Source organism: Grampus griseus (assembly GCF_964374135.1).
Source record: "Grampus griseus genome assembly, chromosome: 1".
Taxonomy (NCBI): domain Eukaryota; kingdom Metazoa; phylum Chordata; class Mammalia; order Artiodactyla; family Delphinidae; genus Grampus; species Grampus griseus.
Window position 1 is genome coordinate 76,210,757 of NC_139017.1, and position 221,906 is coordinate 76,432,662.

Below are 221,906 nucleotides of genomic sequence, written 5' to 3' on the forward strand. Positions count from 1 at the left end.
TGCCTGGGGCCAGAGCAGCCTAGGCTGTGGGCATGGGAGCAATCTATTCAACATAAGCAGGCACGCAGTACAGGGCTGAGCAAGAACCACGTGGGGCCTCTCTAAATGTTTACAAGTAGTGCTTGGACCTCTACCCTTTCAGGTGGTCCTCCGGAGGACTAGCAGCCCTGACTCTATTTACTGAGTCTTAGGCTCCTGCCTCAGCCTGCCCAATAGAACCTATGGAAAGTAGGGGAAAGGTCAATGGAAACAGTCTAGCTCATTCCTGGAACTGGTCCGGAATCTGGGGAAGCTGCTGGGTCCCCTGTCTCTGGCTTTGTTCAGCAAGGTCACCTGCCAGGAAGGGCAGGAGGCCAGATAGGAAAGAGTCCAAGAATGGTCTGGTCTCTCTGACACTTTGTCTTTGAGGAAGTACAACTGATCCCAAGAGGCCACTCTAACCTTTATCCTTCCCCGGTTTCATGGGAAAAGGATGTGTGTGTATAGAGGTGGGGGCAGGGGTGTGTTCAGTTCTCCTCTACTGTCTCTTGTCTAGAATCTTCTTTGTTCCCACTCTTTTGAGTACACATGCTGGCATTAGGTGGGATTTAGGAGGTCAACTGTGCCCCCAACATAGACACAAACATAGTTAACCAGATTAGGTCTGGTATGTGTGTATATGCAGAGGAGAAAGGTAAAGGAGATTTTCCAGGGTCTTTTATTTTTGTTTTCTGCTCATTTCTCCCTAGCTACAATCACAGGCTACAGTGTGACTATGGGAAACCCCAGTGACAGGTCCCCTGGCCCCTCCCCCTACTCCACTCACACAATACCTCAGAGAACTAGAAAAGGGAACACATCAATCATCCAAATTGCTCAATAACTCTGGAATGTTCTATTTCTATTCCTGTTTCCTTCTCTGTTCTCTTGGCTCCTACCTTAACATCTACTACCACACCCAAACCAGGCTTTTAAGGTGCTTTCCCTCAATGGAGTCACAGCCCCTATTCATTCTTTACAATTGGGTCAGAAATATCTAACATTAGACTGCCAGTCTCTATCACTTGATGCCATAGGGAATTCAGTCTGCCTACCTGAATATGGCTGGGGAATTTCTTGAAGATTCTCCTACATCCCATCTTCATGGCTTTCAAATGTTTAGTAAGGTTGCTATGACAGCATCCCAGCTATCTGTTCCTGCCTCCTTATCCAGTCCCTATTCTGGACATGCAGCTTGCCCGTGACTGTTGCATGTCAAGTGGCTGGAACCAATCAGTACATCTAGGGCTTCCTCGGAAGCCAATCAGAGCCCAGGGAAGTGACCTCACCCAAGGGAGAACTGTGTGGGTGAGAATGCACATCTCAGAGCTGAGTGTCCCTAAGTCACCCCCTTCCTCTGCACCCTCCTTACTTCCTGTAAAGCAACACTGCCTGCCCCCTCCCCCTCCCCACAAGAAGAGAGTGAGAGAAAGGCTAACTAAATTCCACAAAGGAAGAACTAAATTCCACAGAAGGGAAACTGCAACTCAGCCACACGGCAGCTTCCGGAAGTGGAGAATAGGATATTTAGGGGGCTCCTGCTTCACAGACACACCTTTCAAAGTGGGGTCTCCAGGGCCTGGAAGAGGGCGAGTGTGCTGAAGAAGAATCGGCACTTCCTCCCTACTCCCTCCCCACACCTGGCTTTCTTGACTCTCCCCACAAAAATAGTTGTAATCATTCCTTGTAAACAAGGACAAGATCAAGGTCAAGCGTGGGAAAGTGAGGGCCTGTGTCCCTGGGAACACATGTGAACACACGTGAATCATGTCGTCCCCACTGCCTGAGGACCAGAAGCCCAGAAGCCAGCTGGTCTTCAGGGCGTGGGCTGTATACAACTCTCTCTGCGCAGCCCTGCAGATGAGCTCCTGAATGTGCCTTGGCAGAGCTAGATGGGGATTAGGTGTCCCACCATGGGGGTAGGAGGGAAGGGGCAAAGGACAGGAAGGCTGTAACCCCCAGCGTGTCACACTGGACTCTTAACAGGTGAGGAGAGAAGAATGGCTTACTAGGCAGCCCCTTCATTCCTCCAGCCCTCTCCCACTAGGCTTCACCCTGGACAGAGAGACAGATAAAAACATTTTATTTAAAAATATAAAACTGGCCTTATTCCTCCTAACTGCTTGCACCCCCAATTATCTCCACAAAGAACTATAAATGGGTAGGGGCATGTGCACAGCTGTCTCAGCTCTAATGATTCCAGTCCTTCTTTCGACCCTCCTTTCTCACTTTCATACAATTAAGACATTGGTCCTTTGTCCTTTCCCCAAGATATCAGAGGTACAATACCACAGGAGAGAGGGAGGGGAAGGGTAGAAAAGAGAGCTATCTGTGGTCACTCTCTATTCCTATCTCCAGGGACCAAACAGGTTATCTGGATTCTGAGCAAATGATTTGCTTGTCCACAAAACCTAATAATAGGGGACAGCTACTCTCTGTGTCCTAAATCAAGAAAGAGATGAACGTCCAGGGTATTGTTTAGAGTCCTTCTTCAGTATATAGCCTCATCCATATTGTCATCACTGTCACCCCCAAAGTCCTCTCCATTGTCAAAATATGACATGATGTAATCAGTTTCCTGAAATAGAAAGAAAGAAAGGAAGGAAGAAAGGTATGTCGGCATGCTTTCAGCATTCTCCTTCATCCCTGTGTACCAGTCCCCTTCCCTCCCAATCGCAGCATTCCAGGCCTATAGTTCACTCGGCATTCAAGCTGTAGTTCACTCTTGAGAAGAGCCTAGGGACAGGTAAAGTGGAGGGCTCTATCCTTTGGAGGCACTATCTCCTTTGGCCCTCCAGCCTTCAGAAGTTGAGATCCCCAGAGCTTATGAGTGGAAGAAAGGGGGCCTGAGAATGAAAGGAGGTCCCCTTCACCTCTTCATGCTCTTCTTCATCATACTCCTCTTCTTCCTCCTCTTCCTTCTCTTCTTCTTCTTCTTTCTCCTCATCTTCCTCTGAAGTAACTTCTTCTTCCTTCTTCTCCAGGGTCTTATGTGAGGATGAATAGGAAGAGAAACTCAGCTCACAGAAGGGAAAAATTGAGGCACACATGGGCCAAGGAGGAGGAATGAATCTGGGGCCCAGGTGGTCTCTATGTGCATTTCTTCCTTACCTCTAGTTTCTGTATTGTCTCCTCCTTATCTTCTGTGGTCTTAGGGGGCCTCTTGGGGAGTAGAATGGTGGTCCCTGGTGAGAGGATCAAAAGGTGAACCATCAGAGCAAACTTCCTAGATGGCTTTCTACCCCACCCTCTTGCATAGACCATGTCACTCTGCTGCCCTCATGTGGCCACCGTGGCACCCAGCAACAATACTGGGTAGACTGGGTAGGTAGGAATTGGGAGGGCAGGCAAGACCACCAGCAGCCTTGGCCCTACAGCTGATGAAGGAAACCTCTCCTTTCCCTCCTTTTTCCAGATACACTCACGCTCCTTTTGTAGCTTCCGTACTCGGATCTTTAGCTCCCGGGGTAGACGTCGCCAATCTAGGAATAGCAGGAATGAAAAAGTCAGCAAGACTCTGCCCTGGGGTGTCCTATGAATGATGACTCTTTGAAAGGACAGGTAAGGATCAGGGTTAAGGGTGAGGAAGGAAGGGGCTGGGTCAAAGCTGCTTGGAACAAAACTGTGGCTTGGATGCCTCCAGAGGAGTGGGGGCCATTTAATAGGTTTTTAGGTAGAGTCTGGAGCACATCTAAGGCTCCTGAATAGGGTGAAGGTGGAGACAGAGGAGGGTGGATAGGGTGGTGGCTGGTGGCTTGAGGCATCTCAAGCATTTGAAAGAAGGGAGGTCAATGAAAGGGTCCATCACCTACCAGGGTTCCAATCTATGGCGTTGTCAATCGGCCCTGACATCTGATATTTGTCTGAGTAACGCTCCACATCTGAGGGATCAGAGGTCAAGGGTCAAAGTTTTATCCTTTCAGAGCCCTAGAACAGGGTTCTTCCTGAGGTCCAGCCCTCTCAAAACTCAGATATTGCCTTTTTCCTCACCCCAGACCCAGAGCCCAGGGGGTCAGCTTCCATGAGGACCTTCAACACTCTTCTAACCCGTCCTTTTGCCACCTCAAATTACAATGTTTTTGTTATCTCCCTTAATGCAAAGGCATGGCTATATTGACTGGTAGTGTGGTACAGTGGAAAGTATACTAGAGCAAGAAACGAGGGTTTCAGTGTTCCCTTTACTCCTCGTTAATGGGACTAACTTAGGCAATTGTTTCATCTCTCTGAACTTTAGCTTCTAGGGCTTAGGAGGAAAGCACTGGTTGTCAATACATGGAAATACTGTACTTCCACACCAGTTGGTAAATATCCACTATCCCAGACCTCCTAAGTACATCCTGTACTCCAGTCCCTCCTGGCTCCCTGACCTCTCATGATCCACAAACCAAAGGGGTAATATTTTAATTACAGGGCTTCTCAGAGACCCCTTCTCAAGTTCTTCTGATTGGTTGGTACCTGCAATATCCAGATTGTTAAAAAATTTTAATACATCTTCTCATTTCTATCTGTAAAATGGGCATCTTAATACTTAACCTCCTACTGTCCAAGACTACTGTGAGATTCAAAACAAACCATGGATACCATAATGCATTTCAAATGCAGGGGTAATTACTGTGATCTCCCCAGTTAGGCAGTGAGCTTTCTGTGCCTCTTCTGGCCTCTCTGGGCCCCAGCGGTGCTAAGTATAGGGTACTACTCATGGAAGGCACTCAGAACATGATACTAGCATTCCAACTGACCTCTCTTGGGGACAGCAGGCCGGATGAAGTAGGGGAGCTGCCTCATGGCCCCTCGAAGCTCCTGCTTCAGTGCCAGGACATATTCCCCTTCCTCTCCTGAGGGCAGAGGCACTGGGCGGAACTCCAAGGGCTAAGGAGGCAGAGGCAATGGTCAATTCAGGGAGAACATGCTGGAGTACAAATCTGGGAGGGCCTCTCCTCTCCCCACAATTCAATCCAATGCTCCCACTGAGCAGAGGACCAAGGCAAATGGGTGGAGCAACACAGCATTTTGAAAGCTGGGGAGCTGAGAATGTAAAAAGTGAGGGTAGATACTTCCTTGTCTGGAAAACATCCCATATAAGGTGGGAGTATACAGACAGGGAGGGGCAAGATGAGGATGATTTTATGATGGCTCAGGAGGAATCCAGGATCATACACAGTCAGCCAGGGGCATATGGGAGTCTTGGGAAAGGAGGGCAGACACTCACAGGGAAGAGTGGAGAAGGCTGCAGGGTGGGTGGGGGCAAAGCATCCCCCTTCCCAATGCCCACAGCCTCCATGCTGAAGGTCAACTGGCCACGGCCACGACCCCGGCCCCCACCCCGGCTGGCCATGATGGAGGGGGCCTGGGGATTCAGACATCCAATAGGAAAAACCTGATAAAGACAAAAACACAGAGAAAAAGTACAGTAGAACAGACAGGAAGCCAGGGAGGTACAAAACACTCAATCTTTTCTCCCAGAGACCTGAAAAGCCAGTTTAATTCAACAAATTTTGAGAAGGCATAGTGCCAAGCAAGGTATTTCTAAAAATATAAAATATGGAGGAGACACGGTTCCAACAGGACAGATAATTGCAATATGGTGTGACTGTAGCACAATGAGGAAAGTGACTAGACCCTTGGATAAAACTTTCCTATGCCCCTAAGTTAATTTGATGTTTATCACCATCTGCATATCTACATATGATCTTTGAATTCTTTCTCTCCCTCACTTTCCAAACCCAACCAGGCCTAAACTCAATCTAATGCAAGGCATTTCAACAAAACATTTATTAAGCATCTACCATGAAAAAGGTAGTGTGCCAGACACTGGGAGGGAACAGGAATGAGTCATCAGTCTCACTGTCCTTTGATTGGGGGTGGGGATGTATGTGATAAGAGCCATTACAATCAAGTTGATCTTTTTAAACACCACCTGGAAACACAGAATCTTAGAATGGAAGGACCCATGGAGTCTTCTAGCCCAAACACCCTCCCAGTACAGTACTATCCTCTGTAAGTTGTTGGTCATTCAGCTTCTGGTGGCATTTTCCTAAAGAGAGGGTGTCCATTTTCCTCTCCAAGGCAGCCCATTCCACTGTGATGAACTGAAAGTTCCTCCTGCTGCCGTAACTGAACTTTGCCTCTTGTCATTATTTTTGAGAAGCCAGTCAGATAGCATGGGGGATAAAGAAAGTCATCAAATGAAAATGAAACTTGAAGGAAATGAAATCCCAGTAGCAGGGAAGATACCTAGCACCCAGATCTTGGCTCCTAATACCACTTTCCAATAAAAGGAACCAGGGCTTCTTGGAGAAATGGCTGATTCTAGGACTGGGGCAGGAAATATACAAGATGAGACTGAAGCATCTTGTAGTGCCAGAAAGTAAGAAAGTGCTCAAAAACACAACACACACATTGATGGGGCTGTGTCAAAGGGGCATAAGAGTCGACTGAAAGAGCTCCCAATGGCCAAAGCCTGAACAATTTGAGCAATAAAGTAGTATTGGATTATAACACCAAAGTATAAAATAAATATCCAAGAGACCATACTGATATAAATAAACGTTTGAACAAATTAATACGTGGTAGAGAAAAAACAAATTTCTCATGCAGAATTCCAAATAAATTATGTAGATTCCACCCTAAAAAGGGAGAGTGTAATTCCCCACTCCTTAAGTATGGCCTGTGTATAGGGAATTTTGTCCAAAACAATTTTGGAAAGGTGGGGGGAGTAACTTTACAGTGTAGAAACTGGACAAGCATTACTTCAGTCAGATGACCAAGGTTTCAACATGAACAAAATTAAATCATATTGTTAGTATGTACCCTTAATATGATGTGATATCCTCTTCCCCAAAACTGATAACCCCAGTCTAATCAGGAGAAAAAAGCCAACAAATTCCAACAGAGGAGCATCCTATAATATATCTGACCAGTACTCTTCAAAATTGTCAAGGTCATCAAAAACAAGGAAAGGTCACACTTCCATTGTAAAAGAGAGAGAGCTGTCCTAGCGGTGACCTTCATAAAAACAAAGAAAACCATTCCTTTTGTTTTCTCATTATAGAAGTAGTATATATTTATTCTAGAAAATTTGGAAAAACATAAAGGTATATATAAAAATACCTATTATTTCATGACCATGATGTAGTAATAATCATTATTAGTATTTGCATATGGATCCTCTCAATTTCAGTTATGTATGTATACATACATATACATATATGTTTGTGCATGTAAGTATATGTATGTATAGACATATTCCATACATAACAGGGCCATGATAACTAAATATAATGTGGTATCCTGGATGGGATCCTGGAACAGAAAAAGAGCATTAGGTAAAACTAAGGAACTCCAAATCAAGTATGGACCTTGAATAATTACAATGTATCAATATTTGTTCATTAATTGTAACAAGTATACCATATTAATATATGACATTAATAATAGGGGAAACTGGTGCCAGGGCATATGGAAACTTTCTGTACTATCTGCTCAGTTTTTCTGTAAATCTAAAACTGTTTTAAGAAATAAATTTTCTTAATAAAAAAAAGCAAGAAACTTGAGTAGCAATTCAAAATTCACAGTTTCTCAGACATTCCTTGTCTTTCATTACCCTGACAGTTTTAAGGAGTACTGGTTAGGTGTATTATAGGATGTTCCTCTGTTTGAATTTTTCTGATGTTTTTCTCTTGATTAGACTGGGGTTGTGTGTTTCAGGGAGGAAGATCACAGAGATGAAGAGCCATTTTCATCACATCATATTAAGGGAACATACTAACAATATGTTAGCTATGGAGCAACAAGAGACAATATAGTATAGAATTATGATCTCTTAAATTAGTGATTCATAATATAATTCCTCCCACAGAAAGCTAAGAGGACTGGGATGGTGAGGGGAGGCTTTAGGAATCACAAGGTCTCAAGTTTGGAACAGACCTTAGATATCATGTATTCATTCATTCATTCTTTCAACAAATATTTATTGAGCATCTACTATATGCCAGACATAATGCTAGATAATGGAGATCATATTGAATCCTCTACTTTAGACCTGCATCCCTCCTTTGATAAACCATATTTAGTAAATTGTTATCCACCTTCAATTTAAACTTTTTAGTAAGAGAACTCCCTCTCTCACTTTGCAGGTCATTCCATTTTGGGATATTTGTTCTTCAATCAATATTCAACAAATAAAACAAGAAATACATGGCTCAACAAAATGCACTCCACTAAAGATTAGTTAGGGGGAAAAAAGATTTTAAAATATGTACAAGGTAATCTGTTTTGTCAAACACATACACCCACCCAGATATATGAATTAAAAAGTTGTTCTTGAAGGATATACAACAAAAATTAACATTGGTTAATTGGAGGTGATGGGTTTTGGGGGTTTTTTGATGATGTGTATTTTATGGGTTTTTTTTTTTTCCTGTACTGAATAGGGGCTGCTTTTGTAATAAGAAAAAATATTCATTAAAAAATTAAAAATATAGTAAAACAGCATAGTAGATGAGATTAATAATATGCAGCAGGAAGGAGAGGTGGGAAAATGTGTGCCTGAGGAATTTGGAAAGTTTCAAGTCCAAGTGCCAAGAAAAATGTCAGGAAAAGATGGCTGTTAGTTAATAGATTAAACTGTGATCTGACTTAAAGAACACATTAGAGGAGACAGGATGTCTTATGGACACTAGAGAAGTAGTAAGAATTTGCCACCATGTCTTCAAGCCCTTTCAAGGGAAAAGACACTCTAACTAGACAGCTTAGATGTCTTTCCACCTGATAGATACAGTTCTAGCAGTGGACACAGGAGCTGTTTTGACTGCAAAGCAGTGAGGAGTTAAGAAAAGGCCATGAACTTTCAGGTTAGACAAATCTAACTCCATTTCCACATACTAACCAAGTGACCCTCAAGGATGTGGGGTAAAAAGAAGACAAAACTTTAGTTAATTAAGGCACTAAACTGGTTGGGAAACTGTAAACTATCTGTACCCCACTCAGCTCAGGAATCTACAATGAGTCTCTTCTATTTAAGATTGTGATTGAGTCTAAATTCTTGAAGATGTTTAAGGTTTCCCATCACCTGGTCCCAGACTGCTCCTCCATAAACATCAACCCTCCCTAGTGTTTACCCCTGTACTCTCCTTCCCCTGCAAACAACAACATCTCATGTACATTATACTCATTCCCAATTAAGCATAACTGTGTGATGTGGTAGAAGTTACTATGAAGCAGGTTTCAACAGAACGTACAGAAAAACAATTACATCAAATTTAAGAAAGGCAGTATATGTAGTGGTTAAGAACATGGATTTGAATCCCAGTTCAGTCATTTTCTAGCTATACAACCTTCAGCAATTTATTTAATAACTGTAAACCCATTTCCTTATCTGTAAAATGGGAATAATAATAATTTAAAAACCATCTAAATTCATTCAATGAATACTTATTGAGTTCTTATTAAGTGCCAGGCACTGTTCTAAGTGCTAGGGATGTATCAGTGAGCAAAATGGACAAAAAACTCCTGCACCCATGGAATTTAAATGGAGCTTACATTCTAGTGGTGTTCTCAGTATACAAATGTTTCAAGCCATGAGACTGGGTGAGATTCCTAAAGGAGTGGATGTGAAGAGAGAAAAGAAGAGATCCAGGGACTGAGGCCTGGAGCACTCTAATGTTTACAGTTTGCTATAATTGTAATAAATAAGACAAGGAGTTAACACTCATATTAGAACTCATGGAAATCCAAACGAAAAAAAATCACCCCAGTAGAATAAATGTGCAAAGAACATGAATAGAATAAATGTGCAAATAGGCAATTAAGGAAAGAATAGCCAATAAAACCATTCTTTACCTATCAAATTGACAAAGATTTAAAAAATAATCAGGCTGCCATGGGTTTTTTTGAGATGGACACTCTCATACCTTACTGGAAGGACTATAAACACAGTCTTTTGGGGGAGCAATTTGACCCCTTGAATCTACAGCCTTTTAAAAGTTTATATCCTCAACCCAGTAATCCCACTTTAAACACTTATCCTAAAGAAATCATCAGATATATAGTCAGAGATATAAGTAAAAGCATGTTTATCAAAGAGCTATCCATGGTAGCACAAATTCTGAAATAACCTAAATGGTCCAACAAAAAAATGAATGGTTAAAAAAAAAATCAAACATCCATCTTAGACCATTATGTAGACATAATAATTATTTCAAATAATATTTAAAGGCAGAAAATGTTCACAATATAATGTAAAGTGGGGGAAGCATGATATAAAGTTGTATTTGTTGTATGGCCCTATGTGTGTAATATATACACAAACACACAGATGTATACATATGTATACAAGCAGAAAATAACTTGAAAGGGTACATATTAAAATTATAACACTATATCACGGTCATGAAATAATAGATATTTTACACCTTTATGTATTTCCAAGTTTTCTAGGATAAATGTATATTACTTCTATAATCAGAAAACAAAAGGGATGATTTTCTTTATCTTTAAGAATGTTACCACTAGGACAGCTCTTCCTCTTTTACAGTGGAAATGTGGATTGCATTTTGTTGAGCCACGTATTTGTTTTATTTGTTAGATACTGATTGAAGAACAAAGTGAGATAGGAAGTTCTTTTACTAAGAAGTCTAAACTGAAGCTGGATAACCATTTACTAAATATGGTTTATCAAAGGAAGAATGCATATCTAAAGTAGAGGATTCATTATGATCCCCATTGTCTAGCATTATGTCTGGCATATAGTAGATGCTCAATAAATATTTGCTTAAAAATGAATGAATGAATGAATACATGATTTCTAAGGTCTGTTCCAAACTTAAGACTTTGTGATTCCTAAAGCCTCCCCTCACCATCCCAGTCCTCTTGGCTTTCTCCCTTCTCTGGACTGTGGGAGCAATTATATTATGAAACACTAATTTAAGAGGTCATAATTATATACTGTATTGTATTTTGTTTTATCTTTTATTAATTTTTCCCTAATTACATCAGGAGTTTAAATTCTTCCTCCCCAATTAATTCCATCCAATTAACCTTTATTGGGCACTGTGAATTAAATATTAGAACCTGCCCTACAAAACCTTATATTCTAAAAAGAATAGAAACATTAAAGAGGGATTGAGCACTAAGTGCTCCAACAGAGGTATGCCTACAATGCTATCCTCAGACTGGGGAACAATTAATTCTGCAAAAAAAGGTGAACCAGGAAAGCTACAGGTAAAGGTAACATTTCATCAGAGTCTTGATAGATAACAGGAGTTTGTCAGGCTCTTAACAGTAATAGATTTAGGGGAAGCTGACCCCATAGCAAAGAGTCAGAGGTACCAGAGTGAGTCTTTCACTTTCTCCTTTAATATAACTCCCCTTTGCGCGAAAGAAAACTACGGTTCTCTGGCATAAAATCAACAGAGCAATGGGAGCCCAGAGGAAAAGGGTAGGGAACTAGAAGCGGGCTGATCCAACAGGCTGCCGGAAAGCGTTGTCTATCTAGCAGCTTGGCCTTGGTGAACTAGTTCGGAAGGTGTGGAACGGAACCAGGTCAGAGCCACCAAGTCGGGGCCTTACCTGCTGCCCCTCCCCCACGCGGAAAACACGCCGCAGCCAACTTGAAATTTGCTGGTCTTCCTCAAGCTGTTGGCGTTCTAGGTCCGCCTCCCAGAGCTCCCCATTGGTGAGTTCTCCCGGCCAATCTTGGAGAAGCCGAGGAGGGAGGTCCGCCCACTTGAAGCTGAGGAGTGGAGGGAGGGAGAGAGTTCGCCGGAACTCAGGCTAGAGAAGCCGGGTGAGGAGAGAGATGGAGTTGCAGAATCAAGCAAGGGTCAGTCATTTCACACCTCATCTCAGATGGAGGATCCCCTTGGCTAGCGACAGTTCACAGAGGGAACCTGACTCTCACATCTCACCGAGGGACTCTGTTGAGGGAGCTTACACAGAGAAATAAACCTCTGTGAAACCTGCTTCTTAGGCGTCGTTCTTTTTGTGACTCTGTCTTCACACTGGGCCTCTCCTTCTTTACTCCAAACTTCCCTTCAATCCTGCACTGCCTCCCTCCAGCACCACCAATGAATATTTCTTTTCTAGAAAAATATTTTCCTGTGGATTGCTGCCATGTCTGTGAGAAGATGGAAAGAGGGTTTGGGAAAGGAAGGATTAGGAATCAGATAACCAGAGTTGAGGAGACAGGGAAGGAATCCAGTGTTTCCTGCATTTCCCACTGCCTTCCAGTTCCTCCTAGCCCTTGGTAAAAGGGGGCACGGGAGGAGGAGTCCCACTTCGCAAAAAAAAAAAAAAAAACAGAGGGAAAGAGTTCAGAGTAGAGATAGAATCTAGGAGTTAGTTAAGAACAATAACCCAGACGTCAGGGAAAATGGCCCTGGGAGTGAAGCCTCTGGACTGGGAAGGCTGTAGGTGGAGTGGCAAGCACAAAGCCTTTGGAATAGGACAGAAACAGAGCTGTGAGGCTTTGGAGAACTTACTTCACTTTACTAAGTCTCAGTTTCTTCATCTATAACAAGAAAATAATTCCTACTTTATAGTGTTGTTGTGAGGATTGGAGATAATGTATGTAAAGTACTTGGCACATGGTTGGTTTCCAATAAATGGCAGCTAGTAAAAATGGGTGGCTTCCCTGCAAATATTTCTCTCTCCCCCTTCTCCAGGAACATTGTATCTTGTGTCTGGTGGCCTCCAGCCTCTGAGTTACCTCAGGTGAGTTTTCCAAATCCTTAGGATTTTTTCCTCACTCCCCCTCCCACTCCCCCTGATGCTTTCCAGCTGGACACAAACTCATTCCTAAAATATGCAGATGGAAGCTATGGTAACCATGGAGACAGGGCAGATGGTGAGGAGAGGCAGAGACAGACAGTGAGAGAAACCGACTGCTACAGACAGGGAGAAGAAGACTTTAAGGAGCGATTCAAACAGAGACCTTTAAGTGAGATGGAAAAATAATGATTCTAAGCAAGACTGAGAGTAAAGAGATGCAATGAGAGAGGATGTGTTACAAGGTTCACTCTTCTCTGCCCCTTTTCTATCTCTCTCCTTCCCACCCCTCCAAGAATATGGAGAGGAGACAACTGGGAATGCCCCTTGCTGTATCTAAAAATGATCCCAGATAGCCAACCTCTTCATACTTATCTAAGAGGTCTGTACAAGGGAGCTGAGGTCCAAGTTTATTTGTGGTACATGTTCCGTTTGGGGGGAGGTGGAATGAAGATGTATCGCTGTGTGACTCCAGCTCCCCCTGACATTTAAACTACGAGAAGGCAGCCACAACTCTTGCCTCGCTCTGCACAGTAAGGACCCCGGCTGTGGATCGCCATCGCCTCTCTCCACCCCTCTGCACAGTGTGCCATGTGCTGTGTGTGGCAGGTCAGATCTGGCGCACAGGCGCGCATCAACACACCAAGCTCGGAGAATGGGGATCTGCTGAAGCTCAACGAAGAACTAGGATGGTCCCAGTCTGGGTCGCGGAGGAGTCTCCTAAGGAACACTTAGGTTTGTTGTGACTGAGGGGAGGTCGGCTAAGCAAGGGAAGTCAGGATTGGAGCCTCTAGCTTTTGAGGGTTTATGTGTGCATGAGTGGGGTAACGGTTTGGTGCCCGACGCCCCCACCCTCAGAGACTAGGCTATAAATAGAGAAGCAGAGCTCCGCCCCCCCCCCCCAGCTTCTCTCCTCCCGAGCCGGCGCTGTGCCCGGGGCGCACCGGGAGGAGGGACCAGGATTCTGTGCCCGGGCGCAGATACTGACACCCAGGGAATCCGGGTGCCCACCCCCACGCCATGTGGGCCCCCAGGAACCCGGCTCCGCCACCCCAGCTGCCCCGTGGCCCTGGCCTCAGTCCTGGCCCGGAGGAGATTCTGCGGACTTACAGGTATCTATTTGGGTGCACAGCCTGGGAAGGGGAAAGAGCAAGGAGTGATGGGGAATGTAGCAGGGGCAAAAGAAACCCGCAATTCTCCCCCTACCCGTTTTAGGTCCCAAACGCAAGCTGCCTCCCTCCCCCCATTCAGTTTGTGGGGCTGTGGCAACCTAAAAGAGGTTAGGAATGGGACTGTGTGTGAATGTATGGGTGCATGTGTGTCGGGGGGTGGCGTTCAGCATCCTAGGAAGGGGGATTCCAAGTACGGATAAGAAAAGGGGGATGCTGGAAAGGTCTGATAAGCCGTGGGGTGAGGGTGGCGGTGCGGTATCCCTGCGCGTGCACGTACGCATTTGCACTGGCGCTCGTCCTTCAGTGCGGGTGCACCCTTCCCACCTCCTCAGGCATGCGCTGGGGGGATGGGGGCGGCTCAAGGCAGGAGTTAGAAGAAGGACTGTGTGCAGTGCCGGGGAGATCTCCCCCGCCCCACGCCGATCCTTCCACCAGTGCCTCAGTTTCCCTGCCTGAATCAATAAACAAGATCTTTCTCTTTTTTGCAGGGATTGGCTTCGCCACTGAGCCTTCGGGCCTCTGCCAGCCACCACCCCCACTCCCCTAGCCATCCTCGGCAGGTCCCAGTCCCGGCTCCATCGGTGCTTTCGCCCCAGCGGCAGCTATGCTGCACACCGAGGGCCACGCTCTTCTTCGGGCCGTGGGTCAGGGTAAGCTACGCTTGGCCCGTTTGCTTCTGGAGGGGGGCGCCTACGTGAATGAGGGTGATGCCCAAGGGGAGACTGCGCTAATGGCGGCCTGTCGGGCCCGCTACGACGACCCCCAGAACAAGGCGCGCATGGTACGCTACCTTCTGGAGCAAGGCGCGGACCCCAACATCGCAGATCGCCTAGGGCGCACGGCGCTTATGCACGCCTGCGCTGGCGGCGGGGGCGCAGCGGTGGCCTCCCTGCTCCTTGCCCATGGCGCAGACCCTTCAGTCCGAGATCACGCTGGCGCCTCGGCGCTTGTCCACGCCCTGGACCGCGGGGATCGCGAGACCCTTGCCACGCTGCTGGACGCCTGTAAGGCCAAGGGCACGGAGGTCATCATCATCACCACCGACACCTCGCCCTCGGGCACCAAGAAGACCCGGCAGTATCTCAATTCCCCACCGTCCCCGGGGGTGGAGGACCCCGCTCCCGCTCCTCTTAGCCCGGGGGTCTGCACGTCGCCGTCGGAAATCCAACTGCAGACTGCAGGAGTAGGAGGACAGGGATTGTTATCCCCTCGCACCCAGGAAGAAGAGGAGAAGCGGGACGTATTTGAATTCCCTCTTCCTAAGCCCCCCGATGACCCCTCCCCTTCTGAGCCACTCCCCAAACCACCCCGTCATCCTCCAAAACCACTCAAAAGGCTCAACTCCGAGCCTTGGGGCCTAGTGGCCCCTCCTCAACCGGTTCCTCCTGCCGAAGTGAGGCCGGGGATTGAGCGCCTGACCACCGAATTCAACGGCCTGACCCTGACAGGTCGACCGCGTCTTTCCAGACGTCATAGCACTGAAGGCCCAGAGGACCCGCCCCCGTGGGCGGAGAAAGTGACGGGTGGGGGTCCTCTCTCGCGCCGAAACACAGCGCCAGAAGCTCAGGAGCCTGGCCCCCCTTCAGGGCTGAGGCAGAAACTGAGCCGCATGGAGCCGGTGGAGCTCGATATCCCCGGAAATCTTTGCCCCGACTCGCCGGAGTGCAGCCGCCCGTCCCTGGAGCGCCGCAGATACAGCGCCTCCCCGCTGACCCTCCCTCCAGCCGGCTCTGTTCCCTCCCCGCGCCAGTCCCAGGAGAGTCTGCCTGGGGCTGTGTCTCCGTTGAGCGGGCGGAGGCGGAGTCCAGGGTTGCTGGAGCGGAGGGGCTCGGGGACGTTGCTTCTGGACCACATCGCGCAAACACGGCCTGGTTTCCTGCCCCCGCTCAATGTCAGCCCCCACCCTCCCATCCCTGACATTCGTCCCCAACCCGGAGGTCGGGCGCCTTCGCTGCCCGCCCCTCCCCAGGCGGGGGCGCCAGGCTCTCCCAGGACCAAGCGCAAGTTGGTGAGGCGCCACTCCATGCAGACTGAGCAGATCCGCCTGCTAGGGGGCTTCCAGAGTCTAGGCGGGCCAGGGGAGCCTGGGCGCTGAGAGGAGTGAGAGGAACCAAGGAGGGTGGGGATCAAGACCTTGGGAAGGGTGGAAGAACCAGCTCACACACACACCTCGGACATAGGGGTCTGTTGCATGTGCTCATGGGCTCGGCGCACGCACACATGGGTAAACATGTGTCTACAAGCACAGTACTTGCACTTGCAGGGAAGGGTAAGTACTCTTATTTATTGGTCATATAGACACATGCACTCATGCCCTGGCCACTTCACATGCATATGGGAATTACTCACACACCGGACCATTTGTGCTAGGGCCCCAAAAGGGTCCCAAGCTCACTTGCATTTGTTCAGAAGCGTTAGGGAGCCCCTACTTATGAGTAGTATCCAATCTCTTTGACCTCCTGCAATAGTAACCCCTTGCTTTCCATGTATGCCCTGCAACACAGCCCACTCATGATTTTGGACACTCTACCCTCTTCGTGAATATCCCACCCCCATTCTGCAGGTCTTGCTTCTCTCTCCAGGCTTGGCTCCTTGTTCACACCCTGCTTCCAGCCCTAACCACTTTTCAGGATATCTTCTTCACTCTCCTTGGGAATTTGCTGCAGCAATCCCCAGCCTCAGTTCTGCTGCTGCCCTTCCTGCTCTCAGCTTTACTTCTCAGCTTCCTGCTTTTTCTTCCCATCCTGTTCCCCCAACCAATACAACAGGTTGTCTCATTTTTCCAGGAGGTGGGTCATGGGCTCTAAGCTGCTGTTCTGTCTGTCTGAGCTTATGAACACCCCCACAGGTAGAAGTGGGGAGTAACCCTAAATCACTCCTCTCTCCACTCGACATATCAAATAAATGTGTTCAGAAGTCTCTGTTTGGTCACTTCTGCTGGGGGTGGAGGGTGTGGGGAATGAGGAATAGGGAGGGAGGGTGATGCTAACTATAGCTATAACCATCTAGGGGATACTTCGAGGTTCCAGCCACCTTCTTTCCAGGAGACCAACTGTGGTTGTAGAAGAAAAGGCAAGTGTCCCATGTCCTGAAGGTTTTATGCCATCTGATAGGTTTTCATTTCCCTCAGTCTCCCCTATGTCCATCCTCAAATTTTTTAACTTAAGATTCCTACAAAGAATCCCTCCCTCCACCATCAGCAGATATATCCCAATAGATTAACTGTCCCTCTTTCAAGCTTCCTATGTCTTGACCACTCACAGTTTTTCCTTGGGGGCCTAACTTTTATCTCACCAGGTGCATTTCATTTTCTTCTACTTCTTGCTTCTGTTTTCTGTTTCCGCATCCTTGAGTTCTGAGCCACTGTAGGGTGGAGAGAGAGAGTGAGAGAGGAATCGTATAATCTCGCCTAGGTAAAAATGGTATGATAGTCAACTGACAAACAGGGTGTGTGTGTGTGTGTGTGTGTGTGTGTGTGTGTGTGTGCGCGCGCGCGCGCGCGCGTGTGCATGTAAGAGTAATTGGAGGAACCCAGCCTGACAGGTACCTGTGAACGAAGGTACCTGTCTTAATCTGTCCCCCTGGACCTTTCAGCTTGCTGGTTTTCTTCCTATAATCTAACTCTCCCTTGCTCTAATGAGAGGTATGGGAGCAACCCATTCTACTCTTCCTTACTCCCTCCCTCAACCTAGAGTAGGTGAAATCAGAAAATGCCCCAACGATGTGGTATAACGAAAAGATTAAAATATTGGGGATCAGAAGATCTATGTCTGAACCCTCCTTTGCCATCTTCTGGCTATTTAATTTTGGACAATTTATCTAGCCTCTCTGTCAGTTTCTTTATCCGTAAAATAATAAAGTCTAGTTAGTGATTGTGACTATTAATGACAGTGCACTAAAGTACATTGTATAGTGTCTGACAAACAGTAAGTATATGCTCATTAAATGCCAGTATCTTTCCTTGCTTTAGCTCCACCACCAATTGCATGTGATCTTGGACGAGTCACGTCACTTCTCTGAGCCAGTTTCCTCATCTACATCTGTAAAATGAAGTGGTCGGACAAAGGCTCTCTAAGAATCCTCTCACTCTGTCTACAGTTCTCCCCAGCCATGCATCCAGGCTTTTTTTTTTTTTTTTTTGCCTCTAGCCTCGGCCCTGGGGTCTGGCCCGCTTTCTAGTACTCCCCACAGGACTCCCAAAGACGCGCCCAAGCTAAGCCTCTCCAGTACAGAGGATGTCGCTTTTTCTCTTTGTAATTGGTTGCTCAGAACCTCCGCCCTCCTCAGTAATTTGCCTATGGCGGAGCGGCAGCCGGCCAGCTCCCGCCCCCTCTCTGGTGATTGGCATAGGACCTGGCTCACCCCCGCCCCTGCTTGACTGACGGCTGGGCTCCGGCACCTCCTTCAGTCCCTGGGCGCTCGCTGGCGGGGGAGGCTGGGACCGTTAGCTCGCCAGGCTGGCAGGCTCTGGACCGCTACTCCACTGGCGGCCGGGATGGAGACGTTGCGAGCGCAGCGGCTGCAGCCTGGAGTGGGCACCAGCGGGAGGGGCACTCTGCGAGCGCTTCGGCCCGGAGTGACTGGGGCCGCTGCAGCCACCGCCACACCCCAGGCGGGCCCCCCGCCGGCCCCGCCGCCCCCCGCACCGCCCCCGCCGCCTCTGCTCCTGTCTGGGGCCGCCGGGCTGCCGCTGCCCCCCGGCGCCGCCGGCAGCCCCGCAGTGTTGCGGGAGGCCGTGGAGGCCGTGGTGAGGAGCTTCGCCAAACACACGCAGGGCTATGGCCGAGGTGAGTCTGCGGGGTCTGGCCTCCTGTGGGACACCCTCTCTGTAAGGGAGCTTTGCTCCCACAGTCCTTTGGATCGCTTTTCCTGGCGCAGAGCCTTCACATGCATTTCCTTTTGGGGAGTTTCCTTCTGGGCTACACACACACACACACACACACACAGACTCGCACACGCACAGACGCACACATTCATACACACGTTTAAGCCTCCCACCCCTCCCCTTTATTGAGTTACTACTATGTTCTCCAGGGACCCCTTTTTACAGGTATAACCCTCTTTTCTATCCAACCTTTTCTCCTTTAGAAATGGAATCCCTCCTGTAGCTTAATGCCTTAACATCTCTCTGCCTTTAGTCCCCGTTGTGTGGGATCCTATCCTTTATCTCAGATCCAAGACATTTCTCATCCATATCCTCTCAATCTTTCTTCTGTGATCTCAGCAATTCCTGGGCTCCCTGCTAATTTACTCCATCTCCTTAACCTTGACTTTTAAATTCTTTTCTTACTTATGTCACTCTGAGATTTCCAGTGCAACTTCAGATTTGCTGGGGAATTAGGCAGGGCTTTCACAAGTTCGCTATAATTGTGCCTTTAAATCTGGACCCATACCATTGAGCCCACACCAGCTTCCTGTGACTTAATACCTCTTTGGTGTCTTTTTAAGTATGGAGCCTCACGACTCCAGCCTCTCTGTCTGGCTGGCTCTGTTTTCCTGGCCCTTGCCCAGGAACTGAGGATAAATCCCAGGCCTTGGCTCTCTCAATGTTAAATTCAGTGGAAATGAGCCAGGCAGAAACCCTATTTCCATTAGAAATCTTCATCTTAAAGATGCCTAATTTCCAGGGTTTCTGAAAAGGGGGATGTGAGAATTTTCTTTGTTGTTTTTGTTTAACCAGTGCAGAATTTCCTGAGTTTGAGTTCCAGATTTATAGTGTAACAAGAAATATATAGTGAGCGGTGTGGGATACAGCATTCAGGTCTGGAATTTCTGAGACATCACTTCTCTCTGCTTGGCTAGGTCCTGCCTGACCTGGAAGTGACTATCTTTAATTTCCTAGTTTAACATTAATACAGAGAAAGGTTGTGGGGCTTTCTCTGTAGATAGTAATGACTTTTTTTTTTTTTCCTCCCTGAGAAAGTGCAGTGAAAAGAGCACACACACAGACTTTGGAGTAAAACTAGTCTGGATTAAATCCCAGATTAAATCTCTGTCACTTGCCAGCTGTGTCTCTGTGGAAGCAACTTAACCTCGCTGAGCTTCAGTTTCCTCAAGAATTATGATGTGGACTAAATGAGATATTGCACCTGACACATAATGGGTACTTTAAAAAATGACAAATATTCTCTCAAATTTATTGGTTCATATTTCTTTGGGAAGAACACATCATTTTCTCTCATTGTTAAATCCTAACAGTGTAAAACCAATGGTGCCTATGAAAACAGATTTTTAGATCCATTTTGCTTTATATGCGCAATGATACATTTCCCATCAGTTTCCCTTTGTTCTTCAGCATTTTGAACTCCTACCACGGGGGCAGTCACTCTGCTAGGTGCTGGGAATGCAAATGCACATGATCCTGAAATTCATCATGAGGGAATATAATTGTTTTTCTAGTTTAATTCCTAGACTTAATAGAGCAATGTAATGGAATTGCCATTAGCTATTGTCCTGTTGCTTCAGGTCTCTTTTAAGTCGGGACCAAGGGAAGGTCTTTGCCTCTGGGCATAGGAGTAGCCAGGAGTGGGCGCCCTAAATCTGAAGCCACCTTCTTAGAAACTTATAGGTGTTTATGAAAATTGTAGAGGAGGGGCAGTTTTCTTCTCTGGGTTACCTGGAGAGGCTCTTGTCTAAACTGAGCATCCTGTAAAACCTTTTTCATTTCCTTAGAAAGGATGAGGGAACAAGGGGATTGTACTGACCAAGAGCAATCAGTCAGGATTCAGACTCTCCCGCAATTCTCCCCTCCAACCTCCCTACCTCCCACCACAGTCCTTCTCATTATTCTTGAGTTTCTCATTTCCAGTCTGGGTGTCCAGCCAGTACTCTGGGAAAGTTTGGCAGATAGTTTAGCTTCAGGCAAGCGGAATCTCTGCTGATTTGGCTCAGAAGTCCTTCACCACATGGAATCACTTATTCTGCTTCAATTAATAGGTAAAGCTGCCATTGGCATATGTCCACATACCTTTGTGACTGATGGCATGGTATTTGGGGGCTGGCTCTATTCCTCTGAATATAATTTACTTTAGTCATTGCCTAGACCAGTCCTCAATCCAGCAATGCTTTACTGCATCATCTTCAATTCAGATCTTTCATCATCTTCTTCCTGACTGCTCTAAATTTACCTTTGCCAGGCACAGTCTTTAGACCTGACTCATGTAGGATCTCAGCATTTATTTTTTTTAATTCTTCTGTCATTTCACTTGTTTGTCCTATATCTCTCCCCGCAGTCCCTGCCCAAGATACACACCTAGCTCAGTATGCTACAGGATCTTAATCAGTCTATAGGATTTGGAATCAGAGAACCTGGCCCTGTCAAATAATGGCTGTGTGATCTTGGATAAATTACTTTATCTCTCTAGGCCTCATCTGTTCCATTCATTCATTTAACGAATATTTATTAATCACCAGTGGTGAACAAGACAGGTACTCAGTCCCTATCTTCATGGAGCTCACAGTCCACTTTATAGAGCCTCTGTGAGGATTAATGGTGCAATAAAACAGGATAGTACAACAGAAAGAGGGTTGGTTTTGGAGGCAAACAAACCTTGGTTCTAAATCCTGGTTCTGCCACTGTGGCTTGTTCCTTAGCTTGTTCACCATTTGTGCAATAGCTATTATAATACCTATCTTAATAGTTCTGCATGGATTAAATGAGATAATGAATGTAAAGCACACAGCACATAGTACTCAATGAGTGGCTGCTATTATTACGCATGTGGATATGCTTTGATAACTGTGCATTTGATAGGTATTGTTAGCATTACCGTTTCCTTTGCCCCTTTTTCCGCGTGGCATATAGACCCCTTCTTCTAACGGCTGACAGCTGGTAGTCTCTAAGCTGGCACGATTGCCTGAATGACCAAGTCACTTTCCTTGCTCTGTAACTTCTGTGTTGCCCTCTTCAAACCTATCTATTTTAAAATTATTGCTGTCCCTTTATATCACAATATGGTTACATGATTGGAAATTCTGCCCAGCTACTCCACTAGACTGAACAAATGAATCTTGTGTGGTATTTTCTGTTTACAGTTTTTCCTTTCCCTCAGAATCACAGACAGCTTCTTTGTTGTGAGTATGTAGTTAAAATGATTGATCTGAATGTTTCTAATTTTTGGAATGTTGGATTAGACCCTGTATTACTTTCCTGTGGCTGCTGTAACAAATTATCACGAAGTTGGCTTAAAACAACAGAAATTTATTCTCTCACAGTTCTGGAGTCCAGAAGTTCAAAATCAGTATCACCGGGCCAAAGTCAAGGTGTCACAGCAGGTCTGTGCTCCCTCCAGAGGCTCTAGGGGAGAATCTGCTTCCTTGCTTCTTCCAGCTTCTGGGGGCTGCCAGCATTCCTTGGCTTGTGACCGCATCATTCCAATTTCTGCCTCCATGTTCATGCTGCCTTCTCCTCTTCTGTGTTTCATCAAGTCTCCTTCCCTAAGGACACCTGTGATTACATTTAGGGCCCACCAAAAATCCATGATAATTTCCCCATCTCAGATCCCTAACTTAATCACGTCTGCAAAATCATTGCCACATAAGGTAACATTTACAGGTTCCAAGGATTAGGACATGGACATCTTGGCAGGGGGCATTATTCAGCTTACCATAGTCCTCTCCCAAAGTCACATCACTTTTCAATCCTTCCCTTCCATCCCTTCCAGAGACTATGCACTGTGGGCTATTCAGGGATACCTTCTACAAATTGAAACAGGAAATGTCAGATGAAGTATTGTTAACCAGCTTCCCTATCTTCATAATAATGTGAATTAAGCCAGGCCAGACTATTCTCATCATCCTGTATGTTCAAAGAGAACCTTCTCACTCACCTCTCAATTCCATTATCTGTTTATTATCTATTTATCCATGCTGCCCCACTACAAGATTGTATTTATTTTTATAAAATTTTTATTATAGTTTCATGTGGTGTTTTTTTTAATTTTTAAAAAAATGTTTATTTATTTAGCTGTGCTGGGTCTTAGTTGCAGCAAGTGGGATCTTCATTGCAGCATGCAGGCTTTTAGTTGCAGCATGCAGGATCTACTTCCCTGACCAGGGATCAAACCCAGGCCCCCTGCCTTGGGAGCATGGAGTCTTAACCACTAGACCACGAGGGAAGTCCCCATGTGTTGTTTTAATGTTTTTACTCTGGTGGGTATACAATCTGTCTGTCTTGCCTCTTAGACATTCCTCTAATATTTTATCTCCTAAGGAAAAAACAAAAGTATTATCTTTCTTGTAGTTGTTCAACATTATGGTACAAGCACTTAAATATTCCTCACTATCTTGGTCTTTCGTGTCCCTTTCAGCCCAGCATCCATCAGTGACTTCCAAAAATTAATTGTAGCTGTCAGATATGTATGTCTCAGTAATTGCTACCCTCCTACCTCACTGTCCCTTTAACCATCCTTACGTAAACCATTATATCCATGATTCCTCACTGAAAATCTGATCAAAACTATGAGCACCCTCCCTACACCCCCACACACACAAATACTCATACGCACACACACACACAGACACACACACATGCTTAATTTTACTTAGAGTGTTAGGGGACTTGTGAACCCCCACGAAGTTCAGCCATGGACTGGACCTTGGGCCCTGGGTTAAGATTCCCAAATTGGAAAAAACATGGGCATCAGAATTTCTACTTTCATGCCCCACTTCTGCCACAGCTATGTGACCTCAACCAAGTCATTTCTTAGCCTGACTTGGACTAGATAATCTCTAAAGTCCCTTTCAGCTCTAGAAGTGAATGCGTCTTATGAGCATTTTCAAACGTAGATCACAATTCATTGCTTTTTTCCTGATCACTTTGCCCAGTTTCTCATTTCATGCTCACATTTCTGAAATAAGACTCCCTGTTTCATTTGGCTTTGAGTAATCATTAAAAAATAGTCCGGTACTCTGTGCCAAAAGGGATTTAACTGGACATGGAATGGACATATGCTTTTTAATAGGACCTTCCCCATTATAGCAGTCTCCTCCCCTTCCTCTTTATTTCAATATTCTCCCTGTTGTTTGCATGTCAGGAGAGCTGTCACCCAGCACATTGTGCTAAATTGTCTCAAAGAGGGAACTGGGCCTGAAAAGAGCTCAATGAAAAGAACAAGAGTGGCTAAGCTTTCTGGGCAGCAGTGACCTCTGAAGAGCCTCTGCTAAAACCAAGGGTGGGAAAAAGAGAGTTTTCTTTTCATGCTGTCTTTTAATGGAAGAATGAATATTTTAAAAAGTCAGTTAAATGTAGAGTATTAGTAAAGAGCTTATGCTGCTTTTCAAACCCTGGCTGGTACATGGAGTGCTTGCTTCAGTTGCAGAGCAGGTAAGATAAGTTATTATTGCCCACTAGCTTTTGAACACCTTCCTGGCAGGGAATGTATGTTATTCATCTTTGCATCTCTAACGCCTAGAATAGAGCTATGCACCTATTAAGTGCTCAAATTTTTGTTTAATGTGTGTGTGGCAGCCATGAAAACGTGTTTAATATCTCCAGCTACCGGGAGCATAATTGACTGACAGCCTTAAACTGCTGTTCCCTCTGAGTTCATCACCACATTTGCACTGAGGCCACACATCCTGCAGGCTGCTCCCAGTCAATGACTGAGCACAGCAGGGGTCCTAACTCAGGCACATCCTAGTGAGATGTGGGATTCCTTTGGCTTGAGGACTTCCTACTGGCCTGGCCAAGCCTTTCTTGGAACGGTGCTGCAGTCTGAGACTCACATATCCAAACTTCCTGCCTTCCCTTTCTCCTTCCACAGGTGTCAGACCTAGAACATGGTCTGAAGGCTCTCCCTTCTCCTGCTTCCTCCCCAGTAAATCTCTTGCCTGTCTGTCCCATCTTGGTGTCTTCTCCTTGTCAGATCTTAACTAATGTAATACAATAGAATTAATGAGTCCTTGTTGTAACTAAGAGTAGAGAGTGGTCATGTTGGATGATATTGGAGAATGCGTGTGATGAATTTTTATTACGAGGCTTTAGTTAAAGCCATTTGAAATGTTTGGAACCTTAGAGTCAAAAGAGATCCTTTCTAGGCCTTCCCTGGTGGCGCAGTGGTTGAGAATCTGCCTGCCAATGCAGGGGACACGGGTTTGAGCCCTGGTCTGGGAAGATCCCCCATGCCACGGAGCAACTAGGCCCGTGAGCCACAATTACTGAGCCTGCGCGTCTGGAGCCTGTGCTCCGTAACAAGAGAGGTTGCCATAGTGAGAGACCCGCGCGTGTAGAGTGGCCCCTGCTTGCTGCAACTGGAGAAAGCCCTCGCACAGGAACGAGGACCCAACACAGCCATAAATAAATAAATAAAATTAAAAAAAAAGATCCTTTCCAAAAACAAACTGATTTTATCCCTCCTTCCATTTAAAACTCTTCAAGAGATTTCCATTGCTCCTAGGATAAAGCCACTATTCTAACATGACCCACCAGGTCTGACCTGATCTGGTCCCTGCTTTTGTGTGTGTGTGTGTGTGCAACCTCACCTTGCATTTATACTACCCCTCACTCTCTCTTTTCTGGCCACACTAGTCCCTTTATTCACCATATTTCCTGCTGCTGCAGAGCCATCGTACATGCTATTCCTTCTGCTCAGAGCACTATTCTCTCACCTTTTTGCCTAGGGAATTCATACTTATATCTGAGCTTAAATATTACCTTGTCAGGGTAGCTTTCTTTGACCTTCTTAATTAGTCAGATGCTCCTACATTTACCACCATTTACCACTCCTTTATAGCATTTATCACTGTTGCAATTTTTCATTTGTAAAAATTGTATGGTGTATGTGTATGGTTTTGCTCACTATTGTAACAGCCTAGCACCCAGCACACAGTCTAGCACAGAGTAGGTACTCAATACATATTTGTGGAATAATTGAATCCAAGTATTGAGGGATGAAGGGAACTGTTCTGGAATTTCTGGAATACAGTGTCAAGTCTGGAGTTTGATTTTACCCTATATACAACTAATAACATAGCCGGTTACTGTTTCATGGATGCTGGCAGAAGTCAAGAGACTTCTGGGTCAGAGACAGAGGACTTTATTACTCATAGAACAGCAAGTAGCATGAGCATCCTGTTTGCTTGCATTGGTTTCCCCTGTCTCCCAAGTCTGATGTGGAGGGCTCAGGTGGATGCTTACAGGCCATGGGTTGCATTACAGGAGAGGAACACTGAGCTTGGGGAACCTGCCATTTTATAGCAAACAGTAAGCAAGCTTGTTCTTTGTCCCAGAGGGAGATATTACTTCATCCCTCAAGGTTTCTTGCTGCAAATTAAATCCTGAGAAAGGGCCCAAGTAAGGAGCAGTCAGGGCCTTGAAATCTTGGCATACCTAGCAAGATGGAAAGTAGTGCAGGAGACCTGTGGAGGAGTGTTTCCCAATATACAGTCCTTCCAAAGATCATTTATGCCTAGGGAAAGCCTCAGAATTCATTCCCTTCCTCCCTTCCCTCCTTCCTTCCTTCCTTTCTTTCTTTTTTTCTCTTTCTTTCTTTCTTTCTTTCTTTCTTTCTTTCTTTCTTTCTTTCTTTCTTTCTCTCTCTCTTCTCTCTCTTTCTCTCTCTCTGTCTCTCTCTGTCTCTCTGTCTCTCTCTCTCATATATATATAGTATACACATAGTATTCCAGAATGGAAAAGGAATCTATTCATGGGTTTGCTCACCAGAAGCACAGCCTTGAAAATGGCTAATAGGGCCATATTTCCTTGAGTGACAGTATTATATAATTGACTCTGGAACATTGACTCTGGAACCAAGACTGCCTGGGTTTGAGTTCTTGCTCTTCTGCTTTCTAGCTGTTATATCCTTGGGCAAGTTATTTAACCTCCCTATGTCTCATTTCCCTCATCTGTAAAATGGGGAAAATAAAAGTACCTGCCTCATAAGATTGTTGTGATTAAATAGGTAAAACGCTTGGAGAAAATGTGACATACAGTAAGTGTTCAGTAAATGTTAGCACTTATGATCATGGTGGTTATTACTCTTCTAGGCCAGCTGACCAATTGTGGAATAATCTACTTCATCAGTCAGTGATAATGGTATGCTGACCTTGGAAACTCTGGCCTCCAATATTTATGCTATTCTCCTTTGGTGTCTAGGACTAATCAAATGTGAACTAGGGAAGTAGCGGAGGAGGGCAGGCATACTCTGGTCTTCCTATGCAAATGGACTTAATCACAGCATAGGCTTATTAATTAAAATGCTTTTAAATGGTAATAGGTAGGGAGCTAAGGGGGCTAGATTCTTAATGTAAGTACAGGTTACAGATACTGCATTGAGGCAGAGCACTGCTTGGAAGCGTTCTTACTGCTGAACTTAACTACTTCTCTTTTTGCAGTGAATGTGGTGGAGGCACTTCAGGAATTCTGGCAGATGAAACAGTCCCGTGGGGCTGACTTGAAGAATGGGGCTCTCGTGGTTTATGAGATGGTTCCCTCCAACAGCCCTCCCTATGTCTGCTATGTCACCCTGCCTGGGGGAAGTTGCTTTGGGAGTTTCCAGGTAAGAGTTCTGAGGCAGCAGTAGCAAAGATAAACGCTTAGGTGCTACTAATGTCTTTCTCTATCACTTTGGCCATTAAATCTCTATCCAAAGTCACATATTTGAGGACTTGGACCAATTCTGGGCAAATCATTCTGATAAGCATCTGAGGCTCATTTGAGCAGAAAAAACCTCAGTAGCATGCTTTTCTTTTAACCATACTCAAATTCAAAGTGGGTTTGAGTTTTTGAAGGCTGAAAGAAAAGCAGACTACTAGCATCTAACTCACGTTCTAATCTGGCTTTCCAACTTCCTGCTATCTCTTTTTCAGGACGTAGAATAATACTCATTGCCCCCGGTACTTTTTCTTATCACTATCACTAAGGAAAGCAATGTTTGAGGACTCTAAGAGATCAAAGGAGAGGGACTATATATGGTGGAAATAGTACTCATCTAAGCATTAGGAGATCCAAATTCTTGTTCCCCTGACTGCTAACAGGGCAAGTCGAGTAATTAATCTGGGCCTCAGTTTCCCCATCTATAATATGAAGGAGATAGATTAGATTATTTCTAACCAGTATTTCTGGTACTAGCATTCTACAGTTATATGAAAGTCCTGTAGTATATGATGATGAAAAGCGCTGATGCTATTACAGGGTAACGAGAAATTTGACTAGTGTGAATATTATCATCAAAGATGGATTTTTCACATTGCAGATAGGAAGATAGCCTCCTGAAATGTCCACTTAGAGCCTGAGTAGGAATTTAGAGAAGAGACTAGACACTTTTGTTCTGTTTTCTGTATGGTTTGTATAACCCTTAGACAAAGTTATACCCTCTGCTCTGTGCTTCCATAGTGCCTTGAACTTCCCCTATCATATCATTTATCAAAACATATCATAATTGACTGTTTCTCTCTCCTAGTGGACTATGCTCCACGGAGGCAGAGGTAGTGTCTGTCTTCTTTCTTGTTCAGTTTTAAATCTCTACCATCAAACTCAGTGCCCAGCAGAGAACAGACACTTAATAAATCTGTTGCATGAAGGAGTGCCATTGTAGCTCAGTTCCTGCCTCAAACGGAAACAGACCTAAGGAAGCTTCATTTCAAATCAGGTGACTAAATTTTTCTCTCAGAACCCCAGCCATTTCGGAGAAATAAACATATGCCCAAGATGACTAATGTTTATCTTTTGCTACTAGAAAATAAGACCTTTCCTTCCTTTTCCCACCTCACCATACTGTTGATTAAAGATTTAATAATTTTATGGGGATGCCCCAAACTGGACCATCAGAGTAATTTGATTTCTGTTATTTCCTGAAAGAGTAGAATTATCTATCTTGGCCCCTTTTAGCTTATATCTTTTATATCCACTTCGGCAGGTGAAATTTCTCCTGGTGGTTTTCTTCATAGATGACTTTTCAGAAAGAGCACTATATAGTAGAAAGAGTAGCAGGCTAATAAATAGTGAGAGAAGTGGAAACAGAGAAACTGAATAAGCAAGAAGACAGGATTAATGCACAAAACTCCATATGTTGTTTCAGAGAGACCTGTCAGCTAAAGGAAACTGGGAATTACTGATATTAAGGATGGTTAAGTAGCAAACATAACCTGGTCTACTTTTTAAAACTATAACATCACTTTCTTCCTTTTCTCTCATCCTAATCACAAGTGACAGAGGGCACAGAGGCCTTTGAGGCAGCCAGTGAAGATGAATTATAAAGGTGGCTAGGGATCTGAAGTTGAGTGATTTAAGACTTTTGAAAATCAGGCTTGTTCTATGATACTACATATGTTGGAAACAATGTAAAAACATGAATTAATTTAAAAATTTTTCTTGTTTTCCTCGGGTCAGCTTTCCTTTCCCTAGCCACCTCTCTTCTCTTTGCTTCTACTGGGAGCGGGTGGGGGAAGACTATAAAATCCTTCCTCAGACCTTAGACTCTGTTCAGGGATAGCTCCGTAGCCCACTACATTATTGGGGAAACTGCCTGCACATAGCTAAAAGAAAAGTCCAAGAATCCCAAATGGGTGCTTCTGATAGAGACTAGAGGGCTCCTCTGCAGAAGCAGCTTAGACATAGCTTTGTTCTAATCTTAGGTTATCTAGAGGGATGAAAAAATTCTTGCCTGTCTGCAGAATAAGAGAACAAGATACAGATTTCTAATAGACTGGCCAGAATCTGGCTTTTGGGTAATTAATTCTCTTGACAGTTTAAACAGGGGTATTTTTCATATCCAGTGATTATATGCTGACCTCAGCAGTCTTCTTCATCCTGCATTCAATTTGGTATGAGCTACAGCTGTCTCCAGTTCCTTAATGACTTCAGGATGTTGAATCAAATTTATGTTTCCGAATGCCCCAACCATTTTACAATAAAAACTTTGGAGGGTGTGTTGAACAAACTGATTTCGCCAAAGAGTATCCAAGTGTCTTCTATCCCAAGTGTTTCCCTCCCACTTTTCCTTCCTCTCTCAGATACACATGCGCACATATTTTCTCTGTCTCCCTGCCTAGTTTTGCCCCACAAAAGCTGAAGCCCGGCGGAGTGCTGCAAAGATTGCGCTAATGAACTCTGTGTTTAATGAACATCCTTCCCGAAGAATCACTGATGAGTTCATTGAGAAGAGTGTCTCTGAGGCCCTGGCATCTTTCAATGTAAGTTACTTGGAGTTGGAAGGGAGGAGAGTGGGGGATGGGAGAATTGGCTGATTGGGAAATCTTGTATATTCCCGGGAAACAGAGCATGAATTCTTGGTCTTCTTTCCTGTCTGCATTTCTGTTCTTTCTGTTTATTTTCTGTCAGTCTTTTGTATTATATGCTCCACATGTCTCAGTCTCTAATTCTATGTGTGTTTTTGTTTTTGTTATTTTGTCTCTTTGGTATCTAGAAACCTTTGCTTCAAGATTTATGGAAGTTTAGAGGTATTACAAAATAAAAATTGAGCTTGAATTTCACTTTTCCCAATTTTGGTTTAAGACCTTAGTCCCTTCTTCCTTCACTGTTCTTTTTTTTATGATTGTTTTTATTGTCACTTTGTTTCCTGCCTCCATTACTTCATCATATTAATGAAGAACACTTTATAATACAAGGTCTTGTCTTTTTACCTGTCTAGGAATGGGGAGTGTAATTTATTTACTCCCTTTAAAAAGAACATCTGTTCTTTAAATGATAATGATAATGATGATAACCATAGCTAATCCTAACTGAGTATTTATTTTGTGCCAGGGACTCTTTGAGGGGATTTATATGTATTTTATCTCATTTGATCTTCACAACAATCCTATGAGGTATGAGTACTATTATTACCCCTATTTTACAGATGAGGAAACTAAAAACACAGAAGTGAAGTTTTGCCTAAAATAATATAGCTTGTAAATGGTAGAGCCAAGACTAGAACCCAAGTCAACTTACAGACTTTTCTAGCTTAGAGGTACATCTTAGAAATTAGCACTGCCTTCTTCCTCCCTCTGCACAAGATCATTGATAGGGAGATAAAGTCAGATCAATTTTCTGTTTATGTTTTCTTTGCATTTATGATGTAATTACATATACTAACTCCTTCAGTTATCTGTTTTGTAGATTAGTATTGAACACTCTGAATCATAATCCCTCTGTAGCCTAGGACCCGTCTGTTTTTCTCCTATTACTTTTTGCCCCAGTCAGCAGTATCTGCAAGGAATAAAAACATTTTTATATTAATCAAATCAGTTAAAATTAAGAAAGCACATTTTTCACTCTTAAGTCACCTAGTGTATTATAAAATGAAACATTAGATTGGATTATAGAAAGCAGTGGTTATGAGCATGGGCTCTGAATTCATCGTTTTGAAATTATGGTTCTACTTGTTATGTGACTTTGAACAAGATATTTAATCTGTCTTGGTTTCCTCATCTGTAGAATAGGATAACAATTATACCTATCACATAGGATTATTGGATAAAAGAGAATATGTTCCAGCACTTAGTACATGTTATCTGTTTAGGTGCCTTTAGATGCAAGTAATAGAAAATCTCACTTCAAGTTGACTTAATAAATAAAGGAAGGAAATGTATTATCTAACATGATAAGAAGTCTAGAAGTAGGGCAGATTTCAGGGCTAGATAATTTGATGGATCAAGAATGTCATCATCTAGGATGGCAGCCCCAACCTGGACTTCAAGCCTGAAGACCAGTCCCATTTTGACATAAAGGACGAGTTCTGATGTCCCATCTGTAGGAGCACACCCTTGGGAGGGTCTGGCAGGAAGACACTCAGGTGCAAAATCTCCTGCAAAATTGGCTGCCTGGGCCTCTGGTCACTGGATCTGAATAAAGCAGACATTTAACCTGGGGGAAAAAAAAAGAATGTCATCATCTACTGGCCCAAATTCTTTCCATTTCTCAACTCAGCCATCCTCTAGATATTGGCTTTGCCCTTGGGCTGACTCCCCTCAGGGTACAAGACAGCTACAGAGTTCCAGTTGTTAAATACTGACAAAACTAAACTCAGAGACAGAAAGAGACCATCTTTTCTCGTGTCTCTTTAGTAGTAAGGAATCTTTTCCCAGAAGCTCTCCAGCAGAACTCCCCTCTACCACCCAATGCCCAGAATTCCCACCTTAAAACCAGTCACAGGCAAAAGGGATTAGGATTTACCCACTGGAGTTAGGATAAAATCACTCTTCTCTGAGGCAATTGGGAGATGTATAGGCACTAGAATAAGATTAAGGTTCTTTAGTAAGGAAGAAGGAAATAGATATTGGATAGGTCACCAGCAGTGTCTGCTACAAAGTGTTTAAGAAATGTAAACTATTATTCTTCTCATGCCAGTATTCTTTTTTGATTAACCCCCCAAATTGAGAACTTAATGGATTTCTCATTAATATCCCAATGGAATTCCCATACTCCAGAATAACAATTTTCATTTGGTCTTAGCCATGGGCAAAGAGTGATGTCCACATTCTTTGCTTTTAGCTTTTGTCCTTCAAAAGTCCTGAATCTGATACTATATTATGTCTTTTGACAAATCACCTAGCCTCTGTGGGTCTGAGTTTCCTCATTTGTAAAATAAGTAGGTTAAATTAAAATTAACTCTAATTCCTTTCCAATTATATTCTAATGTTCCTACCACTAATCAAGTATTCTGTGATTAAATGTTTATTGAATAGATGGAGCTCATATATCACCTTGTTAGGTGTAGAAGTGTCATATGTGGTGGAACTTGCCAATGGTGGGTCATTCCACACTGGTGTACTCCAAATAGGTTACAGATGTGCCATGATATTGATCCCCTCAACTCTCAGGGGAATTGAACAAGGCCTAGGGCGGATGGACTCCTCTGCCCCACAGCCTCTGCTGGCAGCTGCTCTGCCAGCAGCCTTCTCTGTATATCCCAGTTGGCTGTACAGATAGGGTCATTATTTTCTTTGGGCCATATCATAGAAAAGTTTGGAGGTACTGAATAAGGTATCGCATTGAACTATTAAAGATAAAAATGAAAACTATTGCTTGCTTTAAAGCCCTAAATCCTCATGGTGAAAATTACCACCATTTTCCTTCCTGCCTCTAGATTTTCACTTCTAAATACAAATTTTGTGATCTTTGCTTCACCAGAAAGATTAACTACATGTGGCATGATTGTTTCTCATGAGCCACAAAACAAGTGGTTGATTTTGAGTAGTTCTGACTTCTTGTTAATTCTAGCACAGTGAAAGCAAATAATAATAATAAACTAGCACTTATGGTATACTTACTAAGTGCCTGGCATTATTTTAGGTGTGATACATGTACAGTACAACCTCATGATAAAGCATCCCACAATAAACTGAATTTGGATATAACTTGATTGGCTTCTGACCCCTATCCAGTCCCCTTGCTCAAAGAGAGCAGAATAAAGTTCTTATCTTGGGAGGTGGGGGTGTGTGTGGAACTGGCTAGAAAGAGCAGGAAACCTCTCAGGAAGCAGGAGGAGAAAGTTGGATCCCTGTGTTCCCAGTAGTCTCCTGGCCTTATTCTTCTAGATCAGGTTGACAAAAGGGTCACTAGTAAACCAGGAGATGCCCTTATTTTGGGAGTCCCTGCAAGACCTAGGATCTGGAATTATCTCCAGTAACATGAAACCACCACCAAATAGCACAAACCAGAGCCAGTACCTGAATGGATTTGGATTGTGTAACTGGACACAGGTCCAGTACAATAATGCACCCAAATTGTATGATTGGAATTGTTAGACTGCATTTATCTCTTTTTAAGTTTAAATTTAAAAACTCTTTAATTCTTAAAACAATCCTGTAAGGTAGATCTATGATTGTTCTCATTTTACAGTTAAGGTAGCTGAGGAACAGAGAGGTTAAATAACTTCACCAAGGCCGCAAGACTAGTAGGAGCTCTAGTCCACGCTCTTAACTTCTATACTGTATTGTTTTTTTGTACACACTAGGCTTGCAGGTAGGACAATGTATCTTAGTTCTACCCCTGCGGGGTCATGTCGCCAGTAGAAGACACATGAAGCAAATGTCCAGGAGGCCAAACTGCTACCCAGAATTTGCCATGCTTATGACTTTTATTGTTGCCCTTTAAAATGCATTTGTCAATTGTCCTCTAGGCTAGTCCAATCCTGTATGCTGAACTCACTCTGTTATTTTAGCTAAATCAGGACTCTTCTCTATGTTTCAGTGTTCCCCCTTTTGTAAAATAGGGAAAACCAGGTTGACTTTTCTCTGTCACCTAAGTTAAAATGTGTGGTGACTTTGGAGGCCTCTAGGACTGTGCTGACCAGCAGAATAGCCACTAGCCACATATAGCTATTGAGCATTTGAGATGTGGCTAGTATGAATTGAGATGTGCTGTAAGATGAAAGAGATACCAGATTTTGAAAACTTAGTACAAGAAAAAGATGTTTCATTAATAATTTTTATAATGATTATAGTTGAAACAATATTTTGAGTTTATTAGGTTAAATAAAATATGCTATTAAAATTAATATTTATTGTATATTTTTTACTGTAATGTGGCAACTACATTAAACATGTGGCTTACATTATATCCCTCTTGGACAGTGCTCTTTGAGGTGATAATCCTGATTGAAAATCTATTTGTCTTTTCCTTTTCTCTGTTACCAGGGCAACAGGGAAGAAGCTGACAACCCAAATACAGGGATTGGTGCCTTCCGATTCATGTTGGAATCCAACAAGGGCAAGTCAATGTTGGAGTTCCAGGTACTATACTATTCTATCTACTTCCCTGGCTCTAATAACGTGGGTCAGCCTGTATACACACACACACACACATACACACGTGCGCGCACCTCCTACTAACACTCAATTGGAAAGGAAGGCAGAAAAGGTTATTAGGATATTTTTCAAAATATAAATATCTTCCTTCCCCCAAAGACGTATCAGAGTTGGTATAAGAGATGCTGCCACAACTACATTTTGTGAAAGTTTCCCCATTTAATTCTGATGCAACCCCCCGATATATATGCCACTGTCCTGGCACTTCATATTTTCTTCCTCCAGGAGCTAATGACAGTTTTTCAACTGCTGCACTGGAATGGCAGCCTTAAGGCCATGAGAGAAAGACAGTGCTCTCGGCAGGTAAGAGTTCCTATGGGTGAGGGGAGTCTGGCAGAAGGACTATTTTTTTTTTAATATTTATTTATTTATTTTGGTTGCACCGGGTCTTAGTTGCGGCACATGGGCTCCTTAGTTGTGGCATGTGAACTCCTAGTTGTGGCATGCGAACTCTTAGTTGCAGCATGCACTTGGGATCTAGTTCCCTGACCAGGGATCGAACCCGGGCCCCCTGCATTGAGAGCACACAGTCTTAACCACTGTGCCACCAGGGAAGTCCCAGAAGGACTATTTGGAGGTGGATGTTGTGTTAGAATAAGCAAGTCTACCAGGTTGTGAATCTTGAAAGCCTTACTTAAAGACTTCATTCCCATAATCTTTCCTTTTAAAATCTTAACTGTGATTCTTTTACCTGCCTTGCTTCTCCCACCAGGAAATTCCCCATAAGAATCTCCTCAAAGGACTCCAGTGCTGACTTCAGTTACGACTCAAAGGCTGAGAGTTCCTAGTCCCAGTTGGGTCAATGTGGTATGAACCTTTACTTTGTCCGTGACTTTGACATTCCTCTCCCCCTCCAGGAAGTGTTGGCTCATTATTCACACCGGGCCCTAGACGATGATATTCGCCACCAAATGGCATTGGACTGGGTGAGCCGGGAGCAGAGTGTGCCAGGAGCGCTGTCTAGAGAGCTGGCCTCTACTGAGAGGGAGCTGGATGAAGCCCGGCTGGCAGGCAAGGAGCTGCGCTTCCACAAGGAGAAGAAAGATATTCTCATGCTGGCTGCTGGGCAGTTGGGCAACATGCATTCTTCCAGTTGCTAGGCATCTACCCACATACTCCCCATCCTCTCCAGGCCCGTTTTTTATATGTCCTTTCTAAGACTTAGCGTGATTTCTGTACATACTTTCTCAGTTTTATACTTTAAAATACATATATATATATATATATGTATAAATTCTACACCTGGATTCCTATTTGCTGAGAGATCCCTCTTCTTACTTGTAGTTTTTGGATGTAGTTGCTTTTAAAACATCTCCACACCACTTTACAAGAAGAGCAGGCTGTCTTTGGAGCTTTGTTAGCTCTTACACTCCAGTAACTCTGTGTAGTCATTTCAATAGCACAGAGTGATTGACTAATTGTTCATGTCTCCTTCTTTTAAAATAACAGGGAGCTTGAATAAGGACTGTGTGCCTCACCCTCACCCTCATTCCTGCTTTCTCTTGGACCCAACAGGACATGAAAATGAAGACTTCGGCTTTGGTTTCTCTTGAGCTGGGGCTACTTGGTACCAAGTTGTTCCTCCAGTAACTAGATATTTCCTAACCTACACCCCCCGCCTCCACACCACTACCTTACTCCTCCTCTGCCTGCAAATGGTACTTCATTTTGGAGGCTTCCTTACTTTATTATTTGGAAGGAAGTGGAGATCTGGTTTCTTATTTTTAAAATAATTGCTGAGAAACTGCCCAGAAACAAGAGAGGGAGTATAAACACAAGCTGTAGGGGTTTATCACCTACGTTGCTTCTGGGGCATGCATACCATACCATACCATTGTCCAGATTTCCAGTATACTCTACTGAAGGGGTCAGGGCTGAAGTTGCTTACCTTTCGGTATTCTTTTTTTACTCCTCCTCCCCTGCTCACCTAGCTTAGTTAAGCCCTGGCTATAGATCTTCCTGCCTGCAAAGATTGGTAGAAGATAAAGCATATTTCCCTCCTTTTTCTCCTCCCATCGTTTTTCTCTTTGGAAGCATTATCTGTCCAATTTGGTGAGGGCTATGTTCCCCCTACTCCCACGAAGTGGCTGCTGTTTACGACCTTAGATGTATATACCTTAGATTCACATTTGTTTTCCCTCTTTTCTTTCCTCTTCCTCCACATTGATTATTAGAGCATGAGTTGATCAGAAAAATTAGATGAGACTTTGGCATTATGGCACTTCCTAATTGGAACCATGAGAGACTGCAGGAGGGGAAAGAGAATCAATGATCAGCTACCTGTGTTTTTAATACTATTCTCTTCCCCCACCTCTTTCCTGGGTAAAATAGGAGAGAAATGATCTGGAGTACAGCTAAAGCATTTCCCTTTGGGAGAATTTTTTGTAGGTCTCTCTAAGATATATTTTCTCCTTGTTTCTGTAATCACCTTTATACTATATTATAGCTCAGTGCACTTCCTAAACTGAGTTTGGGAAATTAATGTTCCTGCAATTACATTTTCCATTTAACAATTATACACTTTGCTTTTAGAAATGCGTTAGGAAACAGGCTACAGTTTGCTCTTTTGGATCAGATAGGGGAAAGGTGAAAGTCAGCTTTCTTGCTTTTGAAATCATCTTAGTGACCAGTACATATGGGATCAGAAGCAAGGAATCTAGCAACAATTGCATTAGTGCTTGAAAGGGATTTCCTTGAATTCTCCAAGCTCCATCTCTGTATTCCATGAAGCACATGTAGGGTTGGAGCAGAGGCTCCTACATTAAACAATAGGTGTGTCTATTCAATTTTTATTGATATTTATAATCCAGATATCATAAACCCTCATTTCTCCTTTGCTCTTTTCTCTGGGAAGTGTTAAGGGGTGTTGAGTTATGGGAAGAACTTGTCTTTGCACCTCCTGGATTATTTTTCTCAAATACCAACCAGTAAGATCCCAAAGAACTTGAGAAAAATTGTTCCCTGATCTGTCTACTTTTGGTGTTAAAGTTTTACTTACCTTTTAGTACTTTCTATGTATTTTATATGTATAATTTTATACAATTAAAAATAGATTTTTGTCTAGTGAGCCAGATTGATTCTTTCTTGAGACCTATGTATCAGAGGAGCTCTAAAATGACCCTTTCTTTTACATATATATGAAAAAAGAACTTTTCTTAGTATTTTTTTGGTGGTAGAAATAAGGTTGTACTGCTGGGGGAAGGCATCTGCCTCTGCTTCTCCAGACATTTGAGGAGCCTGAGTTTTGTTCTTGGCCCTTTCTCCTGAAGCTCTACCCATTCCGCTGGCAGTCGCACCCACTATCATACAATGCTCAAAACTATTCCTCTCACCCCAAACTGTTATTTTTCATTTGCGGTACGCGGGCCTCTCACTGTCGTGGCCTCTCCCGTTGCGGAGCACAGGCTCCAGACGCGCAGGCTCAGCGGCCATGGCTCACAGGCCCAGCCGCTCCGCAGCACGTGGGATCTTCCCGGACCGGGGCACGAACCCGTGTCGCCTGCATTGGCAGGTGGACTCTCAACCACTGCGCCACCAGGGAAGCCCCCCAAACTGTTGAGCTTTTACATCTATATTTCCACATATTGGACATTACCACCTGAATGACACAAGCTCTTTGAACTTACATATCTAAAATAAACCATTTCTCCATACGTGCTCCTCTGACTCCCCAGATCTGCTATAGAAATTATTATCTGCCCAGCTACCTAAGCTAGAACCTCAGATCCATCCTCAATGCCTCCCTATTATCACCTAATCAGTCACTCACTGTTGAGTTTACTTTCGGTACAAACTTCCCAATCTGTTTTGTCCATATCTACTGTCTTAGTTCAGTCCTTTATCATCTCGGGGCTGGACCACTGCAGTAGCTTCCTAATTAGTCTCTAACTTCGTTCTTAACATCCTCCACACTACTATCAGATTTCTTTCTAAAATACTTATGACTGTACCACTCCCTTGCTTAAATCATCACTTAGCTATCTGTACCTTTAGCGGCACTTCCCAAATTTTATATGTGAACCCTTGGTATTATCTGAGAAGATTTTAGGTGGTACATGGCCAAACATTTTTCATTTTTACTAGTTATGCTTTTAGCTGAATTTGTAATAGAAGAATATGTTTTCCATTTATGACAGTGATATTTAAATTTAGTGTAAGTTTGTTTAAAACGCCAGTCTATTTAAGGAAAAAACACAAATTGAAAATAGTATGGGGGCTATTTGCAAATGTTAAAAATTATGAATACTAAAATATTGAATTAGAAAAATTTCTTGCCTATAGGATAAGTTCCAAATCCTTAGCATGACATACAGTTTGGCCCTAAACTATATTTCCAGCTTTATTTCCTGATTACACAGCATCAGGCATACGGAATTTCTTGCCATTCTGATATTCATTCAATAATATTTACCAAGTGTCTACTATGAACCAGGCACTGGTCTAAACTTTGAGGATATAGTTGTACATAAGAATCTCTGCCATAAGGATTACATTCTAAGGGGAAAAACAGACGATAAACAAGTTAGAAAGTAAACAAGGTAATTAAAGATTTGGATTTAAGTTCTGTGAAGGAAATAAGAATGAAAGATAGAGTAGAGAAGACCCCTCTGGGTGACAGTAGTATCTCAGGGAGACCTACAGGACGGGGTTGAACTAGCCATGTGAAAAGCTGGAGCAAGAACATCAGGGACAGAGAGTTACAAAAAGTCCAGAGATGGGAAAGAGTAGAACATAGTTGAGGGAAAGTATAGGGAGAGCTTAATGGGTGAAAGGGAAGAATGGTGGTGGAAGAGTTTGGAGACATAGGCAGAGCAGGCTGTGTGAGTCTGAACTTTATTCTAAGTGCAAAAATAAGTCAAGTAAGGGTTTTTAGTAGAGATGTGACCAACTGTGATCTTTTTAAAAGATCACACTACGTATTGCAGAGAATGGATTAGTGTATCTTAGTCTCGATACAACTCCTTTGCCTGGAAAAGTACCCAGACTTAAAGGCCAAGTTTAAATGGAAGCCCTCCCTTAAATGCACTCTTACTTCCCATCCTATTAGAAACTTTCTTTTTATTGCCTTAGTGCGTTGTGATGGCAACGATCACTTTCATAATGTTATTATAAAGTGATTGTTGATAATGCAAGTACTTCCCCTTGTCTTGCTAGCACCTCTTCTAATATTAGACACACATATAGGCATTCATAACTGTTTGATTTAAAAATTAATAAATGAGTGAATATGCAGTCCACTATTGTTTGTGTAAGGCCTACGTCGGATTCCAGAATGTGGGGGCAATATTTTCCTTGCCTCAACTCCTGGGTTTTTAAACGTGAAATATCTGTACTATCCTCAAAGAAGCTAAAGCCCCTATTTTGTTTAAATCCATGATATTTTAATTCCCAGAGGCGGTAGGCAGAGTTTGAGAGACTTTTAGTTTTATTTTTTTGGCCGCGCCAGGCAGCTTGCAGGATCTTAGTTCCCTGACCAGGGATTGAACCCCGCCTGCAGTGAAAGCGGGAGTCCTAACCACTGGACCACCAGGGAATTACCAGAGAGATTATTTTTTAAAAAAAGAGAAGTTGATATCTGTCTCATCAATCAACACGGACACCCAGGTCTGCTGATTTTCTGAGAGAGAAAGGCCATGCTGCAGTACGTTCCAGAAGCAGCTTTTTGAGGCAGCATTGCTGACCGAACAAATTTTTTTTTTAATGCTTCCATCACAGATCCGACTGCTCCTCGGGAACAGTATAGGCCTGCAAGTTTTTAGAGAAAAAACTTTCTTCAACTTCCATTTCCTGGTATGCAATGAAAAGAGACGAAAAGCAACCCTCTAATAAAATTAGGCTGGGCTCCACTGTCAGTACTGTTTCTCGTTGTCTGCTCTAGGTAAGAGTAAGTCACGAACTCCGCGCACACCCCCAGCGTGTCCCACACGGGGTTGCCCCCTTCTGCTCGCGACCCGCTCAAGATGGCTACAGGAGCACTTCCGGCATCTCCCCCAAGTAGGCCCGCCTCCACTGCGTATTATTACCGCGCCGAGGGCAGGACTTAGAGTTAGTTTTTAATTGGTCAACTTGACTGGAGACCTTTCCCATCCGCGACAGTTTCCCGAGGAGCCAAGTGCTTGAGCGCCACGGACGAGAGTTAGAGCTTAGGCAAGATGGCGGACGTACTGGATCTTCATGAGGCCGGGGGCGAGGATTTCGCCATGGATGAGGATGGGGACGGTGAGGACAGTGGAGGCGGCTGCGGGAAGCGGGGAAGGTGCGAGAGAAGGACGTATTAGGAAAATATAATCTTTCCCCCCAGCAGGGAGGATGGGAGCCGGGGAGGTGGGTTTCGGTTGGTTGGAGACTCCGCCCCCGATGGGAGGAATGGGGGCGGGCCGGGAAGGGACTGAACCTGGAGGTGGTGGGGTCTGGTTTCTGATAATGTCTTGGAAGGAGACTATTGTTGTAAATAACTGTTATCTTTCTCACTTATTCTTTCACTTCTGGGGCTGCAGAGAGCATCCACAAACTGAAAGAAAAAGCGAAGAAACGGAAGGGCCGTGGCTTTGGCTCCGGTGAGTGTTTGTGGGTGGAATGGGGTCTAGAATGGCGAGAGCGACGAGCTTTGGAGTCCCCATAAAGACACATGGTGAACAGTGGGAGGAGGGGGATTTCCGGTGATCTCCTGTGTCTTTCTAATAGAAGAGGGGTCTCGAGCGCGGATGCGTGAGGATTATGACAGCGTGGAGCAGGATGGCGATGAACCCGGACCACAGCGCTGTAAGTAAATGGAACCTGTCTGTCTGTAGAGAATTAGGGGCCAATGAAATAAAACCCAGTAGGAATGGGGTCAGAGGTAGCTTAACCAATCTCTGTGGAGTCTGCACACTCTACTTCTGTGATCTTGCTTGAAGTTTTTCTTTCATGTGCTCAAACAACCTCCCTCCTTTCCCGAACAGCTGTTGAAGGATGGATTCTCTTTGTTACTGGAGTCCATGAGGAAGCCACGGAAGAAGACATCCATGATAAATTTGCAGAGTATGGAGAAATAAAAAACATCCACCTCAACCTGGACAGACGTACAGGATATCTAAAGGTATTCTGAGTGATACTCCATTGCTCCTCTTCACCCATAAACCTTAGACAGCATTGGTAGTTCTCCCATGTTTGCTGTGGTTGGCCAAGAGTAAAGTTGAAATAAAATGACTTTGGGAATTGATTTTGTTAGACATAGCAAAGAGACAGGCAGAAACAGACAGACAAGTTGTATATATAGTAGGGATATGTAATGTACATTTGTTGTTTAGAGTTTATGGATTTTTCTGTTTGAGTAGAAAAAAGCTTGATGGAATAGGAGAGTTTTGATAATCTGTCTTTTCACTTGTTCCAGGGGTATACTCTAGTTGAGTATGAAACATACAAGGAGGCCCAAGCTGCTATGGAAGGACTCAATGGCCAGGATTTGATGGGACAGCCGATCAGCGTAGACTGGTGTTTTGTTCGGGGTCCACCCAAGGGCAAGAGGAGGTAAAGTGGAGAGGGGAAACACTATCTTAGTGGAGGAAATATGAGCAAAACAGAATAAGGACATGGCATTATGTCCCTCTGATGGACCCTGCCCCTTTTCCTTCTCCCTAGAGGTGGCCGCAGACGCAGCAGGAGTCCAGACCGGAGGCGTCGCTGACCCATCCTCTGTTGTCCAGGTGTCCTCTCCAGAGATTCCGTTTGACTATGCAGCCTTGGAGAAATAGGGCTGGGGTGTAACTCACTGCATCTATACTTAATCTCTTACCCTACCTGCTTAGTGTTTCTTTTGAGTTATGAATAAATGTCCAATTTTTGTTTTCTAAAATTACTTTCCTGTTCTAACATTGCAAGCTCTGAAGCACTATTTACGGTAAGACACTCTGGGTCACTGTGAAGATACTTCTTCCAGGGACTGAATTCTGTGTGAGTTTCTACATTAAATATAGTCTCAAGTCTCACCTAGGGTCAAAGTAGAAACACTGCTCAGTATTTCTTTCTTTCTTTTGGAAGCTAAGGGAGCCAGGGGTACAAGTGAGATGTTCTCATGATACTAGAGAATAATTATTCTGTTCTTAAATATGCTCTCCTGAGCAAATGGATGTCATAGGAATGTCTCTTTTGTTTCTCCTGCCTTTCTTGCTGCCACCTTTGTTTGTACTTTCATCTGTCTAAGGGTCTGAATCTCCTGTTGGGGCGTTCTCCCAGAACCTCCTTCCCTGGAGGAGTCTATACTAAGTTCTTGGTGCCCTCTTCGGCAGCCAAGGGTGAAGGCCCCATAGAGGAGAGGATCCAGAGGAGCACTGAGGAGGCCAAAGAGGAAGAGGATGTGGCTGAGGCTGGGAGGCATTTCAGTTAGCATGGTGGGATAGAACCAGTACCAAAGACCCAGCAGGTTATAAGATGTCTAGCAGAGGACGAAGGTCTGCAAGACAAGCAGGGCCAGTTGCAGACCCTGAAGATGAACATGGGGGCGATTGTCTAAGGAGCGGCAGAGGGCAAATTCACCGGCAGGGGCTGGGAACTTAGAAAATACACTCAAATTCAGAACCACTCAGCTTCTGAGTTGATGGATGGGCAGAAATAGTGAGATGGAGCTCTCCCCTTATAAGGAAGAGAATGGTACAAGCCCTCTTCCCCTTCCCAACCTGGGACTATACGCTCCCCTCCCACCAGAGATTATGACAGACGTGCTGCAAAAAAGGTTTCGATTGAGGTGCTGTTGTGTTACATGAAGCTACAAAGTCTATTTGAAGTCTTGTTGGTGTCCAAGAGCAAAGGAATACTGATCACCCTTCTCCTTAATTCTTGCCCAGCTAACTCCACTTCATAGAATGATGGCTAGTGGCTGGTTAGAATTGAAGGCATTCAATAAAGTTATGTGCAGCATCAGCTGCTAGAGATATGGTTAGCAACTCACTTTTGGTTTGATAGATAGCTATCAAATTTATGAGGCTAGAGGCAATAGTTTTAGGGTATGGGTTAGGGCCTGGGGGTTGGGGTCTCACCATGGTTCCCCTTCCTTGTCTGGGGACTGGACACACTGAGGACAGTGCGGCTATAGCAGACGGTCATGGCAGTCAGTAGCAGCAGGAAGAGGCAGCAGAAGGTGAAGAGGTGGTCTCTTGCCATCAAGCCTTGAAGCTGCTTTTGGTGACACTGAGTGAAGGGGACTGGACCAGCTCAGCGGACGGTGTGGAACAGGAACAGCTGGAGTGGAGTCAAGGACTATTAGAACTGGTCTCCCTTTCCCCTCCCATGCCAACCTACCCACCAGTTCAACAGTATCTCTTCCCAATTCTTTTTTTTTTTTTTTTTTTCGGTACGCGGGCCTCTCACTGCTGTGGCCTCTCCCGTTGCGGAGCACAGGCTCCGGACGCACAGGCCCAGCGGCCATGGCTCACGGGCCCAGCCGCTCTGCGGCATGTGGGATCCTCCCGGACCGGGGCACGAACCTGTGTCCCCTGCATCGGCAGGTGGACTCTCAACCACTGCGCCACCAGGGAAGCCCTTTTTTTTTTTTTTTTTTTTTTTTTTTTTTTAAATGAGATTGTTGAGAAAACTTGGGAGCTAATACAGTGCATAATTCCAATTTGTTCTTAATTTCCTGCAGTGCTGAGTATGGTGCCATATTTAAAAGGTTAGGAATGTATCTTGAAAATCCCTGTCTTCCTCTTAGGCTGTTTGTTAAATCTGGGACTTAAAGAACCCTGTCTTCTCAAGTACTGTTCTAACATTGCATTTTATCAAAGGATATCTCTACCACCTCACCAACATTTTTTTTTTTCCTCACCAACATTTTAAGCTGAACTTATTCCTGATGTGTCTGTGATTCGGTGGAAAAAAGAAATCTTGTGTAAAATGGGTGCTGCTAAAATTTCAGGCCATTTTGCAGTCACTGTGTAAAGTGACCTGTAGTAATAGTCATGTGTACAACTATAATGGTGAAACAACGTTAAATAATAAAATGTAACATTTTCCAAATGTTGTTGGCTGCCCCTTCTCCTTTTTGGTAAACTGCTGGGTTTTTGGTTTGAATCAGTAATGAGTATTTTTCAGTTGAGAGCTTCAGGGTTAGTACCTGAGTTTCAGGTAAGGTAGATTGAGTCACTACTAGTTTGATAAAAGGCAAGCTTAGTAGGTATCAAATTTCTAGATACAAGGAAGGCATTTGGAAAGTGATTTCAGCAGGCATGAGGGACTTTCAGGAAAGGTGAATAGTATGAGCCACAGACATACAATTTTATGAACTGCTTGGAGTTATGATCAGGCTATTCTGAGCTAGTTGGGAAGTGGTCTTTCCTCTTCCCCTATCTTGAGTCCATATGTTTCTGGCCGTTTTCTTGGGGGGTGGGGGTGCGATTTTGCACCATGCCTAGAAATACTTGACAGGTTGTGAGAAGAGGTTTAAAAATAGGCAGGACTTCCCTGGTGTCGTAGAAGACTCCACGCTCCCAGTGCAGGGGGCAGGGTTCGATCCCTGGTCAGGCAACTAGATCCCACATGCATGCCACAATTAAGAGTTCGAATGCCACAACTAAGGGGCCCGCCTGCCGCTACTAAGACCTGGCACAACCAAATTAATTTAAAAAATAGGCAAGTCTCCTGGGCTTATGTTTTGGTCCATAGCCCTACCTCTGACTCTCCTTTCCCTATTTTATGTGCAATTTACCTACTGTGGAAGTCCTTACCTCTGATACTTGAAAACTTGAGTCTACAAAAATAATTTCTAACTACACCAATATTCCCTTTACCATACTAACAATTTTTTATTGACACTAATATTTTAAATGCAACATACGGGCAATGCAGAATTTATACAAGAGGTCGCTAATTTAGAGCCCAAAATAACACCTTTTGCACCTGAATCACGTTACTGTCAGTTTGCTATTGAAGCAAATAGACATTGCATTGTTGTCGTTGGATTGTCAGGCTCTAAGAAAGGATGAAATGCATCTCCTATTCCATAATCTTGTGGCCTATATGTTTCAAGTGATTTATCCAAAGTCATCCAGCTAGTTAGTGGTAGAGCCTAGACTCAGGAAAAACAGAGCAAAGTAATACAAACGAACAACAAAAGCAATCCTAATTCTAATTCCCAGTCCACATCTAAAATTTGCTTCATATAAACCCAACTAATTCCTTTTGCACTGAGGAAACATGCTGCTTTTTAAAACTTTGGGTAGCAGAGGTCCTGTTTGCAACATATTGTTGGAAGCAATATTTTTTGTTTGTCTTAGAACTGCAGTCAGACTAACTGTTGTTAGTTATATTTCTAATATTTGAGGATTTAAGGATCAAATCTTAAATCTGACTCTGTAATGCATTATTCCAGAGACTGAAATTTTAGCCCTCTCCCTGACAATCCTAACCCTAGACTCAGAGATGCTGCTTTCAGATGGTGGTAGTGGTTTTGGTTTTTTTGAAGAAATTGCTTCATATTTAGCTTTTTTTTTCTAGATTTCTAGTTCATTTTCAATATTGAGATTTGATTACTTGGTACTCAAGTTCAGATGCTCCCTTTTGTTCCAGTTTTGACACCCACAATAAAGCTAGAGTAAAAAATACAAATCTGATTATGTCATTCTCCACCGTTTACTTTAGTGTCTCTCCACTGCCCTCAGGATAAAGTACAAGCTTAATATTTGTGATCTGGTTCTTCCTTCCCCTCCAGGCTCATTACTCACCATTTTCTAGTCCTCAACTTTAGCTGCAGCTTCTTTGAGATCATCCACCCTCCACCTTCTCCAGCATTCCTCCTGCTGTAATTTGTCTTAACACCTATCTTTCAAGAATCAAATTGTAACATCTCTGGGAAGTCAGGAATCTTTCCCTGACTGTCCAAGAGTGGGTCTTGGACAGTTCTTTAGCTCCTTATGCTTACCTTTAGCATAATGCTTAACTGCACGCTGTATTGTAATTGCGTACTAATTTGACTCTGCACTAGTCTATAAATTTCTTGAAGGCAGGACTTTGTTGCTCTATCCTTGATAGAGCATTTGAACGCACCTGGGGGATGCACAATAGTTTCTGAATTGATGAATGAATGTACCACAAAGTTTTACCCAAAGCCCCTGATTTCACTGTCTTCTTAATGTCTTCCCGTATATGTTTCCACCATGCCCTAGGGTTTTTCTGCAATAATCTGAAGAAGGTGGAACTCGGAGGAGGCAAAGAGGTGGAAGCCAAGTGTAGTAAAAACAAAGGCTCTTAACAGAAGTACAAATTAACATGCAATGATCTTAACTTGCAAGAGAGATAGCAGAGGCCCCACGCTGAGGATTAACGGTGACCACGGCCAAGCACACCCCTTGAATCCGAAGGCTTCTGTTGTGTACCCAAATTCTTGTCCAGTCTAGCCCTGAGTTCCGACAAGTCACTCACCTTCCAGGCAAGCGGGAAAACGAGTACCCAGGCTGCTCCCAGAAGTTTCCTTCCAGTTGAGCGGGGTTCAAGCGGGTGGAGTACGGCTGCCTGGCGGTCGAGCCCAATGACCACAGGCAGGAAAGCTGCGGCATACATGGCCATTAGTTCAGGAACATGAGTGTCCGACATGCGATGTCCCCGGCCAGCCATTGAACAGTGATATTCCTGGTGGCATAACTATATCTATGGTCATAACCACAAAAATGACCAGTAAGTCGGCAGCTGCTAAATGGGCAAAGAGTCGTCTTACCGGAGAGGGGCGGAGCTGGCTGGGTTGCGGCCGTGTCACTGACAACAGCACGGCCACGTTCCTCCAGCCGAAGAAACAAACAGCGCAACACTCACTCCCACTCGGACCTTGGCGGCAGCTGAGAAGGTGAGCAGCTCTGCGCCCTCCACCTCTACTCCTGATCCCGCTGCTGACCCCCAAGGGGTGCCGTTGCCTGCCGACATGGTGACCTGGAAGGGAAAGGGGTAGGGGGATGAAGTGTGGGTTTGAAGAGGTTAGCTGCGTCCACTGTTTCTTCTCTCTCCTTTTAAGGATATGAGTTGGGTATTTTGCGAATTTCGTCCACTAAAGCCTCTGTCTCTGGAGACTCTCCGTCTGTATTCTGGAGGTCACCTGTCCAACTGTCAGGGTCCTGCAGGGAACAGGGATCTGGTGCTGGCTTCTACTTCCATAGACTTCTTTAGCCCCTAGAGCCCTGGATTCGGTCGGAGCGTGCGAGTGAGTGTGTGTGTGTTGGGGGTGTTCTGCTGGAAACACCCCAGGGTTGGGGGCAACCCTATCCTAGCGGCCCTGGCGGGAGCACTGCGGCGCAGTCTCGCTACGCCCGGACTCCTGCAAGCCCCGCCCTTGGTCCAGAATATTTAAAGAAGAATGTGCCTCTGGAGGTGTGCTTAGGAAACAGAGATCATCTGATTAGAGGACAAGGCGACGGAGACACGCACAAAAAACACGCAGGTATAGGCCCAGAGACAAGGGCTTCTCGTTCTGAAGTTCCTCTTCAGGGGCCGGCTCCACTCCCTTTATTTTCTGATGATGTTTGTCCCTCGCGCGGAACCGTTGGGTCGTCCAGGAGGCGTGACTAGGGGCGGGAAGTGGGGCGGGAGCGAAGCTGTGGAGTCGGGGCTGCCGCTGTCATGGACGCCTGGGTCCGCTTCAGCGCTCAGAGCCAGGCCCGGGAGCGGCTGTGTAGGTGCGGCCCGAATAGGAATGGGGGGAGGGCGGGCAGAGAAAGACCTTCTTGAGGCGAGGTCAGTTCACACTACGGGGGTCATAAAGGTTCAGATCGGGCTACGGGGGCCCGGACGGACCGAGAGGGGCTGATTTGAGCCGGCCGTGAGGCCATGGTTCGTTTCTGCTCGCGGGAAAGATGGGGAAACTGAGGCACGAGTGGGCCGGCGGGGAGGCCGCTCAGGGTTACGTGTTCACATAAGACCAGCACTTTCCTCACTGGGCGATGGTGGAATGAGGAGCGTTCGCCCGGTGGCAGATAGCGACCTGGACTCTTCCCAGAGCGGAGGAGGCACTGCGAAGTTCCCGTGTCCCCTCACCCTACTGTCACCCGCTAGCTCCTCTGCCTCCGCCTTGCCTTCTAGTCTCGATTCATCTCAAGGGCCTGGAAAATCTCTTAGTTCACCTATTTTGAAGAATAACCTGTCCTCCAACTCTCCCCCACTCCCTCACATATCACATGCTCACACTGATGTGCTTGTGATGGACCCCCTGCCGCCTTCATTGTCCTCTTCAGGCCTTACATTATCAGATCTCTTATTTCCTCAATTCGAAGTAGTGCTTCCCAACCCCTTCTAGGCTCCTTTTTATTCTTACGCCTGTCTCTTCCCCTGGCCTGGAGGAGAAACAGTGAGATATGGCCATGAAGAGGAGGAAAGGGAATGGTCTCAAACAGGGGAAGGGGGAGTCCATACTTGCCTTTTGAAGTACATTTTTGAGGGGGAGAGGAGGGAGGTCTCCACCTTACCTTACCTCTCTCTCCTCTCTCTCCTCCAGGGCCGCCCAGTATGCTTGCTCCCTTCTTGGCCATGCACTGCAGAAACATGGGGCCAGTTCTGAGTTACAGAAACAGATTCGACAACTGGAGGGTCATCTGAGCCTAGGGAGAAAGCGTAAGTAATTGTGCCTTTCCTTTTATTACGTCAACACTTCCTCCATCCCCAGCTATTCTTCCTTAGTCCCTCCTTCTTGTTTTTGACCTTCTCTGCCAATACTCCCTCATTTGCCTCTACCTGTATCCTCTGCAAGCCTCCCGATTGAGGTGAGAGAGCAGGTGTAAGAGTAATGAAGGATTGGAAAGAATGAGGCAAATTTGAGAAAACTAAACTGGGACACAAATTAATAAAAATTGGACGTAAAAAAAATTGAACCATTTCTACTCTTTTTTTAAAAAATTGTTCATTATTGTTTCTATTACTTGCTCGACTTTCACTCTCTTGCTTTCTCTCTTTTTCTGTGTCTTGCTCTCTGTTTGCCTCTCTACTTTCAAATCCTTCCTTTTCTTTGCTAATCCCCACAAGTTCTACGCCTCGGTAACTCAGCAGATGCCCTTGAGTCAGCCAAACGAGCTGTGCACCTATCAGATGTTGTCCTGAGATTCTGCATCACTGTTAGTCACCTCAATAGAGCCTTGTACTTCGCCTGTGACAATGTCCTGTGGGCTGGAAAGTCTGGACTTGCTCCCCGTGTGGATCAGGAGAAGTGGGCCCAGCGTTCATTCAGGTTTGATATCCTTTTATCCTACAAGACCTATCATATTCTCCATACTGCATAGCTTGCCTTCATGAGAGAATGATCTTTTAGGGCCTTCCCATAATATACACATCCTAATCACTTGGCTTGTAACCTTCATTTAGATCTTAAACCATCAGAGAATAATGAATGGGGGCAGATGGAAGACAGATGCTCTTTCATGATGAATGACTAAGATTGGACAAGACTAGATATTCATTACATTGCTTTAATTCCGCTTTTGTCTATACCACAGGTTTATGCCCCTCACTGCTTACTCGTTCATTCATTCATTCTAAAAATACTTAGTAGCTGCTTACTATGAGCCAGGGAGTAAAGCAAAGAGCCAAAGAGCTATGGTTCCTGCTCTCATGAAGCTTCTAGTCTAGTAGGGGAGTCAGATATTAAAACAAATAATCACCAAACCAAATATTTGTGGGAAGTACAGGGTGTTATGAGATACATAACAGGGGGAGCTAATTTAGATTGAAAGGTCAGAGAAGAACTCTTAGAGAAAATTAAATTTTATTTCAGACCTGATGTCTGAGTAGAAGTTATACAAAGCAAACAGTAGCAGAGAAGACCATTCCAAACAGAAAATAGCTCATTCTAAGGCCTTGAACCAAGAAAAACTTCATGGAATTAGAGCAGTAGAAAGAAAGCCAATGTGGTGGATGGTATTGAGTAAGGGCATAAGTTCAAACTGGACAGGTAGACATGGGCCAGATCATTCATGCAAGGACTTCTAGGTAATGGTAGGATTTTTTTCATTTAGTTTTGTTTAAATTTTATCCTAAGTACAATGGGTTCTAAGTAGGGGTGTGACATGATTCAAATTGCATTTAAAGAAGATCCCTCTTGCTGTAGTGCGGAAAATGGATTGCAGTAATGCTAAAGAGAAGATGTCCTAATATGGCCAAGAAATGATGTTGGCTTGGACTAAGGAGCAGGCTGTAATGAAGGTGGAAAGGAATATGATTTGGGAATAAAATGATCTCTATATACATATTATTTGTTTCCCTATGATTTGCTTTGTTATTTTATATTATATTAGCATCTTTCCGTCTCCACTTATGTCTCTCTTTTCTTTTCATCTTTCTCAGTGATTACAGTTATAACAAGACTTATGGTGTATTAAGGGTGGGGGCAGAGGCATGGCTGGAGTGGTATGGAAAAGCAACTCCCTAGAAGAGTTTATATGCCATGTTTATACTTTTATTCAGTAAATATTTATTCGGCTCTTACTATGTGCTAGGCACTGGTCTAGACAAAGGGATACAGTGGTAAAGACAAACAACATCCCTGCTCCTATGGAGCTTACATTGTCATGGGAGGGGACAAAGAAACAATAAATAAGAAAAACATCAGAGCGTGGTAAGTGCTGTGCAAGAAATTAAAATAGGGTCATGTGATAGACAGTAAATGGTTTGCTACTTTAGAATCGAGGGTCAGAGAAGTCTTCTTTGAAGAGGTGACATGTAAGCTCTGACCTAAAGTGCAAGGAAGAGCCAGCCATTTGAAGATTTTGGAGAGAGATTATTCCAGGTTGAGGGACGAGGTAGTGTAAAGGTCCTAAAGCAGGAACAAGCTTAATGGGATCAAAATATAGAAAGAAACCAGTGTGGCTGGAGCATAGTGATTGAAGGAAAGAATGGTACAAGATGGAATTAGAGAGGCAGGGTCAGATGTTGAGTTCTGTAAGCCTGTCTAAGGTATTTTATTCTAAATGTGATAGGAAGGAAACCATGGAGAGTTTTAAGAAAGGGTATAATGTGATTTACGTTTATGCCAGCTACTATATGAAACTAGATTCTTGGGGGTGGGGGACAAGAGTGGCAGTGGAGAAACCAGTTAAAAGACTAAAGTAGTAGTTCAAGCAAGATATGATGGTAGCTTAGACTGTGGTGGTGGAGTACAATAGATAGATATGGATTCAGAATATATATTAGAGGTAGGACAGTTATATTGAATACAGACCACTGTTGTCAGAATGGATTAAAAATCAAAAAACGTAGACTGTTCTTAAGGAATTTATAATCTAACACATTTGGCAAGCTTGGCGTCGTTTTTTTGTTTGTTTTCTTTTAACAAAAGTATTGGATTTAAATGGTCTATGTGTTTGAGTCTTTGAAACAACTGAAGGTGTTTTTTTCATAAATTTATTTATTTTATTATTTTATTTTATTTATTTACTGTTTCTGGCTGCGTTGGGTCTTCATTGCTGTGCACGGGATTTTCTCTGGTTGGGGCGAGTGGGGGCTACTCTTCATTGCGGTTCGCGGGCTTCTCATTGCTGTGGCTTCTCTTGTTGCAGAACATGGGCTCTAGGCGCGCGGGCTTCAGTAGTTGTGGCATGTGGGCTCAGTAGTTGTGGCTCGAGGGCTCTAGAGCACAGGCTCAGTAGTTGTGGCACATGGGCTTAGTTACTCCGCGCATGTGGGATCTTCCCGGATCAGGGATCGAACCTGTGTCCCCTGCACTGGCAGGCGGATTCTCAACCACTGCATCACCAGGGAAGTCCTGAAGGTGTTCTTTTAAAAAATTTTGCATAATTGTAGTTCAAATTGAATGTGTGTATGCTAATGGGTTGCCAAGTGGAAAAGTGAAATATGAGGTTGATCTTGGAATATTTTGTGATGCTCATTATTGTAAGCCAGAATCTTAAGGTACACATAAACTCATTAGTTACAGAAAGGTGGAAGGACATTTCTAATAGTGGGTAATAACATTCACTTCTGGTATTCTAATATGTAATCCTTTTGTACTATGGGGGAAAGAAGTTTAAATATTCTGTTGGATATGCTAAGTGGGTATATGTATCTGTACTGACCTTTCTCCCCTGTGTGTCCCAGGTACTATCTGTTTTCCCTCATCATGAACTTGAGTCGTGATGCTTATGAGATTCGCCTACTGATGGAACAAGAGTCTTCAGCTTGTAGTCGACGACTGAAGGGTTCTGGAGGAGGAGTCCCAGGAGGAATTGAAACTGGGGGACCTGGGGGTCCAGGGGCTCCAGGAGGAGGTCTGCCTCAGGTGGCTCTGAAGCTTCGGCTCCGAGTCTTGCTCCTGGCTCGGGTCCTTCGAGGTCATCCCCCTCTCCTGCTGGATGTGGTCAGAAATGCCTGTGATCTCTTCATTCCACTGGACAAACTAGGCCTGTGGCGCTGTGGTCCTGGAATTGTGGGACTTTGTGGCCTCGTGTCCTCCATCCTGTCTATTCTCACCCTAATCTGCCCTTGGCTCCGACTCAAGCCCTGATATTCTGGTACAGGATAAGGAGGGGATCTGAATTGGTGAGATGGAATTTTAGATTGTCCCCGTGTACCGGCCTCATTCTAACTCCACTCCTTGGTTAAAGCTAAAATCCAGAGATTTGGGAGTAAGAGGGAGGAGCTTTGGGGAAGATGAGGTGAAGAGAGGTGACTTGTGAAGTCACTTGGATGAGTCACTTGTTCAGATCTGCTAGAACTTTTGTTCTTTTCCTCCTTCATTGCATTGTCTGTGTCTCTCTTGACTCTTTTTACTGTCTCTTAAGTCTATTTAAGGTTCTGTCTCTGTATCTCTTTTGTACCTTCTCAGTCCCTGTCATAGGAATTTAATCAGCAGGATTACTTTTTGGTATGGGAGGTAGAAGGTATGGTCTATAAGTTTCTAACTGCCTTCTTCTTTTTCCTCACAAAGGTGACTTGTGGCTGTTATTTTCCCCTTCAGACTCCAGATTTAATTTTGAAGGCTTGATGTCCCAGTGGACTCTTCCCACATGCACCAGAAGTAGTTTCATGCTTCCTTTTCCTCTCTCATGTCTACCTCACCAAGCTTTCTCATGATTTGCCCTTACCTTTCCCTCCACTCACACCTGCAGGTTTCTGCTTACACTTTGATTTCAGGGCCTTGTTCTAGCCTTTCCATACCCCTTCTTTGCCTATCCAGAATGATGCTATGTTTAGCATCTTGTTGTAAATACTGTATAGTGATTCTGTGTAAATAGCTGAGGCCCAAGCCCATGATGGATAGCAAAGCCTTCCAGGTTAGCAAATTAAAGATCAATTTGCTCATTGATGTTTGGTCTGGTCCCATGTGTTCTGGTCATCTGAGGCCCCTGTTTCTGTCACTGTGGTTTGGGTTTTCCATAGGATTAGCCACTGGCATCATTATCCACAGACTTTTATTGAGCATCTACAGTATGTAGGGCATAATACTAAGTGGTAGAGATACAGAAAGCTAAGAGGCTCCATGTTCCCAACTTCAGAAGTTTATAGCTTAGTTGAGGAGATGGGAGTCTAATGTTAAAGTAATAATACTGGTTCCACAAAGCTACCCCATACCAGTTCATGGTTTATAGTTCCTCCAAAAACTATAATGCCATAAGGCAGCATAGGCTAAGAGTCACAAACAGAACTAAGTGGAATGGAGATGGTAAGTCTTGGTTTGTGGGTGGGCTGTGTCTTCACATGTTGGGACTCTGAGTAGGTGGGGAAATGATATCACTGTTATCAGCTCTTTCATTTTCCATATTCCAGGTTGAGATAAATAAGGTTAGGAGGTAAAAAGAATCTGTCTCCCACTCCTACCTTCTATTCCAAACCTGAGGAAAGCATTATTGCTAGGCAACAACAAAGGGTAGAAAAAAGAGGAAGAGAAAGAAAGGACAGAAAGTCAAGAATTGTGTTCTCTTTGGATACTGAGCTGATGCCTCCAGGGGGCAGCACCAAGGCAGAGAAATACACTAAAATCGCTCATTCCTCCTTTCCTTGGTCTGGGGCTCCCCACACTTCCCCACCATTACTCCTCCCATTCCTTCCAACTTTATTTTTAGCTGCCAGTGGGAGGGGGCAGGATAGGAGGGAAAGTACAGAAAACAGAGAAGGAGAGGGACAGAGGCACAGAGGACTTCTCACGCAGACAGAGAACATCCAGACATGGAGTTCCCCCTCATCCCCCACCTGTTCTTGCCCCTGATGTTCCTGACAGGTGAGGGAGGTTAACTTCTTGGTTTCTGGTGGGAACGAAAGATATATGGATTGTTTAGCATTGGGATCTTTATGGTTAAAATTCTTTGGGAGTTAGGTTAAGAGGTTAACTGATTCTATGTTTCGTGTGTGTGTGTGTGTGTGTGTGTGTATGTGTGTGTGTGTGTGTGTGTATGTGTGTGTGTGTGTGGTGTGTGCGTACACATGCGCATGGGTTTGCATTCTTTTGCCCACACATATGACTGCCTGGCAAGGGCTGAAGCTGTCCAGTGCCTTGTGTAATATTTGTGTCCAATTAAATAAAACTTTGTCCTAAGCCCTGGAAGAGTGAGGCGACCAAAAAGAAACATGATGTGAACTTCCACATGGCTAGTCTGATTACTATTATCCCCCTCCCTACTTCTCCCTGCCCTTGGTGGTCTCTGGGTTCCTGAGACATAACTGACTAACTGTGTGGTCAGAACTCTGGGTTTATCTAACCAATGTGCTACAGTTCCTGGTCATACAGCCTTGACAGTTTCCTGGATGCAAAAAGGCTCACATACAAAACACTTTTCTGAAAATGAGCTTGGTTTGAGACAGAGCTATAGCCATTGGTGAAAGTGGTGGTGGGGTGGCCTGAGTGGGGGTTACTTGAAGGAGCAAGTCACAGGGAAAGAACCATGGGAGGGACAAGAGGCCTGGAATTTTTCCTCATCAGTGCCCTGTAATCTTCGTTTCCTAAAATACCAGCTCTGATTTTAAACAGATTGGGGTTGGGAGGGAAGAGTCAGCAAGAACATGATGGAGGGGGTCTTTAGAGTGGGCTGAGAGTTAAGGAAGAAATGCAAGTAGGCAGGGGGCAGTTGGGAGGGGGGATGAATTACAAAGGAAGTGGATCGTGAGAAACTTTGGGAGTGATGGCACCCTTGGAAAGGATGTATGGCAAACCATGGATGTAGGCGAGTGGCTCCACCCAGTTAATTACCACTGAGGTTTCCAGGGCTGGAATCAGCCAGAGACCTAGACATTGGAGAAAGAGAGTGAGAGTGTAACAATGATACTGGGAGTCAAGAAGAGACAGGAAGAGAAGAAGAGACCCAGACATGCAGTGTTCACTAACCTCCTCTTGTTTTCCCTATGGTCCTGGGTTTGCGGAGAATTTGTAAGGAATAGTTGTTCTGGGGCTGCAGAAAGGCCTTCTCCCTCTTTTGACCCTCACAGCTTGGAGAGGAGGATGTGTAGGAGGAATGATGTAGAAAAGGGGAACTTGACCCTTCCAGACATGTCTGTAAATGAAATTTGGGGGATAGGAATGGAAATACATCTGTGCAACAGCATGGCAGAGGGCCACAGTTTAGACATCTGGACCCAAACACAGGAAGAAAATCATCCTTGCTTGGAGTATATGACATTCACAGAGTCCAGGGCAGCTTATGAGTAAAAAGAAGGGAGATAGGCTGAGATCAAAAAGTTCCCTCCACGGTTTCTCTCTGGTTGTACCTCTGGGCATTCATTAGGTTCTCTGGCTGATTCCTGCTAACCTTATGATCCTGGCCCCCCAGGTCTCTGCTCCCCCTTTAACCTGGACGTGCATCACCCACGCCTATTTCCAGGGCCACCGGAGGCTGAATTTGGATACAGTGTCTTACAACATGTTGGGGGTGGACGCCGATGGTGAGGAGGAAACCAGGGGGCCGTGGGATTGGGACTGTGATAGAGCTGTTAAGGGGGAGGCAAGGTAGATGGAAATATAAACTAATCTGGTTCTTTGGAAATGGCTGGGGCTCTAGACTTGCCGTCACCATGCCCTTTCCCTCTGGCCTATCTCAAGTGTCATATTTACGCTATGCTTGTATTCATTTCCTCCTCCCAGGATGTTGGTGGGTGCGCCCTGGGATGGGCCTTCAGGCGACCGAAGGGGGGATGTTTATCGCTGCCCTGTAGGGGGCTCCCACAATGCCCCATGTGCCAAGGGCCACTTGGGTAAGAAGACTCCTCACTCTTCCACTCCTAACCCCTAACCTTGATACACTAGTAGCTTTGACCCCTTACACCTCACTTTTTTTTTGTTTTTAAGTTTTTTGGAGCATAGTTGATTTACAATGTTGTGTTAGTTTCAGGTGTACAGCAAAGTGATTCAGTTATACATATACATATATTCATTCTTTTTCAGATTCTTTTCCCATATAGGTTATTATAGAATACTGAGTAGAGTTCCCTGTGCTATACAGTAGGTCCTTGTTGATTATCTATTTTATATATAGTAGTGTGTGTATGTTAATCCCAAGCTCCTAATTTATCCCTCCCACCTCCATGTTTCCCCTTTGGTAGCCATAAGTTTGTTTTCAAAATCTGTGAGTCTGTTTCTGTTTTGTAAATAAGTTCATAGATAACATTAAAAAAAATTAGACTCCACATATGAGTGATATCACACCTTACTTCTTTACCTCCATATCCCACGTACTCCTCTTCCTGACTTGATCCGGACCTCTTCTCATCCTCTTCCAAAATCATCCTGAACTCAGTCACCCCATCTGTGACCCCATGATCTCATGCTCTTCCACTCCACTCCAACCAGGTGACTATCCACTGGGAAATTCATCTCGTCCTGCTGTGAATATGCACCTGGGGATGTCTCTACTGGAGACAGTTGGTGATGGGGGATTCATGGTAAGCTAAGGAAAGGGTGGTGGCGGGGTCTCTGACGGTTTGTGGTAGAGAAAAGGGTGGTATGATAAGGGAAACTGGTCTGTGTGGAGGGGTCAAGGAGTTAAAAACCCTAGAAAGCAAGGAGGGGGGTCTTGGGGAGTGGTCTCAATGCCTCTTTTGACAAAGAGCATGTTCTGAGGATGCCCTCCCAAGCCTGGGAGTAACTGTTTCCTCTACCCATCCCCAGGCTTGTGCCCCTCTCTGGTCTCGTGCTTGTGGCTCATCTGTCTTCAGTTCTGGGATATGTGCCCGTGTAGATGCTTCGTTCCGGCCCCAGGGAAGCCTGGCACCCACTGTACAACGTGAGCCAGGAGAAGGGGCTGAGGACTCAGTCCCTAGAATGGGGTGCAGGGTGGGAAAAAGATGGGGCCACAGGGTATGATGCTTGACAGGGGAACTGCATGGCTTATCCTCACTGCTACCTAACATGTCCACAAAAGCTCCATGTTTCCTAACAGATGAGAATTCAGACTCTTTACCAGGTCGTCAAGACTCCATGAACTGATTTAATCAACTTCAAAAACTCAGCTCTCACTATATCCCTTCATACCCTGCACCTTGGCTATAGCCTTCACCTCACCATTCTCCTATGTGTCATCTATTTTTATACCTCCATCTCTTTTTGTTTAAAGTGTTCTCCACCCAAATGCCTTCCTGTTTTGTCTCCTCTCCTCAAACATCTCCAGTCTTCAGTATCTTCTCAGTCGCTGCCTCCTTTGATTCTCCACCATCAGGACTGACCCTCCTTTTTTCTCTCACATCATAGAGTGGTGCTATGTTTCTACTAGCGCTTGATTCCTTCTTCTTTGTTTTTTTAGTCAATTGTATATATGCCCATCTTCTCTTTTATACATTTTTATATTTACCCAGGACCTGGCACACTATCTTCCTTATATGTAAAAGTGCCTAATAAATGTTTGAATTAAATGTGCCCTCCTGTGACCTCTTCCCTTGTTGTCCCCATGCCCAATGTCCTTTACCCCTCTGTTCCCCATCACTATACCCCTCCTCCTAGGCTGTCCCACATACATGGATGTCGTCATTGTGTTGGACGGCTCCAACAGCATCTACCCCTGGTCTGAAGTTCAGACCTTCCTGCGAAGACTAGTAGGGAGATTATTTATTGACCCGGAGCAGATACAGGTAAGAGAAGGCGACATGGATGGGCTTGGAGGGGGAGAGACAGGGAGAGAGGAGATAAATGTAGGTAGCATCTTCAGTAGTATCCAGGTGCTCGTCTCCCCTCCCTCGCATACCTTCTCCACCCCCACACTCCATTAGAGTGCACACTTTATTCTCAGGTGGGACTGGTACAGTATGGGGAGAGCTCTGTACATGAGTGGTCCCTGGGAGATTTCCGAACCAAAGAAGAAGTGGTGAGAGCAGCAAGGAACCTGAGCCGGCGGGAGGGACGAGAAACAAAGACTGCTCAAGCAATAATGATGGCCTGGTGAGGCACTGGGAAGGGGGGTGTGGGAAGCCAGAAGGGTTAGGGGAGGCTTTGGAGTGCAGTGTGTACGTGTACATCCCAAGATGTCTTGCCAGCTTATTTTTTTTTGCACACTAATGTAGGTGGGGGAAGGCTAAATTGGCTGTCATCGCACTCATTGCATTTCTACAAATTGTCTGTGTCTCTCCATGTTTCTGCTTTATTTATCTCTGCAGACAGAATTCTCTCTGTCTATATACCTCCACTCCCACTTTGCTCTTGGCCCTCGGGTTTTCCACCACTCATGTCCTAGCCCATTTTCCAAACGTGACAAAACTCATCTCTGGGAAGACTCCTCTGACCTGACCATTCTCCTTTATTCTACGTTCCCTTAATATTTGTCCTCCTAAATACAATATTTGCTGAATGAATCTATGAGTGAATGGATTTTATACTTACTTGCATTGATGATATGCTGCTCTATATGTTCTATGACATTCAGACATTTGAGCTCTTACTGTATGCCAGTCTCTACGCTAGACAGTTGGGGAGATGGGCTAAAAGGCAAGAGGCCTGGCCTCAGTGAACTGCCGACAGTGTTAAGTACTGTGTGTATGTGTATCTATCTGCACACATCTGATCACACCTCACTCCTTTCTCTCTCTTCTCAGCACAGAAGGATTCAGTCAGTCCCATGGGGGCCGACCAGAGGCTGCCAGGCTACTGGTGGTTGTCACTGATGGAGAGTCACATGATGGAGAGGAACTTCCTGCAGCACTAAAGGCCTGCGAAGCTGGCAGAGTGACACGCTATGGGATTGCGGTGAGAACAGCTCTGGATCTGGAAGGATAGAAGGGATTGGGGAGGGTGACACTGAGGACTGGGAACTTAAGAAAACAGACGTTGACCCCTTCCCAGACATCAGCCGTATTCCCTTTCTTCTCTTTAGTTGGCTGTGTCCTGTACAGCTCTACCGTCTCACAGCACACAGCTAGCAGACCCCACCTTTATCTCCTGACCCCAGGTCCTTGGTCACTACCTCCGGCGGCAGCGAGACCCCAGCGCTTTCCTGCGGGAAATCAGAGCTATTGCCAGTGATCCAGACGACAGATTCTTCTTCAATGTCACAGATGAAGCAGCACTGACTGACATTGTGGATGCATTAGGGGACCGGATTTTTGGCCTTGAGGGTAATGGTTACCCTGGAGAAACAGAGGACAGGGTAGGGGGAGTTCTGGGGTATAGGTGGGCTTCTGGAATAAGTTCAGAAGGTCAAAGGGGAAACTGTCTTCCCTTATATTGCCTCATGATGTTTTCTCACACTCAAGGGTCCCACGGAGAAAATGAAAGCTCCTTTGGGCTGGAAATGTCTCAGATTGGTTTCTCTACTCATCGGCTAAAGGTTGGACAGACTCTGACCCCTCTCAACATCTGACTCCTTCCAGCCTCTAACTCAGACAGCTTCAACCCCAGGGTCTTCCGGATTCCTCCTTTAACCAATGTCCATGCTGACCTTCCCATACCCCACCAACTGACCCCAGCATGCCCTCAGTGACCCTCTCACTCCTGGAGAGCTTTTTCTTCTTATTCCCCACTGTCTTTTCAGCGACCCCATCTGGTTCTGCCCTACAGGATGGGATTCTCTTCGGGATGGTAGGGGCTTATGACTGGGGGGGCTCAGTGTTATGGCTTGAAGAAGGTCGCCGCCTCTTCCCGCCACGGACGGCCCTGGAAGATGAGTTCCCCCCTGCATTGCAGAACCATGCAGCCTACCTGGGTGAGTAGCAGAGAGCTGCAAAGGATTAGATGGTGGAGGGGGGAAAAAAAAATGCTTCCTCAGTGGGGGGTGGGATGGAGGGTATAAGGTACTCACTCTTAACTCATGCAGTTTCTCACTGATCTCCTGCTACCTTCCTTTGGGACCCCCTTCTGTGCCTTTAGGGAAACCTCCTACTCTGACCCCATCTTCTTTCCCTTTCACCTCCGGTTCCTTGTCCACTTCTAGGTTACTCAGTTTCCTCCATGCTTTTGCGGGGTGGACGCCGCCTCTTTCTCTCAGGAGCTCCTCGGTTTAGACATCGAGGAAAGGTCATCGCCTTCCAGCTTAAGAAAGATGGGGCTGTGAGGGTCGCCCAGAGCCTCCAGGGGGAGCAGGTAGGGCATCCAAGGGAGGGTGAGACCCTTGGCTCCTGAGGGAGCTTCAGGCTGTGGGGGAAGAGAGTGAAGGGACAAGAGAGGGGCCTTAAAAGTCTGTGTTGAATTCTGGTTGGCAGAGTCTGTCAGGGATGTGAGGACCAGATTGGCAGGTGCTCCCCACTTGTCCATAATCTTGCCTTCCCTTTCCTCTGGGGTCACCACTACCCACCGCTCTCCAGATTGGCTCGTACTTTGGCAGTGAGCTCTGCCCATTGGATACGGATGGGGATGGAACAACTGACGTCTTGCTTGTGGCTGCCCCCATGTTCCTGGGGCCCCAGAACAAGGAGACAGGACGTGTTTATGTGTATCTGGTGGGCCAGGTGAGACTTGCTGGGATACCCTAGAACTTGTCTGTGGGGGGCAAAGGGAGTGAGGGAAGGCACACACATTTGAGGGCTGGCTGAGAGGGTGGGACTGTCAAATCAGCATCTTCTGCCTTCTCACCTCCACCAGCAGTCCTTGCTGACACTCCAGGGAACACTTCAGCCAGAACCCCCACAGGATGCTCGATTTGGCTTTGCCATGGCTGCCCTTCCTGATCTGAACCAAGATGGTTTCGCTGATGTGGCTATGGGAGCGCCCCTGGAGGATGGGCACCGTGGAGCACTGTACCTCTATCACGGGACCCAGAGTGGAGTCAAGCCCTGTCCTGCCCAGGTCAGGAATGCCCCGACGAGGCAGGGGCATGGTGGGAGGAAGGGGAAAGGAGGTGCACCCTTTGGTTATCATTGCTCCCCTGGGCTTGAGACCCAAACTGAACAAGTGCCTTTTTTATCAGTAGTCAAAAAGGTGAGGCGGTGGGGTAGGAAACATGTTGCTCTACTAGAGACTCCTGAACACAGGCAAGTTCCTCTCATTCCTCCTCATGCCTGAGGGGAGAATTAGAAAAAGCCAGGTGGGAGGCCTGGGCAACCAGTTGTGTGAGTCTCTGCTCAGTGTCTCCTCTCTCCCTCTCAGCGGATTGCTGCTGTCTCCATGCCACAGGCCCTCAGCTACTTTGGCCGAAGTGTGGATGGCCGGTTAGATCTGGATGGAGATGACCTGGTAGATGTTGCTGTGGGTGCCCAAGGGGCAGCCATCCTGCTCAGGTGAGTGGCCCCAGCTCAGGTAGCAGTAGACAGCATGGCATAGCTGTTAAAAGCAAGGGCTTTGGAATCACAAAGTTATATTTGGCTTTCTTGATCAACTTACTCTGTGCCTCTGTTTCCTAGTTTATAAAGCGGGAATAATAATCGTACCTGCCTTAGAGGTTTGTTGTGAGGATTAAACGCTATAATCTGTGAAAAGATCTAAACACAGTGCCTAGCACACGGCAAGTGCTGATTAAATGTTAGCTATTGGGACTTGCCTGGTGGTGCAGTGGTTAAGAATCCGCCTGCCAATGCAGGGGACAAGGGTTCGATCCCTGGTACAGGCGGATCCCACATGCCGCGGAGCAACTAAGCCCATGCACCACAACTACTGAGCCCGCGTACCACAACTACTGAAACCCACACACCTAGAACCCATGCTCCGCAATGGGAGAGGCCACCGCAATGAGAAGCCCATGCACCAAGGCCAAGAGTAGTCCCTGCTCGCCGCAGCTAGAGAGAAAGGCCACACGCAGCAGTGAAGACCCAGGCAGCCAAAAATAAAAATAAATTAATTTTTTAAAAAATGTTAACTATTATCTTACTTCTGTCAGAAGGTTCAGGGGAGGCGGACACATGTGTCCCCTAGCTCCTTATTCTTTCCTTTGACCTCAGGGAGGCAAACACTGGGGACTGCCTTTCTCAAAGGGCTTTCTTCCCTCTGCTAGACTTTCTTTCCCACCCTGTTCCCAGCTCCCGGCCCATTGTCCACCTGGCCCCTTCACTGGATGTGACCCCGCCAGCCATCAGTGTGGTTCAGAGGGACTGCAAGCGACGCAGCCAGGAGGCAGCCTGCCTATCCGCAGCCCTTTGCTTCCAAGTGACCTCCCGCACTCCCGGTCGCTGGGATCGCCAATTCCGTGAGTGACTAGAGTGCATGCTAGGCAGCTCTCAACCCCTTGCCTGCCATGATCTTGGGACCCCTCTCCACCTGCACTCTTGCCTGCCCCATTCAGATGTGCGGTTCACAGCATCGCTGGATGAGTGGACAGCTGGAGCCCGTGCAGCGTTTGACGGCTCTGGCCAGAGGCTGTCCCCTCGGCGGCTCCGGCTCAGTGTGGGGACTATCACTTGTGAGCCGCTGCACTTCCATGTGCTGGTGAGGAGGGGGCAGGAACTGCTTTGCATCAGGGCCTGGGAGTGAGAAGAAGGCTGGATCAGAGGGAGGACTTTCTGCTGGATCGGCAAGAAAGCCAGAGTCAGCAAAGTGAGAAAGATCAGACTGTGGAGTCAGGCTGATCTGGGTTTGAATCCTGCTCTGCCGTTTACCACCTGTGAATTCTGGCAACTCATATAACCTGCAAACCTTAGTTTCCTTGCCTGAAAAGGGGGGATAATAATAACAACTACAAAATAGGAGTTAGCTGTCTTAGAATTAAATGTAATAGTATTGATAAAACCTTAGGACAGTGCCCGGCACACAGAAAGTGCTCCGTAAATATCGCCATAATTATCACATTCTGCTAGGATTCCTGGGTCGTATCCCTAATCCTGGCTCCCCATGATCCTTGACTCTGGTTTCTCTTAGGATACATCAGATTACCTCCGGCCAGTGGCCTTGACTGTGACCTTTGCTTTGGACAACACCACAAAACCAGGGCCTGTGCTGGATGAGGGCTCACCTACCTCCATACGAAAGCTGGTCAGAAGTGCCAAGCCCTGCCCTGCCCTGGGTGCCAACACTGCCCTTCTCAGTGAATTCAAGAGAAAGGGGAGGGAGGAGACATGAGATCACAGTGAAATCTAACTTGGGCACCCACTCTTTTCACTTTTCCCTCAATCCCATTCCTTTCTCCCACGCCTTCCTCTCAGCCCTCAGCCCCTTCTCTCTCCTCTAGGTCCCCTTCTCGAAGGACTGTGGCCCTGACAATGAATGTGTCACAGATCTGGTACTTCGAGCTAATATGAACATCAGAGGCTCCAGGTGGGATGGACATGAACTGGCCAAATGGGGGTGACCCGAGACAGATCAGAAGGGACTTGAAGGGAGATGGAGGGTTGTTTCTTGCCCAGGAAGACAGAAGCGAGGCTTCTGGCGCTCCTTCAACTCTGGTCTCTCTTTTATCCACGACTCCTAGGAAGGACCCATTCGTGGTTCGAGGTGGTCGCAGGAAAGTGCTGGTGTCAGCAACTCTGAAGAACAGGAAGGAAAATGCCTACAACACTAGCCTGAGTCTCAGCTTCTCCAGAAACCTTCACCTATCCAGTTTTACTCCTCAGGTGCCCTTGGGGGAGGGAATTTGGGAGGAGGACAATTGGGGTATTGTCTGTGAGGGGCCCTAGGGAAAGGCTTGCAGTGTTTAGAGGCTGCAGGCAGGAGGGCAGTTGCAGCCCCACCTTAGCCTCCACCCCGCTTCCTCTGCTCTCAGGGGGACGGCCCAGTGAAGGTGGAGTGTGCAGCCCCTTCCCCTCATGCCCGCCTCTGCAGCGTGGGGCATCCTGTCTTCCAGGCTGGAGCCAAGGTGAGTTGGGGCCCAGGATGAGAAAGGGCCTCTGAGAGATCAGGGGCTGGAATCTGCAGGGCCTGGGAGTTTAGGAAAGGAGGCACACAAGGGCTCCTGTTCCTCTGTATTGTCCCATGAGGAGAAATCTACCATGTCCCTCTCTCCCAGGTGACCTTTCTGCTAGAGTTTGAGTTTAGCTGCTCCTTCCTCCTGAGCCAGGTCCTTGTGAGGCTGACTGCCACCAGGTGAGAACAATGGGCATTTCCTCCCAGGCCTCTCCTGTTGGGTCTTGGTGGTGGTGGTGTGCGGGTGGGAGCAGGGGTGGAAACAGCGTGACTCCTTTACTCTAGAGAGGGGTGTCTGAGACAGGGCTGGGATGCGAGCCTCTCCCCCTGACCCTACAGCAATAGCCTGGAGAGAAATGGCACGCTTCATGATAACACAGCCCAGACCTCAGCCTACATCCAGTATGAGCCTCACCTCCTATTCTCTAGGTATGGCTCAGCTCCCCACTGAGACCCCATTCTGACCCCAGACTCATACTCTTTATGTTTCCCCCCTCTCCCTCCATGTGCTTCAGTGTTCCCAAACACCAAACCCTTAGGGCTGCTCTATCTTTTTGCCCTCAGTCCCACTCATGCTGAAGCTTCTCTTAAGCATCTTTCTTTCTTAGGTGTAGTACTTATGCATCCTAGTTGTAGGGCTTTGCTGGGCCCTGGGGGTTGGAGCTGGTGTGATGGGATATGGGGTGTGGCCATAAAGTTTGTACCAAGTCTATGTCATGTCTCATTTCTGTCTTCTCTATGTACCCCTATCTCTTTATCCATGTGCTGGCCCTACCTTCCCTGAATCCATGTCTGTGTGCTGATCATGTGCCCCTGTGTCTGTGTCATGGCTGTGACCATGTGCTTCCTGACTTGGTGTCCACGCAGTGAGTCCACTCTGCACCGCTATGAGGTTCACCCATATGGGACCCTCCCAGTGGGCCCCGGCCCTGAATTCAAAACCACTCTTAGGGTGAGAAGCTGGAGGGACCTTGGCATAAGCAGAGGGAGGGGGAGGAGTTCCTGGGCAAAGTATGGGAGGAGTCTCTCTTAGATTTCAGTGGTATTGAGGGTAAAGGGGAACGAATGAGGAAGAGTCTTTCTCTGCCTCTCACCTCTTCCCATTTCCAATCCTCCTCTTAGGTTCAGAACCTTGGCTGCTATGTGGTCAGTGGCCTCATCGTCTCAGCCCTCCTTCCAGCCATGGCCCATGGGGGCCATTACTTCCTGTCACTGTCTCAAGTCATCACTAACAATGTGAGTCTGGGCTAGGGGCGTGTGGAACCCTGCCCTCTTGATTTGGTGGACTCACCCAGCTCCCAGCGTCCTGGGTCACTGCTCTTAGGGCTCCTCCCTCCCTGGGGGCGCCTTTCTTTCACATACCTCGCTTCGTTGAGAAGAAAGAAAGGGATCACCCAGGGAAGAACTACAAGAGTGTGGGTGGTGTGCTCCTGCTCAGCCTGGAGTGGCCGGCCTCTCACCATCAAGAGGGTCCCTCAAGTTGGATCTTCCTCTAGGCAAGCTGCACAGTGCAGAACCTGACTGAGCCCCCAGAGCCCCCTGTGCATCCAGAGGAGCTCCAGCACACAAGCTGGCTGGTATGAGTCACAAGAGGGCGAAGTAGGTGTACGGAGTGGGAATGCAGGGGGGAGCAGTAGAGTTTGGAGCCTTGGGCTGGAGAGTAGAGTGGGGAGTGAGGGATATTTCCACCCCAGCGTCCTGATGTGTCTCTCTCTTCTGGTAGAATGGGAACAATTCCCGGTGTCAGGTCATGAGGTGCCACCTTGGGCGACTGGCAAAGGGGACTGAGGTCTCTGTTGGACTACTGAGGCTGGTTCACAATGAATTTTTCCGAAGGGTAAACTTTTCCTTTTCCACTGCTTTCCCCTGCTGCTCCTATCTGGGACTTTAGCATAGCCTTTTCCGGTAGACAGACTCGTGTTCAAGTTCGAGCTTTGCCTCCTACTCACAAAGTTATTTAATTTTTCTAAGTTTCTTTCTCCTCATCTCTAAAATGGGGAAGAAAAGACCTACTTCATAGGGTTGTTGTAAAGACTAAGTGAATAATGAGATGAACTCACTAGAAGCTAGTTACTATTCTTGTATTTTCCTCCATTTTATCATATCTTATTGTTATATCAATAATCAACCGACATTATGCGGGCCTCTCACTGTCGTGGCCTCTCCCGTTGCGGAGCACAGGCTCCGGACGCGCAGGCTCAGCGGCCATGGCTCACGGGCCCAGCCGCTCCGCGGCATGTGGGATCTTCCCGGACTGGGGCACGAACCCGTGTCCCCTGCATCGGCAGGTGGACTCTCAACCACTGCGCCACCAGGGAAGCCCCAACCAACATTTATAGGATACCTAAATTCAATCAACCCATCAAATGCCTGCTATATAAAAAGCCCTCTATTAGGTAGACACTGAGGAGAATATCCCCAACATTTAGCACCATGCCTAACTCATTGTAGTGATTTAATACATTTTTATTAAATGAATGAGTAAATAGTTGATATTACATGCAGGGTAAGCATGGAGGGTAGTGGGAAGTGATATTGTATAGTGAAAGAGATCTAGATTATCAAAGATCTTTAAAGCCAGGAAGATGAAATAGAACCTAATATGATAGGCAGTCAGGAGTCATGTGAGTTCCTGAGCAGGGAAATGACCTCTTAATTATAACAGCTGTTTAGTACTAGGGGTTTATATTGTGCTTTCCCGTGTTCTGTATACTTTGAATTACACAAGATCCCTGGGATGTAGGCATCTTTCAGGGAAGTTAAGTCTGACAGGCCATCCTTCCCTAAGTCTGGTTCTCTCTTTATCTCTCTTTGGTATCCTTTTTTCATTCATTTATTTATTCTTTTAACAAAGATTTATTGAGAAACTAGGGACACATAAATTACTAACACACAACCCTTGACCTCAAGGATCTTATAGTTCAGAGGTGAAAGACAGAGAAGTAAACAGAATATTATAACCTGATCCAGGGTGATGGGGGTTAGGAGGGAACACTTTCCTACTTCCCAGAGGGGATGACATCTAAAGGAAGGGTAGGCGTTAGCCAAAGAAAGAGGAGTTGAATGCATTTCAGGTAGAGCAAACAGAGTATATGAAGGGCCATAGGCTTTCCATCTGTTACCCTTCTTTTCTTTCCCCATCAGTCTCCAACCTTTTCCTCTGGTTTTGAACATCCTGGAAGTTGTGCCCCTCAGCCTCATCTTTGCCATTAGGGTTCTGAGAGCCTTATCACCTGATGATGGCTCACTTTATTTTTTTTTTTAATTTTTTTGAATTTTATTTATTTTTTTATACAGCAGATTCTTATTAGTTATCCTTTTTATACATATATTAATCAATCCCAATCTCCCAGTTCAGATGATGGCTCACTTTAAATGTCTTTCCATTCACAGGCCAAATTCAAGTCTCTGACAGTGGTCAGCACCTTCGAGCTGGGAACTGAGGAGGGCAGTGTCCTACAGCTGACTGAAGCCTCCCGTTGGAGTGAGGTGGGGCTGGAGACTGAGTCTGAGAACTGTGGAACTAGTAAGGGTGGCAGTGGCCTAAGGGCACCTGTGAGATTTTTCAGAACAGAGGTGTCTTCATTAGGCAGCAGTCAGGGAGTCAGAAGTGATAAATCAGAATGGTGGGGTCCCACTGCCTCCATTCCTACCTCAGTCTCTTTCCTTTTAGTCTTCTATTTTGCGGCTGGCTTTGCTACAATGTTGGGTGAGGCTAGCTGGGCAAAACGGTGCAAACAAAAAACAACTCTCCTTCCTATGCAGAGCCTCCTGGAGGTAATTCAGTCCCGCCCTGTCCTCATCTCCCTGTGGATCCTCATTGGCAGTGTCCTGGGAGGGCTGCTTCTGCTTGCTCTCCTTGTCTTCTGCCTTTGGAAGGTAAGCACTGCTGTCGTGGGGAGTATGGGGCATGGTGCTCATGAATTAAGGAATCCTTGATTATAGCCGGGAGAACCGGATTTGTGCTGGGCAGCTAAGCAGGCTGTGGGTGTCATGCCCAGATCTCCTTCACTGTCCTCCTCACTGTCCTCCACAAATGTTGGTTGAACTAAACTAAGCCAAATAAAATAAATTTGAATCTCAGTTTTGGAAGCAGAACAAAATTGAAGACTTCAGATACATCTAAGGGCTGTTGGCCGGGTCCCCAGGCAGGGCATTTGGTGAAGACTCTTATCTCTTTCCCTACAGCTTGGCTTCTTTGCCCGTAAGAAAATCCCTGAGGAAGAAAAAAGAGAAGAGAAATTGGAGCAATGAATGTAGAATAAAGCCCTAGAAAGTCCTCCCTGGCAGCTTCTCCAAAAGACTTGCATAACAGCAGAGGTTTGGGGGCTCAGATGGGACAGGAAGAAGCCTCTGGACTATCTCCCCAGACCTGCAGCCTGACTTGACCTTTGAGTCATGAGGATGCTGCTGGCAAGGGATGAGGCCTTACCTCAGACGAGAAGGGCTGGCACTAAACACTCCCACCCTGTGCTTCCCTCCTTACCATCCTGGTTCCAGAGCCAACACTGGGACCTTAGTGTAGGGTCCTTTTTTCCCCATCCCCAGGAATTAAGAATTTTTTGCCTAGGTCCCTGACTTCTTTCAGTTTCCCTCTACATCCTCCCTCACAATTTGGAAAGGACGAGGGTTATCTTCCTCCATTTCCCACCTCTCACCTTCCTGCCTTCTCCCCACTCCACAGGAGAGAGCTGACGTTGGCTTGAACGAAGTAAAGTCAACATCTGCTGCTTTCCTGTGGAGTCTGGTGATTCAGAGGGCCGGATGGGGAGAGTCAACAGGAAAAAAGGAGGGAGGAGAAAAAGCCACAAGAGACATTCTGTACAATTCCAAGGAACAGAGAAGCCTTTAGACAGGCAACTGCCATCCCCCTGAAACCTGAGACTTTCGTGGTGCACTCGCCCGCCCTCAGGTGCTGGTGAAACGGAGCTGCCCCAGGCCTTCTGGGCAAGGGTTTGCCAACTCTCCAGCCTTCCCTGGGAGCAAAGCCAGAGCTGGGTGCCCGATTCTCTGGAGCCAGGGGCCCCCACGTGGCTAGAGCTGGAATAACAGAGAAGACTGGATACCCTAGGCAGTCTTCTCCTCTCTCAGGCCTCACACACTCATGAGCCCTCCTTGGAGCCTCCTTATAGAAACTAGAGAGAAGGGAGTTGATGGTGGAACCCTTTCACCTTACTAGACTTGGGAAGCAGCAGCCCCATGGGGTCTGAATTAAGGAAGAAGCTGAAGTAGGTTGCAAAAGGTCTCTGGGAAGCAAGCCCTTACTTACTTGGCACTGTTTATATAGCACAAATATCTCCTAGGAAATGTTTCTGGGGCATCTCCAGCCATACCTTGTAGGGCTTCTCTGGTACAATCAGTTGGACAGCCCTTGCCTGATGTTTACTGGAAATTCTCAAGTTAGTTTCTATCTCTGGACCACCCCACCACCTGACTCCCATTTTTTGGTCATGGCCAGTAAAGAGAAGTGGATTCTCATTGACAACTGGGTAACATACAGTTCTCTGTAATCAAGACTTTGGACACCAAAGTTAGTTACTGGTCTCCAGAGGGCAGCTCTGACAGCCATTTGAAGAATCAGCACCCATTCAGAGCTGAGAAGAGAGGGGACCCGATTGGGCAGTTGACTAGCCGCCACAGACTCTGTCCTCCAGGGCTGTTCTTGAGATCTGGTCACAGTGTTTATTTTGGCATGTCTCTGGCCTTTTGCAGACAGCATTGTCTCTGTTTCCTAGCAGGGTAGACAGTATATCAGATGGTCAGAACAAATAAAGTTCAGTGTCAAATGACTTCTGGCTCTCTTTGAGTTCCCTGGGATATAGACTGCTCACAAACGGTGAGAGGTGGAGTCTCGGTTTACCTTGAGACCTTATACAATTGAGTCCCTGGAAGGCAAGGTTATGAAGTATTGAAATGTTTTCTGTGACTCTCCCACTGGAGATGTACTCTAGCCTCCTGCAATCCTCACCTACTTAAATGAGCACATAGTGTAAAATGTGTAGGTTCGGTAAACACATAGGCCTATACTGAAATCCCAGGCCTGCCATTTATGAGCTAAGTGGCTTTGGGCAAGTCATAACTACCCTGAGGCTCAGATAAAAAGCTGTGTAGAGCAGTGGTTAAGAATGAAGACAGACTTGGGTTTAAATCTAAGCTCTACCACTTAAATCCTGCTTGACCTTGAACAGATTTAACTTCTCAATGTCTTGACTTTCTTGACTTTAAACTTATTAGGGTTGTGAGGACTAAATGAGATGATTCAAGTAAAGTGAACATATAGTAAGTACTTAATAAATGGTAACTATTGTTATAGTTACCTGGCCTATTAGGCTGGGACAACCATTCTGTGCCAAGCTGGTGAGTTATTTTGTGGCAGGAGGATCCATGGTGGCCCTTAGTACAATTCATATAGGCTATAGTTTGATCAACATTTATGCAGCACACTTGTTTCTGGGGCAAGGACTGAGGCCATGGTTATGTTGACAGATTTCCCCTCTTTATCCCCAGTCAGCCTGCAAAGGGAGATGGGTATCCTTGAGGACTGGTTCATCTAATTCTCTCTCCACATGATTAAAAAAGCACTCTTAATATTTTTCTCCACCTAGAGATCCCTCTCTTCTCTCTTCCTCAGCGCCAGAATGGGACTTTCTCTAACCCCAACCTGTTCTTCAAAAAGCCTGTTACCTCTTTCTTCCTTTGAAGCAGAGCCAGTTTGAGAAGCAACTGTAGAAACACCAGGCTCTCCTCAGACACACAGGTGTTGCTTTCTTCTCATCGTTGCTCCTTTGTTCCTTTATTCATTCTTTTGTTCATTCACTCATCAGACATTAAGCACCTAATATGTGCTAGGCAATTTGAATAATATAAAATGCAACTCCTACCATCAAAGAGCCCAGTCTAGTAGGGGAAACAAACATGTAAACATATAATGGAAAATACAGAGAGCTGGTCGCTAGACGACATATCAGTATTAGAAATGTGTCGCACACAAGAGGCACACTTTTTTAGGTGAGGTTGGAGGGACTTTAAAAGTTTACAGAAAAAAAAAAAGTCTTGAGGGGCCACCAAGTGTGAGAGGAGGCATTCCAGGGAGGATTAATCACCAGTTGGGAAGGGAACTGTAGTAGATTGGAGCAGCCTGAGCATTAGACTGTTTGTGAAAGTAGTGAGAGATGAGACTTGAACAGGCAGAGTGCAGCTCCTGATGAGCCTAGTAAACTACGTTAAGAACTCTGACCTTTATCCTGTAGGCTTTCACATGCATTTGAGTGTGCTCTCTCTGGCTGAAGGGAGGAGAAAAGAGAGACGGGTAGACTAACTGTTCAAGCACGAATTTCTGAGAATCTGAATTTAAAGGGCAGTGGAAATAATGAAGACGGTTTTGTGCGTATTTTTGTGGAAGGGAATGCTTAGAATAAAAAAAATCGCTCCTCTCCCTGTGCCCTTTACTAACGTAGAGGTGCGCTGGGATATTAGGCCTGGTCCCCTTTCTCCACGTTGCGGTGGGTCGTGCATCATCCACGCTCAGTCCTTTGCTCGGCACTACAATCTCCTCCCGTTTCCAAACTGCTCTCTTCAAATCCTTCTTTGTGCCCGGGTTTTTGGCCGCGGAATGGGGGGACGAAGCAGAGGTAACTAAGTCGGCAAATATCTCTGGATATAATCAAATCTTCGTCACCAGTGGTTAAATGCGACAGTTTCTAAGAGGCGTGCACACCGGGAGACTCCTGCGGCTGCGCTCCGGGGGACGGGGCTGAGGCGGGGCTTGGGGTGGAGCCGCAGCCTGGAACTGCGGGGAGGGGCGGGGCGGGGCGGGGCGGGACAGGGGGAGGAGTTTTAGCCGGATCCCGGGTCTGGGGACCTGAGGTCCCTTTTACGATTGAGCAGGTTGGAGCTGGGGGCGGGTTCGGTTTGGGAGGGTGAGGTTTTGAGACCAAGCCCAGGCGGAGACTGCAGGATTTTTGTCTCCGCAACGGCGGAGTGAGGCTGGGCCAGGGGCGGAGTGTTAAGACCAGCCCTCGGATTCTTGCCTCTGATTGAACGGGGTGGCCCCCCCTGGGGCGGGTCCCGGTTTGCTTTTGACAGCTCTCTTACACAGCTGCAGACGAGTCCGGTGGGTTCAGGAACCTGTGACCCCGCTCTCCGCGCGTCCCCGTCCCCCCGTGGCCCCGGCCCCGGCCATGAAGCGCATCTTCTCCTGCTCCAGCTCACAGGTGACGGTATGTGCTACAATGTCTGGGAGGATGGGCATGGGGCTGGGGTCCAAGCCCTGTGGTGACAGAAGTCCTGAGTCCCATCTCCACGCACCGTCGCCTTTTCTCTTTATCGGTCTTTCTAGCTCTTTCGCTCCCGCAGTGCAGCCCTCCCGCCCTGCCTTCCTCAAGACCCTGTCTCCCACAAGGTCCTTTCCCTTGGCCCTTTCTTGTCCTCCAAGCATCTACACCCCCAACTAATGATATGTTTCCGGCAGCCCCTGCCGCCTCCCAAAGGCTATGTTCTCTACTTCTTCTCTGTTTCCCAGTACTGAACTACCTTCAAGTATCTGTCCTATCCCCAGCCCCTGCTCAGCCCCAAGCCCCTTTCTGTCTCCCAAGTACTGCCCCACGCCCCATTTACCAGGCCTGCCTTGTCCTCACAAGCCTGCCCTCCTATATGGCCTAATCCTTGCTCTCAGTCCAGCAAGTACTTCCAGCCCCGTGCTTTCCCCTAGCACTTCCTCATAGAGTCTTCTCTGTCCTTGCCCCCATCTCACCCCATGCCACTTCCACTTCCATTCTCTCATCAGCACCACTGGCTCTCAGACATCACTCCAAACCTCTTTCCAGTCGGTGCTCTGACAGCAGCAGCCTTCTCCTGTTCTCCCCTTCAAGCTCTGCTCCTCTCTGTCCAGTGGCTGTTCAACTCCCCGACCTCCTTCTGCCTGCTCTCTGCGGGTTAATCTTGCAGTCCGGCCTGGCCGGCCCAACAGGCATTGCCAGAGGAGGACAGTTGCCTGGCTGCTCCCCAAGGAATGGGTAAATTGCCTGCAGAATCCACTCTGGCCAGTTCACTGCACTGCCTGGTCATCATACTGGTTTTTGGGCCACTCAAGGCCTTCTGCCTGCTTCTCCCCATAATCTTCCTTCATTCTAGACCCTCACCCAGTTGTTTAGGGCCTATACTCTCTGCTTCCTTTGACTGAGCCGGGGAACGGTAATGGTGAGAGGCGAAGAGGATAAAATGGATTCACTCTGAGAGTTCCCAGTAGAAGTCACTGTCCTCCCCATGTTCTCCCAGAACAAAACACAGGGAGGAAGACTACGGAAGGGAGTGGCTAAGGGAGGGTATAGCTTCTTCTTCTCTGAAGATCTCTTACAGAGAGACCCCCTATCTAGGGATGAAATTTTGTGTGGAGACTGGGATGACAGTTCATTTTGAAGTGAAGTAGCCAACTACCTGTAGTAATATTGCTTAGCCTAACTTGACTTTGTGGTGTCATTCATTGAGCAAACGTGAGAAATGCTCAGCTCACCCTGCATGGGCAGGCCACAGAAGCCTGGAAGTGACCTACGAGGCAAGAGTAGGAACTCTGTTGAGGCCTGTTCTCATCCCACTTAATGTTTGCTTCCCCACTTAGTTTCCACACATTAATCAACCAATCAAAAGGCATTTACTGAATGACTACTAAAGGTACCAGAAACTGAGGCTATCCAGAATGTCTTAACTCAGGATGATTTTCTTATTCACATGGACTCTTTCTTAGTTACTGAAAGTCCTCCACATTGCCCTGCCCTTTCAGGTTTGTGGAGTCTGCCTGCTCCTTAGGAATGGGGAAACTATCTCATTCATCCTGATTCTCCAATTGTTGGTCAATACCTACTTTCCAGGATGCTGGAATGAACAATGGGCTGAATGTTGGAATTCTAAAGCATTCCTCTGTCCTTCCTCATCCCAGCTCTACAGAGGTTTGGCCATGAAGAATTTCTACCCATTCTAAACTCTTCTGAGTACAAGATTATAGGTAGTAAATTAGGTGAATTTAGAACTACTTAGCTGGAAAGAAATGTGTTTCCTCAGTCAGGGTATGGATCCAACGAGATTGAAAATAGACCAGTTTAAGCTGTAAATTGTTTCCTCTTGAAACTTCCCCACACTTCTCATGATAAATTCCTCCACTCCCTGGGTGGCTAACCGCTCTGAACCAGTTTGTCAGAGAAATAGTGTGACAGCCTTCCTGACCACTCCCAAAGCCTGGCTTCCCAGTCATGGCAGAAGATTGCCCCTTTCCATCCCCGCTCCCACCCCTGGATCCAGATTGCACCCTCAGATTGAGATAAGGACTGAAGGATCTGTGATCATTTAAAAATTAATCTAAGTCATCCAGAATACATATAGGAAGTTTAAGAAACAAAAAAACAAAAGCCAGCTCCTATAATCTCATTTTGATCTAGTCAAGTAGAGGATACCTTTGAGGGTGTCTTACATAGGCAGCTTACTCTGCGTATGTAGGAAGTAAGTCAGAAAATAGCTTTAAACAGTAGGCACTGGATCAGCTTAGAGGAATGTCAGTTGCATTTTAAAAATTGAGAGACAGCTCCTGGTTCCTCCAGGACAGCATTTCCATTTCCATTCACCTGTCCTACAGAGGTACCCACTCTCTCTGCTGTTTCTCTCTCTACTGTTGGTGTGTTCTACCTTGATAGGACGGTCATAGACACATGGCCAGAGATAAGCAGAGGCTGCAATTACTTCTACAAAGCCACCCCCCGCCACCCCCAATCCTACGGGAGATACAAAGCTTATCCTTGTTTTGAGTCTGCTGATTAATTTGGTGATTGCTCCCTTGAGGCTGTGATGAACAATAGACTGGATCTTGAAATTCGGAAGCATCCCTCTGCTCTTTTTTTTTTTTTTTTTTGTACTTGCCATGTGGCCATGCGGGATCTTAGTTCCCCTACAAGGGATCGAACCCGTGCCCCCTGCATTGGGAGTGTAGAGTTTTAACCACTGGACTGCCAGGGAAGTTCCCCTCTGTTCTTCTTCACCCTAGCTCTGCAGAGGTTTGGCTGTGAAGAATTTCTACCTATACTAAATTCTTCTTGGTATAACAAAATTATAGGAAGTAAATTGGGTGGATTTAGAACTATCTAGCTGGAAAGAGAATTATCTACCTTGCTAAGAAGCACCTTTACCATCTATACAGCTTGACTGTCATACATTACCCGATATGATCAAGATCCCTTCCTCCCACTCCCCTGGATGGAGAATTCTGAGCCCAGGAACACCCAAAATGTGCCAAGCAAGGCTAGGAAGGCTGGGGATTAGGGCTAACATTTATTGTGTACCTTAACTACGTGACAGACAGTTCTAGGTGCTTTATATAGTGTTATTTTATTAGCAAACTGAGGTTCAAAAAAGTTTTACATGCCTCAATTCACAAGGATAGAAAGTGTTAGAATCAGGATTTTAAATAGAGAACTTCAGATTGAGGTCAGCTGATGGTGGCGTCCTGTGGTGGAGGTGTAGTTCTAGCTGTCTGCTTTTTCTGAGGGTGATATGGCCCCCCATGGGGCATTGGATAACGTGTTATTACATCTCAGTCTGTTGGTATGTGGAGCAGTCATTTTGCTTATTATGTCCTTTGAGAATTAACCTGTTTGGAGACTCTTCTCCTTGTACAGAGTAGTGTCTGAAGGTGGGTGGTTTTACCCTGGAGGCGGTCTTAGACTGTTTATTTGAAAATAAGTAAACCTTCCATAGCTCCGTAGTAAATGGCCTGGTGGTGAGAACTAGAATAGGGCATCTGATGGCCTGGGTTCTAATCTCAATTTTACCACTATTTTGTGGTGTGACCCTGGACAGTTATCTAACCTCAGTGTGCTTCAGTTTCTTTTCTGTCAACTAGATAAAATAATATCAGCCCTAACTACTTTCTAGGGGTGTTGAGAGGGTAATTGAAATAGCACTTAAAAGGGCTACGAGGAATTACCTCACGAGTATTACCTCAGAATCCATCTACCTTAGATAATTGTATGGTTTAGGCAATTTAAAGTCTTTCCTGTTCTTGATTAATAATTTGCCCTGGCTATGTATCTGAAAATGAGTTGGCTTCCATAGACCCCTTTTTTCCCCACCTTCTCCTATAGCCTCTTCTTGTTGCAATTACACCTCATAAAATGCAATGTGCCGCCACCAGTCCCCCACTGCTTCCTGTTTTTTTATAAGGATGCCATACACTTGTATAGCTTTTTACAGTTTACAGAGAGATTTTATATACGTTAGCTCATTTAATACAGCATGATGAGGTAGTTATTATTTTCCTCATTTTATAGATGAGGAAACAGATTAGAGGTGTTCAGTGACTTACTCTAGGTAGCTGAAGTATGTGAATTACTGAAGTAGCCGAACAAGGCCGTGAACTTAGGCCTGCTGACAAATATTCACCTAGGGCCCTTTTCACCATTCCACAGATTTTTGCATCCTTTCTTCCTTTCCTTTCCTTTCCTCTCTGGACCAAACCAGGCTTTTCCGTGCTTTCCGCTCTGGGTGTTTTTACACAGCTCTTTCATGTTCTGTGATACTTCAATTATTGTAATTACCCCACCACCTGAAAAAGTCAAGCTGGCATGGTAGAACAATGCGTGCCCAGGTATGGCTGTTGTCTGGGACAGCTGCTCCCTGCCAGGAAAATGAGGACGGAGGGAAGGGTGGAGGAGGGGAGCTGCCTCCTCAAGCCGACCTAGAAACCTGTCTTTGCCTTTTGGTTGTTGTTGCCATGGAAGGGGAAGAAGGACTAGCCTGAGGGCATAGGCATGAGAAGGGAAAACGAAAACTCTGTACTTCTGCTCCTAGTTTTGGGCTCCAAAGCCAATGGGTAGAGATGCTATGGATAGGTATTTGGACTCCTAGCTATGACCCAAAGCCAGGTGCCTTGATTTCTCAAATATCTGAGAACAAAGAAACAGAGGAGCACGGGGCTTGGGGCATTGAGAGGCAAGGTGAACCCAGTCCAGAGTGGTCAGTTTGGTTCAGTTTGCTCCAGCAAGACTTAAAGAGCAAAAGGGAAAGGAATCATGGCTACGATTGCTAGGAGGTTGTGCACCTAACAACAATAATCATAATGCTGATAAAAAGACACTTGAGGGCCGCAGAGCGGCTGGGCCCGTGAGCCATGGCCGCTGAGTCTGCGCGTCTGGAGCCTGTGCTCCGCAACGGGAGAGGCCACAACAGTGAGAGGCCTGCGTACCGGGAAAAAAAAAAAAAAAGACATTTGAATTACTATGCATTCAGTCCTCAAAAATGATTTTTAATTCAGTAGTCCAAGCACCTTTTGGTCCAGGGCTGGCAAAAACGGGCAGTAGTCCCCAGTGGCATATGAGTTGGTGACTATTTAACTGGCCCACCTAGAAGGACTGAATGATCTAGACTGAGCGACTTGTGGAACACTGAAAGGATCTCAGGGATGTCCCTTTTCCCTTGTTTGGCATCCTAAACACGTTCTTCTTTTCTTTCTCCACTCTACCCCCGCCTCTTATATTCACGCAATCTGTGGCTCTGGACCAGGTGGAGAGATGGAACCGCCGTGATCAGAAGCTTCTGGAGGCAGTGCAGCGGGGGGACGTGGGATGTGTGGCTGCCCTGGCCTCCAGGAAATCTGCCCGACCCACCAAGCTAGACTCGAACGGCCAGTCCCCGTAAGTAAGCCTTCTTGATCCTCACCCTTGGTATGTGGCTCTCTTTAAAAACCCAAACCCCAGTATGATGTAAGACCAGGAAATGCCTACAACGTCAGAGCCCTTTTTTGTCTTCATTAGCAAGTATATCAATAAATCTTTGCTACATATCAAGTGCTGCACAAAGTGGGGGAAGAAGATATTGTCCCTGAGGTCCACACACCTCATGACCCACATCAACAAAATTGACCAAAAAAGGACATAAAGCCCATGAAACAAATGGAAAACTGAAACATACACTAAATAGAGTATTTCTTCATTGTACAAATAGGAGGGTGTGTATGCTTGAGAAATTAGGAGTGCAGTGGTGGCCATGAGAGTCATGTGGCTAGAAGGAGTGATTAGAACAAGAGGGATATTAGCCCTTGTCTCTTCCCAAGTCAGCCTGCAAATGTCCAGCCCTCTGCTCTGGCCCACTCTGTAACACTTCCAGTCTGCTAAGTGTCCTGTGCTGAGTTACAGGTAATTATGTGTTCCCTGGACGCCCCTGCAGTACTCTGAGATTGCTTGAGACCTGTAGCTCTTATTCCTACCTTTGCTCCCAGCCTCCTCTGAAGTTTTAACAGCAGGCCATTTATATAGGCTTCTCTTTCTCAGAAAGTCAGGCTACGGGAGCTTCCCTCTCTGCTTTTGGGATTGGCTTCGGGGTGACGGAGCTTAGTAGGCAGTGCTTATTAAGGTTCTCCCATTCCTCATCCCCTGGTCCCTTCATCCTTCTGCCTCTCGGCGTTGATTCTGGCAGGTTTCATCTGGCAGCCTCCAAAGGCCTGACAGAATGTCTGACTGTACTACTTGCAAATGGGGCTGACATCAACAGCAAGAATGAGGATGGTGAGTTAGACTAAAGCACTGGGTCATGCTGCTTGCTTTTCCCTTTACAGCAGCAGTCGGGGGGTGGGGGGCCAGTGCTGGGCCCTGCTGGGGGTTCCAACTGTAGCCCTCCTGCTTCTCTCCTCATAAGTTCTGGCCAGTCTCCTTCCAGGGGTTCCGCTCCCTGCAAGCTGGGCCTACCTCACCCCCATTCCCACCTCCACCGCAGGTACCAGGCACTTGGGGAACAGGAATTTCTGGCCCCATGTGGCTGAGAGCCTCTCTCTCTAATCTCCCTCTGATTATATGTGCGTCTCTTGCCTTCCCTCCCTGTGAGTCATCGGTATGCATGGGGCCACCCACGCTCCCTCTCCCCTTCTTTCGCTTCCCAGGGAGCACCGCCCTGCACTCGGCCACTATTTCCTGCCAGCCACAATGTGTCAAGGTCCTGCTGCAGGTAAGAGCAACCTCTGTTACTACTCCTGTGAAAGGAAGAAGAGGACCCGGAGATGCCTTACTCTGTCTTGTACTCACAAGCAATATTTGGTCAAATGTACCCCTCTCATTCCCAATAAGAGAGCTAGTAATCACTTATTCATTAGTTCGCCAACATTTGTTTAACACCTGCTATGTGCAGACACCCTGCTTAATGCTGCCCTTGAGGGCATGTCGTAAAGCAGCGTTGCCAGGGACTGACTGCCAGTCAGTTAATATGCATGTATTGAGCTCAGCCACTGGCAGAGGCACTGCAGAGACTAACTGCTGTGATGATGGGCTGGTGGAAGGATGGCAGAGGTGTTCGCATTAAACCCAAGGCCTGCTGTCTGTTTTGAGGAGTTTGTGGTGTAGGAGTACAAAGAGAAATATACATGTGAAATGACATATGGACAGTTCAGAAATAAGTCTCCCAAAGTTCAAAGGCACAGTTCAACAGGCCACTGTGCAAATGGATGTTCTGCTTTGTTCTTCCTGGCCCTTTCCAAGTTTCCCAGTTATGATCCTAAAATACCAGACATAGACTCAGGTGTCATTTTCCCCAACATGTTTATTTACCTATAATATGATTTTTCTTAGGCCCTAGGTTTATGAACCAGGGCTGAAGTTCAAGGCTGCCTATCACCTGCAAGGAATAAATTGGACTTGCCTAGTAGGTAGCCAAAGTCATGGCCCTCCTGCCCCTCCCCACAGTACTGTGAAAGCTGGTGACCCAACAGGGGGTTATGGGATGAGAATGTTAACACCACGCTCCATGCTGCTTCCCTTTGTGGCTGTTTGCAGCATGGTGCCAATGAAGATGCTGTAGATGTGGAAAATCGTACTCCATTACACTGGGCAGGTGTGTGCCAGGGGACTGGTGGGAAACAGGGCTGCAGGGACCAGAGGATGGGGAGGGAGGGGGGGATAACATTTGGCGGGAAGAGCAGGCCAGAGCTGACTGCTGAAATGGTCGGAGGGAATGCTGCGTCATGGTCTGACTAGGTGTCCTTCCTGCTTCCCCTTAACCCGATCATCCCGCAACCCTCCGTAGCCTTCTCTGGCTGTGCCTCAAGTGTGCTCCTCCTGTGTGATCACGAAGCCTTCCTGGATGTCCTGGATAATGTGAGTGTCAGCTGGGCAGCTGGGCAGGGCCCTACATGGGGAGACTGCTGCTTTCTCTGAACTTAATTAGCCAAGTTCCATGACCAGGGGTTGTGTAGCACCACCTCCTCTTCCTTCTCCCCATGCCCTTCCTCCTCTTCCACACAGAGAGGTTAAGGCTTATCTTCTGGAGAGCTTCTAACCCTCTGAGAAGGAGTATTTAGCCCCAGGATTGGGGCTTTTTCCTGGAGAGGTGCGGGAACAGGAGAGTTGGTTGCATTGTGTCAAAGCCCTGGTTCCCCCGGTTCCTCGTGAACCCCCTTCCCACAATCTGTGCAGGATGGACGTACACCCCTGATGATTGCATCGCTGGGTGGTCATGCAGCTATCTGCTCACAGCTACTGCAGAGAGGCGCCCGGGTTAATGTCACTGACAAGAATGACAAGTGAGCCTTCCCCGTCTTCCTACCCCAAATCCCGACCCTGACCAATATAGAAAGGAGCCACTGGGCAAAGTGTGTGTGTGTCTGTGTGTGTGTGTGTGTGTGTGTGTGTGTGTGTGTGTGTGTATTGGGGAAGAAGGCAGGTTGGTCTCTGTTTTCTTGGGAACCTCTCTTCTTCGCAGTGGTGGTTCAGAAGAGCACTGCTTGTTGCTTCACTGTTTTCCTCTTGGTGAGTTGAGAACGTTTTCCTTATACTTTCCTATGCTGTTGCTGACACTGCCATCTTCCTAGCATAGGTGACTCTGGAAGTAGAATCAATACCTCTGGATCCACTAGTTTAATTTACTGGTTTTCGAACTATCTTCTAAGCAATGGAATACTTTTTCCCCAGTAAAGAATTTATGCAGAACCTCAATATATAAAGCAGATGGAAGTGGAGCCCTTCCAATTGGCCCCCTGCTTTCTGATGCTACAGCTCCAAGGAATGACATTTGAAAAGTTCTGGTCTGGCCTCATGCTTTGTCACTGGCTGGTGTTGGTCTGTGGTTCTCCTGACCACACTGAGTGAGAGCTGACCTTGTGAGTGGATTTTTTGAAACCAGGACTCCTGGGTTCCATGAGAAAAGCTTATGCTCAGATTTGTCCCAACCCATAGATCGGCTCTGATCCTGGCCTGTGAAAAAGGCAGCACTGAGGTGGCTGAACTGCTCCTGAGCTATGGAGCAGATGCAGGGGCGGTGGACAGCACGGGGCATGATGCTTTGCATTATGCTGTACGCACACAAGACAAGATGCTGTGGAGGCTGCTGCGGCAGACCCTGAACCGGCAGGGGCGGGGAGGTAAAGCCAATACACTTTTGTAACTTCAAGATGCTCCTCGATAGCCTTAGAATCAGAGAAGCGTCTTAGAATCCCATTTGTTTCCATGGCAATAATAATTGTCACTTTAGTTGAGAGTTTACTTATTTACTGCTGCTGCTATGAGATGACTCCAAATTCCCAAAAGCACAGTCACAAAATTCTTCAAAGCAGCCTTGTCTCTCACTGAAGGCAACTCTGGCTAGTACTATTGCTAGCATTTACGAGTTGCAATTGTACATCTATTTATGTGATTTGGTGGTCAATCTCTCTCTCTCCCCTACTAGACTGTAACCCCCTCAGATGACAGGCCATCTCTGTTTTGCTCACCATTGAGGTCCTGGTGCCTATAACAGTGCCTGGCACAGTGTCCAATAAATAAGTGAGTGAATGAAATGAATGAGCTGGCATATCTCTGAGATAGGCAATGAAGGTTGCTGGACAGCTAGGGATCCATCAGATAGGGGTGGCTTTCCCTATTCGACATGTGTGGTAAAGGATTAACACTGAGGGGCCACTCCTTTCAGAGAAAGTCTGAAGGCAGAGTGTGGGCTAGAAGCACGTGGGCCCTGTCTCCTCTCTCATTTTCCCCATGTCTTTTCATACAGGTCAGGAGTTAGTTCAACACCCAGATCTTGCATCCCAGGTAAGACCCTAAGTGCCTTCTCCTTTCGCTTCTGACCCACCCCAGGCTTTCCTGCTGGGATATCTCCCAGGCAGTGATCACCGGGGCATCGAGACAATCTAAGAGAAGAAAGGCCCTCTTGGGCTAGCTGCCTGGGTTTACTTCACTGCTCCTTTTTCTCCATAGGCCTCCCCATCTGAGCCTCAGGTGGGTTCTCCACCTAAGAGCCCATGGAGAGCAGAGCCTGAGGAGGAGCAGGAGGAAGAAGAGGATGAAGATCCCTGTTCAGAGGAGTGGAAGTGGAAGTACGAAGAGGAGCAGAGGAAAGTTTCCCAGTTGGAGCAGGAGCTGCTGCGAAATACGGAAGAGCGTAAGGCTCAATCTGCAGCTTATCTGGGCCTGGAGAGCCAGATTCAAGAACAGGTTCGGGAGCTGGGGCTCCTCCTATCACAAGAGCCCGGAACTCCGGGAGACCTGCGCTCTAGTCTCCGGCCTGGAGGAGATGGCATGGAGCAGGGTTGTACCCTCGACCTGCTGGCTAAGTGCGTACAAGAGCTAAAGAAGCAGCAACAGTCAGCAGCCGCAGCTGCAGCAAAGCCAGTATTAGCTTCCAAGAAGGCTGAGGATTCAGCTGGAGGGGTGATCCAGTATGACGCCCATGGAAGGTCCCAACCAGAACAGGAGCCACCCCACAGCCCAAGGTCTGAGACCATTGGGAGATCCACAGGACAGCAACCGACCGCCAGTGGTGGGCAGGCCCTCAGCCCTGATCACACTGACCAACTGCATGCTGGCCAGAAGCCGAGGCCCCAGGCCCCAGGGGCTGAACCAACAGGCACAGTGGCTGAACCACTGCACACAGCAGCCATGAACCAGCTCCTGCTACAGCTGAGGGAGGAACTGGCTGCGGTGTGGCGAGAAAAGGATGCAGCCCGGGGGGCTTTATCAAGACCAGACCTGGAGGGAGCTGTGGGGACGTCCCGGGCTGAGGCTGCAGCAGCAGCCTGGGAGAAGATGGAGGCCAGGTTGGAGCAGGTGCTGGTGAGGCTGGATCGGGCAAAAGCAGGATTACAGATGAAACCTGAGGCCCCTGCCCAGGAGCCCAGAGAGGGATCCCCAAAGGCAGGCCCAGGGGCCATCACCAAAGAGGGTGAAGGGAAGGAGGAAGGGACTCCTGGGGCCTGGGGAGAGCCTGTAGGGATGCCTGGAGGGGAACAGATGCCAGGAGGCCGCCTGGCGGAGGGACAGCTGGAGAAGGAGGTGTCAGCACTGAGGCTGAGCGACAGTAACTTGCTGCAGGAGTTGGGGGAGCTGGGCCAGGAGCGGCAGTGGTTGCAGGGGGAGCTGCCGTCCCTGAGCCAGCGGCTACAACGGGAGTGCATGCCCAAGCCAGAGGCGCAGGTCCAGCTACAGCGGCAGTGTGTGCCCAAGCCAGAGGTGCAGGTCCAGCTACAGCAGTTGCAGTGGAGCATGGGGCTGCTGACAGATGAACTGGCCCTGGAGAAGGAGGCCACCGAGAAGTTGCGGAAGCGCCTGGCCTCCCAGAGCAGAGGCCTCCGGGGACTGTGGGACTGCCTGCCCCCAGACTTGGTGGGCAGGGGGAGCGCACGGTGCCCAGCGGCCGATCGCCTGGAGGAGCTGCAGGCCTGCGTCAGCGCCCTGGTGGCCAGGCACCGCGAGGCCCAGCAGGTGCTGGCTCAGCTAGAAGAGGAAAACCAGCAGCTGCGGGGCTTCCCTGCCCGATGTGGGGAACCGGGCGCCTCCTCAGAGGCCTCAGCGTCCCCCCAAGTTGAAGCTCTGGAGCAAGACCTGGGGAAGCTGGAGGAAGAGCTGCGGGCGGTTCAGGCCACGATGAGCGGGAAGAGCCAGGAGATCAGGAAGCTGAAGCAGCTGCTCTACCAAGCCACGGAGGAAGTGGCTGAGCTGAGGGCCCGGGAGGCGGCCGGTCTGCAGCAGCACGAGCAAACTCGGGGCTCACTGGTGGCCCAGGCCCGGGCTTGGGGCCGGGAGCTAAAGGCCCTGCTGGAAAAGTATAATACGGCCTGCAGGGAGATGGGACGGCTGCGGGAGGCGGTGGCCGAGGAGCGGCGCAGGAGCGGGGACCTGGCCGCGCGTGCGGCGGGGCAGGAGCGCCAGGCCAGCGAGCTGCGCGGGCGGTCCGAGCAGTTGGAGAAAACGGCGGAGCTGCTGAAAGAGAAGGTGGAGCATCTCATCGGGGCTGGCCGGGACAAGGAGGCCAAGGTGAGCAGACCGGGTAGCCGAAGGGAGCATCAGGGCAGGTTTGTGTGTTTAGGATTGGCTGACCGGAATCTATCTTTGGTTCGTCCGATTAATACCCCAAACAGAACACCAGTCATTTGCAAGGACTGCAATATGTTCTCCTGGGTCTGAGGGGGTCTGGGATTGAGATTGGAGGTGAGGTAAGTTATAAATACAAGAGAGAAGGGGGTTTAGGTATTAGAATTTGGGACGCAGGGTTCAGAAGCAGTGTGGTCAGGGCTACCACCATTGGGGTACTATGGTTTAATCGGCATTTTGACTTAGGTAATGTATTAGCCTGCGAAGACAGCGGATGCTGTGGTGAGTCGCTGTGGTTTTGCTAGGGTTCTGAGGAGGTGCCTGGGCTAGGGGTTGCTGACGGGTTAAGAGAAGTAGACTAGACTGTAGTTCCTTTCTCCCCTCCCACTTCAGTCAGAGTGGGCTCTACAAAAGATTTCCATTGGCAAAGAGGGTGCCAATGCAGAGAAAAACAAAAGTTTGAAAACCATTGTGTTAGATACCCGAGTTTCCTAATGATTGCTCCAAAGGTGAATGAATATAAGTCTACAGGCTTCCAACAGACATGTTTTACAAATTCAAAAACATCAATTTACAAATGAATTTAGTAATTGTAGAACTACCTGTGCAGTGCGTGAATTCAGACTTATCAAAGTTTGTGTACATGATCAAATTTGGAAGGATTAAAAAATATAGGGAATATATATTTTACAGACTATAAAGGACATAAAAATAGAAGGAATGTTATACAGAATAGGAATCAGTGTGGGGTGGGGCTAATTAAAGAAAGGAATTTTCTGTTGGTGTTGAAGGGGAAGATAAAAGTAGACAAATGAGCAAAAAAAATAGTGTAGTGGGCTCCGAACTGAGGTTGTCTGCATTTGAATTTCAATTTCAAAACGAACTGATTGGGAATTCCCTGGCGGTCCAGTGGTTAGGACTCCTGGCTTCCACTGCAGGTGGCCTGGGTTTGATCCCTGGTCGGGGAACTAAGATCCCACAAGCTGCACGGTGTGGCCAAAAAAAAAAAAAACAAAAAAACCAAAACTGATTGATCTTGGGTGAGTTATCTAAGCCTCAGTTTTCTCATCTATAAAATGCGGATAATAACAGAGTTGTTGTGAGGATTACATTAAATAAGACATTATATTTAAAATAGGACAATTTTTGGTAAATGGCTGGTACTCAGTAGAAGTTAGCTAGTTTTATTATTCCTACTACCACTATTCCTATTACTGCTGGTTATCACCTCAGTCTCACAAACCACAGAAACTCATCTCCATTTCCCTCAGTGGTCAGTAGGTCAAAGTAGGTCAGGATCCAGTACAGAGTTAAGAGTGTGTCCCATGAATTCAAAGAGATCTTGGTTCAAATTATGATTTCATCACTTATTAGCTGTATGATTTTGACAAATTACTTAACTCAGCCACCTTATCTACAAAATGTGAATAATAATACTTCCCTCAGAGAAGGATTGTTCTTCTCAGAACAGAAGAAGAGCTGTTTTGAGTATTAAGTGGGACAATGTGTGTAAAAGTATCTGGCAGATATTAACTACCCAATAAAAGGAAACTCACCTTGACTTTGGGTGGTGTTGGGGTGGGAAATGACTGGGGCCTCATTGGTTCCTTTTCTTTCCTTTGACCTCAGATCAAGGAATTGTTGAAGAAGCTGGAGCAGCTTTCAGAGGAGATTCTAGTAGTTCGGGGAGAAAATGCTCACCTTGCCCGACAGCTGCAGGTATGTCTGGCTCTCGGAGGAATGGACACTGCTAGAGAAGAGGGTGCACAGTGGAAGTGATGTACCTGTGGGAGAGATTCTGGGGATTCCAGAGGCCTGGCTAGGCAGTGGTCTAGGCTGAGCCAGTGATGGGCCAAGGGAGCCTACCTGGCACAGCTGAGCACTTCACTTCATTGTTCCTCATGCTTGGGGGATGAGGGTGAGTGTGAGAGGCTGGGCACATGACTTCCCATTGATGCTCACTCCCAGGATTCCCAGAAGAACCACGAAGAGATCATCTCCACCTATAGAAATCATCTGCTGAATGCCGCTCAGGTGAGCCTGGGGACAGGTAGAGGCAGAGAGCTGGCCAGGGGGCATTGCATTTGGCATCCCTTCTCTTACCTGCACAGACTCGTCTCTCAGGAAGCTGGACTTTAGATGTCCCAGTACCAGGTTTCTGGATATCATTAGGCAGACTGAGAGAAGTTATGCATGAATGTGAGGGGGAGAGGTGTTTGCCCCTCCTTTTCAATTCCCTGATTGACTGTAAGGCTTTTTCCTGTCCCCTACGCCACTTCTCAGCGTCCTCCTGAGCCAGCTTATCCCTCGCCAAGGAAGAAGAGGTGGGTGGCTCGTTCCTTTATTAGGAACAATAATAACTACAAAGAATCGAACACTTATTGTGTACCCGGTGCTTTGCTCCATAGTCACAGTTGTAACCTTCACAGCAGTTCTAAAAAGATTATCTTCCTTGTGAAGATTAGGAAACAGCTATTGAGAAGTCAGTAGTATAAGTGAGGGCACGTAGTTAGTAAGTAGCATCCTACTCTACCATAGAAACTCTCCCTTTCCTGTCTCTCTCATTTCCTTTTCTTCATCTCCTTTTGTTTCTTTCATGCTGCCTACAGGGCTACATGGAACAGGATGTGTACAGTATCCTACTGCGAATCCTCAGCATCCAGGAGGAGTGAGGCATCCTGTGCCCTGAAGAATATGGGATCTCTCTGTTGTGAGTTGTGGTCTGAGGGTGATGAGGGAAGGAACTTGGGAGAAAGGAGGCTTAAGGATAGAAACTGGAGTCTCCTTTTGCCCCATGTGGTAGCTGACACTAGGGAGTCCTGTGGGGCATAGAGCGTTTGAAGTGAGGTCAATTGAGAAGATATGATATGGGGAATCACTGGGTGGAGTCAGGAATCAGTGAGCAGGTAGACTGAAGGGGTCTGACTTATGAGATGGAGACAGAAAAGAGGAGTTGAATGACTCTCCTAAGGTCTGGGGTAGAGAGATGCCAGTGAAAGATGAGTGATGGTGGGATAGTGGTGCACAGTTGTTTCCTAGTGTGGGACTCTACAGATTCCAGAATCTCTCCTTCACTCCCACACCATTCATTCAAAGTGTAGTCATCCTCCATCCTTCTCCCTGCCCCTATGCAGGCAGCCACCTTCTCCAGTCCAGATAGATGAGGATCATCTTTAGCATCTTGGCATGGGTGGGAGGAGACAGAGGGTATAGAAGTGTGTGCATTTCATCCTTGAATTTCTTCTTTCAGGGAATAGAGCATCCCTGGTTGCCAGAGCCTCCAACAGGCTGTGGCGGGTGGTGGGTTGGCCACTACGGGTGTGTGGGTGGGGCTTCACCTGACGTTATGGACCCCAGACCTGAGAACCTGAACCTTGGACTCAGCGTGGATGAGATCAGAGGAGGTGTGGATGGAAGCCAGCTCTGTGGAGAATAAAGCAGGAGGCAGGATGATATTGGGTGTCGTTTTTTCTGCCTAAAGGGGCATGGGGGAAGGAATCTTTTTCATTCCTTTTTGATCACAAATGGCCCCATAAGTTAGCTGCTTTCACACTTTGATTATGATCCATAGTAACAAATACATTTTACATCCTGTGTGTACATACCTGAAATAATATTTACCCTTACTATTTCTATTCTGTTCTATATTCCATCAAAAAATATTGGTTACAATACATCCACTAATGGGTCAAGACCCAGTTTGAAAAACAGCATTCTCACAGTTTGAAAAACAGCCCTCTGTAAAAATGGAGATTGACATTCTTCCTTTCTCTTTCTCAAATCTGCTTCTTACTGACTGACACACCTCTAATCTTTTTTCTCTACCTTGGGACTCCTCAGTCCACTATCTTTTTTAAGAAGGATAGATGGAGAGACCTAGATTTTCTTCAAGATGTACAATCTAAAATATTCTATCGGGCTTCCCTGGTGGCGTAGTGGTTGAGAGTCCGCCTGCCGATGCAGGGGACGTGGATTCGTGCTCCGGTCCGGGAAGATCCCACATGCCACGGAGCGGCTGGGCCCCTTGAGCCATGGCCGCTGAGCCTGCGCGTCCGGAGCCTGTGCTCCGCAACGGGAGAGGCCGCAACAGTGAGAGGCCCGCGTACCGCAAAAAAAAAAAAAAAAAAAAAAATTCTATCGTGTTAAACCATGTGTCTAGATTTGAGGTGCATGGTCTTATGTAGTCAGTGTTCTTTGCCCCAGGTGCAAAGAGGGATGAAAAGTCTGATTTCTGGAAGAGGGAAGAAAGGATACTCAGCTTTGGCTTCTTGCCCCCAGTTCTGTTCTCAGACTGAAAAAGTGTATCTCTCTGGTCCACTTCCCCTGGGTCTCCTCCCCTTCCTGCCTCTTCACCAGCCAGATTGCTAGGTGAGAGTGAGGCAACTGAGTTCTTCCAAAATCTGGAATTGCTGTTTGGTGGCCGCCGCACTGATCCCTCCCAGTTCCTTCTCGCAGCCCCCCACCCCCCCGCTGGGTTATGCTGGGTCAGGCAGCAGCGGTTTGGCAGTGGAGACTGACTGGGCTGAGAGAATAGTGGGGAGGGGCCGTCGTGGAAGACAGGGGGCCACTGGAGGGCTGCAGAGCCTCGCTCCAGGGTCTGGCCAGGAAAAGAGCAGCTATGTAGCTTAGGTCCTAAAGAAGATGAGGGTCAGCTTCGGGGTTTATGTGGATGGGCACAAGACTGCTTTAAGGTTGGGAGAATGAAGAGAGGAGGAATTGATGGGGAAAAAGAAGGGTGCAGCTGCCAGAAGAGCATCAAAATGTCCAAGTCATTTCTATTAAGGGGAACAGAACCTCTCTTTTCCTTTCTACCCTTAGAGTTACCAAAGAATAGAAAAGGACTGTTACATTCCTTATTATATATGCAGTGTGGGGTGGGAAGAATGAAGAAACTGCTGAGAAAAGGGTCCAGAGAGGGGGAGATCATTTTGCTAAGTTCAAGTATGAGTCAGGAAACAGCTCTGGTAATGGAAGCCAGGCCCTTGGCTTCCTCTGGAGCTCCTGGAAGCTGATCCCAGGATGGCTGAGCTGTGGGAATGGTCAGTGATGTTAATGATAACACAGAAGTGGAACCTTCTCCAGCCCCTGGTCTTCCTAAACAATCTCCCTCTATACAACCCCATAAACTGTTACCCCAACACCCCCAAGCCCTGAAATTTTCCTTGATTTCATAAATAAATCTTTCTTTCTCAAAGTAACTCTAGTCTTAATGTTCCCCTCTTTCCTCCTGGGCTGTCTCTTCAAGTCGGACTTCAGTAGGGACTTACTGCTCCTGCTTCACTTCCCCTTCGTGCTCCAGGCTTCAGATGTGAGTGCATGCGTGAGAGGAGGTGAAGCTCGGTGAGCCATGATGCAGTTCAGACCATGTTTTTGAATGCCCTCGATCTGAAACTTGGTTCTGATTTGCAGGTTCCCTCCTTTGTCTGGTAACATTACTTTATTAAACTGATATTTAAAAGGCCTACTAAGTGCCAGGCACTGGGGATAGAGAGAGCTTGCAGGCAGGATCAGACTCAGGCGCCCTGGTTGCTAGTTTTATGTTATCCTGTAGGGATGCTAGAACTTATAACTGCAATTAACTCTTTTTTTTTTTTCCTTGTGAATTTGTTTTTATTGGGATATAGGGGATGGGTTGCGAAATATCTCCATGGGTTATGCCCCATCAGAGAAATGTCCATTCTAATCTCCCTGGAATAGCTTTTGGAACTTTTTCTTGGAGCTTCTGCTCTTGCTATCAGCAGTCTCTTTAGGTCCACTGCTGAGCGGCTCCTCCTTGGAAGAGAATTTCCTCTTTTTCTTGGGGACTCAAATTAACTATTAAAGGAGATCCCTCCTTTATGAAGTCACTAGGAATCAAGGTGAGGTTGATTTTTTTTTCTTTACATTTTTACAGCTTTATTTGGGTATAACTGACATACAATAAGCTGCATGTAAAGGGTACAGTTCGATAAATTTTGACATATGTATACACCCATAAAACCATCACACCATCAAGATGATGAACATATCCATCACTCCCACAGAGTTCCCCCATCTCTCTCTCTTTTTTTAATCTTCCCTCTTCTCCTTCCCCTGAAAATTCTAGAAGATACAAGCTAGTCCATAGTAACTTTTGATATCGAGGACTTAACAGAACAAAAAATGAGCTCAGGGGGCTTCCCTGGTGGCACAGTTGTTGAGAGTCCACCTCCCGATGCAGGGGACGCGGGTTCATGCCCTGGTCCGGGAAGATCCCACCTGCCGTGGAGCGGCTGGGTCCGTGAGCCATGGCCGCTGAGCCTGCGCGTCCGGAGCCTGTGCTCCTCAACGGGAGAGGCCACAACAGTGAGAGGCCCGCGTACCGCAAAAAAAAAAAAAAAAAAAAAAAAAAAAGAGCTCAGGGCCTGATGAAGATTCAAGTGTTGGAGGGAGCAGTTGGGATTTAGAACCAAATACCGGAGCTTGAGGTTCCACCATTGCTGGCAGCAAGGAAAGAACCTGAGTGTCAGGAGAGGGCAGACATCCTCCCTAGGGACAAAATCCACAAAGTAGTTGGGTATGGTCCAGTTCAACAGGTACCTGGGGATGTTGGTATGCTGGCACCTTCAGTCTTACAGCTGTGGGGTCTCATGGGAAGGATTATACTGAAGGTTTAAGCTAAATGAGAGGATTACTCATATAATTTATTAAAGCACTCTTTTTGTATGCCAATTATTGGTTTAACCATCTTGCTGCTGCTAGACTGAGAACTCCTGCAAGGATTTTATGTCCTCACCACCTAACAATCTTTGAACAGCATTCAAATATTTATTGAACAAATGACATTATCACTTAGGTCCCAGCCGACTAAGTATAAAATGCTATGAATTTTTCCAGTACCTAGTTTGGGTAAACTGCTCTCACGTTGGTACTTTCAAGGGACCTGCCTGCGAGTGATTAGCTTAGTTGAGAATGGGGCCTCTGGAAGGTCTACAGCTTTGGAGGAAGGAGAGCAGGCAGTTCAGAGTGGCAGAAGGGTGCCCTTTTGGGGTGAGAAAACCTCCCCTCTGTTCACTTTCAGCTACTTCAAAGCTGTGGGGTCTCTGGTGACAGTGTATTTGAGGTAGGGGGTAGGGGACCACAGGCAAAGTTAGGGTTTAGGTACACTTTGGATTTTAGCAGCCCATGTTTTCTTACCCTTAGGGAGAGAGACTCTAAGTAGGAACCTCTTTATGCGATCAGATTCCAGTTCCACACCATCTTATTTGCACCATTCTTCCACCTCAAGCGCATACGCGACTTTGCAAGGGTCACAGCGGTAGTGAGAATGGGAGATAAAAGAACTTCTCTCCTGATCCACTCACTAGAGGAGTTAATCCCTCCCGGCCAGGCTCTGAGTCCCTGCCCCTCCCGTCTCAGGCTCCGCCCCCTCCCCACTTCTCCCGCGGTCCTGGCGGGCTTACCCAGGAGGGGGGCGGCCCCAGCCCCAGCGCTGGGCCGGGCGGAGCTCCCGCCCAGGCGGAGCTGCGGCTGCAGCGTCCAGCTGCCGGACCGACCTCCAGCCGGGCAGACTGCGGGAGCGGCGCCGGGCCCCCTCCCCCCACGTCTCCAGCCCACCCTCTGAGCCTCCCGAGCCCCCTCCCCGCTCCCTGCAACTGTGCTGGTAAGTCCCACTCTCCGCACCAAACTTTTTTGCTGCCGAGTTTGAGTCCTACCGCCGGACCACGAGATACAATGTAATTGGGGGGGAGGGGGTGAATTGAGAATAGAATGAACTCTTCACGACACCATAGCCTCTCTAAAATGGATCAGATCTCCCCCATTTCCCGAATTAGTAGAACTCTTGAATTTAGATGGTTAAACTTGTAGATAAGGAGCTGAGGGTATTTCCTCCAACTTCGCTACCCCCTCCCCCATTTCTCTGAGATTTAGCCCTTCCCGATACTTTCTCTCCATATTCCAAGTATCTTTGGCTCCCTAAAAGCTCATCCCTTCTCAACCCCGGCGTGGCAAAGCCCCCTCCCCCAGGTGCTTCGGGTCCACCTCCTTTCCCATGCCCCCTGGGACCCCGCGATCCTTCGGGCGGTACACTCCCTCCGGGTCTACCGGTCTGGCACACCGGCCAAAGACGTGCAGGGGCTGGGTTCGGCTGTGGAGGGAGGGGCTGAGGCTGGGTCCAAAACCCGGCGGGCGGGGCCGGGAAGGGGAGGTGTAGGGGGCCGGACTGGGCGGAGCAGGCGGCATTTGCGGCCGGCGCCGGGGTGGAGAGTTGTGCGCCGGTCCCTGGGCCTGAGCTCGGGCTCGGGCTCGGGCGCCTGCGATGTCTCAAGATGGCGGAGCTGGGCGAATTAAAGGTACCGGCCCCCTCCCCCATCCCCATCGGGACTGAGCCCGGCTGTACGCCGAGTCCGGGAAGCGACCGAGACTGGGTGCTGAGGGCTCGGGTGGGGGCCGGAGACGTGGCGGGGACTGGCTGCCGGGGATGGTGAGAAGTGCCTGTGGGCGACGAAGGGGCTGCGGCGGGGCTCCGGGGGCGGGGCCGCGGGGCAGATATAGGGGTGGGGCCGAGGGGAATTGCCGCAGTTGGGGGCCGAGGCGCAGGGGGCGGGGACGCGGGGTAGAAGTCGGATTTGGTAGTAGGGGCAGATGTAGGAGTTGGGCCAGGAGGAAAAGCTGCTGTAGAGGCAAAGGGGGCGAGTCGATCAAGGGCCAGAGATGCGACAGTAGGGGGCAGATGTTGGATGTGACTGGGGGGCAGATTACGGGTAGGCTCCTCGGGGGAAAGGCGCTGAGAGGATAGAGGCTTTGGGGCTGCTATTGGGATCTGAGCCTTGGGAAGTACCAGTAGGCGGCTGAGATCTAGGGGGCGGGGCTGTGCGGGGCTAGATCGAGGGGTGGGGCAGAAGCATCCTGGAGGCTGAGAAGAAGGTCCTGCCTTAGTGAGTCGGTATCTTTGGGCAGAGGAGTGAAACTATGGGATAGAAAGGGAGAAGTTCTTGACAAAGCTAGTGGAGAAATAAAGGCAGGACGGAGGAAATTAGGATGGGGAGAAAGGTAGAGGAGCAAGTTTTTAATCATATTCCTCAAAAGGGGCCCAAAGCCATAATGTCTCCTGTGAGGGGAAGAATTGTGAAGGGCTAGGAAGGCCTGCCCGTGGCAGGGTCTCCTAGAGATTCATAGAAGTGAGTCCTTTAAAGAGAGAGCTTACCACTACCAGAGACTTGAGGATAACCATATCCGAGGACATCTCACAGAACCTTTAAAAACCATGGGGTTCATCCCCCTGTCTCCTGGCTTTATTCTGCCTTTTGAAATGGAGCCATTTTCTTGGGAGGGCCTGAGGTCTAGTTACTGGGTCTAGCTGCCTAGGAGAGCATGCAATTCTGCACCCTGGCTCAGGGGCTGCTCACCTTCTCCTCACCCTCCCAGGGCCTCTGTTTAGAGCTTCCCTCTTCCCTCTTCCACCCCTGTGGAGGAGGGGGAGGATCACTTATTTTCTCTGGGTAGGAGAGAAGCAGGATATTAGTTCCTGGCAGATGGAGTAAATGGGTAAACAGGAAGGATACCTGGATTTCACAATTCGCTGTTAACCTCTCACCCCAAGTTTTGGTCCTGTTTCTCTCCCACAGAAATAGGACTGAGGGGAGGTGGTTATGTAAATGACACTGAGAAAGGATTTGGGGGAGTTATGAGCATTGAACCCTGACCTGAAAACCCTGGCCACAAAAGCTTCAGAGGGTTGGGGAAAATAGCTGAGGTAGATCGAGGTGTTGGGAGGGGTGGGCCGTGGGGCACAATCCTCCAGCCACCTGGCCCCTTTCTTCTCTATGGGGCTGTCTGGCCTGAATCCTCTTCTCCCCCCTCCTTCTCCCTGTCTCCTATCCTCTTCCCAGGAGCTGGGATGGATCTGAGTGTCTGAGAAAGAGCAGGAGAGGAGATAAGCAGCTTACAGGAGGGTCCAGGCTCACCGCAGGGATGGAGGGAAAAGGCTGTAGTGGACTGAGAGGTGTGCTTTGGGGTGGCATGCTGTCTGCACCCTGCCCTCACCTGTTAAACTGCCAGGCACAGGGAGATAGGGCTGCTCAAGCCTGGGGGGCAGTGGTGAGGTGATCTGAGGGTTGCTAAAATGCGACCTAGATGTCCGTTTGGCCAGCTTCGCTGTCTGGCAGTAATCCACTGGCTGCAAAGCACCTTTCTGATTAGTGCTGGAGGGAAAGTGCATTGCCCACCTACTAGCTCAGCCCCAGTGTCTTTGGCAGGACAGCCCTGTGCAAGGTAGGATTCTCACGCTTCTCTGGTCTCCACAGCACATGGTGATGAGTTTCCGGGTGTCTGAGCTCCAGGTGCTCCTCGGCTTCGCTGGCCGGAACAAGAGTGGACGGAAGCACGAGCTCCTGGCCAAGGCCCTGCACCTCCTCAAGTCCAGCTGTGCCCCCAGCGTCCAGATGAAGATCAAAGAGCTTTACCGCCGACGCTTTCCCCGGAAGACCCTGGGGCCCTCCGATCTTTCTCTGCTCTCTCTGCCCCCTGGCACCCCTCCTGTAGGCTCTCCTGGTCCTCTAGCTCCCATCCCCCCAGCCCTCTTGGCCCCTGGCACCCTGCTGGGCCCCAAGCGTGAAGTGGACATGCACCCCCCTCTGCCCCAGCCTGTGCACCCTGATGTCACCATGAAACCATTGCCCTTCTATGAAATCTACGGGGAGCTCATCCGGCCCACCACCCTTGGTATGGCTCTTTGTGATCCCTGGGTCTTCCTGGACTCCATGCCTCTTTCCCAAGCCTTTCTTAGGCTTTAGTCCTGTGGGATCAGCACCCTGGAATAGGGGCAACTTCTGTGGCTGCCTGTGCATGGGCTTGGGAATAACTGCCCCTTTGTGTCCTCAGCATCCACTTCTAGCCAGCGGTTTGAGGAAGCGCACTTCACCTTTGCCCTCACTCCCCAGCAAGTGCAGCAGATTCTCACATCCAGGTACATCTCTTTCAGTCGTCCTGCCTCATCCTTGGGTGGTTACCCTTAGACTCTGCTCTCTGACTTTCTTCTCTTCTGCCCTGCCCTCCTTCCTCTCCATCCTCCTGCACCTGCTTTGTCCCTCATTCTCTTGTATGTCCCTTCTCTATTCTCTGGACATCTAACTTTCTGTGTCTCTTTTCACCCCTGCCCTTCAGGGGCCACATACTGACATCTCTCCTCCCTCCCTCTTCCAGAGAGGTTCTGCCAGGAGCGAAATGTGATTATACCATACAGGTGCAGCTAAGGTGAGTTGATTCTCCCTCCCCTCAGGGCTCCCACTGAGGGTGGGAATGAAGTAAGGGTATGACGGTTACTATTAGGAGGTTACTATTAGGACATGCTCTGCCATGTCCACCCCAGCCCTAGGATTCTTGTTTGGAAGCTCAAGGCTACAGATATCCATGACTGATTTTCTGAGGTTGCCTGCCTCTCTCTGCAAGAACTGCCTCCCACCCTTTCATCTTCTCTCATCTCTTACCAGGTTTTGTCTCTGTGAGACCAGCTGCCCCCAAGAGGATTACTTCCCCCCCAACCTCTTTGTCAAGGTCAATGGGAAACTGTGCCCCCTGCCGGTAAATGCTCTTCCCTTCTTCTGGCAGTAACCCCTTCCCTGTTTTAGTTCCTAAATGTTACATCTTTTATGAAAGAGACATGCCTGACATAGTAGGTGCTCACTTTACTGACTGAATCAATATAATCTAGAGAGTACCAAGATAGGGCTGAACAAGGGTTCTCTCAGAACCCAGAGGGGGGATATTAGTTCAACTCAAAGGTTCAGGAAAGATTCTCAGAAGTGATGACCCTAGAGCTGAGGGTTGGAAGAAGTGGGGTATCCCTACTCTTCCTCTTCAAGAACTCAGTGAGCAGGTTTCTATTTATCTGGTCAGTGAGTAAGTTATCCTTTTTCCCCAGGAATGAACCCTGCTGCCAACCCTAGAGAGTGCCCCAGTTTTTTGTCACTGAATGGGCCCCCGTCTCACTCATCTCAGTGAGGGACCTAAGACAAGGTGTCTTAACCAGGCCCTCCCTCCCTCCCTCCCCCAGGGTTACCTTCCCCCTACCAAGAATGGGGCTGAGCCCAAGAGGCCCAGCCGCCCCATCAACATCACACCCCTGGCTCGACTCTCGGCCACTGTTCCCAACACCATCGTGGTCAACTGGTCATCTGAGTTTGGACGGGTGAGCGTGGCTGAGGCTGGGGGCCTGGAGAAGCCTGCAGGGAGTGAGAGGGAATCATCCAGTGCATTGGGCTGGGGAAACATCTTTCTCTTCGTGGGTCTCTCTGCATTAACTTGCTGTCTCTGGCCCTCATGTGACAAGGTGGGGGGCTGCTGGTGGTGGTGGTGGTAGTGGTGTACGAAGCAGAGGCTGATTGTCTCCCCCCGCACCTCCAAGTAGAATTACTCCTTGTCTGTGTACCTGGTGAGGCAGCTGACCGCAGGAACCCTTCTACAAAAACTCAGAGCAAAGGGCATCCGGAACCCAGACCATTCCCGGGCACTGAGTGAGTAACATCCCGTCCCTCTTCTCTCTGACCAGTATCCAATTCTTCCTGGCCCTCGAGCCTTTACAGTTAAAACTCATACCCCTCTTAGGACAACTTACTTCACCTCTCACATGAACCCCAACCCGTGCCGTACCCCTGTTACCAATCTTTGTGGTTGAAAAGTGGGGCCACTTCAGGCATTGACACCCTTGCATTCCCAGTTATACATCTGCTTTGCACCTCGCAGACCTTAACTCCAGCCCTGTTGGAATTTGGGTTCTCCAGACTAGAAAGTGTCTTTAAGTATCATCAACACTAACCCTCTTGTGCTGCTTCAATTCCCTCTAGGTCATCTCTGCCACAGTGTCACCCAGCTGTATTTAAGCATCTTCAGGGATGGGGAAATCTCTCCCCGCCACCTAGCCTTCGTAATGCAGATCCCAGACCACCCCCATGTGACATCCCATTGGCCCCCAAAGGCGCTCTACCCAGCCGCCTCTCAGCCAGAGCCATCTGCTTCTGGCCTCACCACCTCCCGGGCTTCTCTCCAGCCTTGCTGACCCCATGGCTCTGGCCCCACTCTTGTTTCAGTCAAGGAGAAGCTGACCGCTGACCCGGACAGTGAGGTGGCCACTACAAGTCTCCGGGTGTCACTCATGTGCCCGGTGGGTACAAGGGAGAAGAGAAGGGGGAGGAGTGGTGGGTTAAACCTCTAGACTCAGATGAGGGTTCCTAGGGCTATTAGAGTGAGGCTCTCTGGGACATGGGGACTCTGACCAGAGAACTCGTCTCTCCTCAGCTAGGGAAGATGCGCTTGACTGTCCCTTGTCGGGCCCTCACCTGCGCCCACCTGCAGAGCTTCGATGCTGCCCTTTATCTACAGATGAATGAGAAGAAGCCAACGTGGACATGTCCTGTGTGTGATAAGAAGGCTCCCTATGAATCTCTTATCATTGATGGGTAGGGCTGTTCTGCATTCAGCTTCCTTTTACCTAGGACATCCACTAGGACTGGCCCCTGCCCCCATATATAAATATATATCTGTAACTTACTTTCCCTCCCAACTTTTAACATACCTGTCTCTTTTATATAAATATTACCTATCTATTTATCTATCTCTCCCTCCAACATTGAGGACTTCACTACACACCGTACTGAGTACTTTGCATGCCTTATCTCATTGAGTCCTATGAGATGCCAGTAACCCTGTGAGATAGGTACGGTCATTACAGGTGAGGAAGCTGAGACCTAGTATCTTGCTCAAAGTTACAGTGTTAGTAAGTGGCAGAGCCAGTGTATCAAACTGTTACATCAAACAATTACCTGACCTCTTACTGAACATAGCAATAAAGTTCTTTTGATCTAGCGACTCCTAACCTGCTTCCAGAGCCTACATTATGGTTCTTGTTCCCAGTGCCTCTTTTTTTTTTTTTTTTTTTTTTTGGCGGTACGCGGGCCTCTCACTGCTGTGGCCTCTCCTGTTGCGGAGCACAGGCTCTGGAAACGCAGGCTCAGCGGCCACGGCTCACGGGCCCAGCCACTCCGCGGCATGTGGGATCTTCCCAGACCGGGGCACGAACCCACCCGTGTCCCCTGCATCGGCAGGCGGACTCTCAACCACTGCGCCACCAGGGAAGCCCCCAGTGCCTCTTTTTGAGGTAGCTTATAGAGTTCTGTTATTTCTGCTCCTTCTGTTTTGTTCCTAGTACTACATGGAACACGTGCTTAGAATGTATTTATTTTAAAACTCAGCATTTAAAATTTTCAAAGCTCTTTTATGCACCTTACTTTATTTGATTCCAACAACTCAGAGAGGTCAGGAGGGTGGATAACATCCCTAATTTACAGGTGAGGAAACTGAGGTTCAGGAAGGTGAGTCCCAGAACTCCCTGGCTACTGTTGCAGCCATCTCCCAGCCACATGAATTCCTCTCTCTCCCCTCCCCTAGTTTATTCATGGAGATTCTTAATTCCTGCTCGGATTGTGATGAGATCCAGTTCATGGAAGATGGATCCTGGTGCCCAATGAAACCCAAGAAGGAGGCATCTGAGGTTTGCCCCCCGCCAGGGTATGGGCTGGATGGTGAGTGACCCCCTGTCCCCCAGTTGAGCTAAGTCTTGTATGGCCTCTTCTCTGAGACACAGTCTTCTTACCAACCACAGGCCTCCAGTATAGCCCAGTCCAAGAGGGCAATCCATCAGAGAATAAGAAGAAGGTTGAAGTTATTGACTTGACAATAGAAAGCTCATCAGACGAGGAGGACCTGCCCCCGACGAAGAAGCACTGTCCTGTCACTTCAGCTGCTATCCCAGCTCTACCTGGAAGCAAAGGGTATGAAGAAATAGGCTGAATCTATAGCAGAAGAGAGAGGAAGAAGTCAGGAACGCTTTCTGATCACTGGGCAAACTCGGGGGCAGAGAGGGGACTTGAGAGGCTGAGCTGCGTGAGGACACCTGTGATTCCTTCTGTCTCCTCACAGAGTCCTGACATCTGGTCACCAGCCATCTTCGGTGCTACGGAGCCCTGCTATGGGCACGCTGGGCGGGGATTTCCTGTCCAGTCTCCCACTACATGAGTACCCACCTGCCTTCCCACTGGGGGCTGATATACAAGGTATGACACTGATCACAAGGTGGGGCCGTGCACTGCCATATCCTCCCCCAAACTAGCTCACAACCCTTGCTCCTTTTCAGCGCTTTTTGGCTGTTTTGCAAAGGGCCACAATCCAAGGAACTTCTTTGATATTGTGTGTGTGTGTGTGTGTGTGCGTGCGTGTGTGTGTGTGTGTGTGGTGAAGGGGTCAGATAGGAGGTTGATTTTAATTTTTCTTCTCCTACCAGGTTTAGATTTATTTTCTTTCCTTCAGACTGAGAGTCAGGTAAGTGGTCCCTTCTCCATCTCAGATTGCTGAAGCCTCCTTTCTAGGTACTGATGGGCCCCCTTACTCTCTCATTTTCCCCGGGGACCTTAATGTGCTTCTCCATAAAGGAAGGAAACTGCGGTACAGGCAGTTTATTTCCCTCCTAGGCCCCACTGGGATTTCTTCGGATTCTCACCCATGTCTTCCTCTGTCCTCTGTTACTTACTGTTCTGTCTCCAGAGTTTTTAGTGTAGTTCTGTGCCTGTCTGCTCACCCCTCCCCACCCCCCCCAAACCCATGTGCACTTGAGCACCATGACTGCCCCAGCCGGACATTCCACACATTTCAGACGCCCACAGGGCCGAGAATCTAGCAAGCTGGTGGGGCTGTCTCCAGGCAGGGAAGAGGGGTGGGGTGTGGGGAAGTAGGGGAAGGAGTCAGAGGGAGGCTCTCCTGCTTCTCAGAGAATACTTTGGGATCCTGAGGGGTTTATTTATCCCATATGATATTTCTGAGATGAGTGACTGGGAGGCGGTTTGTAAAGTCAGGATAAAATCTTAAACCATGCTCTTGATTCCTCCCAGCACTATGGTCCGTCCGTCATCACCTCGCTAGACGAACAGGATGCCCTGGGCCACTTCTTCCAGTACCGAGGAACCCCTTCCCACTTCCTGGGCCCGCTAGGCCCCACGTTGGGGAGCTCTCACCGCAGCACCACTCCGGCACCCCCTCCTGGCCGTGTCAGTAGCATTGTGGCCCCTGGGGGAAACTTAAGGGAGGGGCATGGAGGACCCCTGCCCTCAGGTCCCTCGTTGACTGGCTGTCGGTCAGACATCATTTCCCTGGACTGAGTCCCCTGGATCATGGAGCCTTCACCGCCTCGCAACACTGAGCAAGTATGCTGTGGAGTCTGGAACCCTGGCCCCTCTGACCCATCAGAAGGGCTTTGGTCAAGGCCAGAAAGATCTTCATGGACACCTGTTTTTGGCCTTATCTCTGCCTGACAAGGCTAGCACCCAAAGGGTTAATATTTAACCTCTTTTAAAGGACATTTGGGGTCTGTTTTTGGAAATGTTCTTTGATGTCCAGCCCATTCCTTTGGGTCTGTTAACCTAGGCAGTGGGAGGCAAATGGGATGGGATGTGAGTTGGGGAAAGGGCTGAATCCTCAGCCTTGACTGTCTAAAGCCTCGTGGGGAAGGGGCCCTTCTCGTGTCCCCCAGATGCCCTCTCTTCCCATTCCCCAAAGCCGGCTGTGTTCCTTCCCCATATCCATTGTCTCTTCACGTCCATTCCGTTCTCTTTGGCCAAACAGACAGCTGGAGTAACTGAGATAGGCAGACACATGGACAGAGAACTCTATTTTGGGTTGCATATTTTTTGTGTGTAAACAAGAAAAACCAAAATACTCCAAAGATGACTTTCCCTGCCTCCTGCTTCCCAGTGTGACTGAGGAGGAGATAAGGCCTTAGCCCTGATCCCCAGGGGTTTGGGAGAAGGGCCTGGCCAATCGCCTGGGTCTCTCTATTTATATATTTAAGTAAGTTCACAATGATGCTTATGCTGACCAGCCTGGAGCCTGAGCTTCTAAAGGCCCATGGCCCTGTGGTTAGGTCTGGCTCATTCTGCACCTTTCCTGGGAGGTGGGAGCACCCTTGTGCTCTCTCCAGTCTCCCTTTTCAGGCTCCTCTAGGGCCTAGGATCTATGTTGTAATTTTACTTTCTATTCCCACAGTTGTAGCAAAGTTCTTACCCATAATAAAGGTTGTGGATGTTCTGTGAGTGTCACGGAGGTGGGCTGGGGAGGGGATTAAGCACTTTGCTTTCCAGATCCCTGGTTTGTGGGGGGTGGGATGGGCCACGTTCTGTTCTTCCCTTGCAGGCCCTGGGTCCGAGTGAGCTCCACTTCCACATGGTAGGGGTGTCACACTGAGGATTTCCAAGGGCAGTTCTTTCTTCCTTTCTTTCCCCCACACCCATAAAAACACTAGACCATTCAGCCCAACACTGTGGAGTCCTTAAGTCCTTCCTCATCCTTACCTGCCCAGATGCTGTAGCCAGAGCCTGAGGGCAAACTTGGTCCCAGTGCTGACCCTCTCTTTGCTATCTGCCGTGGCTGGGGTCGTCCGCAGCAGTGTGGACGTGGGCAAGACCAGAGGTCGAGCTCCTCCATTCTCTTCTAGTTCCACCGCACTGCAGAACGACAGCTCCTGTCTGGGCTGTGCCTTGTGGCTTAGCCCACTTCCGTATCCATAAGGTCATCTGATCCTCCCAACCACCACAGGAGAGGGGTGGGTGGGTGTTAACCTCATTTTACAGAAAGAAGAGTTAAATGACTTGCCCTCATGAGAGAGTGGGACTGAAACCCAGGTCTTCAGTGCTAGCCAGTTGGACAGGAACCCTTGGAGTATCATGGGCAATATCTTTGATCTCATGTGCTCTCTTCATTATCAGTTGACCCACTCCCTCCCTAAATCTCCCCCACAGCACAAAATTTCCTCTGAACTTCTCAGTGTGTATGTGTTGGTGTGTTGGAGGGTTAGGGAGAAGCTCCTACTTACAGGACAGAAGGCGGTAGGTCCTGGGGAAGATGTCTGGGTGTCTCTGTCCCATCCTCTGTGGCAGCCACCGCAGCTGCTACATCTGGTCCCAGCCACATAAGGGCGCTCACCTCTCTTGGGTTTGGTTGGATCCGGGCCTGGAGCCAGACATGTTGATCCCTTAGTCATGGCCTCTCTCAGAAGACCTGTTCTGGATCACAGCCCACCCACAGGTGGAGTGGAGAGACTTGGGGCAGGGACAAGGGGAGAGGCTACTGGATTTCTTGGTTATCTCTGACCTTCCCTCTCCCCCTCCTTAGTCATAGTCGGAACCAGTCTGTTTGGTTGTCCTAAGCCGCATTTTCTTCCTCTACTGCCAGCCCTACCTGTAGCTGCTGCTGTGACTCCTGGGAAATGACAAGTAGATAGAGAATGATGTGATGGTATTTGGGGAGACCCCAGCTCAGCCTAGGAGGGTAGGCAGACTAAGAGAGAAGAAAACAAAAATGAGAACTTCCTGTCCCTTTTTGGGGCTTTGTAAATGCAGCTGAGGAAGTGGAGAGTAGAAGTGGTGGAGAAGGGACATGGGTAAGGGTCGTGGGCTTGGGAACTCCAGACCACCCACACTCCATCGGGTCCCATGTGGTCAAGGCAAGTGTGGCTGTTCTCTGGGCTTTGGTGGGTTAGAAGCTGTTAAGGGCTCCCAGGTCCCTGTCTCACCTCCCATAACCCCAGAGGGACCCCAGAGAACTGGCCCTGGGGCAGCTGTAGTCCACTCTCCTCCCAAAGCTCTCGAAGTCCTCCGTCCAGCAGCTGGGAGTGAGGGGGCAAGAGGTCAGAGAGGCCACCGCCTGACTCCTCCAAGTCCTGTGTTTGCCCTTCCCTCAGCCCACACCCAAGGTGGTCCCTCCTTCAGGGCGGGGTGCAGGTTGGGTCAGTGGATTGGCTACCTCTTCATCAGGCTCCACGTGCCCACCTGCAACAACAGTGGGACCAGCAGGTGAATGGTGGTGTTCCTGGTCAGGGACACTCACTCACTGTTTACACCGCCCCCTCCTCCAGTGGGCACAGATGCAGTTGTAGCCCCTTGTGATTATGGGACCTGTTGATACCACATTTCTGGGCCTACTTCTCTGTCATTCTGAGACTGGGAATAGCACTGTTGGGTAAAGGGCAGATTTCTTTCCTGGACTTAGGGCCTTGCCCTCAGACCGCTCACCTGGGGGTACCCAGAGGTTGGGGGAAACGTTGAGAGTTTGTGTCCTTCGGGTCAGCAAGACAGTCTGATCGCTGGACTGCAGAACGACCGCCACAGCCAGATCCACACCTCGATTCGTGGGCAGCTCGGCCCCAGGAGCCCTGGGCTGCTGATCCAGGGCCGAAAAAGGGCAGAAAGGGGGTCGCTGGGGGGAGGGAGCCGCTGGGGTTAATATCTCAGAAGCGAGGCGTGGCTTTCAAAAACTGGGCGACACCCCGATGGGGAAAGAGGCCACGGCAGGCGACTGGCCCCCAGGCCTCTCGCCTCCAGCCCCCACCCGATCCCAGTCCCTACCTTCGGCCCTTCACCCCCCGCCCCCGCCCCGTGCGCCCCCGTCTCCGGACCTGGAGCGGAAGCCTGGCGGAGGCGCCTGGGAACGGCCTGTCCGAGAGGACGAGTTCTCCCCGCTTGAAGCCGCAGTACGTGGGCCACGGCCCGAGCCCCGGCCCGGCGCCCAGGAGGCCACACACGCTCTGCGCGAAGCTCACCGACTCCGGCCGTCCGGACAGGAGAAGCACCCTCGCCGCCGCCATAACGCGGCTCTGGGGTCTCTGCGGCCCACTCCGCGCCCTCTAGTGGCCCAGCGGGCTTCCCCTCGGAGCCTTCCGCCGGGTGGGAAGGAAGCCCGGCTTCCGGGACTTCCCCCGGGAAATTTAGGCAAGACACTTGGGGATGAACCAGGGGTGTGATAGGTAAATGACAAAGGGGAACAACTCTAAATCCTCAGCTCCTCTTTTCCTCCCATCTTCTGTTTAGGAAAATGATCCCCAGACGGAATGATTTCTGGATTCACGTGTCATCTCCCACCAGCCATGGGCGGAACAATAAGCACCCCTCCATGGCACTCTGCACACCTATCTGGTATAGCAGGTAACACCTCCAATTAGTGAATTACATCTGTCTCTTAGCCAGACACCCAAGAAACATTTTTGACACCTTCCCTTTTTTTTTTTTCTCGTTTAATTTATTTATGGTTGTGTGGGGTCTTAGTTGCAGCATGTGGGATCTTTTGTTGCCGCCTGTGGGCTTCTCTATAGTTGTGACATGCAGGCTTCTCTATAGTTGTGGCATGCAGGCTCCAGAGCGCCAGGGGCCTAGTTGCCCCAGCATGTGGGATCTTAGTTCCCCAACCAGGGATGGAGCCGGGAGTCCCCTGCATCGGAAGGCGGATTCTTAACAACTGAACACCAGGGAAGTCCCACCTTCCCTTTCTTTTCACTCAAATGGCAACCAAGTGCAGCAGATTCTACTTCCTTAAACTTTCTCAAATCCATGTCTTAATCTCCAGCCACCATTGCCCAGTTCAAGCCTTCCTCATATTCTGCCTGAGATACTATTACGAGTCTTTAAATAGTCCTGCCTCCACCAATTCATTCTCTACAGTGCGGCCAGAGTGATCTTTCTAATACAGATCTGCTCACTTTGCTTCCCACTGCTCTCAGGATAAGATAAGCTACTTAACACAGCATCCTTGCTACACACCCACCAGTCCTTGCCCCTGCCTGTCAATTCTGGCAGGACATATGCCCTGTTTTTCAGTCACATGTTATTCCCTGTTCCCCCAAGAAACAGGCTCTGCTTCCCTCTGGGATCCTTTTTCCCTTCCACCTGGCAAATCCCCATCTTTCAAAATACGGATTGTGTCACCTTCTCTATGCTCCCTTTCCTGCCTGACCCTTTTCCCCTTTGCCTCTGTATGATACTTTCCCACTATAGCCCCCCCCCCCCAACACTTCCTTGTACTTATCTGTCTCCCTCCACTAGGCTGTATGCTCAAGGCTATTCATCTTTGCATCCCCAAGGCCTGGGGACATACCGGGCACATAACTGGTGCTCAGTAAATGATGGTAAGTGCCTTGAAGGCAGAGATGGTATTGTATTTATCTTTGTATATTATACCTAGTATAGTGGCTGGCAATTAATTGGCATTCAAATGTTTAATGAATTAGAACTAACACTGGTAAGAGGAAACTGAAGAGATTATAAAACAACACCTGCTTTAAATGAAACTGAAGCTGCTGGGACAAATTATGTCAACTAGATTAGTCATCTGTCCATGGTACTAGGAGAGAGAAGTTAGAATTGCCAGTTTTTAGGAACCATGGTGAAGAGGAAGGCAGTGATTTATTGAGTGCTTATCACATGCCAGGCATTGTGCTAAGTGTTTCACATAGATAATTTCAGACGTGTTAGAAGCCCGGAGCTGGCAAATGTAACTTTTATCCATAGATTCTAGTGTGACTGCTTGGGCCAATCCACCTGCTAGCCCTGAAAATAGCTTTTATCCCCCCCTCTGTGGTAGTCTTTCACATTCCCTACATTGTGTGTGTGTGTGTGTGTGTATGTGTGTGTGTGTGTTTAAGATTACAGTTTAACAAAGTAAAGAACAGGTGTAGCCTTTTGAAAATGGAACGAACAGCTTTGGGAGAAGTTTTTCTCACTGTCAGGGATGTTCAAACACAGCCGTAGCTGACTTCTTGGTGGGAAATGATGCATGTGATAGATGATTAATCTAGTTGATTTAAGGTTCTTTCCCCTGCCAAGATTTGATGAGGGTAGAATATAGTGATGATTCTAAAACAGGATCAGCAAACTTAAAAAAATATGTCAAACTCTTTCTGGTGTATTCTGGGTGGTAGGGATAGAGAGAGGGTTTCAGTACAAGAATCTGGAACTTATCCTACTGCAAAGAATGCATCTAGGCACCTCCTTTATTCTTCCTTCCAATCCCCTCAGATCTTCTGAGGAAGACTCTTCTTCTGGGTCATTGTCTCTTCACGGTGCTCTCGATGTATGACTCCAGCAGGAAGATGGTTTCATCCACCTGGATCTCACAGGCATCCAACCTGAGTGAAAAAGTGAAAGCATTTGCCCACACTGAACATTCATTAGCATATTTAAGATTAGAGGCTGGAGTGTGTGTGGTCATGGAGAATTGCTGGGTTACTCCGGAAAGTACTGGGCGGAAAGCAAGAGAACCAACAGATCATTCCTCCCACTTACTGAGCATCTCTTATGTGCCAGGTACTGTGGAAATTGCTGAGGATTCAAAAGATAAGGCCTCTGTCCCAGGAGAAGTTACATTCTAACTTGCAATGAGGAGGAAGACAGCACATGTTAAAGGCACAGGTGTAAAAGGACCTAGTGTGTTTTAAAATAGAAGCGGAGAGTGGCTAAGGCTTAAAGTGAATAGAAGGGAACACTTCATCAACCTGATAAAAGCCATCTAGGAAAAACCCACACCTAGCATCATACTTCGTGGTGAAAGACAAAGCTTTCCTCCTGTGATCAGGAACAAGACAAGATGTCTGCTTTTACTTCCATTCAACATTTTACTGGAAGTTCTAGTCTGGAAATTAGACAAGAAAAACAAATAAAAGGCGTCCAGATTGAAAAGGAAGAAGTAAAGCTATTTCTAATTCACAGATGACATGATCTTATATACAGAAAAAGCTCAAAGGATCCACAAAAAAACCTACCACAGCTAATAAATGAATTTAGCAAAATTATAGGATATAAAATCAAAACACAAAAATCAATTCTATTTCATACACTGGCAATGAACAATTCAAAAATGAAATTTAAGAAAACACTAAAACAATTGTTTAGGAATAAATCTAACAAAAAAGTACAAGACGAATACCAAAAACGACAAAACTCATTGAAAGAGACAAAGGAAGATCTAAGTAAATGGAAAGACCTTCCATGTTCATGAGTTGGAAGATTTAGTATCATTAAGAAAGCAATACTCCACAGAGTGATCTACAGATTCAAAGCAAAATCCCTATGAAGGTCAACGGTGAGCAGTGAAAGGAAATGAGGATGAAGAGATAGGCTGTTATGAGACTGTGAAAGGCCTTATATGTTATGCCAAGGAGTCTGGTCTTTATACTGTAAACGAGGAGTCAATATAGCATTTAAAGCAGAAGAGTGATATTGTCAATCACTTTAAAGATACTAACTGTGAAAGCATTATAAGAAATGGTTTGAAGCAGGAGGTGATTTGCAAAGGTCTGGCAAAGAGGTGAGGAGGGCCTGCATGGGAAGCAAGATGAAAGGCCAGATTTGGGACACACTGAAGTAAAATCAGCAGCTTTGGTGAATGAGAGAGTGTGTGTGTGTGGCGGGGGGAGCGGCTGGTGAGCGAGGAGAAGCTGAACATGTCTTCAGAGTTTTTAGCTTAGGGAAATAGGTGGATTAAATTCTGTTAATTGAGGTGGGGAAGAAGAGAGTGAGTTTCGGTTTCCTCACCTTAAGTTGGAGGGGTAGCAGGATATCAAGATGGATTTGTCTGCAAGGTATTTTGAAACATACGTTTGAAGTTTATGATGCTTACTTGTTGACATTACGTTTCAGGGTCTCTAGCTGCTGGCGTTCAGGGGCTGTGATCATCTCCTCTATTTCTTGTAGCTGTGCCTCCTCTGCACCTGTAGCCTGCATAGATGCAATGATGGCTTCTACCCTCTGAGACTTTTCCAGTAGACGCCTGTCAGACAAAGGCAACTCTGAGGCATGTCCTCTAGCCTTGGAGATTCTTTTATCCCATAGCCCTGGGGCATAGCTCCCCCTTTTACCATGTTCCTGGTCAAAGTGGATAATGTCACTCTCTAAGGAAGGACATTTTCTACAAGCTTAATTAGAAATGTGACTTCACTCCTGAAACTCTTGCTGCCTCTCATTTGTACTTAAAGTTTGGTGCCAGTTTATACGTTGCTCATAAATTTAATCTGCAAAATTATTTCACTGGGGACATACAAGAAAAGTGTATACTAATGCATCTTTATGCCAACCTAAGCCAATAATTCAGTGCAACCAGACTGGTTATTGTCTCTGTTGGTTTCCACTTCTATAGGAAATTTCCCCATAAGCCTTTTGGCCTTGTAAAATGTAATTACTCAACTGAAAATGTTACTCACTTGTTTTCTTTGGTTTCAAATTGCCTCCTTTCTATCAAGTTGGCTACACTCTGAGGGGAGAGAAGACAAGAAATGCACACAGTTCTATTTACGCAGCTCAGGCAAAATGGCTAAAGGAGGCATGAGGGTGAGACATCTCTGTGGATGGACTGGGGAGGAGTTACCTTGTAGCATCTGTGCAGCAACATTCGGGCAGCTGACAGGATGTTCACAGTATATAAATAGAAGGTCCTGGATGGCGCATGGTCTGGTGTTTTGGGAATTTCCTATTTGTCCATAGAAAGAAAAATAAGACTTTATACTTTTCTTCAGAAATGGCAAAGTAAACACCTGTCCCGTCTGGAGCTACTCAGCCCTCTCTTTCACTTATACTTTCACTCTTCCCCAGTCATACAGCATCTGTGTTTATGGTACAATCAGCCACATGGAGGGTTGGGCTGCCCTGTTTTTTCCATTTGACTGTCAACATCCTGAGTGGAGAAGAAAGAGAAGGCACTTAACATTTACTAAGCAACTCTTATGTGCCAGGTAGATTGTATCTGATCTTATAACAAGCCATATTGTCTCTGTTACCACCATCCATCACCATTTTGTAGACAGGAAAAAAGATGGTAGGTAATTTGCTCAGTGTAACTGGGTAAGAGGCAGAGCTGTGATTCTGACTCCAAAATCCATTCTATCTGTTTCCTCGTAGGGTATACTACATGGCTCTGCATGTAGTGATGACCCGATAGAGTTAATCTACAGTAAACTTAAGGCTCGAGGAAAGGACAAATCACACGGACTAGGAGTTAAAGAAAAAAGGGAGGGTGATTCTGGGGTAATTTCTTGGCTATGCCTCTTTTTTACTAGGCCGGTTAAAGCTCCACAGTTATCTTTCAAGTGCTTGCTATGTCTTTGTTAATCTTTTTTTTTTTCTGTCTCAGAGCTAGATACAGTTTGTTTGGGGTTCAGAATGTTTGCTTCAGGAGTTCCTCTCATCCTAGGTCAGCTCTGTTGGTTGGTGATTACTGTTACCTGGAGTGATATGAAATTTTCTGAGAGCATTTTATAAAGCATATCCTTTGCCTCCTTTGCTGGAATCATTGCAAAGTCTTCTACCTGTTTCTGCTCCAGGTGTTTCTTTTGTAAAACTAAACGGAATATTCTGGCACAGCGAGACCCAAATCTGTAAAGGAATAAAGAAAGCAAATGGCATGCCGACGTAGATTAGCTTTAGCTCTTAGTCACAGACGGTGCTTGTTCAGTTTCCATGTGTGGAGACAGGACCAGAGAGGAACAGCAATCAGAGAATTCCTTCATAACTCCACAGACTGATGACAATACTGCTAATCATAAGAGTCACCAACTGCTGACTCACCTGAATGCCTCAGTTCCTGCATTTGTAATTAAAGGCTTTAGGAAGGACGGTTCATTGGCCTCACTGGGAATGAAGCAGCAGGGTATTTAGGGTAAAGAGCTGTAGTAGGTGGGATCCACAGCAGTCCAGTGGAAAATGGGGCAGGATGTGCCAAGGTATGTCTATATTGGTTACTGACATAATGACCAAGTCACTTGTTCAAATGGGGTGTGGAAAGGAAGTATCTGACCCCCAACCCAATCAGGGTGACCCCCTTACCTCTCTTGTATGACCGACTCCAGAGTGGCTGTGGCTAGAGATCCTAGAGCCTTATGTAGGTCTTTATGTAGAGGGTTAAGGTTACTCTGTAATGTTTTGGCCTGGTCATTGTGATCTTAGTTTTATCCCTGAGTCTTTAATTTAAAACTTAAATACTATTTTGTTTTTCACACTAGTCTCACTTATGGTATGTAAGTATTTCGAAACCTTAATTAACTAAGGTGCTTAAGTCAGAGTTTTGCTTAACTAAAGTTTGGTTCGTTAAAAGTCCCTTTCACTTCTTTATCATCAATGTTTTAGTTCAATTTTCTAACTTACTTAGTATACTAAATATCATCAAATCTTTTCTAAGTCACCATTCTGTTTCATAGTTCACGCTGCCTGACTGTAAGGAAATAACCACCCATAAGGATACTGATGACATACATTCCTCCACCACTGTCGCCAGACTTTCCAACAAACTCAAGCTATTAAAAAAAAGGAAAAAAAAAAGAAAAAGAGAGCTTGTGTTATTTGAATGGAAAATCCAGTGATCCTGTTTCCAAAAGAGCAAATCTGGCCAAGAGTCTGCAGCAGGAAGCCCTCCTATCAGATGATGGTAGAGAAATTGTCTGAGCTGGCTAGGTAGAGAATGAGGCTACAGAAGACTGATAGCAGGCAAAAATTAATAGTAAATACAGCAGAAAAAAGAAAGAAAAGACTTACTGGATCATCTGCCAGCAGAGTGAGATACTGATCAAGAACTTGCTTAGAGATGTTATAGCCAACAGGTAGGGATCTGAAGATCTGTGGAGCAAAAGATACAGTGAAAATGGGTCTGGGAACTTGTAACTGCTGACATTGCTGAAATAAAGATGTTCTAATTTTAGATATCACAAGTATAACAATGTCCAAAAGCACAGCAGCATTGTTGGTAAGAGTAAAAAACTAGAAACAATTCGCACGTCCAGTAATAAGGAATTCATTAAAATAAAGTACATCATGGCCATTAAGTGGAACATGATACGGCCATTATAAAGAATGAGGCAGATCTAAAAATACTGACATGAAAAGAAAGTTTACATATACTGTCATATGAAAGAAGCTAGTTTATAACAGTACATAGAGTATAACCCCATATTTTTTTGTTGTTAAAAAATATAGGGCTTCCCTGGTGGCGCAGTGGTTGAGAATCTGCCTGCCAATGCAGGGGACACGGGTTTGAGCCCTGGTCTGGGAAGATCCCACGTGCTGCGGAACAACTGGGCCTGTGAGCCACAACTACTGAGCCTGCGTGTCTGGAGCCTGTACTCCGCAACAAGAGAGGCCGAGATAGTGAGAGGCCCGCGCACCGCGATGAAGAGTGGCCCCCGCTTGCCACAACTGGAGAAAGCCCTCGCACAGAAACGAAGACCCAACACAGCCATAAATAAATAAATAAATAAATAAATAAATAAATAAATAAATATCTACATTTATGTGAGACTATACATTTAAAAAAGTCTGGGAGCTTCCCTGGTGGCGCAGTGATTGAGAGTCCGCCTGCCGATGCAGGGGACACGGGTTCGTGCCCCGGTCTGGGAAGATCCCACATGCCGCGGAGGGGCTGGGCCCGTGAGCCATGGCCGCTGAGCCTGCGCGTCCGGAGCCTGTGCTCCGCAATGGGAGAGGCCACAACAGTTAGAGGCCCGTGTACCAGCAAAAAAAAAAAAAAAAAACAAAAAAAAACAAAACAAAAAGTCTGAATAAAGATATGTACCAAACTACTGACAAGGATCTCTGGGGCTGGGATTATGCAAAACTATATATTTATTTAAACTGGGGTATGTTACATACAAGAAGCACAGATTTTAAGGGTACAGTTTGATGAGTATTGACAATTGTATATACCCACATAACTACCATCTGCAAGATATAGAACATGCCTGGCATTCCTGAAAGTTTGGGGAACTACAAGTTTAAAAAAATTATACATTTCTATGCTGTTTGAATACAGGTCATGTAATTACTTTTGTCATCAGAAAAAAACTTGTATTTAAATTTTGTTATATAGTAAGTTAAAAAAATTTTAAATAATATAACTATATTTAATGTGGATAAATATTAGTATAATTACAAATAAAACATTTGAAATATTAAATATTAAAGTTTCAATAAACAAAACAATGAACAAAGCATTTAAAACAAATTTAAAATATACAAAATATATTGAAAAAAACAAATATAAGGGGCCATATAATGTCCTGAGTACTAAGGCTCAGATTCCAAACAGTGGATTCTTGGAACAATTAAGAATAACTTATACTACACACACACACACACACACACACACACACACACACACACACACACACACACACACACACACACACACACACACACACACTAAAATACTACTCAGCCATGGATGGACCTTGAGATTATCATACTAAATGAAGTCAGAAAGACAAATAACATACAGTATCACTTCTATGTGGAATCTAAAATATGACACAAATGAACTTATCTACAAAATAGAAACAGACTCATAGACATAGAGAACACACTTGTGGTTGCCAAGGGGGAGGTGGGTGGGGGAAGAATGGATTGGGATTTTGGGATTAGCAGATGTAAACTATTATATATAGAATGGATAAACAACAAGGTCCTACTGTATAGCACATGGAACTATATTCAATATCCTGTGATAAACCATAATGGAAAAGAATATGGAAAAGAATGTATATATGTATAACTGAATTACTTTGCTATACAGCAGAAATTAACACAACATTGTAAATCAACTATACTTCAATAAAATAAATTAAAAATAAAAAAAGAATTACTTATACTTTGACTAAGGTAATGGTTTAGGTTTTTAAAGGTTGAATTCCCAAGAGACCAAATATTTCAGTACCTACCACCTGAGAATAATCCCCGTCCCTCCTCAAATAGCAAAAACCCTTCCTTTCAAGGTTCAGACCTCAACCTAATTGCAGGCTCTATGTATAATAATTATTATATCCAAGAGCCTGTCAGAAAACTAGTACAAGAACATGAAGCTCACCTCGTTGGAAGACAATGGCTGGGTGAAGGGGGCACTAGAGGAAGTGGTAATCTCACTCATCCGGAGCATGGTCCGCACGATCTCGCTGCTTGTCTGGGTTTGAAAAGTGAACTGGAAATCAGAATTCACTCTGCTGTGCTGGCTCTGGCTATATGCCAATGGCCACATCTGCAAATAAGTGAATATTCCTGATAGCCACTGTCCCACCCACTTAGATATCACCTGGTCCATCCTGTTGGCAACTGCACTGACAATGCCTTGGTCACGGAAGTGCTGGTGGAATCTGTCAAGGTTGGCCTGCCAATAAATCCCATCATCTGGAATGGGCTGAGGAGGAGAAAAAGATTAGAAACATTTAGATACAAGGAAGCATTTTCTAGTGAGAAGCTTGGATTTAACTGTTCACCGTTTCTTTTCCTATATAGTAGCAACTAAATTGGTTGGAGGAAAAAACCATTCAACCATGTGGATTTAGTGCCTCCACAATGACAAATTCACAACCCCCAACTTCAAACAGATTCTCTTTGCTTACCTCGAATCTTTGTCTAGTTTAACTCTTTACCAGTATTCTCAAAATCTCCCATTTGCCCCTCCCTTCTCTCTCAGCAGATGACCTTGCTTCTTATTTCAGAGAGCAAATAGAAGCCATTAGGCCAGAACTCATTCAGCGTGGTGCACACATCCCCACCACATTTCTTTATTTAAAAAAAATTTGAGCTTCTCAAAGAGTTGGTCATCCCAGCTGTATCCCCATCCACAGATTTACTCAACCCATTTCCACCGTTACACTGAAATGCCAAAGTTCCTGAGGAACCTGTTGCTAAGTTCAAAGAATACTGTCCAGTTCCAATCTTATTTGATCTTTCTAAAGCATATGACATGGTTGGACATTTTCTCCTTAACTCTATGTGGCCCCTTAGACTTTATGACACCATTCTTTCTTGGTGCTCCTTCTAACCATTCTGGCTACCCTTCCTCAGTCCCCACAGATTCCTTTTCCAGATCCCATCTATAAATACTGGTGTTCCCCAGGGTTCTGTCCACAGCCCTCTTTCCTTTTCACTCTACATATTCTACTTAGGTGATTTAATCTGCTCTCAAGGTTTCAACTGTTCCAAGTCTATTTTAATTCTAGAACTCTCTATTAAGTTCCAGGTGCATAGACTCAACTGCCTACTTCCACCTGTGACTTAAAACTTTTCTTTTAAGTTTTCAGCTAACTACACTACAACCAACCCAGTTTTTTAAGCTAGAAACTTGAATATCATCCCTAACCCCTTGCTCTCCCTCATCTACTATCCAATTACCCAGTTCTATCTATTCTTTTTTTTAAAATTTATTTTATTTATTTATTTTTGGCTGTGTGGGGTCTTCATTGCTGCAAGTGGGCTTTCTCTAGTTGCGGCGAGTGGGGGCTACTCTTTGTTCAGTGCGTGGGCTTCTCATTGCGGTGGCTTCTCTCGTTGCAGAGCACGGGCTCTAAGCGCGTGGGCTTCAGTAGTTGTGGCTCGCAGGCTCTAGAGTGCAGGCTCAGTAGTTGTGGTGCATGGGCTTATTTGCTCCGTGGCATGTGGGATCTTCCAGGACCAGGGCTTGAACCCATGTCCCCTGCATTGGCAGGCGGATTCTTAACCACTGCGCCACCAGGGAAGCCCCCCATCTATTCTTTATATTAATCAGAAGTCTACTTTTCTTTATCCTGACTGTCATTACCTTATTTCAGGCTCTAATCTTGACTCACCTGGTTACTACAGTAGCCTCCTAACTGGTTTTCATTTTTCTTTTTCATATAGTGGACACTATAAAAAAGGGCAACTGGGTTTTCTGCATTTAATCTTGTTCCTTTTGCATCGTTCTCCCCATTTCTCATAGAGCAGTGCTTCTTTTTACCTCTTGGGCTCACAGTTCCCCTGAAGAAAGCTATGGAGTGCTCTATAGAAAAATGCACATAGTACAGGTGGACTCTCTGAAACGCATCCATGGAGTTGTACAAGTTATAAACCACTGTACTATAGTAATATTTCTAAAATGTAAATCTAGCCACTTCATTCACCTGCCTAAAATTCATCAATGGCTCCCCATTGTCTTCAGGTTGAAGTCCAAACTTCTTAGTCAATCAAGAAATATTTATTGATGTCTTGCGAGTATTCCAGGTGCCAGGGACAAGATACTCTCCTTGAAGAGTTTATAGACTATTAGGAGTACAGAGACAAACACTTGTACAAATAATAAGTAATTTCAGCTACTTATAAATGCTGTGAAGATGAAATGTGAAAATGTGGTAGAGACTGGAGTAGAGGGTGGGCAATGGTGCTTGAGCTCTAAGAAAGTAGCATTTGAACTGAGATCGGAATGATGAAAAAGAGGCAACTACATGAACATCTGAGGGAAAAGTATTTGAAGCAGAAGAAATCCTAAGGGCAAAAGCCTGAAGACTAGAAAGAGTATGATACATTTGAAGGATGGAAAAAAATGATAGAAGCTGGAACATAGTGAATGACAGAGTAGGAAGAGCTGAGGTTGGAGAGCCTTGTCTCCAGCAGATCATGTAAAGACCCAGCTCGGGCTTCTTTGGTGGTGCAGTGGTTGAGAATCTGCCTGCCAATGCAGGGGACACGGGTTCGAGCCCTGGTCTGGGAAAATCCCACATGCCACGGAGCAACTAAGCCCGCGCACCACTGCTACTGAGCCTGCGTGTCTGGAGCCGGTGCTCCGCAACAACAGAAGGCCGCGACAGTGAGAGGCCCGCGCATCGCAATGAAGAGTGGCCCCCGCTCACCGCAACTAGAGAAAGCCCTCGCACAGAAACGAAGATCCAACACGGCCAAAAATAAATAAATAAATTCATTAAAAAAAAAAAAAAAAGACCCAGCTCATGTAAGGCTTCATAATCCATAGTAAAGAACTGGATTTCGGGCTTCCCTGGTGGCGCAGTGGTTGAGAGTCCGCCTGCCAATGCAGGGGACACGGGTTCGTGCCCCAGTCCGGGAAGATCCCACATGCCACGGAGCGGCTGGGCCCGTGAGCCATGGCCGCTGAGCCTGCGTGTCCGGAGCCTGTGCTCCGCAATGGGAGGGGCCACAGCAGTGAGAGGCCCGCGTACCGCAAAAAAAAAAAAAAAAAAAAAAAGAACTGGATTTCTTCTAAGAGTAATGGGAAGCTATTAAAGGAGTCAAAAATCAGTGATGTGTTGGGAATTTTTAAAAAGAACAATTTAGAAAGTTATTTTGGCTCTTAAGTAGGTATGAATGCAGGCAGGGAGACCACTTAGGAGAGTGTTGGCAAAGTCTTGACTACAGTGATAACGGTTTGGACTAGGGTGATGGCAGTGGAAACGATAAGAAATAGTTGGATTTCAATTATTTTTAGAAATTGGGTTGACAGGTTTTACTGTGAGATCAGATGGCTCCTAGGACTTTGGCCTAAGCAAATGGTGTCCTGGGTGGTTGGCCTTGGTGGTGTCCCTAACTAAGATGAGGAAAGCTTAGGAGGGAGTAGATATCTGGGAGCAGGAAATCAATTACTCTGTTTTAGCCATACTACTTTTGAGATGCTTATCAGATGTTTTTACAGGGATGCTGAGAAGGCATTTGAATATAAGAGCTCAGGCCTATATGTATCTTTCTAAACTCATTTATCACCACTCATCCCCATGGGTCTCTATGGTCCAGTCATACTGACCAATTTAAACTTTTCTAGGCGCTTTTTCTGCCTAATCTATTACCTCTGTCCAATGACTGAAGTAAGTTAAGCCTCAGAAGGGACACAGCAACAGAGTTCACTCTTTGTTAGTCCATCCCTGGCCAATATTTAATGAAGTTCGTAATCCTACTACTTCTCGATCCAAGAACGTTTAAGCTCTTTTGGGGCTTGTCATCTTAGTGCTCTTTCTGGCTTGCCTCAGGGTGAGGACTCCTAACCAAGAAGCCTCATTACCTCTTTGTTATCTGTGGTATGTTTTGGTCTCTTGGCCTTGGGCTCCCCAGTTGCATCTTCGTCAGATGATCTCCTCCTTTTACCTTTCCCTGCCAAACAAAACAGTTACACAGTTAGGCTACACCTCATATGATAACAGGAAATGACCGAAGGTGAAAGCAGGTGTCTCTATCCCAAAGACATCTGTAGCTACCTCTAGGTTAGAGATGTTGAGGAGACTCAGGAACTACAAGAAATTCAAGTTAATGATGAAGTCATCTGAAACTCAACAAGTTCAAAAAGAAATTCATAGTCTTTCTCCCTCAAACTGCTCCTGCTCCAATGCTTCCTTTCACAGTGAACGGTACCATCATCCTCCCACATACTCAAGCCAGACACACAGATGTCATTCTTGATTTCTGTCTTCCTCACCCTTCCTATGTCTAATTTTTCACTGGTTTGTGAAAAATTGCCCCATCCTTTCTACAGACAGAAACATATTTAAAAAATGCAAATCAGATCATGTTACTTCCTTTAAAATCCTTTAGTAGTTTTCCTTTGCTCTTAGGATAAAGAACAGGTGCTTTACGAGGTCTTGCATGATCTAGCCCCTAACCTTAACTTATGGCTCTCTTTCCTTTCCTCACTGTACTTTAACTATACTGATCTTCTTTTACTTTCTCAAATTCCTATTTTTTTCCTCACTACATACTATTCCTTTTGCCAAAAATGCTTATCTTCTGTACCCCTTCATACCTTACTTCACTGGTTGGCTCCTACTTCTGCTTCAAATCTTAGTTCAAATGCCACTTTCTCCAAGAAGCATGTGCCCAAGTCCCCGGGTAAATCTGGTCCCCTGTTATATATTTTCATAACATCCCATATTTTACCTTCATAGTACTTATCGCAGTTTGTTAGTTATATATCCATCAGGCTATTTGATTATTGTAAGCCTCCTATACTAGACTTAAGCCCCATACGGGCAGGGACCATAATGGTTTTTTCATCTCTTTATACCACAGTATCTGGCATAGAGTAAATCCTTGGTAACTGCTTAATTGATTGAGTCATTCATTTAACAATCATTAAGGAAGAATCTACAATTAGGTCAAATCACAGATATAGGGGCCAAAATTCCTTACCTATCAAGCTCAGTTTAGGAACCAGGTACATGTCCTTTTCACTGATGACAAGAGTGGGGGCAGGTGGCGGTGGCCCAGGGTCTGAATTCTCAGTGGCAGGCACCAAGGGGCAACGCTGCACGAAGTGTGTGTCTGCTAGTCGCACAAATGTGTTTGAGACCTCAGCATAGTCCATGGTCTTGCCATCTGTATGACAGGAGGAAAGAGGCAAGTGAGATGGCCTCAGATAGCTAAGGGTCCTCTCCTGCAGCCAGCCAATCTATGCTTTTGCTAACAGCTGTGGATACAGTACTGACCCTCCATAGTCTCTGTGAGCCGATCTGCTACTTTCTTCACGACAGCTGACATTGCCATCTTGCCATTCAACAGGAGCTCCTCAACAATCAGCTCACCAGTGTCACTGTACAGCGTTTTGGCAGTATAGATGTACCGGGGATACCTAAGCATTCGCAACACCCGGCTGCACTGGGCTTCATACTCTACCACACCACGTTTGTGCACCTGATATATCACCAGGTTATGCTGGATGAGGACACAAAGGGCTTTTTTTACCTAGAGAAAACACAGAAGAAAGAGAAGAAAAATCTGAAGATGCAGCTCATTACTGCTGGCAATTTTTGTCCAACAGTTTCCTAAACATCAGGAGATGGCTAGAATCTCTGTGTGTCTTCCCTCTCTCCATTGGAATAGCTAATAAGAAGCGAATGTCAATGAAAGAAATCAGGAAGAGTCCTTGCTATGATGCTCATATTTCCTCTGATCTTTATCTTTCAAAGTACAATTTACTTCCCCTCTGTTATTCTTTTTTTTTAATTAATTACTTAATTAATTAATTTTTGGCTGCATTTGGGTCTTCCTGCTGCACGTGGGCATTCTCTAGTTGCGGTGAGTGGGGGCTACTCTTCGTTGTGGTGTGTGGGCTTCTCATTGTGGTGGCTTCTTTAGTTGCGGGGTGCGGGCTTTAGGCTCATGGGCTTCGGTGGTTGTGGCACGCGGGCTCGGCAGTTGTGGCTCACGGGGACTAGAGCACAGGCTCAGTAGTTGTGGCGCACAGGCTTCGTTGCTCCACGGCATGTGGGATCTTCACGGACCAGGGCTCGAACCCATGTCCCCAGCATTAGCAGGCAGATTCTTAACCACTGCACCACCAGGGAAGTCCCATTCCCTCTATTATTCTTTTTTTTTCCCTCTATTATTCTTATTCCTTAAACACAGTACTGAAATTAATAGACTCATGAATAAATGAAGTATGGCATACGGCAGAGGAGGAGCAAGATTTGCCTCAGAAGCCACGATGAGCCACTTTGAGAAGCAGAACCCTGGGCACTATGTCTCATCATCTTTCCCCTCCCAAATAACACTATTCTGATCCTAGCACAGACTTTGCTTTCTTTTCCATTTTGTGGGGTGGGGAGTAACAATATTCAAAGGTAGGTTAAAGAAATTAATGAAATGGAAGCAAATTACTGTGATCCAAACATACCTGATCCAACGATGTTCCTGTGTCATGGGCAATAACTCTTAGTGGCTGGCTGCCAGTTCTGATTAGGTGGACTCCAATTTTTTCTACGATCTCTCCAAAATGCTCTTGCAGCAACAAAGAACACAGTTTAATTTCTGCTTGAGTCATTGTGCTGAGGAGTCTCAGAGCTAGGAAAAAAAGAAAAAGATGGTATGATGGGAAGTTTTTCTTTTATGTTGGGAGTAGAGCTGCTGAGTGTAAATTCATGTACTTTCTGGAGAGCAATTTGACAGCAGATATATCAAAAGCCTTAAAATCTTGCATATCTTTGACCTAATACTTTTGTTTTGGATATTCTGTTCCAAGGGAATAATAAAAACATGTCACTTTAGAATACTGATATTCTGGAAACAACCTCATAAGTGATTATTTCAATAAATTATGGTATACTCATATAATGGAATACTATGCCAACATTCACAATAAAGTATAATATGTATTAGTGTAGAAAATTGTTCATTACAAAGCAAAATGTAGAGGAAAGTTCAATTACTGTGGAAATAGCCTCACACGTATGCATGAAAAAAAAGACTGGAAGACTAAATATCAAGTTTATCTTTATGGGATCATGTGTGATTCTAGTTTACTTTAAAGATCGGATGTAGATGGTTTTGCGATCTGTCACAGACCTCAGATTCTATACTTCATTGTTTGGAAGAATTAAGACCACTATTCACAGACTATTGGGACTGAACAGGCAATGACAACTTTGCAAAATAAGAGGTAAATGAGAGCTTCTCAACAAGGTGTTTCAAATAGGGGATGAAGTATGTTGTTGGCAGGGCAGTATTTAATTCTGAAATTTCTATTCCTTGACAAAGTATACACAAAGAGAAACAGACATAGTCCACTGTATAATCACTTCCTTATTATCACAAGTGCTATCAAACACTGGTTTGTTCACTTATTTCTCCCAATTCCTCAGAAGCCAAGACTCTGCCTTTCAGTCTCACTATCCCCATCCACAGGTCTTTGGGGAAGCATCCCCAGACCCTCTGCCATCCCCGGAAAGTATTTCCAAAGAGTCCGGCTCCTGGCTCTTCACTTCTTTACCGCAGGTTCCTGTCCCGGACTGGGTCCCTGGGTCCAGAGACAGGGCCACCTCGTTCAGACCGCATTTTCCACTAACCTCTGGGTCAATGCCACGTAACGCCGCCGACTTCCCCACTGCAGCTTCGTATAGCTCCCGCTAGCCGCCCGGGCAGAGGGGGAGCCCAAGGTCCTTTCGCGCAGGAGCACGGTCACCGAGGAGGACCGGCAAAGAGGCAAAACATGTGCCGCTCTACCCCAGCGTTTCGGTGGTTTCCGGGGACGCTCTTTCTTTCTTCTCGCTGGGAGATTGGAGGACCGGCGAGGGGCTGTTTGAGGAGCCGGCGGGCGGGCCGCGGCTGGCGGACTCTCCTTCCTGCACCTCTTTGGTGCTGGGAGGCGGGCCTCGGGGTCGCTGTCTGCGCCGCCGCCTCTGTGGGCCGGGCGAACTCACGTGACCCGCGCTGGCTCTGGAGCGGCTGGCAGCGCTAAGGAAGCGGCGGCGGCGGCGGCAGAGGCGGCGACAGCAGCTGGGAGGTAGCGACCTGGAGAGCGACCGGCCGGCTGCCCTCTCGGACGGCCGCGGCGAAAGAGAAAAATGGCGGAGGCCTCGGCGGCCGGGGCCGGCGCGGGCGCCGCGGTTGCCGCGCACCGGTTTTTCTGCCACTTTTGCAAGGGCGAGGTCAGCCCCAAACTACCGGTAAGAGCTCTGTGTCCTCTGCGCTCGGGCATCGGCCTGGATTCCTCGCCCCGATATCCCGGAACAGGTCTTAAGCTTCCCGCCCATCCCCGACTTCCCTGACATCGGTCTCCCAAGTACTTGCTGCCTCCCGGTCGCTGGCCCCAAACCTCGGGCGTCCCGGTCCTGGCTCCGTAACTCCCGCTCGCATGCTCCACCTGCCCCTCACTCTCTCTCCCCTCTTGACCGGCCCTCCCCCTCCATTTTTTTTTTTTTTGGTCTTCTTTAGCAAGTTCTCTTCTGACATCCCCTCAGTTTTCTTGCACTCTTCTTCACCTTGTCTCCTTCCCACGATGACCTCTCTTTTTCCCCCACTCGATACTCTTTCCGCTGTTGCTTCTCACCTTTCTCTATTTCCTTTTCCACTTTTCACCAGATCCTCCCCTCCCCCATCCTCATTGAAGCAAAATAGCGGATTGCTGAGGATTGTCCTTATTCGGTTGTCTCTAGGGAAGAAAGGAGGAAGAAAGCACGGAAAGAAAGAGAGGGTTGGAAGGTAACTGGGATGGAGAGGGGGATTTTGCTATTCAGGGGTTTCCAGCGTTCTTGTGAAAGTGAAAACAGCAGTGTACTAATGACTTGCAGACTGCCTGCGCTCCCTATCACTGTTGAAGGAAATGGTTTTAGGAAGAAGGCAGAACATACTGTTTCAACTTGCTTATTTTAGTTGTCATGCTGCCAGTGTCTTTAGCACCACCTGCCTTACCCACCCGTCCTCCCCCGTTCTATCTCTTCACTTAATAGAAAAGATCTAGGACAGAATGCTGGGGACCGCATCATCTGATGTAAAATTGGTTTTCACCACTATCTGCCAGACTGTGTTAGCCCCTAGAGAGGTAGTGCTATGGCTGTGACAAAAAGTGCTGCTGCAGCATGCTAGCCAGCTACAGCACGCCAGTCGCACAGGCTGCTTGGGGTTGGGTTATAGCTACCACAGGGAGACCCACCAGGGTGAGTGTTAATCCTACCTTTGGCCACATCTTTAGAACTAGTTATGTTTGTTCTTTTCCTTAGAAGTATCTGTGTTCAGCCTTAATACAGGGTGCCTGTCTAACAACTTCCCTCAGTGTTTATAGTGCCTCATACAATCTGTAAGAAAGCCTACTAAAGTGTGTCTGTATGTCTTATTTCTTGGAAACACAAACGGAGTCCAGTGAAAAGTGCCCAAAGTTATTTTAGTCTTTTTCACCTAAAGGTTGTGCGTTTTCAGGCTTTTACAGCATTTTCTTTTCTTCTCTTTTTGCCCGACCGCCAACTTCATAGTTGCAGTGTCATCTACATGCTGTTTTAGTTTTGCTTGCTGATTCGGCTGTGTTTGTGTCTGTGTGCTTTTTGCCATACTTCAGTGCTGAGAAGAGCAGGTGCCTTGTTTTTTTGTTAGCGGACATCAGAGCCTCCAGAATGCTCCCTTACTACTGAGAAGGAGTCTGGAATTCAGCCAGTATGTGTGTGACCAGTGACATGTTGAATGTGATGTCCTATTGAACAGTGTGGCCTCAGCTCTTCTGATCTTTAAGTTGCTGTTCACTGTTTGCCTTTAGGAGTGAGGAAACAGTCTAACTTTCCGCAACTTTTTATATCTTTTCTTCTTACCATCTCAAGTCCTCACTTCAAAGTGCTCTTGAAAAGGGATCATTTGAAAGACTTTTTAGGTGTTTTTCTAAGCCTTAGTTTGATACATGGAGGGGAAGTTGTTCATCTTTTTAGACTGATTTATTATCTGTCATGCCTGATTTGTAAATTGAGGCCTAACACTATTAAGTGCAACTGAATACTTCCTGCAGACATACCAGGTTCTCTCAGCTGAATGTCCTGGAGGTGATACTGAGGAGTATGTGGTTTCTGCCCTTAAGCACCTCACAGTTTTGTTGGAAAAAGTAACAGCTAAGGTGAATGAGGATGGATAATAATGTGGTTTAGAATTCAGAGAGGGGGAGACATGGTAGCATTGGTGATGTGAGGTCGGGGAAGACAGATGAGATGGGATTTAAATTGAGTTTTGAAGGATAGGTAGAGTTCAGACTGAGGAGACAGCATAGACTGAGGTAGAAAAGGAAGAGTGAGTTGAGGAAGAAGGGAGAAACATTTAGTAAATCAGTGTTGCTCTGCATTTTTAGGAAAGGTGCAGTGAGGTTAGAAATATAGTTTTGATTTGTGGATGAGCCAGTGAGTTTCATGTTTCATGGCCATTTCTGTATCCTTAACCCTAGACTGTCATCTTGAAAATGTTGATTGTAAGAATGACCAGGTTAGTAAGTGGCTGATTCAGTACAAATCAATCTCTGCTACTGAAAAACCAATTCAGCACTGGTTAGTCAGTAATATTATCATATATATTGGACAACATTGAAGTTTTTTAAAAATAATTTTTTATATAAACTTGGGATTCTCTCACTGTAAGTACTCAGCATTCATTAGGCATGCATTGTTTCTTGAACTGGATCAGTGTTGTGGTAAACCCGAATGTCTTTCTGCAGATAGCCAGAATAAAGTTTTTCTTTGTCTGGGGTTAATTTACATCTCAAGAGGGTACTTTGGTGGTAGTTGGATCACAAGATCCATTACCCAGGAGTGTTGCTCTCTCTGAACACCAGAGGCTGGTATTGAGTTTTACATCAGCCTTTAGTGAGCTATTGCTAGGGAGGTTTCTTCACCCAGTCAGTGGGAGGAACTGCTTCAGAGCCATCTCATCTCTTGCCAATTTATTCACCACATAAAGTCATAATTTTGTTCATTGGGACTAGGTTGCAAGGTTTTACAATTCTTTATTTCTTTTCCCTTCCCCAATCTTTAGGTTATAGCACTTCATGATACATTTGGAAGTATACAGGCAATAGCAATAGCTTGCTCAATGTTCATCCCTGAAACTACCCTTAGGTTTTTATTGTTTTTCTTGTCAGTCCTGCTACTCTGGAAGATTCACAGGCCCAGCTAACTTCAATGGCTGTTTTAAAAGTTTTTTTTTTGGTTATAACTTCTGAGAGAGATTGGAGTGTGTCTAATGCTATGTAGGTTAAGCCACATTTGGTTGAATTAATTTAATTTGGTGAAATAACCTCCTTACTCCTAATCCTGATCTATCCATCTCAGCTTTGTGTGTTTTTGATTTGGATCCTCCCAGATAAGAAGACAAAAGTTTCTTTTAGAAATAAGATATTAAGAAATGAGGGGGAAATCATGAAGGGAATTTTAGAATGAAAATACATTCAGTGGTATTGTTATCATTAGGTTTCTAAAAAGCCTTTATTCTAGAAGTGAGTAATGATTTAGGAATTTATTTTTTAATTAACAGTGTTTTCCTATTTACAGTGGAAATGGTTTTAGTAAAATTTAGTGAATGTTAAACTTGGATTTTAAAATAAGAGATTTTGATTATATATATGGTCTGAAGCCCTAGTCTTTCAAGTTTATATATATAACTGGGTAAAATGCCATTGTATATTTTTTGGTCATCAGATGACAAAGGAAATACTTAAGTAACTTAAAGTTATTTTGAAAATACAGCAGAAGCTTCTACCTCACCTGACTATCCCATTGAGAGACAATGAAGCCAAGACTGATGGAGTTAACTATGTGACACTTAGGGATGACTGGGTAGTGCCACAGAGGGCTGTGTCATGGAATGTAAAGGTGTCATTCCATCTCCATACTACCTTCCCCCACTTTTAAATCAAGGTCAGGGAATATTACCTTATGAGATTAAATCCTGTAGCGTCATTAAGCAGGTGAGATAAATCGTATGCAGAGTAAACTACTTTTGGTATTGATGAAACTAGGGTGATTCTTAAGTGTTTTATGGAGATCAGAGTATCCAAAGCCAGAGAAGAGACCAGTGTAATTAAGGACTGCAAGTGTATTGCTCACCTCTGAGGCTTTGTCTGAAGGAAGTAGCTGGCTTCTCTCCCTCTCACGTCTCCTTATTATATCACCTTTGATCTAATGAAATGTCATCCTTATCAATAAGTAATATTGGTTTGGTTCTTTACCAAGTGCTATACAAGTCATTGTCATTGTGCTGTGCTTGTAATGACTCTAATACAGGAAAACTTTCTAACCACCCCATAAGAGTAGGTAAAAAGTAGACTCCCTAAAGACTTTGTGATTCTTAAAACTCTAAGCTCACTGACCTTGCTTTTTAAAGTTGCATGATTCTTAGAAAGATCCTAGAACGGTGTCTAAGTAATGTTAGTAGTTTTGTTGAGCTGAGGAAACAAATTAGTGATTTGAGCTGGGTTTTAGAGGTTTTAATAATTAGATTTCTTTTTTTAAAATAAATTTATTTTATTTATTTATTTTTGGCTGCGTTGGGTCTTCATTGCTGCGCGCGGGCTTTCTCTAGTTGCGGTGAGCGAGGGCTACTCTTCGTTGCGGTGCATGGGCTTCTCATTGCGGTGGCTTCTCTTGTTGCAGAGCACAGGCTCTAGGGCACATGGGCTTCAGTAGTTGTGGCGCATGGGGTTAGTTTCTCCGTGGCCTGTGGGATCTTCCTGGACCAGGGCTTGAACTCATGTCCCCTGCATTGGCAGGCAGATTCTTAACCACTGCGCCACCAGGGAAGTCCCAATAATTAGATTTCTTAAATTCTGCTACTGGTGACTTCAGTTAAAAAGTGTGCTTGATTATCTAGCATCTTTCTGGTGCTATATAGCAATTGCTTATTAAAAGTCTCTTGAATGATAGTCTCTTGACCCCGTAGTTATATTTAAAAAGTAGTGGTGTTAGTGGTATGAGATCTTTATCTAAAAGGCTTCAGTGGAAGAAAATGCAGGTACTACCATGTGAAGTTTGAACATATAGTGTCAGTAAGTATGTTCCCTGCAAAGATCTAGAAATAAAAAATAGGTATTCTTACGGGTAGAATGCTAGTTCTGGTCTTGAAATTCTACTGATAAATAGACATGTATATCTTGGGTAAATCTGTGGGATTTTTTTCAGTATGAGGAAGAACAAGAATCTTTAAACTCACTGCAGATGAAATTCCTTATATTTTTTGGGGAAGTACGAGCTGATTGCTAACACTTTGTGTTTCTTTATGTTTACGTGGCTTTTTATGATCTTTGCTTACGTCCAGGGAGAAGGTGCTAAGGTCTTTCAGACAGCCATCTTATTAGAAGAGGAAAAAAAAAAGTGGATTGTTTCTTATTCTCTGTAGTCAAATTAGAAGGGGTCTGAGAATAAGAAGCCTTTGGATACTGACTTATTTTTATGTCTCCACAGCTTAATATTGATAAATAAAGGAGATAATGTAGAGTAGTGGCTCTCAACGGGGGGCAGTTTTGCGTTTTAGGAGGAAATTCGGCAACATCTGTAGACATTTTCTACAACTGGGTTGTTGTCACTAATGGGGGAAGGGGAGGGTTGTTTCTGACATCTATTGGATAGAGGCCAAGGATGCTGCTAAACATGCTTCAATGGACAGGACAGCCCCCCCACAACGAAGAATTATCGGGCCCAAAATGTCTAGAGCGCTGAGGTTCAGGAGCCCTGGGTATAGAAGGATAAAGGGATAGTCATTGGCTTCTCGTGTCAGTCGTGCTTAAGGTTTTGTCCTGGGTTAGTTTTGATTTCGAATTTTGGGATCCTGTTGAGAATTTTCAGGAAGATAATTGAGACCATATAATTTTAGCCAAAGCCCTGATGGTTGGGATTGTTCAGAACAGGAGTTAAGTGGCTGCTATTCCATTATAGCAGTATCTCTTGGGGTCACTTTCTTTCCTTGTGGTTACTGAGACCAGAGGAATTGGATCACTCCTCTCAAGTTACACACTGTGGGGCAACTTCTAAAAGAAAAGTATCCAAATTTTTTGTCAGTTGGGAATTGAGGTGGTAACAGCACATGTAACTTAGTACGACATCTGGAAATTCCAGTTTGAAAACAAAGCAAAAAGCAGACAAGTCTAACTTAGTTTTTCTATAGCTCATCTTAGCATTAATCAAGTTTTACTTTCTGTGTTTCTTGCTCTTGAAAGTTTTCCTGAGCTTAGGAGATGTTGTGCTTAGACGTTGTTTCTTCAAACTCTTGGTCGAGTGGGTGAATTAAAGTTATCAATTCTTGTTCTAATACTAATTCTTCAAAGGGCTGGAGTTAAGTCATCTGACCCTCTCAGTTTATCTTAGTATATCCCACTGTAAAATACTACTGAGGTGGGGCTTCCCTGGTGGTGCGGTGATTGAGAGTCCGCCTGCCGATGCAGGGGACATGGGTTCGTGCCCCGGTCCGGGAGGATCCCGCATGCCGCGGAGCGGCTGGGCCCGTGAGCCATGGCCGCTGAGCCTGCGCGTCCGGAGCTTGTGCTCCGCAGCGGGAGAGGCCACGACAGTGAGAGGCCCAAGTACAGCTAAAAAAAAAAAAAAAAAAAAAATACTACTGAGGTGTGCCTATTGAAAGCTTGAGTGGGTATTCGGAGAAATGGAGCTATGTAATCTTTGATTGAAAGGTTGTGTAGGAATGAGCAGTCCTTATTTGTAGAGAAATAAGGCCTTTACATAGGAGAAACATTTTAGGTAGTTCTTATAGTTTCACATAAAGAAGTTTAGGTTAGATTCTGAAGGATTTTTTTTTTTAATCTTTTAAGTTCAATTGTTAGCAGTTCAAGGTTCCTTAGAAGTCTCCAGATGCATATATAACAAATAGAAGTGGTGATTTTAAACTAGGCACACTTTTCTTGTATGTTAAATAGATTGCCCAGCTTCTTTTCCCAAAATAGGCCAGTTAGTTTTGTTTTCCTTGAAGAGCTGTTAAATTAGATAATCTCTCTCCTTGATGATTTCAACAGTGTCACAAGGAAGTTCTTAGTAGGCAATGTATCCTATATTCACCTCTTTGCCACTCACTTTCATGTTGTGCAGATTTGAATAGACTTAAACCTAGAGGACCGTCTTCCAATAAAGGTTTTATTGTGTTTACTTTTCAGCATGCTTAGAATTTACATTCTCAGAAGAAAGAAAAAATCCCATAGTTATATGTCCTTTCTTTTCTTTTTCTGGATTGACTAAAACCTATAGGTATTCTACAGTGATGTTGATCTTCTAGCCCGATAGTTCTCATACTTGTCAGACCCAGTGCCCTCTTTTTATAATAAACATTTTGAAACACTACCTTTAATGAAATGAAATTCTTAGGTAATACAATTTCCTTACATATACATTTAAAAAATTCTCTAGATGTAAGGTAAAGGATAAATAAAAAGAAAGTAACTCATGACAAAATAATATGCATTTCAATGTGTAAATACTCAGAGAAGTCCATTATAGGAAGATATATATAATGTAGTAGATATTGGCACCAAACACAGGCATAACAGCTACCCAAGGAGATTAGCTATAAGGGTAATTATACCTTAAATAGCATGAGTGGTAAGCCACCAGAATGGTGAACAATTCTTGATAAAGGTACAAATAAAGTATAATTTTCTCTTGTTTTATTCAGTAGTTGTTTTTCTGGACATACAGTGCATGGTGTTTATATATAGAAAGAGTTGGTGTTTATATATATAATGGAGTTAGATTCTAGGCTTTGGTAATTATAAAGATATTTTTTATCTACTTAACTATCCATAGGAAGTTTAAGAATAGAGACATTTCTTTGTGCTGGAGTTTCTTATGCTTATGGATTCTGCCCATTAAATTAAGTAGCATTTCTTAATTGCTGTGACAACACTTCAGTAGATGTCCAAAATGTCCCACAGATGATTGTATTATCCTCATTGAGAATGACTGCTAGTCACAGGAAAACATTTTCCTGTTTTATCACTCTTCTTTTCTCTTGCTTATTATTCACTACTTTAGTGTAGTACTTTTAACATATTGCAAGATTCAGTCTTTGTCATTTAGACTTGATTTACTTTTCCTTTAGACAATTTCTCCTATATGCCTTTAAATTTCTCATTTCCTCACCACTCTTGTCATCATTTTTGACTAACTTGTTGAATGGAACTTAGCTGCTTCTAGTGAATCTTCTGTAATTTAAGTGGTAGTCAGAGGTACTTTATTCTCAAATGAACTTATGAAGCTGTTGATTCCCTGATTTTATTTTATAGTACCAGTTATTAGGTTCTGATCTGTAATACAGTCACTGCTGAATGGTTAGAGGCATTCGTATTCCTAGTTAAGACAAGTTAGGTGGAGAAGTGGAAATTTTGTACCTTAAGCCTGTTGGTTTGAAAAAAAAAATTACTGTTATTTTGATAGTTGACGTAGTGTGAAAACAAATTTATAATGGTACATTTACTTTTTGTTTAATAACATGTAAAAGGCAAATTCAGCAAATTAGCTTTCACTGCTCTTCTTAATTTGCATGTTTTAGATTAAAAAGTGTTTGGAAGTAATATGAACAAGTGAGAATAAGGAAAGTATTTAATTCCCTAAATTTTTCAACTTTGTTTTCCTGATCACTAAAATTATTGGTTTATTATTCTGTGCCAAGTGTAGGTGCTGATTCAGTTAGGGAGTCCTGTTTTAATAATATACTAGCATTCTGGTTCTTTGGGTTTTTAAAAATTTATTTATTTATTTTTATTTATTTTTATTTTTTGGCTGTGTTGGGTCTTCGTTTCTGTGCGAGGGCTTTCTCTAGTTGTGGCAAGCGGGGGCCACTCTTCATCATGGTGCGCGGGCCTCTCACTATGGCGGCCTCTCTTGTTGCTGAGCACAGGCTCCAGGCACGCAGGCTCAGTTGTTGTGGCTCACGGGCCTAGTTGCTCCGCGGCATGTGGGATCTTTCCAGACCAGGGCTCGAACCCATGTCCCCTGCATTGGCAGGCAGATTCTCAACCACTGCGCCACCAGGGAAGCCCCTGGTTCTTTGTTTTTGAAATGCAAAATTTTATTTGAGCCAAATTGAGGATTATAATCCTGGAACAGACTCTCAGAAAGCTGTGAGAACTGTTCCCTACTAGCATTCTGTTTTAACATACAATCAGTATTAGATGAGCAGATTCAGAGTTCCCAAGGTTTTTAATAAGGTCAGTAGTGTAACATACGTCTTTCTCATCTTGCAACACTAGTGTTGTAAAAGGGTTCCAGAAGTATGTCTGTTTCTAATCCTGAGTGTGAATTATTTCTCTGAACTCAAATCTTTAGTGATTGTTTCCCTGGCTGTTAATCAGGAAGAAAACCAGTTTACAAAAACAAACAAAAAACCCACCATTAGGCCACAGTTTTTTAGTGTTGTACAAAGATACCTATATAGTTTAAATATTGTTTGGAGAGCTGTGATTCAGTTCCAGGCCAATAGAACTGCCTTTATTTATGGTCTCACTCCCTAAGAATAGTAACATTAACAACCATCATCATTTTTTTCCTTCATTCCAGGCCGTGATTGAACATTGACATTATCAGGGACTCCAAATAGGAATGTATAATCAACCAACCTTCTTTAGTTCATTGTGTAACAAGGCAGAAAATCAGGTCACGAGACAAAGCGTTACTTGATATAAGCTTGATCAGATGGACAAGAAGCCAAATTTTCTAAGAAAAAAAAAAGACTAAACTATAAGAATTATCAGAGAAAAAGTTAACACAACATAGCCAGAAAAGATTTAGTTACAGTGTTCTTTGCTTGCTTACACTAAAGGCAGCAAAAAGGAGAACAACTCAGGGGCATAGATATAAAATGGTAAATGATACTAAAAGGTTGCCCTTAGTTCTGTTGTGTACCATCATAGTTTGGAGGAAAATTTTGTCTTATGTTCAGTTTAGGCTGATAGAATCTTCTTACATAAGCTGACAGCATTCATTCAGCAAATATATTCTAAGCTCAAATTCCAAGCATTGTGCAGAAAGAAAAGCATGCTTGGTGGGGAAAGAAAAATAACCTGGGATTAAAAGTCACTGAAATCATGTACATAGTTTATGTTGTAATAATAAAATCACACTTAGGGAAGTAAAGGCACATAAAACAAACTTCTGTGAATATCCTAATCTTAAGTACTTATCCTCAAAAGAAGAATTGAATGAGTGAGACTTCTTGTTTTCCTGAAGGAGAGTTAGGGGAGACAAGTAAATGAGGACAGCATTTGTGTTCTAGTTTTACAGATGGAGAAACAGGTCTTCCCAAAGACCATGAACTGGTGGAACTGGGAATAGAACTCAGAAATTCTGTTACTGACCTGGGTCCTTGGACTCTTTAATCAATAGAAATTGATAAGAGGCCAGACGAGAAATTCAGGCAAGGCTTTATTGGGACTCCAGCATGAGGGAGTGAAAATAAGAAAACAGGTGCCCTTGCTCGCTTTCTGAGGTGGGGCCTAGCTGGTTCCTTAAATGAGGTGAGTGTAGGGGCGGGTTGGTCTGCCCACAGGTGGTGCCCTGTGTAGAGATCATGTGCTTTTTGTACCCAGCACCTCCAAAGAGTCAGTTGGTTTGTGGCCTTTTTGTATCTTACTGTTGATAATTGCCCCAACTGTGCCTCTGTGCAGTTATTTTTAGTTCCTTAGTTTGTCCAGGTGCAAGCACTCCAGTAAGGGGTTCCAGGTCACAGGTCCCAGCCTATCTCAGTTCTGTTATCTTTGTTTTGGGGCTTACTTGATGCTTTTGAAAAGGGAGGAAGTGCAACCTGGCTTGTAAAGGGATAATCATAGGGGATTATGGAAAAAGTCTCTAGAAAAAAGTAGTGTCTTTGATGTTAGAGGTGTGAGTTGGCATGAAATTCATGGTGTGGTGGGTTCTAGCCTAGGTAGGAACTGTGATGTATTTCAAACAGTTTGTGTTCCTAATCCTTCTAGTTAGGAGTTTCTGAACAGTTTTGCCTTGTGATACTCAAAGAGAATATGAACAATAGAACATGACTGACTTAATATTGTGATCTTAGATTTTGACTCTGTCAAATGACACAGGAAATAGGCTTCTCTTTTAGATAAAATTAAAAAAATAGACTTCGATCGTGACTGTATAGAAAAGCAAAGCTATGGAATTAGGAAATAAATAGTAAACCTTTGTATTTCATATTCTGAATAAACATTGGATATAAATTTGTATAAAGTTCAAGGGTATGTAAATTTCACAGCATGGGACTTCATATAAATAAGTCCTGGCTTATAGGTCATTGTTCTACCAAGACCTCACATTTTGTTATAATTGATCCCTTGAAATATAAGAAGGAAAAGAAAATAATGCATTAAAACCACCCTTTCCCTTTCTCTCTTGTATTCCAAGTGCTTTGTGTCCTCCAGTACTGTTCTTCTAAGTCGGTAAGCATCAGGGCTAAGCTGTACTTAGGGAGTTGTCCCTGATTCAGACTATTAATGGTGAAAGATATTTCTTCCTGTGGGTATTTTTAGGTGAAATAGACAGTGGAACATCTGAAGTAGTTCATTCAAGTGTACCTGCTACTGAGTGTCCTCACTTAGGTTGTATATAGTAAACATTCAGACCCTAGAGGAAAGCAGCTTAGTTTAGTGGAAACAACTGGGTTCCTGTTTCCAGTGATTCTGGGTAAGTAACTTAGGGTTGTTATACTTCTCTTTTACAGATAGGATGATAAAAACGACCTAATGAAATTTTTTGATAAGACTTAGTGACTGTGGGGACTACATACATTGGCAGTATTTGGGGGGAGGGGTTGGTGTGAAGATTTGATATATTCATATTTAAGTAGAGGAGAGATATCCATAGTGCCAGACATATAATGGGCCCTTAATTCACTCTTATCCTTGGTTTTTCCCTCCCCCCCAACCTATATTATGCTTAAAATTTAAAACTCTGTTACCTCAACAGATGAATGGATAAAGAAGATGTGGCACATATATACAATGGAATATCACTCAGCCATAAAAAGAAACGAAATTGAGTTATTTGTAGTGAGGTGGATGGACCTAGAGACTGTCATACAGAGTGAAGTAAGTCAGAAAGAGAAAAACAATACCATATGCTAACACATATATATGGAATCTAAAAAAAAAAAAAGGTTCTGAAGAACCTAGGGGCAGGACAGGAATAAAGATGCAGACGTAGAGAATGGACTTGAGGACACGGGGAGGGGGAAGGGTAAGCTGGGACGAAGTGAGAGAGTGGCATGGACATATATATACTACCAAATGTAGAATAGCTAGTGGGAAGCAGCCGCATAGCACAGGGAGATCAGCTGGGTGCTTTGTGTCCACCTAGAGGGGTGGGAGGGAGGAGATATGGAGATATATGTATATGTATAGCTGATTCACTTTGTTATACAGCAGAAACTAACACACCATTGTAAAGCAATTATAGTCCAATAAAGATATTAAAAAAAACAAACAGAACTCTGTTATATGAATATATGAGGATGATCATAAGGCCAAGGCCTGGGTGTGGGAGGAGTGTAGAGTCAGAGAGAGACTGTTTGGTTCTGGTTTGATCTTCTTACAAATTCTCCTTAATTCATGGATGTTCACCCAAATTGAAGTTAATAGTACCTCTGAAGAAAAATTAGGAAAAATTGAAATGCCAAGTTAGCCATCTTTAGAAGTGATCCAAGAGATAAATACTTAAAATCCAATCTTAAAATCCAGTCCAGTCTGGTTGTAATCTCAGTGAAGGGCAGGACTAAATTGTGATTGTAAGTAAGAAAATACAGCCAAGTAATTGTATTATATTCTAACAGGAGAAAGAATTTGTCTATTAGAAGAGGGTGTGGGAATTGTGGGTCAGCAGTGAAAGAATAGAAAAGGAGTCAGAGGCAAACATATGCTGTGTTCTTCTTGCCCAGAGGGAGAGGAAACCCAGATCATTGATTTTTGAGGATGTGGTTTATGTTCATAGTGGGAATGGATATATTAGGCTATCCTAGCATGATGACACAAGCTATATATCCAGTTGCCTACTGCTCTGATTCTCTGCTTATTTAGCAGGTGATTATAATCTGGAATAACTATAATAGCTATATTTATTAAATGTCTACTATCTAATGTGGCAGTCACTGAGTTAAGTATTTTGCAAACATCTTAAACTTTACAGTAATACAGCATCGAAGCAAGCGTCTCCATTTTACAGATGAGGAAATTGAGTCTCAGAAATGTAATGTGACTCTCCCAAGACTTCATATCTAATAGAGACCTGAGATTAGAATTCAGGTCTCTGATTCCAAAAATCTTTCCTCTATGCGTATGCCTCTTTCCTCTATTTAGGTGGATTTATTTATTGAGGAAGACTGTGCTGAATTGTAAAAGTAAATGGGCCACTTGATAACTCTTTTTCATTGAAATTAAGTGGGCATTCTGAGATGGCCTCTGAATTTGGTTTTATGCGACTCTTCCTCTAAGAGACAGATCTTCTCTAGGTGCTAAATTGTATTTCTGAGCTTGTAAGATTGAAGGTTTCAGACCCTGGATGGTATGTTCGTCAGGGTACTGCTCCCCTGTAAGGGAAGGAGGGGGCTGAAAGGCTGCTGAACCTCCCAAGTCCTCGTTTGGCCTTGACATAAACGTTTCCATTCAATCCTCAGCAAATTATAGTTCCTGTTCCCTTCTCTAAAAGAATAGTTATTTTCAATCAGTGAAGTGTAATGAAAAGAATATGGAGTTTTGAATTCAAGAAAGACCAAGATTCAAAGCTCTTCTTCATCCTTTGGGCAATTTTCTGGTTTTCTGTTACTGCCTAAAAAATCACCCCAAAATTTAGTGGTTTAAAACAGTATTATCTTTCATGTTCCTCTGGATTTACAGAGTTCAGCTGGTCAGTTCTCACTTGAGATCTTTCGTGCATTTGTAGTCATACAGAACCTGGAGAGGGAGCCATCTGAAGGCTCTGTTGGGATGGACCTTCAAGATAGTTTTTCCCTTTTACAATCCAATCCTTCTCTGATGTCTTAGTGCTCCTTTACGCCAACAGAGTAGCCCAGACTTTTGTGGCTGCTCAGGGCTTTAAGAGTCAGGAAGCAGAAACTGTTAGGCAGTTAAGAGCATTGTCTGGAATTGACTCAGTATTCTACAGGTAAAGAAGTCACAGGGCCCTCCCGATTCAAAGAGGGTGGAGTGGAGGGTTACATTGCAGAACAGCATGCGGGTTGGGAGATTTTGTTGGTGCCATCTTTGGAAAATCAAATCTGCCACAGACAACTTATTTCTTTCTTTCTTACAACTTCATGTTCTTATTTGTGTAGTAGAAATAACAGTGTTTTCCTCACAGAGTGGTTAACAGGAATAGCACAATGTCAAGCACGTAGGTGTTTCATAAATCTAAGTACTCTTTCCCCTTAATTCTCTAACATAATAGATTATTTCTAATCTACTTTTACTTTACACAGTTTTTTTTTTTTTGTGGTACGCGGGCCTCTCACTGTTGTGGCCTCTCCCGTTGTGGAGCACAGGCTCCGGACGCGCAGGCTCAGCAGCCATGGCTCACGGGCCCAGCCGCTCTGTGGCACGTGGGATCTTCCTGGACTGGGGCACGAACGCGTGTCCCCTGCAACGGCAGGCGGACTCTCAACCACTGCGCCACCAGGGAAGCCCCTTTACACAGTTTAGTACATAGTTTGGTTAACACTTTCTTGACCTGTGTTTCTCAGACTGATGTAACTTAAAACAAAAGAAACCTTTTTCATGGAAAATTTCTAACATATTAAAAGTAGAGAGAGGGACTTCCCTGATGGCACAGTGGTTAAGAATCTGCCTGCCAGTGCAGGGGACACGGGGTCAAGCCCTGGTCCAGGAAGTTCCCACATGCCACGGAGCAACGAAGCTCATGTGCCACAACTACTGAGCCTGCGCTCTAGAGCCCGCGAGCCACAACTACTGATCCCTCATGCCACAACTACTGAAGCCCATGCACCTAGAGCCCAGGCTCCGCAAAAAGAGAAGCCACCACAATGAGAAGCCTGCGCATCACAATGAAGAGTAGCCCCCGCTCCCCGAAACTAGAGAAAGCCCGTGCACAACAATGAGGACCCAATGCAGCCAAAAATAAATAAATTTATTTTTTTAAAAAAGTAGAATAGTATAAGAAGCCCACATGTACCCAGGTTCAGTAATTATCAACTCATGGCCAGTATTCTTCATTCACCTCCACCCTTACATAACATCCCATCTCCAGATTAGTTTGAAGCAGTTGCTGGAAATCGGGGGGAAATTAGTGTGATTTCAGAAGAAAATGGCGGTAGTAAATACAGTGCTATCAGGCCTTTAAAAAGAAAATCTAGAAACTGGAACTATGGTATCTTCAGAATGTTATTTTTGGGTTTTTAGGCTTCCAAGAGAATGGTTTTCTCAGACCAGACCTTTGTTCTGAGATCAGACTACTGAAGTATGTAGGAGACAAATATGCATTTTTTACTTTGATAATTAGAGAATGACAGGCTTGTGAATTCTGAAAAGTTCTCCTTATTTCCTGTAATGTTGATTTTAAGAGGAATAGTTCATGGCTGAGAGGTTGGTTTGTTCTATAATAAGCTACTTTTATCAAGAATAATTCACAGGGGCTTCCCTGGTGGCGCAGTGTTTGGGAGTCCGCCTGCTGATGCAGGGGATACGGGATCGTGCCCGGGTCTGGGAAGATCCCATATGCCGCGGAGCGGCTGGGCCCATGAGCCATGGCCGCTGAGCCTGCGCGTCCGGAGCCTGTGCTCCGCAACGGGAGGGGCCACAGCAGTGAGAGGCCCGCATACCGCAAAAAAAAAAAAAAAAAAAAAAAAAAAGAATAATTCACAGAGCATTTGGAAGGAATTTTGGTTCTCTTCCCTGTAATCAAAATAGAATTACCTAGAAAGGTTTGATTGTGCTAGTAAATGGAAGGAGTACCTAGTGGCAGGAAGAAACCACTAGGTACTCCTGTAATTATAGTACTTCTGTAATTTGGTTTATGCCTCTGAAGTGTCCTGCTCTGTGAAGGAGCTATCTATGATGGCTGACAGCCTGATTCCTAGAACCATGACTGGGATCATGAAGAGAGGATTTGTACATTTCTCTACTCTAAATCAGTGTGATTCTTGCTTCAAGTCTTTTTTGTCTTCCCAATTGTAATATCTGTCTTTTGAAATTATTTTCTCTCTACCACGGCTCTAAACATTATTGGAAGTTTAGTATCAATGTAGACCACCCTTTAAGTCTAAAGACCTTCATACCTACTCCACTTTAGCCAACTACCCCCATAGCTGTATCTTGGACTTTGTGATCATCCAGAACATTGCTACTTCTGAAATCTTAGGCTTCACTCTCCCATGAGCAGGCCACAACTTCTTAAGCTTCCAGCTCTTTTCTTTACTTCCACTCCAACCGTCCTCTAATTGTATTAGATCCTGGTACTTTGACTCCTAGTTGTGAGGTGTGTGGCAAGTAATTTCATGTTTGTTTATTCAATAAATATTTATTGAACACCTTTCTGTCCTAGGGATATAATGGTAAACAAAACTGATCTGGACCCTGCCTTTATGAAACTTAAAACTTATTGAATGGTGACAGACATTAAAAAAGCATTAAACAAATATCTAATTACAAATTGTGATAAGTGCTATAAAGGAATGTAGTGGAATAACTGAGGACATGGAAAGGAGACGTGACCCATGAGCCCCCCCCGCCCCCCCCCCCAGCAAACTGGGAGCTGGCGAATAAGCCAGAACTGCAAACAGTCCTGAATGCTTTGAGCCTCCTCCCGCCCCCCGGCAAACCGGGGGCCTGCGAATAAGCATTGAGTGCTTTGGGCACTGATCCATGAGATGTCCTCAGTATAATCAGAATGGTGGGAACACAAGGAAATGTCCTTGTGCTACTTCAGTGTAATCAAAATAATGGTGGGAACCTTGTGCTGCTTTTGCGCTCAAGGATGAAGCACGGCATGTTTTCAAGAAAGCCCATTATTGCTTGTATAATCAATAGAAGCATATGTTGCTGCTTTGGCACTTCTGGAATGTTAAGAAAATAAGTCTTAAAATGTAAACATAGATAATGCTTTAATAAAAGCTGCCACAGCAGGACAGACGGCGCTGCTTTGCCTGAGCGAGCGGCAGCCCTCTGCTGCTGTGCTTCGGCACAATTCATCTCGTGTGATGAGCTTACTTTCGGCCCTGTCATAAGATAAACTACAACAAAGGAATGAACAGGGTGCTATAGGAGAAAATAATAAGAGGAAACCACTTTAGATTGGATGATGAAAGAGGGACTTTCTGACATAACCTTAAAATGGAGACCTAAAGAACTAGAAGTCCCTTGCCATGCAAAAAGTTAGGGGAAGAGTGTTTCAGTCGTAGGAGCAGAATGTATGAAAGCTTGAGGTAGGAATGAGCTTGATGTGTTAGAAGAACTGAAAGGAGGTCCTTGTAGCTGGAATTCACTGAGGAAGGGTAGCCTGAAATGAGGTTGGCAAGTTAAACAGAGACCAGCTGAATTAGGGCCTTGTAAGGCATGTTTAAGAGTTTGATTTTTTTTTTTTTTTTTTTTGCGGTACGCGGGCCTCTCACTGTTGTGGCCTCTCCCGTTGCAGAGCACAGGCTCCGGACGCGCAGGCTTAGCGGCCATGGCTCACGGGCCCAGCCGCTCCGCGGCATGTGGGATTTTCCCGGACGGGGGCTCGAACCCGTGTCCCCTGCATCGGCAGGCAGGCTCTCAACCACTGCGCCACCAGGGAAGCCCTAAGAGTTTGATTTTATTCTAAGTGTTTTTGGAAATAGTTGAAAGGTTTTAAGATGGGAAATGATATATGGTCCATTTTATGTTTTAAAAAGATCATTCTGACTTCTTCATGCAGAACAGATGGGAAAAGGCTAGAAGAGAAGCAGGACAACACTTAAGAGGGAAGTTATTCATTGTCTAGAGCCAGTGTTGGCTTGGGTTAAGATAGTAAGGCAGTGGGGCAAGGAGTAGGTTTGAGAAATGTTTTCATGGTAGGAGTGCCAGGATTTGATGGTTGTCTGTGGAAGGTGAGAGGGAGGTGTTAGGAACGACTCCCAGTTTTCTGGTATGAACAAACTGATAATGCCGCCTCTTGAGAGAGAGAGAGAGAGAGAGAGAGAGAGAGAGTGTGTGTGTGTGTGTGTGTGTGTGTAAGAGAGAGAAAGAGCATGAGAGAAAATACGTATGAGGATAAATGAATCTGGAATTCAGAAGAGTGGCCTGGGTTAGAGAGAGACATTTGGGAGTTGTTCCACATATGGGATATTTATTTTTTTATTTTTAATTTTTTTCATACAGGGTATTTTAAAGCAATGGGAATGAGTGAGAGAGGAAGAGAAAAGAAAGAGGAGGGCCTGGTACTGGGATGGTGACAAATCACATTTTGTAATTGATATTTTTTTCTTTTTAACTTTAGAATAGATTTAGGGTTAGCCTTCTAAAGTCAATCTCACTTCCTTTCAGATAAACTTTCTTAGTGGGAGAGAAAGGAATGTAGTTACTGCTGCCTGGGAGGGTGGGGGATGAAGGAGTAGAGGGAGGGGCTCAGGGATTCATATCGTCTCCAGATTATTTCATTTCTGGAGTAGTTCACAGTATGCCCATTATGAGTGTTTCTCGTCTTTCATGTGTATAGAGGAGAGAAAAGGTTGAGAGATTTCTAATCCACAGGGTAAAGTTCATGGTAATGTGAAGTTTTCCACAGTCTGGTTCCAGCCTGCCTATTCATACTCATCATACCATTCCCCTCCAGCCTCCATGCATGCTGTATTCTGTTGTTACAGTTTTTAACCCATAATTTCCTTTTTTATTGAGCAAACAGAGTACTGTTTTAAGTCTCTGTTTCAGATAAAGCCTTCCCTGATTCCATCAGGCAGACTTCGATATTTGTTTATATTCCCAGTGTGCACTGATTAAAGAAAGTCTTTTATTAAATTTTACTGTTTCTTGCATTGACTGTCTCCTCACCAAACTAATCTCCTTGACAGAAGGGATTGGTCTTTTTTCTTTATATCTCTTTTAAGAAAGCATTTGAATATTTGAGTTACCATTCTGACTGTCTTTGTTTGAGTAGGCAAATACAGCTTACATTTCCTTCTGATAAGACAAACTTTCAGGTTTAGAAAATATAGAGAGCAAGAAAATAGTTGAAAATGTCTTTCCCAGATCTATTTTAATAGGTAGTTAAAATATACTTTTTTAAAACTATGGTACGGCAGTCTCTAAATTATATTCTTTCTTATCAGCCCCAAAGCTTGATATTTAAAAGAAATATTTACTTATTTAAAAGAAAGATTCATGGTAGTTAAGGAAATAGAAGCTGATCTAATGGGATTGTTCTGGTTATTTAAATGATCATTTCTATAGAATACCTGAGAACATTGTTTTATGTGGAACCACTGATAATCAAAAAGCAGATCAGAAATATTGTAAAACTTCACTGTAAATTCCTAGTCTACAAATTGATTTATTCTGTGATTCAGTTTATGTCTCCTGTATGTACATAGTAAAAAAAATACAGCAATTTCTGTACCCATGAATATTATAATCTTCTACTGCTCTGATATATGTAGTGGAACTTTTTCAGTAGATTTGAATAGAAAATTAGATAATGAATTCATTCCAGTTTAAAAAAAATAAAAAACTTTGACATTCTTCTTTTAGTTCTCAGTGGGAACTGCTTGTGAAGCCATTCTGTAGACATCTCATGGAATTCTTTATTTGCCAGAGTATAACAGAAAAAACTGTCCTGGGCGTCAGCAAGTGCATACTACATTTCACAGCATCAGCTTGTGTACTGCATATTATTCTGAAACTATATGCTTAGTTTTCTGATGCACTTTTATTTGTCTTCCTTTCTTTTATAGGAATATATTTGTCCCAGATGTGAATCAGGGTTTATTGAAGAAATGACAGATGATTCCAGGTATTGTACAAGCTCATGAATAAATCAGGCATTCTGTTATCAAAATTATTTTTCTCAGCATCAACTGAATGAATAGAAGGGAATTTGTTTTATAACATACTCTATTGAGAGAGAGAGAAGAAAAGTGGCAGAGCGAAGGGGAAGAAAAATGGGAAAATTTGGAAAATGATGTGATAGTGGGTGTGATGAGACTACTGTGGCATTCCTTGGAAACCTCTGTATCCATATCATAGTAAATCTGGTAAGTTTTCATATATTTTCTAAGAGTTTGGGGATCTCTTGGATTATTGGTTGGTTTTTAGTGACCACTCTGTGGCCTGAAGGTAAATTTCTGTTATACCTCTTTGGTGGGCTGGTGAGTGACTTCTGACAAAGATATCTAGTAAGATAAACAGGCTGTTCTAGCCAGGGAAACTGAGTTGTTATTCTTGCGGAAGCCTTGGGTCCCTTGTCCTTATTAGGATTATTGCGGTCAAACTTATGCCATCTTGCCACTGTAATATCAGTTTGCTGGTAATGCTTGATATTGGCTCTTGTTGCTTTTACTAATGGTATAAAACCTATAAAAAGGGGACATTATTTCTGAAAGTGACAGTGTTAAGTATTCCTTCTTGGTCAATATGATTAAAACTATGAAAGCTTAACAAAAAGTAGAATAGTGTTGATAGGAGGGCCTTTTTGGGGTAAATGTAATAACACATTTGTTCTTTTTTGGCTATCTGGTTAAACATTGGTTGGACAACTGAAGAAATACTGACTGGGTAAAAAGAATCTGTAATCTGAAGCTTCTTTTAATCTTGGGATGACTTTGGGGCAGTAAAAAATAATGGCAGTAAATAATTCCTTTACTGTTGCTGTTGGCAGAATATAAAGTTGAAGGTCCCTTCCACAACCAGGAAAAACTACACATTTTACAGTATGTACAATTAGTTTAACTTTATTAATGATCAGTGATTATATATGTGTAAATGAACTGGAGCTTCTAAGGCAATATATGGCATGGGATCTAGTTTGGTACAAACACTTAAGTGTTGATATAATAATCTTGGTTTTAAATAACACAATACCAGTTCTAAATCTATAAAGATTAGCTTGATAGCAAAATTAGCAATTTTGTGTGGATGGCATGCTAACTTGGGATATCTTTTTATTTGTGCTATTATAATTGCATCTAATACTTATTTCAAGCAGGTATGCTCTGCATGCATTGAATGAAGAGCATATTGGTTGTTGGGGGGCGATTTTTTCAAAGTTTTTAAATACTAATCCTGCTTTCTTTAGCCCTGTATACAAAGTATGGTTATAAATGAGGTTTGTGAGTAACTGCAGGATGAATCTTTTCTAGCGGGGAACTATGAATTCTATGGCTCCTGCTCTCATTTGACTTAATTCTTTTCTTTGTGCCTTTGTAAGTCAAAGGTTGTCCTGTACAGGTGCTATTGGTACCAGATACTCAAATGCAAAGATTATGGCTTTTGAAATATCAGTGTTTTAAATAGTTGAAGAAATCTTTGTCTTAGAATCAGTCTTAGAGGTAGCATGGTATTCCCTTCTATAAAGTTCATAAACATTTGCTTATTTGAATACTTAGCAATTACAGTAGTAAGTAGTGGATGGTAAAAATTAATGAGAGCAAGTCCTTATGTAAATACTGGATAATGGGTTCCATTTGCTATTAGACATTTCAGCTAGAGGGGCATCTTGTAAGTTTTCTTAAGCTTTGTAACATTTCTCAGAATGTTGTGGTTGTTATTATCCCTTCTCTATGATTAGCCTTATCATTCTTAAAATGCAAAGGAATTTTAAGGAAAGGGAATGCTGAGGGAGTTTCAGGGGGAGAAGAAGCCCAAAAGATAGAGTTGATAGCTTTAATTACCAAAGATGTTTGAATTCTTGAAACTATATGGTAAAGTCAGGAAAGAGCCCTGGAAGCCTATCTAGGCTTGAGTAATAAAATGGATACAGAGTGGTAGTTCAATTATTTATTTAGCATAGATGTACTGGTACTTTTGGGCTTGTTCTACATTTGAAGTGTTTTTTACAAAAGATGTTTTAACTTCTGAAGCAAATACAGTTGTTAAGTGGTTTCTAATTAGAGAATAAGGCCTGAGAATGATGACGTAGAGAATGGCATTAGCTTCGTTTTTTCACTTTTGGTTCCAGACTAACTGGAGTGTGTTTGTTTCTTCAATGAGCTGAGTGCAGTGCCTGGATTGGTATTGTAATTCTGAAAATGAAAGTTATTTATAATAGTTTGTGGACTTTATTTCATTGAGGTGAGTGTGTGCATGCTTGTGTGCTAGTGTGTGTACTTTGGTGCACATGTGTGTGTCTCTTGAAGTAAAAGTGATATCCAGCAGTTCTTGTGATACTTTCCATCCCGTTTCCGCCAAAGTGTGTTAGCCAGTTTCCTCTCTTCTTTGCAGATTTCGTGGGGACAGTGGGATCAAATATTTTTCCCCAGTCTTTGGGAATAGGTTTATACATGTGATATTAATTCAACAACTTTTACTTTCCAGTCATCAATATAGGATATGGTAAAGCAGGGTTTTCACAAGTGGTGAGTGCTCTGTATAATGGCTGATACATAATAAACACATATATTTGTGGTATTAATAAAATACAGCCTTTACCCTCTGAATTTATGTTTATGAAAGGAGGGGAACAAGTAGAAATGGATGAGGAAAATTCTAGATATTTTATTTTTTATTTTTTTTGCGGTATGTGGGCCTCTCACTGCTGTGGCCTCTCCCATTGTGGAGCACAGGCTCCGGTCACGCAGGCTTAGCGGCCACGGCTCACGGGCCCAGTTGCTCCGCGGCCTGTGGGATCTTCCCAGACCGGGGCACGAATCCGTGTCCCCTGCATCAGCAGGCGGACTCTCAACCACTGTGCCACCAGGGAAGCCCTAGATATTTATAATAAAAGGTTGAATTTAGAATCAAAGTCAGTGCAGAGGGGTGTGGAGGAGTCTTGTTTGGTTGGTGAGTTTAGAAAAGACTTAATGGAGGATGGGCCCTGAAGGGTGAGTAGGATAATCATAGAATAGGATAAGCTATCAGAAGAAGAAAAAATATTTATTGAGCCCTTTTGTAAGGTGCTAAATATAGTACCAGACCCCTTGCATTACTACATTTAATCATTCCCAATAGTTTCAAATGTTGTTTTCATCTGGTGGTTAAATGGTTTTTTAATGAAATATTATTTTGAGAATCTTGTTTTATTTCTTAGCTTCTGAGAATAGATGTTTTTCTTCCTTTGCTCAGATTTGAGCTGCATTGCTGGCTGTGGATCCTTCTTCCTTCTCTGTGATAGTCTCTCTCCCCAATTTTTTTTAAAATTTATTTATCTTATTGATTTTTGGCTGGTTGGGTCTTCGTTGCTGTGTGCGGGCTTTCTGTAGTTGCAGCGAGCGGCGGCTACTCTTCGTTGTGGTGTGCGGGCTTCTCATTGCAGTGTCTTCTCTTGTTGCGGAGCATAGGCTCTAGGCGCGCAGGCTTCAGTAGTTGTGGCTCGCGGGCTCTAGAGTGCCGGCTCAGTAGTTGTGGCGCACGGGCTTAGTTGCTCTGCGGCATGTGGGATCTTCCTGGACCAGGGCTCGAACCTGTGTCCCCTGCATTGGCAGGCAGATTTTTAACCACTGCACCACCAGGGAAGCCCTCTCCCCAATTTTTCATTTGGCTTACCCTTGATTTTGTAGTTTGTTATAATATTTTTCATAGATTAATCCACATGCCAGTTCTTCATAATTTCCTTTGAGGGTGTCATGTTGGGATGAGTTATTTTTCCTTATTGGGATTTGCTCTCATTGTACCATTCTATATTTAGCTTCCAGGAGGGAAGCTTGTTCCTGGGAATAGAATCACTACTCATTGCTTTTTCTCTTCAGTTTTTTAGGTGGTGGCAGCAGCACATCAACACATTTTGCAGAGGTAAGTTTTCCGTTGGCTGTATGGATTCTTTAGATAGTGGGTGGGTGTTAAAACCATGACAGATTTTCACTTCCCAGTGCAGCAAAACATCAGAATGTATAAGAAAAATATGGGCAAGAGTAGTCTTAGAAAGATTTGTGTTCAATAGTTGGGGCTTTGGCATGTTACTTTTAGTAAACCTTTGATTAGGAGAGAGCTGTGCTATATTTGAAACCTGGTGGTGTTTTCAGTTCTGGTTTCTGCTTCTATATTGTGTATATGGTGTGAGAATAAAAAGCTTGTATTGTTTTTTAAATAACAGTGTTGCAGACTCTTAATGGTCTGACAGTCAAGTAAAGAACAGGCCAGGATGAGTTGTAATTGAAGTCACAATGAGGCACAGTCTATGATTTTACACAGAGGTACTGGTTTCTAGAGATTACCTTTAATGATTGTGGTAGTTTGTAATTGGAATTTCAGGGCTAGATTAAGGATAAGATATTTGCTTGCCTTCCAGGTCTCAAGATGGGACCTACAATTAATTTCCAGTTCTTTATATAATGCAGCATCCGTATTTTTTGGGAAAAATAATCTTAACTAGGATTTGAAAATAAGACATTACTCTGTATCCTTGAATACCATTTTAAATTAAACGCAGTAATTTTCTTTTTCATTTAATCCATTGACTTAAAATCTGGTGTTTTTGGACCATTTTAACCATTTTTAAGTGTACAATTTAAGTGTACAATTTTAAGTGGCATTAAGTACTCTTTGTTTATTAGCATTTAGAGACTGTTACCTCACAAGGGACAGACCAGCTCTGCCTACAAAAAACACTGGTTTGCTTTTGCTCCTATTGCCGCACAGCTTGGTTAGCTCTAGAAAGCTAACAGATGCTAAAAGAAAAAAAACCCCTTAAATCCCATAATCAGAATTTCTTTGTGTTTCAGGATCACATTAGCCTTTTTTGGAGATAGTTCAAGTACCTGAAGAACTAGCAAAACTTTTTGGTAGTTATTTGTGTATAAATTAAAACTGTATTTGCTGTGTATTTGAAAACTGGTATTCAATAAGAAACCTATAAAACCCTAAGCTTCTCTCCTTTATCCTCTGAAAATCATCTTAAGACCTGTAGCTCCCAGGTTTTTAAAAAAATTTTTTTGGACTTGCTGCTCAGCTTGCTGGATCTTAGTTCCTCAACCAGGGATTGAACCTGGGCCCTGGCAGTGAAAGCGCCAAGTCCTAACCACTGGACCGCCAGGGAATTCCCAGCTCCCCAGATTTCTCCGTTGTTAGATATATAGTCAAGAAACTTAATGAAATGTTTGGGTAACAGTCCTGTTTTATTAAGGTATTTTCTTTTACTTATGGTATGTGGTACTTTTTTTTTTTTTTTTTGCGATATGCAGGCCTCTCCCTGTTGTGGCCTCTCCCGTTGCGGAGCACAGGCTTCGGACGCGCAGGCTCAGCGGCCATGGCTCACAGGCCCAGCCGCTCCGCGGCATGTGGGATCTTCCCAGACTGGGGCACGAACCCGAGTCCCCTGCATCGGCAGGCGGACTCTCAACCACCGCGCCACCAGGGAAGCCCCTGTGGTACTTCTTAATATCCAGCATTCAGCTTTTTGCTTAACTCTGAACTGCCTTGGTACATGGGTTGATTAGTGTGATTCAAGACAGATTATGTCTTTGAACTCCCACTTTCTCATTTTGGTGGATGGAAAAATATTACTTAAAATTGATTCTGCTAACCAGGCCTGGAAGCCTTTCCGGTTTTAGTAATTTTTTTCCTTGTGTATGCTATTCCTGATTACACAGATTTTCACTTACTGGTTATGCATATGCATCAGAAGAGACTTCATCTGATTTTCCTTAAGTGTTAGTTCTCTTTTAGGAGATGGAAATACATTGGTCTGTCAGTTTTATAGATATGACTCACCAGGAGGAGATGCATTCAGAAGAAAAATAAATATATATAGTCAGTTTCCTAACTTCAGTAATGCTAAATCTGACACTGACTGCATAAGTTATCCTTCAGGTGTTGAAGTAATTTTGCTTAGTCATAGCCTGTGACTTCATGTTCTTAAGGGTTTGTAGCAAGGGCATGATTATGCCCAGTTTTCCCTTGTCATCATGCCTGAATATTTCAGTTTTCTCCTTTTTAAACGATATTTTGCACTTAAAAAATAGAAAAAAAAAGTATTTTCTTTTAATACTGTAGAAGTTGTCAGGGATTTAAAAAAATCATCTAAGAAGTATATGTTTAGTGCACTTCCAGCACTCTGCTAGAAGTAGGAGCAAGAAGCAAATGTTATGGTTGCCTTGCCAGCAAGGAACTTATAATTTATTTGGGGAACAAGTGCAAACATATGAAACAGATATGAAAACAAGTGTGTACAGAGAGTATAATAAACTTATTATGGGGATGTAACAAGTACAGTAGAAGGGAGAGATTAGGTGGGCTGCAGTCTTTGGGAAGACTAAAATCTTTAGGAAAGAGGTCAAATGACATAGTTATATGCACGGATCCAGACTGCCTGAGTTTAAACCCTGGGTCTACTGCTTACTGACTAGGTAACCTGGGCAGAATTACTTAGAATTTCTCTGTGCCTCTGTGTTCTCCTTTATAAGTTGGGGAAAATAATAATACCTACCTCAGAGGGTTGTCATGAGGATTAGGTGAGTTGATACATGCCAGGTGTGTGGGCCAGTGTGCCTGCCATATAGTGAGCGCTTAATAAATTTTAGCCATTATTAAGACTTCATGGAGAAGGTAAAACTCCTTCATGGAGAAGGTAAAACAAGGCTTCAAGTACTAGAGCCTTAAAGGGTATGTGGAATTTAGATAAGCAAAGAGGTGAGAAATGCTATCTCAAGATAGTATTCATAGGCCATAAGGTCTTATACCCATGTCCCTGGAGGAAAAACTTAGAAAGAAAATTATGTGTGGAGAGGGCTTCCCTGGTGGCACAGTGGTTAAGAATCCGCCTGCCAATGCAGGGGACATGGGTTCGAGCCCTGGTCCAGGAAGATCCCACATGCTGCAGAGCAACTAAGCCCGTGCGCTACAACTACCGAGCCTGCGCTCTAGAGCCCGTGAGCCACAACTACTGAGTCCGTGTGCCACAACTACTGAAGCCCGCGCGCCTATAGCCCGTGGTCTGTAACAAGAGAAGCCACCGCAATAAGAAGCCCACGCACCGCAACGAAGAGTAGCTCCCACTCACCGCAACTAGAAAAAGTCCATGCGCAGCAATGAAGACCCAGTGCAGCCAAAAATCAGTCAGTCAATCAATCAGTCAATAAAAAGAAAATTATGTGTGGAAACGAAAGCTATTTTTCTTTTCTATATTTCAGTTGGTAATTTCAGCAAAGGCTTATGCTCAATTTTGCTCTGTTTTTCTTCAGCCAGAGTTGCTTGTACAATGAAGAGGTTATTTTCTTAATTAGCATTTACTAATAGCTGAATTCTTAAAATACTAGATATATCAGAAGAGGCTTAGTCCAAGCAAAATTTCTCATATAATTGGTATTGATTTTTTTTTCTGAATTGGGTCTGGGGTGGGGGAGATAGGGAGGGTGTATGAGGATGGAGGAGTGTTGCCAGTTAAATGGGAACTATGAGTGATGTGTGAGGGTCAGTGGAGAGTGAATTTAGAAATGTTGCTAGCAGTTTGTATAGAGAGAGGACATAGCTATACTGAGGTTCCTGTTGATAACCTGGGGAATGGAGCCCATGGCTATCTGAGGGGTTTCATTGACTACTTGAAAGCTTCTGACCATGACCTGGTGCCAGTGAGACATCTGATCGGAAGGTCTCAACTTACCTCAGTTTTATCACTTCAGTGCAAGAGCGGCTGTAGCTGCTGCCTCAGATTAGCAGAAAATAAGATAGATGGCTTTCTAGAAAAAGAACTCCCAGGTGTGCAAGAAGGCAGGGTACTCTGAGCAGTCTGATTTATATTTATTTAAATAAAGTTTGTTTTGCTACATATGCAACATTACAATGGGCAATAGAAAAGGTATTAAAAAGCATCTGGAGTCCCGCTCTACTAAGCCCCCTTTCTCCATACATTTCCTTTCAGGTTTTGTCTTGAGGCATAGATACTGAAAAATATTGTAACAACATTAAGAAGATTTTTTAAAAATGAAAAATCTTCCATATTCTCATTACCTTATTTTTACTTTATTTGTTTGTTTATTTTTAATACTTTCCATTTCTCACATTCATGCTTCATAACTTTTCAGATATAATCATAGGATATACTGTATTGTATTTCTGATTTTTAAAATTTACTTAGGATTATGTCATAAATCTTTTTCCTTGTCTCTTCATAGTTATAAGAATTATATATTTTATGACTTCGTATTATTTCATGCCTGTGCTATATTAAACTGTTATCCTGTGTTAAAACCTGTCTGGTTATATGTGATGGTTGATAATTGATCATACCTCTTCCCTCCATCTGAGCGTCCAGAACATACTGAGAAATAAAACATAGACGCCAGGCAGATGGAAATAAAGATTTAGTTTTTATTCAGCCAAATGGAGAGCACAGTTGATCTGTGGCCAAATGAACATCCTAAGTCTGCACAGGATGACCCACTTGAGAATTAGAGGCTGCTGAGCAGGCACAAATACTCAGAACCACTTCTTTTGCATTTATGCAGCCTCCTTATAAATGAACTCCATCCATTGGAGAAATGCGAATTAGCAGAACTTTTGCTAATTAGCAAAAACTTTTGCCACTCACCAATCAGATGCATCACTCCTCTGGTAGGGAAGAGTAATGACGAATGAATGAAGAGGTCAGAGGTGAACATGAAAGCTCTGATTCCTCCCTCCTCCCCTTTGGGTTTAGTAATTTAAGTCTATAGTTAGCAGGGGATTGGGACTAGTACCTCTGGTAGTTAGGGGAGGAGATCAGTAGGCTTTGAGGGCAGTTTTACTTCCACCTTCATGAAGGCTCTCTCCATTACCAGCTCATGCTCTTTTGTGTGTGTTCCTGGGACCTGTGGAGAAAGCTCTGAAATAATCAAGAACAACATAAAGTTAAATTAAATTGAACTACAATAAATAAAAGTGTTGATATTCTACTGTTTTTGACCTACAAAGATGGTAATTTTAAATGATTAAACCTAGTGAAAAGAAGTTAAAGATTTCAAACCTTTAACTTTCCTTTACCAAGTAAATCATCCTTTACCTGTTTGCTGTTCTCCCAGTCTCAGCCAGAGGGCTTGTACTCAAATGCCAGGTAGAGTTCGGGTTCTTTGAGCAGCTGCAGCCTGGATGGGATCTTAAAGGTTGAATTAACTCAACCAAATCTTTCATCTATCTCACTTTTTAGTATGAAGGGTTAAAATAGCTCATTTCACAGTGCTGCCTACTTCACATCCAGTCCATTTGGAAATAACAAGTAAAACTCCTGAGCTCTTCAACAGTTGTTCAAAGAATAACTATGTTTATGTCATTCGTGACTAAGTTCACACCAGTAATACTGTTGCTAAGCAAAGACCATAACATAAACTCAGTGGTAGCTGAAGGAAGAAGAGTGAAACAGAAAACAGTCTTGGTGTCAGCCTTGCCAGTTTTTTGTTCAGTGACTGCCAGTTGACCAGAGTCCATAGCCTCTAAATTTAAACTCATTTGGGAAAAGGTGCCTTTCAAGAGATTGTTTATGGCAGAGTGTTTACATTTTGGGGGGTGGGTGGGCATTGGACATCGTATTTTTTTCTTTGTGAATGACATTTGAATACTCTATTTTTATAAAATTTAGGAATTTGCCATAGTCACCCATAGCCTTTTATAAAAAAATTTATTTATTTAATTTATTTTTGGCTGCATTGGGTCTTCATTGCTGTGCGTGGGCTTTCTCTAGTGGCTGCGAGCGGAGGCTACTCTTGGTGGCAGTGCGCGGGCTTCTCATTGCTGTGGCTTCTCTTGTTGCGGAGCATGGGCTCTAGGTGTGTGCGGGCTTCAGTAGTTGTGGCACGTGGGCTCAGTAGTTGTGGCTCGCGGGCTCTAGTGCGTAGGCTCAGTAGTTGTGGCACAGGGGCTTAGTTGCTTTGCAGCCTGAGGGATCTTCCTGGACCAGGTCTTGAACCCGGGTCCCCTGCATTGGCAGGCGGATTCTCAACCACCATGCCACCAGGGAAACCCCTCACCCATAGTCTTGAGATTTGTTCTGAGAGTCCTTTCTTTCCCAGCCAGCATATTATAAACCTCTTAATTTCCTTTTATTTTTGAGCCTTATATTCCAGGCATCCGTGAGCTGATTTGAGGATGAGCACTGTTTTTATTTTTCTTTCAATATCCACTGCTCCTGGTAGTCATTCTAGTGCTTCTTATTCTTTTTAAAAAACTATTCTAATTTTCCTTAATTTATTGAACAAATAAATTTATTTTCTAGAGACCCAACGTAGCCAAAAATAAAATGAATAAATAAATAAATTTATTTAAAAAAAAAACTTGTATCCAGGCTATGTAGAGACCTTTTAAAATGGAATAATGAGAAAACAACCCAGTTTCAGAAAATGGCAAAAGATTTGAACAATCTACTTCACCAAAGAAGATATACAGATGGCAAAAAAAAAAAATGCTCAACATCATTAGTCATTAGCGAATTGCAAATTAAAACCACAATGAGGGGATTCTTTGGTGGTCCAGTGGTTAGGACTCTGCTTCCACTGCAGAGGGCATGGGTTCAGTCCCTGGTTGGGGAACTAATATCCCACATGCCGCGTGGCATGGCCAAAAAATAAAAACCACCAAAATGAAATACCACTATACCACTTACAGCATCGTTAAAATTTAAGACTGACAATATTAACTTTTGGTGAGGCTATGGAGCAACTGAAATTGAATGTAAAAATGGTACAACCACTTTAGAAAACAGGCTAGCTGTTTTTTAAAAAAGATAAAAATACATCAGCCATATGATTCAGCCATTCCACTCCTCTAAGATATGTACATAATTGTTCATAGCAACTATTTGTAATAATAAAAAATTAGAAACAACCCAAATGCCTGTCAACAGGTGGATGGATAAACAGATAAATAAAATTTAAATTATTTCAGACGTAATTTGTTTTTTTTTCCATTTACTCTTTGTTTAGTGATTCCTTGGCCAAACCCAACAAACACTCCCCCCACCAAGACCCTTTTAGTAAAAAGTGTGTACAATAGAATGGTCTTATCAGGCATTCTTACACTGCTTTGTCACAGCTTTGCCACAGCTTTCTGATGAACCTTCTGTAAGTTAAGTATTTTATAGACATGTGTCTTCACTTTGTGGTGATGCTGCCTTTTTTTTTTACAAGTGTATAAATACATCCATTTTGTTTAATCTTTATTCTATGGTGGAAATGTGGATGTCATTGTTACAAAACACAAGGTTGTAGTGTTGATCTAGATGGTTGACTATGCTTAGGACAGGAGTTCATGATCACCTTTGGCTCAAGTTTTTATTTTTAGTATGGGAAACTGGTCAGAGGCATGTGGATCTGAGCTCAGTGTTAAGGTCCAGACATTGGCTTGTTTCTTTTTTTGTTTTTAAATTAATTAATTTATTTTTGGCAGCGTTGGGTCTTCATTGCTGCGTTGCGGGCTTTATCTAGTTGCGGTGAGCGGCAGCTACTCTTTGTTGCAGTGCGCGGGCTTCTCATTGCAGTGGCTTCTCTTGTTGCGCAGCACGGGCTCTAGGCACACGGGCTTCAGTAGTTGCAGCACGCAGGCTCAGTAGTTGTGGCTCGCGGGCTCTAGAGTGCAGGCTCAGTAGTTGTGGCTCCTGGGCTTAGTTGCTCCATGGCATGTGGGATCTTCCCAGAGCAGGGCTCGAACCTGTGTCCCCTGCGTTTGCAGGCGGATTCTTAACCACTGCGCCACCAGGGAAGTCCTGGCTTGTTTCTATATGAAGGAAATAGTTTCTTGGTATATAAATTTTTCCCCCTGTGCATATACTTGAAAGACTTCTCTTTTCTCCTCCATGAAATTGGAGAAGCATACATTTCTTTAATTCGGAACTGCTGAATTTTGAAGTGTTAAAAGTTAATCCTCTCTTTTTTCAGTATTTCTTCTTCCTGTTTCCTCTTTCTCCTTTTCTTAAAACCAGTAACATGTGCTTTATTTCTGGTTTTTACTAGTTCTGGGACCATTTGGACCCCACGATGTTTTTCCAAGATTTTAGACCCTTTCTAAGTAGCAGTCTACTGGACCAAGATAATAGAGCCAATGAGAGGGGTCTCCAAACTCACACTGACTTCTGGGGACCAAGTCGGCCGCCACGGCTGTCAGTGACTCAAAGATACAGATCTCGAGGAAGTACTCGTCCTGATAGATCCCCTGCTTTTGAAAGGTGAGTGCAAAGTTGTTATTTAAGTTCTTTTAAAGGGTAGTTTCAATGAAGGACATATTGACATAATCTAATCTTTATAAGGTTTTCATACTTATTACCTTTGTAGACAAGATGGGGATATATATACAGAATGAAAATGAAGCTAAATTGAGTGTCTATACTCAACTAGTATAATTTACTGATGATAAACTGATGGATGATAAAACTAATGATATAGGTCTCTGGTTAATATTTTTATTAATATTTCAGATTAATATATCAGTGATATGTTTGTCAAAACTTCAGAAGATACTGAAAGGGATAGCAGATATATTGGATGACATTAGGATTCAAAAAGACCTCAATAGATTAGGGCAATGCACTTAATATGAAATTTAATAATGATATAGTCTTCTGCAAAACATTCATGCAACAAATATTTATTGAGTGTCTTTTATGCTGGGACACTTGTACTGGATACTGGGGATATAATGGTAAGCAAAACAGATGGTGCTACTTGATCTCATGGATCCCTTTTAGTAGGAATAATAAACACTGATTTTTCTAAGTGTTTGCTGTATGCATAGGATTGTGCTTCATGCTTTTTCTCTTATCTCATTTAATCCATATAAAATGGTAGGTATTGTTGCTATTCTCATTTTATATAAGAATAAACTAAGACTCAGAGAAGTAAGGTAACTTGGATCAATGGTGAATCTAGGACTTGAACCCAGGGATATATGCATCTTGTGCTGCACTGAGATAGCAGCTGCTAGCCACATGCGGTTATATCAATTTAAATTAATTAAAAGTTCAAAAGACTCAAAATTCCTCAGTCACACTCACCACTTTTCAAGTGCTCAGTAGCCACAGATATCGAGTAGACACCATATTTCACAGCACAGGTTATAAACATCTCCATCATCTCAGAAAGTCCTATTGGACACTGCTGTTCTAGAGTCTACACTCCCCTCCCCTCCACACACCTAGATTTTACTATTAATATTTTACTATACTTACGTTGTCACATATCTATCCATTGATTTGTCCATTAGTTCGTCTTATATTTTGTAAATTTCAAAGTTAGTTGCAGACAGTCTTTCTTAGGACAATTATAGGCTATGGGAAGTCTGATTTAATGGGATTGTCTAGGACAAAAGCCAATGATATCTTAGACTTTTAATAACTTATGGTGCTCAGAGGTAAATCCATCATTTCCTGTGCCAGTTAAACTGTATCTGTATTACTTTCCCTTTACTACCTGGCTTGGACCCTGTTGTTGAACTCCTCAACTACAGTTCATCTAAACTTTTACATCCTGTGCTTTTTCTCCCACCCGCTAAACTGCCAGTCAGTGCTGTGGTCCACTTTTCCATGCTCCTTTACTTGGCGATGGATAAGTACTGCTGGAGGAAAATCATATAAATGTGCCCACTGGTGCCCCTGCAGCTGGTAAAGGGCATTTAATCTCCATTAAACTGTCAGTGCTTTTAATTTGCATTTCCCTCTGCAAATATTTTGAACGATCACTACATTTCAGTCTCTGAATTTCCTATCTAGTAGATGATTCTCAGCAGCTTATTTGTATTCTTCATTATAAAAATTAGGACTTTAGGCATGAACTCCCCAAATCCCTGTGCCCAATTTCTTTGACATCAGTATTTATTTTTCCTTCCAGTCTCCTGAGATGAGGTATCCTTTCTTTTTTTCAAAGCAACTCCATCAGCCCATGTACCTATTTCTTTTGGGATTTTGTTTCATTCATTTTCTTCTCCCTGTTCTCTTTTCCCCCTTTACTGCTCCCTGCCCCGTCCCCTTATACCCCTCCCTCCTCCTTTAGCTCTGTGGTTTTCAATTTTGGCTATACATTAGTGTCACTGAGGATATTTTTTAGAATACAGATACCTGGGCCATACCCCCAGGGATTCTGATTTAATTATTCTGGGTGAGGTCCAAGCATTTGTAATTTTTAAAAGCTCCTTCGGTTATTCTGATTGTAGCCAGCGTTGAGAACCACTGCTTTAGTTACTGCCTAATCTTATTTCCTTCCCCTTTGAATAAGATTTCTTAAGGGGAGCCTATGTTTATTTTATGTACTTTCTCATCTCTTATTATGCTTCTGCTCCTATAGTCTGGCCCTTTTTTCACTAAAATCCCTGGTGACCTTCTATTCTGGTTACATACCCAGTGGATACTTTAAAATTTTTATCGCATGGGTCCAATTCACTGAATTCAACATTTTTGGTCTTTTTCTTCCCTCTAGAAATTCTCTACTTCTGTGACTTCCATGATAGTATATTTTCTTGACTTACCTATTTTCTGACTTCTCCTTGTGGATAGTATTTCTGTATATTTGTTTTCCTAAGGTGTTTCCTTCATTTTGGTTTTCTTCTTACCCTTCAACAAGGTTTCTTAACTTTGGGACTGTTGACATTTTGGCTGGATAATTTTGTTCTGTAGGGCTCTCCTGTATGTTGTAGGATGTTTAGGAGCATCCCTGGCCTCTACCTACTACATGCAGTAACCAACCCCCCCTCCCCCAAAGTTATGACAACCAAAAATGTCTCCAGATATTGCCAGATGTTCCCCTGGGGGAGCAAAATTGTCTCTGGTTGAGAATACTGCTCTGTAAGCGTTTTCTGGCCATTATTAGGTTCTCTCACAATTCTAATAATTACCTGTATACAAACACTCCCAAATCTATATTTCTTTTTGACTTTTCTCCCTAATTTAAGATTTGAATGTATAACCTCTTGTTAGACATTTCTATTTGGATGTTCCATAGGTACTACAAACTCAGAAAAATGGAAACCAAACTCTTTTCTTCCAGACCTGATCCTTTTTCTTTATTTCTGATTTTGATTGGAAGTACCACTCTCTACCTAGGCATTAATCTAGAATCTTTTCTTTGTCTCATCCAGCTCATATACACATCCAATCAAACATTAAGTCTTTCTGATTTTTTTTCCTATTTCTCAACTCCCATTTTGTCCAGCCATTTTCCCCCTGGTTCATATCTACATCTTTTCTTGTTTGCCTGCACTATTGCATTAGCCTCCCTCAAAGCTTTATCATTCTTAAATTTACTCCCATATTACCCTTGCAGGATTATGTGCCTCAGTGTTCAGATCCGTATCACTTCCTGCCTTAAAATCCGTTGTCATGGGGTCTATAACTTCATATACAAGGCCCTCTTTATGGAGGTTTTGAACCCTCCCGACTTCTGTAGCCTTGTTTCTGGTCACTTCTTGCTTTTTTTTTATTCTACCAATATGAAACTTGTAGTTTTCTACATATGCCATACTGTTTCATGCTTCTATATGTTTTCTTAATCTGTTTTCTCTGGCAGAAGTACCTCTACTGCTTTTTTAACCCAATTAATCAGTCCTTCACTGAATTTAGGAAGCCTCCCATGACCCCCAGGACTGTATCAAACGCTCTTCTTTTGTGCTTCCCCAAAGCACCTTATGCATTCTTCTATTCATACTTCTAACTACACAAATTGAAGTTATTTTAATACTAGGTAGCATTCATGAAGAATACATACTGTGCCAGGCTTGACATTCATTAGCCCATTTAATGTTCCCAGTAACCCTATGAGGTAGGTATTATTGAGGAAGATTGAGATTCTGCCTTAGTAGAGCCTCTGTTAGTTATCTATTATTGCATAACAAGTTACTCTAAAACTTGGTGACTTAAAACAGTAATAATCATGTATTTTCTCTCACCGTTTCTTTGGGTCAGTAGTTTGGATAGGGTATGGGGAAATAGTTTGTCTTTGCTGTATGATGTCTGGGACCACAGCTAGAAGACTTAAAGCTGAAGACTTGACTGGAATTTGCAGGCTTATTTGCTTACATGTCTGGTGGTTAATGCTTGCTCGTGGCTGGGGGTCTAGTTCGTGCTGCCAGCTGGAAAACCCACACATGACCTTCCTTAGTTTGAAGAGTCAAGACAAGTTTTTTGTTTTTTGGGGTTTTTGCAAGATGTCCATTAATTTGGATTTGTCTGGTTGTTTCTTCATTCAGATTAAATATCTGAGCAAGAATACAAAATAAATGATGTATCCTTCTCGGTGTATCACAACAGAGGGTGCACATGATGTCAGCTTGACCCATCATGGGTGATGTTAAGTTTGACCATTTGGTTAAGGCAGTGCCTGCCAAATTTTTCTTATAAAGGTGCCCTTTCTCTTTTGTAATTAATATATAATCTGAGGTGATACTTGGAGATTGAGTAAATATCTGGTTCTCTAATAGCTTTTTACCTAATGATATTAGACTCCATTGATGATTCTTGCCTGAATTATTACTATAATGGCTATACAATAATGATTTTCTATTTCTTTGATTCTTTCTACAGCTATTAGACAATCTGTTGTTAAAGTTTTTCTCTCTCCCTGCCCTACCTTATCTGTCTACTTATTTTAGCCCAGACTCATGCATTTTGTTTTGATCATTATTCATTTTGATGATCAGATAATCTCAGTTTGGCCAGAGAAATTGGATCTAAGCATTTTAGGTAGCAGCCCTTGTTCACAGCCCTTAAATTAATAAGAGAGTTGGGACATCTAAGTAAAGTGATCATCCCGTGTTTCTCTGATTATTAGCTGATAATTTCTTGCCAGTTGGACAAATGGAGCTTCTGCTGCGTTTCCTTTAATGGAAATAAAATCTTTCAAGAAGATTTTTTTTTTAGTTGTCAAATAAGAACAGGGAGATTTACCCTAATTTGTCAGTTCTACCGTTTGAATGCTTAAAAACAATATGAATGCGGTTAGGCAGCCATATGTCCTGTCTGCAATCTACTAGAGACGTAGGTGACTAGCATTTACCAAATGCCTAGGATTTTTTAGGCACTAGGCTGTATATACACTCTTCTCACAGAGCCGTTGAGCTGGGCCACGTACAGTTAAAGAAGACAGGGGTCAAATTTTAAAACGTTTTGCTCAAAAATTCCTTGCCAGACTAATAAAATATCAATGTGAAGATATTAGCTTGAATCAGTTCTCCTTGGTTGCTTTGCCTTTTTATACCATGGGAAATTGTGGTCTGTTCTGCTACTACATTGTCTCTTTAACTGATAGTAAGAGTGGGAGAAAGACATGAGCTTCCTTTTCTCACATGTCCTTTACTGATAATCATATTACCTTAGTAACATGCAAGCAACAAATAACCTGATTTAATGATGGCTCAAACAAGCTTTTTTTTTTCTTACACATAACAAGTCTATAGGTAGGTCACAGCAAATTAGTTCAGTGTGTCAACCGTGTTAGGGTTGGATCTCTGTGATTCTCTTGGTCTTTCCCTCATGCTTACTGCCTTAGGACTTGAGGCAGGAAGAAAGGGGAAAGGGATAGCACCAGTTTATTTGTCCCATATTTTGAAGGAAAGGAAAATCTTTTTCACTGCTCCACTTCCACCTCTTCACTTCCTGCCTGGAAAATTCTATCCCCTGGGCACTTTGTCACATGCTCCCCACACTCAGCTGTAAAGAAAGCTAGGAGAGCATGGATTTAGCTTTTCTATCCTTTGTAGTAGGAGGTGGCAAGGGAGAAGGCTGTTGAGAATGAATTGGGGTCAGCCTGTCAGTGTCTGCTAATTAGCTATTTTATTAGCTACTTCAGCTAATAGAATAAGTGGCATGTTATTTCATTATTTTATATTAAACGATGTTATAGCAATCTTCTGAAGATTTTAATCCTATTGCTTGTAAAATATATTAACCATGGGCACCCCTCCCTGACCCCTTTTTTGTGGATGTCATGAACTCAGTGATTTTGGCTCTAAATCAGTGTTTTCTGCGTTTTAGTCATTTAAGTACTGTATTGATGAATTTTTTCCTCTCTGTCATCATCATTATTATTATTTAATGTTTTCTTTAAATGGACCTACGTTTTTTTTTTTACCTGTGTTACCAAACTCAGGTTCAGCTGCTTGCCTTTCAAAAGCCAGTACTTGAGAGACCAGTGTTGGTAGGAAGGGAAAGCTTGCTTTATTTAGGAGGCTGGCAACCTGGGGAGAAGGCAGACTTGTGTTCAAAGGTCAACTCCCCTGCTTCTGATCAGGGGGCAAGAGCTTTGAAAGGGGAGTTTCAGGGGTGTATAGGTTGAGGGAGGGGCCTATGTGCAGAACAGCACAGTCAGCTCCAACAGTCATCTTGAAGTTGGTCATGTGGTGATCTGATCAGCATCATCTTGATTGTTTTAAGTACAGTTAATCTTCAGTTCCAGGGTTGGTTTATTCCCATTTCCTTGAGGCCAGTTCTCAGAATTGTTAAGATGGAGCAGCTTATGTCATGGCTACAGTCTGGTCATCATGTAGTTAACTTCTTCCACCTGGTATGGGTTTCAGTATCTGCAAAACAGCTCAAAAGCTATGGCTCAGAATATTATCTGTAGCCCTTGAAGAGGAACTAAAGGTCCTTGAGTTTGTTTAACGACTAAACTATTGTTTGGTTTTGTTTGACTGCTTTCCTTTGCTTCTGTATTTTCCCATTTCTCTGATTAATTTTATTCTAAAGTTTTTCTAGAGACAAGAGACAGGCAGAGGACATGGTGGGGTCTGTCCCAGGAAGGCCCCATAGGGTCCTTCTGTTACACTTATTTAGATGTGCTGTGAAAAGAAACTTCACAGTATTATCTGTGTAAACATTATTGACTGTATAGTCATTAGCTGTTTGTTTGGTTTTATTTTTCCACTTAAGTAGAGACTACTTCCTGCTGTAGGATCAGAAAATGCCAGATATTACATTTTCATTCTAAGTACACACTTAGGAAGAAAATAGCCAACCATTAGAGATGTGTAAAAATGAATTTTGCTGTGTTTATATGGAAAATAAAAAATCCAATTTACGTACCCGTTTATACCTGTTGTAGTTTTTTCTCACTGCTCCACGGGGGTAGGGACAATATCTAATTAGATATCTTTATTATCTAATTTTCTTCACATAGCAGGATATTTTGTCGAACTTTCCATGTCGTTACTTATAGACCTGCCAGATCTGTCGCATTTAAACACATGAATAGAATTCCATCTTATGAATGTATGGTAATTAATTTAGACAATTCCCTAATGAACATTGGAGAGCTTTTAGATTTTCTTTTTTCATCATTATAAACTATAGTGCATTGAACACTTCTCCTTATTTATATATTTTTGTATGTCTATGAGAATCTATCTTTCCGTATTTTTAATTCTTTTTTTCTCTGTACTTCATTTTGGGTATTTTCTATTGACCCACCTTCAGTATCATTAGTCTTATCTTCTGCTGTTTTTGATCTACTGTTAAACCTATCAAAGGAATTCCTTATTTCAGATATGATGATTTTCATTTCTAAAATTTCAATTTGATTGCTGTATGGATTCAGATTCTTTGGTGATATTCTCCATCTTTATTTGAACATACTAGTCATAGTTAATTTAAAGCCCTTTTTTGGTAACTTCAGTATCTGGATCACCTCTGTGTCTATTTTTTTTTTAACATCTTTATTGGAGTATAATTGCTTTACAATAGTGTGTTAGTTTCTGCTTTATAACAAAGTGAATCAGTTATACATATACATATATCCCCATATCTCCTCCCTTTTGCGTCTCCCTCCCACCCTCCCTACCCCACCCCTCTAGGTGGTCACAAAGCACCCAGCTGATCTCCCTGTGCTATGCGGCTGCTTCCCACTAGCTATCTATTTTACATTTGGTAGTGTGTATATGTCCATGCCACTCTCTTCGTCCCAGCTTACCCTTCCCACTCCCCGTGTCCTCAAGTCCATTCTCTACGTCTGCATCTTTATTCCTGTCCTGCCCCTAGGTTCTTCAGAACCTTTTTTTTTTTTAGATTCCATATATATGTGTTAGCATACTGTATTTGTTTTTCTGTTTCTGACTCACTTCACTCTGTATGACAGACTCTAGGTCCATCCACCTCACTACAAATAACTCAATTTTGTTTCATTTTATGGCTGAGTAATATTCCATTGTATATATGTGCCGCATCTTCTTTATCCATTCATCTGTCGATAGACACTTAGGTTGCTTCCATGTCCTGGCTATTGTAAATAGAGCTGCAATGAACATTGTGGTACATGACTCTTTTTGAATTATGGTTTTCTCAGGGTATATGCCCAGTAGTGGGATTGCTGGGTCATATGGTAGTTCTATTTTTATTTTTTTAAGGAACCTCCATACTGTTCTCCATAGTGGCTGTATCAATTTACATTCCCACTAACAGTGCAAGAGGGTTCCCTTTTCTCCAGATCCTCTCCAGCATTTATTGTTTGTAGATGTTTTGGTGATGGCCATTCTGACTGGTGTGAGGTGATAGTTCATTGTAGTTTTGATTTGCAACGAAGAGTAGCCACCGCTCGCCACTCGCTGCAACTAGAGAAAGCCCGCGCACAGCAACGAAGACCCAATGCAGCCATAAATTAATTAATTAATTAATTAATTCAGTATATATTAAAACCAAGTTGGAAATACTTTGTGTAGAATGGAGTTGAGTTTAGGCTCAGTTAATTATAGACAGATGTTCCCCAAGTGAACGTCCAGGCAGGATGTTTAAAAATTATGCATGCTGGAGGACAGTTCCTTTTTGGTCCTGGCTTTCCTCCCATTTCTTTGCAGGGTGACTAGCACTGCTCTTTCCTTGCTACTAAATACGAATGGTACTACCCTATTTACTGTAACTAGCAAAACCATCTCCTTGGATTCCTAAGTTGCTGTGTAGGGACAATATTAAGAACCACGGATGTAAATTAGATGTTCTTAGATGGATCTAGGTGGTCAATCAGTATGTTATCTTCATCTGTCTCTCTCTTTGTTGGCATCATTATTAGATAGCTCTCCTGTGTAAAATGAAAGGTAGCTGATGGTAGTTCCAAGTTTATAAGAACATTAGAGCATTCATCCCAGAGGATATGTGCGTCTATCAACTCCCAGGGAGGATCTCTGGCTTGGCTTGTGTTTTGTGCCCACACGTCTGGTGGTGAGTGTATTATTCTTGTGAATTTTTTGAGTTAAGGGTCTGTCCCCTCTCATTTATTGAATAATCCACCTGATTCGAAATGTTACCTTTGTTATATATAGAGTTTCATATTCATCTCTATCTGGATTCTCTGTTATGGTCTGATCTTTATTTGTGTACTCCTGTGCCTATGTCTTACTGATTTACTTTCTATAATTTTATAGTATGATTTGATAGCTAGTAGTGAAAGTCCACTTCGTTATTGTTCCTTTGCAAAAATTTTTGGATGCTTTCCTTACATTTACTCTTTCAAATGAATTTTAAATGCAATTTGTCAATCTCTGACCTCTCTCCCATCCCATTGGGATTTTGATTGGAAGTTCATATTAATTTGGGGACAGTTGGTACTTTTTATGATATTGAAACTTCTCATCTAGGCCCATGGCTCATATCTCAATTTGTTTGGTTCTTTTTTTATGTTATTCAGTAAAGTTTTATGGTTTCACTTAATTTTAAACTGATTATTAGATAGATTGTTACCCAGCCCCGTGCTACTTAGTTGAATTCTCTTATTAGCTCTAATAGTTTTTCATTTTGTTCTCTAAGGTTTCTAGATTAGCAGGTGTATCAGTTGACTGATACAAATATTGCTTGTATTTTTCCCCTATGTTTATGCCTCATTATTTTTTCTTATCTGTTGCATTAACTATATTATCAAAACAAAGTTCTCTAAGTGTAGCCATCTTTATCTTCTTCCTGACTTAAATGAGAGTGAATTAGTGTTTCTTTATTAAGCATATTCACTTTTGGTTCCTAATATGGTTCCTATCACATTAAGAAAGGTTTATTTTATTCCTAATTTATTATGAGCTTTTAATTGAGGATGACTAGTGATTTTATCAAATGACCTTTGCAGTCCTATGAAAATGACCCTTATAGTTTTTCTTCTTTGAACAATTAATGCATTATATTAACTAATTGATTTTATCACGTTGAACCAACAGTTTGAATTCAACAGGCTTCGAATAAAAACTACTTTGTCAAGGAGTGTTAATCTTTTAATACACTATTGGAGTTGATTTCTTCCTAATCTTTTTTAGGATTTTTGCATTGATTCATAAGGGAGCTGGTAATTTTCTTGTGTTATCTTTATCAAGTTTGGGTATCAGGGTTGTATTAGTTTGATAAAATGAACTGGGAAATCTTGCTTTGTTCTTAGGCTTGGGAATAGTTTAAATAAGGAATTATCTATTCCTTAAAGGTTTGGTAAAAGTTACCTGTAATTTCATCTGGACCTAGAATCTTTTGGGGGACCAGATCTGTTACAACCTTTTCAGTTACTTCTAGGGTTAATGGTCTAGGGTGGAATTTCATTTGTTTTTGTATTCCCAGCTTCTAGGTAGTGTCTGTTTTATAGTGGACATTGTATATACTTGTGTTGAATGAATGATTAATTGTAATTATGTTGCTAAGAGGTATGTATGGAACATATGAATTAGTAGTTATAATAGCTAAGAGTTTGTGCCAGGTACTAGTCTAAGTGCTTTTCAGGTATTTATTTAATCTTCACTATAACTCTCTGGAGAAGTTACTGTGAATATCTCCGTTCTACAGTAGAAACTGAGGCACAGAGAGGTTAGGTAAATTGCCTAAAGGTATGAAGCCAGTTAAATATTGGAGCCAGGATATGGCAAAAATGATGATATTTGTATTTGGTGGGATTATGAATGTTTCAAAATAATTGAAAAATTTTAACAGTATCTTATAGTCTTCCCAATTAAAAAAAAAAAGAATTAAGCATTTTCCTAACTTTCTCAGAAATTTTTCTTCCAAGAGACACATACTAGTGTGTCAGTGAGTAGAACTTGGGAAGTTTTAAATTCAGTTTATTTTCTCTTTTCTTTCACGTAAGTGTAAATGGAACACAACACATCTTTGGGGCACATTACTACTCTGCCTGATTAGCAGGTCTACTCAGATTGTTCTGCATGATTGTTATTACTTTGCAGTAGTTGTCATTATAATGTCACCCAGTGTTTTGAAAACACTTTACAATTTTGTATTTTATAGGGTTTTTTTATTGATTAAATCCTGGCTTGGCTTCTTCCTGATAACAGTTTGTCCTGTTGATTTGAGAAGTAGTATAACTTTATCCTGCTCGTCGGGTTCTCAGCTAGTGGTTTCCATGGGCTACATCTCAGCCTTCTGATCATTCCACCCATTTTACTGTAGACAGAGTACTTTGTCATTTAAGAAATCAGATGTCAGAGATTAGCCTTTGTTATTAATTGTTAATTATTGTTATTAATTGTTATTAGTTATTATTATTAATTATTAATTGTTATTATTAATGTGCTCCTCACACAAATTTAAGGAGCTCTCCTGAAATGAGATGTATTTTCTTTGGCTTTTTCATTGACATGAGTGAAGCCTTTTTTGCTCATATAAAGAAGGGTAAGTCTTCAATTGTTCATCCATTCTGCAAATATTTATTGAGTGTGCCTAAAGTCCTCTAATCTGCAGCTTTCAAATGATAGTTTATCTGGGTGTAATCAGGTCATCTTATCTAACCTTAAATAATTATCTGACCTGTGCCAGAAGAGTAATTTATTAATTTACAACTCGGGGAATTCTACTTCAGTGACTGGAAAACTCATTGCTGCTTATTAGCTTAATAATGTCTTTGAATTTCCTAGATATCAAGAAATCAAAAGCAATCAGATGGTTGCTTGGTGTGTATAGAGTCAGCAAAGGAAATTGCATAGTCTTTTGGAGAAATTTCATTTGGATTGTGATAAGCCTAAGGAATTATTCATATTTCATCTTTTTAAAAAAAATTAATTTTGGGCTTCCCTGGTGGCGCAGTGGTTGAGAGTCCGCCTGCCGATGCAGGGGACACGGGTTCGTGCCGTGGTCTGGGAAGATCCCACATGCCGCGGAGCGGCTGGGCCCGTGAGCCATGGCCGCTGAGCCTGCGCGTCCGGAGCCTGTGCTCCGCAACGGGAGAAGGCCACAACAGTGAGAGGCCCACATACCGCAAAAAAAAAAAAAAAAAAAAAAATTACTTTTATCTTTGATTGCATTGGGTCTTCATTGCTGTGCGCAGGCTTTCTTTAGTTGTGGCGAGCAGGGGCTACTCTTCGTCGTGGTACGCAGGCTTCTCATTGTGGTGGCTTGTCTTGTTGCAGAGCATGGGCTCTAGGTGCGCGGGCTTCAATAGTTGTGGCACGTGGGCTCAATGGTTGTGGCTCATGGGCTCTAGAGCTCAAGCTCAGTAGTTGTGGCACATGGGCTTAGTTACTCCACGGCATGCGGGATCTTCCTGGACCAGGGCTCGAACTCGTGTCCCCTGCATTGGCAGGTGGATTCTTAACCACTGCACCACCAGGGAAGTCCTCATATTTCATCTTAATGATTTTTTTTTTAGGATGGAAAAGTATTTATGTTTTTCATTTGTTCCTTTGCTTTGTATTAGATCAACACTAATACATTCATATTTTCCTGGCTTCATAGAGATTACCACCCTTTAGTTTGCACTTATTACATTAAAACCTATCTTTTGTTTCAGTATGGTACTCTTTTTTTTGTTTGTTTGTTTTTGGCGGTATGCGGGCCTCTCACTGTTGTGGCCTCTCTCGTTGTGGAGTACAGGCTCCGGACACGCAGGCTCAGCGGCCATGGCTCATGGGCCTAGCCGCTCCGCGGCATGTGGGATCCTCCTGGACTGGGGCACGAACCTGTGTCCCCTGCATCGCCAGGCAGACTCTCAACTACTGCGCCACCAGGGAAGCCCATCAGTGTGGTACTCTTAACATTTAAGGTTTCCTTCCTTAAGAATATGTTTTCCTGAAGTTAACCCTAGGTTCTGGGACTTAACATTTTCTGACCACTGATCACAACTCAGATTTTGAGAAATGACTTCTTTTCGGTTGTTAACTTTTTTTGTTGCTCTTTAAAAGTAATAGGTTTGTTTTGTTTTTTGTCATGGATTAAAAAAACATTACCCAGAAATAGCCACAGTTATTATACCTTGATACATAATTATGTAGACCTTTTCCCATATATATATGAGATATCTACATCTATATAATTGAAATGGAATCATACTATACCTATTTTATAATCTCCTTTTTTTATCTTAACAGATTATATATGTCTTTCAAGGTCCAATCTGATTGGACCCCATCTTGGGGTCTCTTAAGTCATTCAGTAAACATTTGTGTATTACTATGCCAGGTGCTATTCAGGATGTTGGGCATACAGTAGTGAACAAAACAGTAAAAAAAGATTGCCCTTGTGGAATTTACATAGTAATGGGGGATGACAGACAAGCAAAATAAATTAAATCGATAGAACGTTAAGCAGTAGTAAATGCTTTGGGGGAAAAAAGGCAGGGAAGGGAGTTAGGGAGTGTGGGAGAAGTGATGTTACAAAAAGTATAGTCAGCAAAGGCCTTGTTGAGAAGGTTTTTGAATAGACATAAAGGAAGTGAGGGAATGAGCCAAGAATGTGCCAACAGGAGAGTCTAGTGTGGAGCAGAGTAAGAGAGGGGAATAGTAGGAGATGAGGTCACAGAGCAGTTGTTGGGGCTGGGGCTGGGAAGCTGAGTATGAGATCATGTAGAGACTGGTAGCCTGTTATACAGGCTTTTATTCTGAGTGCAGTGGAAATCCAGTAGGAAGTTTAGGGCGGAAGAATGACATGGTCTAACTTATGTCTTAAAATGATCATTCTAACTGCTATGTTGATAATAGAATGGCCAGGGCTATGTGTGTGTACAAGAGGCACGGGGGCAAAGACAGAAGCAGAGAAACTATTTAAGAGGCTGTTGCATTAATCTAGGTTAGAGATACTAGCGGCTTGGATGAGGGTTAGTGCAAAAAAATGGTTGGATTCTAGATAAAGTTTGGTAATGGGCATGATAGGATTTGCTGGCAGATTGGATATGAGGTATAACAGAAAGAAGAGTTAAGGATGACAAAAAGGTTTTTGGTCTGAACAACTCGAAAAGTGGAGCCACCATCAGCTGAAATGTGGGATACTAGGGGGAACAGGTTTGGGGGAGAAGATCTAAGAGTTCAGTTTTGGACATAACAGGGTTGAGGTGCTTACTACACATACAAGTGGTGATGTTGAGTAGGCAGAGGTCTTGGCTAGAGATAAAATCTGGAAGTTGTTGCCTCTTTATGATACTTAAAATTATAAACCTGGATGAAATTGCCAAAAGAGTCAAGATAGAAAATAGAAGAGCTCAGAGAATTGAGCTCTGGGCCCTCATTGATTAGAAGTTTGGAAGATAGGAGGAATAAGTAGAGGAGTCTGAGAAGGGAGCTAGGAGGAAAACCTAGAGAGATTACAGCTTTGGAGACTACGTGAATACTCTTATCTGGTCTTAGCATACCCCTCCAGACCCTGTGGATTGATTTTTCTCTTCTGTGGGTTGCTAAAATTAGATACATACACCTCTTCCCCTACCCCTTTTAGCTACCTAGTACTTTAACAAGAAAAAGTTTTTGTTTAAAAAAAAATTCAGTGTAAATACTGTATGTATCAAGTGAAGATAATCTCCTAACAACAGCTCATACACTTACTGGGGTCACCCTGAGCGGTCTCTCTCTGTCACTGCTGAGGTGGAACCAACATCTCATTTCCAGAGGGTAAGCAGCCGATAAAGGGGAAAGCAGCTGATCCATTGAGATGTCCCTGGCAATTCCAAGTATTTGTATAGGTCAGCTTTAGAGCTTCAAGGAACTAGGCTCTCTCTCAAACTTGATTATTACCATTTACTTATTGGTTAGTTCAAGCATGTGATAAACTGTTCTTCTAATTAGTCATCCCTCAGTATCCATCGGGAGCATTGGTTTCAGGACCCCCCACCCCCACCCCCGCGGATACCAAAATCTGAGGATTCTTACCCCTGATATAAAATGGTGTAGTGTTTGCAAACAACCTATGTACATCCTCCTGTATACTTTAAATCATCTTTAGAATACTTGTAACACTTAATACAATGCTATGTAAATAGTTATAAATACAATGTAAATGCTATATAAATAGTTGATGGTGCACGGCAAATTTAAGTTCTGCTTTTTGGAACTTTCTGGAGTTTTTTTCCCCCCCAATATTTTCAGTCTTTGGTTGGTTAAGTTCGTAGATGCAGAACCCGTGGATACAGAGGGCTGATGTACAGCATACCCCATTTTATTGCACTTCACTTTATCGCACCTAGCAGATAGTGCATTTTTTACAAATTGAAGGTTTGTGACAACCCTGCGTCTAGAAAGTCTGTCGGTGCCATTTTTCCAACTGCATTTGCTCACTTCATGTCTCTGTGTCACATTTTCATAATTCTTGTAATATTTTAAACTTTTTCATTATTGTATTTGTTATGGTGAGCTGTGATCAGTGATCTTTGATGTTACTACTACAACTTGCTGAAGGTTCAGATGATGGTTAGCATTTTTAGCAATAAAGTATTTTTAAATTAAGGTTATGTACAATGTTTTAGACATAATGCTATTGCACACTTAGTAGACTACAGTATAGTGTAAACATAACTTTTATATGCACTGGGAAACCAAAAAATTTGTTTATTGCAGTGGTCTGGAACCAAACCTGTGATATCTCTGAGGTATATCTGTACTAGCAAGCAGGGAGGGTATATTAGTTACTTATTGCTGTGTAAACAGGTTATCCCAGAATTTAGCAGCTTATAACAACAGACATTTATCATCTCACAGTTTCTGAGGGTCAGGAATTTTGGAGAAGCTTAGCTAGGTGTTTTTGGTAACGGTTTTCATGAGGTTATAATCAAAATGTCTGCTGTGGCTGCAATCATCTGAACCCTGAACTGGGGCTGGAAGATCCACTTCCAAGATGGGTCAACTAACATTGCTGTTGGCAGGACGCCTCAGTTCCTCACTGTGTGGACTTCTCCATAGGACTTCTTTGGTGTCTTCATGACTTGGCAGCTGGCTTCCCCTAGAGTAAGTGATCCAAGAGAGAGAAAGGAAGAAGGGAAAAACCGTAAAGCCTTTTTATATCCTGATCTTGGAAGCCAAACACTGTCCTTCCAGCCACACTTTATCTGTAAGAAGTGAGTCACTAAGTCCAGTCCACATTCAAGGGGAGGAGAATTAAGCTCTGCCTCTTAAAGGGGAGGAGTATTAAAGAATTTGTGGACATATTTGAAAACTACCACAGTTTAACCTTTGGCCAGAAATTACTTATATTTCTCCCATGTGCAAAATACATTCACCTCCTCCCAAGACCCACCAAAAGTCTTGTCCCTGTACAGCATCAACTTGAAATCCAGGTGGTTGTCATTTACTTAAGTCCAAGTGTGGATGAGGCTCTTTGCGTGTAGTTCCTCAGACATAATTCCTTTTGATGTGGAGATCTATAAACCAAAGAGGCAAGTTTTCTACCCCTCATATATACCCAACATATAGTGATGGGACAGGCGTATAATAAAGAGGTATAGAGATTTCTGTTTAAAAAGGGAGAAGATGAAAGGCACAAAGAAGTCACTGATGCGTAGCTATTTTAATGTTTGTCTGGATAAGTGTTGGACGTTCCTTGATTAGGACTTAGTTCTACTTCTACCCAGGAATGCTTCTCTGTAGCTCTTGTTTCCTCCTTCCTGGCTCTTGATTCCACCCTATGAGTCATTCTTTTCCATAAAAAGTAGTCCAGATTTGCAACTTCATAGTTTTCTTAGCCTGCTTCTTGCCAGTAGAATTTTGAGGGCCCAAAGGGTCTCTTTTCATTTTGTACTGCCTCTGTACCTTTCAGTTTAAGCTGGCAGTGTTTCTTTTTACTATTATTGAGATTCATGCCATTAACAAAACTTACGTCCACAAATCTTTTTTATATAATCTCTTTTTTACCTTGGGCTTCTGCTGGGATTGCTGAAGGACAATACTTGTAGTGGGATAGAATTATATCCCCCCCACCCCCAAAGAAATGTTCAAGTCCTAACTTCCAGTACCTGTGAATGTGACCTTATTTGGAAATAAAATCTTTTATACATGTAATCAAAATAAGATGAGATCATATTGGGTTAGAGTGGCCCCTAATCCAATGGTGTTTTTATAAGAAGAGAGAAATTTGGATACAGAAGACACAGAGAAGAAAGCCGTTTGACGACCGAGGCAGAGATTGGAATAATGTGTCGCCAAGCTAAGAAACAGCAAGGATTGCTGGAAACCACCAGAAGCTGGGAGAGAGGCATGGAATAGATTCTCTCTTAGAGACTCCAGAAGAAACTAACCCTAACAGCATCTCAGTTTCAGATTTCTGACTTCCAAAACTGTGAGAGAATAAATTCCTGTTGTTTTAAGCTACCCAGTTTGTGGGAATTTGTTACGGCAGCCCTAGGAAACTAATACAACACATTTAAGCTTCTTAGAAGCTCAGTTGTTTAATTGAATAGCTCTCTAGGCACTATGTGAACTTTCTGAGGTCTTTTCTTTTTTTTTTAAATTTATTTATTTTTGGCTGCATTGGGTCTTCGTTGCTGCGCACGGGCTTTCTCTAGTTGCGGCAAGTGGGGGCTACTCTTCGTTGCCGTGCGCAGGCTTCTCAGTGCAGTGGCTTCTCTTGTTGCGGAGCACAGGCTCTAGGCACACGGGCTTCAGTAGTCGTGGCGTGTGGGCTCAGTAGTTGTGGCTTGCGGTCTCTAGAGCACCGGCTCAGTGGTTGTGGCGCACGGGCTTAGTTGCTCCGCGGCATGTGGATCTTCCCGGACCAGGGATCAAACCCGTGTTCCCTGCATTGGCAGGCGGATTCTCAACCACTGCGCCACCAGGGAAGCCCCTCTTTCTGAGGTCTTAACAAAGAATTTTTATAGCCACACTCTTGGCTTCCTCTTTAACCATTTTCTTGGCAATGCCCATGATTTTATCTTTGCTCAGAAACCATTTCTTTCTTTTTTTTTAAAGCCATTTCTTAATTTTAGTATCATTTGCCATCTGGAGAGGCCAGGAATTTTCAGAATTATCTAGTCTTAACTCCTTTTTAACTATTCTTCCTTTAATTTATTCCTCTTCTCTTGCATTTTAATGCAGCAAGAAGAAGTCAAAAGGAACCTTCAACACTCTGGAAATCTTGTTAGCTACATTATCACCCCATTCATGAGCCACAACTTCTACTTTCCATGTTATGTCAGGCAACAGCTTTTGTCACTACATAACAAGGATCCCTTTCCCTCCCATTTCCAAAAAGATTTTTCTCACTTTCCCTTAAGTACTCACCTATAACTTCCTCAAAAGCCATCATGCTTCTACAATTTCTTAAAGGCTCTTCAAACTTTTACTCACTCTGTCCTCAAAGTCCTTCCAACTCTGCCCTCTGCTGTGTTCCAAAGCTACTCCCACATTTTAGGTTTTTGTTACAGCAGTACTCACTTCTAGGTATCAAAATCTGTATTAGCTATCTATTGCTGTATAACAAATTACCCCAGAACTTAGAGGCTTAAACAACAGATATTTATTATCTCATAGGTTCAGTGGGCCAGGAATTTGGGAGCAGCTTAGCTGGGTGGCTCTGGCCCAGGGTCTCATGAGCTTACAGTCAAGACATTGGCCATTGCTGTAGTTATCTGAAGAATCAACTGGGAGTTACTCAACGTCTGGCAGGTTTGTTCTGGCTCTTGTCAGGAGGCCTCAGTTCTTTACCATGTGGGCCTTTGCACAGGACTGCTTGATATGGCACTGTCCCAGAGAAAGTAATCCAAGAGAGGCTGCAAGGAGGAAGCCACGGTGCCTTTTATGAACTAGCCTTGGAAGTCACAGTTATCCCACCATATTCTGTTGTTAATAAGTAAGTCACAGTATGGTACTGGCATAAAAACAGACACCTAAATCAATGGACTAGAATAGAGGGTCCAGAAATAAACCTTTGCATATATGGTCAATTAATTTATGACAAAGGAGCCAAGATTATACAGTGGAGAAAGGACAGTCTCTTTAATAAACGGTGTTGGAAAAACTGGACAGCCACAGGCAAAAGAATGAAACTGGACCACTGTCTTACACTATACACAAAAATTAACTCAAAATGGATTAAAGACTTGAACATAAGACCTGAAACCATAAAATCCCTATAAGAAAACAGGCAGTAAACTCTAAGACATCAGTCTTGGTCATGATTTTTTTGGATGACTCCAAAAGCAGAGGCAACAAAAGTAAAAATGAACAAGTGGGACTACATCAAACCATAAAAAGTTTCTGCATGGCAAAGGAAATCAAAATGAAAAGGAAACCTACTGAATGGGAGGAGATATTTGCAAATGCTGTATCCAACAAGCGGTTAATATCCAAAATATACAAAGAACTCATGCAACTCAACAGCAACAAAAACAAACAACCCAATTTAAAAATGTGCAGAGGACTTGAATAGACATTTTTCCAAAGAAGACATTACAGTTGGCCAACAGGCACATGAATAAATGCTCAACATCACTAATCATCAGAGAAATATAAATCAAAACCACAATGAGATATCACCTCATACCTGTTAGAATGGCTATTATCAAAAAGCAAGAAATAACAAGTGTTGATAAGGATGTGGAGAAAAGGAAATGAAACCCTTGTTCACTGTTGGTAGGAATGTAAATTGGTGTAGCCACTATGGAAAACAATATGGAGGTTCCTCAAAAAATTAAAAATAGAACTACCTTGTGATCCAGCAATTCCACTTCTGGATATTCATCTGAAGAAACCAAAAACACAAATTTGAAAAGATATATGCATCCCCCTGTTCATTGCAGCATTGTTTACCATAGCCAAGACATGGAAACAACCTAAGGGTCCACTGATGGATGAATGGGTGAAGAAATTGTGGTACATATATACAGTGGAATGTTATTCAGCCGTGAAAAAGAATGAAATCTTGCCATTTGCAACAACGTGGATGGACCTTGAGGGCATTATGCTAAGTGAAATAGATGAGACAAAGAGAAAGACAAATACTGTATGATCTTATATGTGGAATCTAAAAAAAAGAATTCGGTACCCGAGTTCACAGATATAGAGAATAGATTGGTGAATTGCCAGAGGCAGGGGTTGGGGGGTGGGTGAAATGGATGAAAGGGGTCAAAAGGGACAAACTTTCAGTTATAAAATAAATAATGGGGATATAATGTATAGCACGGTGACTCTATCATCAGGGAAGTGCAAATCAAACCCACAATGAGATACTATAGTTCATTACAGTATTATCATTTTAATACTGTATTGCATATTTGAAAGTTGCTAAGAGAGTAGATCTTAAAAGTTCTCATCACAAGAAAGTAAAATTTTATAACTATGTGTGGTAATGAATGCTAATTAGTCTTATTGTGGTGATCCTTTGCATTATATACAAACATCAAATCATTGTGTTGTACACCTGAAAAAAAATCATATAATGTTATATGTCAGTTATACCTCAGGAAAAAAAAAGTAAGTCATTAAGTCCAACCTACACCCAGAGGAGGAGTATAAAATAACTTGTGAATATATTTTAAAACAAACACATAGTATAGTTAGCTATTGTTGAACTTTTACAAAAGGGCCCTTTAAATAGTATCTTGCACAATGTGCATAACACATAAAAATGGAACTACCCTTGTTGTAGGGAGGTGGGTCCAGAATCTCCCTGGCTTAGCATCCCTTTCAGCCTCTCATTTTGCTGCCAAGTATCCAAGAATCATAGTTTGAAAACTAACCACACAATCAGATTCCTTTCCAGCTTAATGCATAAAAATCTATTAATACATAAAGTAGCAGAGCTCAGGAAGACAGCCATAATAGCAGAGTAGCACTCTACCATGTAGTGGACTGATTTCTGGTGCTCTCTATTGTATAATAGTCAGTGAAAAGCCATTGTGTTTTGGGGAAGGAGTTGGTGATTAGTCAGCCATGGATATCTATAGAGTACTTTCATTAGTCTGTTCTCTTATCTAATTTTTTCCCTTCAACAGAGTACTACAACAAATCATTGCAGGATTCATTCCTGGATCCCCATTTTCTTGGTAAGTAATTAATTGCCTTCTGTCTTACTCTCCTGCAGTAGCATCATTTTAGGTATGGTAGTATCTGTGCCATAGTGAGAAAGAAAGAGCTGTATAGGTGAGTATATAGGTGTAATTGGCAGGCTGTTAAAGACTGCCATTGTCTGCTGAGCCCAAACTTAATCAGAACTTATTCATTATAATTCAGGCTCATGAGGGCTATCCTGGTCCCACAGGATGTCTGGGTACTGGGTGTGTCTGATTCCATTCATATTCAGGTGTGAGGGTTGTGTTGAGGTGGGGAATGAGATGGTCCCTACCAGGCTTGATATCTGATTTGTGTGTTTCTCCTGTAGATCATATGGGAAGATTTTATTCCTTAAGAATTTCTGAAATTGAAAAGATACTGCTTAACTTCCTTTTTTTTAAGTAAGAAGGTTTTTCAGAAGAAATAAGAGTATCAGAGTGACATGTACGGTACGGGTTAAAGATGGAATTTCCTCTTGTCTGGACAGTTATTTGCCATTTCTGACTCTGCCCCAGAAGGCTTCTTTGCTCAAAGGGACCTCAGTCCTTCCACACAGTTACCCTATTTTCCAGCCTCTAGTTTCTTTAAACGTGTTCCAGCCAGAGTCTGGATATCTGTCATCCAGGCTAGTACACCAACAGCTCCAGAAAGAGGTGCTGCCAAGTCCCTTTTGTGATTCCTCTAAGTTGTGATTCAGAGACACTGCTGTGGCTGCTTCTCTACGTGAAAGCTCCTCATTGTCCAGGACCAAAGGCCGAGTCTTAGAATGAGGGAAGTCTGCTGTTGACTTTCGCTGATCACGAAGGGAAAACTCTCCTTAAAAAGCAGCTCCATCTATGTTTAAGTTAAATGGGCACAGAGAAGACAAACTTTTCTTAACCAACAGGCAATGAGTCACTCTTTTTGCTCTGGTTTGTCATGTGGTATTTTAGGTAGCTTCACATTTTATGTTGTATACAGTTAAGCAAAAATTCCTAGAGAATGAGAGACTGCCTCTGGTTAATCTGTTTGACCTTGAAATTATTGAGAAATTCTTTGCCACTTGATTCTAGAGAACTGGTGACTTTCCAGCTCTGAGAGAGAACAGGATTCCTCTGCCAATCTTTCTGTGGTGTAAGGCGGAGCCTGGTCACTCCATCTAATGCTCTGTGTCTCATCTCATGTATAGGAGCGGGATGCTGCACTCCAACCCTGGGGACTATGCCTGGGGTCAGACAGGGCTTGATGCCATTGTAACTCAGGTGAGGAGCTGCCTTTTGAGGGTGTCTGTTCAGTGTGTCTCATGGTTCCACAGGCTTCCTGCTTTCCTTCTGCTACTTTCTGAAACGGCAGTCACTCTGCTTTCCCTAATAGTTTGAGCTTGTGGGTTTCCATTTTACTAAAGGGATAGATGGTTTATGGGTTTAGCTCAGCATCTATGTACTTTCTTGGTCCTAGGGACTTTCTAGAAGATAGCTTCAACTCCAAAGGAAGAAAAGACTTCTGTAACAAACAATATTTTATATTTTTGGCCTCTTGTTCAGTCCTATGAGGATCCTATTAACAAGTACTTCACAAAAAAGAAGGGTCTCCTCATATGTTGAAGCAGGGATTTCTGCTAGATGGAACAAAGTAGGGGAAGGAAGCAGAGAAAAAGGTATTCCCATGCTATGTATAATTGCTTCCACTTGTTTATGTTTATTTTAATTTAATTGGTTTTTCATTTCCCTTGTGGATTGCTGAGAATAGAAAGCATGTTGTTTATATCTAAGTCTTCTTGTAGGCAGTAATTAACCTATTTCTTGGCTTACTTTGTGCTATTTTCCATACTCAGACCCTTTTCTTCCTTTCAGCAAAATGAAGTTTTTGAACTGGTTAATTATTACGTTTTGTTACGCTGTAGTTTTATTCGTGACATCACAGCCCTTTTGCTGTCTCCGAAGTTGCTTTATGCCCAGAGGTGGGCCCTGCAATGATGGATCTGTCTGTGGGCTTATACTAAGGTCACTCTGAAATTGTAAAGCAATCATGAGTGTTCTGGCAGCAGGAAAGGGAAAACCCAAGCCTCTCATAGCCTTGCAGAAGTAAGAGCAACTAACATTTTTAATATCTGCACTGTTCTCAGCTGGAACAGCTCCCTCCCTAGGGATAGTTAGATGTCTACCACTTCTTCTTTTTCTTTTTTCTTTTTTTGTAGCTTTTAGGACAACTGGAAAACACAGGGCCTCCCCCAGCTGATAAGGAAAAGATCACATCTCTTCCAACAGTGACAGTAACTCAGGAACAAGTTGGTAGGTTCATTTTCATACGTATTTTGTCATCTTGTTATCTCTGTTCAGAATCTGAGCCATTTCCTGTACTAAAGATCTTCAAGTGAAGCTGTAGCACTCCTAAAATTTATACCTGGGTGCCAGGTATGGAAGGTACCTACCCCTTCATTAGGGTTAGTCAACAGGTAATTCCTGAGCAATTACCATGTTGGTTTTCTAGATGCCAGGCAGGAAATAAAGAGGTACAAAGGTATAGAAGACTTGATTTCTTGAAGAACTTACCAGGGGAAGCAAAACTTACCAAATGATTAGACAATAGTATAAAAAGTGGTTGAGCAGATGATACTGACTTTGGGAGAAAAGGAAGAGAAAAAATGGGAGGCTAGGCATTTGTTTCACATCTACCCTGTACTCAGGTACATTAGACATAGACATTATTTTATTTATAAGCACTAAAAGAACTTAGTGATAAGGGACATTATTTTGGACTGGAGTTTCTTTCCCCATAAATTCCAGTTTAGAGTCAGAAGATTTCAAAGACAGGATGGGCCATATTAGAGAGATTATTCTATATATGGAAAAGTATGAACCAGTGAAGAATGTCAGCATGGACATGGTGTCTGGATCAGGTATAAGGAGTGTAACCTCATTAGACCTGAAATAGAATCTGATTTGGGGAGTAGTGAGAGGTATGACTGGATAGGAAGGGTGGGGCCTTGTTGTAGAGGACCCTGAAACTGGCAGAGTAGTTAGGGCTGGATAGTTTAGGTAGTAGGTAAGTTTTGTAGGTCCACAAATGGAGGAATGAGGGAATTTAAGTGGTCTTTAGGGAAGATTAGTTTGGAGGGTAGTGTCTAAAATAGATGGGAAGGGTGGCGCAGCGGTTAAGAATCCACCTGCCAGTGCAGGGGACCACAGGTTCGAGCCCTGGTCTGGGAAGATCCCACATGCCGCGGAACAACTAAGCCCGTGTGCCACAACTACTGAGCCTGCACTCTAGAGCCCGTGAGCCACAACTACTTAGCCTGCACTCTAGAGCCTGTGAGCCACAACTACTGAGCCCGCGTGCTGCAACTACTGAAGCCTGTGCCTAGAGCCCATGCTCTGCAACAGTAGAAGACACCGCAGTGACAAGCCCACGAACTGCAGCAAAGAGTAGCCCCCACTCAATGCAACTAGAGAAGCCCACGTGCAGCAACGAAGACCCAACACAGCCAAAAGTAGATAAATAAATAAATTTAAAAAGCAATCATTAAAAAAAAAAAAGATTGAAAGAGGGAGGAAGCAGAAACAGAGATTTAAGGGGCTGTTGCAGCATCCTGATGGGGTTCAGGTGACGGTGGCAATGCTAACAGAAAGGAAGGGGTAGACTCAGATCGAAGAAAGCCTTTTATCACTGATTGCGTAATGGGATAAAGGAGGGGAAAGGGTGAAAGATGATTCTAAGATTTTGCAACTCTATAACCACAGAGGTGGTGCTGACATCAGGGATGGGGGAATTGTGAGCCGGCTCTGGTTTGGGTAAGGAGGTGATGTGATGTTTTTAATTTTGAATTTGTTGATTTTGAGGTACCAGCTGAGAATCCAAGTGAAGATGAGCTGGGAATTGCTCTGAAGCTGATATTAGGGAAAATTAGCTGGTAGCAAAATATAGGATATATCTGGAAGGCCTGGAGTCAGGGATGCTACATGGGAGGCTGTTACAGTAGAGTAGGCATGAGAAGTAGAAGCTAAAATTAGGGCTCAGGTGATGGGAATGGAGAGGAAGGAGTGAATCTGTTAAGTGGTATTTTACTCCAAATGCCTTGAGTACTGTGGAGCATGTAACATACATAGCCCAGCTACTGAAGAGATAGACTAGCTGGTATTACTAGCCAAACTTGGGAAACTTGGAATTTACTGCCTGGTATCCCCTGTTCAGTTTGTAGCCATTTTCTCTGAGAAGAGGGCTTCCTGTCTCTGGACTTAGAGCCTGAGCTACCCTTGGGCCTTGCAGTTCTGTAGCACTATCTCCTGGTACAGCTTTTAATGAACAGCTTGTAAAAGAGGCTTTAGGGTAACCATGATGAAATAGGATGTGTAATTTAGAAAGTAGTAGGGTAAAAGTGGCTTGAGACACTGAATGGGAGCAGCCAAGATTGCCGAGATGAGTTCTTTGGTTGTGGTGGACAGATTGCCAGTGTTTCCTAAGTAGAAACTGCCAGAAGGCTTTCACACACTTGGGAAGATGTTTTTCCTGTTTCACTTAAAAGATAATCTAAGCCCCAGTTCTTCCAACTCTTTACATTGAAAAGTAGGCCTTATATAGTTCCTGTCTGGGCCTTATTGGAACAGACCCATTAATCAGTCCTCCTTCTCATAACCCTGTCTACTACCACCTCTATCCCCAGTTTGAAATAAAATTCATGCTTCCTATCTGCCTTCACCTTGGGTGCACTTTGTCTTTACTTTGTGTATTCCTTTGGCTGTTAAAGACATTGGGCTAGTTTTTTTCTTCCTTCTTTTTGCTTGTTTATTTTAAAAGGCGTTTCCTCCTCCAACAGATAAGGGTTTAGAGTGTCCAGTATGCAAAGAGGATTACACAGTTGAAGAGGAAGTCCGGCAGTTACCCTGCAACCACTTCTTTCACAGCAGTTGTATTGTGCCGTGGTTAGAACTGGTAAGTACAGACAGCTCTCACCTGTGATGGGGCAACTGTGCCAGTCATATCTTCTTGGGGGGATGGTTCACAGTAAGGATGTAGTTAACAGTTAATTGGTACATATATACAATGGAATATTACTCAGCAATAAAAAGGAACGAAATTGGGTCATTTGTACAGACGGCATAGAGTCTGTCACACAGAGTGAAGTAAGTCAGAAAGAGAAAAACAAATATCGTGTATTAACGCATATATGTGGAATCTGAAAAAATTGGTATAGACGATCTTATTTACAAAGCAAAAATAGAGGCACAGACGCAGAGAACAAACGTAAGGATACCAAGGGGGAAAGGGAGGGGTGGGATGAATTGGTAGATTGGGATTGACATGTATACACTATTGATACTATGTATAAAATAGATAACTAATGAGAGCCTACTGTATAGCACAGGGAACTCTCTTCGGTGCTCTGCGGTGACCTAAACGTGAAGGAAATCCAAAAAAGGAGATATATGTATACGTGTAGCTGATTCACTTTGCTGTACGGTAGAAACTAACATAACATTGTAAAGCAACTATACTCCAATAAAAAATTTTTAAAAAACAAACAAAAAAACCAAACAGTTAATAGAGAGCCAGGCAGATCAGATTTTAGTCCCTGGCTAACTCCTAGTAGCACCATTCCTGTGTTTTAGATTATTAATCTGTTTGGAACTTCTCTGACCAGGGGTTAGCAGACTACAGCCTGCAGGTCCCTGTGTCCTGCCACCTATTTTTGTAAATGCAGTTTTATTGGAACACAGCCTTGCCCATTTGTTTACAAATTGTCTATGGCTACTTTTGTGCTACATCAGCAGAGTTGAGTAGTTGCAACATAGGTGGTGTGGCCTGCAATGACTAAAATATTTACTACCTTTTCCTTTACAGGAAAAGTTTGCTGACCCCTGCTCTAGACCATCTCAGGTCATTGTTTCTAGTTAGTTCTGCTTGGTGATATGTGTTAGCTATTGTTAAGTTGCTGCCTAGAATTCTCTGTCAGTTCTGTTGAAATTCTGTTTGGGCGATGTCCTGGTGTTACACATGGAGCCCAGCGTGCACTACGTGAGAATTCATGCCCTTTTGGTTTTTCTACCTGCTAACTCTCAGGGTTTCTTAAGTGTTTAGTTCTTCCAGCTTTCGGGTCAGGCTGTTCATGTAGACTGATATCTTTCTGTTTCAGCACGACGCATGTCCTGTATGTAGGAAGAGCTTAAATGGTGAGGACTCTACTCAGCAAACCCAGACCTCTGGGTCCTCTGCAAGCAACAGATTTAGCAGTGACAGCCAGCTACATGACCGATGGACTTTCTGAAACTAAAGACCGCCTCTGAGCCAGGGCTATGGTAGACCTCTTATCACAGCTGTTAATTGTATCAAAACAAAAAAGTCGTAGGTGAATTTAGGAATCACCTAAGAAACCCCAACCCATAACATTAATTCATTGAGTGTTTTTCTTCTCTAAATTTAAAGTTAGTATCTACAGATGGAATTGTATCTACAACCAAATGCCTCTCATTCTTGAATTCAGAGCGATAATTTTGTAAGTGCGAAACTTAATTATGTGGGTTTCCCCTGCCAGAATAGAATCAGTTCCTTAAAGTCTAGCTAGGGTCCTGCTATCTGTCATGTTACCTTGTGATGGATGTTTCCACCTCTTTCTCCAGCCTCCACCCTATCATAAGTGTACTTTACACTAAATACAGTGGAACCAGAGCCCTAAAGTCCTGCTGATATAAAGTCCTTCTGTTTTAGTTGTACAAAAGCATCTACTTTTGGCCACATTAGCCATGAAGTGAGATCAGATTAATTCAAGAATCTGAGACACTAATGATTCTTGTTTTTTTTAAATTTTCAGAGAGCAAATCAAAGAAAAATTACAGTGGGAAGGAGAAAGTGGCTTATCATTGTATTCTTTGGTTTTCTCATTTTTATTTTTAAAGACTACTTCACAAGATGCAGCTTCTGCAGAAACCAACCTGACATGTCTTAGCCTTTTTGGGAATGAGTTGGGCAGCATACAGGCACAGAAGGACAGATGTTTGAAATCTTTGGTTCCGAGGTTTTTTAGTGATCCTCAACTCATTGTTTATCCTGGGGACCTTAAAATAATTTCCCTCACAGAAATAGAATTACTTCATTACTGCTTCTACAGCTAAGTCATTGTTTTTTGTAATTCACTGGTCTTCAGGAATTGAGATTTTATGTTGTCCCATTTTAATTTTTTAAGCCCATTTATCATCTCTGAAACCTTTCTGTTTGCTTGGTTCTGTCTGTACTTGGAGTCATACTGATTATTGTGATCATGCCCAAACAACTTGGCCTAGGAGATGTAGGCCTTCTTTTTTCAGCCTAACAGTGTCCCATGCACATGCACATGCTCTTTGGCGCATTTAAGTGTTTAAAGTTGAATAAATGAAGAAGATTAAGAATGTTGTTGGAACTTCAAAGTCTCAAAAATAAATGATGGGGACATGTAACCACTGTTGGTGCACCAAAAAGGGTGACAGAGGGGCAACAGTGGTATGGTCATATCAGCCCGTCATAGTTTGGAATGATCAGAACAAGAAGGCTGCTCTTTGGTGAGTCTCTCTTGGCTAGGAGTCTTTCCTCGGTTTTTGTTGACTTGTTGTACACTGGTTTTGGGGGTGAGGGATGGGGTTAGAGATATCTTTGTAATTTAGTAGAGGACAGAGGAGTAGGAGAGGGAAGAGAGAAAGTGGGAGAGTTTAATTTAATAGCCTACCTCTAAAAATTGTGACCATAAGTTATGATTCAGGTTGGGCCCAGAGAGAATAAAAGATGTTTTCTCATATTTGTGTTATCCTATGTAGAGATTGTTTCTTTGGAGAATGTGAACTATTTACTATGGCTATTGAAATGTAGCCCAGAAATACACACTGGTTTTGAATGGTGAGGGGTGATGAGGCTGAGGGGACGTGGGAGGTATATTGTGAATATTTAATGGCCATTACTTAGATGGAGAATGGCTAGGCTGAAGTTGGAGCACATTGTAGTTTTCAAGTGGAACAATATCAACTGTCTCAGAAAAATGATGCCAGCCTGGAAGTTTTTGTCTGCTTGTTAGTGTCTGGAGATGCCAGAACAGGCAGGTGTATTTTTACTTAACACTAGAGAACTAGAAAGAATCTGAGTAGCTTTACAAAAGGATGCAAACAAAGTGCTGGACAGGGATTTAACTTTTCAATATACGGAAGAGCAAATCGCATCAGTCTTAAGTTATCTGAAATTTTCTTCACTTTTTTTGTGCTTTTAGATAGAGTGCATAAATCTGTTTGCTGTTTCTGAGACCCCTCCTACTTAATGAATCTGTAGTGTTTCTTCCTAGAATAGGAGGCATCTCAGACTTCCAGGTTAATTTAGGTAGTGTATTAGTCAGGGTTCTCCAGAGAAACAGAACCAGTAAGGTGTGTGTGTGTGTGTGTGTGTGTGTGTGTGTGTGTGTGTGTGTGTGTGTGTGTGTGTGTGTGTGTGTGTGTGTGTGTGTGTGTGTGTGTGTGTGTGTGTGTGTGTGTGTGTGTGTGTGCATTTACTATAAGGAATTGGCTCACATGATTATGGAGCCAAACACAGTTTGATATAGTTCCCAAGGCAGGGGACTACATAACCCAGACTTCTCAGGTGTTCATTCGTTTACAGCTGGAAGGCTTACAGACTCAGAAAACTGGAGCCTTACTAGGAGTCAAGGGAGAGATGATTCAGCTTTCCCTCATTATCAAAGAGAATAGAAAAAAGTTGCCATTTCAAATCTTGGGCCCTTAGACTTGAGGCCTTTAGATTTGTACTAAATGGCCTACCCTTTGAGTTCCATGCATAGATAAACAGATTGTTTTCCCATTCATGAATGTCTTTTTTTCTTATTCTTCCTTTCGTTCATTGTAATTTGAAATAAAAGAGGAAGTAAAACTATGTTAGCACAAAATTAGGAGGGACTTGCTAGAGGTTGGTAGACCTGAAAGTTGAGAGGTTATGTAGGGCAATTCCTTGCTGGCCTCCAAGTGATTATTGCTTCTTGGGTAGTTTCCAGATGGGTTATTCTGGCTGGACAGAACTGGGCAGTTGGGTGGGCAGGGCAGAGTGGTGAACATTTAACCGATATCTCCAACAGAGAGAAGGAATAATCCTTGTATTAAAAATTAATTTCCTGCAAATTTCCTATTGCCAGTTCTCTGAAGAGTTGGGAAACCTGAAGTTTCCAGATAGCTTCCTTAGTTGTCAATATTTGCTGCATAACAGTTGACCAAGTGCTTGTTAAATGTTTTCCTTGAGCAGTACTCTTCTGGTCCAATAGTTAGTTCTCAAGTTGGAAGGAGGATTTGGGGGCAAGAATTTGTTTCTTCCCCCCGCAACAAGTCTCAGTTGGATTAAATAGTTATTAGGAGAAAAATTCCTTGTTTATGTCTTTGTATTGCACATTTGTATATATGCGTGTGTGTGTGTGTGTGTGTGTATATGTATATTCATAGACATATGCATATATGCACATTTCACTCTAGAGGAAGAAGGGATATGGTGGGCACCGAAGTAGATAAAGTGAGCAGGGGTACAGCAGAGGACTGGAGCTTTAGTCTGATTCTCTCATTGCATGTGCCTCAGGCCCATGTGTTTCTGTAGTTCTCTGTTATAGGGCACTGTTAGCTTGGGCAGGCACCCCGTTATGTGGTGTGGCAAATGGATTCACTGGAGCTAAAAGTCTGGTCATTTCTGAAGGTTGAGGATAAATGGCTTTGAGGAAAGGGTGTTGGTCATCTCTTGTTTCTGTATTATAATTAATTGAACTAAGACACAGTTATCTATTGCTTTCAAAAAATTTTCTTGATAAGTTATTGATGACAACTTGACTTCTCACATGAACTTCTGCATGCTTCAGTTTCGTTCTTCCTGGTGTCCAAGTCCTATTTCCTCAAGGAATACAGATATATCAGACTTAACAAAAACTAATCAGGAGGGGATCATAGTTTGTCTGTTTTAAACAACAACAAAACAACCCCTGGGGTTTTGGGAGGTGAAGGGTACCTCAGAGTTGGTTCTTAGAGCTCATCTAGGCAGGCCACTGACATCTGTGAAGGAAAACAGATTTTTAGGAGGAGAAGGAACAGGGCTGGTGAATAAATATTTGGATGTTAGGGAATATCCCTCTTTTGTCTCTGTGGTAGAGAGGTGGGAAGATAAAGGTGCTGTTTACAAGAATAAACCAGTGGAGATTTGGGAGTTTGCGGGGGGACTAGCAGGAGAGAGTACTCCTACTGAGAGTTTCCAAAATGAATCTAACATAAGTTCTGATGTAGGGAGTTCGGGGAAAGATTTGGTGGGGTAAACATATCACAGGTGTTTATCCTACAGTGGGAAATTACAGCTTGCAGTAATGTCAGCATCTCAGCACTCAGGCTGGGAACCCCAGGTCTGCGCCATGGGTTTAAAATGGAATGTGTAGAATACAATGAGTACAACTGGAGATCTTTTCCAGGATCGAGACAGGATCAAAATGTCTTAGCTAATGGACATTAAGAGGTTTTGATCTCTCATACCTGCCAGATAAGTGGAATTACAGGCACTCAACTCTCTAATTTTATACATATAAACTTTGTGTTTTGCCAGATTATACTTAGATGGTGTCCACAGAAGTGGAGTCTATATGTTGCCTTTCCTCTTTCACCTGAAACACTTATATCTGTAAATCATGAGATGTAGGCTTGTCGTTCTTTACCTTTTCTAATAAGATATACCATTTTTAAGGTCCCCAAATTATTAGACTCGCTCCCAACAAGATTATAGTTGTGTTTTTAGTATCTTTTGATGGAAAAAACACATAGCAAAAAGCTGCTATGATTTTAGTAATGCTTTTAAATCAGTTTGTCTTTATTAGTCACACCAGAATCTATATCCAGTTGAAGTACAGTATATACATATTTGTAAGATATATTATTTATTCAGACTGAAGATAATGCTTACATAGACCTCTTAAAATAACTACATGGCCTCACAGAGGTTCAAATTCCTTGGGTTGTGAATCACTCATATAGATTGAGGTTAAGATGTGTGTCCAGAAGTCTACCTATTCATGCATGGAAATTTATAGACTTATTTGAAAGGAGTGGTATCAATACACTTTGAAAGCCGAGATATAAGTATTTCAAATTTTTGTTTAACCATCTTGAGATAAGCAGAATAAATAAAATAAATTCTTTAGAACTGGGACCCTTGACTTGCTGTTGCTTTGTTTATTCTGCTTAGTTCAAGTCAGAGCTAGTAGTCTAATGCTCTTGAATGTCTTGATAAACTTGGCCAGCAATCATGTGTCCTTTCTGCAGATTTTTTATGTAGACTATAATTAGCATAATAGCACAATGGATAAAACCTTTTCTGTAGTTAGACATGGCTTCTGTGTGAGACTTCCAGTGATTGTATAATATTGAGTGGTTTCAGAAGAGTCTTTGAATAGTGAAAAGTAAAAGACATCTCTACTCATGTGAGCTTAAAATTTAGTTAGAAAAACAAAACTAACACATAAAACAGGTAAAGATTAAAGTGAGTGTAGTACAGTGGAGAAAGCTTTGGAGACTTCTGAGTCAGAATTCAAGTGGTTCTGGGTTTAAAATCCAGAATCTCATTTGATTCTCAGAGCAGTCCTGTGGAAACAGAAGATAGAGTAGGAAATACCACATTTTACAGATAAGTAGCACCTCAAAACTTCATTTGTCCAAGGACATGTAGCTGGTACGTTGCAGGGTCAGAATTTAAATCCAGATCTTCTGACTCCATGCCTAGCTTTCTACCTCCATAAGACACAAAATCCAAAATCCTTAGTTTGAGGTTCAAGGCCATCACTAATAAGGGTCTTACCCATCTCTTTCAGCCTTCTGTCTCTCTGGTCCCACAAACCTTAGCTCCCCCATTTGGCAGGTCCTGGCCAAGGATCGCAGGTAAGGTGTCTGTTTCCCTTTGATGGCTTGCCATTTAGCCCCAGTTAAATTGTCTGTGTTTCTACCTCTTTATTCATGTAGTTCCTCCTAGCAGGAATATCCTGCCCCCACCTCTCTGCTTAACTAAGACAAGAGGTTATCTGTCCAAAGAGACAAGAGGATTTATGAATTTAGAGAGAAAAGAAAAGGCTGCAGATAATTGCTTTGACATTTACTTAAAAAAAAAGAGAGAAATGACCAGAGAGATTGACAAGTACTTAGTTGAAGCTAGACAGTTAAGATCTGTGGAGCACCTGGTCTGCACAAATCTTCCTCTTCCTCCAGCACTGTTATGTGGATGCCGTTCAACACCAGGGTCTCTTCGTTTCCTCATTTTCTGCCAAGTCAGTTACTGGGTCTGGTGCCCTTCCTCTCCTATCCTACCTGTCTTTGCTTGTTTCCTCTCTCTTCCCTTAACAGTGTCAAATAAAAATTTCTTCCAAAAACATTGGTGTTCTCATTTTATTTGACTCACTTGTTTATTTTACTTTGTTGGAGGGGAGGGAGGAAAAGTTCTTCTTGGGTACAAAAACACACTTATCCAATATTTGAGTGAGAACTGTACACCAGCTGCTTTTGTGAGAGCTGCTTTTTTATTTACTGGTGACTGAGGTAGGAAGAAAGTTAGGTTTGCTCTGGCAGTGAGGAGGGGAGGTCAGGGAACACATTCATTTGCCCATCTTGTGTTCTCCAGATTCCTGGCATATTTAGCATCTCTTCCCCTGTGCCCTGTTATTTCCTTCTCTATGCATATTGTAATGTGAAAGATGCCAAGCTAAAGAGAGTCAGATTTATCTTGCTGTAACTTTTTTAAGACTTTTTTTTTTGATGTGGACCGTTTTTAAAGTCTTTATTGAATTTGTTACAATATTGCTTCTGTTTTATGTTTTGGTGTTTTGGCCACGAGGCATGTGAGATCTTAGCTCCCTGACCAAGGATCAAACCCACACCCCCTACATTGGAAGGCGAAGTCTTAACTATTGGACCACCAGGGAAGTCCCTCTATAACTTTTTTTTTAAGTTTCTTCTGGCACAAGGCTTACAAAGCTGTAGAAAGAAAAAGCAAAGTTTGTTTTATGCTACAAACTTAGAATAGTAACAAAATACCTGATGTAATTCATCCTGGGATGTGTGTTTGATAGGCCCTTATGACTAGAGGGAATGGAAAAGGAAAGAAGGGGAGGTATTGTATGTGTTGTGTCTACTGCTTAAAGTTGCAGTTGTGATCTTGTGAAACCTACCTGATCCTGATGCAAGTGGGAAAGAAGCCAACCTTTGATCTCTTCTTGCTGGAAGGTAAGACAATCGAAGAAATAGATGCCACTCAACAAGTTCAAGGTTGGTTTTCCATGTATAGCACTGAGTGGCTAGCACAGTGATAGGACAGGGATACTCATTGAAATTAGTTTCATGAGCTGAGGGAGGCATAGAGATCCAGGAAAGTTCCCTCATTTTATCACATGTAAGCATGATAACTTGACCTACATGATTTCTCTGGTCCTGAGAAAATGTGTGTACTTTGGTACTGCTGAACACTACCACTTCCATAATTCTGCTGAGTCTTGAGGTGGGAAGAGTGATAAAAGGAATGACCTATCAGAAGTTCATTCTCCTCACCTGACTAGAAAAGGGAAAAGAGCTTAGAGATTTTTTCCTCTCGCATAACTTGGGAGTCAATAGTAGGTTGTATGGCTAGACCCAATCTCCTTTTCTCTTTAGAGTTTTTAATATGTATGAAGAAATAAAATTGATTTTGCCAATGAAATAGCCTAACCATTGAGAAGATTCAGATTCAATAAAGAATTATGTCTGAAGGGTCAGACTGCTTGATGTTCACCAGTTTCTCCCTGAAAACTGGAGTAGGCTTACACTTATCAGGGGCTTGCCAAGGATCACAGATGTTGTCTTTGTTTTTCTTTGATAGTTTGCAGTTAAGGGGCTGGAATAAGGGAGTGTTAGGTGGTCCTGTTTCTGGAAATGGGAGGAAGCAATCTCAGAATGGGGAGAGTGGTGATGGAGTCGAGAGAGAAAGTGCTTAGCATGTAGTAGATAATCACTGAGAGCATGGATTTTGGAGTGAGAAGGTCCTGTATTAATTCCCATGCACTGGGGCAACATTTAACCTCCTTATACCCATTTGCTGGTGAGTAATTGGGGAATATTTACCTGGAAGCATTGCATGAGGTTAGAGTCACCATATGGAAAGCCTAACCTGTCATACAAATTCTTTAAACAAATCTATTAAGAGCCTGCTATATGCCTGGTACTGTTTTTGGTTGGGGTAAACAAGACAAAGGTTCTGCACGTATAGAGCTTACATTCTGGTGGCACAGTGGTAGTTATTGAATTGAGGAAGGCCTAAATAAGGCTTGGAATTAAGAATGCCAAGGAGAGGCAAAAACCTGCATCAGTTACTGATTATGCAAACGTGTCATTGCAAGTTCCAATATCTTTTTTATCTAATAGGGAAAACTAATTGACATTGATAAACTATGCTCAGAGGACTCAACTACAAGGGTTTTATATACTCAATCTGGCCATCAACCTTTGCTGAAGAGCTGCATTGTTTAAAACCCACCTCCAGACCAAGTCTGTTTCTTGCCTTGCTCAGCACATTATAGCCAAACATCTGTTGCCTCAACTTGTAGCCCTCTGTTCATCCAGTAAGTAGAGGTATTTGTATTTGCTTGCCTCTCCCACAGGCTTTCTTTCCTCATGGGTGTGACCTCCTACCCAATGGAAAGTCTGATTCATCTATCATCCCCTAGTTAGTATGAAGTCTTTAGTCCCTTTGGACCGATTTTGCCCTTATACTGGTGTGATGTTTTCATGTGGACAGCCAGGGCCTAAGGAGCATTTCCCTGTCCCACTCTGGGCTTCCTTTCCACCCTTCTGGAGAGTAATCAAGATGTTACAGGTATAGCACCCTCATTTCTTGGGGTGCTAAAAGCTCTTCTGAACATACCTTGAAGGGCCACTAGGCTGGTGACCAGCATCATCCAGACCTTTTCTTGCAGGAAGCCTGAACTGAGAGCACCTTTACTGTGGCCAAACTTGGGGTGTCCTGTTTCAATCTCATTACTGTGTAGTTCACTCTCTGGTTCAGAAGAGAATCAATGGATCAGGAGAGAGTTTTGGAAATTACTAATACCTCCTTTTGCATAATCTCAGGACATCTTTTTTATGATCCCCAAGGATACCTCTCAGTATAATCCATTGCCCACATAAGTATTTTTTAACATTTGTGGGTGGTGATGATGACGTACATAAGTGGCAATAAATAAATATAGAATCTATGTGTGTCACAGTGGGGATGCAAATAGGCCTACCTTGAAGGAACTCAAGTCTTGCCAGAGAGACAGCTAAAATAGCTTAGTTACCTTGGAGTTGGGTGTCTCCAAGTCTCATTTAAAAACCATCTTCTGGAGTGGGTCAAGCAGTTTAGTCTAAGTTAAAATCGTGGGTTTTGGGCTTCCCTGGTGGCGCAGTGGTTAAGAATCCGCCTGCCAATGCAGGGGACATGGGTTCGAGCCCTGGTCCGGGAAGATCCCACATGCCGCGGAACAACTAAGCCCGTGCGCCACGTGCCACAACTACTGAAGCCCGCGCGCCTGTGCTCCGCAACAAGAGAAGCCACTGCAATGAGAAGCCTGCGCACTGCAACGAAGAGTAGCCCTGCTCGCGGCAACTAGAGAAAGCCTGTGTGCAGCAATAAAGACCCAACACTCAGCCATAAAAAGAAATGAAATTGAGCTATTTGTAATGAGGTGGATAGACCTAGAGTCTGTCATACAGAGTGAAGTAAGTCAGAAAGAGAAAGACAAATACCGTATGCTAACACATATATATGGAATTTAAGAAAAAAAATGTCATGAAGAACCTAGGGGTAAGACAGGAATAAAGACACAGACCTACTGGAGAATGGACTTGAGGATATGGGGAGGGGGAAGGATGAGCTGTGACAAAGCGAGAGAGAGGCATGGACATATATACACTACCAAACGTAAGGTAGATAACTAGTGGGAAGCAGCCGCATAGCACAGGGATATCAGCTCGGTGCTTTGTGACCGCCTGGAGGGGTGGGATAGGGAGGGAGGGAGGGAGGAAGATGCAAGAGGGAAGAGATATGGGAACATATGTATATGTATAGCTGATTCACTTTGTTATAAAGCAGAAACTAACACACCATTGTAAAGCAATTATACCCCAATAAAGATGTTAAAAAAAAAGACCCAACAGAGCCAAAAATAAATAAATTAATTAAAAATATATAAAATCTTGGGTTTTGTAATAGATACGGATTTTTGTCCATTATTTACTAGCTGAGTGAACTTACACAAATTACTTTGAGCCTGATTGTCACAGGACAAGAATAGTACCTAACTCAAAAGGCCATGAAGATTAAATGAAATAATGTATCACTTAGCACAATGCCTGGCATGCAGTAAACACTCAGTAAATGGTAGACATTGCTTATTGATATTATCTGTTACCTGTTTGGCCTTATTAGTTTCATTTTTGGAAAGGAACCTTATTTCCACATTTGGTGAGTATCCATATTTACTGACTCTAATACTTAAATATGGTGAGAGGATGATAAAGGCTTTCTATCTTAGAACCATCACAAGTAGAAATACTTAAGGTGTATTAGGAGAACATCAATACTGGATTATAAGGGGCAGTAGCTTCGTCATACTCCCATTCTATTCTTCAAGACTTAGCACCGTGCCTGGGATACGCAATCAATAAGTTTAGATGAATGAAAGAGGAGTTTCCATTAGTGAGATCAACTGGGACAGAGTATTCACGTAAGTAGTAGAATGAAATTTTATAGAGATAGAGCGCCTCCAGTGCCAGGCTAAACTAATCACTGTCTCATAGACAGTGAAAAGCCATTAAAACTCTGGGGTGGTATGTACAAATCAGCATTTTAGAAAGATGTCTGGTGGCAGTATGGATTAGAGGCAGAGACAGTATCTAGTTGATGGACCACTTACTAGGCAATAGCTCAGTGCCAGGCTCTGAGGTAGGTGTGGGATGTATAAAGATGAGTAAAACATGGGCAGATTTGAGATCTGGGGCTTACCACTTAGGAGACCGTTGGAATATTTTAAGTGTGAGATGATGAAGACCTGGAAAACACCTTTGGAAAGAAAGGAATGAATGTGGGAAAGAACTAGTAGTACTTAGTAACTGACTGGATGGGGGAAGAGAAAAAAGGAGGAACCAAGGTTTTGACTGAATCATGGACAGAAATGTGGTCTCAGGAGGATAGGTTTGATTTTGAGTGATTTGCTTTTTTTTAAGACTTTATTTTTTATTTATTTTTTGACCTGGGCCCACATTGGTGAAAGCACTGAGTCCTAACCACTGGACCACCAGGGCGTTGCCAAGACTTTATTATTTTGTATTTTTAAATTTGTGTGGGGGGGGCGCTGCGCCACGCGGCATACAGAATCTTAGTTCCCCAACTAGGGTCAGACCCGTGCCCCTTGCATTGGAAGCATGGAGTCTTAACCACTGGACCACCAGGGAAGTCCCAGGAGGTGCAGATTTAAATCATGAGGGTAGATCAGAAATTGGGAGAGGTAGTAGAGAGAAAAGATTGAAGGAGTGGGGAATGAGTCTTGAGGAATGAATTTTCATGTTTGAGAGGTGGAGGAGGAAACAGGCAGAGAAGGAGAGAAAAGAACAGCCAGAAAAGTAGAAAAACCAGGGTGGGACAGAGTCACAGAGCCAATAAAGATGAGAGTTTGATAAGGAAGAGAATGGAAGTGCTGAACGCTAAGCTAGTTAGGTCAGATGGGAAGACACCAGGAAGCAAGGAAGAAAATAGAAATCAACCTAGACTGAAGTAGAAAATTTGGATTAACTACTAACCGTAGGTGATGATGAAAACATTTGTTAAAAGGCTCTGGGACAGGTTTTTATTTGGGGGTGGGTGGGTGTAATTTACATCTATTTTTCTTAAAGTCAAAAAGATAGTATTTGAAAGTTCATAAAAGGTAATAGCAGTGTCTTTTTATTCTCAGAGACAACCACTATCAACTCTTTGAGGTGTTTTACCATATTCCTACATAAAATGCTAATATTACCACTCTTGATGATAGTTTAGACATTGTCTATTGATTTTCTGTTATAGAAGATGAGGATATGGTTCTCTTAAACCCCTACCCTTCTTTGCATCTTTCAAAAAAATCATTATATTATAAATTTTAGTTTTTACATAATTTGGATTCTGTAAATGTTACTTATTACAGAGCCAAGTTGTGTGCTATGATTATGTTTCCTTTTGTAAAATTTAGTGTTTTCCCTGGAGATGATGATCACCTTAATTTTTTTTAAACAGGCAGAGTTTTCCATATCCATATCTTTAATCCCTCGTCAGATCTGTCATGGGCCATCAGAGAAATGGTCAATTCCATTTTCACCCCCTAGAGATGTTTCAGAGTCCTGTATCTTTTGCTTTCTTCAGGACTAACTGCCCTTTTTGGCCCTTTTTAATTCTAGAATTCTTTTATCCCCTCCCCCTGTTAGATTTCTTGTTTCCTGGATCCCATTTTATCCACTCTACCAATTCACTTTCTTGCTTTACTGAAGCACATCCTCTGGTAGCTCCTTAAGAAAGGTCATATGAAAGGCAATTTTTTTTTTTTGAGTCACTGTGTGACTGACAGTGTCTTCATTCTTTCCTCATGTTTGATTGGTAGTTTGATTGGGTATAGAATTCTAAGTAGAACATAATTTTCAGTTTTGAAGACTTGCTCCATTGTCTAGGAGTATGAAGAAGTCATATATATATAAAGCTGAGGCTGCAGTGGCCATATTTAGGCTGTGCCAAAGTAGTAACAGAGCAGGGGAGCATGCACAAAATGAGGAAATATGCAGAGATGGGAGGACTTGCTGCCCCAGAGAGGACACAGTGACTGTTTTGGGTTCTTTTGGCTTTCTGGTTTCTGATTCCAGAAACCAGAACTCATGAGGGCTAGCTATACTTCTTTATTATTTTCCCCCCTTTAATCTATGGCAATTTGAGTGGGTTTCTGTTTCTTATGACTAAATGCTCTTTAAGACAACTATCCATTTTATCCATCTTTCTTTCCCAGCCTGAAGGCTCAGTGCCTATATTTAGAAATATAGCCACATCTCTGAGAGACTGAATTGGGAATCAGGAGGCCTAAATTCCAGACCTTTCTGCTTTTACTGGCACTGCTCAGTGAGTGGCTTTGGATAAGTTGCTTTTCCTGCTGTGATTCAATCTCAGTGTCAATAAAAATGGGATGGCTACCTCAGAAGGATTTTTTAAATTAAAGACAAAATGAGATACCTTTGTATCCATGCTTTGAGGAAAGGCAGCATTTGCCAATGGGAGTGATGGAAAAGAATTTGAGTAATGGGAAAGACTCTTCTCCAAGGAAACTGCCTATCCAGGACCTGAAATAACTACTTCTGTCTTTAGCTGTTGACCCTGCTTACTGTCCCACCTGGTGGCACTGGGGATATCGGGAGACCACCTGTGACTCAAACAGAGAAATAATGGCCCTGAAGGCGGATATCCAGCTTCTGGCTTCTGGCACACCACTGGTAGGTCTCACTGTCCAATGCCATGGCTTGGTTTATGGTGAACACCAACTGAGATGATATTTCACTGATACCATCTTTCCCAGGATCCTATTTAAGTCTCAGTTGCTCCAAGCTAGTCTCAGGGGAACAGTCTCAAGACTTGTCCTTGCACAAAAACACCATACCCACCTCAGCCTCTTCTTTTTTAAGCTACACAGTTGCTTCCGCTCCTGGGAAGTTGAACTGAGGATGTGCATTCATCCTGGAATAGGAAGAGAAGTGTTAGCCATGGAAGCCGGGTGTATACATGGTAATCTAAATTCACTCACATATAAATGTTGAGGCAGAGATAAGGGCTGCTCCATAGACATTAAATACCACCCTCTTAGAAGAGTAGCCTACAGGCTATACCCGTATCTGAGGGAGATCTGCAATCCCAGTTCTTCATTAATTCAGAATTGGTTTATATTTTATTTCTACTCTTCAACTGGAATTTCTTTTGTATACATCTCATCTTTGGTATAGCCCTAGCGACAGGTATTATTGTTCCCATTTTACAGTTAAACTGAGGCACAGAGTGGTTAAGTGGGTTGCTAAAGTTGACAAATATTGTAGTATCTAGATGTCAAACCTGGATTTCATACATTTATAGTGTGTAAGAGCCTGAGGGCCAGATTACCAGGCTTTTTTGCCACATATAGCAGAGGCAGAATGTCTGGTGGGGAGGGCAATAGTATTAGTTCTAACAAAAAAGAAAAAGAAACTATATTTTTCACCCTTTCATTAGTGTCAAGAAGAATGGATCCTTTTCTTCCCCACCAGAAAAATATCATGGGATCCATCCCTCATGAGTTCAGGATTTTCCCTGGTGGCTGTCTCTGCTCTGGGGATCTCGGGATGGGCTGTCCTCACGACCAAGCTTGTTCTCCACAATTGCCAGCAGAATGGCCAGGGCAAAGCAGACTCTGCCAGGTGCTGCATGTTGTCAAGAGCCCCAGGAACTCGAAGCAGATGTTGGCTCTGCTGATGTCCTTGGCCTCACTTTTCTGAAAGCACAAGGGGAACTCCTAGACAAGGCCTTACAGGGATCCAAGACCATCCCCCTGCTTCAGGCAGTAGCCTCGGTTGGCTAGAGTCTGATGGAGGTGGAGGAGGGCTTGGACATGAGAGTCAGCTGGCTGGGAAGTAACACAGTTAATTAAATGAGGTGTACTGGAGAGAAGATAGGGGAAAAGAGAGAAGAGGCATAGGGAGACACTAAAGGCTATATTTTCAGATTTTTTTCCCCTAGATTAAGTTGGTTTGCTGGGTCAAAGGATATGAACATTAAAATTTTTTTCTACTATGTTATTGGATTGCTCTCCAAAAAGATGGTTGAGATTCAGATGTTCAGCAAGAATAGTTAATGTACATTTCTTCATGGACTTGCCAATACTGGTTATTATCTTTTACATTTTTGCCAATCTGATGGATGAAAAATTAGACCTCACTGTTGCTTTGCCTTTGAAACTATGACTAGTGAGGGTGAGGATCTCTTCATACATTTATTGGTCATTAGTATTTCTTCTTCTATGAATTGCCTGTTCATATTCTTTGCATGTTTAAAAAAAATCAACTTCTAGGAACTTTCTCTATATTAGAGATATTAACCTGTTGCCACTTTTTCTTTTTTTTTAACAAATAGTTTCTTTCACTTCGTTGTCTCTTGACTTTATTTTTTTCCGTAAGGAAAATTTACATTTGTATGTAGTTAAATACAATATACTTCTCTTTCCTAAGTCATTTGTGTTTCCTTTATTGTTTAAGTAAGTTACCCTCAGGCTGAGGTTATAATTTTCTTCCAATATTTTTATTATTTTACCTTTATATTTATATCTTCTAATTTTAGCTAGGAAAAATTATTTTCATGTCAAAAAACCCAAACTGAACAAAAATCAAAACCAAGAAAATACCTGAATTTTCATCAAAAGGGAAATGGTTGAATAAATTTTGATTAATTTACACAATAGAATATTATATATTAAAAAGAATGAGTTCTATAAATATGAGCCTAAAGGCAGATGTCCATAATATACCATCATGTCAAAAAAAGGCAAATTGCAGAGCTATGTATATAAAATAAATATTTTTATTTAAAAAAATCCTCTGTGTAGATGTTAAAAATATATTTAAGCACTTTTGTAGTTTGTAACCAAACTACAATGCGATAGGATTTTTGGATAGGTAATTACATCCACAGGGTTTAAAATTCAAAGAGTAGAGAGGGGTATATAGTTAAAAGTTTTCTTCCTACACCGACTCCCCAGTGATCTATTATTGACCAATGTTGCTTTGTTGTTGTGGACCCTTCTACAGATATTCTGTGCATATATAAGCAATTCCCTATTTTTCCTTTTTTAAAAAACAATAATAACAACAACGAATGATGTTCTACATTTTTCTTTTTTCACTTACCAGTATGTCATGGAGACCATTCCATATCAGTACATAAAGCGCTTTCCCTCTTTAAAAATTGCTGCATAGTATTTATAATTATATGAATTTATTGACATAGATTTCCATCAGTGAGCATTTTGATTATTTCCAATCTTTTCTTTTCCAAACCCTACCCTGGACATACATCATTTTGCAAATGATGAATCTCTAGAAATGGCATTGCTGGTCAAAGGGTATATGCGTTTGCAATTTTGAGAAATGTTGCCATATTTTCCTCCATAGAGGTTGCACCAGCATACCTTTCCACCAGCAACATATGAAATGCTTCCTCATACCCATGCCAACAACATGATGCTAATTTGAGAAGTGAAAAATGGCCTTAATGTAGTTTTAATTTATATTTATCTATCATGACCGAGGTTAAGCACATTTTTACATGTTCAAGAGACATTTGTTTTTCCCTTTCCATAAAGTTGCCCATTTCCTATTGGGTTGATGTCTTTGGTGGTGTTTTCAGATTGATTTGTAGGTGCTCTTTATATACTCAAAAAATTAGTCCTTTGTGATAGGAGGTAGAAATATTTTTCAAGTTTGCCATTCATCTTTCCCTATGGTAGTTTTGTTTTGCAGGAATCTTTTTGTTTTCATATAATTATGTGACATGTGTACAGACCATCTCCACCCCAAGACTGAAAAAATTCTCCCATGGTTTCTTCCAGTATTCGTATTTTTTCATGTTTTACGTTACATTTTTTGGTCTTCATGAAATTTATTTTGGTGTAAGGTGTGAGGTACAGAACCAACTTAATTTTTCAAGTTGTCTACCAGTCATTCCAGTACCTTTAGTTGAGTGAAACTTCTTTTCACCGTTGACTTGAAATGCTTTGTCATATATCCAATACATCTGTGTGTATGCATGCCTATTTCTGTACATTCATTCTGTTTATATATGTGCCTGACAAATTTTAGATTTATATTTTAATTCCTAGAAAATAGTAATTTATATATTTGTTAATATTTTTAAATGTCTAATCATTTTTATAGATTTAGAATATTTTAATATTTAGTCCCCCTCTTTTTAAGAATTTTTCTATTAACTTAATTTTCTATCTAATTTTTATAATCTGCTTATCTGGTCTCTCCTTTCCCACCATCTACCAACAAGAAGACCTACTGGTATTTTTAAAATTGGGTTATGTTCTATTTATATTTTAACTTAGAACTGAAATTTTTGTGACATTGAATTTTTTGATCCAAGAACATGATATTCCTTACCGTTTTTAAAGTCTTGTGTTTTGATACGTGTATATCTCGGCCATGTTTAGAAGTTTTTTCATAAAGGTCTCGTCCATTTCTTAAGCTTATTTCTGAGTATTTAATATTTTATGTCACTGCTGAAAATATTATCGCTTTCGCATTGCATCTTTTTTTCTCCCGTTGCGGAGCAACAGGCTCCGGACGCACAGGCTCAGCGTCCATGGCTCACGGGCCTAGCCGCTCTGCGGCATGTGGGATCTTCCCGGACGGGGGCACGAACCCGTATTCCCTGCATCGGCAGGCGGACTCTCAACCACTGCGCAACCAGGGAAGCCCCCATTGCATCTTTTATGTTTGTGTGTATCTTTATATCATTTTAATTTATATCATTCATTATATCTTTTAACTCTTCATTGTTTTTCACACCTGAAAGATAACTGATGATTAAATATTAATTTCATACCCAGTTACCTTCTCTTACTCAATTCTGTAATTGTTTTAAATAATTTTTCAGTTGTTTCTCTTGGATTTTCTAGTCATGCAATCATATTATTTGTAAATAATGATAATTACTTCCTTTTCTATTTTTATATCTCTGATTTCTTTCTCCTGTATAATTGTATTGGTTAATATCTCCAGAAAATATTAAATAATAGTGGTGATAATGAGTCCTGTCTTTTTTCTTAGTTTAATGGGAGATTCTTCATTTGTTTCCTTATTAAGCATTGTGCTAGCTTTGGGGATGAGATATATTTTATTATGTTAAGGAATATATATTTACTTCTATTTTATTGAGTTTTTAAGATATCTAGAATAAATACTGAATGCTTTATTAATTGGCTTTTAAACATCAACAAAAATGACCCTATGATTTTTCTTTATTCACATATTAGTATGGTGGTCAATGCTAATAGATTTCCTAAAATTGATGCATCCTTACAATCCTAAAAAACAAAACAAAAACAAAACTAACATTTGGTCTTGGTATATTAGTCTTTTAATATGCTGCTGGCTTCTGTTTCATAATATTTTTAAAAATTTATTGGAATATAGTTGATTTACAATGTTGTGTTACTTTCTGCTGTACAGCAAAGTGAATCAGTTATACATATACATATATCCACTCTTTTTTAGATTATTTTCCTATATAGGTCAGTACAGAGTACTGAGTAGAGTTCCCTGTGCTATACAGTAGGTCCTTATTAGTTACCTATTTTATATAGTAGTGGGTGTATATGTCAACCCCAATCTCCTAATTTATCCCTCCCTGCCTTTTTTGCCCCTGGTAACCACAAGTTTGTTTTCTACATCTATGACTATTTCTGTTTTGTAAATAAGTTCATTTGTACCATTTTTTTTAGATTCCACATATAAGAGATATCATATGATGTTTGTCTTTCTCTGTGTGACTCACTTCACTCAGTATGACAATCTGTAGGTCCATCCATGTTGCTGCATATGGCATTATTTCGTTCTTCTTTAATGGCTGAGTAATATTCCATTGTATATATGTACCACATCTTCTTTATCCACTCCTGTGTCGATGGACATTTAGGTTGCTTCCATGTCTTGGCTATTGTAAATAGTACTGCAGTGAACATTGGGATGCATGTATCTTTTTGAATTATGGTTTTCTCTGGATATATGCCTTGGAGTGGCATTATTGAATCATATGGTAGTTCTATATTTAGTTTTTTTTTAACATCTTTATTGGAGTATAATTGCTTTACAATTGTGTGTTAGTTTCTGCTTTATAACAAAGTGAATCAGTTATACGTATACATATGTTCCCATATCTCTTCCCTCTTGCATCTCCCTCCCTCCCACCCTCCCTATCCTACCCATCTAGGTGGTCACAAATCACCTAGCTGATCTCCCTGTGCTATGCGGCTGCTTCCCACTAGCTATCTATTTTACGTTTGGTAGTATATATATGTCCATGCCACTCTCTCACTTTGTCACAGCTTACCCTTCCCCCTCCTCATATCCTCAAGTCCATTCTCTAGTAGGTCTGTGTCTTTATTCCTGTCTTACCCCTAGGTTCTTCATGACTTTTTTTTTTCTTAGATTCCATATATATGTGTTAGCATACGGTGTTTGTTTTTCTCTTTCTGACTTACTTCACTCTGTATGACAGACTTTAGGTCTATCCACCTCACTACAAATAACTCAATTTCGTTTCTTTTTATGGCTGAGTAATATTCTACTGTATATATGTGCCACATCTTCTTTATCCATTCATCTGTTGATGGACACTTAGGTTGCTTCCATGTCCTGGCTATTGTAAATAGAGCTGCAATGAACATTTTGGTACATGACTCTTTTTTTTTTTTTTTTTGGCAGTACACGGGCCTCTCACTGTTGTGGCCTCTCCCGTTGTGGAACACAGGCTCCGGACGCACAGGCTCAGCGGCCATGGCCCACGGGCCCAGCCACTCTGCAGCATGTGGGATCTTCCTGGACCGGGGCACAAACCCGTATCCCCTGCATTGGCAGGTGGACTCTCAACCACTGCGCCACCAGGGAAGCCCGGTACATGACTATTTTTGAATTATGGTTTTCTCAAGATATATGCCCAGTAGTGGGATTGCTGGGTCGTATGGTAGTTCTATTTGTAGTTTTTTAAGGAACCTCCATACTGTTCTCCATAGTGGTTGTTATCAATTTACATTCCCACCAACAGTGCAAGAGTGTTTCCTTTTCTCCACACCCTCTCCAGCACTTACTGTTTCTAGATTTTTTGATGATGGCCATTCTGACTGGTGTGAGGTGATACCTCATTGTGGTTTTGATTTGCATTTCTCTAATGATTAATGATGTTGAGCATTCTTTCATGTGCTTATTGGCTATCTTCTTTGGAGAAATGTCTATTTAGGTCTTCTGCCCATTTTTGGATTGGGTTGTTTGTTTTTTTGTTATTGAGCTGCATGAGCTGCTTATAAATTTTGGAGATTAATCCTTTGTCAGTTGCTTCATTTGCAAATATTTTCTCCCATTCTGAGGGTTGTCTTTTGATCTTGTTTATGGTTTCCTTTGCTATGTAAAAGCTTTTAAGTTTCATTAGGTCCCATTTGTTTATTTTTGTTTCCATTTCTCTAGGAGGTGGGTCAAAAAGGATCTTGCTGTGATTTATGTCATACAGTGTTCTGCCTATGTTTTCCTCTAAGAGTTTTATAGTGTCTGGCCTTACATTTAGGTCTTTAATCCATTTTGAGTTTATTTTTGTATATGGTGTTAGGGAGGGTTCTATTTCATACTTTTACATGTACCTGTCCAGTTTTCCCAGCACCACTTATTGAAGAGGCTGTCTTTTCTCCACTGTATATTCTTGCCTCCTTTATCAAAGATAAGGTGACCATATGTGCATGGGTTTATCTCTGGGCTTTCTATCCTGTTCCATTGATCTATCTTTCTGTTTTTGTGCCAGTACCATACTGTCTTGATTACTGTAGCCTTGTAGTATAGTCTGAAGTCAGGGAGCCTGATTCCTCCAGCTCCATTTTTCGTTCTCAAGATTGCTTTGGCTATTCGGGGTCTTTTGTGTTTCCATACAAATTGTGAAAATTTTTGTTCTAGTTCTGTGAAAAATGCCAGTGGTAGTTTAATAGGGATTGCATTGAATCTATAGATTGCTTTGGGTAGTAGAGTCATTTTCACAATGTTGATTCCTCCAATCCAATAACATGGTATATCTCTCCGTCTATTTGTATCATCTTTAATTTCTTTCATCAGTGTCTTATAATTTTCTGCATACAGGTCTTTTGTCTCCTTAGGTAGGTTTATTCCTAGATATTTTATTCCTTTTGTTGCAGTGGTAAATGGGAGTGTTTTCTTAATTTATATTTAGTTTTTTAAGGAACCTCCATACTGTTCTGCATAATGGTTGTACCAATTTACATTCCCACCAACAGTGTAGGAGGATTCCCTTTTCTCCCCACCCTCTCCAGCATTTATTGTTTTTAGATTTTTTGTTGATGGCCATTCTGTTGATGGTGTGAGGTGATACCACATTGTAGTTTTGATTTGCATTTCTGTAATGATTAGTGAGGTTGAACATCTTTTCATCTGTTTTTTGTCCGTCTGTTTGTCTTCTTTGGAGAAATGTCTATTTAGATCTTCTGCCCATTTTTGATTGGGTTGTTTGTTTTTTTGATATTGAGCTGCATGAGCTGTTTTGTTTGTATATTTTGGAGATTAATCCCTTGTTGGTTGCTTCATTTGCAAATATTTTCTCCCATTTTGTGGGTTGTATTTTCACTTTGTTTATGATTTCCTTTGCTATGCAAAAGCTTTTAAGTTTAATTAGGTCATATTTGTTTGTTTTTATTTTTTTTTCATTGCTCTAGGAGGTGGATCAAAAAAGATATTGCTGCAATTTATGTCAGAGAGTGTTCTGCCTGTGTTTCTCTCTAAGAGTTTTATAGTTTCCGGCCTTATGTTTAGTTCTTTAATCCATTTTAAGTTTATTTTTTTGTATGGTGTTAGTGTTCTGATTTCATTCTTTTACATGTAGCTGTCCAGTTTTCCCAGCACTACTTATTGAAGAGACTGTCTTTTCTCCACTGTATATTCTTGCCTCCTTTGTCATAGATTAGTTGACCGTAAGTGTGTGGGTTTATCTCTGGACTTTCTATCCTGTTCCATTGATCTATATTTTTGTTTTTATGCCAGTGCCATACTGTTTTGATGACTGTAGCTTTGTAGTATAATCTGAAGTCAGGGAATCTGATTCCTCCAGCTCTGTTTTTCTTTTCCAAGATTGCTTTGGCTATTTGGGATCGTTTGTATGGAAACACAAAAGACCCTGAATAGCCAAAACAATCTTGTTTCATAGTATTTTATTTAAGACTTTTGCTTCAATATTCTTCAGTAAGATTGATTTTTAAAATTTTTTGGTGTTACTTTCATTGGGTTTTGGAATAAATGTTATGCTCACTTCACAAAAAAATTTGGAAACTTCTTTTTTAAGCTCAGGAACAATTTCAATAGCATTGGAATAATCTGTGTTTTAAAGGTTTAGTAGAATTCTCTAGTGACACTAACTGGGCAAATGTTTAGGGGGAAAGTTAGGCCATAATAATTTTTCTCTATTTCTTGTTTGGTAATTATTCTATTTAGTATTTTTTCTTTACTGGAAACAGTTTTTGTGCATTGAAATTGTTTTTTAGAAAAGTATCTGCTTTGTCTATGATTTATATTCATAGAATTGAGAAAAGGGGTTTTTATGGTTCTTTAAATTTCCTCTGCATTCATAGTTCTTTTTTTATTTTTTTATTTTGTGTATTTGTGTTTTCTTTCCCTTTTTTCCTTGATTATATTAGTTAATTATCTATTTTATTGCTTGTTTTTCCTGAATAAACTGCTCAACTTACTTAATAGTTCTATCATTTTCTATTTTCTTGTTGATTTCCACATTTAACTTGATTCTTTCCTTCTACTTTCCTTAGCTTTATTTATTACAAAATTGATTATGTACTAGCCAATAAAGCAAATATCAAAGAATCTTTGTCAAAAAGATTACATTCTCTGCCATAATGCAATTAACATAGATGTAAAAAATTTTTTTAAATCCTATTTTTCACAAATTGCATCTTCTTTGCCTATCATTCTTTCTTTGTCAGTAAGATGGTATGGGGAGAAATACATAGGTAGAGGATGCTTTTGTTTATGTTCTAAATTTGTGGTTGTGCCATGGGCTCACTGGTGTTAATTATATTGTTATGCTTTAGATTTTTAGATATATGTTACATATTTTGTACATATAAAATAATGTATTAAAAATATATGATAAAATCATATATATACATACCTATGTACATACACACCATGACACCATGCATATAAAATTGAGAACACTGATCTGAGAAGGTTTACCACCCACCCACCATTTATGAAGAAAATTACTCAAGTAGGTACTACACAGCCATAAAGGAAGAAAAAACATAGTGTTACTGTAAGATATAAGAAACCCCAGCCACTGAATATGATCTGAAGAATGGAAGACATCTGGAAAGAAATGAAAAGGAAGTCCATTTGACCTTGACATTTGTAACATTCTCTTTTGAGGCAAAGATTTAATTAATGTCATAAGATTATATTTCTTTTTCTTTGGATCCAATCAAACTGCTTGATTTAATTGAATATTTACATAATTGTAATGTTGTTAGTACTCCTTATAGAATAAACCTACAGGCATAACATGGATCAGTTAACTGGTATTACAGAACAAATATAAATGTTACAAACCTTGACAATGTAAAAAGTTTTAAAGTAACTTACAAAACTTAAGTGGGTTAGAGTTAAAGGAGAGTAAGAAAGAAGTCTAACTGGTATTTCCTCAATTTTCAGAGGGGAGTAAAAAAACATGTAAAATTAGTAAAGCAATAAAGATGTAAGTATTTTTAAATTTATGAAGATGACCACTAGAAGGACTAAAACATTTAATATCATTAACAAATATTGGAAAGCAGGAGGTGATGTCAGGGTGTTAAATTCCTCATGGAGGAGGGCCAATAGATACTCTTTGAAGTAACAGAAAATAAAGGTATATAATTAAAAGTATAACCTTAACCATCAAAGGGGTTAAATGAAAAAATGTTAAAGTAGTGAACGTTTTTTTGGGGGGGTGTACTGTGGGTAGGGAGAGAGGTAAGTGTAAGGAAACTTTTTTTCTCACTGTATGTTATTTTGTTTGATTTATTTTACCTTAGGGACATATTACTTTTAATTAAATTTTTTTTCAAGAAAAATAGAGTGTATTGCAAGCACATAACCTATAAAAAGTAATTTTTAGAAATGAAATGGAGGACGAGGAAAAAGCAACTATAATTGTAGGGGCCTATGATATGTCAGGTACTTTATATGCTTTGAATCATTTAATTTTCATAGATATTGTTATCTGCTCTTTTCAGGGAAGGATGCTTGCATTCTTTTCCTCCAGGGTATTTCCTAAACATTCCTAAATCCAGAAAACCAAGAGGAACTCTGATTCCAACTCTTTTTTTAAAGCAAATACTCAATAATTTTATTATAATGAACTAACTTTGAGGCCAGATCCTGAAAACTGGCTTTGTTTGCAGTAAGATATTTGGGAAGTTTATAAACTTTTTGCTATTTGCTACATTAAAATAAACTCTTATACACATTTCTCCAAAGAAGATATACAGATTGCCAGGAAACACATGAAAGAATGCTCAACATCTCTAATCATTAGAGAAATGCAAATCAAAACTACAATGAGGTATCACCTCACACCAGTCAGAATGGCCATCATCAAAAAATCAACAAACAATAAATGCTGGAGAGGGTGTGAAGAAAAGGGAACCCTCTTGCACTGTTGGTGGGAATGTAAATTGATACAGCCACTATGGAGAACAGTATGGAGGTTCCTTAAAAAACTACAAATAGAACTACCATATGACCCAGCAATCCCACTAGTGGGCATATACCCTGAGAAAACCATAATTCAAAAAGAGTCATGTACCACAATGTTCATTGCAGCTCTATTTACAATAGCCAGGACATGGAAGCAACCTAAGTGTCCATCAACAGATGAATGGATAAAGATGTGGCACATGTATACAATGGAATATTACTAAGCCATAAAAAAACGAAATTGAGTTATTTGTAGTGAGGTGGATGGACCTAGAGTCTGTCATACAGAGTGAAGTAAGTCAGAAAGAGAAAAACAAATACCGTATGCTAACATATATATATGGAATCTAAAAAAAAACCAAAAATGGTTCTGAAGAACCTAGGGGCAGGACAGGAATAAAGATGCAGACGTAGAGAATGGACTTGAGGACACAGGGAGGGGGAAGGGTAAGCTGGGACGAAGTGAGGGAGTGGCATGGACTAAAATATACTACCAAATGTAAAATAGATAGCTAGTGGGAAGCAGCCGCATAGCACAGGGAGATCAGCTCGGTGCTTTGTGACCACCTAGAGGGGTGGGATAGGGAGGGTGGGAGGGAGACGCAAGAGCGAGGAGATATGGGGATATATGTATATGTATAGCTGATTCACTTTGTTATAAAGCAGAAACTAACACACCATTGTAAAGCAATTATACTCCAATAGTTTAAAAATAAATAAATAAACTCTTTAGTAAATAAATATTTTCAGAATTAAAATGATTCCGAAGGTATTTCAGTTACACACTTCAGAAGGTTGCTCACCAGATATCTGATGAGTGTTGCTGACATTGAATATAGTCTTACATAAATAAATACAGAATATTTGACTCTGTATTTGGACAAATAGTATCTGGACAATAGTTCAAAAGAATCCGGCTTTTTCTTTTGTTTTCATCTTTTTTTTTTACATATATGTATATATCTATTTTCAGATTCTTTTCCCTTATAGGTTATTACAAAATATTGAGTATAGTTCCCTGTGCTATACAGTAGGTCCTTGTTGGTTATCAGTTTTATATAGTGTGTTCATCCCTCCCCCACTTTCCCCTTTGGTAATCATAAGTTTGTTTTCTATGTCTGTGGGTCTATTTCTGTTTTGTAAATAATTTCATTTGTATCATTATTTTTTTTTAGATCTCACATATAAGTGATATCATATGATGTTTTTCTTTCTGTCTTTAACAAGATTTCTGTTAGGACCTATAAGATAAAAACTATAAAGTACTATTAAGGAACATGAAAGAAAATCTAAATGGAGATAATTGTTAATTTTCTTTATATTTACCTATAAATTTGTCACAATCCTAATAAAAAATCCCAGCAGCAACAGCAGCTCAGTGATCTGGCCCCCAGTGCTGCTGCCTTAGCCTCGACCTCTTGTTCCCTCTCCTATGTTTTTACACCTTCGTGCTTCACCATGTCTCCAACAGAATGTCCTGCTGACTTTTGATACAAAACATTGAAAGTTTAGTGATATGCTTTTGTGTCTCACTACAAGCATTATCTGATTTGAAAAGAAAGAGAAAGAGGATTGCAATTATTCCTTCAGCCAAGGGGTGTGGTTAAAAGCATAGACTCTGGAGCCAGACAGCTTGTGTCCAAGCCCTGGTCCCAAAACTTGGTGACAAGCAAATTTCTTAGGCTCCTGGGACAGGCACTATGCTCAGCCCTTAATAAATGAATGTCTTTGACAAACACTGAGCAACTATGACGTGTCAGGCGACACAGGGCACAGAGAGATAACTAAAACAGGGACAGACTATTTTAGTGGTTAAATGCAGCCTCTAAAATCAGAAAGACAGGTTTGTAATCTGGCTTTGACAATTATTAGCTGTATAATGTTCGGCAAGTGTTTTAACCTCTTTGAAAATCTGCTTATTGATCTATAAAATGGTGATGATAATATTCTCTTCCCAGGGTTGTTGTGTAGGTTACATGAAGCAACCTATGTAAACTACTTAGTGTAGTGCCTGGCATAGAGTCAGGGCTCAGTAAGTGTTAGCCATGATTATTTTTATGGTTCCTCATATTTGAGACAATTTACAGTGTCTCAAGCACATCCACACACATGACTGTGTTTTAGTTCTTATATAAAACACTGAGCTATTATGGTTATTTAAAAATCTGTCATTTGAACTAAGCATATGGAGACTTAGGCATTGTGACCAGCTTAAAATCACAGCTTCTAAGTGTGGGAGCAAGGATTCTAACCCCCAAGTTATGGGGTCTTTCTCTTGGAATTTCCTTTGCCTCTTTTCTCACACCCATCCAGCCATTCAGGAACAGCTGCAACACAAGGAGGACTCTGATAACGATAATAAGGTCATAAAGTATATCAAGGAATAGGGAAGGAGAAATTCTAAATGAGGGATCTGGAAAGGCTGCAAGATGGCAGGGGAGTTAGGCCTTGACAGATGTCTGCTGACTTTGGGGAGCTGGTGCCTTACAGGTACAGCGGTGAGTGTGCTGGGGAGATTTGGCTTCCAGTCCTGGCTCTGTACTAGCTAGCTGTGAGATATTGAGAAGGTCATATGCCTTTTCCCGGCGTGGTTCCTTAGGGACTGGTGCAGCGGGATGGGAGGGGGCAGGGTAGGGACTGCTTCCAAGAAAAGAGCGGCAGACAGGCTGGCCGGCTCGCAGGCGCTGATGCAAAAGTGGCCGGGCTTCGCGGTGCCTAGGGCCGAGCTGAAGCAGAGTGTGTAAGTCTGTCGTGGGCCGTTGTGGAGGGCTGTGGGTAGGTGGGGACAAGGATGCTCCTGGAATAGGTGACCTTTGTGCTCCGGACCGGGAGCACACTGGTGTGGTGCACAGGACCCTGCTGGTTCTGCACTCTGACCGCTAGAGGGCGCTGCCTTCCAGTTGAAGCCTTCCTGAGACCAACCTTTGGCCCCCTGAATGCCGGGGGCGCAGGGGACATGTTTAGGGAAAACCTAAACTAGTAGCGGAGGTCTGGGGGGTGCAAGATCGGGTCTGGTGGCTCCTGGGGTCACAGCCTGTACTAGGGCGGCAGCTGGTCCTCACTAGCAGGAAGAGGTGGTGGGGAGGGAAGTCTGGGGACTTTTGGGTCCACCAGGTGCCGGAGGCAGTCTCCTCTGCCTCATAAAATGTGGCCAGTCCCGGAGCGGGCAAGGATGAGGGTGCAGACTAGGTTGGCACCAGGCTGGCACCCTCACCTTTCAGCCTTTTCCCGGGGATTCCTGAACTCCGTTGGCTGCCCAGGGCCTGTGGACTCTCAGTATTGAGAGCTCGCAGCCGCAGCCGACAGGACACGCCCTCCTTTCCCCGACCTTTTAAAGCGGGAGGCACCTGGGTTCAGATCCAAGCTTCGTGTGATTTCGCGCACGTTCGTAAAATTGCTCAGCCACACATTCCTCTTGTGTTTAAAGCTGCCTCGTGGGAATGTTGTGACGATTAAATGACACATGAAGCTGTGCCCAAGGTTTTCTGGTGGGGGCAAGATTGTAAAGGAGAGGCTCCATTCTCTCCTCTACCAAAGCCCAGACCGAGCCTGTTAGAGGAGCTGGAACACTAGCAATCCGCTCCACAAATACCTCTGTTTGCAGATCTCCCACAAAAGTGAAAAAGATGCCTCAGGCCCGGAGATGGGATCTCAGTAATCACCGTAACACCAAATTCCTTAGAGTAGAGCCAGATTTGTATGTAAGCCCAAGTTAGGGTCAGGAGGCCCTTGGAGCGCTTGTCTGCTTTCTCAGGCCTCCGGCTCTGACCCCTCTCAACACACTGGAGGAGGGCTTCTCAACCTTAACATAAATGTGCTGTGGACACTTCTGTTGTCTCGTGAAGCCTGTGGAGCCTGTTCTCAGAATAACATTAAAAAATTCATAAAATAAAATATATAAGATAACAAAAGAAACAAATTATTTCAAAATGGTTGTCCAAACATTAGAAGAATGTGTGATAGAGTAGTATACATGCTTTTTTAGATGTGGCATCAACCTAATAAACTATTGTAATTTCATAATAGTGATGAGCATATAGGACATTTTGAGAAATCTGTAACAACCGTAAGGAGATTTGAAAGTAACTAATTTCTATTGATGGCAAGTTCTAATGTGGTTTGTTGCCTACATCATAGTTGAAGCAAATGCTTTCAACTAGAGACTGGTGAAAATAAAGATGTAATGTTGGGCTTCCCTGGTGGCGCAGTGGTGGCGCAGGCATCCGCCTGCCAATGCAGGGGACACGGGTTCGTGCCCCGGTCCGGGAAGACCCCACATGCCGCGGAGCGGCTGGGCCCATGAGCCATGGCCGCTGAGCCTGCGCGTCCAGAGCCTGTGCTCTGCAACGGGAGAGGCCACAACAGTGAGAGGCCCGCGTACCGAAAAAAAAAGTTAAAAAAATATGTAATGTTTCCCCCCGATTCACGATCCCGTGGACCCTCAGTTAAGAGCTCCTGCAGGACAGGGTCCTCATTTTGCATGTAGGGAAACTGAGGCAACCAGGTCTCCTGATTCCTAGGTGAAGGTTCTTCCCACTAAAGTGTATAACTCTGGAACTTGGGGAAAACTATCTCCAAACCATTATCTTCACCCTGGAATTCCCAGGTTTACTCTGCCGGAAACATGCCAGTGACCCAAAGTCTCCCTCCCATCACCCCCAGAGCATACATCTGGGATGTGAACTTCCCTCAAGGTGCCTCACACGGTGAGCACCAAGCTCCATGGAGCCCAGTGGCTTTTCCCAGGCCAGGCTTTGAGGGATCCAGAGGAGAGTTTATTCGAACCTTGGTAATTTTCCTCTGGTAACTATCTCCTTTTCATTGATAAGAACAACCATTTGTCATTCATCCCCCATGAAGACTGAAAGTAGCCTGGAGGATTTAAAACAGCACAAGGAATTTAGGCTTTGTCAGGTGCAGTTACTTCAAGGAGTTCACCTGGATTTCCCTCCCATGAACACACAGTGTGGTTCTTTCCCATTTGAGGATATTGTCAGAACAGGCTGTATCCCTGAAAGCCTCCTGGAGAAGAGCGAGCATGCCAGCCCCGTGGGCATGAGGAACACTTCTTTTCCCAGGCTCCCGAGGGCAAAGAACATTTCAAGAAACGGGGTTTTTCAGGGACCTCACTGGAAGCCTGTCCTTGTCTGAGCAGTCCTGTCAACTGTCCCATCCCTGCTCCCAGACCCCAGGTCCCCAGTGGGGCTCTTTACGTCAGGACAGAAATTCTTCTTTCCTGCTCTCAGGCTGGGGGCTCTGGTGAAAGCACTTTGAATGAGCTCTCAGCCCTTGACTTGTTCATTTTTGTTGAAACGCCATCCCCCACTTATGTCATTGCAGGTGCCTTCATTACTGGTAGTTATGGTCTTTGAAAGCCAGAGAATGGGTTCTTTTTTAGCAGTCAGGGGTCTTCCTGCTGTTCTCCTCCTCCACCCTCACTGTGAAAGTTTTTCTCCTCTCTCTCCTCCGCGTCCTCCTTTGCCACTTTATCCTTTTTTTTTTTTTTTTTTTGGTTGCATGTTAGAAATAGACTAATGTGCTGAAAGGGCTGAGAAAAACCACTCTTTGAAATTATTTTCTTCACCTTGGGGGAGAAAGCTTTTTCACTTGATAGTTCATAATAAGGATAAGACCGATAATAGAATAACTAGAAGATATAAGGACAGGATGTGCCCTCAAGTATAAAGAAAGGTGCCTAGTCTTTTCTTGAGAGAAGACTTTGCTTAGAAGTAGGACAGAGAACAGAGCTGCTGCAGGATGAAGGGGAAGATGGGCTAGGAGCGATGCAGGGAGGCTGGGGGAGCAGGGGAGATGAGGGGTGAGGGCGGCCAAAATGGTCCTGTATGTACGGGTGAAGGGATGGATGACTGACCTTATTTCTTCACTTGTGACCCCCTCACCCATTTCTGTTCTGTTCTGTTCCTCCTTGGTTGTTGATGGCTGGGGAGATTGCAACGATTATTCCTAAATTCTAGGGTTGTGCACTTTGGTGGAAAGAGCATTGGTCTGAGAATGAGAAGCTTTGGGTTCTAACCTCTGCAAGAGTGGGCCAGGCTCTGTGCCAGAGGGGACCCAGCACAACAGGAAGTCTCCTGGTTCTGCAGCAAACACCTGTCACGATTGCCAACCAGTGCTGTGCTACCCAGGAGGCCAAGTGGGGTTGGGGGAAATTTTTCATGACTAATCTAGAGTCCCTTTCACCCTTGTGTGGACAGGGAATTCCTGTTTTGTAGTTCTCTGTGCCTCCCTGCTCCAAAATTGTAATACGACTTCTGGGGTTTGAGGTCCTTTCACGTGGCCCCATTGAAGCCATCATCCTAAGTGTTGTCAGGTGAGACAGACATCAGGAACACCTCGTTACTCCACCAAAGTGTTCAGGTTTCACAGTAGAATGAGTCAATTCCAGGAGCCTGGGGTACAGAAAACCTTGTTGGGGAGGGGGGTCTTTCATCCCATTTCCCTGTCTCTCACCAGCATCCTGGTCACAGGGCCAGTCCACCACAGCCCACAGGACACCTGGCCCTGCAGACATAAGCTGTTAAACTGGGCCTGGTATCTGGTGACCCAGTATCCTTCTTTGCTGTCCTTACACTAGTGGTCTAATTTATGACCTCTCTGTTCTCTAAAAAGGAGTTTTGTCCATGCTTGTCTCTGTGGGATACTTGGAAGGTTGGCTGAGAGGGCATTCAGTATTTCACATCATCCAGGGATTATGCAACGAAGATTGTTACGAACATGAAGAGGAGTTGAAGATAACAGGGCTGTAGCTGCGTGAAGGTGGGGCACCTTCATCCCGGCAGCGCACACATGCATTCACAGTGGTTATTGCAAAAACCTCAAAGTTCTGCAAAGACCTCAGGACTTGAAACTGAATCACAGAGGGCTCCCTTCTCACCCGTCAGGCAGCATCGGTTCATCTTGTAAATAGTTGCATACATCATTTTCCTAAAATGTTGCCTCTGATCCCTCCTCATAGAGCATCATCGTATGGTAGGTGCTGGGGGGCTCACATGACTAAGCGCCAGGAGAACGCCGCTCTGCTGAGAGGCTCCACCCCTGTGAGACGAGGCTGACCGCTCTAGGTGCTGCGAGTTGCCCAGAAGTGAGACAAAACCCAGGAAGGAGAGAGGAAAGGAAGGCTGCCCCGTGCACCAGATACTGTCGGCAACTTTCACGGACAGTGACATTTGAATTGAGCTTTCAGAGAAGGGAGGATTTCAAAAGGTAAGTGTTTTTCAGATAGAGGAACAACAGGAACGAACAAGGAGTGGGGACATTCGGGACTTGTTTGGAAACCCGTGGAGCGACAGGTGGCTAGAATGTAGGCTGCTTCCTGGTCGGGGGTGGGGGGCTGGAGGGGCAGCCCCTTGCCCACAGCCTTCCAAATATTTATTTTGTCAGTCTTGGGATGTCTAAGTTACCTGAGTGTAATCACACAATTTAGCAGCTGATATATTGTTTCCAAGATATTACTAGAATGCGCTCAATGTTAAAAGAAAATCTGGTTAGATGTTAAATCATATTTGTATCTCGCTTCTACAGAACTGTGAGGTCTTAGAGACAGAAGGAACTAACACCGTCAGCTAGCCCAGTCGCTTGCCGGGTGCAGAAACTTCTATGCCGGTGGTTTTCAAACTTGAGCGTGTATCAGAATTACCTGGACGGCTTGTTAAAATACAGGTGTCTGGGCCCAGTCACAGAGTTTCTGATTCAGTAGGGCTGCGGTGGGGTCCAGGGATTTGTACTCCTAGCAAGTTCCCAGATGCTGTTGCTGCCGCTGTAATTCTCCTTGCAAACTGTCTTACGTAACACCTCTTGCCTGCCCTGCTTTCATCTCTCTAGTGGTGTGTAGCTCATGACCACCCAAAGCACCCGCCCACTGTTCTTTGTTGCCTCCAGTTGTTTAAAAAGTCTTTCTCATGTTACCTTCAGATCTGCCTCACTTTCACTTCCAGCCACTGCGTCTCGTTCTGCCAAGGGCTCCACACAGAACATGTCTCTGGATGGTGGTTAAGTCTCAGGCCTGGGCTCATCTGCTGACTCTACCACTAGGTACGTGACCTTGGACAAGACTCTCAACCTCTTCGAATTTTCCTCATCTGTAGAGTGGGAATAATAATAGCACTGATGTTTAGATTAAATGACAAAATGTGTGGTAAATAATTAGCCTGGTGCTTGGCACATAGTAAGTACTCAATAAATGTTGGCTATTGGCATCACCTGGTTTTCCTTTTCTACATGGGGTCTCATCACATCTGTGAAGAAACCTAATCATTCTAGCTAACATTTCTCCTTTCTGAGCTAAATATCCTGTTCCTTCAACTATTCCTTATGGCATAGTGTCAATATTTCCTTCATCCTTGCTACTCTGCTCCGGAGTCTAGTTTGTAAAGTTCCCTTGTCAAGTGTGTGTGGGTCTCAGACCTGCCACCGGCCTCAGCATAGTCAGAGCTTAGTATATTCACTGCAGCCAAAGATCACTTTAGCTTTTGTGACTAATTTCCACATTTCACTCCACCACGTCAGACTTTTAGGCAATGAAGATGTCTGAGACCACACCTGCAGGTAGAGGAAATTTTGTTATTCTGGCGTATTTCCCCTTGAAGCTCACCTGGCTGCATCTACACGTGGCTCTTACTGTGTGTGAGTGTGTGGGGTGTTGGGTGGGGAGAGCACCTCTGAACCTTGGTCTGATCTGGGGCTTACACTTGCCTTGTGACGGGCGTGACAGTCGGCAACCTGGGTGACGGGCCATGTGAGGAAGCATGTCAGAGGCTGACAGAGAAAAGGGATCTACTCCCCTTCTCTGCCTTGCCCTCAGCCTTTCCTGGCTCCACGGGCCTGGTGGGAGACCCAGAGTCTCCCTGGGAAAGTGCGAACTGACCCCTCTGGCACAGCCAATAGTTTTCTGGAAGGAAACCAAACCTCAGGGCCAGAGGGCACTTAGAGCAAAGCCGTGTAGGCATTTCAATCCCGCCCCTGTCTCCACTGGCCTCTTGCCCAGAGCCCTTGGTAATATCATATGAGGAGGGAGTCAGGGCTGTTTTATTGCGAGGACGGGGTGGCAGCTTCGGGGGTGTGGGTATCAGGGCGACAGGGTAGGCCCTGAGAACAACACCTCTCAGTTTCAATTCTAACTTCCAGCCTGTAGTGAATGGCTCACTGGGAATATTGACCTCAAGTTCTGTCTTTTAAATAGAAGGCAGAGAAAATCTGTCTGCCCAACTCACTGGGATGAGGGAGAGTCTGTTTTGTCTCTTCCTGGTCACCGAGGACAGCAGTTCCTTTGCAGCCAGCCCTCCCTCCTGCAGAACTGCTGGCTCGGCAGCCCAAACACTGCCACCTGCTCCACACGCAGATCTGTATGGGGATAACCTGAGCTTCTCCAGGACACAGCAGCTTGATGGCAGAAATGGCTGCAGTTGCAGCTCTGTCTGTCTTCTGGGCTGGGATGTCCCCTCACCGCCACCGCAAAGCCACACTGTGCTGTATGAGCAAATAGGAAGATGGTTCCTCTCGGCATCTCCCTGCCTGTTGGATGCCAATGTCGTGTAGCACGTGGCTCTAGAGCTGCAGATCCCCGTCCTCCTCCGATTATCGCCCCTTGAGAGCTGCCCCACAAGCTGCAGGCTTGTGAGTCCCAGGGCTGAGCTCCTCGCTAAGCCTCCTGCCAAGCTTTGTCTCTGGCCAAGGGAGTTGAGGAAAGTAGCCTCACGCATCTTGTGGCATCTGCACTTCGTCAGCCTTCCCTCAGCCGCTAAGAATCCCAGGACTTCCTGATGCCCAAGTCTTTGAATCAGGGACTTCACATTTTGTCCTCTGGAATATTTCCAGTCTGATGTAGGGGAAAGGAAAAGATAGTGTTTAGAAGAGGATCCACTGCTGAGGGTAGGATTTCAGCAGTCCCATAGCTGGCTGAGGCAGATCAGATGGGATCATCCTTAATCTGACTTGGGCTTTTGAGAAGAAGATGTACTGTCTTCAGTGGATAATGAGTATTGTGGGTTTTTTTTTTTTTTTTTTCTGGCATGTTAGAATTCTAAGCAATGGGGAAAAACAGGGTGCACATGAATTCCTTTGTTCTCCAAACTAGAGTGTCAGGAAGTCCTGGGACCATCCTGAAGGAGGCAATACTTTGAGGCAGGGGTGTCTTTTATTTTTTAAATTTATTTAAATTTATTTTTTTTAAGGGGTGTCTTTTAAATCATGCCACAGACTGGGGCCCACTAGGCTGTTCCTTGTCTTGATTCTCTCTCACTGGCCTTTCACCCATGGATAGGATGGTCCCCAGTCTCTCTGTGAGGACTGGAGTCAGGCTGAGGCTTTGGCCTTGAGATCCCTGGCACTTTCCTTGCTGTTTTCCTATCCCTAAGCTTGTCCCTTTGGGGTCCCTGAGAAACTGGCTCTTTCAGACAGGGTCCGAACTTCCCAAGGACCATTGATCCTCCATTTCTGTGTCTTTCAGAAAGAGGCAAGTAGAGACCTTAATCCATACTCCGAGAGTGCCCAAACTTTGGTACATTCAGGAACCCAGGACATGGCCTGTTCTCGCTCTGCACGTCAGTTTTTTCCCCCCAGTGGAAAAATACTGTGTATTCTGACCCCTCAGCTGGGAAAAGGAAGAGGGAGGGAATGACTACTAAAGTGTCCTTTGCAGCCAGCTTGCAAGTATTAATAAGTCACAGCTCTCCAGGGGTCCTCAGGCCTGCCCTGACCTGCTACCTGGTTGCTGAAAAAAACTAGAAAGTTTAGATCAGCAGTCATATGGGGCCACAATGTGTGAACCAGCCGAGGACCACGGCTTTGCCCTTCCTCCTGCCCATTGCCTCTCACTGCTGTAAAACATTTATCTCAGTTCTGCATTTGGACCCTGGCCTAATAAATCCCTCCAAAGGTATGCAGACTACACAGACTGCTTCTTCAGGTGTTGGATAAGGCCAGAGTAACACAGGGAATAAAAGGGGAGATTGTCATAAACATTGACTCAGGTCAGGGACAGAAAACCACTGGAGCTTAAAATGTCAGGCTCTGAGTAAGTTAATGAGCTGCTAAAAAGACAAGGATAATCAGATCTGAAGTTGGAGTAAAAATTTGAACATATCAGGGAATATCTCAAGTGTGAAGGGTGGAGGCTAGAATCTTGTACTAAACCAGGCAGACTGGTAGTAGAAAGGGCATAGCCTTGGAATTTTTTTTTTAATTGAACTACAGTTGATTTACAATATTATATTAGTTTCTGGTATACAACATAGTGATTCAATATGTTTATAGATTATATGCCATTTAAAGTTATTATGTGGGGCTTCCTTGGTGGCCCAGTGGTTAAGACTCTGCGCTTCCACTGCAGGGGGCACTGGTTAGATCCCTGGTCAGGGAACTAAGATCCCACGTGCTGCACCATGCCGCCAAAAGAAAAAAGAAAAACAAATAAAGTTATTACAAAATAATGGCTATCTTGCCCTGTGCTGTATAATATATTCTTTTAAAAAAAAATAAATTTACTTTTATTTATTTTTGGCTGAGTTGGGTCTTCGTTGCTGCACACTGGCTTTCTCTAGTTGCGGCGAGTGGGGGCTACTCTTCGTTGCGGTAGCTTCTCTTGTTGTGGAGCATGGGCCCTAGGTGCGCGGGCTTCAGTAGTTGTGGCTTGCAGGCTCAGTAGTTGTGGCTCGCGGGCTTAGTTGCTCTGTGGCATGTGGGATCTTCCCGGAGCAGCGCTTGAACCCATGTCCCCTGCATTGGCAGGCAGATTCTTAACCACTGCGCCACCAGGGAAGTCCCTGTACAATATATTCTTGTCACTTATTTATTTTATACATAGTAGTTTGTAACTCTTAAGCCCATACCCCTATCTTGCCCCACTCCCCTTTCCTCTCCCCACTAGTAACCACTAGTTTGTTCTGTATATCTGTGAGTCTGTTTCTGTTTTATTATATTCATTTATTTGTTTTATTTTTTAGATTCCACATATAAGTTATAACGTACAGAATTTGTCTTTCTCTGACTTATTTCACGAAGCATAATGGTCTCTAGGTCCATCCACATTGTTGCAAATGTCAGAATTTCATTCTTTTTTATGGCTAAATAATATTCTATTATCTATACTACATCTTCTCTTTTCCTGCATCTGTTGATGGATACTTAGGTTGCTTCCATATCTTGGCTATGTTAATAATGCTGCTATGAACATTGGGGTGCATATATCCTTCAGATTAATGTTTTCATTCTCTTCAAATGTATGCCTAGCAGTGGAATTGCTGTATCATAGGGTAGCTCTATTTTTAGTTTTTTGAGGAACCGCCTACTGTTCTCCATAGTGGCTGTACCAATTTACATTCCCACCAACTGTGTAGAGAGCTCCCTTTTCCCCACACCCTCTTCAGCATTTATTATTTGTAGACTTTTTGATGATGGCCATTCTGACCAGTATGAGGTGGCACCTCATTGTAGTTTTTTTTTTTTTTTTTGTGGTAGGTGGGCCTCTCACTGTTGTGGCCTCTCCCGTTGCGGGGCACAGGCTCCGGACGCGCAGGCTCAGCGGCCATGGCTCACGGGCCCAGCCGCTCCGCGGCATGTGGGATCTTCCCGGTCCAGGGCACGAACCTGTGTCCCCCGCCTCGGCAGGCGGACTCTCAAGCACTGCGCCACCAGGGAAGCCCTCATTGTAGTTTTGATTTGCATTTCTCTAGTAATTAGCGATGTTGAGCATCTTTTCATGTGCTTTTTGGCTATCTGTATGTCTTCTTTGGAGAAATGTCTATTTAAATCTTCTGCCCATGTTTTGATTGGGTTGTTCTTTTTTTTTTTTTTTTGATATTGAGCTGTATAAGCTGATGGTATATTTTGGAAATTGAGCTCTTGTCAGTTGCATCATTTGTAAATATTTTCTCCCAGTCTGTAGGTTGTCTTTTCATTTTGTTTATGGTTTCCTTTGCTGTGCAAAAGCTTATAAGTTTGAGTAGGTCCCATTTGTTTATTTTTGCTTTTATTTCTTTTGCTTTGGGAGGCTGACCTAAGAATACATTGCTATGATTTATATCTGAGAATATTTTGCCTATGTTCTTTTCTAGGAATTTTATGGTGTCATGTCTTATATTTAAGTCTTTAAGCCATTTTGAGTTTATTTTTGTGTATGGTGTGAGACTGTGTTCTAACTTCATTGAATTGCGTGCAGTTGTCCTGCTTTCCCAACACCATTTGCTGAAGAGACTGTCTTTTCTCCACTGTATAGTCTTGCCTCCTTTGTTGAAGATTAATTGACCATAGGTGTGTGGGTTATTTCTGGGCTCTCTGGTCTGTTCCATTGATTCGTATGTTTGTTTTTGTGTCAATGCTGTTTTGATTACTGTAGCTTTGTAGTATTGTCTAAAGCTGGAGTTTTGAGAGGAAAAGTAACTGCTAAGCGATAGAATCATTTCTGGAAACATGGCAGACTAGATAATCTGAAAACCCTTTCTCTACAAAGTTCGTAGAAATACTGGGTAAAATATACCAAACTTTTTTTCAAATAGGTAGTTGAACGTGGATGAAAGGAAATAAATCTCTAAGTTCCAGAAGTGAAGAGAAAGCTGAAAACCAGTAACCAAGCAATCTGTTTTGCAGGGTCACTTTGGGACAAGAGAAAAGACTTAGAAACTGAGACCCTGCATGACACCAGACCCTCAGAAGGCTATACTCTCAGTGAAGGGGTGGGATAAAAAGCAGTCCTGTTGACAAAAGGAGATTCATTTTTCACTCACTCATTCAATTCATTTTTGGAAAGCTTGCTATAAGCTAGGCTTATGTTCCAGGCACTGGGTATACAGTGACAAAACAAGTACAAATCCCTACCCCTGGGGAATTTATATTCTGGTGGGGAAGAGACAGAAAATAATTAATAAACATATAAATATGATAAAAGGAGATATGTTTATGGAAAAAACAGGACAGGGTAAAGCAGATCAGGAATAACAAGGAAACCATCTGTCTTGGCCTGGACTCTGGAGAGAAAAAAGAATCCTCTCTTGCAAATTCCCAACCACAGATCTGCCTTTAGGAGGTGCTAGCGCTTTAACTGACATTAATTATTTTCATGATCTGGGAACACTAAGGCAAATAAGTAACATAAATTGACCCCAGGTTTTTGGTGCCTTTCCTCATCATTCTAGGAGTATGGAGAGGTGCTGCTTGACAAAAACAACAGAAAACCCTCCACCCAAGCTGTCAAGGTTTCCAGAGATAAAGCCCAGACAAACTTGAGCTCACAATAAAAAATATAAAACTATTAATGGCAGATTTAAGATCTTAAATCTGCCATTAATGGCATCAGCATCTGATGCCAAACCCCATGCTCGTAACTCTTATCTGCATGTCCTCTACCTACACACCAGGGCAGGACTCAACGATGCCATCATGGGCAGGACCCACAGCATTTAGGTTCACAGAACCTTAGAGTTGGAAGCAATCCAAGAAATCTCGAACTCCAGTCTCCTAACAATGCAAGACGTCTTTCTGTAACATGACACAGGTCAGCATCAGCCTCTGCTTGAGTACCTTTTGGGAAGTAGAGCACATTCCTTCCCTGGATAGTGGGAGGGCTTATTGTAGAGGCAAAACAGTACGACCTAAGGAGACAGACAGGCCCTTTAAGGAGCCAGGAGATCTCAGACAGGGTAATTAACCAGATGAATTTAAGCCTTCTTATCTGTTAAATGGGGATATTGTCTCATAAGATCATGCTGAGTGTTAACAGAATAATAGATATAAAGGCTTACCAGACACACAATAGACAATGTTATTTTCCCTTCTGCATTAACCAGATCAGAGCCACTGATCTGGTAAATCTCATTCAGTTCCACATAACGGTGGGAAAGAGTTTTGTCATTAAAAAACAAACAAACAATTGCTCATTTCTATTTAACTTTGAACCAGCACTGTCTCTATATGTCAAGGCCTCTTCTATTCCCAGTTTGAAGGCTTGTGGTTATTTATCCCACCTGGACTGGGGTAAACGGTGAGTTTGAGAAGTCTCTTGATTGGGGACTGAGTGTAAGCTCCACTGTGAAGGCTGCCTTTTTATTTTTTTGACCCCGTGGCATGTGGGATCTTAGTTTCCCAACCAGGGATTGAACCTGTGCCCCCTGCATTGCAAGCACAGAGTCTTAAACACTGGACCACCAGGGAAGTCCTGCCTTTTCTTTTGATCATCCAACTTTTTTCATTTTAGAAGTTTCAAGAATAAATTCTACTGATTTCGCCTCCTTAATTTAAAAATTAAGGCATTATTTAAATGCAATACAATTCATCCATTTTAGGTGTATAGTTTGGTGAAATTTGGTAATCGTAGACAATTGCATAGGCACCCCACACTCAAGATATAGGACAATTCCCTCACTTTCAAGTTTTCCCTTTAGGCCTTTGATTTTAGAAGGGACATTGACAAGTTGGCTGGGACCCAGGGCAAGAAGTCTTGAAGTCATGACATAGGCAAACCACCTGAAGGAATGAGGGGCCTCCACTGCTACCCAGAGAAAAGAAGGCTTATGGGGGATACATCAGCCTTCAAATAGTTGAAGGGCTGCTATGTAGAATAAAGAGTAGACTTAGTGTAGCTCAGAGGGAGCCATCAGGACTCAGGGACAGAAATGAGAGATATTTTGATTCAATATAAAAGAGTTTCTAAAAATAATATTATAACAACTATTTACAGATGATGAAGGTAAGTGAGACAGAGTTAAAAATGAATTCTTCAGCAGAAACTGACACAGCAGTATAAAGCAACTATACTCCAATTTAAAAAAACAAAGAATTCCTGTAGATCAAACACTTGGGAAGTGATGGAGTCAAAATTTGAACCCAGGTGTTCACATCTTTTTAAAATATTTGTTTATTTATTTTTGGATGCATTGGGTCTTTGTTGCTGTGTGCAGGTTTTCTCTAGTTGTGGCGAGCGGGGGCTACTCTTCATTGTGGTGTGCGGGCTTCTCATTGCGGTGACTTCTCTTGTTGTGGAGCATGGGCTCTAGGTGTGCGGGCTTCAGTAGTTGTGGCACGTGGGCTCAGTAGTTGTGACTTGCGGGCTCTAGAGCGTAGGCTCAGTAGTTGTGGCGCACGGGCTTAGTTGCTCCGCGGCATGTGGGATCTTCCCGGACCAGGGTTCAGACCCGTGTCCCCTGCATTGGCAGGCGGATTCTTAACCACTGTGCCACCAGGGAAGTCCCCAGGTGTTCAGATCTTAAATCCAAACTTTTCCCCTTCTACCCTCCACTTTGGAAGATATACAGGAGGC

General features: G+C 43.7%; 12 protein-coding genes and 1 pseudogene across 23 annotated transcripts; 8 read left to right on the forward strand and 5 right to left on the reverse strand.

Moving 5' to 3' along the window:
- Positions 1-2,084: 2,084 nt before the first annotated feature.
- On the reverse strand, positions 2,085-14,784 carry POLR3GL (RNA polymerase III subunit GL). Its single transcript, XM_082658665.1, has 9 exons — positions 14,746-14,784; positions 11,587-11,749; positions 5,228-5,395; positions 4,758-4,887; positions 3,831-3,899; positions 3,444-3,500; positions 3,130-3,203; positions 2,892-3,005; positions 2,085-2,596 (listed from the first exon to the last, which is right to left on the reverse strand). The coding sequence occupies exons 1-9, from the start codon at positions 14,772-14,774 to the stop codon at positions 2,510-2,512; spliced, it is 891 nt and encodes a 296-aa protein (XP_082514791.1). The 5' UTR covers positions 14,775-14,784; the 3' UTR covers positions 2,085-2,509.
- ANKRD34A (ankyrin repeat domain 34A) lies at positions 14,560-16,050 on the forward strand (the record flags this gene model as incomplete). The annotated part of the gene is made up of 1 exon (XM_082658653.1): positions 14,560-16,050. The coding sequence occupies one exon, from the start codon at positions 14,560-14,562 to the stop codon at positions 16,048-16,050; it is 1,491 nt and encodes a 496-aa protein (XP_082514779.1).
- A 2,337-nt stretch (positions 16,051-18,387) lies between these two features.
- LIX1L (limb and CNS expressed 1 like) lies at positions 18,388-36,036 on the forward strand. Of its 2 annotated transcripts, XM_082660878.1 has the most exons (6): positions 18,388-18,742; positions 27,288-27,451; positions 29,946-30,086; positions 34,533-34,628; positions 34,929-35,006; positions 35,561-36,036. In XM_082660878.1, the coding sequence occupies exons 1-6, from the start codon at positions 18,451-18,453 to the stop codon at positions 35,801-35,803; spliced, it is 1,014 nt and encodes a 337-aa protein (XP_082517004.1). In that variant the 5' UTR covers positions 18,388-18,450; the 3' UTR covers positions 35,804-36,036. The 2 variants fall into 2 exon arrangements, with proteins under 2 accessions (XP_082517004.1, XP_082517005.1); XM_082660879.1 differs by lacking the exon at positions 34,929-35,006.
- Positions 36,037-40,664: 4,628 nt separating this feature from the next.
- RBM8A (RNA binding motif protein 8A) lies at positions 40,665-42,540 on the forward strand. Of its 2 annotated transcripts, none has more exons than XM_082655620.1 (6): positions 40,665-40,922; positions 41,201-41,260; positions 41,391-41,465; positions 41,645-41,781; positions 42,076-42,212; positions 42,324-42,540. In XM_082655620.1, exons 1-6 carry the CDS (start codon positions 40,856-40,858, stop codon positions 42,367-42,369), a joined length of 522 nt encoding a protein of 173 aa, XP_082511746.1. In that variant the 5' UTR covers positions 40,665-40,855; the 3' UTR covers positions 42,370-42,540. The 2 variants fall into 2 exon arrangements, with proteins under 2 accessions (XP_082511746.1, XP_082511745.1); XM_082655619.1 differs by having other exon boundaries at positions 40,704-40,922; positions 41,388-41,465.
- A 135-nt stretch (positions 42,541-42,675) lies between these two features.
- On the reverse strand, positions 42,676-48,149 carry LOC309823382 (gonadotropin-releasing hormone II receptor-like; annotated as a pseudogene). Its single transcript, XR_014298537.1, has 3 exons — positions 48,087-48,149; positions 47,094-47,594; positions 42,676-43,919 (listed from the first exon to the last, which is right to left on the reverse strand). The product of XR_014298537.1 is annotated as a gonadotropin-releasing hormone II receptor-like (transcript).
- Positions 48,150-48,177: 28 nt separating this feature from the next.
- PEX11B (peroxisomal biogenesis factor 11 beta) lies at positions 48,178-53,906 on the forward strand (the record flags this gene model as incomplete). 2 transcript variants are annotated; one of them, XM_082655591.1, is made up of 4 exons in its annotated part: positions 48,178-48,392; positions 49,150-49,265; positions 49,674-49,875; positions 52,737-53,906. In XM_082655591.1, the coding sequence occupies 4 exons, from the start codon at positions 48,178-48,180 to the stop codon at positions 53,140-53,142; spliced, it is 939 nt and encodes a 312-aa protein (XP_082511717.1). In that variant the 3' UTR covers positions 53,143-53,906. The 2 variants fall into 2 exon arrangements, with proteins under 2 accessions (XP_082511717.1, XP_082511718.1); XM_082655592.1 differs by having other exon boundaries at positions 48,240-48,334.
- Positions 53,907-54,745: 839 nt separating this feature from the next.
- Positions 54,746-70,563, forward strand: ITGA10 (integrin subunit alpha 10; the record flags this gene model as incomplete). 2 transcript variants are annotated; one of them, XM_082671558.1, is made up of 30 exons in its annotated part: positions 54,746-54,855; positions 56,399-56,510; positions 56,710-56,819; positions 57,415-57,506; positions 57,733-57,847; positions 58,561-58,688; positions 58,847-58,995; positions 59,646-59,796; positions 59,999-60,164; positions 60,303-60,376; positions 60,607-60,751; positions 60,980-61,128; positions 61,350-61,493; positions 61,627-61,830; positions 62,131-62,261; positions 62,997-63,163; positions 63,260-63,402; positions 63,832-63,945; positions 64,142-64,227; positions 64,382-64,523; positions 64,673-64,765; positions 64,916-64,992; positions 65,152-65,241; positions 65,680-65,764; positions 65,935-66,048; positions 66,309-66,389; positions 66,536-66,649; positions 68,206-68,301; positions 68,578-68,691; positions 69,001-70,563. In XM_082671558.1, 30 exons carry the CDS (start codon positions 54,804-54,806, stop codon positions 69,064-69,066), a joined length of 3,504 nt encoding a protein of 1,167 aa, XP_082527684.1. In that variant the 3' UTR covers positions 69,067-70,563. The 2 variants fall into 2 exon arrangements, with proteins under 2 accessions (XP_082527684.1, XP_082527685.1); XM_082671559.1 differs by lacking the exons at positions 56,399-56,510; positions 56,710-56,819; positions 57,415-57,506; positions 57,733-57,847 and having other exon boundaries at positions 54,804-54,855.
- ANKRD35 (ankyrin repeat domain 35) lies at positions 68,662-88,578 on the forward strand. The gene is made up of 15 exons (XM_082671575.1): positions 68,662-68,691; positions 72,898-73,031; positions 78,355-78,485; positions 79,267-79,355; positions 79,727-79,791; positions 80,613-80,670; positions 80,863-80,933; positions 81,252-81,358; positions 82,011-82,195; positions 82,822-82,859; positions 83,025-85,079; positions 86,766-86,855; positions 87,105-87,170; positions 87,746-87,846; positions 88,387-88,578. Exons 2-14 carry the CDS (start codon positions 72,993-72,995, stop codon positions 87,806-87,808), a joined length of 3,057 nt encoding a protein of 1,018 aa, XP_082527701.1. The 5' UTR covers positions 68,662-68,691; positions 72,898-72,992; the 3' UTR covers positions 87,809-87,846; positions 88,387-88,578.
- A 4,159-nt stretch (positions 88,579-92,737) lies between these two features.
- Positions 92,738-102,233, forward strand: PIAS3 (protein inhibitor of activated STAT 3). Of its 2 annotated transcripts, none has more exons than XM_082648858.1 (14): positions 92,738-92,757; positions 95,402-95,819; positions 95,979-96,063; positions 96,300-96,350; positions 96,587-96,677; positions 97,150-97,284; positions 97,504-97,609; positions 98,183-98,256; positions 98,391-98,551; positions 99,540-99,673; positions 99,754-99,922; positions 100,071-100,204; positions 100,432-100,469; positions 101,036-102,233. In XM_082648858.1, exons 2-14 carry the CDS (start codon positions 95,405-95,407, stop codon positions 101,300-101,302), a joined length of 1,860 nt encoding a protein of 619 aa, XP_082504984.1. In that variant the 5' UTR covers positions 92,738-92,757; positions 95,402-95,404; the 3' UTR covers positions 101,303-102,233. The 2 variants fall into 2 exon arrangements, with proteins under 2 accessions (XP_082504984.1, XP_082504983.1); XM_082648857.1 differs by lacking the exon at positions 92,738-92,757 and adding an exon at positions 93,393-93,448.
- On the reverse strand, positions 99,679-104,878 carry NUDT17 (nudix hydrolase 17). 3 transcript variants are annotated; one of them, XM_082648882.1, is made up of 8 exons: positions 104,737-104,878; positions 104,210-104,393; positions 103,941-103,966; positions 103,711-103,803; positions 103,377-103,475; positions 103,012-103,148; positions 102,491-102,643; positions 99,679-99,909 (listed from the first exon to the last, which is right to left on the reverse strand). In XM_082648882.1, exons 1-8 carry the CDS (start codon positions 104,779-104,781, stop codon positions 99,906-99,908), a joined length of 741 nt encoding a protein of 246 aa, XP_082505008.1. In that variant the 5' UTR covers positions 104,782-104,878; the 3' UTR covers positions 99,679-99,905. The 3 variants fall into 3 exon arrangements, with proteins under 3 accessions (XP_082505008.1, XP_082505007.1, XP_082505006.1); XM_082648881.1 differs by having other exon boundaries at positions 104,210-104,357; positions 104,593-104,878; XM_082648880.1 differs by having other exon boundaries at positions 104,593-104,874.
- Positions 104,879-105,044: 166 nt separating this feature from the next.
- Positions 105,045-121,670, reverse strand: POLR3C (RNA polymerase III subunit C). Of its 2 annotated transcripts, XM_082648912.1 has the most exons (15): positions 121,516-121,669; positions 120,348-120,514; positions 119,161-119,416; positions 118,865-119,050; positions 117,744-117,832; positions 114,030-114,134; positions 113,808-113,900; positions 111,488-111,568; positions 111,198-111,249; positions 110,783-110,843; positions 110,182-110,332; positions 109,329-109,430; positions 109,165-109,214; positions 108,585-108,734; positions 105,045-107,094 (listed from the first exon to the last, which is right to left on the reverse strand). In XM_082648912.1, exons 2-15 carry the CDS (start codon positions 120,492-120,494, stop codon positions 107,013-107,015), a joined length of 1,605 nt encoding a protein of 534 aa, XP_082505038.1. In that variant the 5' UTR covers positions 120,495-120,514; positions 121,516-121,669; the 3' UTR covers positions 105,045-107,012. The 2 variants fall into 2 exon arrangements, with proteins under 2 accessions (XP_082505038.1, XP_082505037.1); XM_082648911.1 differs by having other exon boundaries at positions 113,808-114,134; positions 121,516-121,670.
- A 237-nt stretch (positions 121,671-121,907) lies between these two features.
- Positions 121,908-182,458, forward strand: RNF115 (ring finger protein 115). Of its 3 annotated transcripts, XM_082648936.1 has the most exons (11): positions 121,993-122,115; positions 122,531-122,650; positions 141,815-141,873; positions 142,738-142,789; positions 145,763-145,805; positions 153,926-154,137; positions 175,043-175,093; positions 176,269-176,341; positions 177,277-177,370; positions 179,893-180,008; positions 181,210-182,458. In XM_082648936.1, exons 3-11 carry the CDS (start codon positions 141,864-141,866, stop codon positions 181,339-181,341), a joined length of 783 nt encoding a protein of 260 aa, XP_082505062.1. In that variant the 5' UTR covers positions 121,993-122,115; positions 122,531-122,650; positions 141,815-141,863; the 3' UTR covers positions 181,342-182,458. The 3 variants fall into 3 exon arrangements, with proteins under 3 accessions (XP_082505061.1, XP_082505062.1, XP_082505063.1); XM_082648937.1 differs by lacking the exon at positions 142,738-142,789; XM_082648935.1 differs by lacking the exons at positions 122,531-122,650; positions 142,738-142,789 and having other exon boundaries at positions 121,908-122,115.
- Positions 182,459-189,912: 7,454 nt separating this feature from the next.
- On the reverse strand, positions 189,913-194,829 carry CD160 (CD160 molecule; the record flags this gene model as incomplete). Its single annotated transcript, XM_082660716.1, is given in 6 exon segments — positions 189,913-190,076; positions 190,079-190,106; positions 194,534-194,680; positions 194,684-194,725; positions 194,729-194,779; positions 194,782-194,829. Coding segments are annotated over 6 exon segments (480 nt in total).
- Between the last annotated feature and the right edge of the window lie 27,077 nt (positions 194,830-221,906).

Excerpts from the sequence above, each read along its gene's own strand:
- POLR3C (XM_082648911.1), bottom strand. The coding sequence starts at position 120,494 with ATGACTCAAGCAGAAATTAAACTGTGTTCTTTGTTGCTGCAAGAGCAT. Across the intron at positions 110,844-111,197 it reads TGGAGGAATGTATGTCATCA|ACCTACATAAGGCTCTAGGA; the intron begins GTATCCTTATGG and ends CTCTACATAAAG. Across the intron at positions 108,735-109,164 it reads TTTGAAACCAAAGAAAACAA|GCGTCTACTGGAAAAGTCTC; the intron begins GTGAGTAACATT and ends TTTGTCTGACAG.
- RNF115 (XM_082648935.1), top strand. The coding sequence starts at position 122,014 with ATGGCGGAGGCCTCGGCGGCCGGGGCCGGCGCGGGCGCCGCGGTTGCC. Across the intron at positions 145,806-153,925 it reads CATCAACACATTTTGCAGAG|TTCTGGGACCATTTGGACCC; the intron begins GTAAGTTTTCCG and ends GGTTTTTACTAG. Across the intron at positions 180,009-181,209 it reads TTGTGCCGTGGTTAGAACTG|CACGACGCATGTCCTGTATG; the intron begins GTAAGTACAGAC and ends TTTCTGTTTCAG.
- PIAS3 (XM_082648857.1), top strand. The coding sequence starts at position 93,425 with ATGGCGGAGCTGGGCGAATTAAAG. Across the intron at positions 97,285-97,503 it reads GGTCATCTGAGTTTGGACGG|AATTACTCCTTGTCTGTGTA; the intron begins GTGAGCGTGGCT and ends ACCTCCAAGTAG. Across the intron at positions 98,552-99,539 it reads GAATCTCTTATCATTGATGG|TTTATTCATGGAGATTCTTA; the intron begins GTAGGGCTGTTC and ends CCCCTCCCCTAG.
- NUDT17 (XM_082648880.1), bottom strand. The coding sequence starts at position 104,781 with ATGGCGGCGGCGAGGGTGCTTCTCCTGTCCGGACGGCCGGAGTCGGTG. Across the intron at positions 103,476-103,710 it reads TCCCTCTGGGGTTATGGGAG|TCTGCCTACCCTCCTAGGCT; the intron begins GTGAGACAGGGA and ends CTTCTCTCTTAG. Across the intron at positions 103,149-103,376 it reads AGTCACAGCAGCAGCTACAG|GCCCGGATCCAACCAAACCC; the intron begins GTAGGGCTGGCA and ends GTCTGGCTCCAG.
- POLR3GL (XM_082658665.1), bottom strand. The coding sequence starts at position 14,774 with ATGTTGGGGTCCGCGCCTTGCTCCAGAAG. Across the intron at positions 4,888-5,227 it reads AGCCTTCTCCACTCTTCCCT|CCCTTGGAGTTCCGCCCAGT; the intron begins GTGAGTGTCTGC and ends CTGCCTCCTTAG. Across the intron at positions 2,597-2,891 it reads ATGAAGAAGAGCATGAAGAG|GAAACTGATTACATCATGTC; the intron begins GTGAAGGGGACC and ends TTTCTATTTCAG.
- LIX1L (XM_082660878.1), top strand. The coding sequence starts at position 18,451 with ATGGAGACGTTGCGAGCGCAGCGGCTGCAGCCTGGAGTGGGCACCAGC. Across the intron at positions 27,452-29,945 it reads GTTGCTTTGGGAGTTTCCAG|TTTTGCCCCACAAAAGCTGA; the intron begins GTAAGAGTTCTG and ends CTCCCTGCCTAG. Across the intron at positions 35,007-35,560 it reads AAAGACAGTGCTCTCGGCAG|GAAGTGTTGGCTCATTATTC; the intron begins GTAAGAGTTCCT and ends CTCCCCCTCCAG.
- RBM8A (XM_082655619.1), top strand. The coding sequence starts at position 40,856 with ATGGCGGACGTACTGGATCTTCATGAGGCCGGGGGCGAGGATTTCGCC. Across the intron at positions 40,923-41,200 it reads CATGGATGAGGATGGGGACG|AGAGCATCCACAAACTGAAA; the intron begins GTGAGGACAGTG and ends CTGGGGCTGCAG. Across the intron at positions 41,782-42,075 it reads GACGTACAGGATATCTAAAG|GGGTATACTCTAGTTGAGTA; the intron begins GTATTCTGAGTG and ends CACTTGTTCCAG.
- ANKRD35 (XM_082671575.1), top strand. The coding sequence starts at position 72,993 with ATGAAGCGCATCTTCTCCTGCTCCAGCTCACAGGTGACG. Across the intron at positions 79,356-79,726 it reads CAACAGCAAGAATGAGGATG|GGAGCACCGCCCTGCACTCG; the intron begins GTGAGTTAGACT and ends TTCGCTTCCCAG. Across the intron at positions 80,671-80,862 it reads TACTCCATTACACTGGGCAG|CCTTCTCTGGCTGTGCCTCA; the intron begins GTGTGTGCCAGG and ends AACCCTCCGTAG.